Source organism: Chiroxiphia lanceolata, chromosome 5, assembly GCF_009829145.1.
Source record: "Chiroxiphia lanceolata isolate bChiLan1 chromosome 5, bChiLan1.pri, whole genome shotgun sequence".
NCBI lineage: Eukaryota > Metazoa > Chordata > Aves > Passeriformes > Pipridae > Chiroxiphia > Chiroxiphia lanceolata.
Genome location: NC_045641.1, coordinates 8,961,890 through 9,250,247, shown reverse-complemented (window position 1 = coordinate 9,250,247; position 288,358 = coordinate 8,961,890). Strand labels below are relative to the sequence as shown.

The window sequence follows — 288,358 nt, the reverse complement described above, 5'->3', positions numbered from 1 at the left end:
AATCAACCTTCTCTCCAGGTTTACTTCTTGTTTAGCTATTAACTTTTTCTTTGATACTGTGTACAGAGTTTTATTTCTCTATTTAATTAATTTTCTTTTCTATATTTACCTGCTCTTGTAAATTATCTGTAGCTTTCCAAGCCCTTTCCATCGACAGTTGCCTTACTGTCTTTCTTTTGTTTCATACTTTTCTTTATTTCAGGAATTCCTTCACTTGTCATAATATCACAAATATTTCTGATTCCTCTTTTGCTCTGAGGACATTCCTATTCTCTTTCTGGTTTTAATTATCTACTCCAAAATAATTTATTCATATGCTCAGCTCGTATTTTAGACCAACACTTTATAAGTGCTGTTATTTTTCTAGCTTCTCCTCTGCCTCTGTTGCAGGTCTTTATTAGGACACACTACAGCCTTTACATCAGTATAGAATCTCTTTGAGTAGGAAAATTGTCATTTTAGCAGTTCTTGCCAGATTCTGTCACTTTGGCCTCTTTAATGGAAGAAAAAAAGGGACACAATTACAAATGAGAACATTGTATCTTCTTCTTAATTAAGCACAAAATGGATTTGTGTAATGAAGTTTCTACATACTCTCTAGAAAGCATCTGGCTTCTAGTGTTTTCTGTTTCTCAGGCTTAAGAGGTGCTACTTGGTTTATAATTCATGTTCTAGCACAAAGTGCACTGAAACCACACATTTTTTAAATTAAACATTATTGCATGATATATAGTAATACTTAGGCTGGATGCTACACAATGAAAAATAATTTATCAAAGCACAAATTCTCCATAAAATGTTTAAAATAACACATAGTGATCCCCTATTTCTGTACACTACTTTGAAATGAAAATGTTAATTCTGTAGTTCATGTCAAAATAACCTATGTTAGAAAGTCTACTGTTTAATAACTGAGTTGTGGATGCTGAAATGCAAGAAGAAAGCTAATGAGATGATGTTCAGGGATTGCACTGTACAGACTGATGACCCTACCATTGTACCTACACCAAAAGACAGTGAACTTGTTTTCAGGATTTTCTTCCTGTCCAGAGTTTATTAAGACCAATATGATCTCATGAAATTCCTCCATCACAAGAAAAAGTCATTTCCATATGGGGAAAAAAAAATAAATTAAAAGCTGTCTCCTCCTTCGAAGAATAAATTATAATTTTCATTCTTACATACAGTGAAATCAGTCATTCTCCCATGTATTTTAGTCATACTGGATTCATAGCATTTCATAGAACTTCATTATATGTGGTGAAAGGAGGATATTTCTCTGTGAGAAGTTAACTTGTTGTTTCAGGGTGTATGGGTTGTGATTTGAAGATTTGGTTCAGTTGAAAAGAAGACTCTGGGGTAAGTAAGTCCCCTCTGAGGCCCATTTACCTCGCTAACAAATTCTATCTTCTCTTGGACCAGAGGGAAAATTCTTCAAAAATCAATTCAGATAATTATCCTGCAGTATTCAAATGAAATCAAACCTTAACTTTTTTTTTTTTTTTTTTTTGCTAAAACTCAAGATTCAGAATTAATATTATCCTTTAAAAAAAGCATGAACTAAGAATGTAAAAACTCTGTGTTCAGTTTCTGATACTAAACTTCTGAGGTATGGTCAATATAAAATAAATCTCTCCCCCTACCTCTCTCAATGGATATGAATCTCCTAGCAAAGGTGTTTAAGATGAATGTCCCAATATGATATAATTCATCATCACAAAGGTCAAAACCAGATGCTATCATGTAACAGCTATACAGCAGAAAATCAGCAGGACGTGAAACTTTCAGCTTGTAAGACTAGTCAAAATAGTTTCAAAAGCTGAAATATATTTCCTGAGTAACGGACTATCAGGAGTATATTAAATTCATTCACTTTCCAATCTGGCATCCTAACAGACTACCGGAAAATATTCTTCAGCCCAGATATTATTTTTATGTCATTCAACACTGTCAGTCAGATTAGTCTAAAAGACCTTGTAGTGGCACATGATAAATCTGTTGGTAAAATGTCCATTACTCAAGCTCAAAAGTAAGAATTTTACCCTTAGAACATTGGGGTTGAGCAAAGGATAAATCACAAATTATGGAGCAAATCCTACATCTTCATCATTTATCTCTTACATCAAGTCAAAAGAAAAAAACAATCTCCTTATGCTTAACATAAAGCTATTTCAGCATGTCTATATGTAAATAGAATTAAATAAACCCTAGCATTCATAAGTGGAACATAGGAATGAGAAGATTATAACAGACAAGAGCAATGTATTTTTGGATATAAAGGCTATGGTCATACATGGTTTGAACAGCTCATACAGCCCTACAAAGCAAGCCTTCAAAATGTCTGTGAAGAATATCTGCATTTATATTTTACTGTTGACCAGAAAGGGCAATTATTACTTTGTAAATTCAATTAACTATGATATGAGGAGAAAAATTCTTGTAAAATGTGTGTTAGATTATATGATTCAAAACTAATCACTATAAGCACAGAAGCCCAGCAGCATTCAGAGAAATACTGTCAGGCTGAGAACCCTCAGTAAATGAGGGTGAAAGAGGCACCAGGAGCCAATTCCTTGAGCTTTTTCAAGGAGAATGGTGAGAACTTTGTCTCTGGTGAGAAGTCCACTGAGAGCCAAGGACACTCGTTCATACTCAGTGTTGCTGAACCTTGGGACATGGAATCACAACAGCCTCACCTTCGCCAAACTAATGGATTCAGTAGCCTCTATTATTTTAAAATAAAGTATTCCTAAATACTTACAGTGTGAAATGGTGACCATTAGCACACCCACAGACAGAATCATGTGCCCCATTTTATTTTAACAAGCCTCACTCTCCTTCTCTATCCACATAACGTAATTAGAGGAATCTCTAGGAAATACTCTCATCAATAATATCACAAAACTTCTATTAGAACAAGATAATTTATCTTGCACAATTGTCTTTAAAAGGATGTAAAGCTTTAATGTTAAATAGAAATTTTGGAGGGGGATCAGGAGTTAGTGTTTCTACAGTAATAAAAGCGCATTGTGTTGCTGACCATCCAAAATGATTGTTGAAGGAGAAAGGGTACCTCACGAAAAAAAAAATCATCTTAACATTTCCTTCACTTTTTTTTTTTAGGTTATGTCACTGTGATGGTTTGCAAAATGTTGTCTGTTCCTACCAACTTGATACAAATGATCTAATGCTACTTTGCTCATGTTCTAGAGTTTTACTCCTTGGCTTCCTCAGAAAGCATTCCTGTGTACACACTGAACAACTCTGATTTCTTATTTTTATCAGATTCCTGAGGCTTAAATCAGGGTTGCAAAATTTCACCTGAAGAAGATAACACATTTACTGTCTTATGACACTTTCCTCAGAGAAGTGGGAAAATCCCTAATCATAGACATTAGACAGCTCCACCAAATTAGGATTGTTACAGTGCTAGATGAATGCAAAATATAGCCTCATTTCTTAAGTTTATGTTGTACTGCTTTCAGCCTCATATCCAAGCAAAACAAATGTCCAGTTATCCAAAAAATTTCCTTGAAACTTATTCTGGTTAACTGCTGGTCACTCAATAAGTTAGAAACTTCCAGAAGATGATAACCCACACCTCATCACATAGCCTAGAGAAGGATGAGTCCACCAGCTTTTTCTGGCCATGGATTTTCCAAGACAGCATTCTTCAGCTCCTTAGATAATGTAAAATCTGTGAATTTCTTTCTAGAGCTTCATGATGTGCTTAAATATGGTTCACCAAAATGTCCCTTCATATACCTGTTAATCAGTAATCAATCAAAGAGTGTCATTGTCAATCACGTGTCAACCACATGCCCTAATCTCTTCATGGCTGAGAATAAGGATTTATATGCAATGATTACTTGATTTAATATATTCTTTCAGACAGAATGAAATTTATGGTCCTGAAGTTGATTGATATAGGAGTGACCCCCAAATCTAAGTCTCTGGAAAGAGAAATGAGTATGAATTCTAGTGTGAATTTGGGATATCTTCTTGAACATTTTCAGATTCAATATCTTGAAAGGTACTAGAAAATAAATTGCAAAAATCTAATAATCCAACATTCTGATTGAAAATATTGAGATGAAATTACATGAAATTCTCTTTGATATACAGTTTTTACTTTGTATGAGCATAGGAATTTAATAAGATATCTAATAAATTATGAAATGTATGTTTGAGGCTAAGGTACAGTTGTGGTGATAACCATCATTACGAACTTCCTGACTTTGGTGAAAGTAAAACCAATACGGGAATATATCATCTGCATTTTTAGAGTTTCAAGTTTTAACTCACAAAAAAATTGCAAGGCAAAACCCACTACTAATGATTAATTTCTTAATTATAGCCACACTATCTTAAAGACCTCTCCAAAAGATTTTTGAACATAACTTTTTAAAGCAATGAATTGTCCTTGATCAACAAGAACCAGTGTATCACATTTAATGAGCGATATTTGAGTTTATATAGTTTAAAAATATTTATTAATGTCAAAAAGAGGATGTTGAAAATAGAGGAAAGATAATCTTTAATTTAGTCTAGCAGTAAAGGTCTGAACCAAAGCATATTTACCTGCCACCAACATTTGAGATGCTTGGAACAAGTTAATGAAATATAAAAAAATCCAGGTCTTATTTTCTCTTCTATGCTTTAGAGCTGGACCATCTCTTGACTTTGGGCCTAAGTTAGGTTAGCTGTCAAAAAAAAGAAACTTTCAAGAAGCAGTGGAAAATTGTCAGAAAGGGGAAAACTGCCAAAGTAAACAATAACCTACATGAAAACACACTACAGTTATTCTGCATTGGCAAAGAATTATGTATAGTCTGTGTGTAAATGCATTTTTTTACTCTTGTAGTAACAGTTCAAGATTGACTGAAAGCAGAAACTAATTGAGGAACAGATTCACAATAAAATGTATAAGGAAAATTCCATTCTTGGGGTCTCGACCAATACCAAACCTTTATTTTCCTACATATTCTGTTTTACTTTATGCAATATTCTTTACATTAACCTCGCTGTTCTCACTATGTTCAATAATAGCACTAAAAATCTTGTTATTATTTTAAGTCTAATACTATATCAAAACATTTATAGCATTGAATATAGCAAGCCAAATGCTTTATTAAAACTTCTGATAAGCTGTAAATCTGGAAAATATCATAAGTGAGAGCATAAGAGTGATGACAGCCACACTTACTGGCTCCCCTGAAAATGAAGGACTTAGAGTGAGGAAGTTTAGTCTACTATGTGAGCTAAGCAAAACCTTAAGGGACTGTTTCACTCCCTTAGGTTGTTTGCTCCAGACAGCAAAAGAAGGGAGCAGAGAGTACTGAGTTCATGTGGCACTCAGTTTTCTAGTTCCCAAATTAAGTGCTTTGGCTCAGATACTCAGGATCAAGAAAAATCCAGAAACCACCCAAGGCAAATCTCATTGATTTCAAGAATAACCTGTTGTCAGCTTACAAAAAAACAAACAAACAAACAAACCCAACAAAACCCCACAAAAGTAAATATATAGGGACCTTAAATTGTTGCATATAAATATCTTCTATGTTTTCTGCTTCTCTTAGGTGTTTTATGGAAACTATCTTCCAAATGTATAATGTTCAGGTTAAAAAAATTCATTTTATTCCCATTTTATGCCTTCATCTGTTTTTGTTTCATGACATTATGACATTTACAATAATTTCTTACCTCTTTCTTACAATTTAGAAAAGTGAGCAGTAACATTTAGAAAACAAGTTGAATCCTAAAAGTGGTGACCAAAAGTGGTGACCAAAAGTATGTACCAATTTGTCAAAGTATCTCGACTTCTGTTAAGCAGTGTCTTCCATGGAACAATTATCAAATATAAAAATAGGTTGAAACTTCAGCTGTAAATGTACTCATTGCAAATTTTGGCAATGACTTGAAACAGTACAGGATTTTATGGACAGGAATGTGAAAGGACTGTAACGTTGAATAAAATTACACTTTTAGGAAACCTTTAGAGGTCTGAAGTACTCAGTAGATTTTGGGATTGTATTAATAAAAGATAATTGAGTCCATTTAATGAGCATGAAGGAGGAGACACCATTCTTCTTTAAAGGATGGAAAATATGGGGAAGATTCAAGGCCTGCAGAAATAGGATTACTTTACTTGTTATGCTTTCATCTTCATCTGTGTCAATCTGGGCAGGACACGCTGGCAGACACAAATATTGAAATAACACAAAGTTGTTGTGCCTGGATTCACAGTACTGAAAGAATGTTGTGGAGTTTTCATTACAAGGGACTTATAGATTTTCAGGTTAGAAACAACAAGTAAAAAAAACAAATATGAAAGTTTACTAAATGATTTAATTATTTTATAGAGTGAAAAAAAAAAGATGAATTTTATTATTTGAAGAAATAGAAAGCATTTAAATTTCCTACACTGGGGGTAAAAGTAACACTGGTTACAAACACTGTTTGTTTTTTTATTACTTCTTACATATTTTTAAAGACTAATGACTATTATTGGAAGGAATTGACATGATCTTTCCATATTTATAGAGGCAAGCTCTCCCACTGCCTTTGGCACAGGCTATTTGCAGAGGAAGGATGCTGGGTTGGGTCCACAACAGCTTGGTTTTATTTAAGCTATGATTTTCATTACTGCAGCTCATGTTTGTCATCTACGGAGTAGTTTGTTCCTAATCTTTTTCAATAGGATATACTTAGGATATGTCTGTTCTGTGGCTTGGATGTGTACTGAAACACATGTAAAACTACCTCTAATTGATTTTATCATACACCTAGAATGTGGAATACTGTACCCTTAGACCTGCAACATTTGTTCCACCATGAAATTCTTTTGACATTTTGTGCTGCTTACCAGGTAGTGGCTTTTACTATGCGGGGCAGCTGGTCCATAGCACTTCTAATATTTCTACATGTCCTGCAGTTACACATTTGACCCCAGTGTAGACAGACCAAAAGGAAAGTGCTGACATTTGGCTCAACTTGATGGTTATATTAGTAGAGATCATTTAGATGAAACACTGAGGGGTGTAAAGAAGACCTTGGCTAAAGCAGAAAGTGTTAATTATCTCTCCGTCTGTAAAAGCCTAAAAGATAAGGGGGCTAATGTGGATGCCTCAAACATCGATATCTGGATGGTTATGGAGCCAACAAAGGATTGTTGGTAACAGCCAAGGTCTGTTGTTAATAACACACTGTGAGAAAGAACATCATGTGGTTTGAGAAGGGAATCATATGGAGGTAGAGAAACAATTTTCTGGGACAAACGTCCTTGTTCTGGTTCCTGGAGATAAGAACAACATAGTCCAGCACAAACGCATGGATGAGGTTGGAAACGGGCATGGGCCATAGGGGAGGAATAAGACTGCCCAAGACCCATTTCCAGACAGACCTAGACAAATGGACTGTGCATGGTAACTAATTTGCATAGAAAGCAAGAAACTTATCTACAGGACAGGGAAAATTTATCTATAAAAAGGTACACCCACAAAGCATGTGTGCGTGTGCACCCTAAGACCCTGGACACCCCATCAGATGGATCCATACTGGAACTGCCACTGGTGATGTCTCTTTCTTTCTTTCTCTCTCCTCTTCTTTAATACATCTCTCTCTTCCCTTTCACCCTGCTCATTTATCCAAAAGCCACTGCAGTGTGCTTATACTTGGAGATTAGGGACCAATTTATACTAATTTCCAAGTGTGTTTATTTACTAATAAAATTTTATAAGGTTTTGTGAACTCTATGTCTTTCATTGTTGCTTTTGATCACAAGCATCTACAAATCTCGGGTGCTCCCTTCCCCCTAAGGGTGGGACATCACATCATCTGTGGGCACTTATGCTGGTGCAAAGACTTTGTTGGACCACTGTTCATCATCACTGCAGCAAAGGTACAGGTGTAGACTGAAGGATGATGATAAATCTCTTCATGTTACCTGATAATCCATTTCCAGTTTAACAAAGCATAAAAGTAAGATGGTTTACTTTGAAACATTTGCTTAACACTGTTGTGCTTATAGTTGGGGCTTTGATTAAGTGCTTTGATGCCTTTAAAGTCTAACTAGAAAATAAAAAGAAATGACAAAGTGTTAAAGTCAAAACTACCTCATTATTTTTTTTTTCTAATTTATTGACAGATAAGAACTTCTCAAGAGTTCATGATACAAAGTTACACACTAGAAAGTCAAAGGTGCATTTTCCAGGTCATGCATCATGCTTACATTGATTTTCATTAGATTCTTAATGTTGGATCAGCCATTATCTACTATGTCAACATGCATTAAGAGCTACCATTAAATAGCTTTTTATTTATTTAACTTTAGCTTGAGAGGCAGAGAGGCCTGCTTTACTGAAGGCTTTCTTACCAAGAATGCTAAAGAAAAATTTAAAGTGTTACACCTGCTACAGACAAAAATATCTAATCAGAGTTTATACAGAGCTTAAACTTTTTTTTCCCTTTGATTTGTTTATATAAGGTAGCAGTGTTTTTAGTCAGTGTTGATCTGCACACCAAAACTGTATTTTTCCCTTTGTTCCACAGTCCTGACTATAATACCAGAAATTTCTTTCTTTTTTGCATTTAGGAAGACGTTAAATATGGTCAAAAAACATAAAAGAACTCAAGACAATAGGCCAGGTGGATACTAAGTGAAAACAGATTAGAATAGGCAGAATCTTACAGAGCAGAAGCACTGTCACTATGTTCTATTTATATTGTCCTTTCATCTGCAGTTAGCTGTGAATGATTTTGCTTAGAATATCTTCCTGAAGAACACTTATGAGAAGATAGGAAGATAAGAATTGTAGCTTTGCTTCCTTTTAGTCAAGTAAATAGCTGTAGGCTTAATTGACAAAAGATATGCTAAACACAGACAGCTTCCATTTGGGATTTTTTTTTTTTTAACCTTCCACCTTCATAGTTCCTTTTTATTTTGTGGGAGAGTAGGGTAGTATTTTTCAGAAAGTAGAGAAGAAGAATCTTGTTGGTGGGTGGATTAATTTATTGTTTACTTGGTTTTCCAGCTGTTTTCAAGGTATTCAGGAATATTTCATCCTTTTAAAGAAACACACAAAGACAGTTACACAGAAGAGTTCAGTGGTCTGGATCTTGAGAATTATTTACATTCTTCAGTTTCAGTTTCAAAGATTTCAGGTCCCCAGTCTGTACCATGTGAAATCTACTTGACATAATGATAAAAATAAAACTATGTCTTTTTAACTCATATTAGTTTGGCAGAAGAAACAAAATAGTGAAATGAATTCAGTCTTTCCCTAGAAGTCATCAGGAAAATCAGTCCTTAATTTAGTTCATAGTTTTAACAAAGAGTAGTGGTGCATTGATTTATTTGGTACAATGGGATAAAAATCTTCATTTTGCAGCCAGGCTAAGAGATAACAAGGTAAGTTCTTTTGGTCAGAAAAAAAATAGTGGAAAATATCGATAATTAATTAGTAATAAACTCATGGTAGTGATTTGGGATTTTTCAGTTATTTTATGAACAACTACATTATTTGCTGAAGTATCCTTTGAAGATTTCAGCACAGTAATATCAGCAGACAAATGCTACTACCTATTAGTTGCACAAAGATAGTAAAAGAATTAGTTGAATAATTGTGTACAGTACTTGGATTTGTAACGGGCTGCCCAGTCCAAATAATCCACCAAATAGGAATATCAGTGAAGGAAAAAAATACTGAAAATAGCTTAATTCTATTTTAGAGATTTAAAAAATACACTTAGCTATTCTTGTCAGGGACAGCAAAGTGGTGAAAAGTGGGTCTCCTTTAAGGTGTGTGAGAACTCTCTTGGAACTCAGGGGGACTGCACTGTTTGCTTTAAGTTACAGAGGTATTTAAGTGCTTTGCTGTAGTGCCTGCCACTGCACTGGACAGGGCTTATATTCCTCAGTTCCTCCATCAAGAAACTGCATTTCAGGGAGCACTTGTCCCCAGAGCTTACTTTAATAACCTGGCCTGTTTGGAGATACTGGCATGTGACAGCTATACCCCATTACAGGATCATGTGTTTTGGGATGAGACTGACTTGGTGACACATGAATGTACCAAAGGCTCAGTTCTTCTCTGTTATACTCACATTAATATGCACAAGTTATTTTGGAAAAAAACTATCCTCAGCCATATATACATAACATCACAATTTTGTTTGACTTCCAACATAGATTATTTTCATTCCTAAGTTTTCTTTAAATTCAGCCAAAGGAAGTGGAACCACATATGAAGTCAAAGGAAACCGCATACTAAAGATACCTTGTTGAAATTGCAACAGATTCCTGAAGAAAGTTTTACTCGCTCATAAAAATCTTTTCATCCATGTGTTCCTACATAACTATACAAATTATGCCTGCTCAAAATCTCCACTGAATCCTTTATCTGTATTTTTTACCCTCTGACTAAACTTTGGCATGACTAAGAGAAAAAAAAATAATTTCTACTTGACAATCCTTGATAGAAACTTAATCTCTCTATCAGCACTGGTATGTGCATTGCACTGTATACATCACACCTACTCTGAAGCAGCTCTCTCATTCCTTCAGGATAATTCCTTTATGACCGTCTGAGTACTGAACAGAACATGTATAAATCAACTGGCAGATGTTCTTAGTAAATCATTGAGAGGCTCCCATTAAAAATTCCCACCTGCATATTTATCTGTTCTTTTCTAAGTATCAATAAATTATTTAGAACACCAAAATGTCTGTTTGAATTTATCAGTATATTCTTGTTCATAGGTATTTCTATTTCAGTTTCTCAGGAATCAAAATATAGGAGAACTCTTTAAATATAATTTTTAATTTATAGCATCATATTTGTTGGGTAAAGTAACTCAATTCCTGCCCACCCCACCCCACTCCCCCAAAAAAACAACTAAATTCAAAACAAAAAACAAAACAACAACAGCAACAACAAAACCCAACAAAACTTTAAAAGACACAAGGTATTCAGGTTTCATCAGTTTTAGTACTTGCTTTTAGGATCAAAATAACTAACGCCACCTGTCAGATATGCAGGTCCAAAGCATTCCTAGTGTAGTCCTTCTCTTTGGGGACAGACAGCATAAAATTTGCTACCTGCTGATTCTAATAGGTTTCATCTTGCTTTCAAAAGTGGTCCATTGACAATAGCAACACAAAACCTCTCCTTTTTTATTTGTGCTTAGGTGCAGTGAGAGAATTACGCCGACAGATTCTGCTGTTAAGAATCTTTTTTGACAACTGAAAATCGATAACATTTAAATCTATTGTCTGCTTTTGGTTTTGTCCTCCTGATTCTTGTCACCATGGCATAATTTAGCTAACTGAAAGGTGTGTGGGTTTTTGGTCTCTGCCCAAGTTCAGTAAAGCTCTAGATAGAAACTATGAAATTAACAATTTCTGAATATGTGCACATGTGGAGATCAAACAAATGGTCAGAGCCCTGGCATTTATTTGAAATCTGGTATTAGGTGGTAGTTCTTAAAGTTCTTAAAATTTAAAGTAGTTCCATCTGCAACTAATCAGCTGCCTCAGGATTGTACATCTGAGACAGGGGATCAAATAATAGCTTGAAGATCACCTGGACCTCATAAAAGCCTGCTAGGAGCTGGGTTGAGGGGGAGAGGTGAATAGTCAGGCTGGCTCTGGCAAGAAGGTTTGGATTGACAGAAAGAGGATAATTGATACCTTGAGCTTCTGCTGAACTATTTTGTTCTGAACCAGTCATACTATGTGTTTCATGGAAAAGCACTAAAATTTTGTATTAGGAAGTATTTCGCATTATTGTAGTTTGATAGGGCACTTACAGTTAGGGATTTTTCCTTTCATAAGCTTGATTTTTCTTACAGATTCCAAAATTTCTGCAAATAACTAGGTCAATATGTAACTAGGTTCTTGTTCTGATTCATCCTGTATTTTTCACAGTAAAACCTGCTTAGTGAAGTTGAATGATAAAAATACTATACATGGTAGCATTTTCCCTCTTAGTAAAGGATTTCAGCTTCACTATCAGAAGGTTCTCTTAACACTCAGTATAAGAAGAAAATTGTATCTTGTCAAGGATTTGATCTTTATTTTTTTTCTTTTGGAAAAAGAAAACTTTTTCATGGCTTTGAATTCTAAGCTGACACAGGTATCTGCCAAATTGTCAGAAGGGTAAATGAGAAACCACAGTATGCTTCTTTATAATTTCTGACTGTTCTGCTTCTTAAACATGGAACTACCCAGAAATTCCCCACTGTAGCAGCCTCATGCACCAGCTAATGAGACCTGATGCCTACCCTGAGTACAAAAGTGTCCAGGGAGGGGGATATCAAAAAATTTAGCTGAGATCTTGCTATTATCATGATACACGTCTTAATGCTCATGCATATCTTGAAAGCTCTGCTCCACTGCTAAGGTTAGGAGAGGATAATAGTGTATTGACACAAAAAGGGAACTCAAGTTGAGAGCGGAAATAAAATGCACCTCTAAAAATCGGCTTGCTCTTGATTGATGTTACTGAAGAAAGTTACACAAGAGTGTTGTAAAGAGTGAAATGGAGATGTTGAGCTTCGGATGTAAAATAAACCAATTAAACCACACTTTGATATCAGATGAAGTCACACATGATGACCTGGTCAGACCAACAGCATTAGTGAATAAAAGCAGAAACTTCATCAAAACCAGATGCTACACCAGGATTTAAGTATCATAAGCATAATATATTTGGAAGTCAGTGCCGTGAACAAGGTATTGTGAACTCATCCTCTATTTTGAATATAAGCAAAATGCCCTGAAGGAAGCACACAACTTAAACCATAGTCTTAAAAAAAGATGAATAGGGCTATATAAATAGAGGGAAAAAAAGGGAAAAGAATTCAACCCTTGTTGCTATGTTACTAGTCTTTGGAGGAAGATCATTCACACATAGGAATCAATGTCAGTTCTGTTTTTTTTTTAGTTTTCCTCCTGTGTCATAACTCTCATAGTTCCTGGCTGGGAAACATATGATAACAGGGCCAAATCTTAATAAATTCTGAGTGGGGTACTCCAGCTGAACAGAGCATATTTTGAGCAGAGAGATTCAGTAATTGCTCATAGCAGGAATTGTAGACTTTTATTAATTGTATGTTGAGGCTGGGGAGTGCATTAAGGCACTTGGAATGTGTGGCATGGAAGCCAGAAGAGCTCCAGGAGACACCGTGGCTGAGAGGACACATTACTGGGGCATTACTTAATTCTACCTCTGCAACTAGGGACAAGGGGGGAGGGAAAGCAGTGCCACAGCATCAAGGTCAGTATTGCCAGAGTAAGGCTTTGTTATTCTAAATGCTGCTGAAACACAATTAAACAGTCCTGATCCAAAAGAGTTGCAGTCCAAGTGAAAAAGCACAAGAAATACACAGACTCACAAACAGGAAGATGTTGGGAATCATGTGTTTGTTTAGAGTAACAGACAGAAATCTCACCACAACCAGCATCTCTTTGCTTCCATCTCAAGGAAGCTCTTAAATCTCCAACCAGGGAAAGAAAGCAGATATATTAAAATTAAAACCTGTGTATGAAGAAATCTTTCTCAACAAGTTTACATCTAAGAAACAGTGAAAGCAGTAAGTTAATCTTTCATTTATTTCCCTCGTGCTTTCACTTGAAAGAGTATAGGGTCAGGCCAGAAGATGGTCAGGGGGCTGAAGCATGTGATATCCAAGCAGAAGTCAGAAAACTGCCCTCCATGTAGAGAAAGAGAAGGCAGAGAGGACATCTTATTGCTACGTTGAGCTATTGTAGTTTAAAATTAGCCCTGCTGTGAGTGCTGGGGTTGATCAGACGACCTCAAAAGGCTTTTTCCAACCTTTTATTATATGGTTGTAGGAACAAGGTCTGTAAACTGTCAAAAATGAGTATTCTTCAAAAAATATTTCCCCCAGTGAACTTAACATACAGCATCATGATATTGTGAAAATCAGAACAATTACAAACACTGCTATGACACATTTTGGGACTGAAGATGAAAATAGATGAGGGATCAAAAAGTTCTTACCTAATCTGTGACAGTGCAGCTTAAAGGCAAGAAAAAGCCAGCTGTATGGCTTCAAACAGACACAAATATTAGTATAGCTAGTTCCCCAAAGGGAAGCTCTTCCCCCTTCTTTCCAAATAAAATACCCCTCGCTGCTATTGCATAAGCATTTTGTTCCATTTATTTGTCTTTCTAGCAGGTAACCTCAAAGCTCATCTCTGCAATATATTCAGAAAACTTCTTAAATTCCTAAAAGATTAGGGCAGTACCCAAAGTATAAGCAAAGTGTTTTCTTTATTTTCCCAAATGGAAATTCTGGAGGTATTCCTCAAATATATATTTTAATATGTATACACCTGTCTGGCTGGACATGACTGTAATAATTAATAGTGATGTCTTCTCTTTTGCACGGGTCAAGTCAAATAATTTCCAGTGGATATCCTAGTAGATATCTTCATGATATGCAGAATATCCACTAGGAGTGGATATCCTCCTCTTCTTCACAGTCTTTTGTCTGAGCATCTTTTTTAAAAATCATGTTTGCAAAGGTAGTAGGAGGAAAGGAAATCTCTCTTTCTCTGCCTAATTATGCTGTAGCACTGAAGCACTCCATCATCTCTACTCAAACTGGTTATCACCATTTTGGGTAGATATCTTGGATTTACTTAATATTTTTTCATATTTTATTATGAAAATTATGTGTCCATATAGGTCTACTCTCTATAAACAGAGCAATGATGACTAGATCATACATCTACAATAAAGAAATCTACATTTATTCACTGAATCCCACTATTTTTTCTTGAAATCACTATTAAAATGTTTCAAGGTGGATTCACTGTATTTTGGCCATAATCCAGTTTGTGCAATGACATTCTTTCCACTAAAACTTCCATGTCAGGACTACAAAGACATCTAAGGGCATGGCTTAGTCCTCAACTGTGTGCTATGCTGCTATTTTTAATCAGTATCTTCTGTATATAAGGAAACACTATTTTTTTCCCCCTTAAGCCAAAAGAGCTTAAATTCATTACATATTTCTCAAATGTTTATTTAATTTCATTTTCTGGCGGCTTTCATTTGGAAAAAAGTCTATATATGAGTCTTAACATTTTCCCTCAAAAGACATTCTTTCAAGCAATTTTATTAGATGTAGATATGTGTATTAATAAATAGTCTTTCTTATAGTAGAATTTGTACACCACATCAATACTTGGAACTCTGCTCTCTCAGATACATGTTTTTATGGGGCTGATTTAATTTAGAAGACCTTTGAAAGAGTAAATGGATTTTAGAAAACATTGGTCTTACTAAATTAATATACTTTGGAAGAGATAATTTTTAGTTAATTACCAAGGTCTTTCTTCTATTTTTAAGGAAAAGCCCAGTTCAGCAATTTAAATGCTAACACAGATATTAAGGGAGGTCTTCTTACATATGGAGCTGTAACTCCTGTAAGGCAGTAGAGATCTTGTGAGGGAACACACTTTTTAAAAGTGTCTGAAGCAATTTAAATATGATCCATGAATGACTTCTCAGTGGATTAGCCCCTAACCTTTAACTTTCCTGACATTAGTCACATCTCATCTTGACATCTATAATGGAATATTCTCCTATTCAATTGCTTTAAAAATGTCCGGTTTGACTTCCAATTGACCTCTGACGAGAACTTAGCTCTTTAAAAAGTTTTAACAGTTGTGGCTTCATTCTTCTTTCTGTAAGAGAGTAATGATAGGTGGAAATTATTTCTATAAAGTAGAAAAAAATACAGCAGAAAGTATTTCCTGGTATTAAAAATAATTAAATAAATTATTCTGGGCTTGCTTCCTTCTACTAAATCTGTAGAAGTTTCTTATCCCAAGCAACCATAAAATAATTCTTAGGTGTTCCTCTGATCTACAGGGGAAATAAATACAATAAACATTATTACAGGGAAAATCCCAGCAAATTTAAAGGAAGAATACATTTGAACTGAGCACCACACTGGTAATATGTGTTATTTCTTGCAAAAAAATTATCTGAAATGGTATTTCAAAACACACCTCTGAAATCTCACTAAGTAAAGTATTTAGAAGGATACCTTAAGTGTCTTAAAGACACTTTAAGATTTACATTTACATTTACATTTACACTGGTAAATGGTAGTTCTAGATCCTTGGATGGCAAATGATGAAAGTTTTCATTAAAGACATAAAAATTTTGCATAGCATTTCCATGAAGTCTTTAAGTGAGATTCTGGATTCAGAAGTCAAAATAGGATCAGCACCTTGATCCAAGACTTGTACTGATGAGAAAGGCCCTAAAAAATTTACCCTAATTTGTCCCTTAGGACAACAATTTTTCTCCCTTTCATGTAACGGAAAATATTAATTAACTTTAATGGCTTATGTAGAGGATATTTATTGTCATCCCATTAGCCTTTGCTCCCTCACAGCTGGTAGGATTCATATCAATTCAGCTACATTAAAATATGAGGGCACTACAAAACTGCTGATAGAGATGCTTTATTAAGAAATCAAATACAAATGAAAATCCACATACGTAATATAGTTGGAGAACACTGAGCTTATTCTCATCGATTATCAAGTCTAATGAATTATTTGAAAATTGAATGGCATTGGCATGCGTCATCAGGACCAAAATTCATCTTCAAAAACATTTTTTTTTTTAATGATGAGAATAGATGATTTTTTAAATTATTAGAAGTGGTTACTTATTTAAACTAAAGATTATTTTATATATCTTGGTGTTTGAGTGTCAAATAGGATATCATCTGTTGGGCTGGAAGTCCAGCATTTGGAAAATTGTAAGATAGAAAATCCAGGAAATTCTAAAGTTTGTTCGGTAGTACATTGGATGAATTCCTTAAAGATATAGTGCCAGCTACCAATTCTGACTATGCACAGACACTCTGTGTTCCTTGGGTCTCTACTTGACAGGAGTTTTGAAACAGTGGTCTAATTAATAATGTTTTAATATGTTAATTTTAAATTAGAAAATACTACTTAGAAGCAGTCTATTATTATTCTCTTTTGGCAAGAAAATCCAAACCAGGAACATGCCTAATCCATCACCCCAGCAGAGCTTCTTCTTCTCATGGTGCACAGATACTCGTAGTGACTGACAGGATGCTAAAACTTGATCAGTTTTCAAATGATCATATATGGCAATAGATTCTAATCTCCTCTATACTTTTATTGTATTTCAGCAATCACATGGAATCCGGGATACCACAGGGAAATGGCGCCAACTAACCAGGGCTATAAAATGAATAATGAGAAAGAATGTACCACCCCCCCACACTCCTGAATATGAAAGTATTTTCTGGTTTGAATCTTTGAGTCTGAAGCAAAGTGTTATAATCAACATCAGCTATTTTTGTTCGCTGCACGAACAGGAGAAAACATTCCTATCTACAGTTTTGGAAATGTTTTCCAAAAGTCTATGACTGGAAACTAAAAGAGGAATGCTATTTCTCAACAACTGTGAAATCATGAAGACAACAAACAGATACATACTTTCCAGCCTGCATTTTATTAGAAAGATTATATATTATATTACTGCAGCACAGTTTTTAGCTAACTGAACACACCCAGTATTTTGAAGGATCAGAAATTTTTCAGCATAAGCTGAGATGAAACTTATATTTACTATGCCTGACAATTATCTTATTTCATCAAACAAAGTATGAAAACTGATTTCAGTAATATGCTACAGTGCTTAGTTAATAAGATACAGAAACCACCAAGACATTAGGAAATGACTGACAGAAAGCAAAAGACAAGACCAACAAATACAGAAGAAAAAGGATCTTTTGGGAAATTCAGGTGCTAGCCTCTGTATTCTAACTTCATTACAGATAATTTATTAGTCATTCCTGTGTAAGTAAAACTGAAAAAAAAAAAAGAAAAAATGGAGTACAAAAGAAAAAGTTACTTTTTACAAATAGGTTCATGGGCAATATGCTATGTGCATCAGCTACACTGATCAAAATACATGTAATAAAGTTTTAATTACATCACTAGGACTAGGATTTCTGTCTTTTAAATGTCTAAGACATTTTAACAGTCTAAAGTAGTCACCTTAATTTTAAGATTGGCAAGTCACCAATATGATTTAGGAGCCTCTGTCCCATGGCCATCTAAATGTGAGGAGCTCAAGGGTAGTTGCCTCAGGTTACTGTACTAAGTTTGTTTTCAGTATATAAGATCAGTAAATGACCTTCTATGGGAAAAAAAACCATTATCCCTCCAAATGATTCCAACTCTAGAGGTTCTCTAGGGCTTCTCACAGAGAAGAAAATGTACGGAAGTTGTCTGCTTTTATATTGCTACTGTGTCCCACTATCCATTTTCCTTCACATAGTTGTGTACATTAGGGACTCTGCAGGATGAAAAGTACTAACTTCAACTGGTTTTTCTTTCTGAGGAATCTGTATGGATCAAAACTTCATTATCCAGGCTATACACCACCAGATCAAAGCAATCCTATATTTTGATCCCTGGAAGCCACTTTCCTAGGGAGAGATGATTTCCCTCCCTCACCATGTATCTACTTGGCAAAGATGACTCTATGTTGATATTACTGTTAAACTCTTAACATTTATGATTTTTGAATTCTTATTCATGTGCAAGACAATATCATTGTATGAGGATTTTTGCTCCATATTCTAGAAACTGCATTTATTTCCTGGCTGTCTTTAGGTGTTTGTCTTGCTAATCATCTACTTCAACATGTCTTGCATGATCTGAAGGGGATAAATTTGGGGTTTTCTCTAATCTTATGAAAGACTGACAATTCTGTTGTCATTTTTGAGCTGCTGCTATTTCCCCAGGAAACAAGGTGTGTGCACTTGCATTGGCTGCCTCCTTATCCATCTGTTAATTTGTCTCCCTGTGTTCTCTTCCTAATCACCTTTGAACACTTCACACAAATTTGAAAGGACAAAGTCTAAAAAAAATTCAGTTCCTGCAAGTTTTGTGAAAACAGTCATCTACCTATCGGAAAGAGATTTGAATTGGCAGCCCCATTGTGGGAAAGACAGATCAAATTCAGACAGATAAGACTCCTAGATCAGACAGACAGAACTATATATTGCACTCAGACAGATGGCTGGCCTGTCAGCATGGCAATAAAGAGTGTGTGTACTTCAGGATTATCAACAGCACACATTAAATATTTCCCAATTGTTGCCTATGTCTTGCCATGGTTACTGCTGCAGGAAGATTTGGGTCATAAAGAACACAAATCCATAAGAGATCAGCCTTCATTAGCTTCACAGCACATCAGCAAATTCAAAATGCCCTTTGGTCTTTCTCCTTTTATGTTTGCATCAGGGACTTACAATATCAAATCAGAATAAGTTTTTATTGTTTTTCTTTTCTTAAACCAAACAACCTTATAAAAAACGTTTAAGACATAAAAGCATCTGAAATCTTACTATATGTCTTCTCCTTTATTTGAATTAAGACCAAACAAAAAGAACAACTTATTTCCAGAAATGTATCAACTAAGAACGCCAGTCATAGTGCCTTCAGGAAAAAGTAGATACAAAAGACATACTGATAAAGATTCTATTTATAACACATGAATTGTATATCCAACGTGTGATGAATCACTTAATAAGTCAGCAATATATTTGCTGAGTTTGTACTTCCTAAACTATTGCAACCTCAAGACAGTAAAATCTTTCTTATAAGAAATTTAAAATTACATTTTTGCTTTACCTAATGTAAAGAGTGATGGTTTTCAAGAACATTGTACACCTGTTGAGATAACAGAATTTGAGCTTCAGGTTCTTTTTATTGCTCACTGTAAGTTTGTGTAATTGCAACATTTAGAAGCCATTGTGTGACAAGTGAAGACATGGAAGTTAAACTCCTCAGTTGAGAGAATTGAGGTGGAACAGAAAAGGTCTGTTTGCCACCATCTCATCTCTCAAACCCGGAGCTCACTTAGATCTGCTCAGTCTTCTCTTCTTAGTCTTTCCTTTAGGTGTTTCACTGGAAAAGAAGGATTACAGATCTGTCTATGCTGACTTTATACAGCACATAAGGAATTCCCAGTGTCCTCCTGAAGACAAGTTTTCATCCTTCTTTGCTTCACAGAGTGGAATAGAAAACTTTGTGCAGCACAGGCTCTGCCTGACACCAGAGGCTCATCCCGACACTGGGACAACCTCTTATGCTTCTAGGGCTGCTACCCACACCTCCAATGGTAGAATGGTAGAATATGGACTGACAGGGTATAGTACATACATGATATAATGACCAGTTAGAGTATGCAGCGCATAATGGTTGGCTATACTAAATTAAATGTTCATTAAACATGACTTTATGAAAACTTTTGATGAAAATACTAGCGATTTATAAACTGTTTAAACAGCTTTGCTTAACTTTATTATCATTTGAATTGACCCCCTGTGGCTACAAAACAGAGAAAAATTTAAAGTGTAAGATACTGTTTTTGTTTTCAGCTCTACCACAGATTTCCCAAGTCTATATAAATTGCCTTTCTTATGTACCATAGCATCCACCTCTAAACTTCAAGGTCTGTTTTAAGGATAAATTCATTAATGTTTGTAGGGTGCCAGAGATGCCTAACTGATCCCGAGGGAATTAATTATACCTGCTAAGAGCAAAATAGAGTCAGAAAAGTAACTAGCTGACAAATATTAGAAGTGTTAGTTCATTATTTATACTGTACAGAGTTTATACTAGACTAATTATTGAACTTCCTTTCTTTTCCTACTTCTTGTTATATAAATCACACCACTCCTTTCAGTTTCCTTTCAGAATAAACCTAAACTGTAGAGGTACAAAGTCCGGGCCCACAAGTAAATAATTCACAAAGGTTAGTTTATTAAGAAGCATTTAAAATGGAGTTTCATTTAGGCTTTGGCTTCCTCAGGAATGATGAAACAGTGTTATGGAAGGGAAATTTTGTTGTGAATCCTGTGTGGTCCACCCCAAGATAAAAACCTACTTACTGCTGCTACAAAGACCTGGGTGAGGCATGGGGTAACAAATACATCATTTGAATTCCTCTCAGCACTAACAAGCCAAGTCTCCAACCCAATGCACACAAGTGGCATAGTGAAAATTCATAGAAAATTCGGGAATGAAAAGTCCTGGCTATTATTAGGTCAATATTCAAAAAGTCGTGTTTCTACAGCTCAAAGTTTAAATGTGGAAGTTCTGTGCTAGATCTAGTGTAGATAATAAGCTGTTTCTATGAAGGGGAATCACTGTAATTCAGCATGCAGAGGGGGATGGAGAGGAAAGGGGAATTAGAGAAATCCTTGTTGCCTAACTTGTGTACAGAGGGCCCTCTGGCTGTAAGGTGTGTGTCACCAACACAGACAGGAGATTGTATCAGGCTGAATGAAAGAAAGCAGCCATGGATTTCAATAACCGCAAAATAAAAATACAAACCAAAAATCAGTGATACAAATAGGAAACAATAGCTCTCTTCATGTATCTAGCCCTACTTAATGCTAAATTACTGGAAAGATCTAGGAGTGGAAAAAGAGAAATGTAATTGTGAAGTTTTAATGAAATAACATCATTGTAGTTTCAGGTTTCATTCTGCTAATTTTATTCCATGAATACCTAACATTTTTTAAAATAAAAACCTACAAAGAGCAGGAAAGAACTTTTCCTGGTGGAATGAAAATCCAAATTACAGTAAATCTTTTAGTCTGGTAACTATTTTTCAATCACTTGTCAGGTATTGTTATCTCACTTCTTAAGCTTTGTAGCTGTTCGTACTGGAATAGTAAAGTTGGTCTCACAGACCAAGACCAAAGGAATGTCAACCAGATCTTGACAATGACTTTTGGACAAATTAAAATGAGGACTAAAGAAAGTCAAAGGTGGGACTGAAATGGGAATGCACCACTCTGACCTCTGACTTGTTCGTTTAACTCAGAATTTCAAAGGAGAGAATAATATAGAAGAATACAACACAAAAGGCATAAAATACCAAAAGAGATAAACATCTATGAAACATTAAACAGATCTTTTGCCTAAAACAACCTCTGCATTACATTTAAATTTTATTCCTATATTTTCAAGATCTTGCTATGGTTTCAGTGAAATTATTGCTTTTGTAAACTTAGCACAGTGGGACAATCAGTTTTCTAGTTTTTCATTATGAGTTTTAAAAACATATTTTAATCTTTACTAGACTGAGCCCTTGTCCAATATCTAAAATTTCCTGGAAAATATTTGCTAAAATTTTGAATTAATATTTTTTAAATGCATCATTTCAAAGAAGCTTTACCAAGTTCTTTTCTAGTATTTGAGAAACTTGTATATAAGATATAAGCATATAATAGATGCATTATGTCTGATCAAAAGCCTATTTAGCCCAAGAAATTTTATTTGATAACGTCTAGATGTGAATGGCTAACGAAAACATAATGAGAGAGTAAAAATAAAATAATACAACATCATAACAGTTTGATTCTGGGTTTTCTGAATTTAAAATTATAGCCCTGATGGCTTTCACTTCCAGGAACTTCCTCAGCCTTGCTCTGTATTTAGTCAGAATTTGCCATCAATAAGCTGTGACAAGAAGTTCCCTATTTAAGGTCCTTCATAGTTTTATTGAAGTGGCAACACGTGTTTATTTGTTTGTTCCTTTTTTTTCCAGAAGGTTTTTTGTTCCCTAGTTTTCTTAGTGGAAGAGAAAATGAACAACAGTCAGTATTAACCGTCTTGTCACCACATTTTAAGGGTGAAAATACCGTTACTTAGACGTTAAATCAATAGGTTAAAATAATATTTATTCCAAACTAAAACTTTTATAGTGTTGCTTTTTCATTTTCTCATAGCTATATTTTAAGCACAGATTCTAAAAAAGCCTGAAATTTCCAATCTGTTTGCATGATACATATAAGAAAATATCTCAAACTATGATAAGGAATGAAGAGTAGTAAAAATGCTATAGGTTCTAAAGCCTATTTAAAAGTTTTTCTCAACATCAATGGAACTGCAGAATAACAATTTTTATCCTGATGAAGAAATTTTTCTCTTTCTTTCTTGAGTACTTTTTCTTTCTCACAATGGCCAATTAGGCCTGTGGAGAAATGTTAGTTCCTTGATAATCTCTGGAGTGTACGGATTCAATCCTGATGTGTACTTACAGAATAAAAAATAACCATACACAAACCAACAATTAGATGCAAAATCCTTGGGTTTTGGCATTTTTTATTAGTATCTGAATTTGGAGAGGATGGGAAGTTCTGCTGTATGAAGGAGTAGGATCGTCTTCAGATACAAGGTGTGTAGTTTCTAATTAGTCAAAGGGAAATGAAGCAAGTAAAGAAATAGGAAGACACCTGCTGTCTAGTCCACTCCACATGTTACAAAATGAGTGTTATCACATGAAAGTGAATTATGGATATTTTTATCAGGAAGCATTGGGAACTATTTCCTTTCAGTCTCTTTCTTGAATATTATGAAACTCTTAATGAATGTCATGTTCAGAAAAGGAATAAATTTGAATCTGCTGGACAGTGTAGCATTTAACTTTAAATATTACCAGGAAAAAGCAAATAATTGTATGTATTTTTGCCAAATAAAAGCCTTCACATCCAATCCTTAGCACAGTGTAAAGCTAAGAACTTTGATTTTTTTCTCCATCCAGCTTTAAATCTTTGCAACCTCTGATTTCAAACATTGTATTTCTATTTTTAAAAGTGGATATCTTTTTTTTTTTCCCTAACCAAGTACTGGCAACTTTATAACAACTGTAAAGGTTGGAAAAGATTTTTATGGTCATGGTCAGTAAATTGTCATTTAGTCTCAAGTCCATTAGCCTTTAAATCAACACTATAGTAGGTTTCAGTTTTAGTCTCAATAACAAGTTTTGAATATTCATGGAAAATAAAAAGTCAAACCTAACTCATATAAAATTTAGTCAACATAACTATTGCATTATAAAATAATTAAATTATGAGATATTATCCTTATTATTTAAAAATGTAGAAGGATTTTTTCACATTGATTTGTAAATAATATTTTATTGTAAGTTGAGAATGTTTCCATTTATTTCAATGAATTTTGCACTATCCAGTAACAGTATAATAGTTTCCTTCACATCACTAGAAATTATCATAGTTCTCTTACTTGTCTATATTTTTAAACATATACATCAACTCTTTTGTCCTTTTGCTTTTCCCCAGCCCCACGTGTTGCTCACCGTTACACATGCAATAGAGCTCAGACTATACTACAACACACGTTGTGGGGGTCGGATCATATTCTTCATGTTATTTAATTCAGTATGTGTGACTATGATTTAGAAAGGTGGCAGAGTCCCTGAGCAGGAGTAATGGAAAAGGCTGTTAAGGTGGGAAAGAAGGGAAAAAAAGTCAAATCTTGGAAGAAAATAGTCAACAGTTTGAGAGAACATGTGAGGAAAAAAGTTAACACAGGCCCAGGATAAACCTCTTTGTTCCGAATAATTCCAAGAGATATAACTTTTGTGACTTACACTTACCCTGTTGCTAAATTATTATACTCTCAATACAAAGGCATTGAAGTCACCGTGAATCTTTCTGTTTATTTGAAATAATTTTGCATCAGCCGGTGGTAGGGCATCACGCCATGGGCTGATCAGGATCCATCCATTTTGGAATGTGTTAAAAATGGGCAGGATAAATATTTTCTTGTCTTTGTGCATTCCTAATTGCTTTAATAGCAAATATTTTTGTATACATTTATAGTCTAACAAATCCATTAATGCTTTCTGACCTGAAATTTGCCCCAGTCCTGAACACAGTATTAGACATAGATGGCTTCTTGCTGTTTCAGTCCCTATTACTCTTAGTCTACTTTCAAATATTTCTTATTTAGAAGATAATTTCCTACCTAAACAACAGTTAAAAAGAGCTGTAGAGAAAGTGAAACAAGAAAATTTCATAAAATATATAGAATAATTTATTTTTTAAAAAGTCAATTTGTTCAAACAATTGGATGTGTAAAAGAGATCACATATATCACAATGGAAGTCCAAAATGAATGAAACAGGATGACATAGTGAAAACAGTAATGCTGGATATTTAAAGTAACTTATTTCTTCACAGGACACTTTTTCAACTCATGGTATTTTACCCTAAAACCCAGTCACAATCTCTAAAATTCCTAATCTCTTTCTACAAACACTTGTCACTAATCTGAGGTTTTAAAGAGAAAAAAAAGATAAACGGACAATTTTAATTACATTGGCGAACTCTTTTAAGAAACATGTAATTTTAAATGGTTAGAGAATTAGATCAACTTCATAACCTTTTCTGTAGCTGCCTAAATACACAGGAAGGACAAGACTGTCTTGAGGAAATGGCTGGATTACACAGAAGGCTCTACAGGTGAGGCAGAATTTATGGAACTTCCATAGCTCGAATGTTAGTAGTTGTCATTAAAGCTGTGGGCCTTTCCATGGGACCTAAATACACATGCATCCTGAAGGAACATCTGCTACCAATTCTGCTTAGTTACTCCCCATACCCTTAAGCATCAGATATTTAAGGGTTTACCATATGCCTGTACCTTTCATACTTGACAGTATGTATCTAATGCCAAGTCTGCAATGCCAAGTCCTCAATGCCAAGTTTAAGCAACTTGTCACAGCCTTCAAAGAGCCAAGGATGTAAATGCTTCTGCTAATTGAAGGTCTTTGGTCTTCTCTACCCACCAGTGCTGCAATCTTCCCTACTCCCTTTAGGTATTGGAAAAACATCCTCATTCAGTGCCACCAGCAGTGAATTACCTTTAAAGTGTACACACACTTCAACTCACAGCAGCTGTTGGTTCAGCTGAGTGTTTTGTGAATGTAATGAACAAACATTTGCAGGGGATTTAGGAGAAAATAATAAAAAGTTAAAAGGGTATGCTTTTCAACTGGCTTCAGCCAGTTTGGAGACCAGATGTTTATTTGTTGTGCAAACACTGGAAATTTTTGCTCCATGGATCAAGTCCATACATATTTGCATAACTAATAATTACCTGGTTACACATTTGGCTTGCCCCGTTCTATATAAAGATAAACACTAAAAATTCTCTTGTGTGGTGCTAAAAGCCACATCTTGTGGTTTACACAAGTAATGGTTAACATAATTCAAAGAAATAGTTAGCATAGTTCAAAGATTTAAATAGACTTTGGTGGCATTAGAAGTCTCCTTCCAGTTGTTAACAACTAAGAGATTTAAAATTATATTTATTGTTGAAAATTCACATTTCCTGACTTTTGTATTATACAAGAGATTAATTCTTCCCCAAAATGCGATTTATTCTGTACTAAATAGAAGCCTCTTACTTCAGCTTCAATCAAAATCATATCTTCAAATATAATGACCTGGTCTCAGGTCAGACTGTGACAGTTCCCATACACTTCCAGTGACAAATAAGGCTCATTGCATCAAATATTGGCATAAATGTTTTAAGATTCTTTCAAGTTTCTTGACTTCAGGTGAAGTTCCAAAGCCTAAATTAGGATCACAAATCTGTCAGGGACACATCATTTAGGTACCACTTTCTAAACCAAGAGAGGCAGTGAGCCTTCAAAGAGAGACATAGGAACATGAACACAGGAATTACTGTCTGTTCAAACCTTCCTATGTTCAGAGAACTGAACCAGCATCCTTTCTCTGTAGAATAATATATCAAATCTAGATGTTCCTATTCTTGCTTTCCCTTTCAAAATAAACTTGGTCTTTTCTGTTGTTTCATCATTTTCCTTCATCTTCCAAATAACTGTATTAATTGCCATCAAAAACTGTTGACATTTCAAGCTAGAAATTTATGAAAATTTTACAGCCTGGAAGCTGATCAATCCAAACATTATTTCCTGTTACATTATTCAAACATTCTCAAAATGAAAGATCAGATTGTAAAACCTTCTAAAATTCACTGTTGTTCTTATAAAATAAATACAATTTGTCAAGAATTTGCTCCCGGCTTCTTGATAGTTGATGTACTTGCAGCTGGGTTGCCTAAAAACACAGGCTTAAGTATCCTCTTACGCTGGACTAAAGATTTTAGAAGCAGCAGACATATCTTCATTTAAGAAGAGCATCTTTGAATTTACTGTAAATTTACTAACAAGATTATTAAAATCAAATACAATCTGGTAATTATTGTTTATTGTCCTAATAATTTCTTGGGTGAATAGACACAACTCCAATAGCACAACTCCAATGATAAGAGCAAGGATCATTGTTCTTTGAGAAGTCTGGAAATCAGTAAAGTAGGAAAATCTCCTGGAAATCAACAAAATGTGAAGATTTTTCTTTGGACGAAGATATATCATGTTCATATTACACTCTTTTGTCATTTTGGATAGTTACCTCAGTGAACTCTGATGCTCTGGGAGTAACATGGAAAGAAAGTTCTCCACAGAAGCACTGTAGGAGACTTCAGCTGCCTCTCTCTATGTTCCCTATGCTTGGGGAACAGAAACAGGCACCTCGAGAAGGTAGTATGGCTAATATGTGGATTTAATGACCTCACAGAGATTCAGTTTATATTACCAGGAATGGGTTTGCATCTCTTCACTGACTATAGAAACAGCTTTGAGACACTTGGCTCCTAACTTAAATGTCTCAGAAGGCTATACTTAACTAGAACAAATAACTAAACAGCTATTAATATTGAGGGGGATGTAATGAGGTTACCTACTCCTGGTACCCATCTCGTGGCCTTATTGTTATTCCAGTGTAAAGTTTACACCTATAAACTGAGGGAAACTTGTAGTCCTGTGAATGTACTGGGCATTGGTGGCAGGTTAACAACAAGACCATGAAACAAACAGTTTCTTTGAGAGACAGCTATTTTTGTGTACTTCCTGATCTGGTCATTCGCTGACATTCGTGAGAGTCACATCATCTCTTTTTGACCATTTCTCATTGTTTTGTCTTCCTGATTTGCTTCTCTGATAGAAAAGTAATAATTTTTAGAAAAAAGATATTTACGTAGCAAATAAAGTAAACGGGTAACTAACGGGACACTCCATCATTCCTAAAAATTAGGCTGGCTATCAAGATACTTTAAAAAATCTGGCTTGATATTTTCTAAAGAAATATCTGTTCAAATTAATTGTCAATACAGTGATTAACTGCTTTTCAGGTGGATGTTGTGATTAGAAAATACAAAGCTTTTGCAATGTACACTTCTCCTATAACACTAACAAAAATGCAGACAAGAATATCCTTAATCTCATTAGAAAAAGAAGATGTGCAACCACAGACTCTCCCATGACCCACAGTCAAATCTGAATAGATTGTTATCTGTAATGCTAAGGAAAAGACTACAAGGGTATTCACATCCCTTTGCCTTTCTCAAAGTTATCTGATTAGAAATTATTCTCATTAAAATGCAATAAGGTGGTGATAATCATGGCATATACTGGAGGTAAGCCACTAGTATCACTGTTTCCTGGCTCATTGTATAAAGCCAGTATAAAACTGCCATCATTATCAATACTACTATAAAATACTCATAAAGACACAATGAACATAAAAATGAAAAGAAATATTTTACATATTCATTGAAGATTTAAAGGAAATATTATTGATGACTTTGGGTGGGATGCCTTTGAGTGGAAAAGGCATATAATTTGTGACTCAGCTGTAGATTTTTTTTCTATGTGTGCTAGATAAATTCCACCTATAATCCTTGAAATGTATGGAATGTTTTGTAAGTGTGTTTTAAGAATTCCTTCCTCAAATTGTGTTCTGCTCTGTAGTTTGTTTTTTTCCAGAGTGTTTGGAAGGTTTTTTTTGCAGTTACTATGTAAAGTCCTAATGCTACAAGTATTTAGGATAATGTTTACCTTCATAGATAAGTGAATACCTTAGTTTGAAGGCTAGCAAGACCTATTTGGAATAACTCACTACAAACAGACATTTATGCTGCAGCTTAAGCTTTCCTACTTTAGATACTTTCTTATCTTTATCTTAACATATTAAAGTGTCATTAAAACTAAATGCTGCTTTCCAAGGCAGTTGTGAAGATTACTGGTTCTATACATAATTTATTATTATTGTTATTGGGGGTTCTGGGACGCAGGGGGGTTGTTGGTTTCTTTTGTTTGTTTTTTCCCCCCAGCTAAAAACTTTGAAGTCAAGTGTGAGGACTTCATTCTGGAGTGGAAGTTCATTTCTATTCCTAAAATGGAATCAAGCTAAAATAATTCTTGGACTATGAGCAACATCTGTGGTATTTGATACTCATGGAATAATATTGATTCACATCTCATTGCTGAAGACAAGTTAGTAGCTTATGAGGCACAGAAATCACTTTTGTACTTGTGTATTTCATTAAGTTCCAATTCTTAAAGCTATTTAAACAATTTATCCTTAAGTTACCACAGTAAAAACCACATAAAGTTAAAACTCTATCCTATATTTCCCATCTCTTTGGTATAATTAATGACCGTTTGCCAAATTATGGAAAATTGTTCCCATTTGTTTTCCTAGCAGAGAACATGACTCTTTCTAATAGTTAAGTTGTTGGATCCCATTACCAATTCCTTCCAGATCTCTCTTTTTGCTATTGCTTGAGCAATTCTCAAGTCTTTTGTTTTAATAACAGTTCAGTTATCTCTCTAACCTCTAAGTTAATTAATGAGCCACAGGGGATGTTGCACAACCATAATGGCCACTTGAGACCAACATCTGAGACTGTGAGGGTAATAGTGATTCCAAACCATATGGCAAAAGGATTAGCTTCCCATCTTACATTCAGACAGAACTCAGATCTATTGCAATTTATCAGTATGAATAATCAAAGCTTATTCCACTCAGGCTACCTGTGTATTCTTTACAGTTCCAATGGAACACATGCTTAAAGAGTAATAATAGTGGATTATGAAATTCAAGTGTGCAATGCAGCACTTTTTATATATTTGACACTTTATTTTTTCAACCAGTTTGCTGAGTCTGGATATGTTCATAGTGATGGTCTTGGCAGAAGGAACAAACCTCTATTCATATAATCTTCTACGACTTTTTACAAAATTATATAATAATAATACAATATAATAATATATTGCCCATATTCACTTGAATAAATAAGTTCATAATCATGCATTATTTCTTTCTTATTGCGCTTTATCTGTAAATCCTAGTTCACTTTACAGAGAAATCCTTTTCATTATCCCCATGTTAGAGAGGAACAAGTGGCAAGCCCTTGCTTAAGATAACACAGCAAGTGTTTTATTCTAGCAAGACTTTGTTTCTTGAACTGCATTCTGCTACTTAATTTGCCAAACTGCAAAGTTTTTTGCTGAGGTTTTTTATTTTGTATAGTGGTAATATAGATGATTTTTTGATATAACTCAAGAAAAAGCATAATAATATGTATCAAAGATAAACAGCTAAATGAAAGCTGAAATAAATATTTTCCCAGACAATTAACTTGACAGTACTGATAGATTTAGTTCTTCTCTAAGTGTGGGTGGTAAACGGGGACTTTATTTTAAATTAGACATTCAACTTCTTCCGAAATTTTTCTTACTATTTTCCCCTGACCACCACATTTCTGATATAACATACTTTGCTATCTACTCAAACTTTTTTCACAGATAGGTCACTAATTTTGGAATAAAAGAGAAAGTTTCTAAAGAAACTGAAGAAAGACTTCTCTGTGTCTGTCTGCCTATATGCCCTCTAAATAGCTCTGGAATACAATGCCTAATTTTAACTGAATATGACAGACTGATAAATGTTTTGAAGTAGTGCTATGGGCCTCATACCAAAAGATAGTCTGGTAAATCCTACAATCTTTACAATGAAACCCAGAAAAAGGATTCAGCTTTTTAGAGATATGGTAAAGCTAAAGATGAAATTATTACTATTGTCACCAGCTATTTTATCCCTGTTATCTGTGTTGTTGGAAGGCGAGATAAAAAAAAAGAGAAAGAGAATGAGAATAAGAAAAAGAGAAAAGTCAGGAAATCAGGTGCCTCATACAGATTTGCTAGAAATAGCAGGAGTCACTTTCAGGGTACATTAACGTTTAGATACTTTCTGACAGAATATGTCAGGAAGTAAAAAGTTTTAACGATGGAATATAACTAATCGCAGAGTTTCATGAAGAACTGCTGTCAAACCAAAACTGAGAAACAAAATAATTGGTTTACCCAATCCCAAATGGTTAAGCTTTTCCAGAGAGCAAACATCTGCTTGTCTACTTTGATTTAATCATTTTGCCAATGTTTTTGTTTTACATCACAGTATATAGTGACACTTTTTAAAAGTATCCAGTCAAGAGTTGGAGAATGGCAAGAAGAATCACCAGTGCAAATGACACTAGAGGTAACTTATGCAGGAATGAAATGGAAGTTGTTTGGTTATAAAATATATAAAAAATATTGACTGGAAATTACTGGCTTTCTTAGCAATAAGATAACCTGCAAAACATTGCTGGATGGGATCCACGCAATATTTTTTGCTACAGAAAGAAAATTCTACATTAACTTTACTCAGGTTTTGATTTTTTTTGTTCATAAAATCTTTTAAATTTTTATCAAGAAAGTTCAGGACATAAAATAATATTATAGTAATTTTAAAACTACCTATTTAGCCCAATATGAGGAATAGTCTCCATTCTGTCTGCATAAATCAAACCTTGCAATAATAATAAATATTTTAGAATACTAAGGAAAGAGAATTTACCTCTGTGGAAAACCTGTGCCAAAAAATACCTATGGCCACAGAGAAAACCCTCTGAGACTCACAAAAAAAAATGATATATAACTAAATACAATCACACTTTCAAGTATTTGAGTAAACTACACTATCCTTATTTATAATCTCTGGTGGACTGTTTAGGAGGATAAGATTGTTAGCTGATATCATAATACTACCAAACTCAGTGTTTTTATATTTCAGAATCACAGACTTTTAATACTGTAAAATATTAATTCAAATATAATCAATTAAAGTATGGCCAGTCTTCACGAACAAAGATTTGGGAAAGGTCTTTACCCTTCAAACCTGCGCAGTGGATTTTTTAGGTGAGACACAGTGTATAATCAATTAACTTTAGTTAAAAATATAATCCACCGGATTTCACAGAATCATAGAATGGTTTGGGTTGGAAGGGACCTTAAAGGTCATCCAGTTCCAATCCCCCCTGCCGTGGGCACATGTATTGAGTTTGTGTGGCAATGTTTTAACAATGACTGGGTTACAGGAGTGTCTTCTGTGAGAAGCTGCCAGAAGCTTCCCCATGTCTGAGGGAGCCAGTGCCAGCCAGCTCCAGGGTGGACCAGTCACTGACCAAGGTCCAGCCCATAAACGCTGGTACTAATGCCTGCGTGATAACATGTTTAAGAAGAATAAAAAGAAAAAAAAAAAAGATTGTACAGAAATAATTTCAACCAGAGAAGAAGGGAATAAGAATATATGAGATTTGTTTTACTTCTCATTATCCTACTTTGATTTTGACCGGTAATAAATTCAGATAATTTTCCTAAGTCTGTTTTGCCCGTCATGGTGATTGGTGAGTGATGTCTCCCCATCCCTATCTTAACACATGAGCCTTTTGTTATATTTTCTCTCCCCTCTCCAGTTGAGGAGAGGATTGACCGATAGAGTGGCTTGGTGGGCACTTGGCATCCAGCCAGGGGCAACTCAGAACAGCAGAGAACAGCTTCCACTGGACCAGGTTGATCAAAAACCAATCCAACCTGGACTTGAACACTTCTAGGGATGGGACATCCACAACAGCAGTTTGCTGCCCAACACTGTTCCAGTGTTTCACCATCCTCACAGTAATGAGTTTCTTCTTAATCTACCCTCTTTCAGTTTAAAGCCATTCCTCCTGGTGTTATCACTACATACCCCTGTAAAAAGACCCTCTCCAGCTCTCTTGTTGGCTCCCTTTAGGCACTGGAAGGCGTTATAAGGTCTCCCCAGAGCCCAAACAACCCCAACTGTCTCTGCCTTTCCTCACAGGAGAGGTGCTCCAGCCCTCTGATCAACTGTGTGGCCCTCCTCTGGATCCACTCAAGCCAGTCCATATTCTTTTATTTACTTGGGGCCCCAGAGCTGGATGCAGCACTCCAGGGGGTTTCCCACATGCTTCTTGTGATGCAGCCCCAGGATGCAGATTTACATGTTGTAATTACACTTTGGAGGAGCCCGGGTTCGATTCCCGATCAGGGAACTCCTCCGGGCAGATGGAGCTCGTCAGCCCTGTAAGGCCACCCATCTAAGAGAAGGTCACTCGAAACAAACCTACATCCTGAGGACCTCACTGCCACTGTCCAAGCTCGTTCGGCCCCAGCAGATGAACCTTAGGATTAAAGGGTGGGTTCAGTTCAGTTCAGTTCAGACACTGAGTCTCACCTAAAAAATCCACTGTGCAGGCTCGAAGGGTAATGACCTTTCCCAAATCTTCATTCACGAAGACTGGCCATGAATTACACTTTGATTTGTTCAGTTTTTACAGGGACTTTGGACACTGCTCTGTGAGATTATGGTATGAATTGCATATTCTACAAACTAACTTTCAGAAGCAAAAGGTCGATAACTATGTCTTTGACATAAAAATAAAATCCACTTGGTAGACTGAACTATTTATGTTCCTCTTAACATTTAATAAAAAGCCTGAAAGTCACAGAATGGTTAGTTTTTGCTCCAGAATGCCTGAGAACCCAAGGGACCTAAGCACAGAACCTATATGCAACTTCCTGACAGTGTATGTAACCTTGACTTAATTCAAGGTTACATACCAGCTTGGAATACATTTTTTTATAAAAAATAAAAAGTTTTTATCCTACTTGGGCCACTCTCTTCACTGTTTGCCAGTTATTGCCTCAGGCTATTCTGTGGGGCTTCTGAGTAGTTATAACTTCTCCTCTGGATGCTGTTGTGTTAGATTAACCTTTGGTTCTCAAAAGGTCATATTTTTATTCATTCTCTGAATCAAACTACCAGTACATTCTCTTAGGAGATCCCAAACACAATCCTCTGCATTAAACAAAGGAAATTGTTCATATGTCTTCCACAAGTTTTCTTTTCCAAATATATGTGTATTGACCTTATAGCACTATCTAGCCTGAACACAGTTTCATTGTAAAGCATACGTGAAAGGAAAGAGCTTTTCTTCAGTGGCAAACTGAAAATAAAGAGCCCCATGAGCTCTTTCTGTCAGCAGGACTGCATTTCCAGTTTATTTATAGCTGTCTAAAATGGGTGCTTTCATTTCAGTTTTCTGCCCATGTTACTGGAATTTACAAATGAATACAAGTGAGTACGTTACCTGATTTTCTCATTTTCCAAGTATATTTTTCTCTTAATGACTCCAGTAGTTTCAAATCAAAATTATTTCCTACTGAATCTAGACATCCAAACTAAAAAGTCACTTGCAGGATCCACTAATTGGTGATAATGACTCTTCATCCTTGAAGAGATGGATATTTGTTTTTAACATTTTATGAGGAAATGTTTCCGACTTCTATATCATTCTTAGAGGAAAGAACACATTTAGAGGATTTACTTACCCAGATGTTATAAAAATATGAATCCAATTAGTGGAGGGGGGGGAAAGACAAAACCTTTTGTTTGCTTTACTTTAGAGGACTATTCTGAACCAGCTCATAAACATCTTCTAACCTGATAGGAGAACTGGCTTCATGGTCAGACCACTCAGTTTTGTCCTCTTGTTACCTACTACAGTTGTAAAGCTTTGATAGGAAGTAGAATAGAACAGGCAGTTGGCCATATGCTGTAATGGATCGGCCTCAAAGGTGGAATTCAGGGGACCTGGATTTATTTCTACTTCTCCACTACCGACTGTTGTGTCCTTGGAAATGAATCTCAAGCCTGTGTACTTCAGTCTCCACTTCTTCAAAGTGGGAACAATTCTGCCATATTCCCTGTAAAGTGCTCTCACATATGCTGATGAAAAGTGTTATAAAAAGAGTAATTTAATAATTGGTACAAGCTGCTATATATCACCTTCATATTGATTAGAGTGCTTTATGCTTGCTTAAAAGCAAGCTATGGCTTAAATTAAATAAAATCAAGAGTGAAATAAACTGTGTACATTTGTCCCTACATCCTTTCATCTTAATTCCACTTGTTTAAAGTCATGTAGTTGCCTCCATTCCTGAGCTGTGGAGGTTTGCTGAGTATTGAGACCCCCCACACCCCCTCCATTCATGAACTCTGGCTCATTATGTCCTTTCCTGTGTGGCTGTGGGCTGCCAGAAATTATAGATGGAAGTTATTCCTTTATACAGCAGGGCAGCAGAGGGGCTGTTTGGCCTGGAATAATCACCAGGCTGTTCCAGAGCTACAGGGTGGCATAGTAAAAAAGGTGCAAAATGTTCAGTAGTTTTGGAAGACAAAGAGGGCAGTCAGAAAAGGAGAGCTGGTAGGCTGCAGAGAGAGGAAGAGGTGAGGAGGGCAGTGTGCAACCAGGAGTGGACCTGTGAAGTGTTTTGAGAGTAAGGAAGAGAAGCTTAAACTTAATATGTAAGGAAGCAAGGAAAGAACAAGATAGAAAATCTTTTCAGCTGCACTTTAGGTGGAATGAAAGGAGGCCAAGAAGCTGAGAGCAATGGATGCTGCTCATCCAGATTTGGAATTTTATCTACAAGATTCCCACACCCTAGCACAACATCCTTTGATCTTTATCTTTTTCAAGTACTCCCCTTTGGTCAAATCTCCAAGAGAACTGCTGCTGTAGGATTGAAATTGCACTCCAATGCCAGATACTGAAAGTAACTTACCTATGCTCAGTCTAATCATTTTGTCATATCATCATTTAAAACATCAGTTAGCCATTCTTCTCTGAAATTACATAAGGATGTTCTTTCTACTCCTGTGAATCTCTTTACTGTTTGGTTCTCATGCCACAGTGCTCAGGCAACTAGATAGTTTAGGTGAATTTAAGGACTTTTGTTGATTGCACAACTTGATCTTTGAAAATATTTACTTTGCACCACGTAGATTTTACCCACTAATCTTTGTTGCATAATGCAGCAAATGCAACAAGGTCCTAAATGTATTTTATAAAATGTGGAATATTTTCAATTACATTAAACCTGGTATATTTATTTTCCTGGAAGATTTCTGACCAGTAATTGAAATCTACCCATTTGGATTTGACCTCTCATATTTATTTTTTTGTAGCTAACAAAATTATAACCTAAAAATAAGATGAAGATATTTAATGTTACGCATTGCATATTGCCACTAAAATTAATAGAAATGTTATTGTATATATTAGTCATAAGTATTTGAAAGACTTGGGATTATTTTGACAAACCTGAAGGAAAAAATCAAAGTTTAAATTTCCATAATTTATGGTTATCATTTAGATGGGTGGAGGGAATTAAGAAAATATGTTTGTTTACAACCGCATTTACCAGTCTGCCCCTTTTCAGTTAGACACCTTTGGGAAAACACTGCATATTAGTTTTTCTTCCTTCTGTCACCAAAAAGGAAAGCCATGACAGCAGATTTGAACTTCTTGGTTGCACCATAACACCAGATTTCCAGTCCTAAATCTTCTATACAGAATGGAGATACAGACCCTTTATGGAACACATCTGCTACTAGTTATTATTATGTTCACTGGGAATTAGACATGTGAGCTATTTGTTTTCCCATTTACACTCATTCTCTCCAAATGCAGCAGAATTTTCCTATCAAGTCTAAGGTCCAGTTTCGCCACCCACTTTTCTCTCAGAGATCAACATCATAGGTTTTCCATGCAACAAAGTTTTCAGTCTTCTCTAGGAAGCCTCTTTCTCACTCTCTGTACACCCAGTTTCAATTTCTTTTTTCAGCTGTGGTAACAAAAGATTCTGACAGATTCATAAACTGCACCAAACTCTTCCTTTCACATCTGTATTGGGTCTGACTGGGCTGGAGTTCATGTCCCCACAGTAGCCCTCACAGTGCTGTGCTCTGCATTGGCAGCCAGAACGGTGTTGATAACACACCGGTGTTTTGGCTACTGCTTAGCACAGCACCAACACTGTCATATGCCTTCCTTAGTTGAGGGCAAGATCCTGGGAGGGGACCCAAGTAGGCCAGCTGACTCAAACTGACCAAAGGGATATTACAGACCATGTGACGTCACCTCAGATATAAAAACTAAGGCACAGAGCAGGAGGGTGGGCATTCATTGTCTAATGGCTGCCTGCTGGGAAATCATCCCACATACCAAAGTCCTGCTTCTTGAGAGTGGCTGACCACCACAGCTGATAAGAAGTAGAGAATAAACCCTGCTATCTTTAGCTTCTGCAGGCGCAAGCTTCACTTTACTTTTTACTTTAAATAAACTGCCTCATCCCAACCCACGAGTTGGTTTTTTTTTTACACCTTACTCTCTCCCCTGTTCTGCTGGGAAGGGGAGTGATAGAGCAGCTGAGTGGGCACCTGGCATTCAGCCAAGGTCAACCCATCACAATGTCTGATTGCCAAAGTTCAGAATAACTTTGGCATTTCTTGGCATTTCTTCCTCTTCCTCAAAGAATGAAGAACTTCATCAATGGTTCAACTTTTATGGATCTATCATCTCTTGATCAGTAGACAAAAAACTCAGACAAAAGAAGAGTAGGACACAGGAGGATAAATAATGATGGAGTAAACCCCTAGTATTCAAACAAATGTCTCCTAAACACAAATCAATACTGTATTTTAATTTAATCACAGATTTTGGGATATCTGATGTTTTTTCTAACCTTCAGCTCCTAGAGTAATATTTTCATATAAGAATCTCAGCTTTCATATAAAGAACACCCCACCTTAGCCCTCATGATTAAAATATTTACTGTTAAGTCTCATGTAAAATTAAAGAGGGCAAATAAAGTGTGTAAACATGATCATGCAAATACATATTTTTAAAACCAAGCTCATTATTATTCAGGGGCTAACATATATCCTTCAAGTGTCTGAGGTCAGCAACACTGTAAATTACAGAGTCTTTAACCTGGTACTGTAGAAGGCTAACATGAATCAAAAAGGATAGGAAATAGTAAGGAGAGAGTGGAGAAACCTGGCAGGAAAAACACTGATACCACTGTGTACCCTTTCCGAGGTACTTCTGTGTGGCATTACTGACTAGGAAGCAACTGGAGACATTGGGCTTCATGGCAGAAGTGGCTAAGTAACTTCAGTGGAGAAAGGGTGATGCTTTTGTGGATGGGTTTGCAGAGCACAGTACACAGGAGGCAACGAAGAAAGTGGAGAAGCAAATAAACAGGCTATTTGGAATGATATTGCTGAGGGAGGAAAGGAGAGGTTAACTACACATAGTTTTATTTTAGGGCTTTCTAAAGCTGACACAGAGGGAAGACCTCTGGTTTAGACTCAAAAGATTGTTTCTACAGTACAAAGATACAAAATAAGATTTTTATATATTTTGAATTCCATAGAATAATCGCATTTTAACTTTCATGAAAAGTGTATCTAAATCTTCTGTAAAAAAAAATTATGATTTTGTATTTTTTGTTACGTGATGGTATTATTTATAAATCTAAAAGTGAAAAAGAAGAGGTAAGAATGAATCTGCATTATCATGTTAGCTCGGATGTTACTTTACAGCTCACATTCGAGTGCAAATTTTTCATTAATCCATGGCCTGTGTATTTTTTGTACTCTGGGAAAGCCAAGCATGCCCCCTGTCAAGCTTTAGCTGTACAGGTTGTGTGGTTAAAGATAGTCAAGCCACTTGGCTCTAAAATCTCAAATCAAATCTTGAGTGCAAGTAAGCCTAATTTAAAGACAGTGTAGCTGTACTTTAAGTTACCTCAGACAGAATAACTTAGAATTTACAGCCTTGTAAAGTGGAAGGCATATGAGAACAGGGGGATCCTCTTTTCATCTTCCTTGAGCTGCTTCAGGACGTATAAACAAGTGAAATACAGTTAACATCTCATGATTGCTTTACTGTATCTCAAGCAAGAGAAAGTCATGGAAGCAAGGAAGTACTACAGCCCCAGTCAAGCCCAGTTCCCATTGCTCTTCCACCAGGATCAGTGGAGCTGTCACTGGCAGTGTTGGGATTGTGTGCAGCCTGGGAACAAACCACATAATACCCACAGTGCAAGGTGGCCTCTCTGCAGAGCCTATTTCAGGGCCTTTCCAAGTCTCCATGGAGTAATGCTTGGCATATGCACAGCCCCATTTTTTAAATACTCTTTAAATATGTTTTTCCAAACGCCTTCAACTAGCTCAACGGGTTCTAAAAGTGAAATACAAAGCTCTTGAACTGTTAAGACTGAAACTTTAGAGCCCTTTAAATGCAGATAGTTTATTTAAATTCTGTTCCTTTACTGGATAATTTTCTGAGTTTATTGTCACTGTACTACATGATTCGTATCCTATATTTCTTAGCTGAATCATTTTAATCTTCAGAGAGTAATCATCTTTCTACCTGTCTGTAACAGAGTATGCTCTCAGTTGGCTCCCCCCTTTTTCTTTCATTACCCACTCCTTTTTAAACACTTAATTTTATCTGGGCTTTTATTCACTATCCGCTTTTGAGCACTGCCAACTAAAATGAGGAGTCAAGTCACAACACTATACTATTTTGTATCTGTGCCTACAAATGTAATATAAAGAAAAAATTATTTAGGATATAACTTACAGCATTGAATTTTGACATGCAGTGTATTGAGCACTGATTAGAACAATTCAGCAACAGATCAGGCCAGCTAGAGCATTGGGATCTGCTTGCCTTGGAACCAATACAACTTCTCAGGAATATATTCAGTTTCTACGTCACTGGAAGTAAATTCATTGCCTGAAAACATATTCTTTATCGAGTTTTATGACACCATGCAATGGAAACGAAATATAATTTAGTCTAGAAATTTAAATGCTGTCATGTCAACTTCCTGATGATTTAGATATGCTCAAATGCATGTGCACATACTTTATATTAGTTCTAGTGTAAGGGGTGCTGTTTCATGTAAAGAAACCTGGCCTAGAGCTTAAAAAATCAGTTTTTGCAATTCTGAATTTTCCTGGGCCTGTTTACTATCCTTAGGAAACATTCTGATGCCTTCTGTTTTCTATCTGCATAATATGAAGATCATACTGCTTTCTTTTATGCTGCTTTAAGATCTGCAGATGAAGTTATTGAGGGATGCAAAGTCAAAAACCACAAAAAAAAAATAAGTCATTACATTAACATCTCAAGCTTCCTTAACAGCTTAGTGTTACCAAATTATGAAAATAAGTAGCTAATGGCTAGACTGCTCCTTGATAGTTTTCATAAGCCATTCTGTGAAAAGACAACCTAATTTCCCCAAAAATTTCCCTTCACCTCAGAAAATACCACAAATATGTCTCTACTGTCTAGGCTTTATCAAAAACTTGGCCAAGCTTACACAAAATCATCCTTGTGTTCCACAGACTGGAATTCCTTTACACTTGAGTCTGGCACAAAATACTGAATTTATCCTGTGACAAAATGTAGGTTTGGATAAAGTTTATCCTGAGTTCAGATGCACATTTCATGAAGAACGGATTCAGTGAGAGTGACCTGTTCTCAGGGCTGGCCAAAAGAAGAAATATGAAATTTGGTTTAGGGTATCTCTGCTCTCCCTTGATCTTAGTGCCAGTTTGGCTGCTAACATATATCAGAACAGCTTCAATAAATGCTAAGTTATATATAGCCCCAGAGGGGATACATAAACCACTGGGGATGTTCATTATTCCGAAATGATCTAACTCTTCCTCCAGCTATATGTGCTACATTAGACGGTGTATGGGAATCACCTGGCCAAACATAGCTGCCTACAGAAGGAGTCATTTAGATCTTGTTTATAGTCAATGGAGTGAAGTGGGTACTTGTAGGAAATGGTTCATCTTACTCTGAAGAAGACATCTAACACAGATCAGATAAAAAGCGCTAGATAAAAAGTGCTAGAACATGCTTTCAAGCTGAATCTGTGCAGACAAGAATTTAATTTAGGTCAGAAGAGTGATATAGAGAGAAAGAGGTAGATACAGTGTGCAATATATCTGGCTAATTTTATCCTATTTTAGGATAAAACTTGAGTCCTTCATGGAGATCCCTACTTCCCTCCTTTAACTAAAAAGAGGTCATGGGATGTCATTCTTGGGTAATAATGTCCATGTGTGCAATTCTAAGTTGGTGGGATGAATCCCACTCTGGAAAAGGCTAGGTCGATTTTGACAAGATCTTCAGGACTTACAGACTTTTAGATTGGGGCAGATGAGATTGATTGGCAAATAAAAATCAAGAAATACTGAAACCCGTAATATATTAAGAGTCCATTCTAAATGTTATCTAAACATGTATCTCTTATGGTGAAATGTATTTTTCCGCTCTTAAGTTACTTCTCTGTCCTATCAAATAATAAGAGTCATACTCAGATCCTCTGGTTACTTTACACTGCAGCCTAAAATGGCTTTGCAATTGAAGCTAATTCAAGGACTTCATCCAGGTCATGCCCCAAAGGCAACATGTTTGTGTCTATGTGAGTGCAGCACCATATTAATGTGTGTTATCACCACTTGGTCTATACATAAAACTTTGTCAGTGTGCAGTATACCTCTGTCTCTGGTCTGGTTTTGGATCTAGTCCTCAGTTCTTCCCCAATCTGACTTAATGGCATAACCTCCAATAATTCCAGTTAGTTTAGGTACCAGGACACAAGAGTATTATGAATCCAAAGTGCTCATTTGATGTATAGTTTCAAAAAGGGATTATTTCAAATGTATAAAAGACAAAACATACTTTATTTGTTGAATAACAAAATTAAATATTCTGTGTGTATTGACCATAATTATTTTCTAGAAAATACTAATTAACAAAACTTGATAAGCGATGTAAACTCCCACATCCCTCTATTACTATTTTGCTGTCTTTATAGCATAAAAATTTCATGAAGAAGAATGCCACCATTAAACTTAAGAAAAAAGAAGCAGATAACTAAAAAGATGAACCTTTTCAGGAAGAAGTGATACAACCTCCCTTCAGGTAGTTGTAAAGAGTGATAAGGTCCCCCCTGAGTCTCCTCTTCTCCAGGCTAAACAATTTCAGCTCCCTCAGCTTTTCCTCGTAGGACTTGTGTTCCAGACCCTTCATCATCCTCTTTGCCCTTCTCTGGACTTGCTCCAGCACCTCAATGAACTTCCTGAATTGGGGGGCCCAGAACTGGACAACACAGTACTCAAGATGTGGCCTCACCAGTGCTGAGTAGAGGGGGAGAACCACTTCCCTAGTCCTACTGGCTGCATTATTTCTGATACACTCCAGGATATCTTTCAATTTTTCCTCTAATTAGTAGGTAAATGATCACATAAAGTAGAAGAGGTGAGATGAAGAACACTCCAGAATGGTCTGTATCACAGCACAGAATCATAGAATGCTTGAGGTCTGAAGAGTCCTCTGAAGGTCACCTGGTTCAACTCTGCTGCTCAAACAGGGCCAGAGACCCCTGGTAAAGTAATAATGTGATAAAAGGCAAATTCCTCAGTAATAAACTATGTCTTCAGAAAAACAAGGAAAGAAAATTATTTCCCTAGTATTCTGGGGAATTTCTTTAACTCATTTTCTTGAACCTGAAATCAATTATATTTTCCATTTTGATTAAAAATATAGGAAAATATCTTGGGCAGGGGCCAAATCAAACTGATGTATTTTCCTTTCTGTGTTTTACCACGAAAAATCAAGAAGTGAATCATTCATGAAGTTTTCTGGAGATCCCATTTCATCCTCCTGATGGCCCCCCTGACATGACAGGTTTCTTTCACTTCCCTCAGAGCATGATTGCACCTCTGCAATTTTGCAATCTACGCTTGGAGTGAAGCCCAAGGCAGCAGGCCTTGTTACCCACTTGAGTTAACACAGAAAGTCTCTTTATCCTTTAAACACATTAACTGAGTAGGTGACTCAAAGAAGCCTTTTCAGAATTGCGTTATGTTCACCAAAGGGACAGTAACCAGAAAAATGAACATTTATACATCAGTCTCTGCTTACCTAAATCTTAAATCTTTCCTATATCTCAAACTGTACTCACTTTTCCCTTCATATGTAAAGGAGAAGTAGATGATGGCACTCAATAAAATATCCAACCTTCGTTTAATTTATTTGTCAATTTATTTCTCATACTGGTGTTATCTTAAACTCTCTTATGTCTTCTTCATACCAAGGCATATTACAGGTTTTAGCTCTAATTCTCTTTCTGAACTATGTGAAAAGCAAACTCTTTTACTTAAGTAAAGCTGATTAAGGTTATACCCCAATTAATATATTTCTCATTCCCTAAAAAAAGACTAAGCATTCAGAAGAATTACTTTATGATTTCAGGTCCTTGACACAGATTATTGCCCTACTGGACTTTTTTATCAGCCTCCTGTTATTAATATAATACAATATTAAACAGCGTAATCATCATTTAATTGATTAAAATTGAAAAAAAATTACAAAATTTAGACAAACACTAAGTTTTTGACTCCATCTGGTTATGTTATGAAGGATAATAACTTTATTTTACTGTAAGAAATGTAACTCAGTACTTCATGGTCTGTTGATATGGAATTGTGCTTCCTGAATATATAAGTGATTTCAGACTCAGTCATCTCATGTAAGAAATGATTTTTGCATATTCCTGTATATTTTCAAGACTAAAATCAAATATCATCAAATATATAATTTTTGATAAAATAACATCCTTTATGTAAACAGAATCTTCTACCCAAAAAGTAGTTTATAGGATCTGAGAATTATAGTAATATACAGTTACTGAGGAAACAATAAAGGATCAATGTAAGCATTCTCTTTTTAAAATTACAGGTGGTTACTTTCTATATTAGACATGTTGAAATGACATTTTAAGGTGCACACAAAAAAAGGGAAAAACCTATACATTTTTAAAATTCTCTTGCCATTTCAGCATTTGTTCTAAAGTTTGTTACCTTGCTGCAGAAGAACATTTCAAGAAAAGAACTGAAAATTGAAATCAACAATTTAAAATATTATTCTTCATAAATCAAGATTTTAAGAGCAATAATTGCAATGATTTTTTGCTAGAAAAGAATAATGTTGAATTGAAAATAGTTCTATATTATGAAAGTCATTACTATGGGTTTGTTTTTCTCCATTGCTTCTCTTTTTTATTATTAAATAGAACGTAAATTACAAAAAAAACAGTAATAAATTTTTAGGAAGTTTTGCGTATATTTTTCAACGTGATGTTATTTGTTAAATTTCAAAAGAATGATGCTAATTTTTTCTTCTTTTTTTATTAGATGTACAGCTGGTTGTGAATTTCCCTTCTATTTTATTTCTCTAGCTTTAGTGATCAATACAGTTTGATGGGTCTTTTCACTGTTCAGAGACTCACAAAATCACAGAAGTTTGGAAGGAGCTGGAAGAGTTTTCCAGAGATCATCTAATTCAACCCCCTGCTCAAAGCAGATTCTGAACCCAGCTCCTACCAGAAGCTTTGATTCAGTCATCAAAGGTATTTCTGAGTAACAGTGATATCAATCCCAGACCACTTTTCTGTGAGGTTATATGATGAAGCTTAACTAGTGTTAGTAAGAATGAAGCACAAGAGTGATTATTGCAGCCATTAACACAGTAGTCCAAAGATTTTGCTAGAAAACAGTTCTAGCTTTCACATTTTTGTGTCACAAATTTCTGTCAAGGCTGTCTGTAGGTTGTAATTAATTCCCATGAAATGTGAAATGTTTCTTCAATTGACATACAAAGTAGCAACCAGAACTAATGTAAAACTTAGTGCCAACAATTGGGGGGGGGGGGGGGGGGCGGAGCTGGGAAATAACAGACTAAAAAATCAGCACATGTAAAAGTGTATCCCTGTTAGGATTCAAAACAAATGTCTAAAATCCAATTAAAGAAAACTACTAATCTACCCATTAAATTTATTCATAGAGTTATGAGACAAGAGAAATGAGACATTTTAAGGTACCTTACAGAAGGTTTATGTGGCAGAAAACTTGAAAGAGTTCTTTGTGAATTCAAAAGACTGCTGAAGGATAGCGTATAAGGGAGGAGGATGTTTACTTCCCTTATAAATTGCTATGAAGTTCTGCCATGAATTTATGTACAGAACAAATTGCCTTGGTTTTCATGTGTTGACAGTAACATTTTTTGAGAGCATTGCCTATAGTAGTTTAAAATAGTTTAATTTCTAGAATAACAAATTTTTTTTCCTCCAAAACATGCAGCATCCTCTACAAAATGTTGAGACTACATTTCCAAATGAAATGTGACCAGCTAGAAAATTTCCTTTTTCCCCTGTTTTTGGCACTAAATTTAAGCTGTTCCTCCATATAGCTTAGGAGCTATTATAGCAATGTAAGAACAGAATCAACTTTCAAACCAGTAAATACTCACTTTGTGGGTGATCAAATGTTTCCACAATTGAGATGTGTGAGAAAGAAATACCTTGCACTGAAATATAACATCTGTCCTTTGAACCATATTGAAGTGAGACATGGCTGAAAATCATACTCAGATCAAGGTCAGCCTATGGGTGCTTGATAGGCTTAATATACAGAATTAAATAATTTAAGTTACTGCAGACAACCTTTTTGTCTTTCAGAAGCTGATTCTGAGTTGCATGCTATGTGTAGACTCTGTGGAAAACTTTTCACTCATGGAATCAAGAAATAATGCAACAACTGTATGCATACGTAGAATTTTATAACTAGGACTTATTTTAGAGAAAGTAGTGACCCATTTCTCATTCTTATACAATAGGAAATAAAGTACAGTTTCAATCTGGCAATAAAAGAAGAAGAGCAAACTCTCAGCCTAATGAAAGCTGAATTAATTTTGAAGACAGAGGAGTAGTGTTCTGTTAAACAGAAAACAGTTATTAGAACCTCACTGAAGAGTTTGTGGAAAATGTTACTCCTATGACACAGTCCCCAGGCATATTCTGGATGTTATTCTGAAACTTATTTACAGCCCTTTTTTAACAAAATTATTTTAATGAACTTTTCTAAGGAATGGCAGGTAATGATCACTGTTCTTCATTATTTATGTTCCTTTAATGCTTACCAAGGGGCATTCAACACATTATTTGAAAATGAACATAGCTCCAAAACTTATTAAATGCAACCAAAAGGAACTCAGTTGAAATTAAATGGAAACACCAAAAACTTAGTTTATTAGGAATATGCTGCTGAACAGGTTTGTATTAGAAATCAAGATTGCTTTGCTTATGATTGTTTCAAGAATCAGAACTCTTCTCGTGTTTCTACTTTGGTACAGATTTTTAAAGGTATTTCAAAGCCTTAAGGGATGACCTTAGCTAAATTTAAGATAAACCAAAATTAGTCTCCTCACACTTCGAGAAAGGACTGAAAATGCACACAGAAGAAGGGAGTCACTGGAGACAGATGGAGAAAACCTTTTATAATTTGAAATTAAGAGAAGATTCTTCCACATCTTCTTCAGTAAGATTTCCTTTTATAAGGAGGGGTTATGTTTTGAACATGTTTATGGAACAGGTATCTGCATAATGAACTCATCCTATCACATCCCTGCAGTCCTGTAGCAGTCTGACACTGACTTCAGTGAGAGCAGGATTAAGCTGCAATATATTTTTCACTGAGGGATTCCTTCTGAGAGTTTATCTTGCCAGCACCACTGTTGATTTCACTGTCTGTCTGAAAATGAGTGCAAAAGAATTGCAGAGAGTTTTGCTGAGTGACTAGTTAGTAAAAACTTACTCCCATCTTCCCTTTCAATTTTACCTGCACTGTTTAAAAAGATCATCCATTCTGACTGTTCCCACTTGCTTATCTCTTCAGTCCTTTATCAATTCCACAGAATTGCTATCTGAACAAACTGATTTCGGACAAAAAAAAAAAAAAGGACCCTTAAGGCTTGCAAAGATTTAAAAAAATTAAACTGTTGAACCTATTTTGTTAAAAAACAAACAAACAAAACCAAACAAATAACAAACAAAACCAAATAAATAACAAAAAAAATAGGGTAATGAAATGAAACTTTGCTTTATAGATCAGCTGACATGGTTGCATTTGGCCAGGGATCTGGATGAAGCCTGGAAGGAGGCCTCCTGGTGTGTTAGAGGAAGACCCTGAACTTTTCTTGGTGGTTGTCAGACAGGATGGAGTTGGTTTTCTTGCTTTGACAGTCTTTCATCCAAAGCCTGCAGACACATTTTGTTGAATAAAGACATAAAGAAGAGGCTGCAGATACCTCTTCAGCTGCCCTAGGAGGTTTTTCTCTAGTGCAACAATAATTCCAAATACGTGATGCTTCAGATAAAATAGAAAGACATATTCTCAGTGCCTGTGAACTGAATCCATTGTCACAAAGTATTATGATAGCTTCAGAAAAAACAGATGCTACTAGAGCTGTAACACTGACTTATCACGCAATGTTGAAATGAGGTACACAAGAGGCAGCCAAGCAGCAATTTTAGAGCCACTTTTTTTGCTGTTGCTCTCTAGTAACGTTTCTGCCACTTAGAGTATCCCCAGAGCATCAGTTAAAGCATCTGCAAGTCTTTTACATAAGACTTCATTAGTACAAGTACACAAGCTCTATGGCTTTTGTCAGCTCTGTGCAGGGCAGAGAGCTTATTGGTACAAACTTATTGGTGGTAGGTTCCAGTCGTCCTTTTCTGATCTATACACAAGGATAACATGGGATTTCATTAATTTCATTCTATGTATCTAAAATGTAGGCTTTCTGTCCGAGTTTGGTATTACCCCTTAAAGACAGCAGAGAGAAGATGTAGAAAACTATTATAGCATGAGATGGTAGTGCCTGTGTCTTTTCATCAACCAGAAAACAGCTTAGCAGAATTTACTCTGAAGTTATCTACACCTGGAGAGATGAATCATACCCTTGGAGTCCAGATACAGGAGATGCTGAATGTTTCACATTCATTTGAACTCTCTGGCAGTGCTCAGTCTAAGAATTATTATTTCAATGAATGAGCTTTGCAGTGTCTTGAATCTGCTCTGGTAGAGCTTCTTGATCATTTAAAAAGCAGTATTAAACCAAAATATCAACAATGCTGGATCAACCAGTTTTCTCTGTGCGGTGTCATAGTGACCAGCTGAGAACAGCTCTTTCAGTAGGTAGCAAAGGTAGTAATTCAAACTATTGACTACAATGCAGTTTCATAAAAGCTCAGTTGGTTTTGATGTAGTTAATCTTGAAAGATGCAACTTATTTCATATTTCAATAATTTTTTAGAAATTAACACAGCTTCTCAGTGCTAATCTTTATTTTTGTCTTCAATATGACATCATATATATTGCTGACTGTTACAATATGTTTGTGACTATATAAGAGATATCACTGTCTTTTATATAATTATTCTCATATAATTTTATTTCTATTGTTTTAATTTTATACATATAATTGTATATTCATTTTTTACCACAGCTAATTGATCTGCCTAAGAAAATGCAAAAATTTCTGCAGCAAAGCAGAGAGCTGAACCTCCATCTCTCAAATAATAAATAAAATGTCTAATCAGTTGTCAAACCCAGGAAGAAATATTAAGAATATATTCTTCTTTGTCAAATGCCTTTTGAAATTGTTTGAACTTTTGTTTAGAATCTTCAGAATTTCTTTACAAACATAAGTAACACTTAAGAGAAACAGAAAAGAACAAAATTTTATTCCTTAAAAAGCTATAAAAAAAATGTAATATCCTGAATAATGCCAGGCACAGTGTAGAAAGGGAAGAACAGTGTCTGGAATTTTGTGAGTGGCATGTGTGGGTAGACTGAACCATTTACACTGAACCAGCGCTGGTTGATGCGAATACGCTGAACCATTTAAAAAGTAAATGCTTCAATGGTGACTTTGTTGTACTGAAGGGTAGACCAGCCAATAACCACATGATCCCATCCTGTGTTCTTGGCAGTCTGAAACTTGAGTTCCCGCATATAGCAAAGTATAAATATAACTCATTCAATAAAAAATTAACTGAAGGCTTTCAAAACTTTTTTTTTAATAAAAGACTTTTGGATTTGGTTCTTTGCTATGGAAATCTTCAAGTCATGTTCTTTCCTTCAATCAAACCAGTCAAGCTCCTCACATCAAATAAATAAACAAACAAACTAATAAATAAATTCTGGTTTTCCCATTTCCTGTCCCCCCATTTGCGGAGTTTTAAAGATAATAGATGTATCAGAACAAGTTTGTGTGCAACAGTGTGTTTCTCCTCTTTTAAGGCAGAACTGCCTGGATCAATAAAAAACTCACTATCCCCTTCGTTTAGCTTTGCTGTTGGTTAACTGGATACTTGCAAAGCTACAATCACATAGATCAGACATACCTAGTGAGCTAAAGCAAATACCTCTGTAGTTATATTTGAAAGGAAAAATCAAGTTAAACCTGAGGTATTGCAGACTGCTTGACAGAGGTGTTGAAATCTGAGGCAGATAAAAATCACTGAAGGGGAAAGTGGGAAATAAAACATAAAGGGAAGAGAGGTGAAGGTTTAGTTTTCATGGGAAACTTGGTTCACTAAACTCTGAATTGACATGGTGAATTACATTAACAACTTACAAAGATGCACATTCGGTTTGCTGGCAGATTAAATCCACATGTAGTTACCACTCTACCATACAAGTAATATCAGTCTGTCTGTGTTGGGCTTTTCCAATGAAAGGGCTCCCCATTCAGATGGTTATATCCACAAAGGAGAGGCTGCCTTCACTGACTTCAACTAATTGCTTAGGTGATCTGCCATGATTTTCTTTTTGTTGGCCTGACAAAGGCAATAACTTAATTCCCTTTCATTTCTAGCCTCTGTGATACCCTAACTTTTGGAAGCAGTTTCTTCCATCCTGTTATTAATATCAAAGAATTTTAAAAGTGACTCTAAATTTTGGGTAATTTTTACTTTGAACTAAAAGTCTAATTTTCAACACTTTCTGGAAACGCAACTCATAATTTTATTACTCCCCAAATACCTGGAAATATTAGGCCTTATAACACAAATAATAGCATAAACCAGAGAAATCCAACTGATGGTATAAGAACCACATTGAGTCCTCAAAATTTATTTGTTAACCTAGTGAGCTTCTCTGAGGAGGTGGGCTACAGTAGGTGCTTGATCAAAAAGGTCATTATGGTACAATCCCTACCCTACAAGATCTGGTTGCCAACATAGAGCCCTGCAGCTGCCAGACACCCAGGTAGGATATCTAAAGGGCTGAGCAATTCATGTTGCTTAGACACTGAGACAAGGACAGGACAGAGAAAGGCAGGAGAGACCACACCATTTATGTAAAGGAAGGTTGAAGGGAAATGCAGAGAGGCCTTTAATAACTTGATCAAAGTGGGGACATTTTAATGCTGAATTCCTGGACCTTTATGATCTTTAAAAGAAAGGGAAGTCTAAGTACCAACAAGATTCAATGAGATTAAAGTATAAGATGGATGCCTCTGAAGGCATTTTCGTGAACACATATGCTCTCTTGGCCTCATTGAAAACAGACATGGTCACTTCTGCTGAAATCTTCAAAGGTTTCAGAAGCATATATAAGCTGAAGGACCTGAGCTTTACTATGCAAACACTAACTATTCAGGTCATTGAAGCATATGAAATATTCATAGGAACAAATATGTGATCAAACTGCTCCATTTGTTTATGATTGGAGTTCAAACATTATCAAGATGTTTCTGTCATTGGTATGTACAAATCTGTTCTCTGCATGGAAAAAATTCATTTCCCATCCCTTCTTGGAGTCCATCTCCTGTATGTCCTTGCTTCTAGTTCTGCTGGGTGGAAGGACACTCACTCGGGAAGGCACCAGTACCACCCCTAGTGCTGGTTCAGGCCCTACTCTCAGAAAACAATTTGTTGCTCTAACAAAATGATGCAACTGTTTTCCAGACAGTTTTTCCTCTTGTTTTTCATAGCCCAGAGAAAGATGCCAGCTTTAGCTCCAGACATGAGTCATACACCAGGCAGGTAGACAGTAACCCTTTCCTGGTTGACTTGGGGTGTTCCTGTACATTCCCTATATTGCCCTGTCCCATTTAAAACATCACCAAGAGCCTCTGCCTGTCACAGCTCTGCAGGCTGAAGCTGAATGTCTTCACCAGCACGTTGCTACATGCCACTGTCCTCTTCAGCCAAGCTTTTAATAGCATGAATCTTTTACTGCAGTAATAGGATTAAATCATATCTGGACAGAAACAGCTCAGCCTTGTCATCACGGAGTATCAGGGTAGAGGTTGAATTGATCACCACCCAGTAGTATAGTCATGCACCAGCTGTGCTTGTGCTGTATGGGAAAAGGAAGACATTGTTTTTTGGAAGGGTTAATTGATAGCCCTGGCCTGTCACTCCAGGTCTGCAGCAAGAACAGGGGGTTTTTTACAACTCCCAGAGGTCTGCTTTCATGCAAATAACGTTGGGTTTTGGGGTTTTTTTACCCGTTCTTACAGTTGGCTCTGATGGCCAGTATTGATACATGAAATGGTCCTTTGCTGATATGGAGCAGATGGTAATTTCTGCAAGAAAGGATCTTGGTAGAAGAAAAATGCCTTTTACAAGAGTAGAAGCTCAGGATTCCAGACAAGTACCAACCTTATTGCAGTGTAAATAAGATTGTTCTCATGCTGTGTGTTTCTCATAAAATTATTTTGAATAACAATAATAATAATAAAAACATTATTATTTCCATATAACAAGACAATATGAAACTTCCAAAGCAAATAGGAAGAAAGAAAAGTCCTCAAATAGGAAGAAAAAATATTTTCTAATAAAAACAAGGCCTCAGGCTACAGCAGAATACCTCTCAGATACCTTTCCAAAATCTTAGCATTTGCATTATTCTTCCTAAGTTATGGTGGAACAAATCCAATTCATAAAGACAAAACATATTATACAAATATTTATTTATTTAGAAAAGATAATATGAAAGCCAAGTAAATGAAGAAGTGGGGTACCATCTTTAAAGCTTCAGTAAACTACAGGATACCAGGAACAAAAATTCTTTTTATCCAGATTATGAAATATTACTCACAGTGGAGCTTTCTTTCATAGTATTTACAAAAGTTGTTAACAGTGGTCACTGTCAGTGACAGTAACACAGACATTTTGCTGTTCCAACTTTATTTTTGTTTATAATATATATTCCATGTACACTTAAGAGTCCTGCATGGGAGCATGCATCCCAAAGTAGTACAAACACAAAACATATCACAGAACCACATTCCTAAACACCTTTACTTGTTTGTAGAGAAGACTCAACTAAGAACTGTTTGGACGCATCAGGATTCACTAATAAAGTCTGGTGTGATCACTGCTACAGGTTTCACAAGAACTATTTACCATAAAGCCACACACACAACTTGCACAAAGTGCAGAAATAATCCTATGAAGCAATGAGTTAAAAATCCAGTGTTGTATCTCACCTAGCATCAGTATGACCCAACATTTGGCAGGAAATAGATCAGAATCATACATGCCCTATCTACTTTATCACAAAATCATCGAATGCTGCTGAATTATTTATAGTCTTGCATGTTTTACTTACTTTTGGATTTCCAGAAATGGCATTACCAGGTCAGCCAAGATATTCCAGCTAAAAAGGTGACATCATTCCTGGAAGTTAGATTTTGTAGAGAATCATATTAAAACACAATACCTTATTTTTATTGCATATCTTTCACTCTATATAACAACTTCACAATTGGTTTATGCATCTCCTCATACGTGTAAGGACAGTGAATGTAACATCTCCTGCCACCAGCATCACATGTCATGTTTAGGAAAGGAAATTAGGAGCAATGTAAACAAATGAAATTAAGGGTAATCTTGCATAAGAAAGATGTGACTACTCAAAGATAATTTAGTTAGGTCATCCATGAAAACACTCTGCAAACATTTTGCCTTAGCTCTTTTCTAATATTTCAGGCAGTGTTTACTTAGCATCTACTGCAAAATAAGTTATAGTTTACCCACTGAATCTCTAATTTCCTTCCTACATAATTGTATCTCAGAAATCTCTACTTCAAATACTAGACTTAGAGTAGGACATCTACCATGATCGTAGTTGAAATTAATGAGGCTTCAAAGTTTGTCCCTGTGTCAGAAGTTCTTCTGGATACATTTCATTTTTACATTGCACAAAGTGTTTTCAAACAGATCCTTACAGTCCACAGAAGGATGTTTCCTTAGCAGGAGAATACTTGGATAACAACTTCAAAAATATCTCCTTTTGCATTGCCGGATGTAAAATTCAATCATCGGAGCAAAAATGTGACTTTTATGGTCATGTCAAGGCTGCCACTGTGAGTTTAGTGAGTGGTGTCCAAACATTTTGTTGTTAAGCTTCACTTGAAAAACACACCTGATAACAGCAGGTAGGTGCACTGATAAGTTTCATAGCTTACTTTATTTACTGTAATTCACCTTAGCTTGAGGCAGAACTGTTAGATTTTTGTTGTTTTGTTGGTTTTTTTTAAGCCTTTAGCAAATCTGTGCAAGAATTCGCTTATTGTATCCAAAGAAACCTGAACTAGCAGTTCTCCTAGCTCTCAGAGTCAAAATGATTGACCAATGTCTTCCAGGTGCCTTGTTCCTTGCTGAAGAGCTCTGTGGTGGAGTAGAGGTCTCAGTCCCCAAGAGTGCTGGGGAATGAGTGTATTTGCATTGGGCCCCTGGGAGCTCTGGAAAAAGCTGCTGCAATACTGGAGAGATGTTGGGAAAACAAGGACTGAGGTGAAATAGCAAAGTCCTGTGGGTACATTTTGAGGACCTAAAGCAGTGAGGGATGTCTGCAAGTCTGCAGTGTGCTGCTGACAGAAAGGAGCTGCACTCCTGGTCTACCAGAAAGGATGAAGGCAATGAAGCCAGGGCTGCCACTGCTATCAGTTTTCTCTCCTCTCTTGCCAAAACCACACAAGAGCCAGGTTCACTCAGCAACATGCTCATACTGCCATCAGCTCTTTCCCCAGGCCCAGTGAAGGGGAGGCTACATTCATGGTAGTGTGGAAAATGGACCACGGTTTGTTCTTGGGCTCTCTGAGCAAGTGATGCATCTCAGATCAGCCAAAAACAGCATGGTAAGTTTTTCCATACTGCTTATTCTAAATAGTCCCTAGTGTAGGCTATACCCTAAATTATACCTGGACTTTGTCTTGTTGAGTGCCACTTGGCATGTTAACAATTAAGCACTCATATACCAAATCTTCTTTTCTTGTCTTCTCATTTCAGTGAGTCCCACCAGTCAGGAAAGATTTTTGTAGCTGGATCCTTTCTAGGCACAGGTATTGAATCAGCACTGCACAGATTTTTGAGTTACTTTGTATTTCAGTGAGGATTTGTTCCAAAACAAGTACCATGCCCTTCTTTCCTGATAACAGCACAAATGTCATACAGCTTCTGGCACCAGTCAGTTTAAGAATTTCTAACTCCAGTAAATCTTATGTAGTTAACTAAATTGCCATCCCCTAGGCTTAATTAAATCCCCTACATAAAATTACTGTGCATAGGGCTTTCTAGCTGTCAGATTAACCCTGTCTGATATAATTAAAGTAGAAAATAAAACTGTAATAAAATGAAAATAGAATTTATGGACTATGTACACTGTACCTGAACACTGAAGAATTTATAGTAGCAGGTAGCTATAATTAGTACAGGATTCAGGGTCAACTAATTAATTACTTTAAGAAATTTTAATATTTTTTTTTTAAATTTTAGATTAGTCATTCAAAATGAAATATTTTCTGCTTTAAATCTTTTCTAAGTCTTGCATAATATTTCTACACTATGCTAAGAACATGACAGTGTCTAAGTAAAATTCTCATTGAGTTAGAAGAGTCTGTTATCACAATTTGCAACACAGAATTAAAGTCAGTAGGCCAGAGACTTTGGTGTGTTACTGTCAGCATGCACTGCACAACCTAACTAGTTTAGGGGCTACATGAGTCTGTTGATACAGGGCTGAAATGTCTTAAATCTTGATGTATTTATATCCTGTGAGGTGGGAAGTACTACTATTACCATTCTGCATATAGAATTAGGCACAAAGAAATGAATATTTGATCCTTCAGGGTGTTAGCCAGCTAATTCTGTCTGAAATTATAGACGTGATGCTCTTACATGTCTTTGTGGACTGTGCTTAAATGATTTATGAGGTCTACAAAAGCTGTGACTGGGTGTATTATCTTGAATGCTAAGCAAGCACCCTATACACCTTTCTTAGTCCAGAAATACTTTAGAGTGTTTTAAAGTAGACAAAACCAGGGACTTCTGTCTTGGAAGTGGATTCGGACACACTCTGTCAAACGACATCAGATGTTGTTAATCTCCCCAGTATCTGTTGTCTTGGATGAGAAAGCCTAAATCTGAAGAGGGTAGTACAGCAAAGTAGAAAAATGTGACCTCTAAATTTGAAAATATAAATGTCCAATCAGGACATTGATAACTTTCACTTATCAAGTTACTTTCATAACTACTCTTCTTTTTTTCCCCATTTTCTTTTGCATAATTTTGCAGTGCATCTTACTACCTGCTGAGCTGGCCATAAATCCTTGATATAAAATATGTTATCTTTTAAGAAGCATGAAAATATAACAACATGGACACGCAGCTTTGTGTGCTCACTAAGGTGAATGGAATGTAACTGCTAAACCTCCAGGTCAGTCTGTACGTGAGGTGCACAGGAACTACACGGGCCAGTGAAAAGAGCAAAACTTCATATTGCACCATTTTTCTCCTACTCTTTAAAAGAGAGTTGAGACTTCCTCAGTGTCTAGTAGTGTTTGCATTATTTTCTGGTTCATCAGCATTCATGTCACATAGGTAGGTATTTCAGCTTGTGTTACAAACTTTAATGAACCATGTTCCTACTCTTGGTGATAATGACTGCCTTTACAGGCTTAATGATAGGAAAGTCCCAGTAAGTTATCAAGCCCATCTCCTAAAACTGTTCCCCAGAGTACCTTCTAATTTAAAAATCCCAAGTAACAGAGTTTCTACAGCTTCCACCTAGAGACTTTGCTGATTACTTGGTTTGCTCTCAGGAGTTTATCTGTATATTCTTCCCAGATTTTTGTGCTTTTAAATTAATCCAATTATTTTTTTAAATCAACCAGAACTTTCATTGTGAAACTGACAATCGAAAAAGGAGAAGATAGAAAACAGAAAGAAAATTACTAGCAGGAAAATGAATAGGCACTTTATTCTGCCATTTCTGCATCCAAGTGTGTATGTCTCCAGCCCTCATTTCTGCAGCATCTATGAGCGGTTTCCTTTTCAAGTCCTTTTTCTAGAAAAAGAATGTTTGCATTTATAATAATCACAGGCTATCTCCTCAGTAAAAAATGGAAAGTGTCTATATGTCACCATAAAGGGGCACACATGCATACTTCAGTGATGCCTCGAGATGAAGAAAGAAAAGAGAAGGTCTGTGGCCAGTTTTCTCTTTACAGCTTCCCACAAAGGTGCTTCATGCTGGGACTTGTCTGCAGAACATGCAGCTGCAGGGCAAAAGTAGGTTAAGAAACAGTCTCAACACAGGACAGAGTCCAAATGATAGTCTAGGTCTGAATTATCACCAAAATACAGAGAGATTCTAACCTTACACTAGGTCAATTGGTTTCTTTGCTGACTCTTGATAGAGAAAGACAAAACTGACTATTCTGAGCTCCCTAGTTTTCCCCCACCCTTTCTGCATTTCCTGAGAATTTTAGAAGTTTTTATTACTAATTCATTTTTTGTGACTTCATTGTCACAAGGTAAGATCCATGTAATGATGACATTTCAAAATTTCATATGCTTATCTGAAGTTTTGTTTCTGTTGTCATATGCTCATTCAGACTATGTGACATACCACATTAGAGGTGTAAAGAGGGAGAAAGCATTTAATACTGTGAAGAAAGAATTTGGGCTTACATGGTGCCTGCCTTAAGAAAGCAAGGGACTAATTTGATAGAACTGAATAAATTCTGATTATTAAATTTATTCTTTTTTAATACATGAAGGTTATTTAAACCATATCTGTTGAGTGATGTGTATTTTTTTTCTAAATTGTTTTATATTTGAAATTTTCCCAAGCTAAAACCTTCAAGGAACTGTCCTGAGCAAAGTTCATTTGGATTTTTTCGTGAAGGGTCTGCCATGGCCGTGGGAAGTTGATGTGCCTTTTTCTACTCAAGTCTTTCCACTCCCCTTCTCCATCAATTAGTGTAACTCACACAAAAAGTTAGTGAGAAACAGTTTTAACAACCTTTTAAGCAACTTCTGGATAAAATAACCAAACGAAGCATTGCAGTAGAGTATTTACAGTGTAACCTAGTGGTATTTCCTAGTGGTTCCTTTGGCAACTCTTGTTGATCACTTTTTATAAAGTAGTAGTTTAAGCCATTCATTATGATTTACCTTTTTTACAATTTTGTATATGTTCGAGAACACTAGGGGTAATTTTGAGAGGGCTCACTCTGAATTTTTCTGCTTTGTATATTAATGTCTAGTCTTGTTTTAAATCACGCAGTGTTTTGGCATCAATAATATTTTGTAGCAAAGAAGCCACAGATGCCTTGTCATTTGCATGAATAGAGCTTGTTCTTCTGTAGTTTTCTGCCAGGAACACAACAAAAGGATAAAAATATTTTGAGAAAGCTTGAAAATGGAGACTCTCAACCTCAAATCACTAGATGAGATGTCAGACTGGTTCAGTTACCTATCTGGGCTTTTTGATTTTTACTTCAATCAAAGCCAAATGCTAAAAGTTTTGAAGTTCACCATTCCCTGCTGTGACTCCTAAGATTCGTTAGAACATCATATGCTCTTTTTAGTGCAAACAGCCTGAGCTACCAAGCTGAGCTACCTTATGAAGAAAGGTTTTGCAAGCAGAAAAATCACTGTATCTGAAATAAAGTGCCAGATAAATCAACATGACATCTATGTGCAGTGACAGGAACCCAAAGATTTTTCTGAGTCCTGAAGTCTATTTCCTATGTATCCTCCTCTGCTGATATGACATTAAGTTTCACTGTATAGATGACTTGGAAAAGTGATCCATCTGTGCAACACACAGTTCCTGTAGAGTGACAGCTGCAGCAAGAAATAGCTGACTTGTACCAAATGAGGATCACTAAAGGTGTAAATCAATATCAGGAAACAAGAAAGAATGGTAGTGAAAGGGAACATTAACTTCATCAAAAGTACTTTTAAGTGCTTTTTTATTCAAAAAAATCTTCACCCTTTCCTAAACTTATGGCTTCTATTATAGCTAAACAGAAAAATATTTTTGACCTTGTCACAATCACTTGCACAAATTTTAGTCAACGCATTTTAATGAACACTGGAGATGTATAATAAGTGTTATAGATGGACTATATATTACACATGAGTGAAATCATATCTGTGCATATACTTATGTACATATACTTATGTACCTATATGTGCTGATACAATTGTGAAGAACATCTGCAAAGATGTTATTGCTACGTATGTACAGTGCTGCTCTGGTCATCTGTCATGGTTTGAATTTCTCTGTATTGAGATGGTGCATTAGAACAGCAAGGTGATGGCTGTCAGGGAATTGTTACTATGTTCCCATATAGCTCACCCAGTCTACATCTAAGGGGGTTTTTTTTCACTTTTCTGCCTGTTTGTTTGGATCTCATTTTTTGTTGCCTTATTTTTGTCAAGCAGATCAGGGCTATCTGTCCAAGGCAAACAAGATCTGAACTAAACTACTATTAATGTATAAAAGGTGGTTTGTTTTGCACTGTTGTTTCAAGAAAAAGCTGGTTTGCATTATGTGCTTTGGCCTAGGGATGCAAACTTATTTCTCTGATGAGTTTAATACCAAGTTGCTTAGAGACAACCTTTAGAAAAGGATTTTCCAGTTAGAACAAACTGGGGAAAAAAAACTAAAACAGCATCAAAAAACCCCCCAACTATTCAAAGAAAAGACCCTCAGTGATTCTGAACAAATAAAAGGAGAAGAGGTGTAATGATAGCAGAAAAAATATTGTCCTAATTAAGAAAATTCTGTGAATGCTGCTTGCACTGAAATGGCAGACAATACCAGGTAAACGTGACCTTTTTGTTCTTTCTTTCTGGACTAGATAAAAGAGGTAAGAAAAAGATCCCTTTCCCATCAGGCCAGATTGTTCAGGCCGCGGCACATGCGTAGCTGCCTGATGCTCCAAAACCATATCTGACTGAACCAAATGACAACTTCAGTACACGCCGTGCAATCCAGCCTCTTGATTTGACAAAGCAAAATAAAGCACTCCATCATCACAGCAAATGTGGCACATTCATACTTTGTACATAATCAAATGCAAGCACTCAGCAGGAAATGCTATTATTTACAGGGTGAGATCGGCAAGGAGAAGGAACCCTTGCAGACCTACAAAGAGCAGCAAGCTGGGCAACAATTCTGTCTCCTGTAATACTGTATCCTCATCTAGACTGTGATTAAATACTGTCTCTCCATAACAAGAAGTTCATGAGCTCAGTGAATTAGCCCCAGGTAGTGAGGTCCTACTTACTCAGGGATTTGAGATGCCCGCTGATGTTGTACAAATTTTATTCAAGGAGCCATTGCTGTAGTACTTTATGGGAGCTTGAACCTCTCTGCACCTTCCCTGCATAACCCTGCATCTGTTCCTACAGTCCCTCTCAGCCTAGACTCTCACTAGCAATTAATGCAGTTTGAGTAAGTCACCTCTTGGCAAATTGTCCTGTGAGGACTTTTCAGTCAATCTCCTGTTTCTGCTTCATCAACAGGACTCATGGTTGATCTAGACCTTTAGTGACTATGATTGCTCCATCATCATAGGAGATAGGATTATAATTTCTGTTTGATTACCATTATAAGGCAGTCATAAACAAATGTTTTAAGCTTGTCTGAAATAGCCAGAAGTTTTCTTGAAGTACACTGTATCCTTGGAAAAATTTCTGGCAAGCATAAGCACCAAGAAATAAGTCACTGCCTGTTACTGTGCTGCTTGGTATTGTAGGGGAATGAGGAAACCATCTACTGCAGAAGATCAGAGGATAATCAGTCTCTTTGGGGATCCCCGGAAATTTCCACCATGTCACAGAATTGCATTACAGGCAGGGAGCAGAAAGAAACAGTACAATGACAGACCAAAGCATTCTCATTTTAGTTCACGTGCAATACTCACTTGATTGGTGCAAGGCATTTGCATCATTTTGGTACTCCATATTATTGACAGATAAGGGAGGAAAGGTTCAGTTAGGAGGTATGTACCTTGCACTCACTGCGAAAAACTCTTAGTTAATACTTGCCCATTATTTATCTCCAAAGCGATTTTCTTACAGTAACAGAGGTAATCTGATTCTAGCTTTTCTAAAACTGATCAAAAAGAAAGAGAGGGTAGAATAAATAGGGGATTATTTTTCTTATAAAAAAAGGTATTTTCAGTATATACTATACTGAGGACATCTGCTTAAGGGACTTTTGCATATCCAGTGATGTGAAGCGTGAAAGTTGATCTTTTTGAGTTACTTTTTTTAATTGAACACTTGGACACAAATTGCCCTGCCTTACATGTGTTTCTGTTTACTATCACTCAGGACAGAGATCTCAAAGTCTTTGGTGAATAGGTAGACTCAAATTTGCTAATGTTTGCTCTTTTTCAGTAACAGATAAATGCAACTTGTGAGCAACCACTTCAACCACAATTTTAAATAGAATTTCTGAAGGGAAATGGTCTATCATTCCTCTGTCTTACTCCTTGAGAGTGCAGGTTTGATTTCATATGAAGCTGTAGCTGAACTGTAAAAAAACCATAGATCATATAAAAATCTTTCAATTAATTACAAAATATTATTCACACAATGACATTTTTTGTGTTAACATTTTTACAACACTGTAGAAGTCAATCATAATCAAGAAAAGAGACTGGCTGGGTGGAAGGAAAATGAAATTTAATGAATAATAAAAGAGAAAGTTAAGCTGCATGTATTTAGAAACTAATATCTTTTTGTTTAATTAATGGATGAACTAACAGATCAAAGGTCTGTAAGTGTCAAGAGAAAGAGGTGATGCATGCATTGTTGAGTTCTGTACTTTATTTCTGTAAACATAAGTTGTCAGACCAGAAAGATTTATTATAAGAGTCTATCTTTCTTCCTAACATAGACCATAAGATATTTTCATTTAAAGGAGAACATGACTTTTAAAAGAGCAGGAAAAAGAAATTCAAAACAAAACACCAAACAAACTTCCAAATTTTTTTCCTAATCCTTCAAAGACCTAGAGGGAGAATTGCAATAATTAATTTAGTACTGTCCCTAAGAAGATATTTGTTAGACTGCACTTCTGGGTCACAGTCTGCTGGGCCACAGCCTGCAGGACTGTGGGCTACTGACTGCTGGAATGTGGGCTGCATACTGGCATCTCTGGTTTGTGGAAAAGGCATAAACAGATTCATAGATATGACTTTTGAGTAATTCAGCTGCTTAGAAGCAAATATTAATTTTTAATGTTTTGCAAAATTCAAGGAAAATTGAATACTGTCATAGTTTGATGTTAAGCAGAAATAAAAGACAAGAGAGTAACACTTTTTACTGGAAGAAACATAATGGTAACTGGATTTACCCTTCTGACCTCCCCGGAAGATTCTACTAGAATTCCCAGAATTCTTGACATTATGACCTGGAAGGCCACTGGATTTACTGCTTCTGCCAAATTTATTAATAGCATATAATTTCTCAAATAACTCATTTTGATAATACCAGAAATCTAATGATTTCTGAAGATGAATAAAGCCTTTACACTGTCCTTATCTCCATTTCTTCAGCACAGTGGCAGATTCTTTGAGCTATGTCAGTGTTCTTCATGGTACCTAAGATCTTAAGTTCTGTGTCTCGTCAGAGCCCTGGATTCAAGTGATATCAGCCAACTTAATATGAGTTTGTTTGGCTTGTTGTTCAGTTACACCACTTGATGTGAAACTGTGAACCTCATTCTGCATCAGTGTTTACTGTGTCTCCATGAGCCTATTGCATGATTGCAAGCAAAAATATGAATATGTTGAACACTGCACCAAATTTTTAATTCATTGAACTTCAAATGTAAGAATATTAAAAGTAATATTACCTCCTTAGTTCTACTCAGGAGTCTTTACTTCAATCACATATTCTTGTTTGATTTTTCTCTTTGAGTTAAAATAAAGTTTAGTATGCTATTACTTCATGTCCAAATGTCTAGGATATGTTTCACTGGAAGAATTGTACCAGCTATAGACTGTTTTGATCTTTGTGGCTCTTGTTATTCTTACTGGTTTTTTTGCAAGGTGGATGATTAAATATTCTATGTGAGGGGTTGTGGAAACATTAACAGAAAAGGCAAAAACATCCCTCAGAAAGTCACAGTCTGATCTGGATATTGGTCACATGGTCTAAGGTTGCTCATCTTCCTGAGACACAGGCCTGATTTGGAGTATTCTGAATCCAGGTAAAAAACTTCCTTTCCTTGATGGTGAAGATAAAGGGTAGGATGCTCATCTTCCCTTGCTTGCTGAGTACAGAGAAACTTTCCCATTTGGTACTCCTGGAATGTTGTTCTTATCAGAGATTTCTGTGGCTGGAGGCTACATGACAGTGAGCAGTAGTGGTTTTTGTACAGATAGCTGCAGCCTAGCCCTGCTCTGGCTTCCAGGCTGAATTCACAGATCAGCCACATCGTGTTTAACTCTGATATCAGACAGTGAAAAATTCTCCTCTGCTTTACTAACCTGATACAAGTACTAACATTTACAAGTACAGCTTCCAGATGTCAAAACCCACCTCCTCCACCCAAAAAGGGACATAAACAAACAGAAAACTTGAATGTGACTTCAGTGGTTTTGTTATTGCTCTCAAGAACTTTCTGTATGAGAAAAAACACCAATGAATGGAATTAAGAAAGGTAAATAAATCCTTGTAATGCACTGATCACAGATCCATGTGCATTGAGCTTCAATTACAGGTACTGAATTTTGTCCTAATATGCTTGTATGTACATTTAAATCTGTTTAGAGAGAGATTTAATACCACTACCTTGTCATTAAAGAGAAGAAAATTAGAGCTTTTCAGAGAATCAGAAATGGTTTCAAAATATTGAAAGATTCCATGTAAAATATTCTTGGTTTTTATTTTTTTCATGTTTCTCCCTAAAGACTTATTTTGAGAGAAGTTATTTGACTCAAAATGGGAAACAGTTGTCAGAACTCCAGTTTTGGCAAACAAATTAAGCCTGTTAACTAGTCTGATAAAAATAGACTTGGGTCATTATGCTGTATGTTTTAATTATAGACATGTTTAGAAATATATGAAATTTAAAAAAGAAAAAAAACAAAACATTTTTTCAGTTAGTACATTTTACATTCTACAAAGGAATAACATTTTCAATTGAAATTTTGACCATGTTTCCGATAACACAATTTTATAGCTTTAATATGGATGTTTAATCATTAACATTCTTGTCTGAAATAATAAAAGAACATGAATCCAGAACCATTTAAACTTTAACAGCTTCTAAATCTCATCTTTCAAAGAACTGTTGGGTTTCTTGACTTCCAGCTGACAGAAAGGAAGTGGGTAAAATAAACTTCCTTAAATAGTGATTGGCATTTATTTAATTCAGAATGCCAAAGCAGCCACAGTGAATTTCCCTACACGACTTCAGAAAGACTTAGAACTACTCAAGTTTTAAGATTTAAATATATCTCCAGGCAAGGAAGTCCTTATTTCTAAAATAATAGACATTCATTTTCAAGTTAAAAAAAAATTCAGAAATTGAATTTTTACATAATTGGTATGGCATTGATATTGCTATACTTGATATATCTGAAACTGTGGCAAGGATGAAGCTAAATGGAGTAACATAAAGTTCAGGAAAAGAGAGTTAAATTACAATTTTATGCAGTTCACTAACAACAGTTGAAGAAAGGATGTATAGTAGTTACTATTTGTGTAACCTATTAAAATGTCCTAACTTCATTATTTACCTGAACCTTTGACTATGTGGGTTATAAGGGCTCTCAGAGGCATAGTGTCTAGTACAGACACGTCCTAACTGCTACCTTGTGTTTTAACAGCAGAAGTATTAATCATAAATAAGTTCAAAACTGTTCTGCATTTGACAGGCAGAAGTAATACAGTCAAAACTGTTGTGTTATTTTAAGTTGATCCATATACTAGTTATATGCTACTCCTGTCAAGCAAGATACCTCAATACTGAGTCGTTCCTTAAGATATGTGGATTAGCTGAAATTTGTTTACTTGTAGCTTCTTGTGTACAATGATGTTTCTGGAAGCTACAAGAATGTAAATTATGTCTGTCCAAATTTTAGGAAAATTCCTCAATTATGATGCCTTTTAGCACCGAAGATAGAAATATATTGTCCATATGCTTTAATCAAACTGATTTTAAAAGTACTCAGTTTTTATTTAATGCCTGATCTTTGGGACAACATATAAGTGCTTTCAAACTTGTTCTTGCTCAGTAGGAATGATTTGTGGATTACAGAGTGTCATGAGGAAAATGGGACAATGTGTATATGCTTATGAATCATTTTGGGCTTAACATTTCTCTGTGACTGTTCTTCACTGCAGGGAAGTGCAAGTGATGACCTTTGTAGTCTGACAATTAATGAAAAAACAGAATGCAGTCATAAAGGCTAGAATCCATATGATGAATTTTTACCAGATTGCATTTAAGTTTGATCACTAAAAGCTTAATAAGATAATTTTTTGCCACTATTTTATGATCTGCATTATTTTTGTGCTTACAGAAACCACTTTACTTCTTCAGTGACTGAGAAAGTGAGATTATTATTTGATCTTCATCAAGAAAATGGTGTGACCTATTTTTTGAAGATCATGCTCAGTAGACTTTGTGGTGTTACTTAATATCAGAAGCTAGTTTTGAAGTTGTGAAAAAAGATGGTAAAATGTGTCTGTGTATTCCCTATTAGTGTAACATGTGTTCAACTTCAAACATTCCTTTAAACAGAGTTACAAAAAATCCTATGCTATAAGACAAGAATACTGTGACAGAAGCACACACTCTCAAATTCAGTATTTGAGATAAAAGGAACAATGCACATGGAAAGGATCAAAATTTTATATTCCACTAACTTCTGAGATTGCAATTTACTTAAGGCTCAGTACAGGAGAGGGGATCTGTACTAAGGACAGTGATTCACTAGCCATGTTTCTTCCCTTGTTCATCTTTCATTATCAAAACATCCCCACCCTGGCTGTGTTTCAGAAAGTAAAGGAATGGAGTGAAGAATGTAAAAGCTATCGTGTTATAAAAACCAATGTCTCAGAGAAAATGCACTTTTTCAGGGTTTGGTGATAGACATTAATTAATTCCTGCATAATCTTTCAGCAGTCTGTGTTCTTGTTCAATAGAATATTTCATTCAAAGGTCGGTGGTTTTGATTCATATGATAATGAGTCAAGTCTACTGTAAATTAATTGCCCAGGTAAATGAAAGACAAAGATTAAGTCTTCCTGCTTCAACTGGCAGCTTCACAGCCTGTTCTAGGTTCTCTTCTTTTCTCTGGATGATTTTCTTTCCCAATTTTGTAAATGAAAGTTCAGACTCTTCGCTCACTCCAGTACAGATGCTGTCATCTTCATGCATTTATACCTCATTCATTCCTCCATCTTTATACAGACCTGATGTTATATCTCAAAAATGCAATTTACTGTGATTTTTCAGAGATCATTACATATTTCACTAGGAAATTCAATATGGAACTTATATTATTTCAATATGATCCCCACAGAGATGCAAATGCACCAGTATTATTAAAATATAATTAATGGTGGCTAGTCAGATGGTAGTTAATGATAGTTAATTGTTTTTTAAACATACAGATCTCTCTTCCTGTCCAAATTGATATGATTTTTGCCTTTGCACCAGCTGTTGACTCTACAATTCTTTCTAGATTGAGGATGTCTGTCACTAGAGGTGCCTCATAACCTTGAGTTAGCTGGATCTTGGGCTGACTGCGTACTTTCCCATATGGTAGCATTGAGAGGTCTTCTCTAAATTTTTAATACATTCTTCGTGCACATTTGGTCACAATGAAAACTGAATTTACAATATTTTTGTTTCCCTTTATGAGGCAATCCTTCCACCTCCTGAGTTTACTTTAAAGGTCATGACAGTCCTTTACATTGGCAACAGTGTGAACTAAATAAACACTACTTCCTTGTATCTCTTCCGAGTGGGAATTTCTGCAGTGCAGTTGGCTATTTTCCTTCTGAACCAATAGCATCCATATGGTGACTTTTTTTTCTGCTCTATTTAATATTTTCTTTATTCCGGGATCTTTTCCAATTTGGCTCTGTAAGAGGAGGACTTTTGTTTGTGGGGTGAACACATTGTCAAAAAACACAAATTTTAAGAAAGGGCATTGCGGACTTGAACGAAGAAAAGAAGTCTGAGGAATAATGAATGTAACATAGAACACACAGAAAAATGAACACTTACTGCTGCACATGACAAATAACAGAAAGGAAAACTGCTTAGTCAGAATCAATCAGCAATGTGAGACACAAAATAATTGCACAGAAGGCTCAGACACATGTTCAAATTCCCACTGTTCAACAAGTTTCTGAGCATGCATTGAATTGGTGTAATTGTGTTCTTAGCCTATGGCAACAAAACATCTAGTAACTTTGCTTAACTCATTTTCATTGCATGATTGATCAAATTGCACTATTTTGTTTTTGTTGTGTGTTTACACATTAAAAGGGGATTAAAACTGTCATAATTTTGCCTGTAAATCTATGGTAACATGTTTTGTTTTCTGATATGTTAAGTAGGGACTTAACATATTAGCCATATTATACTGCTTTAACATCTATTTCTTTGCTCTAAAAACCCACTGTCTTCATATGAATCTGAACTGTCACAGCACAGACATTATAAAACCTGAGAGTGAGTGGCAATATGGGTGTTTGTGCTGTCCCAAAAATTACTGGATTTCTGCATGTGAATGTTGTGATGACCCTGTGCTAATAGAAAATATTAAATTCCCCATTTCCAAATAGAAAATTTGAATTTCCTCACATTTACACAGAGAGGCTATGCATAGCTTGGTAATGAATTCAAAATTTGAGACTCACTCCACATTGATCTTCTTTCAGTGGTTACCATGTGCTTATTTCTGGCTTTGTTACATACTAATAACCTCATAATACAAAATGTGTCAGATAGTGAAAGACTCAGCAAATCGAAAGAGAAAAAAGTGAATAAACTGAAAACGATAGAAAAACATTATAAAATCATAGAATATCCTGAGTTGGAAGGGACCTCCAGTGATCATTAAGTCTAACTCCTGACTCTGCACAGGACAACACCAAAAATCATACCGTGTGCCTGAGAGCATTGTCCAAACGCTCCTTGAACTCTGTCAGGCTTGATGCTGTGACCATCTTACTGTGCAGCCTGTTCCAGTGCCCAACCACTCTCTGAGTTAAGAACCTTTTTTCTAATATCTAATCTAAATGGCCCCTGACACAACTTCAGGCCATTCCCTTGGGTCCCGTCACTGCCCCTCCACTTCCACTCAAGAGGAATTTGCAGACCATGATTAGGTCTCCCTTTAATGCCCTGTTCCCCAGGCTGAACAAAACAAGTGACCTCAGCTGCTCCTCATAAGGCTTCCCCTCTAGACCCTTCTCCAGCTTTGTGGTCATCCTTTGGGTACTCTGTACTAGCTTTACATTCTTTAAAGAATAATGCAACACCTTAAAAACTGAGACCTTAAGCGAAATATGATCATTAAAACAAACCTCTGGTAAAATCATACAACTACATTACTTAAGCTAATTACAGTCACATTAGGCTTTTCCTGAAAAATGATCAGTCTCTCAATGTGTTTATCTGATTTCTGTAGCAGAAGCTGGAGCAATACCATATCTTAGTAAGTCTCATTGACATATATGCATTAATAGTCACACAGACATCACTAAGGAGACGACACCTTCTAGTGGAAACTAGAGGTCCATGAGCTTTGTCAGCTTCATCTCAAACTAAAACCTGACAGTCTTACTGGAGGGACATAAAAGGTGCTTTGGAATCATGGAGGAGAAAAATACCAGTCATGCTATCTGCTCCTTACTTTTATGAACATAAGGCATTCTTTTTGCCCGTCTTTTATTTTTTTAAACAGTTTCTGTTTATTGTTATACCATCTTTCATTTTGTGTGGGTAAAAAACAGGCACAGTCATGGTTCACAAAATAAAAAGCAAACCCACAAACAAGTAATTTAAGGCAATGGAACCTAATTTTAACTCAATAATATTACAAATCAGACTATTCTCTTGAATTGAAGCTGTGTCTTATTGTTATTTTTTTTTGTGCTTGAACCAGAATAAACCTGAAATAACTTGACTATACTATCTTTTCTCCCTGCTCCATCTACATTTCTCTATTGTCCTTTTCAATTACTTATGATACAAAAGCAGCTGTATATCTTCATTAAAACTTCAAGAAACACTGCCACAATTAAGATACACTTAATATAGAAATGTAGTTGAAATAGTACAATGAAACAGAGAGATTACACTGAAGTCATGCTGTTAGGGAGACAACACACCATTTGCATGGTAAGCTAAAATTTTTAGCAGGAACCTTTAGCATACCAAAACTTCAGAAGGAACCTTTAATAGCTCACAAATTTGGTTGACTGGCACCTGTGGTAAGTCTGAAGTGTCTAGGATGTGATGGACTCAGGATATAGATCAGTTACACATATTCAGTAGATTTGACATGGTTTAAGTTTGACAAATTATAACAATTGCCACAGTAGTCAATGTTGGCAAGTGTAAATGGGATGTAGTCAGGCTGACAGCAAATTCATTACGTAGAACACCCCAAAAATGTTTTGTTGATCATGTAAACAATTCAGTACTATCTTCCAGATCAATCTGACCGAAACCTTTTTTATTTTTTTTTCCTAAGACAAGAAAACCAAGGCTGTTTACATAGTTCTTGCAAAATTTATTTCATAAAAATGTTTGGGAATGAGTTAATGCTCAAAATATAATTAAAAATTTCCAGTTTGATTTTCTTGAACTTTAAGAAGCAAATATATTTAACTGCAGTCAAACAAGTCTCCTCTGTACTAGTAAAAATCAATCTAGAATTAACCTTTTCACATTAACATCCACAAAAAAAAATTGCTTCATAGGAGTATTTATATAACAATGATCTGTCTGGAATATTGATTTTCAGAATGTGCTACAATTTAAAAGAAAGAAGTAAAAACAAGTTAGAAAAACATTAAAAAGTTGAATTATACTTTCTGTACCACAGTAAGATACATATATATACATATATATATATATTTAATAATTACAAAGTCTTCAAACATTATCTAGTCTACAGGACTGGAAATTCATCACCACATATTTAAACATTTTGGGGGTTGCATTTTTTTGATATGAGGTGTTTTTTTTTTTTCCTTTCAGCATTTTATTTAAAATCTGCTCTAGAATTTAAGGCTCTTTTTAAATGCATACTAGCATAATTAGATGCATCATGAAGCAGCTTAAGCTAATTGAAGTGGCCACAAAAACTGTCAATGCAAATTGAGCCATCTGGATGAACAGATAAAAGCTTTGGAGACATTCAAAAGCCAGGTGGCATTCAGTTACTTCCCATCTCTTCTTCACAGTATGGTTAGAAAACTGGGAGAAAGAAAAGTAAAATTCTTTATGCCATAGAGCCAAAATCTAGTGTCAACAATTTATTTCTGGAAAGAACGGAACAAGTAACATAAAGTATTAAGAAAAGTTAATGTGGTAATAAAAAATTATAAACTCAAGTATATAAACTGAAGGAGCAACAAATACTCAGTGTACAAAACAGGATCAGCCAAACTGTAAGATAAATCATTATCTTTATAGAGTAATGATAGTTTTCTAATTTAAGGTATTTGACTGGATATAAAATACTGACCGAAGTTTCAAATCAGTCATATGTTTGTAAAGAACTGGGCAAATCCCCTAAGTGCTAATTTTGAAAAAATGTGATAATCCTTTTTTCTACTTCATATCTGTGAGGATTATGTGTACTCATAGGTTCTGAAAAATCAGACTGGACTTTTACTGAAGTCTTGTTTGTAAAAGTCTCTCTCATCTCTTCTGTATTATACATCATGGCTATTCAGATTGCCAGGGATTTTTCTTTCTTGGATTATTAGTTGTTTGTTTTCAGTTGGTTTTTTTTAAAGCATGATTGTTCACTACAAACTGATATATTTCTTCATACAGTTCAGTTTTCAGCCAGAATCTCTATATAAGACTGTAAAAGAAATATCAGAATTGGGAAAAATTGCTCAAACCTCCTGTTCCGTGAAAATGAGCTTTTTATTAAATGAAAAGTACCTGGCAGGATGTCATCTTTATAAAACTTGTCTTTTTCATACATTTACAACTTGACTGCGCTTAAGAGGATTTTCAATAAAGTTCACAGAAATGGTGTAATAGAAACAGAATTTCTTCTTAAAATATTTTGCATAACATTCAAAAAAACCCCAGACAAGCCCCAAATATGAGCTTTCCTTTTTAGTTTAACTGCGGTTTAAATTTGTCAGTCTTTAAGAAAAAAAAATCTAAAACCTCAAGTAGATCTAAAAATAATAAATAATAACCACAGGAATTACTTGGTAAATCTCAAAAAATAAATGTTCAGTTCTGATATACTTATGAATAATATTTGAGCTTACCTGGAAGAAGCCCCTGTTGAGGAAAGCTGATGTTTTCACAGCTGTTCTTTTCACTCAAAGATAAATAGTTCTTTTATTGTCACTTACATGTATTGGAATAACTTTACATTTCAAACACATTTGGATTGTTTCACATGCTACTCCACATGTTTTTTTTCTATGAACTTTTTTTGATGGGTGGAATTTCCTTCCAGATCACCTGGGTATTCTGGTCATTACAGTGTCAAGGGCTGTATGAGTACCTATAGACTGGGAGAGATATGGTATCTGACCACTACAGAACCTTCAAAGTTAGGTATCCAAACTCTTGGAAATCCAAAAAGAGAGGAACAATCTCTCAGGTATCCATACTCTTTCCCTGATAGTCTACAGATCTCTTCTAGGAAGCATCCTACCAGCTAACCTCTGAAGTCAGCTCTATAGGAGATTTATGACAGAATAAAATGGACTTTCAGAATTAGTATTTGATGTCTTCACTGGGTTAATCCTGCAGGCCTGGTCAGCTCCAACATCTGTAATTTTTTCCAGTCTGTGACCAGCAATGATCTAAATACATAATTTTCTAGTGTACAAACTTTCATGCAGTAGGTCATGTCATGGGGCAAGACACTGTGATACTAGGTCATATAGGGGATAAAAAGGCGTAGTAATAGGTTGCAAAAGGGACAGGAACCTCTTAGAGGGCTTCTTGTGAACACAGAATGCTACTAGGCAGTAGCATTCTTCCCAGCTATAGGAGAATAGGTCACAGGATTTTATATTAGTGACCAACGAGAGGTAAAATGCTTTTCTTGCTTTGATTTTATGTTTAATAAGTGCAACATATTTTTTTAAAAAAGCATTAATAAGGGTTGTAAATGGATTTGAATAAAAATAGACTAAAATTTTTAAAAACCATCATGAAACTTGAGTAAAGAGAGACTTCTTCTCATCTTAGGGGGTTCTAGCTTAGATTGTGCTGGAAACAGAAGGAAAATTCATTTTTTGCTATTTAGACATCTCAAAGTTAGAAATCTAAAACTGCTCTAATCATGATAAGCTCTTCATAAACTCAAAGGAGAGAAACAGGAACCTCCAGAGGGCAGTTCAGCTCGTCTTAGAATAAGTGTGTTAGAAAAAGGAGATGATCCACCTTAGGGGGTAACTGCCTCATATGTAAATTTCTGATTTTTACGTGTCCAAAGAGAAGCAAGTTTAATTCACTCAGACCGATCACAACCCCGAAAAAGTGCCTATTTCAGCTACTATTCACTCTCTAGTATGATTCTTCCATCTGAAGGGTTGGGACAAAAGGTGGAGGAACTGGGAGTGTTGCTCACCATAAACAGAAAATGCTTCAGGTTTTAATGTCACTCCTTTGTATGAAGAAAAAACTTATGTCAAGGTGCTCTGTGGTCTCTATAGGAAATAAAAAAGACAAAAGAAAAAAAAGAAAACCTTTTTAGGAGTAACTTTTTTTCCCACAAAAAATTCCCATTCCTAATTGTATTACTAAATATATGACTGATCGAAATATTTTGACATTTCCCATGACACATTTGTGAACATTTTATTAATTCCCAATAAAAATGAGCAGCTGTTCCTTAGACTGTATTCCTATTTTTTAACTTAATTCAAATGTTTTTCTTCTTGCCTTTCATCAACTGTAACAATTTCTGCTAATCCTAACAAGTATTTCTAACAACAAATCAATTTTCATAAACTATTTTGTATATTAACAGATCTAAAGGTCAGAGAAAGCCTTGTGATAGTCTAGTTAGATCTGTGGGGTAAAAGAGGTTATCAGACTTCTACCAGTAAACTGATGTTCCACATTAATGATTTCCAGAATATATATCTACATTTGGTTTAAGCATCTGTCCTGACTCTTGAATGCACTACAACTTCAGCTAACTTTCTTCTTAAGCATTCTTATTGTTGGCATTCATGCCCTCGTTTGCATCTGAATTTATCCCATTTCATCTTACTACGGAATGTTACTATAAATTTGCAGACTGTGGTCCAGAGCTCTTCATTAGCTGAGTTCTGTCTCCCAATAAAAAGCCCCTGAACTCTGGTGAAAGTATGGTTTTGTTTTCTTTTGGCTAAACTGAACAGATTGATTCATCCTTGTTAGCGAATCTATCGAAACAAGAGTACTTGAAGTTAATAATAACACTTCAAGAGAACAGGCCCCCATCTTTATCGGTGCCCTGGGAGCCAGGGGATCTGCTAAGAAGCTGTTGAGAGGCAGAGTGGAAGAAGTTGGGCAATGCAGCCTCATTCAAGCCTCTGATAGATTTTTGTGTTGTATAAACAGTATTAAGAAGTACACAAATGCTCTCTTGTTTCTGGGGAGCTTGAAATCCTTTGTAATTCATAGTGTATTGAATCTCACATCTTGCCTGCAAGCTAGACCAGCATTATCCCTGTTTTAGATGGAGGGAAATGGAGGCAAAGGGCATTTATATGATTTGCCTCAGGAGCAGATTATCCTTCTGCCTTATTCACCAACGTGAACTTTGGCTTTTCAGTAGATAAAAACATTTGTGTTCAAGTAGGATCTGCAAGGGGATAAACATCAGGAAATTTCCTTCTAAAGCTACCTGTGGATCTGTCAGCCCCCAGAGATGAGTATATGTAATATGCATGATAATTTTCCTCCAGATTGTATAATTTCAAATTTCCTTTATATTCAAAGAGGGTCTGATTCAAAGCCTGTTGAAGAATGCAATTGTTCTTACAAGCTTTGAACTAAGCTTATAAATGTGTCTTCAATTTTAAATGCGATGCATACATTAACAGACCACTATTACTTCACTAGGAGGTATTTTTTAAAAATTATTTTGTACTTATATTCAGCTTCATGTACGCAGGATTGTTATCAAGTTATACATTTAAAATCCAAGTCAAGAAGAACAAAAGCTAGGGATGATTTAAAGTAAGCTCATAACCTTTCTTTTCTCGGTGGAGTTTGCAGCTGGTGTGTTATCTAGGTTAAAGAACAAAACAACAAAGAAATTAGCAGATCCACAGATGCCCGTTTAAATTAAGAGAACGTGAACTTTCTCCAAACCTCTTGCTGTTCAATTCAGTTTTGTACTGGAGAAGAGCCACTGGATGGCAGCCTTGCTCCTTACAAATCAGAGGATCCACCTTCGGCTAAAACTGCAGCCCAAGCGCGTCCCTTGCCTGTGCCCTGTAACGAAGGTGCCTTTGCCTGATTGTTCAGAGGGATGAAGACTCCTCACATGCAGGTGCACTTAATCTTTTCAAGATGCAACAAAGCCCTATGGAGCTGCACTCTGTTGTGTAAAACGTAATACATCCGCTGATCTTTCATGTTTATTCAGCTTTTTGGGGGGAGGGAAGAGGTGCCACAACAAAAGAGAGGTAGAGTCAAAAGTATCCAGCTTGCATGTTTAAGCAATAAGGAGATTGCTCCGTTGTCTACCGTAAACCCCACCAGTGTGCAATTTCCTTTTTCCTGTTCTCCAAATTAGTTGGTAGGACCAAGCTCCCCCAGGTGGGAATAAGTTCTCCAGACTTCTTGGAAAAAGCTGATCAAAAGTTCCCTTTACAATTCCACTTTCTCCTTAAAAAAACTGGGGAGTTTTGCCAAGATGCCACGTATCCTATTGCTGTCTTAGTCACAAACCTGCCGACATCAATGTGGAATTTCACCTTCTAAGTTTGATATTGAATCCTTTGTACCAGAAATACATGTTTTGAAAAAATAATAATCTACTGCTTCTACAATAGTTAGATTTGTTCGTGCTCCTGTGAGATTATTTTCTCCAGATGGATAAATGGAGGCAAAGGGTAAGTCAGAGTAGGTAAACATACTAAAAAGGCAAATCTTTGTGGGATCCAGGTGCCCCAGGAACAAATGTGATCTTGGTACAGTTCTCAGCTTCTCAGTAAGATTATAGCTGAAGAAATCTCATCTCTGCTGCCTTGGACACGTGGTGGATTCAGTTACCCCTCCCTATTTGCTTTCCCCTACCATGTTCCTGCCAAAGGCCAAGATATCCCTCATCCATGACCTGCTTCCTCCAGCTGGCACAGAAGCTTTCCCTGTTGTGTCTGTCACCCTGTAAGTAGCAATATCATCACTCTGTGATTTACCAGGCTGCTGTCTGCTGACTTTTTTGGTGCTTGGCATTTCAGCCCCAAGGAAGTAGAGCAAATCCATGGTCAATAAAGACTTCTGTGTGTTGCTGTGTGGCCTGACATTGCTATTTAGAGCTTAACAGGACAACATTTTAACAAGAGAGCAAGGACTGCTTAATCAGTGAGGATTAATAAGGAGACTGCTGCCTTGTCTCCCCATCCATTTCCCACTGAAGAAACAAGTAATCTACTTGTGAATGAGCTCTTGACCCACCTTTGTTTGCGTTTGGCATGTAAAGGAAATTCATTAGATGTTTTGGTACTGGTGGTAATTCCAGAGCCAGAGCTGATATCCACATAACAAAAAAGGTAGGCACAGAAGGGCAAGCTCATGAAAAACCCCAAGTAAAACACCCCTGCTTTCTTATGAACCTCTGAAAAAGTCTTGCTACAAAAACATCATTGTCTGCTGTGTCAAGTAAAGGAGAATCTGCATCAAACTATGAACTGACATGCAGGTATCCAAGCCTCAGTCTATATGCACACAGTCTAAGAAAATACTGCATGCATACTTGTTCCGCTTCATGGCAACCCTCTGCCACAGAAGCATAGTTCTTAGCAAAATAATGTTTCCACCAAATAATGTGTGTGCAGTACACAAGCATGTAGGTCTGTAAAACGAAATCTCTATTACTGGGAAAGAGACACTTCAATATTAAAAACATTCAATATACCATATCTCATAGCTCTCATACAAGGGGAAGGCTTGAGACAAGGTAAAGAATTCACACCACTTCAGCTGAACTATGCAGATGAGGTGCTTGGAGTGGTGAACTGGTGACCGGGAGCTCTGCTGAGTGGAGAAGAGTGCCTAGGGTATCGTTTAGTCACCTAAATTGGATGTCTAAAGCCACAGTGTGAGGACTATTTCCCTTTTCACATATTTTATGAAGATGTCAAGATCTGAATGTTTCTATCCAAATCATACTGCATATTTCCGTGATACTTACTGGCTTTCTGTTCCTGTACATTTGTTTTGCACATGGTAAAGTATTGTACTGTGCTGCAGATGTAACAGATTCAAAACTTCAAGCCTGACCAGGTGGCTGCCTCTCAAGAGCTTTGGATTTGCCTGTAGAATATGCAGCTATCACTTCTGTTGCTCCAGGGGGAGCCTCAGTAGAAAACACAATCAGATGAAGATAAAATCCTCCACAAGTTACTACAACGCTTCAGCACAGCTGAGACTGAGAGCAAACAATCCTCTCTCACTTTATCAATGCAATCTGAACACAAGCCACCCTGGAGCCCAACTCTGCATTAGTGAGTACAAAAATACACTTCTTTAAGAGCAGTTACCACATTCTGAAATACAACCCCAGACAGCAACAACCATCCACCGAGACATGGCCAGAACACATACCAACTTCCTTCCAAGTATTCAGCACAGCAGAAAGTAAGGTGTGTAAGAAGTGCTAAAGGAAATCTGAGTCACTGTCACTGTTTTAGGCTCATGCCAGTCATGCCTGGTGAAAGATGTCCATAACCTTAGAGACTTTGTTGATAGACTTCATCAACACTGTAGCTGAAGAGGCAAATCTATCATCCACCCTGCAGCCTGCCTAAGGCTAAAAAAAAAATCTCATCAGATCTTATGTGTCATTGCCTTGTAGTAAACCTTCTATTTATAAATAAAATAGTTGATAAACTCTTATGGAAATAACAACAAAACTCTCTTTCCACCTTTAATATGCTAGATTGCTGTAAACAGCAGCTGGGTCAAGCTGAAGAAAAATAGAAGGTTTGGCAGTGACAGGGGACAACTTTTTCATCGAGATAGTTACAAAAATAGTTAGAAAGCTCTTAAAGTCGTCAGTAAATAACATACCCCTTCAGGGCAGTGATGATGACTATATAGGACAAATAACTGAGTAAAAACAACAACATTTATAAAATAGATTTTATTAGTAGTAGTTATGACCCTTGGTTTTGTTTTTCTTACGCAATAAAATGTGTTTACAAGACGATGACTGTCCAGCAGAATATAAAATTTCCATTTTGGGAAGCGTTAGTTATTAAAAGTTAGAGCTTTGTAATGCCTGGGACCTGCGAAAGCAGCTAACCACTTGTGTCAAAGTTCAGCCTTTAGTTTTCTTTTTTTTAACACAGGTCAGCTTTGGCCCATGTCAGCTGGGGCTCTCCATCCTTACCGGAACAGATTAGGGGAAGGAAGATGCCGTTCCCAATAGGCAATTTGGTTGTGCACTGCCTGGGTGGAGAAGAGACCTCAGGTGTGTACAAGGTGTCATGTTGTGCCAGGGTCACCCAGCAGTAATACAACCAGCATATTTTATGTGTTCTGTTCAAGTAGCAATAGCAACCACAGTGACCAACACAGACAAAATCACTACTTTGTCCCTCCTCTTTCAAGTATTTAACAAAATCCATGGCTGTTTTCTGTTTGGAGGAAGAATTTGAAGGAGGTAGAATGACACTGATAACCTTTTCTTATTTTTTTTCTTTTTCTTTCCTTTTCCTTTTATTTTTTCTTTTTTTTTCTTTTCTTTTTCTCTTCAAATGTAATTATTATTTACAAAGAATGTTCAAAAAATTGTTTTCCACAGCAAAATAGGAGTCAAATAATTAGAAACAATAACACAGGTAGCACTGAAAGCGTTTAGTGTTTTTCATAAGATTTCTGAGCATCACATTCTGAGTGTTTATTTTTAAAACGGTTTTTCTTCTTTTACCTTTTCTGCTCTTCTATTTCTTTGATTTTTCATTGATTCTTTCTCACAAACATAAGAAAAACTAGTGTCAAGAACATAAGATGTCAATAGGATGCCATTTTGGGGGGCAAAGGCACTCCACACTTTATGTGGTAGAATTTATGATTGTTTACCCTATTTAACTAAGTGAACTAATAATTTATTGTTATAATAAGTGAAAGGCAGTTGCTATACTTACCCTGTAACAAAATGTGGAAATGAATAACTATTCTGAAACAGAAAATACCTTTCTGCACATCTTTCTTGAGTCCTACTAACACAAAACAAAGACCCTCATCAGCCCAGCTTTCCCCCTTACAGGGATCTGGTGGCCAATCTGTTCCACTTCAGGTCTTTTCTGGTTTGAGATTGAAAGTACTTTTTAACTTCATGCTGTACTTCCATTTGTGGCCGTTTAGAGCTGCTTAACAGCAGAATACAACATCAGACACAGTGTGAACTGCATGCATGAGATACTGCAGTATCTTTCTGTTTCTTACATCCTGGATCTGCTTTCTCTTCTCCAACAGTGTCCCTGTCTGTGATTTCTCACATCCCAATTGATTTGAGATGTGGGTTATGTGCTCATCTTCCTTTCAAAGGGCAATAATTCTGAAAGGATGTTGGTTTTCCAATTATATGTGAGAAAGTATATTCACTCTTCTTCCTCTCAGCCAAATTTTGCTGTGAAAAACCAGATGCAGATTTACCAAAGGCTAAATCTGAAACATCAAAGCCTGCCAAATGGCTATGCTGCTAACTGAGGGGGCTGTCTGAAAACTGTTGTGCATCTGTACAGTGTTCTTCATATATTACCTCTATGAACCCAAAAAAGTAGTCATATTTACAATGCTCAATTAATGTAGTAACTTTAGTATTCAGTACTCTTCACAAGTTGTTCCAAGTCTGCTGCATTGAGAATGAGAAATAACAGTAGTAAAATGATCAAACAAGGTTATATTTTTTGTTTCTAGGTTCTTTTCCCTCAGACAATTCCCCGCTGTGGTTGCATTCTCTATTGTGGGAACAATCCTCAACTGAAGGTAGCTGAAGACATCAGGGGGTGGAAGATAATTTTATAAGGAGAACAGGTAGAGGAAAACACCAAGCACAACCTTCTTATGAATCATAACCAAAGCTGAATCATATAAACAGAAGGAAAGGTAAGAGAGGATAAAACACAACCGACAAAGATCAACAAACTCATCTGGATGGAAACCATCTCTTTGAGGGAAATGGAAAGCAGAAGGAAGTGACCATCAAGTATTCCCTTTAGAATGCACTGACATCACTCAGTTTTGTGCTGGGCAAGGGTATCAAATTGTCTGTGCTTCCATTTTAAGACAGTGGGAAAGTCATACCTGGCTGTAAATTTTACTACCATTATGTTTTTGTTCTCTGGAGATTCTAGTCTGACAGCAGGAAGACAAATACATCAATGAATGAATATTCTCCTGGGTGGTGACCTTTGGGAATGCTCTCATTCCACCCTAATAAATGGTAATTCAGAAAATTGTTGTTATTTAGTCTACTTCTGACAAACAAAAGGAAAAAAAATGGCCTTGCTTCCTGAGTCACTGGATTATCAAGAGCAATAGGAGATTAGTGTATTGGGAAAGGAAGAAATAGCTTTATGAGGATTTGGGAATCTCTGAGACCTCATCACCATCAGTGACCTTCAAGACCTTCCTATGTGAAAATCCAGCTGGACACCTGCTTCTCCCACTCTGTGGTTTGCAACTCTTTACCTATTATAATTGTCTGAGCATATTATGTTCTCCATAGAAACACTAAACTCCCTTATGTGAAAACTAAGCCATATGGAAAAATCATATTTCCCAGATAGTTGATCAAATATATTTCATATGTTTGAAAGATACTGTGTAGTTTAAACAGAGCTGGCTTGAGAGCATACCACATATAATCTTTGCTATGGAACAAGATATGTTTTAAAATGAGTGAGAATATGAAAAAAAAAAAGATTGAAAGGCTATATTATATACAGAAAGAAAAAAAAAGCAGTTAGTTTCATATCAAACAGAAATTGTGGTGAGGAATTTAGGTTATTTTGTAGATGATTAGGTTATTTTGTGAATGATTCTGGAGTAGTGCAAACACAAAGCATGTGGAAATGCATATTGAAAGCCCATTTATTTAGGAAAGGCAGAGAGTCTTGTGGTTTCAGATTTGGAAAGGCTGGGCTCATTTTCTGATTGAGGCACTCGGGCAATGTTACTGAGCCACTCTGTTTATCCTTGGCCTGAGTTCTCAGCTGTAGAGCAATGAGAGCACTATTTCCTACACGTGACATGAGGAGGAAAGAAATCTGTTAATGAAGACATGGTGAACTAGGGTATCTAAATGACTTTATAGATCAATACACATTCTGATTATATGAAAAATTTGCTATGATTGTTTATAATTAATAAAAATTCAGCTCTGTTAACTGTGTCAAGATGCGATAACTCTAAGACGCAAACTGTTTGACGAAAATAATACTTACCAAGAAGATTTCTAGGAGAAATCCAAATTGTTTAAGAAGTGATTTTTCCATTGATTACTCTTTCCCTAAAAAGAGCTGTGCTATTTCTTGTAATATTAAATTGAGCCCATGAAATGAATGACCATTCATAAAAGAAGATTAAGAAAAATATATATGCTTTTTAATAAAATATTAAATACATTTAAAAGGTTAAAGTTTGATAAGGATCTAATAAATAACTCTTCACTTTTGTTTAAAAAAAAATTTGACTTTTTATGGAAAAGGTACTTTTAATCTACTAGTAACAAACAAATGCCAAGATAAATAATCACTGTGGTTTCAAATATATACAGATGTCTTTCCTCTTTCAGTCATCTGTTATTTCACTCCAATTCTGAATTCTGATTGTGGGCAATGTGCTAAATGTTCACATATATACGCTGACATCCACTGCAAACTTCACCCCCATCACGGAAGACACAAAAGTTCATACACAAAACAATGTATTTTGAAAGTTACTAATGTAGGAAGAGCAATGCATATAATAAGCAACATAAAATAATCCTAATTATTCTAGGGATGCAAATCATATTTCTAGAAACAAAGTTGTTACTTATAAATATAGTTTTAATTTGATTATTCACTGAATTCAGTTGTTTTTAGAGAGCTGTTAGAGTGAATTAGGAAGACACTATGCTGTACTGTGCATGTAGGATCAGATTTATTTTTCTTTCTAGTTATTCCTCATATGGGGAATCTGAAACAAGGCATAATCAGTACGATTTTTAAAGAAGACTTATCACAGCTGTCATCATAATTGGTTTCCCATCATGCTTATAAAAATAAAATGGATAATGATAGAAGAAGTATAATCCTATTTTTTTGCATTGTTCTACAGAGTTTCAGCTGTGCAATTGGTTTTCTCAGAGTCTTCAGTGAAAATTTCTTTTGCATTTTCCTCATTTCATAATACAATGCTCAGCAACAGCTGGTTAGCTGTTGCACCAAAGCAATTGTTTATTAGACTAATCAGTAGTTTCTTAGTATTGTCTGGTGCTTCTTCCCATCTGACTATAGTATTGACCTGCTCTTTTTTTCTCTAGGCTGTAATCACAATTTTGTTACAGGTCATCTTCTTATTTGCATATTGTATTATTGTGTAACTATTATTAATCATAAATCCTTTTATGATCTTAAAATATACAGCAGTAAATAAAAACCAGTATTGAGTACTACGTAGTACTTCTAAATACCTCTTTAGGCACTATTGACATTTTAATATCTTATATTTATATTTATCTGTTTACTTGCAAAATACTTCTCAACGTGAAGACATAAGAGTGTACCTTAGGGTCTTATATTAAAGAATCAGATTATTCAGTTTGAAGCAGAACAATTGTTAAACTACAGCAATTGTTATTAATATTAAAACAAAAAACAAATTATCATTTAACTTAAGCAGAATTACATAGAGAATATCAGACAGGTAGAATGCAATTAACAAACTTCATAAGTAATTAAATTTGGAACTACTCTGTGTGTGATAGAAAACAATGTCTCAGTGAATATTCTAATGTAATTATTTAAAAGAGGCAAACAGAGGGTGACTATAGACTGATTACTCTAGGACTGTCCCAGTAAAACAAAAGGGGTGTCATTATATGAATTTATCAGATATCAAGTTCAGAAAATCATAGAATCCACCAGGTTAGAAGGGACTCTGAGATCATCAAGTTCAACTCCTGATCCACTACCACCGTGGTTATCAGACCATGGCACTAAGTGCCACATCCAGTCTCATCTCAAAAACCTCCAGGGACGGAGAATCCACCGCTTCCCTGGGCAGCCCATTCCAAGTACCCTCTCTGTAAAGAATTTCTACCTAATATCTAATCTAAACCTCTCCTGGCAGAGCTTAAGACCACGCCCTCTTGTCTTACTGATAGCTGCCTGGGAGAAGAGACCAACTCCCACCTGGTTACAACCTCCTTTCAGGGAGTTGTAGAGAGTCATGAGGCCTCCCCTGAGACTCCTCTTCTCCAGGCTGAACAACCCCAGCTCCCTCAGCCTCTCCTCATAAAACTTGTGTTCAAGTCCCTTCACCAGCCTTGTTGCTCTCCTCTGGACCTGCTCCAGCACCTCAATATCTTTCCTGAACTGAGGGGCCCAGAACTGGACACAGTACTCCAGGTGTGGCCTCACCAGTGCTGAGTACAGGGGAAGAATCACTTCCCTGGACCTGTTGGCCACGCTGTTCCTGATACAGGCCAGGATGCCATTGGCCTTCTTGGCCACCTGGGCACACTGTTGGCTCATGTTCAGCTTCCTGTCAATCCAAACTCCCAGGTCCCTTTCTGCCTGGCTACTCTCCAGCCACTCTGTGCCCAACCTGTAGCGATGCAGGGGGTTGTTGTGGCCAAAGTGCGGGACCCGGCACTTGACCTTGTTGAACCTCATCCCGTTGGAATCAGCCCAACTCTCCAGCCTGTCCAGGTCCCTCTGCAGAGCCCTCCTGCCTTCCAGCTGATTGACACTCCCCCTCAGCTTTGTGTCATCTGCACATTTACTGATGGTGTACTCAATCCCCTCATCTAAATCATCAATAAAGATATTAAACAGAACTGGACCCAACGCTGATCCCCTGTGAGCAGGTTATCTCATTACTGCTGATGGATGAACAGTTTACACCTTCATTTGAGGCAGCTGGTACTTCTTTTCTGAAACATGGAACTAAATGACACACATTGATTTTTTAGACCAGTGTTGTAGTTTCTATATTAATCCATTCTTATAAAGCATCATTTCAGGAAAGATACTGAAAAAAGAAAACCCAGACTTGAAACAGTTGGCTTAAAATTCAGGCTGAGCTCTTTTTATGATGTGAAAATATCCATTTTGGTAATACTAGAAGTTTATACTCCCTAGAGGAGTTTACATGAAAAACTGACAGTCCTATTTAGTTTACTCCTGCAAGTCTATTTTAAATATCAAGATCTTCTGCAGAGATCTGGGGAGTCATTGTCTAGTGTTGAAAGTGTTGTCAGTCACCTTTCCAAGTGACCACAGACTGACACGTAATTCCAGGATGAGAAGAGAAATGTAAACTTTTATGTAAAACAAGTAGGGAGATAAATTTTTTTATTTCTAGCTGTTATAACTAAAATTCAAATGCAAAATCAGTGCTAAAACATGTCCTGTCTATAGCAGCTTGATGGTACTAGAAATGCAGTGCTGTTTCTGCACCCCCTTCTATTCAGTCACTACCAAAATGGGTTTCCATACAGGCCTGAACGCCTCAAGCCATTGCTTTTAGTGACTCGTGGCAGGAAATACAAATCCTGGCTTGATCCCATTGCATTAAAGATAATGGCGGAATTTCCAAGAGCTACGATGGAAGCAGATTTCACTCATTTCTAAGAACTTTCCTGATTTTTAGCAGTTCATTATGCCTGTAATACTCAAATGAACTAGAAGAGCTCAGTGCACGTGCATGTACCCCTTTATCCTTCAAATACAAAACTAGGTCTTTAGAAGTTACCAGTAATTGTAACCGCTTCTTATATTTGCTAGGGAAATATTACATAATTCTAATTCTTTTTGCGCTGTAGTTCTAATACCATTGTGATGATTTGGATAAATCCTTTTGGAGATTTCTGTAGTTGGGTTAAAATGCTGACTTTAAGGAGTGACAGAAGTAAAATATGGCAGATTTCATTCAGGATCATCCACCTGCCAGCAGTCACTTGAATAAAGCAGTAGGGATGCAGTTCCTTGGCACTGTTAAACTAAGTTCCATTTTGGCAAGGCAGCTTAAGGAGGAAATAATAGTACACTACCTTGCCTTGAGAAAATGAATAAGTATTCCTCAACAGATCACATTACCTCTTTGTGATATATATCTGCTGGTTCTACTGTATAAATCTAACTGACCCAACTAGTCTAAGAGCCAAGGTTTAGCAGCTATACAGTCCATTTTATGGACTTGATAAGCATTTCCCTTCTTAATGGTGTTCATTTTTAACTGGCTTACAAGGAACTGAAAAGTTTTCAATGCCTGTAAAAGAAGTAACATTCATACTTGTGACAAATAGAAAACTGTGTTTAAAAATAAAACAATTATAGAAAACAGTGAGAATTGAATAGAGACTGCATTTTTTGATCTTGTTTCCTATTAATGTTAAAATGATATTTTTTCTTTTTTTTTTTTCTCAATAAAAAGCATCCAGATATTATGTTCTGGTATTTTTAATTTCTGTCCAGAGCCCATCTTTAACCTTTTTAGTGGTCATGGAAAGATTTGCCATGATTTACACAGAGATTAGATGCAAACTATAAATTGTAAGGGCACCATACCTGGAACTATCCCTGGAGCCTTAACATAAGGTTTCAGCTTCTTCCTGATGCAAGAGCTACAAAAAGGGACTTAGCATTAACAATAGTTCCAAATATTTGCAGAAATGCTTTTCTGTCAGGAAACAGTATGTACAATTGCCAACATATTGTCGAGGCACAGTGAATGCCAAACAGGAGAATTTCTTGAAGACAAAGGACCATTATATGCTGAGTGTTCCTGTGTTCCACTCAGTGTCCAAAGATTTTTTCAGCTGCATTATGTCTGCTATTTTGACACGCAACAGTGAACTTAGCTATAAATAGTTTAAATTTTCTACATTCAGCCGTTTCTCCCCCTCCAGCTAGGGAAGATCACAGAGATGTATAATATGTGAAACATTTATCATAGTTTGAAGCCCTGTTATATTCCAATGCTTTACAATGGCATCAAACTGTTTAGTTTTCATAAGTAACATTTTGAGCCACAGTGAATAGCACAAGGATTGAAATTCGTACTTTTCAGTGCCCTGACTGTTTGATAGATTCCAGTCAACAAAAACAGTGGCGGAGCACACAGCTTTATTTATTTGGGTGAGGATCTAGCTGAGTATACTGGCTAGCATTAACGACAAAAAAATACAGCTTGTTGATTTCTAGAAGCACTGGCACGTTTATAAGAGTGGTGTGTGCACATATTTCATTAATAAAGGGAAATATGGGGGGAAATTCCACAGTGCTCTAACAGATCTAGATCAGTTCCGTCCTTAAATTTCAAATACCAGAGAACAAAAAAAATCACTTCTCCTTAACTATCTAGTATGCAAAACAACAGAAGCAGTCTTTTTTTTCTGTACTGGATATCAGACAACTGTTAAACTGGGGCAAGAGTTGAGCCTACATTAACTTCATAGAAAATAACAATTAAAAATCAACTTAAATGAAGAGACTAAGGCATGAAGCAAGAAAACATTCTACTCCAAGACTTACCTTAGGAACAGCAAGAGTGATTAAGTCATGAATAATTACACAAGAATGTGTTCAAGTTGATGTCTCATTCAGGACCTCTGATAAACACACAGATGTTTCAAAATCAAACACGAAGTCCAGTAAGGTAGGAAGCTTTTTGTTTTGCTCATCGAGCTTTACTCAGCTCATAATTTTTTTGCAGTGCAGTCAGTGAAGCAACCACCTGACATGGCTAAAGTTCTAACATTTTTTGGTTTGTTTTCAAAATGGAATTTTGATCATACTTTAGCAATTTTAAGTACTGTAAAATGATTTGTTGATTAAAAGTTGATATTTAAAATATTTAACCTGTAGTAAAATACCTTAGACAAAATTACTAAGCCCTAAAAATTGAGCTTTAGAATAAAAGTGCTGACAAAACATTAATGAAAAGAGCACCAGTGGCCCTACTATAATAATAAAATAACAAACAGAAGAGGAAAGTTAAGCCTTCTTCGGAGGATCTGGCACAGTTTGTCTGTTTGTTCTGGTTTATGGAGCTATTCAATGTGGTATTGTTCAGTGAAAGCAGAGTTTATAGGAATGCATTTTTTTCTGTGTAGTGCTACAAACTGAGAAAAAAAGTGACATGTGAAACTAAAGGGCTTAAGAGACTGGTCATTGCAAAACATAGCTGAAATGTCTGTATTTCTTTTGTTTGCTCTTTTCCTCTCCTGCCCCCAGCTATAGCAAGAAATGAGAAGTTCAAGTCATATTTGATATTTACTTGATGTACTAGATCTAACAGAATTACCATAGTCTCTTTATCCTTTTCCCATGCAGAAACATGCATTTCCATTTCCTTCTGCATAAACGATCATAATTCATGTTAACACTGTTAACACACTTACAAGAAAAGCTGACCATGAAACTCACAGAGAAATGAATATAATATATTCGGATAAAGCTTGAAAGTAATACAGGCTGCAGCATTACCCCATGTTGAGAGGTGAAAAGAGGAGTTTTGTTCCCAGGGCAGACTATCAGATTTAATTCACACCAGGCTGTAAGGTGGAATGGCCTGAAAAAGTATTGGACCTGTTCATGAAAGTAGATTCATCCTTCAAAATCCATTCCAAGTGCCTCAGAGGCAGCTTGGTGGTACATGGCTGTCCATGGGCAGACATGGTAGGCTCGTGTATGGAGAGAAGGCCTAGATCCTTATTTTCATGAGGGCTTTTCTGCTCAAAGAAAAGGTGTTAGAACCCTGTGTACATTAATTCTGAGTAACTGTTTAGGTGTACATTTTACTCTTTTTTTTTCAGTGTCCAGTAAACTAGGTCAGTCAAACTGGAACTGAGTTGTGCTGTTAAGGTACTGTTGGTTTTTCGTAGGCTTTCAGAAGGCAGGGAACTGACTCTAAATCTAGAAGAAAAATCTAGACCTTAGCTGATTGGAAGCAATTCAGGAAGGATGGTTTGAGCCTTCTTAGCGGCAAACACCAGGCTTCAGCTCACCTGACTGGAGATCCTAATGCCTCTGCCCACTTTAGTGCTCCTCCCATTCTGCCCACGGCCCGGGACCCCACTCCAGCCCCTGGGGCCATCAGTGCTTGCCTCAGAGAGGGTGCAGGATGCCATCTCCTGCCCCACACAACCCTGTCCACGGGCCACACCAAGTCAGGTCCACCTGCACCCTGATGCTCAGCCCCCATCTCCAGGAATATGCTTGAAGCCTGGGGCTGGAGCTGCCCCAGCTGCCCCCTGGTCTGCCCTGTCCTGGATGCAGGGGGCAGGCTCTGGCTGTTAGGTCCTGCCCTGACACCCAAGGGACCCCTCACTACCCCTGGACCAGGAATTTGTCATCCCTTGTGACTCCCTGACAGATATCTTCTTGCATTATACCTCATAGTTCAATGAAGACATGCTTTTTGCTGCCCAACTAAACCCTAATTTTATACCTGTGGATGAGAACAGGACATTTTTAGATCTAGTACTAGCAGATGTGGCAAGAGTAGACTGCATACTAGTCTCACTGGAGTGCCTGGACACAAAGCAGCTCAGGGAAGGCTGGTCATCAGAAATGGGGTTCCCCATGTGTGCTGAAGAAGGTATTAGCCTTCAACATGGACTATAGAAACTATATAATGACCTTTCTGTAATATTGAGGCAAGAAGAAACCTATTTCCTGAAGGGGTGAAAAATTGCTAAGAGAGAAAGGGAGTTTGCTCTCTTAACCTAAATGGAAGTTTTTCCATTTGGATATTGCTTCACCAGAGCTTTGGGATTTAGCTCAGATCATCCTGAAGTTCTCCAAAATGTCAACCTTTGATAAATTCCAGGACGAAAAGGTCTCAAATAAGGCCTGTTCTCCACAGCTTCCAGTTTTTCTATGAAGCTCCTCCAACCTTTCACATGAGTATTTATGGGGAGCAAAGAAGCTGGCTGGGTCACTAATACTCTGATCTACTTGTATCCTGTTACTCAGTATTCTAGGGATAATAGTCCTTTTGTTTTATGCTTTGGAAGAAACATAACTTTTCCTCCTATTAAATGGATGTTTGATGGGGAGCTCAGTGAATGTGACCTGTAAGGAAACAGAATAGTGTGTTTCAGTCTTTACAGAGGAAACATCTATAACAATTTATAGCTGAAGCCGCCAAACATATTCAGAGATGTACTAGAATTACACATAGAGCCTTAAATGCTTCAGAGAAAAGAGGATTTCTCCTCAGTGAAAGTTGTCTGTTTCAATGTATGTGTATATCTATCTATCTATCTAGGCACATATGCGTGAGAACAAATAGGCATTAAATCCCAAATGTTTCTTCTTTCTTCCTACTCAGTGTCAAAGAAGGTTGCCCCTAGGCATTGTACACTACTGGCAATGTACAGAGTAGTAACAGAGGACACTCAGTTTAGCTGTGCTCTGAGGGGAATTCTAGCAAAGGACATAGCCTGGTGTCATTCAGAAACAAGGATCTTCCTCTGTGGGTATTTATAATCCATTCACTGGACACAGAAAAACAAAATTACTGTTTTTTCAGTTAGCAGATTCATGGCTTGCCATATTCATTTTGTCCTTTTATTTGTAGGTATCTTTTGTAACCCACTGAGTTTCTTACCTGCTGCTGAGGGCTTATTTTAATTTTCAGAATACAGTAGTAACAATAAAATATCCTTACAACATTTTTTTGAACTGGACTTCTGTATCCTCACTTTAGAGAAAGGAACATGGGTGAAGCTGAATGGATTAGTGACAACTAAGTACTGCTGGAATTTTCTCCAATTCTGTATTTGCCAAATGAAAATAATGATACTTTCTTTTCTCCGCTTCTTGTCTGTGTATTTTAACTTCATGCTTTCCAGGACAGCATTTATCTTATTAGCTGTTTGCACAATGCTTAGTGCCTTGGCATATTATTTTTAGATAGAGCCCCTAAGCACTTTCAAACAGCTGCTAAGTTTACCTAAGGATACAAGGGTATATTGTTAACAGATAGAACCTGATTTATTCTACTTGCTGTCTGTGCAAGCCAGTTCCAAAAGAAAGCAGCATAGCTGTCCTAAGCCATTAGCATTGCAGAGAATGAAAGTTCATCAAGTACAGCAACTTGCTCACATTCACATGGCTTCCAGGCTGATTTACAGTTTGGTTCATCGGCAGAGTGGAGGGTAGGAGTGTGTATGGCTTTATCTGCACAAAAGCCCAGCAGCTGTGTCAAAAGACAGGCTGAACATAAGTTCATACCTTTCATTTCAGCCATTATTAGTTTGTAGTCTTCAAAAAAGAAACAAACCCTCCCATTAATTAAAATAGCCATCCTTCTGGCCTAATACACAGAGCTCATATACACTGATAGCATTATATTGGCAACAATGCACTCCATATGCTCACGAAGGTTATAGGGCACGTTTCCTTGTAAACAGTCAAGACAGCAAACTTCAAATATTTGGAAGAAATGTTTATTTAACAACTGAATACATGCTAAAAGAAATAATTTACAGCAGCAGTTTCATTACATTTTTTTTCTCTCCAGTTTTCTAGTTCCCATATGAATTGAAGTGATAAATACAGAAGCAGAATTATTTACTACCCAGTGAGAAATGCGTTTAAAGAATAAGCGCAAAACTTAGACACTGATATAGCAAATAAACCACCTTATCACCTGTATGGCAAAATCTTGCATTTTAGTATTTTGCTGAACACACCGAAATGGAGTACCTCTAGATAACAGTACTTTACACTGTACCTCCTTATCTAGTCAAAAATATTTACATCTCTTTTGACTAATGTGTAGGTAGCAAAAACTGAACTATTAAACACATACCATTGATATTCACTAAATAATACATAAAAAGGAACAGTAAATGCGCATTCACATGCATTTAATTTAATTTTATTTTTTTTACATAGTAACTTTATTGGGTCATGAAGATTTAACTTTGTTCTGCAAAGACACACATTTTCTCAGTATGATGTTATAGTATAACATAACCATACAGTTTTCAGGAGCCATTTAACAAATTCCCATTTCAGTGATCCGTGCAAGTGCAAAGTGTAGATGAGTAAGAATAAGATTAAATGTATTTTTGTTCCTTGCAGATGTATATCTTACAACAAAACAAAATAGATTTTTCTGGTTATAAATGAAATCCTTTATTTCTCTCCAGCTTAAACACAACATTTTACTTACTTTTTCTAAAGTCTGTAACTAGAGGCTTAGAGGGTTTTATTGACAATTTACAGAACTACTGTTTTAATCTTTATTTTCAAACTTTATGGTGCTTTAAATAATAATAATGACACAAATGGGTATATGAATCTTACTGAAGCTGCAGGGCATCTTTCTATACATTAATTCCTCAAGGCCTATGTTTTTTGAAACAAAATTCATTTCACGTCAGTATTAAACATTGTTATAACTTGACCATAATATGAACCTAAACCCCAAAAATTTCCATTGCTGGCTTAATCTTCTGACCTCTTCTTTATATAAGCAAATACAAAAGTCTTAAACAAGACTACTCATGTCAGTGAGGATTGGATTGAAGTTTGTAAGATCTGATCATATCAACTGTCCAATGAGACTGCCAGGTTATGATAAAATCATTGCAACTTCTGTACTTTCTTCCCATAGATTATCTTTCTCAGTATAGAAGAACATATTTTAGAATTCTGTCTTAATTTGTTTCTTCTTCAGGCATTGCAAAAGAGGTTGGTTTTGGTTTGATTTTTTGCAGCAAGTTGCTATAGAACCAGTTGCTATGAGCATGGTAGAGAAAAAAGTTACATAGCAATTCCATTAATACATAAAAAAAGAAACAAAGGCATTTAGGATCTATTGAAATCAATTTGTATTTTTCCCACTGAATTCTCTGAGGTTCATTTTAAAACTGTTTCCTTTTGTAAGGAAGAGGATTGTAGTAACTAGATGGTACAAAATAGCCCTACATAAAAGGCTAAAGAGTGTTCCGTGATTAAATAATTCAGTTGACAACAATGCTCAGAAATTAATCATAAACTGAGCTGAAAAATTAATACTACTGTACATAAAAGCACACAGCTGAACATGTGTTTTAATCCATCCCTATTCAGCACATCATGAAAGAATGAGAATTTGACAACATATTGAAGTTCAGAAGAGTCAGGTTAAACATAAGAGAGACTTAAAGTTGCTTTAAAACTAAATTCCCAATTGCTTTCTTAAATCATGGCCATACAGCCTTGTCCTGGTATATTCAATGATTTTTTTGCTAAAGAATTAAATGACAAAAAATCTTGCCAGTTCATCCCCTGCAAAGGATCAAAGGGGACCAAAGTAACTGGGCTGTTAGTGAAAATCCAATTGCTATGGAGGTGAGAAGTCAAGACTTCGCTAAGCAGAGGGATACTTGAATCAGCCAGAGGCAAGGAGACTTGGGCATATTGTGAGAGAAGCTGTCACAGCAGTTGTGTTATATTGTATCTGGTAAGCCTGATTGATAGTGTAGCAATAGATAAATTAAATAACCTGGTGTGAATAACAACAAAACAGATCAGTCATCAGTGCAGACACACTTTTATATAAAAGCTCCTTTAGCAAACTAAGGATTTTGTTCTAGTAATTTTCCCCACAATGACATTATTTGAAATTATGTCATTTACAGACTCTACCAAGATAAAATATGGGAGGCTGGAGAAAGATGATCTCAAAAGAGCTGGACACCATAGAACTGGGGACCAAAGGCACATCTGTGCTGAGGTGAATAAATCCACTACTTATAACCCTAAACTGACACTTATGGTGCAAGTACATTATCTGGTTTACCCTGTTGCTCTCCTGTATATAGAATAAGACAGAAGTGCAGGACCAAATTATCTGTTAGTATAAACTAGTCTTAAGCTGAATTTCACCAATTGACTACTGCAGCAGATTTCACCCACAGATAAAACTGTCCCTCAGATCTTAAAATGGGGCTTTGAGGTTACTATTTAGTGCTGGTTCTTTGCATTTGGGTGATCTGGCCCACAGAAAGAATGGAGCACTGAGAATCAGTAGTGAGGACATATTTCTACCACAGAGCTGGGAACACAACTCCTTAAACTGAATATGAGCTTTGCTCATGGGTATATGACAGTTTATGAGCCACAGTATTTAAATATTAGCATTCACAAATATGAACCAAGAAAGCAAGAGTGTAATTAGTAGAGGATATTTTAATGCTACTTGTATTTTTTTAATTAAAAAAAAAATATACAACTGAAAATCAATGCTCTCCTCTTATTGGTTCAATCTATTAGGTATTAGACAAGTTGAATAGTTTCAAATACCATACTTCGAAGAACAGAATGCAGAATACTTCCATGCTATACAGTGACTTTCATGTTAAAATAGCTTAGTTTTAAAATTGCTTTGAAGTTACATGTCATATAGATTACTGAGAGGGGAGGAGGTTAACTGCAGTGTGACTAGCTCCCCTAGAAGTTTTTCCAAACAAAAGAGTAAAGCAGCTCATAATTGGAAGTTGTCTTTTTTTTTCCTCTAAACCAATAATTAGGAAGTACAATATTTCTAAGACAAAAAGCCTAATCTATTTTAGAAAGGAGCTAATGTTTGCTGCATATTTTTCATGGTACATTTAAATTATAGTTTTAATAAAATACATCTTTAGATCAAAGCGGAAAGAAGTCATCAGTAGTAGGCCAGTGTACTCCACATTTTTTTTTCTTCCAGATGATGGATGGCTTATGTTGTTCAGATTTCCACAATCAATCTCATTCAGTATTGTTTTTCCTCTTCTAGCACATATAAACAGGAGAACTGGTAGACAAAACGAACAAAATCCTTGTGTCCGATCACGTGTTTAGATGTTCATCAGCTTAATGAGTTCATGCAGTTTTATATATAAGTCTAGAAATGGTAGTGCTGATGATGAAAGGTGGGGGTTGTTTTTCTTTTCTGTAAGATGACAGCATGAAATACAGCATTTTGTTTATATCTCTGGCAAAAGAGAAAGCAAAACTTGCCTGTTGAATACTTGTAGAACTTTTCGATCAGTAAGTTAGGTCCGGGTGAGTTATCATCCTTGAAACTCTGGTCTTTCTGATCTTAGAATCAGAGCAGAGTGGAAGGAATTGCTAGGAAAGTTAGAAACGGATTTTATTTAAACCTAGTGGAAATTGTTTGAACTTTCCACTCTTGTAAACATCCACATAATGCCATGAAAAAGTTCATGAATATTGCATTTTTTTCCAGTTATCTGTCTATACAAGTTTCTACTTGGATGAGGTTCCTAGAGGTAATGAAGCTCAGACACTCCGTGGTGCCCTCTCAAATTCATGGGTCCTCCTGTTCCTACCTTTTTTATTCTCCTGTAGGTGCTTCCACTTATTTGTGTTCACCTGCGCGTTGGCAGGCCTTTGCCGGCGCTGTTTGCGGTCTCTTTTCCAAACCTGCTCACAGAACTCATCCATTGTGTTGAGATTGGGGTGGTTGATTAACTGCATGAAGTCTCTGTACCAGATCTTTTGACTGGGGGTCATGCTGTTGGTAGCATCCTTGATCTTGGAGGCATCGCCATCCTCTTCTTTGTGGAGCAGCTCTTCCAGGTGGTCAGTATCAATCACTTCCAGGGTCACTTTGAGCAGAGTTTGCATGAAGCCATGTTCCACAGCATGGCAGAAATAAACACCAGAGTCTCTCCGGTGGAGACTTCGTAGCAACAGGCCCTGTTCTGTCCGGATCATGTGATCACCCACTTTTATCTGTATTGGAAAAAAGTGGTAATTTCAAGAGTTGTCTTTCACATACGTGCCCCATTATTCTCTAACCATACTAGCTCCTTAGTACCGCTCCTTTCAATGGTAAAACTTGGCCAAAAATTCACAAACTCACAAAAATGGAAAACCCTCTGCCATTCATCTGTAGTTATGAAAGCCTCAAGTACTCTGGGAAAACCAATGTACTGCAAAGACTTTGGGGAATTAGGAATTTACTCCTTAGTCCTTGCTGCTGCTGAACAAAGATCTGTATCAACTCTGTCAGATGGACTTGCTGGTAAGATTAGAGAAGACCCTAGCCTGTAATCAGCAGAGTCAGCATGGATCCATGTGGCTGTATTACTGAGGTCACATTTATCATCATCTTTTAGTCAAACCTAGATCCGTTTACGGGAAAGGTTCTCTGTCTTCCTATTCTTCCTTACTACAAAAGCCCTTATGCATAGAAATGGATTCTGCATAAGTGGAAAAATTACAAAAAAACAATCAAAGGTTAAATCTGAAAATTTTAAGATTCAAAAAGCAGCTTTTGAAAATAATGTATTTTTCTGAACTAATTCATGACATGTAACTATATTTTCTGAATGCACATGTGGATGCAGACAGAAAGGGAACAAACCTTTTTGCTGTTCTCTTCACCGAGAATAAATTCTTAATAATTTACTACTTAGGCAAACAAAACAAAAATATTTAAAGGTACTAATGTAACTATTTAGAACATGCTTTAAAAATATATGTATTTAATTATACTTCAATGCAAAAAACAAGGTTCTGTTACCTAGCTTGACCTCTCTAACTACCAGAGCAGATTCTTCTCTTGACCTAGTTTGATGCTAACATGACTTGAAAACCTGGATGATTATTAACATAATGTTGGTGACAAGAGAAGGAGATAAATCAAGTATCAGCTTAGAGTAAAGCAAATAGGGATGGTCAGTATTTTTGCCCCTATGAATATTGTTTTTGATGAAAAAAATGTACAGGTTTTCATATTCTTGTGTGCACTACAGTTCTGAGCTCTTCATTCTGTCTCTGTCTTATGTGCAGTAAAGTCTTAGAGCATGCACTACGTAGAATGCTTCTGATAGACTATGCTTCAGTCAAACAGTATAATTAAATGAGTGCAGTTTAACTTTTTCTCAAAGGCAATTTTAAGGTTTTTGTGCTATTCAAGTTCATATAATCCTTGTATGATGTTTTAGGTGACAAGATAGCATGCTAGCTTTTTATATTTCTGGTATCTCTAATGCAAAACAAGTGTGTTTTGCAGGGAGTCTGAGCAAGGAGAGGATATGAACGTTCTCTGCTGTAACAATCTGTAAAACCTATTGAGCACTTACAGGATTTTATGGTAATAAGAGTGATAATATGGTGAAGAACAATGGAAGTTATAAGATTGCAGAGAAATTCTGCTAAACTAAAATCATTCTGGGAAGGACTCAGATTGAAGTCTATCTTTATAGAGAAAATTAGTTGCATCCCTTTATTTTTTTTCTACTGTACCTCTTCTTTGCGGTCGTCATTTTGCTTCTGGAATTGCCAGTAGACTACGGCACGCTGAGATTTTGGACTGCACTCAAGAAAAGTGCTGCTATTCTCTACTCCATAGATAATCTTTTCCTCCAGGGTGTGACCACTTGGGTTATCTGTACAGCATGGGGAAAAATAAAAAAAGAAAAAAAGAATTACAATTACTGAAAAAAATCCCACTTAATTGCTAAGTAATTTTTTTTGTTTGTTTAGAAATTGGGATCCCTTAAAGTGCTTAAAAATAAACACTTCAAAGAAAATTTCCCCATATCAGTATGCTATTTGGAAAATTTCCATCAACACCTCTATCTTCGTAAGGATCCCTGGTAAGTTTTTAGTTTTTACTGTGTTTTTTTTTTTTTAATTGTATTTTAAATCCTAACAGCTGCTAACATCTCAATATGGGAAGTTAATGAATTTAATTGTGAAATTTTCTGTAAACCTCATTATTATTCATCAAGGAAAACATCTAGGACACGACAAGAATTTTTAATAGCAAACTGTATGCAATGAGAAAACTCAGGGTGTAGTTGTAGAATGTTTGTAATGATGCCTCCTGGGCTCTATGGTCATAATACTTTAGAGCAAAGTAATAAAACATGAGGCTATTTAAAAGTAGTATAATGTGTTTAGATTACATGGCACTGCAGTTTGCTGAAGCTGTTAATGACCAGAAATAATGTTTTTGAGGAAACGATCTTCAATTAATCATTTCCTCTCATACTGATATAATTTATGGAAATGTAATGAGGTTAATAAACCAGACATTATGGGAGGGGAAAAAGAAAGTTAAATAAATTACTTCCTTTTGTAACAACAATGTTTCAAGATATTCATCAACTTGCTGGAAATATCACATAGCTATAGGACTTATATGGTATTTGATTCTTCTCCAATACCACAGAGGCTGTAAGTTTCAGCTCTCCACCTCAGCTCTCCACCTTAGCTCTTTAAAATGCTGTTATTGAATTAAGGGGCCACTGAACAACAGTCCTGAAGAGCAGATGAGGAGGAAGGGCTTGGTAGGGTATTTAACACTGTGTTGATCTCATGGGGTTTTCTGACTCTGCCATTCTTTCCATTTTCCACTTTTGAACTTTAGCACTGGAAATCTTTAAGGAAGAAGTTTCAATATGTTTTAACAGGAAAATTGTGTCTATTTAAAACCCCCTAAGTGAAATCCTCTGTCCACTTTTGTTTGCCCCCAAATGTGCCTTTATCATATTGGCCATGTTGTTTACCAAACACAGGCTGTTTACCAGATGACTGAGCCAAAGTTAAAAATAAAATTGAGCTCCTGGTTTATGTTGATACAGAATCATATGCCTTTCAATAATGACTTGCAGCCCTGAGAGGGGATGGGCAAAGGGACGTGGGGTAGAATAGGAACTGATGCTTGCCCACCAAATAGCCTATTAACACTAAACAAATAGGAAATGGGTTTGCTTGCCTTCCTCTGCTGGATTGTGGACCTTTTAAGCAAGTAAGTGGGGTGTTCTATAAAAAACTAAGTGAAACAACTTTTATGACATCTTTCAGAAACCACATTCCCATGAAGAATGTCAGTGCAGCTCTGGGTCAGGAAGAAAGGGAGCAATGGAAGAAAGAATTAGAAAGCAAAGCAGCAAGAGAAAGGTGAGACAGTTGGAAGAGAATGTAGCCAAGGGTACTGGTGATAAGGTCTGAGATAGAGCATGGGTGAATTCGTGTCAATCAAGCAAGGGAAATGGAAGTATGTGAAGAGTTTAACTGAATATAATTAGAAGTGATGAGATAAAGATTGGAATTGGGACTGACTGGCTGATAATGTATGGGTCCAGATTCAACATTGTGAATTATGTACTGACTCTTCTTGTTCAATTCCTCTAATTAAGGAACAGAATTCACATGGCTGAGCAGGCAGTCAAGGATCCTCACACAGTCAGAGATAACTTGTTTGATATCTGAATAGGAATCTACAACAGATAGCATATACAGGGCTGCAGCATAAACCAGTAAGTAGGAAATGTCCCCTTTTATAGCCTGGGACACTTCTGTTACTGCTCCAGTGAACTGTTTCTGTGAAACAATGATTTACAGGCTTCCAGAATAAAGGATGGAAACACAGGGATTCCACCCTAGGATGCATGCTCTGTTTTTACTCCTCTCCTAGGCTCCAGGAATCGTGGTTGCAGAATGGCCCAACTTCAACAACAGGAATCCAATATTTTGGCTGTTTGTATTGGAAGTACAGCTATCAAGTCAATTCCCTAAGCCTAAATGGACTTTAGGTCCTCATCTTCCACATCCTAAATAGTGGACTTAACTAGCGGGTTACTCATTAGAAGGCTTGCAGCACCACTGACTAAATTTTCCTGAACACAGCTGAGTTCAAGTGAATTACATAGAAGCAGAGCATATGTAACACAGGTCTCATTAGATCTGAGGAAGATAATCTTCTAGATTCTAAATGTTAGTAGAAAGGACAAAAACAGGTATTTTTTTGGTAAAGGTCCCACTGCCCAGGAGGAGTGGCATAATTTTAAGTATATAGAGAAGTTTCTGCTGGAAAACTTAATACCTAGGATATCCTTAGTATCTAAGAAGCTAGTCACAAGTTTTTGTTTGAAACTGGGTGCTCTGACACCATTTCAAACTTCTGTTTTCTTGGATCTGATCTATGACATTCTAGTGTGTTAGAGAACACCAGGGAAAGTGAGTGAAGTCCTCTTTAAATTTCTTCACAGTTGCAGAAAATAAAGTATGGGTGACAGATGAGAGAGGAAGCATTTAGGAGATCCTTGAGTTTCCATTGCCATGATTTAAGGGAGCAGAAGGCAGGTCCAGAAATGTCTTTAAAGTCCATGTAACATTTAGCACATGGAGTGCAAGAAAATAAGCAGTGATCAAATAATCACAGGATCAGAGTGCAGCTTTGGGACTGAGGGAGAAGCTGAAGAGACTAGAAGGAAGAATGAAAGTCTAGGAAGCCCAGAAAAGCAGGTGGAGGAATTAGAAAAGTATAGAAATCATGAAGTTGGTTATGAAATTCAGCCCAAAATCCTGTCTGAGAGCAATAATTTCCAAAATGAACCCAACAGCAGTATCAGTTTACTACCCTGATAAATATCCTTGAAGTACATAATTTCTGACATAACCAAAGAAGTATGAAAGGTCAAGTAGTTATACCAAGACAGCTTTGCAGATGAATCAATCTTACTATATAGTTTAACCCAGAGTGATTCTTTGAACTTTCCCTGGTATAAATCAGCTCAAAAAGGTGACTCTTCTATTACAAATTCTTTAAAAAAAAAAAAAAGAAAAAAAAATTTGATTAACTTCTTGACAGCACATGTGTGTTATGCTTAAAAAAGATTGTTCTTTAGCTGACACAAAGGTGTCCATGCTTTTAGATTTAAGCATTAATGTCTGGCCAAACATCTGTATAGCTAAGGATCCTCAGCTCCCTCTAATGTTGTTGTGTAGTCATTTTATAACAGTTCTTATACATTTGCACCAAAGGGCAATGGAAAGAGCCATGTACACCTTATTAAAAACATTAGTGCTTCAGATTGATCACAAAGTTGGTTTCTGCAATAGCTTTAAAAGTGAGATTTTTCTTTTTTTATGTTTTTGTTGGAGAATCAACTGGTAGTTATTGCAAGTGAATGTGCAGACAAGTAATAAATTATTTGTGGCTATAGGCAAACCCAATTCTTCATCTGTTGTCCACAAAAGTACTAGTCACAACCAAGGAAAAAACTCAGCATAAGTTGGCATAGGAAGTTGGCATAGGTCATGCAGTCATCTGTAATCACACAATGTGTGATCATGTGTAAATGACATGTCAATATAGGAAAATGTAATAGATTTACAGGTCAATTAGTTTAGAGAAAATTTATCTCAAGACCAGTCTAAACCATTCATTAACCATTTTGACAGTGCATCCTTCAAGTCTAAGATCCAGAACTACATTCCCTCAGGACTTTTTGTAACCTACTGATACTTGCTCTTCTCATTTTGACAAAACTGTATCAGAGCTCCTTGTGATCAGGGGTGCCATGATTGTTGCAATGAAAAAAAATGCATTTCTGGATTACTGTAAAACTGTATTACTCTCTTCCCTTTGGACAGAACATATCTTTATCAGACAAATATGATTACCAAATACGGGAAGATATAAAAAAACCCAAAGTGTTTTGAAATGCTTTTTTCACCTATGAAAATAAAGAATAAACCTGCAGTTGTATAAAGCACAGCAGGCAATGGCTAGAAAACATTAAAATGAAAGACACGTGGTAGGCAGGTCATATTTTTATTCATGAGTAACATGTCCAGATAGTAAAAAAGTAAAGCTAAGACACACTTCTGCTGGTATTAAAATCAACACTTAGTACCTGGTGAAATTTTCCTATTGGGAAACGTCATCTGAGCCTCAGTATCTGCACTGCATATGCATTACTTGATATGATGCAACATGAAATTTTTGAACTTTTTACTAGTGCCAATTGACTAGTTCAAATCTAAACCAGTTCTCATGAGTTTTCAAAATGTGACAACTACATTCTGATCACAATCTATTCATGCATTTTTACAAATCCTTTTGCCCTCTGAGTAACTTGGCCTGAGTTTGACAATCAAGAAGTAAAAAGAAAAGCTATAGTAATGTTAGCTGTGAGTTTCAAATGATTGAAAGGAATATAGAGAAAACTATTTGTGAAACGTATTAGTGCTGAATTATAGCTGACACAGAAGTACAACTTTGGACTATTTATCATTTTTGTTATTACACGGACTGGAAGGACACGAGGACTTTGAGGTATCTCCATTTTCAGTCACCTCCTTATCCCAGAGATCTGTCCAGAGGTTTAACCCTTGAATTAACTCAGTTGGTTACAGCATAGTGTTAATAACACCAAGGTTGTGCATTTGATCCCCACGTGGGCCATTCACTTATGAGCTGGACTCAATGATCCTTGTGGGTCCCTTTCAACTCAGAATATTCTGTGTGCATATAGACCTACTACAATCATAAAGATTCACTTTTTTCCAGCAGAGGGAAGTATTGCCTAAGTATTCCCTGTGCTTACAGCAGAAGGGACATTTTTAATCTTCTGAGTCAAGGTCTTCTGAAAAGTTTGGCAACAAACTAGTAACTGTGTGAAGTTTATCAGTCAAACTTAAGTCCAGAAAGGAATCTGATCAATACACTGTGAAAATGAAACAGCTGACAAGAAACCAAACCAAAATATGTCCAAGAAAACCCATGCTGAAAGCATATGGGACAGGCCTACTGCAAGGAACATCCTGATCTTAACAGCTTTTAGTGTGACACCTACAACAAAGGTCATTCCACATTTTGCCAAGGTAGTTACAAACACGTTTGCTTATTATCTTATGCAAACTATATAAAACAATATGTACACATTTCTTGCTATCCTGAAGGAGATACAAATCTTTTCTGATATAGTACTCCTAACCTGATGGTATAGTATTATCAGGTAAAAGAAGCAGGAAAATTAAAATGTTTAAAACTGTTAACTTGAGGAAAACAACAACAAAAAACCCCAAATATTCTTTAGTGTCCAGGCCAGGCCATTGTAAGCTATCTACATTGGGATAATGACGTATTATATTCATCTTTCACAGATGTTCGAGACAATTTCACCAACAAATCATTGACATGCTTCCTACTCTACTCATGCACAGTCTGTAAATTACAAACAAATTAGTTGCACTTCAGTTGTGCCCATAACTCACCATGATGCTGCAGGTCTGAGCAGTGGGTAAGCGGGTCTCCATTTCGGATGTCTTGTCGTCTAGTACGCCTGCAAATATCACATTTGAAATCTGTTAGTGACCTTCTCAGTGGTCAGCACACACATTTGCCGTGACTGAAGAGCAATGAGTGGAACATATATAATTACAGAAGTCACAAGGGCATCTAAACTACACTAGGAAGGAAATCATATTGCTACTACTATATTCTGTGCATTGTCACGGTTTGTAGAATCAGGCTTTACTCTTACAGATAGAGTCTTCAGAAACTGGTGAATACGTATCTCTTGCACTGAGATACTAAATAAAAAATAATATTCAATACTAATTATTAATATTAAACTTATACTACACTGTATTGTTTATTTTCACAATATTGATTACAGACAAATTCATTACTTGATTCATAGATACAGGATTGTTAAAGGATTAAAATATATATAGTACAGCTTAAATGCATCAAAACCCATGAAGAAGCTACAGCTGTTCTGCAAGTACAGAATACTTTGAATATTGTGGCATATTTTAGATAGATGAAATGTTAGGATGGGTGGCTTTCAAAGAATGCTGAAGTGCTGTATTTTCTACAAAACCTAAATTAAACTGCATAGATCATTTCAGCCACTACAGATTTCACCAAAACATTTCTGAAAAAACCTTTTACATAACTGTTGTAAATGGCTTTGTCTTTAGAATAAACAGAATAAAACACTCGAAAAGGAAGATTTTGAAATGCTGTTTATTCCACTTTTTGTAGCTTGAGTCTGAGTTCTACCTTTGATTGCATGTCCTTTTAACATAGTATATTTTTTTCCCAGTTTGAATTCTATTGGCTCTTTTGAAAAACATATTGATCTGTGCTAAAAAAATGTATTTCAGAAAAGAGAGCTTTTATATACAGTTTTATTTTGCATGTGTTGTTCTCTCTTTGTCTGTTCCTATTTTTATTTAAATAGCTGTGACACGAAATTCAACTGAGCCAGAGAAAAGCTTTCACATAAAAAGAAAGAAAAAAAGAACAAGGCAAACAAAGATGTGTTTCAAGTGAGAGCACTTTACTTTAGGAATCGGAGAAAGCCTGAGGGCTTGCAAAATTAGACGAGAACAAAGAGGATTAGGCTGCTGAACAATGCCGCGATTTCAGATTATGGGATCCAGCAACGGATATGCAAAAGTCAAGTAGCCTTGTAAAAAGCCCTGTTGGTCACTCCCTTGTGACAACAGCCCACATTTTTAAAAGCCATTGTTCTGCTGTACAGACCATCTCTCTTCTCTCCACCAGCCCTATTTACAGGCTCTCACTAATAGCCCAGCATCAGCACATGCCAAGAGTTCTCACTGAGGCACAACTGCTCAGCTGACTCCTATTGCCTGAAAGATTTTAACCATATCTTTTTCCACTGAAAACTACTGGAATGTTAAACCTGAAATTAGTTACATGAAGTACAGCAACAGTTTTGGGGTTTTTTTTGCTCATCTGAATTTTTTTTAAATTGAGATGACCAATTTTTTATATTTTTCTGAATAAAAACTTCTTTAAACTCATGATGTGTTTATCTTAGCACTCTTTAGTAATAAGGAATCTTCTGCTGATTGATACATGATTCAAAAAATGTACTAATCATAATTTCCAATATCTCTATATTACTCATTACCACTGACAAAACCACACCCAAGACTTAAGGAATCATAAAATTTTGCTACTCCTTCCTAAATTTGGAAACATGTCATAGGATACTATTTGTAGGAAAAAAAGTCTGTGGAAAAACTCATATTACTGTCAATGACATTTGGATGAGATGTTTAGTCAGAATCTCAGGAAAATGTCACACATATCACAATCGTTTCAAGATGATGATTTATGAAATATGAACCAGAACACATCTGTATGGGGTAAAGTGAAGTGGTCACACAACAGGAGCTCTGGACTGTCATTTATACTTGTAAAATACACAAAGAAAGAAAAGCAAAGTAAAATCAAGGCTTATGAAAGCTTGTAAAAAAATTGAATAAAAATCAAATCAAAACAAAACAAAAACCTCAAACAAAACCCCAAAAGCAACTACTAGTAAAGTATCTGTACAATTGCCTCAGGACTCAGTTTCCCAAATATTTCTGGAGCCTAAAATTACAAGAATTTATTATTAGGAAAATGTTGACATTTAAGCTGTTCCCAGCAATTCTGATTTTATCATAGATGCATTCCAAGCTGGCTTGAGACAGTGGGTACAGCAGGCACCAGGTAAACTGAGCATCCTCTCCCCCAGTAACACAGACCTTGACTCTGTCGCTGTTGCTGCCAAGGGAAAATTAGGGGGAAGTGGTGGAGACAGCAGCTTTTTCTGAATGCATTTTTCAGATCCCAGCTCCCCAGGACTAACTTTTTCTTTCACAGTGGCCTTAAGAAGAGTGAATTCAGCACCCCAAGGTTTTTCTGTGGCTGTGCAACCCAGTTTAGCCCCAGTAACCCTGCCCCATAATTCCTGTGCGAAGAAGTCCCAGCCCCTTTACCCATGATGGCAACAGTGAGCTCAGTCTGCAGTGCATTAAGAGAGAGATAAGGAAAAGACAAAGAGCCCTATTTCTTCCATCAGTGTAAGCAGATGAATGACAGTTTATGTGCTCTATGGATCTTGAGATGGGCTGGGAGTAGGACTGGGTGCTAGTGAATGTTGAGAAAGGATGAGGTTCCGGGATAAAGAAGCGTAGGAGGGTAGCAGAAAAGAGTAATTCAGTGATTCCTGACCTTAGCGTCTCCTTCAACTCAGAGGCAGTACTCAAACATACTGATTTCTAATCCTAAAAACTTTCAGATCAAATCAAATTCTTAGACTCTCCTTGAAAACCTCACTGTTCCCTCTCCCTTCAATCCTCCTCCAGAGAAGCTGCCATGATACCACGAGAAATAAGAATTTAGTCCACGCAGCTGAGAAAATTTGACTGGGTCTTCTTTTCGGATGGGTTCTGTTTCTCCTTTTCAATTATTTCCACAGAATTTCACAAGAAGCTTGTCTCAGATCAACTCTGTTTCCTGGTGCAAAAAATAGAACCTGATGTTCCACGAGAAGCTTTTATTTTTGTAATCTTTTTTTAGGATACATTGTAATGTAAACCTTGACATTTTAATCCCCTCCATCTGAAAAGTCTGTGACACAAAGACAACTTCCCACTCTTTACCACATTTCATCTGCCTCAACAACTGATCTAAACCCCTGGAATATGGAGTCCTGACATTCTCAGCTTAGTATTTGCTACCGTTAATTTTATCTACATAGACCCTTACGTATCTAAACCTTTGGATTCCTTTTTTCTTCCTAAATAGATGATGTCTGGCATATTCAATTTAATGTGAGCACTTTTTAAATCATTTTGGCCAATTTATCATGGGAATCTCAACACTACACCAATGTCTGCTTCTATTTTCAGGTGATTACCTTTTCAGTTATACCTAATTTCTACTTCAGTAGCTGAGCTCTTCAGTAACAAGCTTGTACACTTTTAGAGAAAGAGTTTCAGAGATAAAGGCAAGCAAAGAAAATATTATTTTAAACTTTCATATCAGGCAACTAGACTTGTGATTTTTTTATAAAATCGGTATTTTTGACTTGTGGAGTCGGTTTTCCCTTAATGTTTGCATTGCAAAGCCTTCAGTATCACTACAGACTGAGTGTAAAAGTGGTTGTGCTGATCTGGTAGCACTTGGACACACATCAACACATGCAACCTACACTTTTGAATAATAACAACAATGTTATATATCACCAAAAAAAGTTTCTATTGATGTCCAAACAGTTTATAGATATTTCTTTTGAATTAGAATTCATGAAAATGCAGAATAATTTACTTGGGCAAGTAGAGATTCTATTTTGATTTCAAGCCCCCTTCTAAAGATAGAGAAAAAGATTTCTTTTTCTTTTTTCTGTTTATAAATGAATATAAAGTTATGAATCCATTTCAAAGAGAACTCTTCTATGAATGTTTCCTTACAGGAGCTTTTTAAACCAGCCCAAGAAGTAGCAGTGGTCACTTTAAATCGACCAAGACTTCATATTGCATGTAACTCCTGCAACAATGTTTTCTTTGGAGGAGAAAGGGCTCCAGTTAACCATCTCATGAAAAATCTCCAAAGCCCTCTGGTCATATTGAGACCATCAGTTCAAACAAATAGCAAACCATCCAAAACTGTCCCTACCTCTTAGCAGTGGGGAAGTAACGTGAACAAGATGAACCATCCCAGGCACAGTAAGGGTCTCTTGCAAGGCAACACTCAGCACATGCTTTTCCATACACATCACAGCGGTGCAAAGGAAGCTGTGAAACTCCAGTGGCTGAGCCAATGTAGAGCTGTTGCTGTTATAAAAGTTAAAAAAAAAAAAAAAAAGAAGTTAAAAAAATATGGCAAATTACAATTTTTTTTTCCTAGGAAAGCATAAAAAAGTTATATAATCATATGCTAGGGCCATTACAAACACAATAAAGGATCATGATCCTGATGTACACTAGAGGAATGAGAACAGAATTGTCCCCAGGGTAAAAAAAAAATCAAATAGGAAAAGCTTTATTTTTGCATGAAGCTCTCGGTCACTTCTCTAAACAGTAAAAAAATTAAAGTACTCTTCAATTTTTTCTTTTTCATTCAGATCCCCGCACTGGAAAAGCACCACAGTCAGTGAGAGAACACAATGGAGAATATACTTTTGAATATAAACAAAAAGCAAAACTTCAACATAGATTTCCTAAGTATGACCTTGATTTATGTATGTGAGAGGGAAACCTGAAGTAAATTACTTCAGACTGATGCTAAGATATTTCAGTTTGGAAGTGCTGCCATGCATGCATGTCTTTGCATGTCTGATAATTCTGGCGTTTTGTACTCTTTTCTGAGGGTCACATACTCTAACTGGAACCTATCTTTAATGAGGGGAGAGGCTTTATTTTATTTTGGATAAAAACCAGTGTTGAGTAGAAGATGAAGTTCAAAGGCAGAAGTAAATAAAAAACCATGCATATAAAATGAATTACAGCCTCACACGGCATCACAATAGAATATCTTGTCTCTCTCAGTTTCCTCTCTGATATCAAATTCATGTGGTCCACTAGGAAAGTTGGTCCCCAGAGGGATATGAGAAAACTGAACTTCTGATCCCATGTGAAAGTCCAAACAGAGATATTTCAGATTAGCACTAATTTACAAAGAAAATAAGTATGGGTGAGATGCAAAACTAGGGAAAACAAAATATATAAACAAAATTCAATGGCACAATCCTTCTGTTTTGGAAACACTGACATTTGTCTATCCAAAGCTTAAACGCTGTCACCCAGTACCCATGCTAGAGCAATGAACACCTTTCTTTTGAAGGTCCCACTCCAAGCAGTCCCATCGAGAAAATACAAATTTGTATTCATTTTCCTTTCTTGGAAAATATAAATTGAAAAACAGGATTTCAAGAAATGTTTTCAAAATTCTTCATCTCCTGCATTGTGATGTCCCAGAGGCACTATTTCCAGGGAATTCAGGGATGGAAGACGGCTGAGGTCACCTACCTACTAGAAATTATGAGCACTGGATACCAGGAGACAGCAACACCAAAAACACTCATAAAAGGTGTTGCATTAACCTCTTTCAGAGACAGCAGCTTGGCAGTTTATACAGACATATTAATTGTAACAGAAACATCCCGTGCATTTATATAAACACTTGTATTTTCTCAAGGAAAATATGACAAGGAAATCACCCATAGGAAAATTTACTGGTAAACTGAAAACTAAACCCTTTCTAAGCAGCTGTTTCCATCTATTATAGTTTCATAGCTGGGTTGTAAACCCACATTCTCCAGGCAAAAACCTCTGACCACAGAGAGCTCTACACAAAGCCTTAACTGCACATACCAGTCCCAGTTAGTGTTGTAGCCTTGAGAAGAGACAACAGGCAACAGACATGATAAGCTGATTCTCTCTAACTTAAGTCACTTAATCAAGTATCCACCTTAGGGCTATGTCCTGCAGTAAAAAGAGCAGCAATTCAAATCTTAGGTGACCTAACTGCTTCTCAAGGGATGTCTCTTCTCTTTACTGATTAAAGAGGCAGCATAGGTCAAATTAGAGCTTCAGTTAAATATCTTAAATGTCCAGATGGTATTGATCTGAGTCCTGTGTAATTGGGGCATTAATATCTGTATAAGCGTATACGAACGTGTGGTGCAACTAATATAAAAATCAACCCAGAGAATGCACAGGGGAAAATAAAGAATGGTGTAATGGTTTCCCATGGACCTCTGTAACCAATTTCATTTGGTAAAAAACCCTCCATGATTTCTAAAAAATGTCTTTAGAATTAAAGAATGAGCAGAAACATGTAAAAAAACCAACCAACAGAACAAACAAAAAAACCCCCAAAAAACCAACGGAGGCCAAAATAGGGTTACTGAAAGACTCCATTCCTTTTAGATAAGTTCAGTCAGTGAACTTCAGGATGTGTTTCAGGTGCTGCACAGCCTGAAGCTGCTGCTCTGTTTGCTGCTCTTCTGATCCCAGTTTTAGACTCCAGCTGGTGACACCAGCTGGACACCAACAATATATAAATCCAGGCAGTAAGAAAATCAGAAAATAGTAATCGAATTATTTGCATCAATGGTCTGATGCCATACACAGTCAAACTCCCTTTTGGGCAGAGTCTCTCCCAAGACGTTAATTTAATCAATGAGCTGATTATCAGATCAAACCAGAGAGGGGTAAAAAAAAAAGGCTGTCCTCTAAAAGTTCTTGCAGAAATATTAGAACTCAAGAAAAACTGAAGAGACTAATTTTCTAAGCAATCCAGTGTTTTATGTTTGCCCCATGGTGCTGCCCAAAAAAGCAGTCTTTCCCAAGTCAGACAGAGATAACAGAATTCTCCATTTGGAATTAAAAAAAAAAAAAAAAAGAGATATGAAAAAAATGTAATGTTTAAAAGAAGAACTTAAGCAGAATTTTAAAAGGAACTTTAGGGAGCATGAGGCTCAAATCCCATTTAATTTAATTTTATGTCTTGGAAAGCAATTGCAGAATAGTCAGGAGGCTGTTTAAGTGATAAATCTATTTTGAGAGGGTCCTTTCTGTATTGCCAGTATGGACAGAAATGGTGATATTTGAAAAAAATTGAGCATTCTGTGAAATATACTATAAAAATAGTCACTAAGGTATTTCTGAAGGTCTCTGCCTTTACTTTTCTTGAAAATCTTATAGAGGAAAACCAAAAGCTCTTCATAGCAGTTCGCCAGACAAGGACTTGGCCTTTATCAGCTCAGGATCTTCTTGTCCTTTTCCCATTTCACCAGAAATCCAATTGCTTTTTGAAACAAGAGCATCACAAACCTGAACCTGAGAAAGAGATGAGAGCTTGCTCCACAGAACTTCACCTTTGACTGAAAGCCAGGCCTGATTTTTTTGGCCTGGTCCCACATTTCTAAATCAAGGAAAAAAATTATGGAGCTCCACTTGACAGGCTCAGGGCAAGGCAGTAGCTGGGGTGTCCCACAGAACTGGGACCTTAGGCAGCTGCAGGGTGTTGCAGTAGCTTAAGGATGCCATCCTCTGATGGTTTGTGTCTATTGCTAACCATGCATACACTGTTTAAGCAATAGGGCTACACAAACCTAGGGCTCTAAACACAATTGGGAGAAATATGTAGCTTCAGTGAGAAAATACAGACGCAATTCCTGTGAGTTAATGACAGCAGAGTAGTAAAAGACTAGCAAGGCTTAGTCTTGCACATAAAGGCTAAATTCCCTTGCTCAAAGACCCACTTGCTCGGGGGCCAAATCTATACTGAGAGAGAGAGACATTGGAGCCTTATAGCTTCACGCAATTTAAAACTTAAGCTAAGTTCTGCTCCTGAAGAATTTGTAGATTTTGGTCTTTAGAAGAGTAATTTGTAACATAATAGATTGGTATGATGGGAAAAGAGGTAGCTTTGAACAATCAGAGTAGTAAAAACATTAAGAAATAAGGAGAAGCTTCCAGTACCATGTTTTTAATTGGATGAAAGATTTGTTAGTGAAAAACCAAAATGAAGTGATTGCTTTTAAGGGATTCAATAGAACATGCTGGTTTTAGTGTTTACATTTCATGCTCCTGCTTTCTACAATGCATAGAATTATCGTGCTGTTTATACAAAAACCGCCCTGCTTATCAGAACACAATGAGTAAAGTGTTTGAGTTTTAGAGCTAAAGGATTTTTAAATCATAAATGTAAAATGGAAACATGTTGCCGTATACTTATTTCATGCATACTGCCAAAAGTTTGTCACCCTGTATCATGATTCTGTCATTTTTAGCCTGAGGCTGGTTGATTTTTCATGAGTTTTACTCTGCCTGAATAGCTTTGTGTTGTATGCTCTTTTTTAGCTTTAAACAATTTTAGCAGTGTAAATTTGTTTTCAGAAGACTCAGGGAAAATTGTAATCTCTCCTGAATAACTAAAGATGCTTTGAAGAAGAAGCTGTATGAAAATGCATGGTCAATTTTCACATATGATTGGCTGCTTTAAGGGAATGTACTTATAAAAATAATCCAAAGCAGAGCGTTTTGCTATGATGTGAACATATACACAACTTGACAGGTCTGTTTTTAAATATTCCAGTATGCAATAGTACCTTTTTTTGTTGGTTTAGGTGGTAAAGTATCCTAGAAGAGTGTTCTCACCCCAAATTTTTTGTCAAACACATGAATGCTTTCAGACAACTTTCCTAAATACAGTGAATTCAGAGTTAAGTATGCAAAATTTGAAATGTAATACTAGGCTCTGTCCATTACAGAATGAATTTCATTTCTGTTTACTAATATATAGAGTGAGGTAGATGAATTAACTAAATCTAATTTATGACATGCACAATTTTCAGTGCACCTAGTCCTGAAGTAATACCAGTTCTCCTCTTTACTGACAATGGCATTAACAGAAAAGTTAATGAGTGTGAACAAGTTACTTATATTTACTAAATTAGGCTCCAAATCAGCACAAATGTGAAAAAGAAGAAAAAGAAATGTTAAATTTGACACTAAGTTTTATACTCAGAGTCCTGAAGCAGGAAATGACAGTGGCTTGGTTCCATCCACTGAATTCCAGGCAAAACTGAAGATAGGCCATTAATACCCACTTCATTCCTGGACTGCAACCCAATGTTCTTTGCATGACTATATAATTCATCAACTGCTTCACAAAGAAGCCTAATAATAATTCCCTGTATTTGCTTAGAAATTCAGGAATCACCTTTACTGTAAGTCAGACAAAACTTCACCTCTATCCATCAAGAGGTTCAGTTCATTTTAGTTATGGTCTGGCCTTATAATACATATCTTTTCTATAAGCAGTTAGCTATTAGTGTACTCAATAGAAAGTAGGAAATATAAATTCTGGAGTCTTGAATCCAATCACATCACTGAAACAGAAGGGCATGGAAAATTTGGACTGAAACAGATCTAAATTCTTTCTGAAAGCTGAATGACACACATCCAGGAATGGAATGGGCATAGGACAGAAAAGACAAGCGGATGTCTCATTTCCATCCTTTGCTTCTGCCATCTGCATTTGGTACCATAGTATTCCTACAGAAACTAGAACTAGTCCCATTAAAGCAAGGGACCAAGTTTGTCCACTCCTTTTCAACAGTTTCTCTGTCATGAAAACTTTCTATAACATGGAATTTTTTTAGCTTTTTTTCTAGATAGCTACCAGACACCTGGTTAGTTTGTGTTTAGTTTCCACCTTACCAGTAACACAAACTAGACTTTTCCTTTCTCTGTTGCATGTCACATTTTCCTGAGAAACTACTGATGTTTATGTAAAGGGACGGGATGCTGCTGCTGCAATTAATATGTCTCTGCTGACTGCCAAGTTACTGTCTCTAAAAGACAGAGACCAATAAATATTTGAAAGTGATTTAACATTTGTGCATATAGTACCTGCTTTGTGGAAATCTTCATTGCTGAAATAACAGTGGGTTCCTAGGGAAAAATAGAGTTAAAATATAAAATGAGCTGTAAGCATAAAAATTCTATTACAATGCTATTTTCACAACCTAGAAACCCTGAAATTAAACTATGAACTCTTTAGTAATAAAACTCTTGTTGTCTTTTGCAGTGGAATAATTTCTAGCTGTAAATGAATTAGAATGCATGTACATATCTGCATGCATCTTTGATTGCTGTACTGATTGTAGACATGTAATTTTCCATTATTATTACAGTTTCATTGTGATTATTTTGTCACTAGTTTCACATCTTGAAATTACTTTCTACACTTAATATTAAAATTCCATTGAAAGAACCTCCCAGGAAATATGAAAATAATAATGGCTATATTCATAGATACTATATATTAAGGGTGATAACACTGAAATAAGCGTCTTTTAACCATACCAAGGTGAAAACCCGATTCCTGTGAAATTTTATTCATAAGAACAAGTCTTAATCCCAAGAGTAATCTTGTTGACTGCACCACACTATTCACTTACAAAGAAGTTACTCACATTTGCAGAACACACAACTGAAATGAGCACGAGGCTTTTTACTCCCTAGAATATCCATTATTTAATCAACTGTTACACCTTTTAAGTCCAGTTTCTTGGATGGATTTTAATCTTGAAAGTAAAAGTTCATAATTTGGTTACAAAGTGTGCAAGTCAATTTTGCATGAACTTTATTCCATCTAAATATCTGATATTGACCCCATGCATTATACTTTTGGTTATGTACATTAATAAAGTCCTTATTAAGCTTTTACACTCCTGTGGCTTTCAACTTGGTTATCCTGAGAGAATTTGATATGGGTCAGTGGATGGTAAGCATGTGGACTTGCCACTGCAGGGGGTTTAACAGATCTTATATTAATTAGAAAGCATCGATTAAGCGTAACTTTTGAATGGAAATTGAACTCATCAGTTTGTTTGCTCAGCTGTTCAGATAAATATTGCACAAATGGGGTTAAGAGAGGCATTTGTTATCAATGTAACAGACAGAAAGACTTTCATCTTTGTGGAATTATAAATGAAAAGCACTGCACTCAGAACATTGCGGTTTAAGGATCAAAATACATTGCTCATGATGTACATGGACTCTTTAGCAACTAAAGAAAACTTACATTTGGATAAGGTACATGAAAAATCTTTTGCAAATTCCCTATTGAAAGATTCATATCTCACGCACACAAATTCTCCTTATTCCACTGAAGTACATTAATGCCCTTTTTAAGGCTTAAAAACATGCCAAAGGAGATAAAAAAGCTTTCAAGTAAATCAGAGCACCAAAATCCTTTTGTGTAATGAAAAAATACACACATAAAGCAAAATACTAAATTTGAACTTGGCACTAACTATTCTGCTTCTGTAAAATCTTTCCGAAATAAAACTCACTCCATTTATTTTCCTTGTTTCCCTTTTTATTCTGTCTGATCTCCTTTAGCTTGGCACTTCTACTTGATTTAGGGAAGAGACTCATACATTATCAGCAATTGCCAAATTACTCTGCATTAATGTAATGACTTTTGGATGTATAAAAAAAAAAGAAAAAAAAAGAAAAAAAAAAGAAAAAGAAAGCCAGGATTCACAAATTACTTCTCTCATTTTACTCATCGTTTACTCATAGTTTCTACTTTCTGCCCTCAAAAAAAATGACCGCAGAAACAGAGACACCCATATTTCAGTTACATCTGGCACTCAAAACAAGATTGGGACCAGCAAAAGCAAGATTTCCCATCAGAAAAACTAAACATAATATTGGAAATAATAATAAAAATATTTATAAGCTCTGTTTAGATATGTTGTCTCTGTTCAGAAACCAAAGATGAAGGGATGGCAACTGAGTTTGATGAGGACATGGTGGCTGGGCCCCTCTGGCAGGTCCAGGACACAGTCCTTGTCAGCACATCTGGAGTGAGACCACACGACACGAGGCCCTCCGAGCATGCAAACATCATCTTCGTGCCGTCAGATTAACCTCGTGCTCCCAGCTAGGTATCAACCCCCCAAAAGCCTGGAGCCAGTGAAATGGTGCCATAAAACGGCACTGACAAGAAGAATAACCTGGGGAATGTAAATGATTCGTTGTTGTGTACAAAACACGAGACATTCCTGCGTTCTGTCTGGAAACTGTTTGAAAGGTTTGCTCAGCCTCGCCTCGCAGGAGTGCCTATGGGATGCCGTATTTTTTAGGTGGCTCAAAAGGAAAAATGGAAGAGATTGATTTTCACCAAAAAGTGTTGAAGTTTAGGGGGTGTTTATGGTGCCTTGTGTCAAACCATGACATTGAGTCCCTAAAGTCGCCTTTGAAAATATAAACACTTTCTTTGTTCCTTAGCTGTAAAAAATCTGGGCACATCACTGGTTTACCCAAAGATCTTCCTAGTTACAATATGCTGATAGTCTGAATAGTGTTAAGAGTTGATACAGCTATAAATTCATATATTGCATAACTCTGGGAGACAACGGACAGGCATTATTCCTAGACTCGAGCAGGTAGATATTTAACTCTGGCATGCAACAGCTCTAAGATTCAGAAATAATAATTTACTTTTTAAACCACCAAAAAAGAGTCAAGAATATAATTCCTTTTATTGTTAACCTCCAGCTAGCACTGAAAGTTTCAAGGTTTATTTTGACTGGTGTCTGGGTCTCTAAATAACAAGCTAATTAGAGGGGTATGCCAGGCTATTCCTTGGCTAGACTGCAAGAAGTTGAGTTTGCAGCTGTCCACAGAGAAATCTACAACCTGACACTTGAAATTTAGCCTCACTTACCCGAAAGACTGTCATTTCTTCCAGCAAGACTTCCTCTAATTCATGCCAAGTCTCCTTAGGAATTGAAACCACTTTAAGAACTGTTCCAATATCTTGAAAAGAAAAAAAAAAAAAAAGGAGTTTTCAGGTGCTTAAGATGAATACTTAAGTTTTGTAGCAGCCAGTGTTTCTTGTAGTATATAATTATTTCACATATAAAGACTGTGAAGCTACATATCTCTCAGCACTCATTCAAAATAAAAACTGCTATTTAAAATAACCTCAGAAAACACTGAATTTCAGTAGGGAATTTTACTGAAGTCTTTCAGTTATCCAAATGCAACAAATTCAACTGTACTGAAATACTATTTAAGTGACAGTATAAAATGACAGATGCATAACTGAGGAAGGAAATGTATTACATTTACCCAGGTATGTTTTATAGTCCATTTTGAATATGATGTTTGTCTTTCCTAAAATGCATGTAAAGACAGTATGGACATAAAACCATCTGGACAAATGTTGTCAGACAGACGAATCTGTTGGGTCTCTCAAGTACATGAGATCTTCCCTGTGTCAAACAAAGTACCTAAGATGTATAAGCCCCTTAAGACATTTCTCTGTCTGTTAGGTACTGGTCTTCACCGAGGAGTACAAAGCATACAACTTCAATCTTTGGTTTAGAAATAGGTGTGTGCCAGAATTTTAATATTATATCCATTTACATTTTTGGAGTTTTGCAATTGGCTTTAACATGTACAAGGTCAGCACTTGAAATTCCAGAGTTACAGCCTTTGGTTTTGTCAACGTGGTTGAGACTGAAGACCACCTCTGTTATACAGCTTCTGCATCTGTGATTTATTTATTTGTTTCCATGAACAAAATTTCCAGGAAAAAAACAGCAAAAGAATAATTTCTAGGTTGGTACACATCACTGCAGACTCTCTGAAATGCAGACACTCTGTATGTGACTTTTCTTTTTAACCAGTCAAGTGTAGTGCCATATAAATGTATCATAGGTATACCAACTACATCCCCCAGGACTTTTCATGTTGCATATCCTAAAGCAGTAATAGTTTAGGAAAATACAAAGCATTTTATGTGGATAAAACTCTGAAAGAACTATAAGGGTCAACATTCTTAAGAATTTAACCATCAATTACACAAAATCAAGTATATATACATTTTATAATTATATATATTTGTGTGTGTTAGTTGAAACTTCTGATTAAAAAGATGACAACACACCACTTCTATATTTAAAATATGCATAAAATTGAAACAAAGAGATTACACATGTTGAAAATGTTTTTATAGGGCAACTAACTTAAGAGCTAACGATTTAATGAAATTCTGGTATTTAACCTCTTTAAATGAATTTGTACTAAAATATCCTAGAAAACCTAGAATATCCTGTAGAACTGAGATTTTTCTTTTTTTCCATCTGCTTCCCTTTAAGCAGATGTTGGTTTCTAAATACATATTTTTGGAAGTTTAGAAAGATGTAATTCCCCCCCCCCCCAAGAATATGTATATCACTGTTTTCTTGTATTAGTCACAAACTCATATATTCTTTTTTAAAAAGAAAAAACCCAGCTATTTCTTAAAGCAACAGCAAAGCAAAACACAACTTTGTTTTTATTTAGGCAGCTATATGCAAAAACTAAGCTAGTAAAATATACTAGATAAGTGGGTTTGGAAGTAGTTTTCATTATAGTTACTGGTGTTAATTGAATATATTCAACAAATATTGAGAGTAGTATAGAACAAATGCAATACAAACTTTAAAACAAGAAGAGAAAAATCCACATTTCTACAACAGAGTAATTCGGAATGACAGATAACATAGCACTAGTTATATTTGTAATTTAATGGATGAGTTCATTTCCTTAATTATCCTAATATTTTGCACTGTGGTTTTGAGGAAAATACATTTTACAGGTAAAAACCAGAGAACTCTGATCTAATAAATTTAACAGCGTAGCAAAGTGTCACAACTGTATTCTGTGTTGGACTAGGATTGTCCTCAATCAGAATCAATCAAATGCCATTTCCTAGAAATAAAGCGAGATTTTTCATGAAACAGCCTGAGTGGGCACTCAGCAGGCACACAAAGCTTCCCAGAACATTGTTTCCACAAAAGGTCTGACTTTTAAGTGGATCCTGCAACAATTACAATTGCTTGATCTCAAGAAAGCCTCTGAGGTCAAAGATACACTGTGTTAATCACTGTGGTGACTCTGGTCAGGCCACAGGTACCAAAGTGGGGCTTTATCTGAGTTCTAGATCAAGTTTTACAGAGTAGGATTTCAAACGATTTCACACAAACGGAATGAGGCGTCTCCTTTAGGATCAATAGGCTCTGCTTAGTAAGATAAAATTACTGTTATTAATTTGTTTTACTGACAGAGGTACTTTGACTGTGCCAAAGGATCCCAAACATTAGACATTCAGGATATGCATTAAGAGCATATCTTAAATCCTGTTTTTTTCTGATATACTTTCAAGTATGCCGATAGGATTTTATTTTCATTGTGAAACACAGTAGTACAATCACAGTGGGAAAGAAACTGCTCAGTTAAAGATTTCACCCACAGGAAAGGAAAATGTGACCACACTGGGTGGCTATTAATTATGTTGTGTTCAATTATCATCAGTTATTCAATGAAAAGGAAAAAAAAAGTATTTCTCCAATATATTGCAGTTCAGCAGCACATGGGAATAATGCAGACTGCTGTAACAGCAATGGGAAAACACAGAGAAATATATCTAATCTGATGGGACAGACCTGCACAGAAAAACCCAGTCATACCCCAGAGAGCATAATTTTGGCTTTAGATCATCAAGTGGGAAAATGGACTAGAGTCCTTAATCTGCTCCCTGGTTTAGTTCTTTGCTTGGGAAATACACTCTGATTGTGTATCTGTTTCTGATTCATTTGACTTTGACCAGCTGGCTCAGTGAGAAGGCAGGCAGGGCCTGGGCTCTGCCTCTTTAATTTCTTCCCCCACATGGAAGATGCCCTTTCCTCATTCTGAAAACCACAATACAGATAGTGAGCTTAGAGGAGCATGGTACATCTTTTGTATTCCAGCTCCAAGCATGGGTGTTGTAATGCCTGTTCTTGCCCCGTGAGGGTATAAAGTCCTACTGGGAAAAGGACAGTTTCTATGGACAAAAGTAGTAACTTTAAAAGTAGTAAAGAAATAATAACACTATACACTTACAAAGGTGGGATTCTGCTGCTGAAATATCTTTTGGTAAATACAAGTAACAATGTTTCAATACTTTGCTTACAGTTCTTGGGCACGGCTATTGCCTACATTGGATGGAATCCCAAGCACTTACCACACACCTGAATATTAATAGTTTAGGGAATTAGGTGGATGCCTAAATTCCCAACTCAAGGTAAAAATTATCACTGAGGTTCTTTTAGAGGGAGATCTTGCCTGACTGATTTACATAAGAACTACTATAATGATAACTAAAGAACTAGTATACGTAATGGTAACTATCTAAAAGCTGTAGCTCAGCTTTAAGTAAATCTTCCTGCGCTGTCTGAAAACAGACAGGAATTTCTGTGTTACTGCTCATCTTACTCTAACAGAGGCCTTGAAGAAAGCACAACGATTCTCTCTCTGGAAGAACTTACTTCTTTTCCTTGCAGAAACCAATGCATCTTTTCATTCTGAATACCAAGCTTTGGTGAGATAAATGGCACCTCTTTTGCTCAAGATATAGACTTAAATCAGCTCCTTATGTTTGTTCAGTATCATACTCTCAATGCTAAAGGGCTTGTTCCCTCACAGCACAGCCAAGAGGAGTATTGCCATTATTTTTTTTTTTTTCCCTGAGCTGACAGGTCACAGAAGACTTGTTGAAAGGCACCAAATACTGCCAACTTTAGATGGCACTGAAGTCTCTAATGAGTGATGGAAAATATATGTGTTGTATAAAATCATATGGAAATACTTCTCAGTGTTTTGTGCAAGAGCATACTATAGCACTGGTATCTAATAACTCAGTTCACGGCTTTAAAGTGCCGGAACCCCTTCTGCAGGGCTGCATTTTCTGCAGTAAATGGTCTGAATTGTTATGCTTGCACTGTGTTTGGTACACAAAACTTCATCAGCTCTCAGTTTACTCATAATATATTTCAGGCATCGACATGAAAGGGACCTTGATATTTATTGCTTTGGAAATCTGACCCCAGGTCTAGAGTACCAGAACTGTATTTAAAGCATGTAAAAAATTGGACTGTTATAAGAGAGACAGTCAAACAGATATTCTTTGGTCCAAAGCTGAAAAGTAACAGTAGGGTTTTGGTTTGATTTGTTTTGGCTTCATGATGCCAACGTCTAATTACTAGCAATTATGTTCAGTAGAAGTTTAAAATACTTTTATTCAACATAGCTGAAACATCAGACCACCAATTGAAAATATTCAGAGGTGAAGAAATAGATTCACCAACTACTATTCAGCACAGTTCTGAAGGTATTGGACTTAGGAAAATGAATATCACCTAATTTCTGGACACATTTATTTCTCATTATTACCTTCCTGGAGAAAATATCTTTTCTGGGTGCATATTTCCACTTTTATGAGATGCCCAAGCTGTATGATTCTGAAAATGCTTTGGAAAGGATATCATGTTTCTATTTGAATATCAGTTCTTCTGAAAACACTTTGCATGTGCCAGATACCTTCATCCTAAGTAAAATGATGCATCCTTTTGGCTAAAGAGCTGAGCATCTTAAGGTAATACTTGAAATACTTGAAAGGCACACAAGACATTTCCCATACCTGGACACTTGCCTTACTTGCGTTAATACTTCTTACACTGCACTTCAAACCCTCATTTTAATACTAAATTAAAATTAATAAGGCAAGATATTTCTAATAAAAATCCCTAATAACAGTAGTTGAAAAGAGGGTGGTTTCATCTTAATCCAGTTGGCAAAACTCCTAAAGAGTTTAGCTATGCAGGCCACAGCCTGAACCTGTAACAGTCAATGTATGTAACAAAGAGCTCCCCACACGCATGATTTTGAGTCCTGCCCCAAAGTTTCACAGGTATACACTGTTCTGTCAGTGTTCTGTCTTTCAGAGTATGAAATTTTATCTGCTTTATGTTTCCACCAAGCCTGGAGGCACGTTGTAGATTCAGGACTTCCTACCTGTGCCAATGAACATCACATCATATTGGCCATCTTCTGCATCTACTCGATCTACCACAATTTGTGTGAACTGATAATCCACGTCTGTTTTAATCATGATTGGACGGTTGTTAATGGAAAATACTGGGTTGTACATAGCTGGATGACTTCTGGCAAATGTTATAACTTCATCAGGAAGGTCCTTGGTGGAATCAAAACCTCCGAATGTTTTACTGGGACACTGGAAATAAAAAGAAGGAAATGTTTTACATTCTATTATTTATCACTAGAAACATATTAGAAATACATTTCGTTACAATCATCCCAACTACTGCAAACTATAATCAAATATGACAGGGAATTTAGGTGTTTTTTGACTGACAGCAAAACTTAATTCTATTACTGACAGTATCTATTTTTTTATTTATTTTAGATTTAAACCAATATGGATAACAGAATGAGAATGATCCTCATACACCATTTGTCTTACTACTCTGCAGAACAAAAGGATTTTCGGTCCATTGTGATTAGTATTGATCTTTAATTGGCAGAAGGAAGAAATCCTGAAATATCCAAAATCATTCAGTATGAGGCAAGCAATTTCAGTATTTGGTTATGTATACAGCACAAATTTAATTAATTATGCCATCGTCTTTGTTTCAAAGTGTTATCTTCAGAAGTTGACTGGAAGTACGAATTACTCTCTGAGGAACAAAATCCTTAAATCCTGGGACAATTCTCTGTTCTACTGACTTTTCCAACTCCTGCTTGTCTCAACAAGCCTGTGTCATGCACGTAGTCCGGATACACGGATCCTGTTACGCTAAATCAAATCTAATGAGTCACGTCCTAAATGCATCTCTTTTTCTCCCCACTGCTTCTAAAGAAAGCCTTCTGTGAGTGTTGGTGATGATTCTGCCCATGTGAAAAGTTAAGTGAGACGAGTCTCATTAAAGAACCGAAATAGCTCCTCGCTGTTGTGTCCTGCACAGTGACTGAAAAGTTGCTGTCCCCTTGGGATTAATCTGGTCCCCATGAAGCCAGACAATAAAAAGTCACTTTGCCCCCATGTATAGTCCTGGGTGGGCCAGACAGTTTAGCCTCTAATCTGTGAAAAGCAGAGTATTCTACTTTTCACATTTAGCTCATGTTCTCCCAATGTAAGCAAAAAACAGAGGCTGAAAAGGGAAGGGGAGGTAAGACCGTGGTGTTGGTAGCCACAAAAGTATTCCTCCACTTTCAGCTACCCCATATCCCCATCAGGTGATTCAAGAACTGTGGTTGATCATCACCATTTGCCCTCATCTCTTCTGCAGAATTGGTAATTATTTTACAAACAATTAGAGGTTACATTAACATAAGCATTAGTAGTATATTAGTATTGTTGAATGGGTGAAGAAAATGAGCCACAATGACACCAGGCCAAAGATACTCATCAGAAAACTTGGTGACCCCAATGCTGATCTGTTCAGATAACTATTTAAGACATACAAAACTCTGAAACCCAGCTGATAATAATTATTTTTCTGGTATTTGAACCTCAAATATAAACAACTGGTGTTAAAATGCCCTAGGTAATTTGCCTTTTATATTCAGATATAAAATATCCACCAATTAAATTAAAAACCTAGAGGACAACATCTTATTAACCAAGAATCCAGACCTTGCAGTATGCTCAGCAGAAGAAATCAATTGTCTTTGCTATCACCTTGATCCAAATTATTAATAATTCATCAGGAATGAAATTTAAAAATCAATGTTGGCAAAAGGAGTAGTTGCTATACTAAGCAAAGGGACTCTTCCAGCATGGACATATAATGTGCAAATTGTCCCTTGCTGGTATATTTGTTAGTAAGCAAATTCCTTCATTCTGTTTCATTACATGGTATGGAAGGGAGGAATGGAAGGAGGGAGAATATTTGATTAATGCATGTGGAGCACACAAAGCAGAAAGCAAGTTAGTTACCTATTTTACTGTGATTTTTTTAACCTTTTTAGCTTTATTATATGCACTTGCTCTTTTGTACAAAAAAAAAATCAGACAGACTTTTCATATTTATTGGCCAAACCACTGTGTGTCTCAAAAACTGTGTTTCAAATTCTACGCTTCAATTTTAAATTTGCTTTACATCTCGATTAATATTCTAACTACAGTTCAATACTAATTATTAAGATTAATTACATAATAATTAGATAATAATTAATTAGATAATATATGTAAAGTGCTCTAAGTATAAAATTCACTACAGAAGAACTAAGTATTGTTAATTGCATCTGGGCAAACACTGAAAAAATATTAAATGAATATTCCTTTTAATTATAAGCAAATGAATTTCAGCTGTGTTTCAATAGCTTAAATATTTACTTTCTGACTCATTTTCCAACAAAGGATTTTACTTGCAGCAATGTGGAACAGACTCCCCAGAAAAGTGGTCATGGCACGAAGCCTGCCAGAGTTCAGGAAGCATTTGGACAACACTCTCAGGCACATGGTGTGATTCTTGGGGCTGTTGTGTGCAATAATCCTTGTGTTTCCCTTCCAACTCAGGACATTCTATGATTCTATGGACTAAGATATATTTTGTGTGGAAAAATTATAAAACTAGAATTAGTGTCATAATTCCATGTGTTTAACACTTTCAATTATGAGTCCCAGATTATTTCTTGTATCTCTTATTTTCTAAATTACTGTAATCTTGTGTCTTTACATGTTCAGTTTGAAGTGGACTAGGCTGTGTCTCATATTCATCCCATCCTACTTTAGAAAACTGAGATGAAATTCAACTGCCACTGCTATAAATCCCTCCCTTTTCAATGAGTAAAATGGGCACCATCAGTAGGTGAGATGTAGCCCATCCATAGTCCAAACTGCTTGCAGAGGAATCTCAACTCAGAAGCAGAATAGGACAGGATAGGATAGAATAGGATAGGACAGAACAGAACAGAACAGAATAACTGTCCTGAGAAGGAAAGCTCTGTCATGTTTTATGTGAAGGACACAAAGCCAGGAGACACAACAAAGACATTATCCTTGGTGCTAATTACAGGACCATTTTTGATATTAGTGGGTCTAGATCAAGCTAATTGCCAAGGTGATTAATCAGAACTTGTGTTTATATACCAAATCAATCCCACTGATAGCAAAAAAACAGGCCTGAATACAAATATCCTGAAAAGGTCTGGAGAAATGAGTTTGATCTTGGATTCAAGCAGAGTCAAAGAACTGCATTTTACATTCAATTCCAGTTGTTGGTCCCCAGTAGGCAATATCAGGGGATTTGATCAGTCAGGAGGAAGGAACTAGGCTATCCCCTAACTGGCCTATTAGTGAATCCAACAGAACAGAAGAAATCAGTATTTACATTCTGGTAGGAAGAAAATGTGCTTTGGTCATAACTCTTGGTGCCATGAAGCAGAAGAAAACTTTAGTTCTGTAGCTGAATTCACAGAAAGTCAGTTAAGAATTCAGGATGAGGTACCTCAGTTGAGATATACACAAAAATCCTCCCTCCTCTGCCAAATACTGTTAAAAAGTTAAAAAAAGAAAAAAAAAGTTTAAATCCCCAAGTTCTATAGGTCTTACAGGAAAAATTCTGGCAACTCCTTTGTTAAATGTGAAGCTGATGTAGAATTGTTTACAAAGTTTTCTTACTTTTCAAAAGAGTAATTTACTTTCCTTTTCCCTTCCTCATACTGGGTAGGTCACCAGATGCTCGAGAAGTTTACTGGCACCTCACCTATTAAATTCCTGAGATAATTCAGCACTGTTTAACTGCAGTGCAATCTGGAAATGAATTACTCTAAGACGTTAAGGGTTTTTTCCCCCTTCTCTTTTTGCATTTCTTGGAAAAGGAATCACCAGGTCTGAGATCTAAAGGAACTTCAAAAATCTTTCTTCTTTATTCTCAACAGTCTTCAAAGCCACTGAAAACACATCCAACTCTATCACTTTAAAAACAAAAACCTTCCTTACAGCCAGAAATGTATCTCATTTTAAAATCCACTTTTATCCTATTAATATAATAGAATAATTTTAGCAACTGTGAGGGGACTCATCTTTCTTCAAAGCAGCAGAACTCAGGATAAGTCACCTGCATTGGGCTAGGAGAAATTAATGGTCTCAGCCCCTCTATCATCATTTACAGTTGCATGGCATCTTGCACTACATGATGTGACTGCAGGGCTATGTAAACTTGTAAAATTTGGGATCACATTTGCCCTTAGGCAAGAAAACAGTTTACAGTGGAATCTGAACATCTTTGAACTTTGTGAATCTTATTAAAAGCATTTTATAATGAAATTTTAAGGGTAACATTCATTTTAAGAGCATAGACAGAAATAAAAGCACATATAACCTAACTGCATTTCCTTACTTTCACATAAGCTTTGGTGGCTTAGGTCACTTTGCCACTTAGGGGCTGGATTTGATTCCCTGTTTTTCTGCTTGCTCTGGGTAATTTCATCAAGTTATTCTTTTCCCATATGGATCTCAGCTCAAGACTCTAAGAGAAGTCTTGGAATAACCTGAGGTGGGTAGAACTGTGCTGCCAGTCTCATGGGCAACTATTTCAGTTGTGCATTCAGAATCTCAGTAGAGCTGCATCTGACCTCTGCAGAGGAATGAATGTAACAGAGCCCCTCTGCAGCAGTCAGTCCCTTATCTCAATCTATTTCTGTGATAGAAATAGGTAACTCTCTTGTTTGTCCAGTGTTCTAAATAATGCCTATTATCTGTTTTTGTTTAGAAAGGTTAATGGATACTGGAAACAAAGAGGAATCTAAATAAACAGAGTAATGAACAGTAAGTCTGTCAGACTGAAAAGTAAGTGACAATAGTTATACAAGAAATAACAAAAATATCTACTCATTCACATTTTCCCCAGAGATGTAAAGCAATACAGCTTCAAAAAATCTAGCCTTCTGACATATCAGAATTAACTGTAGTTATTAGGAAAAAAAAGGCACCGTCAAATGAGAAATGAAATCTCTTCTATGCTGCAGAGCTTGTGTTTTAACCCTGGGAAAAATTAGAAATTCCTTTAGCAGTTGCAGTGAAGGAGGGAGGAGTGCTGCAGAATCGGGCTGTCAGAGAGCCACTGTTTTCTTTTACTTAGGAAGTAACTTTCATTAGGTTGAGCATATATATCAATTGAAAGATCAAGTTTGAAAGAACAATTTCAAACATACGAGATAAAAACAGAAAATATGATGAATTAAAGAAGCAAAGCTATTCCTGCTTTTTTTGTGCCTTATATTTAAGAAGGCTTTTAAAAGAATATTACAGACATATATATTATTTACACATATACGTATATATATATATGTGCGTACCATATATATTTAATCTTCTGCAATGATAGTTCAGAACATAAACGGGCCAAGCTGATTTACACAAGCTGAGGAGCGACCCCATGCATACAATTAATGCTCATTTCATAAATGTCCCATCTTCTTAGACTATGGGAAATTTCAAAGGCAGTTAAATATTTCTAGAATGTGATGATATCAGTTGGAAGTTGTAAATACGGATGTCTTACATAGACTGATATTTTAGTCATTCGTAAACTAAAAACAGAGAATCAGGTAGAAGCAAACATTTTTAAAAATGCCAGTGGAAGATAGAAACTATTCTAGTCGCCGTATCATTCACTGCAGAGATATCTGTTTCACTGTACTAGACTTAATGATGATCGAAAGTTTCTTAATAGCCAGACAGATGCTCTGTTTTCCGTTCATTCTCGCTAAGAATCACTCAGCCAATATTTGGGAAAAAAAGCAATTCCAAGGAAAGGATAATGCAGCATAATTGATTAAAATATTTGACTTCAGTCGAATTCTCCAGCCATTGCTCAAACTTCTTCTGAAGTTGTTAATATGAATGCCAAAATTAAAATCCAAGTGACGTTGTTATTGCAGTTTCATATGCTACAAGAAAATCAGTACATTTTGGACCTGGAGGAACTGTTAGTTTTCCCTTCTGCCACCCTCCCCATTTTGTTATCTGCTTCAGTTTTTTTCCTGGATCTCAGCTCAAGGACCATGTAATGTGTGAAAATATTTTCCATAGTTTTCCCAGCTTTGATTACTGCGTTTTTTAGGGTACTTACAGTTCCTGGCCGTGGATATGGCACTCGCCCTTGGTAGGGAACCCACTGGTAGTTTGGGCCATCTCGGTGGGCATAGGGACCAAGAAATACCCTCCTCACATCAGTCATGCTGTACATACACACTGCTGATCCCTTGAAGATATTACTAAAAATGAGGGGAGAAGAAATCAAATCAGGTTCTTTAAATTATCAATCAGTTTAATCAAGTGGTAGAGCTGTGGGAATAGCAGCTTGGTGCTTTCTAATTTATTGCATGTGTTGATTATCAAAACTCTGACATGCTCTCAAAGCAATCCTCATTCACCTCCTGTGAAAGTTCAGCATAACTGATACGATCTCCCAGACATTTTCCTAAGCAGATGGCTGCTACTCCACTATTTAAAATATACTGTCCCCAGAAGGCCAAAGCCCAAACTTGAGTAAACTTCAGTAGGGCTGTCTCTAGAGAACTATTCAATCCTTTCCTACACTGCACATTTTTCTATTTTTTTTTAGCAGCCTTTTCCACCACTTGGGCAGCACACATGCAAACTTCAGGGCTGTTTCTTACCTTGAGACTTCTTACAGAAGACAGTAAGGACTTGTAAATCTCCCTCTTCTATTTCTAGTATCACTAGAAACATTCTTTCTGTTTAGAAACTAAAATTTGTTTCCTTCACAGATAGATGTGGTAGTACAATCAGTACTGCAAACCTTCCCTCAGGCTACAAGTATATTTTGTTCTTGGTGAAAGCACAGTGAAACAAAAAACATTCATGTCACAGTTATATGTGATTCAATAACAGAACTTTTGAAAGATCGTTAAGATTTCCAGATTTCAGCAATATTTTTTACTAATATATCCCTGAGTAGCCAATTTCTCACACCACAGATTTTCTATTTTACACTGCCCCCAAACAAGTTTATTTTTGCTTGTGTTCTTTTTCCAAATCTGTGTGGAAAGGGCTACAAATGCTGACCGCCACTATAAAGAGCCAATTCAACAGCAAGAACAGCCTGAGAAACTGATAGTCTTTGTGTTTGCCAGCTTTGGAGTGATGATATACATTGCTCATAAGAAAGAGACCTAATTCATTACTTCTTTCTGCCACTGACTTCTCAGTTCAAAGGTTAAGAAAATTTTGTGTTTCTTGAAAACATTTTTAACAAAGAGACCTCTTTAAAACAAGCAGCCACACACGTTTCCATGCAAGTAAAATGATATGTTCTATACCTGGAAGTTGTAAACACCCCATAGACTATTGGATTTTTAGGGTCTTTTGAGTTCATTAGGAACACATCCTCTGTAACAATATTAAGAGAGAGAAAATTAGGTTAAATTCATACAGATAATACTTGAAAACATTTCTATATTCAAAGCCATCTCTGCTACTTACGTAGTTCATCAAAGTGTGTGTCAATGCCATTGGGTCCTGGCACAGAACAAATCAGACGTGCTTTGAGGAAGGTTGTCCATTTGTTAACAAGGCTCCTGTGTCCACCAAAGTCATTCTAATAACGAAAGTATTTTGCATTAATATATAGCAACTGTCCTTGTCTGAAGTATCAACAGAGTACAGAGAAAATACAGTAAATAAGATGCTATTTAGAGAAAACGAGAGAAGAATTCACTCTTTACGTACAAAAGCATTATAATGTTGCAAAGACCCAAACTATGAATTACTTTTATTTAACATTGTATAGTGACATATTTCATAGTGGTACATAATTTAAAACCCAAAAAAACCCCAAAACTCTTTATATATTGTAATATATATCTATATATACATAACACGGGAAAAAGACAAACAGCCAGAATATTTTGCTTCAGAGTTCCCAGTCTGCCCTGTCCTGGAAAAGCTGAGGGGGTTTATTATGCTTAACTGGGTAGCAAAAGAGTAGAAATGCAAGTTGCAATGGAACAAAGTAGATAAAAATGCCAGAGCAGTGGGATCAGTTGTACAGCTGCAAAATGTAGGAATAAAGGGCCCCAAGGACTTCATACTTAAGGGGTAATTGGTTTTAAAGCAGCTACTTCTGAATTTGAGGAGCTAAACTGAAATTGTGCTTATGGATTAACGTGAATTTTTACTGAAATTATCACAGTTGCCAAAGCTACAACATTTTTTAATATAATTTCATTTGTAGAAATATTTTTAAAAGTCTGTCAGAAAACAGTTTGGACATTTATCACTGTGGATTCTGCAGTCACTAAGGGTCTTTGGAATGGTTGCCCATTTCTGGAGCTAACCTTAAACAACTGTTTTAAAGATTTTCACCAATGTGGGAATAGAAAGTTATTAACATTTAAAAAGCAAATTCTTTAAATGTTTTTGGCCCACCTGGAAGTATCACATTTCCCGTAAAAGACTCTTCTGCAGACACATTCTAAGCCTTAGAAGATGCCTATGACTTTTTAAACAAAACATCGTAGTTTGTGATGTTTCCTCCCAAAAAGAAGAACCGAATAGTATTCCTTTTGATGTGTTATTTCCTAACTACATTTCACTCGGGATGACCCCTGCTTTAGTACAATGCCAATGTTAATACTGCATAGTTCACAGGCTAGAAAATGCAATTTCTAAAACTGCTTGCAAAGCATGCTGCAAGTGCATTCACTCCCACACGAAGGACTCATCATCCTACCTTGCAGATCTGCCCTATTCTGGCATGAGTGGCTTTTCCAGTGTGCTCTCCATCAATTGCATTCTCACGGAAGAAGAAATAGATTTTGTCATCTTCTGGATTGTCGCTCTCTGGTATCAGGTGAGCACTGATAAATCTGGGATCTGAGAAGACAATGCCGTTGTCCATGTTACTACTCCACGAACTGAATCACTTGTCCTCCTTATATCAATGAACTGTCATTTTGCTTCCCAGGAATCAATTATCGCATCACATGGCAAATATTTCTATGTTAGGTACATCATGACCTGTTAAGATGTGACATTCCTCTTGTCTTTAATACAGAGAGGTACTTGCTACAGATATCTAATAAACAGATCTTAATTTTATTATTAGAGCAATTAAACATTCATGAAATTTCTTTACAAATGGTTGTATACCATTACAACAGGGTTTCAAAATTCCATGTATTTATTACTGATATTTTTTTTCTTTCTTTGTATGTTTAGACTTAGGTTAATAACCTTTTTGTATATGTTACAAGTAAAATGAAAGAATTATTGAGACAAATGTAATATTCCTCATTTTAGCAATAAAAATGAATAGATAAATTATCTTACATCTAAAAAGGGAATAATTCATTACTCTCAAAAAGCTAAGTTAAAAAATAAATTTTCATTGATATTGTCTACTTCCATATGATACCATTAATCCCCAAATTTTTGTCTTCTTCTCAGAAGAGATATGTATTTTTGAACTTTTATTCAGCTTGTTGAAATACTTTGTCTTGTCATTTTTGTGAAGTTTGAAGGTCTTTTATAAATTTGTCTTATTTCTTGACAATTAGACTGACAACATTATTTTGTGGTAAAAAAGATAGAGGAACAAATGAAAATACATAAAATGTGGACATACTGATGGGTTACATAAAAAATGTTGCAAACAAGTTTTGGGAGAGAGCATTTTATAGAATTCCTATCAGTAAATTCATACCAGTGGTGAATCTGGCTCATCGTTGTATTTTACAGAGATACTTCAGCTGGTATCTTTCACTATATTTGGAAAAAGAAGGCATATCCAACAGATTTACCAATCTGTTTTATAACCACTCTACATCCTGCTGGGATAATTAACTGTGAACTATATTTAACTACTCAGAGTCCTGTTCCTATGTGAAATTATAAGCTATTTTAGTGTCATGTATTAACATCTTTTCAGTGTATGTTTACTGCTATACAGTCACGGAAATAATGAACTTTGCTTTGTTTTGCCAGTTTGCACTGACTGCCCTGTGGAACCCCTTGCTTTATTAAGGATGGCAGTATTTTTAAGCAACATATTTTGATATATTTACACATATGCACATATAAGTTTAGATGTTTTTATTATATGAGTACATATTGCATAATTTTGAGTGTGTATGTATATATTCACATGTATTCTCTGTGTGTGCACATATATGTGTGTATGTGTATATATGAGTACAGAAAGATGAGCATAGTGGTTTACATCAAAGTTTACTTAGATCAATATATAAACTCCAACATTATCCAGAAGTAATTATGCAAGACAAAGAAAGAATACGGTGAGTACAATTAACACTATCCAAAAATAAAGTACCTTCTTCCATTATTTTCAGTGTAGTTGATTCCCTGAGTTCGTTGCTTTCTACATGCTTAGTAACTCTCAACAAAGTTTTCATCCAGTTATCTGTGTAGATTCTTCTTGAACCCACACAGATTTAGAGCATTCAGAGTGTCCTTCTGGAATTTGTTCCTCACCTACACAATGTAATGAACCAAAATTTGGTTCTGATTTTGTGTTTTGAACATTGATCTTAATATCTTCATTTGGTTCCTCTCAAATCTGGTACTGGAAATACCCCCAGATGTTCAAGTGTAAATGAACTCTTACACAAGGGCTGTAGCAGTGGTGTTTGTTGAATTTGTTGGGTTTTTTTTCTATTAATTCCTAATATTTAATATACATTTGACAGTTCCTAAGCAGCAATCTGAAATTGTCATGGAACTTTATGTGCCATAACCCCAGAATGTGGCGATGCTCTGCCCACAGACCACTCTTTTCTATGAAGCTAGGCATGTTTTCCTCATGATTTACCACTGCACCATTCATCAAGAATAATTTAACTTGTCATTTATTGCTTAGCTACCCAGTTGCATAATATCCTTTTGTAATTCTTCACAGTCTTCCTTTGTCTTACTATGCTGGATAACTTACTATTGTGTGAAAAAAAAAAAAAAAATCTCATCCTGCTACTCAACCTCTTTTTCAGGTTATTTATGAAGATGTTGAACACAGGCCACAGAACAGATCTCAGTGGAACTGTGTCTACTACCTATTGTCTGTTAAAATAAATATTTTTAGACATCTGAAAACCTGAAAAATCTGTAAGCAGCTTAATCTTTCCACCTGAAACCCCAGTAATGCAAGCTATTAAATGTGTTTCTTTCCTTTCTAGCATGCATTTAAGAGCCTTTAAGTTACACTGACACGAGACCCAAGATCAATAATATCTAGACTATATTGTATCACGGTAAATATCTATACTTTATATATGATATACTATGGCTTTGCACGTGACTTGTATCTCAAGAAACAAGGGTTACAGCTTGAAAATTTCTGCACTGCAGCCTGTGAAGGATCCATCAGAGAAAGAGGATACTCATTAGCAGACACTGTTCTGGGCTACTGGATCTGGTGAACCTCGTCTGAATATGCTGTTTTGACATTCCTAAGGTCTTAAAGAAAAATGGTAAAAAATCACATTCGACCAAAACCTAATTACATTCTCAAATGGTTGAATGATTTGTTTCTAGCACAATGCGTTTTGTAAATCATAAGACAACAAGTTCTAAAATAAATCACTATAATATCACGCATCAAAAATCTAACTTTACATTGGCCTATGAAGATACTGTGGGGAGTCCCATTTGAGTCAAAAATATTGCTGATGTAGCACAGGCTATATAAACTTGCCCTCAGTTAGCATATTATTATTCTTTTCTTTTCCTCTCATAGTTTTGCAAATGAACCTAGAAACAGTAAGACAGTTTAGTATTAAAGCAGGGCTGATACAAGAATGATAGAAAAATAGTTGAACAAACTGAAAAAATGTATTTCAAATGATACTGTCAGATGGGTAGCAGAAGAGAGGACTGTGAGGAAGGCAGATAAAATTAATGCCATAGCGTGAGCACACGTGGGTATGCTTTGTATACACCTACCTGTGCTCATCTGAGAATTCAGATTTTCACTTAGTGATTAATAATCCTAACTACATTCTTGAAAATAAAGTGGTCACACGGCCTCACATCAGAATGCACCCACTGTACATCATGGAATAGTTTTTGTTGAACAACACTGATGCTTCTTACTGCACATACTTTGGATTGTTTTTTCCATCTAGTTAAATCGATACGTTTTAGTCAATAAATGAGTGGTTCTTGATGTAATAAGGCCCTTGCTCTTGCTACCTGGTGGTGTTTGGGTTTTTTCCCTCTTCCATCTAACAGATTTATGTCTATGCAGTGAAGCAAGTAAAGGAAGAACAGGCTACATGCATTCTGTTGCACACAGAAATAGATTAATTTCTGTTCAGAATGGATGTAATGGTCACAAAAGCAACATCATGATGCTACGTGTGGAGAGAGGGAGAGAAACGTGGTTCATGATTTCATAGGTTATAAAGCTAAGAAGTGGGTGGTGTGATCTACTGATCTGTAGTGTGTTCTTTATTGTTTCATTAGTGGAGGAGCTGTTTGACTTGCCCGAGGCTTGATGCACACTTGCATTTAACTCCAGGGCTGCAGACCATGTTTACTACTGACTGTTTAGGGTCCTGATGAATCAATCTGCCAGATGGCCAGCAGTCACGCAACACAGCCCTCCCTATGGACTGCACTTTTTTATTGCTCTTCTTTGAGCATTGGAAAGGAGATATCCACAGATGAGGGAATTAGGGACTTTTTCTTGACTCTCCTAATTGCTCACCCAGGCATCAGGAGAAAGAATGTCATCCATGAATGTGTATGTTCGTTCAAGTATTGAGACTGCCCTGCCTTACTCTGCAAAATTAAACAGGTTCAGTATCAAGGGGTCCCCATGGGAAGTTTAAAATAATACAGTTAGGGTTGACCTATTTCATACCTTCAACACAGCCCCCCAAAGAAATGCTGGAGTGAACTTCAAGCAAGTTTTACTGAATGGGAAGTGGAACTTTGACCCAAAATCACCAGTAACAGTTGTAAAAGTCAGTGCACTGCGGCTATCGTGGATAGATTGGATCACTTCAAAATTCTGTGTATGAATTAACAAGCATTCTGCAACCCTAAAAATGTCTCCAATTCGTGCAACCCTAAAAAATGGTGTTACAGCAGTTCAACACTTCCTTGTTTGAAAACAGTCTCGCATTGGCTAAAAGTCCAGAAAGCTTGTTTTGAGAAAATGGATTTAAGAAATAATTTGACGGCAAATATTTTGCAATGATTCATTGCTTTCAAAAAACAAGCAGACAACGTGGAAGAGTGCTTTAGAAAACAGCATACATCAAACAAACATTTCTGAAACATGTTTAAGCATGATCAAAGGAGAAACAAAGCCACAGCATAAACATGATCAAAATAAAATTACAGCTAAAAACACTCCTCTGATCTCGCAGCCAACATGAACAAGCTAAAAATAAAAACTTAGATTTTTATTTAAAACAATCAGCCTCAAGAAGCAAATTATTAAAGCCCACACCTTTTCAGTCTCCTTTTTCCAGTTGTCTTGGCTGTGGGGTTATTTCTCAGATCCCACATGACACCTTTGAACACCACTTTGTGTGCCCTCCTGCAATTACCAGCTCTGCAGACGTTTCACTGGCAGCAGCCCATTAAACTGTCCTTCGTGAGAAATCCGGCTCTTTATGAAAACGACACCTTGGTCCAGCTGCCTCTATGATTTATATGCCATTGTTTGCTTAGTTAAGTAATGGAAACATGTTTTGCTTGTCTCAGCATTTCAGGTGGAGAAAAAGCTAAGGAAAATCGATTTGCATTGGTTCTTTTACAAATGTTACTCTTTAGCAGCAACAACCTCACAAATACATACAACACCCCAAGAGCAAGAAACCATAAAAGTCAGAAATTGGCTTTCTAACTGAATTGTATTAGCATTTTAATGAAGATCTACAAACTTGAAGGCACAGAAATTACCTTTAGCTGTCAAGACTGAATAAACTGAAGGAACAGAAGCTGGGGTCATCTCTTCATCACTTGACAGGAGCCAAAGGGCAGTTCTCCCAGGAAATGTTTTGTAAAGAGTTTGAACTGGATGCCCCTATTATTGTATATTTACGGTCAAAATGACTAATTTATCAGGCCACAGCAAGAAAATTCTAGGAAACTAGGGAAATTTTATGCTCAGTAAAACTGCAATTGCTATAATTTAATGAAAAGAACTGGAGGGTGACTGGGGCCCTGAGGAGACAAACAAGACTAGAGAAGATGAAATAAAAAATTTAACAACAACAAAAATAGACAGCTACTCAAGACTTCATAATCACGTACAGTGCCTGTCCACTGAGACTCAGCACAGAGAGCCAAACACTGCCCTTGGAAAATCTGGACTTGCACTCACAGCAAGCCTTGCTACCCACAGAGAGGAGACTTGCAGCACCAGTCACAAATGTGCAGAGCAGAGCCGTCTGCCACCAGCACACTCTGCAAGGTCACCAGAGGACAAAGCTGTTAATATGTGGTGATGAGAGAACTAAGCTGGTCTGTGGTTTTACACACTCGAATGTAGTTTACAAAACACCAAAGCTTTTAGTGGCGTTCTTTCGCAGTTCTTTCATTTAAATTCTTCAGCTTTCACATCCCTCTTGCTGCTGTTGACTCAAGCAAATGCAGCAGAGCTCTCATGGATTCACTGCTTAGAGTGAAGCTCCTCATTGACTCAAGCAAATGCAGCAGAGCTCTCATGGATTCACTGCTTAGAGTGAAGCTCCTCAGCAATGTGGATGGCATCAGACCACATCCTCTAAGTGAGAATGCTCTTTGAACATGTGGTTCTTATGGAGCAATATGAGGGTTTTGTGGTAACTTACTGTCAGATGCTAACATAGAAAGTAGTACCAGGGACAGACCACGGATTAGAGATGTCATTTGAAGATGCTGTTTTCAAACTCATGGGTAGGCAGAGGAGGATGTGTGGCATGCAGGCCATGCATGGTCAAGCTGTCAGTAGCTATTACAAGGTAAGGAGCCCTATGGTCACTCATTGATTTTGCAATGGAAAATCTCATCAGAAAGAGTTTTAAAGACTGATTATATTTACAAAATGGTTTGAGTCAAGCCAGACTGATGCTGAGGAACAATGCTGTTTAATCAGTGTGTTAGTTATGTCAGCTAGTTTCTCCTTACAAGTCATATTTTGTTTTTACTAATTTTTCAAAGATTAGTAAACACAATTTTTGTGACATAGATTACAAAATGGGCTAATAAGTGTAAGGTTTAACTAAGGCTTCTTGTGATTTCAATAGTGTACATTTTATTTTATCTTATTCAAAACTCTTTTCAGAATTAGAAAAAAACCCCTTCCTCTGCAGAATCCAACTGCTATGTTTCAGTGGTGACTTGTATGAATTTTTTTTGTGACATAAAGAGATTACACATTTTCAAGGATGAAAGATATTAGAAGTAGTAACAACATACCCCTGTTCTGTCATTTCGACACATGGATGCAGCAGCAACAAAACACGCAGAAAGACCCACATTAAAAAAGACACACAATGCTTTTACATGGGTAGTATCTTCCACATCTCAATGCTACACTTACAAATACAGCAACAGGAGTCTAGTCCTTGTGTCTGTTCAGTGGTTTGACCTTAAGTGTCACCTATGGATCATTCTCATTATGACTGATGATAAATCCTATTAAAATGATGGGTTTTTTTAAGGAACTACTGATTTGTATTTGGGGCAAAAGCAAAGAAGGGCAAGTGTAATTGGGAGCATCAATAACATCCTAAAGCTTACAAGCTCCACACTGACTGGAGACCTAGTAGAAGTGAAAACTTGGCAAGGCCAGGCTAGGTACTGAGCCATGGGTGCCTTCCAAGGGAGTACGACCTCATTTTGGGGTGTTTAGCACCTCTAAAGTAGTGTAAATGAGTTCCTGACAACCACCCTGAGATCTCTCTCTTCCTCTGCCTTAGAGGCATAATTCAGCATGAATATTTCTTGGGAATAACATTTTAGCTTCCACAGGAGAGAGAAGGAAGAAAATGTTGATCTCTGATGCAATTATCAGTTTCTGAAGCCTTTGTTCTAAAGAGACAACAATAGTTTTGATTCCCTGTATAGACTAATTATACGGTGAAGAAAAGTGAATACAAAGTTCAGTAAAATTATAGCTTAATGCGCAACATGAATTAGATTCCTCACAAACCATGCTTATGATCTATCCACCCTATTTAATTTAAAAGAGGTGATTATTATCTCTTTACAGAACAACAATCAAAATTAACACCTCTTTTTCATTACTGACTATGTTTTAAGGTTGTTGTATATCTATCAACACAATTAATTTTAAACTGATTTACTTGTCCCTCAGAAAGAGTAATTGGGCAACATAGAACAGAGAGTGAGGCTTGCAGAATATTGTCTCCATTTAGGAATATTTTAATCTCAATTTTCTGTATTTTTTAACCTCACTGCAGAAAAAGCTAATGAGAGTTCCAGCTAAGAGCCTGTTTCTTCCTCTCTCAGTCATTTATCTGAAGTTTTTGACATTGATGTTTGGAAATAAAAGCACTAGAAAGCCTATGCCTTAACTGTGTAACCTACGTCTTTAGAGCTCTGGAGGAGTGACAAGAACTAAATATCACAGTCTTTATGTAAAGAAGTGATGTATTAAGGGAGGAATTGAAGCGTGGAGGCACTGAAGACAAAAGATGTTTCTGATTTGGGGTGTTACAGACTTTTGGCAAGCAGAGCCATGCTGTGAGCCTGCCTTGTGTAAGCTCTGAAGATTCACAGGTGGAGCACAAGTCTCTGGAGATGCCCAACAGTTTATGGTAGTTGATCTAAAACTCAGAAACCAAACCTGTTCCTCTCCACTAATGTGATTTGCTCAGGCCTTTCAGAATGCTGAGAGATGTGCGTTTATGTCTTGATGGAATATTCTTCCTCTTTGCCACTTGGAAATTCGAGGGTACAAGAAGGTGTCCTGAAGACAGAGAGCTGCAGCAACACCCTCACAAGCTCCTGACACAGCACATTGCAGGAGGCAAATACCTGGCTGAGTGTGAGGGGTAGCTGGGGATTAACATGGCAAATATATTCCAGCAAGAAAATGCTAAATAGGTAAAGTGGGACAGCCCTCAGCAGCATGATTGGCAAGTGCACGAAACCCCAAACTGAACATAACTGCCTTGACAAGTGCATCTTCAGCCTCCTCTTTGTCTTCTGAAACCTAAATTCCTAACATTTCTCTGTCAGCTCTATGCAGTGTACAACCCTGTCTCCAGCAGAACCATTTGTCCACAGATACATTATTTTTTTCCGCCTACAAAGTGGACAAATATGGCCTTTGTGTCAAAAACCATCTATTTTGAAAACAGGAAGAAAAATTCCAAATTTTGTACTGCCAGGTTCAATTTGAAGTGTGTGAAAGGGGTTTTGTAGCTGTAAAATAAAATCTCCTCCCTGATGTCACATCAAAAAACTGGACAGGACTCTGCCATAGTCTCAACTCTCACTGAAGGATGTTAATTCATTTGGAAATAATCATCAGCCCATGCCAGGTCCCAAGGAGTCATCCAGCAGAGTACACTCCCATAGCAATTTCCTAACCTTTCCAATCTCCTGTAATTTAATTTCTTAGTTAAATCCTTTAGAATTGGTTACAAAACTGAGATGACTTTGTCAAACTATGAAAAAGATTTTGTTGTCATAATGAACTTTTACAGCCAGTGTAAAGCAACTTGACACAAAATCCATTACAGTAAGATTAATGAGGAATGGCAGCAAAGACTGAGAAAAGGGTAGGGTGAATGACTAGTTTTAGTTGATCTGTCAGTGTAGCATAGCAACATAAAATGCAGTAAGGCATCTGTAAGAGGAAGTAAAACCCCTCAGCACAAGCTAAGGTATTCAGTGTGATAGCATCAGTTATGGTAACCTCTTTCAGTAGTCATGTGAGTATAATATGTGTTTCCAACTTAATTGAGCTTCAGTCAACATAAGGTATTAACAGGGTTTTACCCAACTGAATTAATGTACCAGTTTATCGCTGATGTGCAACTTAGTTCTGTTCATTAAAAAAAGCAACAAATGTATTTGATAGCACAGGTGTGATGAAAACTGTGCAGTTGCTTCAGACAGAAAAGTCTTGCAACATTACCTTTTGCACCGCTCTGTCAGAAAGTTGTTCTTCTCAAACATTGTTTAATTGGTTTGCATTTTAATTCCGTACAAGCAAAACCTCCTTTTTTAATTTATTCAGTGACAGCACTTCAGAAATATTTGATGTAATTTCTGTGACTCTTATGAATGAAAAGATTTTTGGGGGGTAACATTGTATCAGACTCGAAATTTTTGTGTTTTCTAAAAGCACTGAGGGAGGATTTTGCAGCACACTTGCTTGTGCTACATAAACAACGGGGAGAGGAATTGGCAGAAAATTTAGAAAAAATATTTTAAAAGTAATAAAAGAAAGAAATGCAGTAAAAAATACAGGTCCTGTAGTAAATGGGAAGCTGGAATTTTTTTTTAAGAATGCTTTCTACCAAAAAGTCTGGCAAAAAAAAAATAATTAAAGCTGACAGTGTGTCAAACATGGAGCAGAACTGAGTATTGATAATGACAACCCATTTACACAATCTTGTGGAAAAAGTTGATGACTCACTAGTCCATGTAAAATATCTCATAGAAAGGTTTTGCACCTTTTTTTCTCATGGAGCTTTTTTCCAAGAATAGGACGCAGAGACTAAAGGAGTGGATAAGTGAAGAGAGCTGTGCCCCATGAATACCAAATTTTACAGTGTGTCAAATGTTATTATAGAGCTCAGGAAATATGAATAATCTCACTGACATCACTGGAACACTTTTTCTTACTTATAAAGATATTGAATTTTGCTCACATGGCAATAAAAGAATCAATAAACACCAATCCTCAGATATGTAGCCATATTCATAGATAACGTATCATCACTGAATGTTTGCAACTGTTTCATAAGAGCTGAGGAGTGAATGGGAAAAATATGTAATCCTGTCTTTAAAATAACTTTTCTTCTGCTTTTTCTGAATGATCATCTATATAAAAAGCCATCCATGAAAGGTTATCTTATTTCTGCTTATACCAAACCCTCTACTAAAATCGTCCTACAAATCTTGCTGTACTTACCTGAACAGAAATCTTTAAAATCTACCAAGAGGAAATGAAATTTAGATATATATAAAGATATGCTAAAAATACTCTTTTCCATAATCCAGGAATCTAATAAAAACAGCCCATTCCTGAAAAAGGTAAATCAGAAAGGGAATATTTTGTCTCCATTTACTCAGTGTGTTTGTGGCAGCCCTAAGCGCTCAGGAACATCAAATTCTACTGGATGTTGTACAATAAATGCTAGTCTCAAAGATTTACAATTTAATCATTGTCTTTGAAAAAGATAATTTCCCCTCCTAACATAAAACAATCAGCCTATAATCAGCAGTGATACAGACCTGACAGCAGAGAGAAAAAGAGCTAAAAGGCTTATCAGCTGGCTGTTCAATTTTGGTGGGTCACTCTCAACAGTCTTTTGGGCAACACTGCATCATTTGACACTGAAATTGAGATTCTTAAAAGCAATGTTACCACATTTCAATAATACTGTGTTATCTGCACACTATCATCTGAGGTATTTACTGCTACTGACTATCAACTATTAGCTGATGATTACCTGTATACTTCGACAAATCTTAGATGTTACCATAAATATCTTACCATGTTGCTTTACTATGCCTTTTTTTTTACTGTATGGTATGTAAAAGCACTTATCCACATGTTTAAAAAATCAGATTTAAAGGTTACCTTTCAACAAAGGTGGATTTATATAAGCCCATAGAATCCAATGGAATAGCAAGGGGTGAGATACTTTTGACACCACTTTGATACATAAAGCTAGACACTGAAGTCTGAGATAAGTAGTATAGGGCATTCTAAAGATCGGGGGGGGGGGGGGAGGGGGGAAAGAAGGACCACTTTGGTAATGCACCAAAATGGAAAGTTCAGGACCTATTGCACTGTCAAAATTTAAAGGTATCAAATGAGGAACCATTTGTCAAGCATTTTGTGTGTCTGTGATCTGTCCGTCATATCTGATAACTGAAATTCTGTGAATTCTTCTTTGTTTATTTTCTCTGTTATTTAGTCAAACATGCTGCCTTTGCAAGTGAAAAGTAAGTATCCATTTGTCTCTCCCATTTGTTGTTTTCTCCCTTCCTTACACCACAGCCATGAATGAGGCTCTATGGGCTAAATGATGCTGGTGGTGACATCCCTTTCACCCTTTTGTTTTGCAGGTGTTGCCTGACAAGAGCCCCGGGAAGAACACGATGAAGTGGCTCAAGTGGGACTGGAATAGTTTCTATCCTAGAAACGTTGGTTTGCAGAACTAAATGAAGAAAAATCACTAGAAGTTTTTGCATCAGTTAAACCCCTGCAAATAGTGAAAAGTAATCTGATGGGAAATTACATGCCATATTAAAAATAGAGTTTCCTAATTAGGTGTTTCCTTTCCTCCTCTGCTGAATGGCAAGAGAAATATTAAGATGTCCACAGTTACAGCACAAAAGGGTCTTCAAGATGTAACACTTGGTATACCACAGTATTTCAGAAATAATGACACTATAAAATCTGCAAGGAATTAACAAATCTGCATTTAATTGCAACAGATGCTCTATCTACGTTTCTTGATCTTACCCACTCTTTGTGTCTACCTCATCACAAAGTACTTAGGTTCGGTGTTACTTAGTGTTAAACTCAGTCCTGCTCTAGTCAAGTTCACATCCACAATTCTGCTAAATACAGAAGTTGAAATAATATCCTTGATAACAGAGCTTGATATTAGCTTTGTTATTCTCTGCTAGTGTGACTTTTGAATTGTGCTCTTGAACTACCTAAATGTGCCATCGATATTTTAAATACACTGATGTTTCCACTTTTGTTGTAAAAATAAGTTTTTAATACTACACAGTATTTAACAATCTAGTACCAGCCATCAGTTTGATATCAGCCGTGACATTATTTAATTTTCAGAATCACAGAGGTTAAAGCTCACTGAACTATAAACAGTTGGAAACATGGAGTGTAATCCCAAGGCACAGCTCTGCACAAGCTGTAATTTAAATCATATTGCATGCTAAGCTGAAAAGGCAGTGCAGGTCCCAGAGGGCATGAATAAATCTGCAGTCACTGATTTGCCACACACATTTGTGTTGGGATTCTGTAACTGTGCAAATGTGATGTCTTCCTTTAGAGTAGAGGACCTGTCATCTACTGAGATTTGTAATTAAATAACCCAAAGAACAAAAGCAATTACTCAGCCTTACAAACATTCAGGTTGAAATATGTGTGATTTCATGAACAAAGAGAAGGGAAGTTACAGAGACAGAGAGAAAAGGAGGCTTTGAGTCTGCAATAATTCATCTGTGTTTAGTGCTAGTGGAGGTTTTAATGTGTAGACCAGGTATTCAAATACCTGGCTTACTTTGAACTAATAATTCTGTCATCACAGACTCCACTGTGAGGTGGATGTTACTCCAGCTAAGGAGCCAATTATGCTTCCAGATGGCTCCATGCCACCTCAGGTGTCGGCTTTGAGTAATCAGTTGTGTTAATTGCAAGCAACACTAAATGCCTTTTGGGACAAGCAATTCACGGTTCAGGAATGTTAGTGTAAAGGGGGTAGGTTCAGCCCCATTAGCGAGAGCAAATCACAAAGTTTGCACAGGTTGAAGGCTAGGAGCTGTAATTTTATGGAATGAGGGAAAAAGGTGGGAACAGATTAAGGGTCTGTATCCTCACATCATTAACTCTGCTGGGCGTGCTGGGCATCTCAGTGACTTGATGGGGTAGGAGCTACGTGGTGGTGGAGCCCTTCATATTTTCAGCTGAGCATCTCTGTCCTCCCATTCCCCTGGGTCTGTCAGGCATTGTGATTCAGGTCAACAGGGCTAAGACATTGGTTCAAAAGAAGATACCTCAACTTCCCATGAACATGGTCTCCCTCACATTTGTTGGCATTTCCTTTCTTTCTGTTTGGCATAGTGGGAAAATAATATTTTTAAAAATACATAGGAATTGTTTTATATAAAGGAAATATTATAAGAGTGCTAGTAACAGTGAATGCCATAAATGGATGACAAAAAGTGACATATATTAAAAAAAAGCCATTAATAAAATGGAGCATAATAATGAAATGAGCTGAGCACTGTAGTGAGCAGAAATCAGATCTTGGCTGCACTGGGGACATTGTCATGTATTATCAGTTAAAGATCTGGCCTATTATATTTTTCAGTATCTATCTTTTGTCTCACTACCTGGATAACAAGTTTTAGCCAGTCCATCTATTCACAAGTCTAATGCATTTGCCCATGAGTCCCAACACCAGCACTATTTAAAAGAAGAATCCTGCCCAAATGTTGGAGGTGATGAATGGGAAGCTTGGATTGAATCACTAGAGATAAAGGGAGTTAGTGTGTGGCAGGGAATGGGAGGAACTGGTACAAACCTCAGAGTCTGCAGGTGCTTAGAAACAGCGTGGAGGCTCAGGAAGTGTCTCTAATATCCTTTAGAGGTTCAGTCCCTGGAGTCCCACATGGACACACAAAGAAAACTTCTTACAACAAAGCCATCTTATTTCTCCCTTTAACACAGACTAAAACATTGCCAAACACTTTTGCGTCTGAAGCTGTGATTTCCACTAAATTCAATGCAACTCGCTCAACACTCTCTATTTTTGTGTGGCTGAAACCTCCACTTCTTCCCCCACCGCCCCGCGGCCAGCGTGCTCCAGTCACATCACACTTAACCTTTGCCTTGGCTTCTCAAAAAAGAATTTGTTTCACTCTATTCACGGCTTCAACAGTTTGGCAAACTGCACTCGAGTGCCGCGCTGGGCCTTTATATTGAACACACTAATCTGATTGTTTTTCCACTCTACAAACTTTGGGTCAACAATCAAGCTGCTGCCAGAAACTAATTAATTTGCAAACAGGCCCCATTTTCACAGGGGGAGAGCTTTTGAAACCTATGTCAGCAGAGCTGGTCACACCATGGTGACATGTATTGTCATGGCATCCACTTTTCTGGGTAATTCTCCTCACTAATTTTTCACCACACACATGAACTCAAATTACCCAGTCAACAGTAAATCTCTATTGAATGCCCACCAAACTCTGAACGTGGTGGCCCGAGAAGAGGAAATTGGTATTGACAGGGTCAACCCTCATTAAATTGATGGCTAGAGCAGAAGGGAAAAAAAAAAAAACAACACAAGAACGCAAAAAGAAAATTCGGATGTATGTCATATCCCAATGAAGGGGGCTGTAACAGACCCGCTCCTGCTTTGTTTAAATCAATTAGTATTCTGCTGTGTGATTCCTACAAACAGATTTCTGCTTAACTTTTCTGAAAAACTGGTTAGTGACTTTTGTGAACAAGAAAGGAGGCACAATTTGGAAGCTAAAAGTCACTGTTTTTCAAGCATCAGAGCTGTGATGAGCTCTCACAGAGATCTCAGAGATCATGGGAAACCAACTTGAATTTGCAAGTCCTATAACACAGAGGCTTTGTCTTTGGCATCCTGCCACCTAATCTGAACTTTTCTTTGCTTAAGCTGATTCGGATCTTTGCAAAAATGATAATTACAAAGAAACCTGTGTTGTGTAATTTAAAGTGGGTTTTACACCAAAAGCAAAGCAAACTGCAAACTTAGAAACTGAATGCTACACTTGTCCTGGAAAAATTACTCTTTTTTTCCTACTGAAATTCATCTCTAAGGAAAAAGGAGAGGCATCCTGTGAACTGATGTATGTGGGTAATATGTATACATATTTTAATATATATGTATAGATATATATGATCTTTTTAATCATACATTAACTGAAAGTAGTACCCAAAGCTTTCTAGTAGAGATCATTGCCACAGACACCACTGATTGAGTTATATACTGAGTTTGTCACCTTCCTGAAATGGACAGACCATCACTTTAAAAAGCCATCCATTGCCAACTTTAAAAGTTATCCATTGAAAGAAATCCATAGAAATAAACAGTTCTTCTAAGTTAAAAAAAAAAATCTGATTATTACTGATAAGTAGAAATTTGCAGGTGTGACAAGGGCATAGACATCCAGGATCAAGTGTGGACTCCTGGAGTGCATTTATGCAGTTGGGTTTTTACACAGCTCCTGCTGCTGGAGGCAGCAGATGAGACACAGATTTGTTTCTCTGAAGGATGACTATAGAAAGCAACTCACCTGGGTCATCAAATTTGAGCCTGAACACCCAAATGAGATCACCGGATTTGTCCTGTACAGAGAGGTGCACTTGTTTATCCACATCTAGCATCTATCCAGAGCTTCCTTTGGTTCTTTCATCCAATTGCCTCCCCAGAGAAGTAAGAGCACAGATGATGGGAAAGGCTACACCCTTAGATCTTACCCTGACATGAGACTCATCAGGATTTACTGGGTTATTGGCCTGATATATGTTGATATGTTGACCTTTCCATTCACTGTTGAAATAAAAACTTCAAAATTTGGCAATTTTAAGGCACATCACCAATAGACCAGTTCAGTGCACAAGAGTGGGTGTAGATCCCAAACTGGCCATCACTGCCAATTCTCTGTTTAGAAAGACTATGCTGTACTGATCTCTTTGGGACTGGGGTCATAGCCCACATTGCTTTTTTTAAGAACTATGAACTTCTTTCCTAAAATTGTACTATATGCAGCAGATAAACTTCTCTGGTCTCCAGTGGAAACAGTGCACAAAGAACTTTGAGCTCTTCAATTATTTTTTATCTTATATTCTCTACAGAGTCACAGTACAAACTTCAGCAAAGCATGGTTTCTAAACTACACTCCCAGCTATTATCTTTTTTGACATGGATAATAAGGCTGACCAAGTTAAAACCCATAAATGAGCCCACGGTTAACCATGTAATATACACATATCCTAAGTCAGGTGTTCCTGAACTAATTTGTATCCTAACTTGCCCAAGCATATTATGGCTATAGCTCAGACCAATACATGTACTGATGCAAGTCTTTTTGCTTCAGGTCGTATTCTCTACAGTGTCAGGAAGTCTTCCAAATGTGAACTCAGACCAGGAGAATGTTCTCTTCTGCTTCATCTTCCCTACCCACTTTTTCCACTCCAACCTCAAAACTCGTCCCTTGGCTACTTTTACCAACTTTTCATACCTAAACAGAGCAAAATCTCATCCACGGCATCAATATTTAATGAAGAAACTTACCTAAACCTAGGGGGCACTGGGACAAAGAGAGAATGAGAAGATCTATTTCCTAGAAGGATTTAAAATAATTTCATTTAGACCACTTTATAGGAGATTATAATATTTCTGGCTATCTTTACCCACATCTTCATGACTTTTTTCACATCCTGATAATTGTTAAGCACATTCTCTAATAATTACTTGGTCTTCTATTTCTGAACCAAATGCTTCTCTTCGTATAAAGATACAGGTAAAAGTTATCAGACAGCATGAATCAACTGATTCAAATACACAAGTATCTTTTTATCAAGTATTCAGAGGGAGTTTGGCTTCCTGAACTGTAACCATTACAGATTAGTGATAGGATAAATGTCAAGTAATAACAATAAGAAAGGAGTGTTTATTTTGTGATTTCAGAAATTCTACATTTCTTCCAAGGGAAAAAAAGAAAAAAAGAATGAGTTGTAACAAAAAATGTATAGAAAAAAAGACTTGTTAGATTGCAATGAGAAAAACAATTCAAAATTCATATTCAATCTCTAAAATTTGGTTCTACAGACTTAAGGGAGAAAAAAAAACCTTGTAAATTGAGTTTGTATGCCATTCTGTTCACAGCATTATGCCACCATCACCATAGTTTCTGAGCACTTCCTAGCACTGTGTTAGGTGACATTAGCATTTGTCACACATGGAATTTATCACAGTGAAATTATTTATTACTATTCTTAGCAATGAAGATAATGGGAATGGGGGTGGGAGAATGCATTGAGTGAGAAATGAGACTTGCATATATGGACATGTTTTGTTCCTGCAAGGGTCGGAGTTGTTCATGCCTCTATAAGCAGTGGTGGGAAAGTGTGGAACTCGGTCCACGCTACAGCCTGCATGATAGCACATTATCAGCTGCCTAATGTGGTTCAAATATAGAAATCCATATTTTAAATGCAAGAGATCTTTTCAGGGCAAAAAAAAAAAAAAACACCAAAAGAACAACGAAAAGATTAACATACACAAAAAATCCCCTCACTGTTTTTACTCATAAGGTTGTTTAAATATGTCCTTGTAAATTTATGAGAATGCAGACTCTAAGAGACTTCTTAATCTACTCACTGTAGTCTCTTCCAATGTCAGGCAAATGTGCTATATAAAAACACATGAAAAGTTACCTGAGTTCTCATTAAAGCCAGCTAAGCTGCCTCACTAACTACTTCTATTGGGCAGTTTTTTCTAATTTCATTCCCACCATGGTTTAATACTTTTAATTTGAAGACTGAATATATTCATATGCAGTTCGCACTTTTTTTTTTCATGCTGTTTGTTTAAATAGCTCTTTTCTTGCTGGAGATTTAGTGTATTTGTAGCACCCACCAACTCCTTTCTCCAGTTATATCTTAGATGTATTTTGTGAAACAACCCCCAGGTACCAGGACGGTTGGGTTCTGTCTGCGCTGACAGGTCAGCCCCTTTCCACATCTGCTTACCTTTGGTGGCATGTATTTTACTGCATGCTGTATATCTGGATTGGGAATGTGTAGGAGGTGAGCTGAAAAGTGTGAAACCAGGAAGGCATTTAAGGACAAGGGAGTGGCACAGCAGAGGGGGGCAGCAGTGGATATAAGTAGGAAAAGGGTTTGGTGTGGTTGACCAAAGACAAATTATAGGTTCAGTGATCAGCAAATGAACACATCCAAGTCTCAACAAGAGTAATTAATTTCTAACATCTTGACACAGGTAATGCATTTTATTAGAGAGATAAAAATACTATAAACTATCTGAAATCTTGTCTTCCTCTTGCCACACATTACTCTCCTGTGCAATACATATATATTCAAAATTAAGTGTGTGTGATGACAGTGCTGGGACATTCTACAAAGTGCCATAAGTGGAAACAACACAAAGTGATGGCTAAAGTTCTGTTTGAATGCCAGGAGAGTATCAAGGCCATGTTTCCTGCCTCAGAGCCTGTGAAATTTAACAGGGTATTTTCTTTTTTATTGAGCAGTCACTCAGCTTCTATAATTCTCAGCTGTTTATGTAAGTGTAAAGTAAAGATTACCAAGGACAATAACCCCAGGGGACTAAGCACAGCTACTACTCCACTTTAAAAATTAAGCCATGGAAAGTATGCTAAAATAATATCACAGAGTGGTTTAAACCCATAAAAAGCACGGAAATTCCAAGCCTGGAAATCCAGACAGTCTCTCTTAACCCCAGGTCTAGAAAAGAAGGTGAGTGAGGCCAGTATTTCTGGGGTACAAACCAGATTCATAATACTATCTTAATGCAGCTTTCATGATTTCATTTCCCATCAGATCTTCCTCAGCCCCACTCTGCTTTGCTTTTAAAATAAATGTTTATGGTTATTCATTTTACAAAACATTAGCAATTTAAGGCCAGATCCCCTGTACTCAAGTCAGAGAAGATGGGAGTAGCTCCAAGCTCTCTCCTTCCACTCCTCTAATCTTCAGCTTGAAAAAACTGCCTTTGGTGCACTGCTTTTGCATTGCTTAGCATTTGCTCTGGTACACTGCACTGCCAATTCTGCCTTCTTGCCTCCAGCCATGCCCTCAGCCCTCGCATAAATGCTGGGAGGGTGCACAGCAAACACTGCCTGTGGTGCACCAGGGAACTCCCTGGTACCAGGGGGAGCTGCTCCCACCTGCTCGGGCCTCTGCTCATTTCTTCTTTTTTTTTTTAACTGCTGAAGTAGTTCATAGAAGCAGGACCTGATCTACACTTTCTCGAAATAACACTGGGTTCTGATGGCTCTGAACTATGAGAGGCAATGGCACATTTAAAGGGAAACATGTCCTTGCCTTATAGGCAAAACTTTTTAAGATGTATTTGTAACATCAAAGATGTTGCTCCTTACAGTAAAGCTGGACAGGAGTTGTTTCCAATTTCCAATGTTTCAAATGTTTTTTCCAATTTCAGATTTTTTTTTTCTGAAAGGCCAAAACTATTCTTGACCCTCAGTGGGACCAACTAAGACTGCCAAAGCTTTTCTGTGCAGAGAAACTCCATGTGCGTACCAGAGGAGCCAGTATTGTTCAGTGTGTGCATGAACATGGCTTACAACAAAGTACATGATTCAGTCTGGGGCACTGAACTGTGGCTTTTCCTATCCAAAATGACTTCCCTGAACACCAGCTTATTTTACTGTGTTTTTGCAAATGCCTCCTTGTCACATCTGGCCAACTCTGCATCAATAATTAAATATACACTGCTACAGTGACTGATGTATGGTTCCCTAGCTTCTACATGAATACTCTGACTACATGGCTATAGAATCAGTCTCCCTTGTTTTATTTGGCTTGGTGACTGTTTAATTATTTAAACAAAATGAAAGCTTTAGAAGCCTGTGAGTATTTAATATCTCTAAAAGACTTAAAAAGTCTTTAAGGGCTGCTGGTCAGACCTTCTCTTGGGCTGGGCACAGTTCTCTTCCCAAAAACATACACCTCCTCTAAGAAGGTTGAGCATCTCCAGAAAGGGACTGTGTGTTCTCTATAGGATCTCTATGTTCACATTTAAATCCCAAAAACTTGATCACTCTGTGCGGTGTTGTCCTACTTTTATGCCAGTTCAGGGTAAGACTTAATTTCTGGGAAGTTTTCAAGCTCTTCACGTGCAACTGTCTTCTCCTCTCCATTTTTGGTACCAAACAGCTGTGTTTTCTGCACCCTGTCAGCTCTGACCTCAGCTTTAGTATGGAAAGAGCCATTTTAAGCTCTTGCTCTGACTGAAGTAAACATTAGCAAGGTCTTAAGACTGGATGCCTTACCACCTAACTATTAAACTCTATGACGATGAGAATTTGTCTCTGTTAGTTTGACCAGGATTGCTGTTCTTCTGCAGCTTTCAATACATGTCCATTAGAATACTGTTTTTTAACCTGAGGCTAAACACAATGTAGAAAGCAACTAGGAAAGTAAACCCTCCACTACATAGCAATCTACGTCTTTACTGAAAAACACATAAGGGTCTGCAAACTTAAGGTTCAAAAGTAGTTTATACAGATCTTTAAGAAAGCAGAGCACACCTCATCCTTCACTGAGAGCCTGTTTCATTAAAAGTATATCCACTTTAAATACATGCAAACACAGACCATCTTTTATAATTATATTTTAAAAAGACAAATGACAAATAAAAAAGTAATCAAAGGACTGGCATGCCTGCAGAGTTTCAAACCCAAACAATTATCATTTTTGGATTTCCCTGTTAGATGTTGAAATTAGGAGTACTGTGTGGAAAGGCTGCCAGGGTCTTATCACTAGGAAATTAACAGTAAAGCCTTAGAGCCCTTAATAGGAATGTTGTAGTGCAGATTTTAGGCCAACCTTTCCATATTAGGAAGGTAAAAGCATTAAGTTGCAACTGAGAGAGATTTCAAAAATGTACTTAAGGATCGTTCTTTATTAAATTATGGACAGCTATGAGAGTAATTTCTAAAGGTTTCAGTTTGATTCTTATCTTGTTTTAAATTAGTTTGAAACTTTCCATGCAGAAATATAGCACAAGAACTTTACTTAGAGTTGGAAATCATCTTCACCCTGTGATACAAAAAATGCTGTCTTTCTACTTTTCTGCTTATTTTGGACAATACTTAAATTCTAGAGAGCTTGAGGTTCATCAGCTTTTTATGTGCGACTGTCTTCTCCTCCCCATCTTGAGCACAAAGCAGTTGTGGTTTCTGCACCCTGTCAGATGTAACCTTAGTGCTAATTTGGGAAAAGCAGTTCTCACATTTAGTGCTGAAAGACTGATAACCGAATCCACAAAGGAATGACACATTTTCAGCGATGAAGTACAGGGGCTGTGGACAATGGCTGAGCTTTCCCACTGCATAAATCCTCCTGACTCAGCTGTCATTGTGCAAATCTACTGCACAAAAGCAGATTTTGCTTGCATGATTGGGCTTTATGTCATCATGACTATCATAACAAAAGTGGGTGTTGGTTATCTTTACCATTTTATTACTTTAGCAGGTACCAAGATAGATGGATATGTCCATAACCCTTGTACTTTACTGTCTACTGAAGTCCAGAAATCTTGTTTATTGTTATAATAAAATAACCAAATGAACAAAATTTCTGGGGTACTGGGCAAGCACAGACTCTAGAACTGAAATGTTCTCACAGTAGTGTACATGAATTGTGGCAAAAACTAAATTTAACAGCATAAACAACATATTCATACAATTTGTCATATTAAAATACAGATCCATATAACTTGTCATGTACATATTTAGATATGTGTATCTAATGTATGTTATATAGAGGGTTGTCAATCCAATCTGCAATGGCATCTTGTGGTTTTAATTATGAATCAGGTACTGAGTTTGTTATGGATTGTACATATAGTTAATGTGATATCCAGTATGATACTAGAAGTTCTTGAGCACCTAATAAGAAACTGTTTCAAAACATACTCTGCTCTTACACATTAAAATTTGTGTGAACAGTTTGCACTAAATTGCAAAACTACATGAGAAAACCTGAACCTCAGCAGAGACATAAATAACATGACTAGGAGTGAAAAATGGCTAAGAATTAAATATTTTGTGAATTCAAAACCAGAATGCAAGCAGCATATACAGCAAAAGCAGAGCTAGTTAACTCTTCAAAAATTAAAATATAAATTAACTCAGTAAATAGAGTTAGTATTAGTTAGCCACAGTTAGCTCTTTTAGACCATGAATTTTCATTTCCAAAATGCTCATATCCTTGTATAGCTAAAGCCAAGCGTAATTCTATTTGAGCTGTTGGAATTTTGACTTCAGTAGAACTTGGATAGAGTACTCAGAGGCATTCTAAACTATTCCGGTACAGGAAACCAAAACAAGATTTTCTCTGAAACTATCCTTCTCTCCTCATACACGCGAATAAACAACCACAGGCTTGATTAGTAATATCCATACAATAACGTAACCTTTGCCTTGTTAATATATTGGACATTTTGAAACCAAAATGCTTGGCATGGCCAAGACCCCTTTCACTTTTTCCAAACTCTTCACAACTCTGACTTGCTCAGGAAGTTCTGCTGATTGACTTTCTGCTGGACTTTGGTGGCCAGTATCAGATTCCGTTCAATCCAGTAAAAAATTAAAGCCTGTATAAAGTCTGTATAAGGCTCTGGAGGTACTTTGTGTTGATGTCTGGCTGATGCCTCCACAAGCCCTAAGCTTCTGTCTAACTTGCCCGACTGTGTTCCCTGTAGTATCTGTATGTGTTTTAAACTTAATCACACTCCTCAAATCTCAGTGCAATCAAAACAAAAGTGCTCCTTTATAAATCACTTTTGATTAGTTTAACTGGTCTAAGACAAAATTCTGCTCCAAATAAACGAGGGGTGTATTTGTCACAGGTGTTGCTGGAGTGAAGCTGTGTGGTAGTCTTTAATGGATAGAGGAATGTAACCAGAGAGATGTACATTTTACATACCATTTAGCCACCGGGAGTCATGCTGCTCTGTTCTGATGGGATGGTGATGCCCCAGAGTTCGGAAAATGGCAAAGTCCCTGCCCATGAAGTCTGCTGCTGTGCCAGAGTACAGTTCTCCATCTGTGGGAGGACATAATTGTAAGCAACATTCCTCAATTTTCCAGTCATGGTAAGTCAGAGAAACCTGTTGGTCCTATGTTCATATTACTCTAATAGGGATAATGAGAAAATTACAAAGCAACAAGCCATATGCAATGTATTGTCATTGAAAATAGATGATTAGACCCACTTTCTCACTGCAGAGCTTAATTGTAACCTCTTGCAAATGAGCTGTATCTCCTGACTGCTGGTGCAGCCACTTTTCAAAAATATGTTTGAATTCTCAGCCTGGAACAGTGGCAGGCAGTACACTTCACCCTGGCAGGCATGTGAAACTGCCCTGTTTATAACTGGAATTTGGACTGGAGGTTCCTCCCAATCTACTGGTTTTTTGTGACCCTGGGAACCAAAGAGTCCAACTCATTCACTCTTGCCTCAGAAAGGCCTTAGGTCTCTTCATTTTTTCATATAGAAAGTGTGTGGCTTCTTCTTTGGTTGGTTTGGGGTTTTGTTCTTTTTCTTTTTTTTTTTAATTTTTTAATTTTTTAAATTTTTTTTTCTGCGCAAGCGGATCCTCAGAAAACAGTCTGTTCTACAGGAAAGACAGAATACTCCATTCTCCTTCAGCCACCTTTGTAACTGTGATACTGGCAAAGGGTAACAGCTAAAGGAGAGAATAAACAAGATTATTCCTTGCTACCTTGACCCCATGCATTTCACAGTGAACAAATGAACTCAAAATTGATCTGTGACACTTCAGCCCATAAATGGCACATACCCAACCTACAGGGAGACAAAACTCATCCCAATGCGTCCCATCTCAGCCAGCTAGAAGTACCATGAAGGAGGCAGAGAGAGACACTGCCTAAATTCAAAGGAGCAGGTTGAGTTGAACACCTGCCAGCTGGTAGAAGGAATAATAATAGTAACTACATTGTAACGAGACCCACAGAAAAGAACCAGGGATCCAAGTACAACACATATCTCTCTAGCATTAATGTAGAGCTTGTCCATGAAATTACTCTGAAATCAAAATGCTAAAAATGTATTTTTAGGACTGTGTCCTTGTACATTTGAATGTGAAATGAAATACTCTACCCTATACTGCTAATATGAAATTAAAAAGTATTATTCCTTCCAACAACTATTTTCAAGCTACCCATATTACACAGGTCCCTTGTGAAAAAAAGACAAGTTTGAGGATAAGATAACTCTTTCTTTAGCTAAGGTAATAAATTTTTCATGGTCATGATGAACTCTACCATATCCTCATTTTAAAACACCCTTTAGAAACAAGTTTATAATTTTCATGGCAATTTTAAATATTTCCATGGTGGGACAACCAGATCCAAGCATGTCTATTGGATATCACTGGCATCTTTTCCCCAGGACACTGACACCATGAAATTGAACCTACAGTGGCTCTATACCATATGGTAGCCATGAAAGTCAGGAAGGGTGAAAACATGATAGCAGAAAGGCGTGGAATTGAATGAATTCACAGCAGAGATTAGAAGCAAATAGACCAGTCGTGCCCAGCAGGAGGTATAATCAGAAGTGAAACAGAACAGCATATCATTAATTAACGATTTATCATTCTTCTATGTCATTTTCAACTTTTTTTTGAAGGAGAGACAATCACTTAATTATAGTGATTATTACGTACAGAGGATGCAGCTGAGATTTTAAAGATCATAAAACCTTTTTTGCCTGTGAAAAGGGCTTTGATGCTATGCTTAACCTTTCTTTAACCTTATCTTCATTTTCTTGTCTTTCAGTCCCGAGTGAGTTCTGATAAATCAATATAAATCAAAGGGGAAAGAAAAAAACAACAAGGCCTATTTTTCTTCTTAGTTATCAACCAATCTAAAGGTCAGTCAACCAAGAAAAAAAATCGATATTTAATACTAAATTATTAAAATTAAACCAAACACAGTTCAAAAACTTATTAAAATTACATATTTCAAATAGAACTGTGTTTTTGGCGCCTCAGCTTCTAACTCGATATATAAACACCACTGGAAGTAACATATTTTCTAGGCTGTGCTCAGCTCAACTGACACTTTTTCATCAATGGTGACAGGATAAAAGTTTTGCCAATAATTGGCTTCAGCATATTGCAAATGGGGAAGGGGCTGTAGAAAACTAGCTGACCTTTCCATCCTTTCTCCTACAGCTCCTCCAAGTTTCAGTATACCTAGGCCAGCGCCTGCAGTTTGAACTAATTTGCTGTAGTCATGCAAAAAGGTAAATTTGACTTCTTCCAGACAGAAATACCAAGGAATACCTTCTTTTTCTTTTTTTTGTAAGGCTTTAGATAATTTTTGCTAAATTCAGGGTAAGCCTCAAGTCATGTCCCAGATGTGCACATCCTTTGAGTTAGTACTGTTCAAAAGCTATGTGAGGATTTTGCCTCCTGCCTAGACAGAAGTACATTCATCTTTGTTTCCCTGTGCATACTTTCTTTTGGACTGAAATTTACTCATTGCTGGTCTGGAAAATGATTCTTCAATGTCATGTATAGTCTTCACTGTGTTATTTCTACTGTCAGCAGTTTTAAAAGAAGTTTTCATTAAATTTAAGAAGAAAGTGGAAACTAAGAATTTGAAAACTGACAAACATTTCTGAAAGGGACAGAATGAAGGAGGGAAAAAGCTGAACAAAAACTTGTCACTTTATATTTCCAGCCCAGCAGCACAAAGCAACAACTGTCCAGAACTAGCTGATGATCCTCAGTTGTTTGCATAAGAAAGAACTCTGTTTTGGACAGCAACCACCTTAATCTAAAGGAGTAGCATGCTGACACATGAATGCAAACAGAAATACATATATTGACTGTACTAAATAAAGAGGCAACAATTAAAGTCCGTAGTAATGCTGATTTTTGGAAGGAAGGAACCATTTTCGCCTGTACTGTTCATAATCGGCATGGAACTAGAAACAACTCCCCAAGATCATGAGATACACAGATGCTAAAAGCTAAACAATATACATTTATTTGATAAAGTGTTCCTATTCAGCTCTTAGACAGGATTACATTCTTAACAAAAATAATTTGTGCAGAGTACAGAAGTGTAAACTTTCCTTTGGAAGTAATATGGAAGTTGAACAAATGAGTAATATAGGCAAAACCAAGCCTTGAATGTCATGACTGCTCTCACTGGTAAAAGGGTTCACAAATTAAATCTATCCTTGGGTAAAAGGCTTATTCACTAAAGTTGAGATTTGCAGACATAGAGTTGACTTCACTTCTTTTAAAGTCAATAACTGAAATTTCCCGGAAAGTAGAGTAATTCTAAAATCCTGAACCTCATATGTACTTAGTATCTAATTTCTAACAAATATAATACTAAAGTTCTTAACTGATGAGAAGCTACTGTATTTCAGATCACATTAATACATATTTGGGAGTATTAAATTACCTAAACAGATTTTTAAAAAATGAATCATGCAGTAATTGTTAACTTGTAAAAGAAATTATAAACTGCAAAAGAAAAAAAAAATCAGTGAAACACAGGAACATAAAACAATTTTGAGGATTCTGGATCACCAAAGCTTTCAAAAATCCCAAAGGGTCATTTCCTAAACACAAACTGATTGATACTGGGAAATGGTGTCTCCTTCTCTGAAGGTTTTTTCCAACTATCCCAATACAATTGCTTTAGTCTATTACATTCAGGGATATTTCCTCCTGTGATTATATTCCTTGGAAACCAAGTTGCTTCTCTTTTTCCTCCTGCACTGGAATAATCACTAGTGGTGGCCAGGGATTTCTTAGTCTCTACATTTTCATGCATTAGCCCACTCAGAGATTGTTTAGTTAGCAGCACATAGATGGGAATGGCTGAATAGTGTCTTGTATTACTAGGAGCTAGTTATATCATGTTCCCAGATGGCATTTACTTTAGAGTAGGGTAGCAATAGCTAACTTTAATGAACAACTGTTAAAAAAACAATGAAAAATGTTTGCAGGTGGATGGAACAAGGAATGTATACTGGCAAAATATTGGAACAATTTAATAACGATGAACTGTTTATTTTGGTTTTGTTTTGGTGTGGATTTTTTTTCAAATACTATTGATTTTTCTAGGACAGAGGGAAAACTGAACTCTTTACACTTACAAGAGTTTATTTCAGCTGAAATACAGAATAGACCTCCTCAGCACTAATGGCTTTAAAGATCTGAAGTTATCTTTTGCAAATTAACCTTGGTGTTTTGCCCAAATTCCTCTTGGTGATTACATTTCACTTACCTAAGATTTACTCTCTAGTATGGTGTCAAAAACATACTCTTCTTCTTCCACACTTTTCAAAGTCTCTGTTTAGTGTTTCTGATGAATGAGAGGTTATATTTCCCTCCTCTATTTAACCATATAAATTACTCTTCTCAGCTTTCTTTTATCTTCCTGATAGTTACTTTGCATTATTAATTATAACACTGCATTTTAATGATTGCTGGGTAATTGCTTTACATAGTTGCCCTCTTAAACCTTAGATAAAACCATGGTCAATTGTGAGGACAAATATTCTGGCACATGAGGGGCCAGGAGTAACTGAGTTATTGTTCAGCTCAGGAGAACAGAAGAAGCAATCTATCCACGTCCTTCTTGATGTGAGCCCTTTGTGGTCCAGAGTCTCCTCTTGCCTTCATGGCCATTCTCACTACTTCACTCCAGTGCTACCTACTTCAGAGAGCAGTTGGACAAAACCCCTTCATGCAGTCATTGCTCAGCCAGTTCAGTCCCTGTTTCTCACCTATTTTGGTGGGAAGAAATTCTTTTGCTTTGGGTCATCATTTTACCATAAAATGCAAGTGGTTTTTTTTTGGCAAAGAGGAGTAAGACATTGAGAACCAGTGGTGAACCTGGTGTACACTGTGAAATATACACTCTGCATAAAGGATTGAGGTAAATAATCACTAACACAATATGACTGTGAGGCAACTATGAAGAGGCAGAGAAGAAAAGGTGCTTGTGTTTAGGATACCGGAATGTTACTTTTAGCCTCACCCTGAGTTTTGTATAAGTCACTGAAGTAGAAATTAGTCACTGGCTTTGAATGTTGAATTTGCACCATTTTCCATTGTGTTAATACACCCAATGGCTCTCACTGAAGCCTGATTCAAAACAAAAGGTCATGCCCTGTCTACTCTTTATTAGAAGGAAATATAAACAGAGTGAAAATCACAGTGATAGGAAGTGGGCTCAAGAAAGCAAAGATGTTTTAAAGACAAGCAATCTAAGCCAAGGGAAATAAGATAATCATATTTGTGCCGGACTGAGCAAAAAAAAAAAAAAAAAAGGAATGTGAAAAGCTAGACACTGTTGACTTTGTGCAGTTGCATACCGGGTATACCACGTAATACTGGCTTGTCATCATTCTCTTTCTTTATTGTATATTAAAGTAAATAGTAAAGCTATTCGCTTGAGAGTAGCTCTGCCACAAATTCAAGTCGCTTCAGGCACTAATTTATACGCTGGCCTTTTACACACACATTTTTTTCCTTTCTGTTTGTACAGGGTACAAGTTGGAGCAAGATCTGGATGTCTTTCTTGTTTTTCCTGTTAAAAAGTGTGTGTCCCCAGGGTAGCTCATCACCTGGGATCATTACAGGTTTCTAAGATCAGGAAATGAGGCACACTTAGGACTAAATTTCTGTTGCTGTCTATTTTGAATAGCTTAATTTTTAAATGCAAAGTAAATATAATAAGTGTAGACAGTAGGCAAGGCCCTAGACTAACAATATGGACAAAGTCCTGGAGAAACCAATCTATTTGGTTATGTGTCATTTCCCAAAGACTTCTGAGATAAAGAGAATCTGCAATTTTCTGAAACTATTGTTGGATTTGAAGTTGAAATAAATTGTGAGAAAGTTACATGTTAAGGATAAGGTGGCTACACCTAGGTAGAGTTGTTATGGAAAGCAAGATCTGTTTCATTCCTAATTTATTCTCACAAAACATCTTTTTGCCTTTTTCTGAGAAGGGGAAGGAATAACAATGGGCATAATTAATTTGATTAGATAAGTTAAATCAATTAGACAAATTCAATCAATTGCATTAGTTCAATTAGATTGACACAGTCCAGTTGCTCTGTATTTACATATTCCATGAAATGAAGTATTACCAATTCAGAAACACCTAATTTATTTAAATCCTTTTGTTCTGGGCAGGAATGTAATTGTATTCACTGTCAGACAGCTCTCTTCAGCTGAAACATCACCTGAGGGCCTAGACCTGTGGCTGCTTATGTGTCTCAGCTCACACACAGGTACAATTGAGTGATAAACCTTCCTTTGCAGCAAAACTGATGTAAGGAATGATTTGTTCCTGCTCTCACTTTGCTCTCAGCTGTGCTGGTGTGACCACCAGTGTGTCCAACCTGTAAATTGAGTGATTAAAATACCTTGACCTAGAAGTGAGAAGGAAAAACACTTTGCAGAATCAAGGCCTTGCAGGGTATAAAGCTGCTTTTGTGATACCTGAATCTTGGTTTACACTTCAAGACACCTGGGTCAACTGTATTCAAAGTGAAACCAGAATTACCTTAACTTAGAAATAAATTGCAGAAAACAAAAACCTGTCATATGTGCTGCAAGGAGGAAAAAAAAGCAGAAAATCAGCAACTATTTACAGTGACTGCACATCTCACTGAACTTGTTATGTGGTACCTACCCACTAAAAGCGAAGCTGTCAGCAGTTTGGGATCATAAGGGCTTTTCCCCCGCCCATTTTCAAAATGTGAATCTGCCATTCTAAAGATGTTGTCCTGTGGGATAAATAAAAAAAAAAAAAAAGGAAAAAGCAACATTATTTGATGAAAGAACACTGATGAGTAAGTTGAACACAACAGAGTGCAGAGGGTGCAGTTTATGTGATTCATACTGGGGTTTGTGGCTTAAGGAAGTCAAATTACGAGTGAGGATCTGCTAGAAGTGCCCGCCTCCTAATCAGTATGTGCTGAAGGCTAGTCAAAGGTACAAATACACATGCACAGCTTGAGTCTCTTCTGTTCTACTTCACATATAATTTACATGGTTTTGTAGAAATCTTTTTGCTTTCACTTAGAATACATTTGAGAAATAGTAACTAATGAATCAGGAATTTGAAACTTTTATCTGAAAAAAAATAAAACCTATTTTTCCCCGACTCTACTTTTCTGAGATATCCCACAACATGACATGATGCTAAATTCTGCTTTCCCTAGCCTGAGTATTAGTGACTTACTATTTCATACATCCTCAAATTCAATTTTAACTGCATCAGGAGAGCTTTTTATCATTATTATTATTATTCAGAAACATGCAACAAAACTTTTAAAATATACAAGATGAGGGTAAAGCATATGGGGATTTAAACTGAGATTAAAAAGGGCCTCAGTTAACACTAAGTCAAATGGAGGTCAGTAAATCCAAAGCAATGGGCTTTTCAGTACATTTAATTACTTTCATTTAAACTGAGGGACCAAGTCTGCCAATCAATTTGAATAGTGTGTTTATCTTATGTTTTGGACTGAGGGTAAAACCAGAGGAATTTATGCTTTTTGCACAGAAGACTTCTACATTCACAGAAGACTTGTGGAGGCCACACCAAAGCCTGACATTTCCATTTCCCACCTGCACTGTGGTTAATTTGCATTGACACCTAATCAAGTCAAGGAGCCCCAAAAAGAAGAGACTGATCTCCACCTTGGAAGTAGCATTCTCCCTGGTACCCTGCCTTCCCTATCTTACTCATCCATATTGAGCCCAGGCATGGGTCAGACTAGCGACCAAAAAATGGTGTTATTTCAAACCTATGGAGTCCATATTTCTGTAAGTAAGTCCCAGGCTATATCTTTTATTACAGGTTTGTTCAGTTACATCATGCTAGCACATATCTCTGTGCATTTAGTACATATTTTCAAAGGAAATTCATCAATCAGATGAATTTCACATTTCACTCCATTTACTGAAGAAAAAGGTGAAGGGAAATGGACTGTTAGCAGGATAGTAATCTGGAGGGGCTTACTGCACTGTAAGATAAAAAGGTTGGACATCATCAAGTTTGATCTCAGAATTCAAGTTCAACCTCCTAAGGCATGTTCTTGTACATGTAGCCTGCCTGATTATGTTTATAGTCATTCTGTATATGTAATATCTTACACAGTATTAAATGTCTTTCTTTCCCTTTGTCTTTCTTTCTATTTCTTAATAGCATAGGCACATTTCTTATTTCTCTCCAGTTTTCTGACTTTGCTCCTTCTAATCAGAAATGAATAAATAACCAAAAAGAAAAATATTTTTGAGATTCTACTGTAGGGTCCATACCTAGATCATACACAATAAATAAAAACAGTACATTGAGGATAATGCTAGACCTAAACTTCAATAATAGAAAATGGCACTAATGCTACAAGCCATTATTGAAAAATGTTATTATCAATCCATGTTTTAGTGGCATTTCTTCTTAGTAGATGATAACTGCTCAACTTGCACACCAATGGATATTTGATAAGGCTGTAAAGTCAGTGGCATAACAGTTAAGGCAGAACATATCCCCAAGATAATCCCATGTGTCATTATAAGGCAAATAAGAAACAGATGTGGAAAGTGATTTGGTGTAGGAAGGATCTGATTTTTGACTGTATTCTTCTGGGTTATGTCACTGTAACTGCTGATATTGGTGTGTAGCAGGCAAGAACGAGTGGAGAACAAGGTCACCAGAAGTCAGAGATGATCTATCCTCCTCTTCGTGTTTGTGGAATAAAACATTTGAAATAAGAGGCATGACATGTAAATCCCACAGTGTTTTTGTATTTCAGTTAAAATGCAATGAGGAGACATGTACTGTAAATTTCCAAATGTATGGGCGAGTAATGATGACAATAAATACATCACTGTTAAGTGTCAAATAAATGTATCATGGTTAGTCTGAGGCCCCAAGGAGTTTTGATAAACATGCTATAGGAAGTCTAACCTGTCACAAATAGGGCAACTTGCCCAAAAAGCTTTTTGGGTGCTGAAGTCAAAGTACCTCTATCTAGAAACCAACAATAAATACAGGCAACAGAGGAATAAACTCTTTCCAATGCACTTTTCACTCCCATTTTGAAAACCTAGGAAGCAATATGACTACTGATATGTACTTGATTATACTACTCACTGGTCTGTAGTATTTGCACCCAAAAATTATGCCCTGAGATGCCACACCAGCAAAAGATGAGATGAGAAGTCAATGTCAACATTTCAGGGTAAAATTTCACCTCTTCATTTTCAAGGTATACTTGATCATTTTCAAAAGAGTTAGTCTCTGGTCAAAAAATCTGGGCTATGCTCCCAGTGTTTTAAGTCCTGTCCACCTAAATTACACCTGTGTGCAGGCAGCAGGGAGGGAGTTGGCAGCTCTTGGGAAATGACTTGGTAGCAAGGTGAGCCTGCCTGGAGATAGCAAAGACCAAGGCTCTGCTCACAGATTTAAGGGACTGTGTGAGTGTGGCCCTTTTTGCATAGTACAGATAAGCTGTCAGCTAGAAAGAAAGCACACTGTTCTCAGAAAAATCCTGATCAGTTAATAATTTTGCTGCCTCTTGGATTTTTGCAGTTAATTGAATAAAAAGAATGGTACTGCAGTGAATCAGCAAATGCCTGAGCCATAGACAGCAAAATACCCTGTGTATTCACCAAATGCTAAATGCTTCTAAGTTTTATGAGGGCTATTATAGAATCAAAGACAAGAATTCATGACAAAGCAAGATTGCCAGGTGGGTGGAAAGTCTGTAGAAATGCAAAGAGAAAAATGAAAAAAAAAAAAATAAACAAAGAAAGACCTTTGTAACTCAACAATTAGTCCAATTTATTGTCTAAAACCCTTCATTAGTTGCACTGGCAGTCCAAAAGGACATTACAATGTAGTTCAAACCTCTTTTATGGATCCTCGTAGATAAAAACCTTGCTGTAACATGTTTTATGGGTTATTAAACTCTAGGTTTATATCTCACTGATGCTTCTTTATAATCCATAGTAAAACTCCTGAAAATTAGATTGTTTAGGTCTTGAAATTCCACAAACTCATAAAGACAACAACTGACTGCTGGCTCATGGCATGACACAAATTGTTTCACCTAGTAAATGCCTTGCATGGTAGGAGATAATGCTTCTGGCTCCTTAAAACACATGTTTTCCTGTAGCACATAGCGTGATAGACGGCAAGACTTAGCCAGAAAGAACTACAGTTCAGTCCTGGAAATGAATGAAAAAGTTATTGTGACTTCCCATGATCTGCCACTTCAAGGTTCCAGAGATTTGCTTTCAAACAGCTGAAATACAACTGAAATAATGTGTCATATCATGATACTGAGTGGTGACAAGACATTGCTTTTTGACTAGACTTATTTCATATCTTGTTATTGAACAGCTTCAGTCAGCCAGTGTGACAATAAAACATAGTGTTACATATACATAAACATACATATACCAACAGTATATCCATTTATAGATCGATCGATCTATCTGTCTATCTATATCTACCCAGAATGGTCATTTCTTAAACCATTTTTTGCCTGTCTGCCTGCAGCTAACCCATCAACTATCTCAACAAAACAAGAACAAGGAAGATGAAAACATACATAGGTTATTGTAAATATATATATTTTGTTTTCCAGTTTAGTACAATTGCCTTGCAAGTAAAAGTGTGGTTACTGGGGAAGCACTAACCTATCAGTATGGACAGCACTGACTGCTGAATTTCCAGGTTATGCTTTTCCTGAACCTTTTCTGGCAATTCTCACAGAACTGCAGAGTCTAATGCAGTGAAACCACTGTTGGTCAGTAGTGAATAAACGCAGTGAAAAAAATGATCTGAAGAGACTTTGTTGATGGAGTGTGTACAGCTACTAAGAAAGTATTACTGGTTTAAATTACAAGGCATAGAATGACAGCAGTGATGCTCCCCAGCCATTCCAGTACAATTGAAGGAACTCATATCCTTACCCTTGTAACCCCCAACCCATAAATAGAAAAGAACACATCTCTAGGGTATCTTTCAGGGATTAGCTGATCTCCACAACAAGCGGTTGAACAAGGAATGGTCCAGAAGCATTCAATATGCCAACTATCACAACCTTTGTTTCATGAAAAAGGTAGAGTTGGCCTTAGCTATGAGCATTTTTTACATTAACATTCCCCTTGCTGTTTTGACAGACTCTCTTGTGCTATGATGAAGTATTTTATAAAGCAAACTGTTAAGTCAAAAAAAAAAAAAAAGGACAAAATTCAAAACTAACACACCCCACACAAAACCCCAATAAAAATAGCCCCAATAGATTTCCAGAGTGCTTGGAGTATGACAATGCACCAGGAAGGAGTATCCATTTGGGAGACTTGAAAGCCCATGACAATGTCTCTTCACTGAGTCAGAAATTGCTGGCATTGAACTATTGTGCTCTCTGTTATTATTTGGTGTTGTAAATACAAAAGGAAAAGCTCCACTTCCCACTCAGAGAAAAACTTTCAGGCTTGTTAAGGTTTGGCATTAGTTGGGGTGGTTGAATTTGCTGCTCTAGTCACAGTCAGCGGAAAGCAACAAGTTCCTCTGAATGATGAGTCAGAGCAGCTCAGAACTGCAGTTCCCAAGGGCAGCATCTCTCGTCACTGACCACAGAGGTGACTTTAGGTCTAAGTTAAGTCTTTCTGAAATGAACACTGCAGAGGCAGCTGATTGGAGACACCTGACTTTGAAAAGAAATTGATGGTTTTGCTCTTTGGTGTTGTTTTTTCCCTTTTTATTTTTTCCTTTTTTTTTTTCTTCTCCCTTTCAATATATTAATTCCAGGGAATTTTTGATTTACCTCATGCACAATACAACTTTCTGTGCACACGTTTTATTACTATATCAAGAGTATTTCAGAAAGCCTTTTAAGTAAACTTTACTCCATGAGAAATGATTTACTTATGAATTGTGTTACTTTTCAAGAATAATTTTAAGTGAAACAACTGTGCAGGATATGGCCATGTTGTTATTGTTATTATATTTCCTATTTCACACTTAATCTATTGAGTCATGAAAACTGTTAAATATGAGGACTTTGGTTTCAGGTTTGGGAATCATGCTATTATGGAACTTTTAATGAGAAACTTTTATTAAATGCATCCCCACGGAATCGCTTATTTTTAAAAAAGTGCAAGTGCAAATAAATGTAATGTGAGAAATTATGCAAAAAATACAAATATTAAAACAAATGTAAATGTTGAGGCAAGTGGTAACCATTGGGGAAATAGGTGAAAAGTGATTGAAGCAATAATGCAACTGTTTTAAATCATTAATTATTTAAAAAAAAAAAAAGAAAAAAGAGAAGAAATGCACACAATGGGCTTCTGACTTTTAGTCTTTTAGTCTTCAGGCTCTATGTGCTATAGGGGTTTTACCCACACACATCTGGGGGACACTGGGCTCTGCAACATCTTTATTACATTTTGTTTATCCAACTTGAGGCTTAGTAGAATTATAGTTATGGAAACCAGTTTTAAAATCCTGTGGGAAATCACTCTAAGTTACAGATCTTTAGTAAAATGGTGCTCCCAAAGAAAGGCCTCCAGCTTCCGTAGGACCTGGAACTGAAACTTTCTTGGAATCCTGTGCTGTGCTAAAGGGGACAGAGAAGGAACTTCCTTGAAGAGCATTTACCTGCAAAACTGGTCATGAGCTCTAAGGTCATCTCCCAGACTCTAACCCTCAGGCAGTATGATCACTTCAAGACCTCTCAAATAGTCTCTACATTATCCTGCGTCCTCTTCTTCAGATTCAAAGAGATATTCTTTCTACTAAACCACTACACTTGTAGATATTAATTTTGGTTCCTGGAAATCTTACTTTTGATATCAAAATAAAGAGCTGTTGAAATGATTACCAGCTCCATGCTTCATTGTGTAGATTAATGAAAGAACAGAGCTCTCAGAGCTCTTGGTTTGTTTCTCCTTTTACCCCATAAGTCACTTCTACTGGAAAGTTTTTCTAGCTTATGATCTTCAGAAGATGCCTTGAGATGCAGCAGATGACTCTGGAAAGCACAAATTTTGAAAACTTGACTCCCTAGGTTGAATTTGAACAACTCACCTTCTCAATAATTCTCTTCCAGTCAAATATCAAACATCCCACACTACTCTGCTTTCTTCTGAAGTTAAATCTACTAATATTTATTAAGTTACCATACACTTTCGCAAAGAGGGAAATGTTTTGTCTCTATCTATCTATCTGCATAATATAATTCAATAATTCATTGAATTCTAGTAAAAGGGAAAACAGCCAACTAGGCTTTTCAGGAACAGCTGGTTCAATCTATTCATTATTCCTAGTTTATGATCAGTAAGTGCTGCTTTTTCTGACTGGGAGAGAAACCAAGTGTCAATGTCAAATAGCGAAGACTTGTTCACACCTGAACATACTAGTCTGCATACTAATATTGGTATTTATATGAGTAATAGCCTCTTTCAAATCACTGGGCAACATATGTAAATAAAAGGAGGGCAGGCACTGTCAAACTGAGCAGCTGTTCAAAAAAGATGTGTATGTTTGTGAACTTGCTTTTGCAATATTTCACAAACAAAAGACCCCAGACTTACCTGACTTTCATGCAACAGTTTTCTTCGGTTTGGTTTGGTTTTCTTTTTCCCTGATGATGTCATCTACCTACTTGCACCCAGTTTAAACATCTGCCTATTTTGGATGAAATGTTCTAACGCTAAAGCAAATAAATGAGCAGACATGAATTTCATTATAGTGTTACTATAGTATTTATTGCTTCAGAAAATATTTCACATAAAGAGTGATTAGAAAAAAGAAAACAAACCAAACACACAGTTAACATGAATGACATGTTAACCTTGACTGATTAGTAAAGACACCAAAAATGTCATCCCAATGGCATACCAGACACTAGATACCATCAAGGATATTGAACAACTCTCAGAGGACACTGAGAATTAGAATGCCTTTGTATTGCAACTTTCTGAGTTGTCAAGTGTAATACATCACCTAAGATCACCGTCTGGCTCATACAGGATGACCTCTGGAAATATAACCACCATACAATGACTGTCTGTTCTAGTCAAGTTATTAAATGGTCTGCATATGTAAGGAATAAGGTATACAAGCCCAAAACCAGTACACGTCACTGAACTACATAACCTAAAAATTTCAATTCTTTAAGTGTTCTTATTCTTACCCCCAACATATTTTCCATTAAAAACATTTGGAACAGATTCTAATCGCTTTAGCAGATTCTACTATTATGTTAAATAAATTATCGGGCCATACTTTATTGCATGATTGTACAAGTTTTCTATGGTTATTTTTAGCATTCAAGACCACTGCTTTCCTCCTTTGTCTTCTGGATTTCCTGTATGTTATTAGACTGTGGTGAGGTCAGGCATCAGAGGAAATAACAGCAGTGCTAACTCCTAGACCCAATGTTTTATGAATTACTGAGCATCAGTGATGTAATGGTAATAAATCTAACCCAGTCTCAGTCTTGTGTCCTGTTGTAAATAAATGAAGTTAGCAAAGGTGTTATTTTATTCAAGAGCCTTCCTGATGAGAACGAAAATGTTTCCCTCGGGGTGTTGTTTGTAAAATTGCTTCTGTAATTAGGGTGCTGTTTAACAAGAGAAAGGTTCTCCAGTTTTCCTGGGGAACTTTCAGTCAAGGGTATCTTATTTACAACACAAAAACGACTGCAAATTGGGGAAGCAACATACAGAAAGGACTTAGTCAAGTGGAGTTAACATATAAGCATATGGCCAAGATTTTCTAATTTCCCAAGTGATTTTGCATACTCCCAAGTCGGGCACCCAATTTAAAACTTGCTCAAGGGCTCTGATTTTCACCAAATACCTTCTTAGACAATTTAAAATTCTGATACTTGAAGCTGTTAGTCTCTTCTGAAAATAAAGGCATTGCTTTTAATTCCTAGCAAGGAGAAACCTCTAATATGGGCACATGTCCTAACTAAAGGCTTCAAAAATCTCACTCTAAGTGAGTGACAGGATAAGAAGCAAGCCTAGAAAAATATTGTTAATTCTTTCTCCCTATTATAAGAACTTGTGAGCATGCTTTCAGAGAATTTGTGAAAGTAACAAGGGGCAGAGAAGTACACCACAGCAACCACTGTAACAACTATTAAGCTTTGCTTTTTTTTTAAGATACTGCAATCTATTTGCAGCACTTCATTCCAAGGTGCTTATAAAGTGTCATGTCTAGCCCAGTGTTTGATACATATGCAGATTTTAAAAAAACATAAAACTAAGTCTGGCATACAGAAGCTGAAATTCTGACCCTTTGGGCAATTTTGCTTTTCTTCAGGCAAAGCTTAGAACTGAAATCCCTGCAACAAGCACTTCTCTTTCCTCTTTGTTTCCTCCACCTGCTTGCAGTGTGACACCACCCAGCCCTTCTGCAGCCTCATTTGATTTTTCTTCATTAGCAAGAAATAATATCCTCAGATTTTAATAGCTGGTATTGCATTAGAGAACAACGCATTTGAAAATGTAACTTCTATTCTACATGTGGAGACATAACTAACAGTAGATATAATTATAACCTCTCTCTGTGACAAGCTGCAATTATTTCTCATGGCACTGTGTTTCAAAGCAACGCATTTCTCATACCGGTCGGGGTTCTTTTATTAAAAAAGTCAAGAATGTTTGATATTCTTTTCCCAGTGCAACAAAAACTTTGCTGAGACAGTAACAGATGGATTTAAGTGAGTTTAATTCAGGGTGACTGAAAAAAGTACATTAAAATTCACTTCTTTATTCACTATCTTGCCTGCTTTTCTAGCACCCAAGAATCTCCAGAAGGGGAGAGAGTCAATGACACTGGCAAGAATATGTGGTACACTCAGTTCATATGTCTATATATGTACCTTCATAAATAGGAATGCACAGTGTCAGTGGGGCTAATCAGCATCCAACCAGATAACTCAATTACTGATACTTGTATTTTTGAAGAAGAAACGCAGCCTGTCTTTTAACAGAACTTTGGCTCAAAATCCTGGCTCATTGTATAGTATAGTTTAGTATGGTTTAGTACAGCATAATATAGACTGACTTTGTTGGCTAAAGCAAACTTACAAACACACCAACCTCTCACAGGAAAAAAAAAGTAGTTCCCTTTAATGTTCTGTTTGATTTCTGCAGTAAACTTTAATGGAATCCAAATGATTTTGCTTTTTTTTTTTTTCTTTTTGAGAAAGAAAACTGACATTTAGTTTACTCCACATTTCACCACTCACCACCAGATCACAGCCACCGTGAGAAGCGGTCACGGTCATGAATTGGGTTATCCAGGACCTGTCTGTGCTCTGCATAGTGTTAAGTGATGTCAATAAATGCTACAGACTCCAAGCAAGGCTGGTGCCATCCCAAATGTGGTGTGATCCGTGAGACTTTCAAGCAGATCTTCTCAGGCCCTACTCTTAGAATTTCAACATGAACCCCCCTGAAGTCAGAGAAAGATTCCCTTCAAGTTCAGTGAACGCCAGAGGAATCTTCCTTATATCCCTTGCCATGTTTACATGTTAACGCAAGGTCATGGTAAATCCTTCCAAATGACTATGAATTAAAACAGTTGTTCTCCATCACCACCAATTGAAAAGGTTTGAACTGACAAATACATGATTTCTAAACTTGCATCTGTACCATCACCCTTCTGTTTTTTGTCATCATTAAAGGCAATAAACACTGAGTAGAAAAAAATCATGTGTGTTCTTAATCCATACTGATTACTTCTTTTACAATATCTGACTGAAATGCAAGCTTCATTTGCATTTATTCAGATAAATGTTAAATGTTTAACCCCACTTAATGGTTGATCCTTGAAATGCATAATTGTATTAAAACACATACATTTACAAACAAAAATAATAAGACCTGAAATATTAATCATCTCCCCTGCTGTCTCAAATCACCCTTTTCATTTTTTTATTCTTAAACAAAGGCACCTTTGGACAACAATTTGGGTTCTCTCCTCAGCAATGCTGGTGCAACACCAGTGAAAGCCAAAAGAACTAAAGAAAAAAGTCAGCTTTGGAGATTATTGAGAAGAAGGATCAGAATATCAGAAGGATCCATATGTTTTTTGCATATCCATAACACAGATGCAAATTTTAAGTCTTTGGGTTACTTTTTGTCTGTTTTACAACTGAAGTGTTTCCTTACTATAACTTATCCCTGGATCTGGAAATTTTGAACTTAATTGGTAGGTAAAAAAACCACATCCCTTTGTATTTATTAAATGAAATATTCTCAGACCATCTGCAAGATAATGCTGCTCAATTTTCTATCAGCTTGGATGTAAACATTTCAACAGAAGGTGGTGTTTGTGCTGTTTGAGGCACCTTCTGAACTCTGCTGAGCTTATCTTCTCTTTAGAGATGAAACTTTGTTTACCTAAGATCTGAGAACTGATTACAGGCCCCTGGGAAATCGAAACATTGTAAGGATAATTGGTTCCCGAAATGTAAGTTCCTCTGAAGGGAAGAACTCAGAGGTATGGCCTTGCAGGAAAAGTGACCAAACATCTGCAAAGGTGCTGGAGTTCCCCCCGTGTAAGACAAGTCTCATGAAGGCCAGCAAGGTCTGCTGGTCCCACACTGCACATCCAGAGATGCACAGAAAACCCGTGGGAACGAAATGCATCTTTCCCCTTTCCTTTTCTTTCGTATGCAGGCATTAAAATTAACACTTATAAATGGAACCTGAAATATAATAGCTCAGTTGTCTTCTTGTTTCAGGAGGTGTTAGTGGTAGCAGAGAAGCCAAATTGCAGGACTGGCATTTTATTCTCATATCAATGACTAAGCATCTGCTCCAAAACTGATTCAGTCCATGGCACTCTCCTCTCGTGTCCTCTGAATTAAGACCTTAAAAGACTGGCAGCATAATTGATTTTTGTATAGATTAAAGAAATGGGAATTTTAGCACTACATTTCTGCCTGCAAATGTTTTATTTGTCAATGTTAGAGATAAAACATCATATTGCTGACTGGAGGTAGCTAGAATAGACCAGAACAACTTGTGAACTTTATGTAAAGGAGGGTTCACAGTTTCCTGCTGTATCTTTCCATAGAAAGCAATTCTTGAAAGACTCATGCAGTGCATCTTTTATAGATCAAAAATAAGGTTTTAAAATAACGATTTTTTTTTTTGGAATTTTATTTTATTTTTTTTATGAATGAGATCAATGCCCAGTAAAAAAAAAAAAGCAAATGTCACATTATGAGTTTTTAGGAAAGAAATAAAGAACAAAACCAACAGTATCTTTATGCCTCTATAAATGCATGACACTTCTGCATTTTCAGTACTGTATGAAGTTACAGTCCTCTAACTCAAAAAACATACACACTGGAGAAGAGATGAAGAAAAGAAGAGTGCTCTCAGTTTGTTCTAAAATGAGAAACTGGCAGGCAGAAAGTGTAAAACAAAATAAAGGAATGTTCCTCCCATGTTGCAATTTGTAGGGGTTGGGGTGCTGTGGATACTTAAAAGATATATGAGCTCAAGATATGCCAGTACTAATTCACAAAAAACAAGTCACTGAAAAGCATTAAACACAGAGATTCCACCCCTGGCTCAGGAAATCCCTGAACAACGAGTGCTGGAGCCTGGGAGACTCTATCACTAAGCACTGCTGCATACTTGCCTTATTCTCCTCCACTGGCATTCATTATGGGACCTGGTGAGAACCAAGATACTGGGCTAAATGAGCCTTTGGTCTGAACAGATTTGACTGTTCTTATGAAATGAGGCAGAGAGAAATTAGGTAATTTAGCCAGGAAATCTATGCCAAAGCAAAAAGCTAATGTTCTAGTTCCTGAGCCTTGTCCAGTGCCATAAACAAAAGTATATAGTCCTGCCTCAAATCCCAGTAAAGCTAATGGCAACTGAGCTTACTCAGCACATGCAAAGCTATGCACAATGTGCCAAGTAAAATTGGTAAGGATCACTTGTGGTGGGAAGAGTACATCAGCCTTTGTGCCCAGTTAGCCTTTAGTCTCCCAGTGATTCCCAAGGAATATCTCTGCTGGATTCCCAGTGCACGGACAAACTGCAATATGCAAATAGCCACTTGCATTTCATTCACTGGAGTTTTACAAGGACTAGCAGTGGAAGCCAAAAATCCCTCTCATAGATTTCCAGCTCCAAAACAACTTAATATTAATTAACTAAACAATCATATAAACAAAGGTTTAAAAGAAATAAGTTATTTAGTTTAGAATAAAAATCAGATAATGCACATCACATCATTTCATAAAGAAAAATGTGGGTTTCTTTTAACTGACTTCTATGATCCATATATAGCCAGTGGAGATTCACGTAACAATATTATTCTAAAATGTTCCCATCATTTCCAACACTTATTAAAATAATCTAATCTAATTCAGCATATTGGAGGGAAGAAGAGCTGATACGCAATTATCTCTTTCCCTAAATTGTTCTTTGATTTGGTTTCAAGGGTCAAAGATCCACCCAGTTTTTGTGTTAATAGCCAGCACTGATGTCACTGGGAGAAACAGAACGGAAGATAGAGGTGGAGGTTGAATTTGAAGATAACTTTAATAAAAACATTAGAAACTACTGGATAAGAAAAGCAAACAAACATCCAACAAGTCCACCTCTTGTTTCATAACTCTTCCTTGCTTCTTGATGTATCATAATATCCTTCCTTTCCCCTTTTAATCATGCAAACTAACAGCTGTCTTTTTAAACATTTTTAGACTTAACTTCAAGTGCCGCACTTGATACCATATGTCACACATTTCCTCTCATTTTTTTGTGAAATGGCTTCAGATGGAAGGGTTTAACCTTATTTTTCTCCTGTCTGGATTTTGTCTTTTGGTATTTAGAAGCCTCTTTTTATCTTAAATGTCATTCATTCTACGTAGTTTCATCAAATTTGATCATAGGTTTTAAATTCTGCACTGTTAATCTTCTTAACTAATATAAGAAGTTAAAAATTCATTTATTACAAACTGTACCATGATGAGGATACTTGCTTACATAGAGCAGCTAAAGCAGAAGACTTCTGGTAGAAAATTAGTAAATGCAAGCTGCAAGCAGAAAATGAACAAGAACAGGATGTAAAGTAGACCAGATTTGCTTACAATGGCCATATGCTTTTTTCTTCCTGCTGCATTCTCACCTTTCTACCACCATCTACCACCTTGCCATCACATTTGTTTTTATATAATTATCAGTATTTATATAATTTTCAGCATGGAGACTTGATCTACTGTCTTAGATGAAAATGTCTGTGGAAGTAGACCAAATGCTTCTAGTAGACTTAGATGCGAAGAGTCTTAACATTAAAATCTGAGTTTGACAGCATACCTAAGTTTATTTATTGTTTTTTGAAAGCTAGTGTGAATTGTTTTAAGCTGGATAATAATTTGCCTCAAGTCTTGTAAAATTAAATTGTAACTGAAATTTCATACTGCTTCCTGATTTCCCTTCTTGGATTAAATTTGTATAATTTTATTCTTTCTAGTTCAGAGAAATGTAAATCGATATCCAGGAACTTTTCTGAAATGCATTGCTTCTGAGGGACTGCTTCATTTTATTTTTTTAGTTTTGTTTCATGGTCACAAACACCTCAGGCACTATGGTAGATGTGAAAGATAAGCACTATTTCTGAAGATGCAGAATTCTCTCCACTGACCAAGGATAAGGTTGGATCACTAAACCAACAGAGTATGCTTCAGGTGAATTAAATCAGGTACAATGACTTCTACCCTCTGAAATTAGGCTAGACTTAGGTAATCTAAGTCTGGAGGGAATAAACTGCCTTAACACCAGGAAAGAACAAAATCTGGAACGTCTCAAATCCTCTAACATACTTTCCTGTTGTCATCTATTCATCTTTCTCCATTTCATGATCCAGTGTTGGCTGGCACTATAAGCAACCCCAAATCTCTCTCCCTTTCCTCTTCTAAGTGTCTCATCTGTGGTGCTGCCTAAGCAGGGTCTACAAAACCTCAAAACATTGAAATAATTTGCTCAAGTTCCTTCTGAATGAGGTTTTGAGACTGCTTTTTATAGAAGTACCTTAGCTTGCACTTAACTACACACAATTACACAGGTAATTAATGCTCTAATTTGACATGTTGGCACATAAAGCCTAATCCCAGCTCTACAGAAATCAGAAAGTAGCCAGTAATCACAGCACATCAGAGATTTGGCTTTAAAAGAAACTTTAAAAATAAATATGCCATTCTCATATTCTTTGTCTCCAATCGTTCATTGAAATATCTTGAAAAAATATTGCAATCTCTTTTTAATGCAATAATCTGAAAATGTATTGCAATTAAATTCAGCATTAAGTTTCATTCCTGTAACAGTGTAATGAAAATGATAGCTATTCATACTTTTTCTTATAGCTCTTCTCATCTCACCTCTTATCAGATGGCTAGTACATTTAAAATTCTCCTTACATCTCTGTACATCGAGCACTACCTGTCAAATCCAATCTTATTTTTCCCTGTTTTACATACTGGTTTCTACTACAACATAATTTCTGCTCTTTAGGTAAAGTCTTTGGGTGAATTTTCTTTCAGGGTATCATAATATTTTTTTTTAATTTACTTTAGTCTTGTCAGCCTGGAGTAGGCCAGTGATTTAGAAGTAGCAGTCCCAAAAGAGAAAAAAGCAGGTAAGGAAGCTTGGGCTGCTCATCACAGTTATTTAGCTACTGCTCCAGTTTAACTCTTGCAGTAATTGAAATCCTAGTTTACCCCCAAAAGATATTGCTTTTATCTCTTTGAGAAGCTTTTGAAGGGTTAAGTCTAGATTTATTTCTGACCATGTTGCTTACTACTCAGACAAACAAATAAGAAAAATGTTCTAGGTGTAAAATGATAAAACACCCCTGCTCTTTTTTTTTTTTTCCAATCAAAGGAATAATTCCAGACTGCGATTTGATTCCTCTTTCTCAAATGGGTCATATAAGTAAGATGTCAGGCTTTTTGTAAGCAACTAAAATCTTCAGCTTTCTTTACTGTCTTCTATTATCTGTTTTAAAGTATTTCCTTATTTATTATCTTTAATACTCCATGAAATATACTGATTGTAAAAATAATATCTCAGTCATTAAGTGTTATCTAAACTACTTGATACAATGTCAACTAAAAGAAAACACATTTTTAAGGGATTCTATATCATCCTTCCACAAAAAAAAAAAGCAGATATTTTTCTTTATTTTCTTTTAGCCTTCTCTTTAAGACTTTTATTTTGTGATTCTGATATGTGACTGTTTTTATAATGTCAGGAAAGTACCTTGAGTTAAAAAATTTATTGTGCCATAATCTTTGTACAGCGAGATTTAGCATTTCTGTATTAACCATCCTTTACACTGTACTCTTACTATCTCCCTTCAAGGTAATCCTTTTTACAGAGGGTCATGGCTTTTCAATGTCTGTATGAAAACACATTTGCACAAAGAAATAAAAGCCAAATTCACAAACCTACAAATGACAAGCAGAAAGGGCTTGTATTCCAGCTTGCTTTCCTGCAAAATCCTTTGAAAGGCTAAAGAGTCTTTTCAGGGCAAGCACTAATCTGCAGACTTGTATCCCTATGTTTGAATGTAATGAGATTCCAGTAAACACATGCACTCCATGTCGACACAGTGAGCTCCATTTAAGAGTAGTTTATTTTCAGCCACTTTCAGGCAGCTAAGACCAGACTAGAAATGCTACTTTAACTGAAATGAGAGTGCCTGTGCATGGATTTGCACTGAATTTGTGAGACATTCAAATGTTTGCTTATGGACAAGGTTTAAGTCATGCAGAGAGCTCCTTCACTATCAAAACCTACTGCCTTGTTCAAACTTTCCTTTTTCAGTTCCCTGCCTTGACTGAGGTTAAACAAACTCAATTTTCCCCATCACTGTTCTATTTATCCCCACAAGTCTTTAAGAGAATACATAAATCTTGTACTCAAGCCTGAATCATTTATTATTATATTATACCTTTTGGAAGAATCTTTGTGGCCTTATTCCATGTTAAATAACAGAAATTTTCTTTCAAGGCCAGGCTGGATGAGGCTCTGAGCAATTTGGTCCAGTGGAAGGTGTCCCTGTCCATGGCAGGGGGGTTGGAACTAAATGATCTTTAAGGTCTCTTCCAACCCAAACCATTCTATGATAAATGATGGCCAATCTTTCCATATGCTAAATTTGGTAGGAGTTTCCAACTTTTTAGTCAGGAATCGAAATTAATGATCCAGACTATACTCTACCGACTCCAAGGGACTTGTTCTTCAGTAAGTGTTCCAGGAAAAGACCCTAGGTACAGCAACAGTAGGTTGATGAAGACTTACTCTTTCATTATTCACACACTTATACAATGAAATGAGATCCCTTTTTCTCATAACAAAAGATGATGAAATGCATAAACAGAGAGGTTTGTTAAAACAGAATAAAATAAATTGTTATTAAGAAAAAGTAAATGAAGTTAAGCACCTCAACCAGCTATAATTAAATTGAATATGCCACCATGACTATTGTTGATATACCACCTTCATGACCACTGATGCTTAGCCAAACAGAAAACGAAACTTGGATCAAGTAAAGGGAAAAAACAACTGCACTATTGCTCTGCAGTTTTCTGCTGTTTGACACATGGTTTGTATTGTAGGTGCACGTATATCCCTTATGAAACCTTTTGCAGGCTTGTAAATAAACATTGGCTACACAGAGTAATGGTGATTTATACAAATGGCAAAATGCTTTCAGGTTTCATGTTGGTCTCATACTTCAAACAACCTGGAAGTATAGGTTGAAATGATCAGAGAGTCAGTCCTTTGAAATAGTAATCAATGCCATTTGTTTTCTGATTACACATGAACTGGTTTGTAATTAAAAAAAAAACAACAAAACATTCCTCAGGGCAAAAGAACTCATTGGAAAATAGTCTTCCTCTCTTACACTGTTTGTTTTCTAATCCACCTTCAAAAGCTGCCTCCAGGTCTGGAATCAGGTAGAATCAGTCAGTATATATGCTTTTACTGTGCCCAAGAAGTAAAAATTTGTATTATCTGAGAACCTGCAGCACAGAAAACTGACCAATTCTGTGAGAATCCTAGTATTTAGACTTTTTTTTTTTTTTTTTACACCTCCATACGATAGCTTCAGGTAGGCTTGGTCCTTATGTGTGCAGAGGGTCTCTGAAGGTCATCTAAAGATTACCCAGTGGACAGACAGCTCCATCACTTCTATTCAGCTTCTCTGGGGACTTCTTTTGGCCTGGGGATGTGGGACCTTTTTCACATGACAATGACTGAAGCTTCATCTTTTAAGAAATCTGAATTGCAGAGAGCAAAACCAATTAAGGCCAAACAACCTGCCCTGGGCAGAAGCCTGAGAACTGGAGACGAACCCGTAACACTGGTGTCAACTTCAACCAAAACGTGCAGCAGTTTTGCATAGCACTGATAAGATGGTGCCACAACTGCTAATTATCTCACTGGCATAAGACCACATACCAGAGCATGAAAAAAACAGATTTCTATTACAAATTCTTCATGTTTCCTTTCCTTCTGCCAATACTTTCCTAGCTGCGTTGTGAGTAAAGATTTCTGCAGCGTGAGACATATTTCTTTTTATTTTTTTCTGTTTCCTCAAAAGACATGATCAGGCAAAACATTTAAATAAGAGTAAACTTAAGGTTTGTAAACAATGTTGTTCATTGCCCAGAGCAAGACCAATATTTCAGCAGGACAGCAGAGATCTGAACTTTACATCTTCTTGCTTTCATATGAAAAGGTCTCAGATGAATGATCGATTTATCTAGTGGATTATTTCTAATTAAACAAAGGGAAAAAAGCAGAATATACTGTGTATTTGTCACTGCCAGCTTGCATAATGCTAGGAAATAATTTTTTAAGTCAAAATCCATCTGTCACTGGTGTTGCCCATGTCATATTTCCACTTTAAGAGCTGATGAAAAATGTTTATATCCACATCAAGCCACTTGCTCAACTTCTGGCTTGGTTTATATTAAATACAGAAGAAGGCAGCAAGCTAGTAATCCCTGAAAGCACCCTTCTGATGAGTCAGACCGAGCTGTTAGCAAAACTCTAGTCACTTGTTACCAGGTTTTAACTCCATGAAGAGCAGACGTGCAAAAAAGACCAAGTGAATTTTAACACCTCCCTCATCTTGAGTGGTGCTACTTGAGCTTTGCACTCATGCAGTCCATGGAACATGACCATGATAATTCTGGCATTCCATTTCTCCTCATCAATTTTGTCACTGTTCTCATGCATAAACATTATTTTGCATATAGGAGCAACGAAGATTGTTTCTTTAATAGCAAATGGGTACATCTTCAAGTCCTCTGCTTTCTGCGACCAAGCATATTAGACACTTACATGTTTGCTATCCTGCACATAAAATAGATTACTACAAGGCTGATATTTAATTTACTTAATTAATTTCATTGTGAAGGCATGTTTGAAGCCATGTTACTGAAGGATTTTGCCAAGGTAACCACTTAACAGCTAAGTAACCTTTAATTACTTTGCTGTAATGATACACATCTAAGACAGATATTGTTATACTGTGACATCTGAGCACTTTAACCTAAACGTAGTTATTAGCACTCCCATACAAGATTCATTATGGATCATATTTCATTAATGGAAAGTATTGTGCTCTCATCTGATTATGTACTTGCAAACGTTTATTAATATATCTTTCTGAGTGTGACCGTGTCTCAAGTTGGAGGAATCCGCAGATTTTCATAAGTCTGGTAGCACTTCTTAACTAAATTTTATGCAATCAGACAGGAGAGAAGCTATATGACAGCTCTTCTGGACTTACTGGATATGCACACTAGACAGAAGAAGAGTTGCTTAGGGATGAACACTGTATACAATTATGATTGGCTGTGTAATATTCGAAACTTAAATAATTAAAATGCAAATTAATGCTGCACTGCAAGAATCACTGGTTGTGATTTATATCACTACAGGTGAGAAGACATCTACAGACTTGTAGATGACTGCAAATGTACACAAATTAGAATAGATTAGATGACATAGCAAGTCATTGCCAATTCTAATAGGCATGAATTCATCATGATATATTTATCTATTCTGCACAATACCCACAATACCTCTTTTTAGCTAAGTTTTCCAGTGGTGACTGTTTTTTCATTCAAGCGTTTCGCACATTCTGTTCTGACTCACTGAGTTAAACAAAAAATATTTTTGAAAACAAAGCATTCTTCTGGGAAAAAATAAAAACAACCATATGTGAATTGTCTACAGCAAATAATGCAGAAACTGAAGAGAAAGAAAAAGCAGGTATAAGTTACTCTGTCCTTGAGTTCCCAAGAAATGGTGGAAAGTTACTCACCCTTTTCCAATGAAATGAGTTAATTAGGAAATAACTAATTTACTCGAAGTCCACAGAGGATGAACGAGTCAGAGGCATGTATTTTATTTGAGTCAGGTCATACTCATTAAATTATTTTTCTTACATAAACGAGGGAAAGGTGAAGGAAGGAACAGAAGGGTACAGTACATTTCCCTCACAGGAACACTGTTTGAGGGAAGATGCAGAGATTCTATATGGCTTATGCTCAGGAGCTCAAAGAGGAGTCGGCACATTTCCAAACAGATTTACCAAGTGCCATAAACAGAAAACAAGTTGTTACAAGCTATGTAAGCTGGAAGAGAGCATGAATGGAAGAGTAAATAATTTTTTTCCCAACTGACTTCAAGTGGTTTTATTCTTAGATTATGAGAACAGAAAGAGTTGCTGTAATCATTTACTCTGATTTCCAGCATCACACAAGCAGTAGGCAGATGGGGCAAGCACAAATATTTAAACCACTGCCTATTTCAGTACTATTCTTAACCTCCCACAGCATTTCAGCAGTAAATTGATTAACTATTCATGGCAAAAGATATATGGACTAATGTTTAAGAAAGATAGTTATGCTTATGCACTGCTTTCATATCTGTTATTTTTAGATAATTCTATGCACAGTCCCATGTTCTTTCTGTGCACAAAATACAATCTCTGTCTAAGCTATGACCCATTCCTAAAACTGGATTTTCTTCCTGCTGACAGGTACTACTGCAGCAATCAAACATACACTGCTGCACCAGGTCTCTAGTCACACAAAAGTATTCTTTAAACAAGGATGAGGGTTTTCTGTCCTGTAAGACTTTTGAGATCTTGAAACATCTGACTGTTAATCTATTTGTGTCATCTTATGCCAGCAAAAACATGAAAGATTTTATACTGATAAAAAAATATGCTTTATCCTTTTTAAGAGTCTTTAGAAAAGTTAGGAAGTATGCAATGGTTAAATTCTATCTCTTTTTGTTTTGCAGAGATCCTTCCTCTTGCAGTCATCTTCTCTGTGCATATGGCATATATGGGATTAATTCTTATTTGCGTTCTTACATGGTTCAGTAAATTCTCTCCTTAAGAAGCAAAGTACTAATTACTAGTCTAAACATCAATATTTAGCATTGTTTTCCTACCAAACTATGGAATAGTGGAATTTTATGATTTGCGTTAACTTGGTAACAAATTTAAGACACTCCCTGTATAAAAAAAGCAGAGAAGAAATCCAGTTTCAAAATCTTTTAAAGGTCATGAAGCATCTAGAAAGTATTGCAAAGCTTTCTCACGTAAAATATGAGTCTGCACATAAAAGTGAGGATGATCAAGATACTAGGAGAAGAACAATTATTTCCTGTTCCACCAGGCAACTGCTGGAAATACCTATGTCCTGCTGTTTACTCACAGAAATAGCAGCTTCACCTGCAGTTGCTCTGCTTTATATCAAAGAAGAAATAAGATTTAATCATTGTAGAGAAGCCAGTTTTGTCATGCCAAATGCAGCTGCTGATGAAAGGAAGACATGTCTAAGGAGCTTGGAAGCACACCAAGGAGGCCTTCCATTCTGGAAAATTACTTTTTTCTTTCCTCAATCTGTTTGAAAGCTTTTAAATCTGTGAGTGTTCTTATCTTTCCTTTGGGGAAATGTCCCTTTTCGGGGAATTCTGAATCAGCGAGACTCTTACAGCCACAAGCAACATCAGGGGGATGTTTTGAGGAGAAGTTCAAGCATGAACCTCTTCATCACTATGGAGCAGGAACTATGGAGCATGTGCCATGGCCTCCCTAGGTCCTTCCTGGGACTACCAACTGGCCACTCACCACACCAGTGTACTGTTAAGCTCACACAATGTGAACTTGCAGAAACTAGAAATATCAGGTTGGTCTGAAAGTATGGAAAAAGGCAGTGTTTTCAGACTCACATGGCTCTGAGAGTTAAATATATCCTACAGCCTTTAAAAAAGGTCTAAAAGGCACTTCACAGCACATCATCTCTCATAAAATTTCAGACAAAGACCAGTGAAATTAGTTCGCCAGTAAGATCTTCATTAGGTTCTCGTGTCTGAATATTTAATATAACTTGGTTAGTTTGCTATTCTGCATTTCACAGCTCTGTGGTCTGTATGTGGAGTATCACCCACAGCTAAAACCTGCTACATTGAGACCTTGGTTGTTTGAAGATTATTTGACAAGATGTTGGTACTGAGCTACAAACACAATACAGTCACTTCCTTCAGCAGCAGAAATCACACAACATGATTCTTCTTCATGAAGTCAGCCTCTGTCAACTAGAGCCATGTGATGTGAATCCCACAATGAATAATGCTGCTTTGATGCTGATCTATCCAAACCTGAGCTCGGTAACTCCTTCTTTCAGTTTTGTTCCCTCCTGTGCCTCTAAATCAAGAAATTTTTTTATTTATAAGTCATTTCCTCAATTAAGTCAGTCTATACTTTAGGCTGGCTTTCCACTGTTTTTATTACATTGGTTTCCCAACAGATGGTGGTTTGTTTGTTTTTTTCTCCCCCATATTGGTCGAGAGATCAAAGGATTCAGCCATACTTGTCTTTTGTTTCGGGAGGTGTGTGGATGAAATTTTGCATATGTTGCATGACTGTGAAGTTGGGTTAGTGTTTTCAATTGTTATTCTAACAAGAGGCAAATGCTGAACTTCTGTGTTACTAGAAATATTATGGGCTCTGTTGATGAACCAACATAATATTCCCACCCAGAAAATTGGATTGACTTCTTAATATGATTATCATGCCTCTTAAAAGTACAGTCCAAGTCTGTAATGAATTAGGAAAACTGTATCATCTCATGGTAAAGTAAGGTAACCATATGCAGTGGGAATATTTACATTGCAGGAATAAATAATTCATCATAATGTCCTTTAACTGATAGGAGAAATAACAAACATCCAAATGCAAACAGTGGGTGCACTTTCAGCTCCTCTGGTAGTCATCGCTAAAATTAATTTCCTTAAAGCAGTCACAAAACTCTGAGTCAACCCTCTAACAGTCCTAGAAATCAATGTTTTTTTCTGTGACTATACAAATGAAGAGTGCTCCTCAGTTTTAGCTACCCCAGTGTAAGTCACAGAGAACTCCACTGAAGACAAATAATACTAGGAAAAAACACCCAATTAAAAAAAAAAAATTAAACTCAGATTCTAAGAGTGTCTTGAATCACTCATCATCTGAGCATATTCAAAGCTACCCGTGGTTTTAAGACATGGACTCAGAAAACAAGACACAAGACATCACATGTGGTATAAGTGAAAGTCCACCCAACGGTTCTGCCTGTGCACATGTGCATGCTCCTCTCTGCAAATTTACTTCCACGGAGGTCTCTTTCTATCTCAGTCTTTTTTTTCTTCTCTCCAGCAATATAAACAAAAGTTTTCCCACAGTTCTGAGACTCATTTCTTTGAAACTAATGAATATGTTGACTGGCTTTAGTTCCTTATTCATGGAAGCCATTCAGCTGTGGCATACTGTATACAGCTCTCCCCTGTAATCAACCAGCATTTCTCAGCCACCGAAGGCGAAAGCCGTGTACGGTGATGGAACAATGGTCTTCTCAGTTATCTCAGTGGAAGCATGCTAGTGCATGGTTTCTTGTCATCAGGAGGTAAGGGGTTTAAATTTGACACTATTGCTCATGCTGGATTTTCTTTTGCATTGAAAAAAACCTAAAAGAAATCCTGTGTTAACAGTTACTCTTTTAGAGTTGTTTTTTTCAACAGTGGATGAAAATATGCAATATCTTGCTACTATCAAGCTTCCTTTTGTGTCGCTGAATGTCTGTAGTGATCAGACCAGACCAATGGAAACACAAATGCTCTCTACAGATCATATCCTTATCAGTACTCCCTCATCTCAGGGAAGTTTTCAATCAAAACCAAACTGCAGAGTGATGGAACATCATCTGCAGAGCAACTTTCACTTACATTTTCTTTAAAACATATGTATAAGGTAATATTAAATTAATATGGCTCTGGAGTTTGGTTTTGAGTTTGTTTTGTTTGTTTTCTTAAGAATAAACTGGGAGGTCTGCCATAGTAACTTAGATATATTTACGAAGTCCTAAACAAAAGATAGCTGCTCAATAGGTGAAATGATCAGACTTGAATAGTGCTTGGGGTTTCATTAGTGATTTCTGCCGTGCAACAAATGGTCCTTGTAGTTGTAAATTCCAGGTCTTTGTTCTGTTTCTCATCATATCTTATACTTCTCATCATGTTCACTTACTAAAGAACTGTGCTCCCATTTTGCCTAAATCATTTTATTCTGTAGTCTGAGGAATGAAGGTGAAGAAATAAAATAGCCACCACACTGTTTTGACTTGTGATAGTTTAAAACCTGATTTCATTTCCTGCATGCAAATGTTCAACTTGTAAATCTCAGAGTGAGCCTCAGACATAATTACTGACTTTCTGTCACTTTAGGCATAAATAGATTCCAAATTGCTTAGGTGTAATTATGAAATATGCAACGGCAGGACTGAATGCATTAAATGACAGCTGAAAACCTACAATGTTCATATTTCCTGTCAATGATTAAACCATGATCCCTTTGCTAAATACTTTCCCTCCCAAAATGATATTTGTACTGCATCTGAATTTTAAGATACTGAGACAGATCCTTTGCACACTTATTTTTTGGAATAGCCTTATTCTTATAAATATACCTTTACGTTGGTAAATGTAAGGTCAAATGGATCACTTAGTTGTCAAATATTCAGCTCTCATAAAGGCACATCCTTCTTAATTGAATATATCAGGATAATAAACACTAGCTGCACACTCAAATTTCCATACATTTAACTGTGTGGTTTACATTAAAAGTTTAGCATGCATCATAATTTTTATTAGGAAATAGATTCTTGGTAAAATAAGATCCTTGGAAAAAAAAAACTTTAAAAATTTTACTCTTCAGTGCCTCACTTTGCTGAGGACAAAATATCCACAGCAGCTGTGTAGACTTTCCCAACAGTGAGGGGTAGGAAAGATGTCAGCCATTGCTGCCATGTGTGTTATTCAGTTGAGAGAAGTTTACGTCATAAATTAAACTATTCCGACAGCTAAATTATCGCATAAAGCCTAATAGTCCTGCTTTAAAGGATCTGTTCTGGAAATAAATGCTTATTGGAAATATATTTTGCTTGGGGATGACAGGATGAAGTTTTGAAAAATATGAGTTTTCCTGGTCTAACTTCTCTTTTAACAAAGCAAGTGTTCAAAATACAGCTAAAGTCAAAGGAGACCTGCAGTGTATTCAAAGACAGGCCTTGATGAATAATAGCATTTAACCATGAACGTGATTAATATTTGTTTACAAAGGGGTTTATGGAGTTTTTCAAAAAGCCTTTTAAATGGGAATCAAGTTACCTCTTTATGGTGACCTTCTACTTCCGTAACTTTATCACAAGATAACACAACATAACAAGAGGTGCCATTTGGGACATAGCACTCGACCTGTAAGAAATATGTGCTTCTGCATGATGGTGCTTAAAAATGTGTAGAGCTTCCAACAACACATCCTGGTTTCCCTACTGAAATATTTGTCAGACCTTAATAGAACAACTGGCTCGCTTAGGTTGTCCTATGAGAAAGGATTCTGTCCTTTCCTCTTGTAAATGTTGTATTTGGGTCACTGAAAAGTTCCCATACCACATTTTTTCCCAATCAATGTCATAGTGAATTATGACTTGGAGAAAGTATATATATATGTATATATATATATATATACACATGTAACTGTATATAAAACTATATACCTTTAAAAACGTTAGGAAGGTGACAGCTATATGACAAGATTTATTTTTTTTAACAAGTGGAGGTAAATTGTACATGTGTGAAAAGCCTGATTTTGAGAGAAGTATTTTCACACAGGGTAGCCTAAGAGACTGGAAATCGATGTCATGTGGAGCAATGGAAGTGATGGTTTACAGACTCATCACCTCCAGATGCTTTTTTTTTTGTGATTTTGGCCACTGCTGCTGTGAGGTACCTGGACACATGTGTGCCTAACACTGACTATCTTGTTACCTGCCATCCTCCACAGACAAGAACATCAGTACAGAGAAAAGGTCTAGTGCCTGGAATTTCCCCATATAGCAGAAATCACTACCTGTTATGAAACAAAATGAAGTATATCAGGCTTTAAACATCTAAGGGATGTTTTCTTTTTTTCCCTGGTGAAACTACTCAGGTAATGGAAAGAAGTGCTCTAAAAGGTACTTGTACTGTATCTAAGCTAGAGATCTGGCTCTTCAGCTTTATTTTCCTGTACTATACTAACAGGATATCTGGTAGTTTGAAAGGGTAAAGCACCTGTGAACTGAAGTAGGCTATTGCAGCCTGTGAACTAGACCTTCTTTTATTGGCATTTCTCTGTGATTATAGTGATGCCTAGAACTAGTATGTTACAACTAACAGTTTCATCACTCAATTGTGATATCACAAATGAGAATAATCCTTTCACGGTATCTTTTTTTTTCATATTTTGGTATGTATGAATATATATATATATTTGGTAAGCATTCAAATACCATATAAAGATATTTAAATATCATATAAAGGTATAATTAATTAGATGGAAAGAAATTAGCCTGAGGTCATTTGGAACTTAGAAAATCATTTTCTCAAATGCTTCACTTAAAAACCACAGGTTAGAACCTTGACTGATGTAAACTGACACAGGTCTGCTGTCTTCAATGAAGTTAGGCCAATTTATGCCCTGTCTGCTACTACTGAAATCAATGTTTCACTCTGAATTTTTATATTAGATAATCAAACACAAGTTTTCTACCAGCAGTAGCACTGGTCCTTCAATTAGTGTGTTCTTTCAAAGTCATTCTCTTAGGAAAAAACCTGCTCTTCCATCACTATATACATATAAAATACATAGAGACAAAAAGATGGATGCATAAATGTATCAGAACAGGATGTCCATTACTCAGAAAATGCACTCTGGACCTCTTCTAATATGAAACAAAGAAAGGATAAAAAAGAGTGGAAAGTATATTTCAGCAAAACTTTATGACTTGAACCAAAGATTTTTAAAATACAGAGAGTCCGGAAAAAGCAAATATGTTACAGGTGGTAGTGTTATATAACTTCATATGCAATAACTTAATGTTTTATGTACATCATAAATCTGAACTAAATTTAAAGCTTCTTTATTGATTGAGAAATAACCTGCAAGTAAAGCGATCCCAGACCTTTTAAGTTCATGCTGTTAAAAGTGAGTTTTAATCTGTTGGACAATGACAAGAAATTTGGAATTAGGAGACAATAAAAGAAGCAGGGTTAGTTCTTCAGACAGCGCCTACTGATTTACCTCTATTGAAGAAACCCGAATGTATTCCTGCTGAGGATCTGGCTAACAATTTTGTACAGCTCTTGAAATGCCTGTCTCAGCATTAAAAAAAAAAAAAGAAAAAAAAAAGTACTATAGGGCATTCTCTACACCTCCACCTGTATAAAAGGGTTAAGTAAATGGAAATTCCTGTTCTTACCATAACAGGACTGTTCCCTGCTGGTTCACTCAAACTACCCCAAAGGGAGCCCTGGGGAAAGGGAGCTGGGTTCCTTCCCCCTGCTCAGGCATGCACAGGCAGGTGCATTCCGCATCCTGTTGTGATTTTCTAGGGGGTTTAATGCACCTCTGTGTCTCCCTGCAGTTGGATTTGTTCCTTTCAAGCACAGATCTGACTCGCGTAATTTCGCAACTGTTAAGTACAACATTCCTACACATCCAGCCCTGTTTCCTCAGAAGTCAGTGGGTGCAAAACATAGTTTTACTAATTACTTTCTTGTTTCATCTGGTAGTTGGTTTCTTGTATTGTATTGCGTTATCAGGACAGAATGACACACGTTGCCTAACCCTGGATCCCCATCCCTGAAGTTTGTGTACGTGTCTGTGTTAGGTCATCTCTCCTAAACTCATGCACATACAATGGATGATATCAAGCTTTAAATTAGGCTCTCTTCAGGTATTTTCTGTGTATCCACATGCTACGTTCCCTCTAAATATGTTCTTTCCTGCTTCCTCATGGCTTACGTGCTTAAAGTCTATTGAAGCATTAATTTTATTCTTCTCTCTAAATACTGTGGTTATTCACTTACACATCTGGAATGGATTTAAGCAAAGATTAGTCTGCTTTACTCCTTAGACTGCGGTGTAATTCACAACATATTACGTTGTATACATTTGCGCACATCATTTTTAATCAGATGCACAGCATGCCGTTCATATCCTTTTAGCTTTTTATTATTATTTCTGATACTGTACTTCATCAGACTCAATTAGACCTGTCTAGTTTCATCACTAGAAATGGTTTTCTTCAGGTATGGAATGGGGCTGTGATACACTGCTTCATATCAAAGAGATATTCAACAGATATAACAATTCATATTCCCATTACTTTATGACAGTCACACAAAGTAATTTATTTCATTTCCCCAGTCATAAAAATTGTACCATATTCCAGCCTCCTGCAGCCTACTCCAATTGCTTCCAGCGTCTCTTCTATCACTTGCCACTTTTTTCTTTAAACTTCACTTCTCCACCCTCTTCAGTTTGGCACACACAGATTTCCTCTCCACCATTGGATTCAGGCAGGTGGGTTACATTCAGAGCTCACATAAACAAGCAATCTTTTTAGAGAGTAGGTACATTCCCTGACTATTGCCCTAATCAGTTCACATTCACCTCTCTAAGTGCTTGAAAAATAAATAAGCAGATGGTGAAATCAGTTAATTTTCCACGAGTGTTGTGGCAGAAAGGGAATCTTCAGGAAATGTTTTAGACAGCAATTTTTAACTCAAAAAAAATCAACCGCTTACCTTTGCTTATACTTTTTACCTTTTTTAGTATGCTAGGGAGGTATAAACTCTACATGATACAGAAGCAATGGCTCTTTGACATGTCCAGTGCTGCTGTCTGACATGAGAACATAAACCATCTGGCTCTCACAGATGCAGTGTGCAGGGGTGCAGGGGTTAATATTGTATCCCTCTCATTCCTGGTGTCCCTAATAGCTACTGTCAATCAAGCACCCTCCTCTTCCTCAGCTCCCAGAGGAGATGCACATTTGAAATTCCTGACTAGGTACTATGGGAAAGGAAGGAGCAGGCTCTAGCTGAGAGACAGAGATAGGACAGATTATTTTTCATTGCAAATCTAATAAATTCATTTATTCATTTGATTTTCACCTTTGCAAGGGACAGACTCTAGGCTGACTGTCAGATTTGTCAAACCCCAAGAAGATGTGGGTACAGCTGCCTCCTGCCCTGCCTCACTTTCTCTCCACATGGGTAGACCTAGGTACAACTGTCCAGAGGACACAGAAACTTGTGCCACTGGGAGGGCAGGTGAAGATGATTTCACTCATTGCTTAAGTATGAAAAGGAAAACAAAAGCTAACGGTGCCCGAGGCAGTTCAGATAAACATACTCCTGAGTTCTCTCATTTGCAAAGATGAAACCAAGGATCATGAGGATGATTCAGGCACAAGGGGACTTACAAACTTACTGCATAAATGACCAAAAAGAAAAACACAAAGGCAACAATTTGGATTTTGTTTATAGTTAAGGACTGCTAAAAAGAAGCTAAAACAAACATCCTCTTTCAGCTCCAAGGCCAAACACATCATTGATTCAAGACTTTAAAAATCCAGAATGTTAAACCAAGGTTGGATCTGGCCTCTCATCTCTGATCATCCTTTCTATAAATCCTTGATAAAGTGTGTGTTAGTTTTATGGTACAGCCATAAAACAGCCAAATGTAGAAGTAAATGACCTCATACCAGCTATCTCTCTGCAGATAGATTCCCTTGGCAGATAGCCAAGAATTGATTGACACACATCTTACGGAACTAGAGTTAATTAATATGTCTACCAATTCCCAAATGGATCTCAGGAAGCAGAGAATCTGTTTAATGCAGTAAGCAATGACATACTGTGTGTGGTCAAGAGACAATCACTAATTGCCAAGAATGCATTGTAATAAAGCATTAAAGAATCTGAACAAAACCCTTTCCGCTCTGCAGCTCCTTTATCCCTTCAAAACCTTATGCTTAGAACATTTTAAAGACTTATGTTTCAAATATCAAAAGACATTTTTGTAGGAAAAAATAGTTCCCAGACTATGAAGTCAACACTCAAAAGGTCTGTTAATTTTTCTACAAGAAGAAATAGTCCTCACTTATTTAACAATGATGTCTTTATTTTCAAGGAAATCTGCAAACCTGAATTGCAAAAGCATTTTGAAAGAGCTGATTTTTTGAAGATCACGGAAGCTACAAGTAACATAATTATAGATTAACTGGTAAAACATATCCATAGATGCTGAAAACACCTCAAAAGTCTGCTAAACTAAAACAGTTCATTGAGCAATGCTCAGGTAAGCCAGACAGAAAATACAGTGAAGTGGAATAATTTATATTACATAGTCATCTTAACAGGAAAATAAAAAATTGGCTTTTCTGGGGAGAAAAAGTATTGAAGTGGATCACAGAGACATTCTAGTTAAATATTCAGCCAGGAAAACCAGCCTAGTCCTACAGCTTCCTTTGAGTGATTCTGCCTTTTACCAGGGAAGACCACGTTTACCTATTTGGTTATGATGATCACTGACAAAACAGTACAAGAGCTACTTCAATATTTCTGCAACACTAAGCAAAAATCAGGAAGCTACAGATTAAAGCAACGGGGGAAAAGAGAGAGTGATTTATTTTTCACAAAAAATAAGGAAACAAAACCTAGGTCACATATGAAAAACTGTCAGTGTGTTAGGACAAATATGAGATGGGGAATTTATGAATGTGTGACACTATTTTAATTCTTAGCTGGTACAAAGCTGAGGTGGTGTCAGACTGCACTGACTGGAAGGAAACTAAAGGACAGAGTTGGGCCCAGAAAAAACATACTGATTGAACTACCCCTTTTATATCTGGTATCTGTCCCAACTTAAAAAAAAAAAAAGAGAGTGCTTTTGACTTCATGAGCCAGGTAGAATGGACTTCCTTATATTTATTTAAACTCTTGGTGGAAAAGATGTTGTGTAGGGGAGAAAAGCAGAGATTCTGCTGTGATTTATCAATCAGCACATCAGCATCTGATTCAGGAGCAGGTCTTTCCAGATCACCTCCCAGGCTACAGAAACCAGTGAGAGAGCATTCTGGTAGGAAGAGATCATGGCTAAACACCAATAAAGATTAAAAAGAGGAAAAGGAAAGATATTGTTTTAAGATAGTTTACCTCAGGATGGCTTCCAACTTCAATATAGGTGCAGACTGGATGAAAAGCCCCTGTTCCACAAGCATACAGGTGGGTTTGGTTGTAAGCCTTCAGCACCTTGATGAAATTAGCACATTCTCTCTGCAAAGAAAAGGGGAAAAAATGTATTCACGGAGTTAATTCAGTGATTTTGACTAATGGGAGCTCCTCTGTCTTAAGGATGTATGGCTGAATGAACAGATTTGTAAAGTGTGATCATTTCATGCTGTTCATAAGATTGTTTACTGCTAAGCATTTAATAAATAGCTTGAGTTAATTTCTCATTTAAATATCTTTGGTTGCTATTTAATAAAGCATCCAACCCTGAAGAAAAGATTACAGAAAAAGAATTCCTAATTTTTGTTTCAGACATGCTTCATCTTTTTAATTTATGCTATTGCCATGTCTGTAAGACAAAACCCATTTATAGAAATGTGTCAGAACGAAATAATGAAGAAAAATGGACCAACTGTTTGCTTGTATTCAATTAAGCAACAATTAGAAGAAAAATGGGCCAGATGGAAGGAGTTGATGAAAAACAAATCATTGATACAGCATTTTTAACAATTATACGAGTGTTGCCTCACCCCCACTGTTTGTGTTTAGGGCCAGTTTTACACATATGAATACTTATGTTAAACTTTAATGCAATTATTGAAAGCCCCTAGAATGTAAGCTTTGCAAGACTTGGACTTTACTCTTTCTTCCTATGTAAATTACCCATCATGAGTTATTTAATTCTCAACAAATAAAAGCTTAATAGCCACACTAACAGTCCCTAGTACAACCATTATCTGTTATCTGTTAACAAAACTGTCATTATTAATGCCTAATGTTATGCCAAATGGATAGCCAAGATGTTGACTTTTTCCATTCATTCAATATTTTTATTTCAATCAGGTCTAATATTGAAAAGAAATATGTCAATGCCTGTGAGTCAATCTACTGATACAATGAGAAATAACTCATTTTAAACAGGAGGGAAATGAGAACAATGCAACTGAATAAATATTTCCAGTAAAGTCTGTTTTTAAGATGAAGGAAATTTTTCTATGCATATTTAATGACTTTTTTGGTACAGTGCTCAACTCTACCTTTCCAAGTGGACCAGGGCCCACAGAAATACCACCTGAGCTGCCACCTCCACAGAAATCTCACTGACTGGCATCATCCCTCTCTGTAACTTCATTGCTAACTAAACCAGATACTCCCAAACACAAAATAAAGGCGCTGCCAGGAAAATGCATGTGCAGTTTGAGGCATGCCTTAGGTCACCACAGGGAAAAGCAATGAACTTACACAGGTGAAATACTGATTCCCTGACTTACACAAAGGACTGTACTGGTATGAAATTGTTCTTACAATTTTACTGTATATTTGCATAACAGATAATGGCAGTGTATTAAAAAGAGCACCCCGAGAAAAGCATATAGAACCTTACTACATCCTTGAGTTACTACTGTAAACTTAGCTTTTCAACTGAGATGGAAGAGAAAACATAGAGATAGTTAAGGTAATCCAACAGGAAATTGAAAGAAATAGAGATGGATGTTACTCTCAATTCTTTCCATTGTGACCTTCCTTAATAAAAACACACACAATTTCTGGCCCATACTTTTTCTTCCCACATATAAAAGTATAAGCATGAACATACATTTATTGTATTTATGTTTATTCACAGACTGCTTTCCACTCTCGCAGTGGTAGAGTACTAAGCAAATATCTGGCATAAATGATCAAAAAAATGTTTCAATATTTTTATTAATGTTGCTGTCCTTTGCTCCTTTAAATGAAAGTATGTTAACAATTCAATGCCTGCAAGAGTAAAATGGACAAATACCCCAAATTCACGTTAACATTAAAAATTGTCAAAATTGAAATAGATCCTTTCTTAAATTCTAATATTCTGTGTTTCAGATGGAACATCTGACTTTGCCTCTATGTAATTTAAAACTGACCAATGATGTGTTCGTTATTAAATAAGTTAGAATTTTGTCACGTAGAGTTGTATCTGGACAAATATGACCACAACACTCTTTCAGTAGGACTGTGCTTTGCCTTGTCAGGTTTAATGTATCATGATTTTAAAAATGTCTTTGTGGTCCATTACTACCCTTTATTAAAGCTTTTAAAATTGCCTACATGAAGAATATGAAAAGTCAGAGGCTGGTGGCCACATATAAAATGCTGTGAGTAGATGGGCTGGACCCATAGTCACCAAAAATAAAAGAACTGTGCTGATTTCGGAGGAGCTGCTCTGATTTACAGCAGCACAACACCTGTGACTCTACATGCACTCAGAATCACATAATCACAGAATATTCAGAGTTGGAAGCGACCCACAAGAATCATGAAGTCCAACTCTTAAGTGAATGGCCCCTACAGGGATCGAACCACAACCTTGATGTTATTGGCACCAGGTCTGACCAACTGAGACTGTTCAGCTGCTTATCTATAACATACAACAAGAAGGTATTAGATAGCTAATAGTTTAAAGGTGAGATGGAAAACCCTGCTTAGATTAGGGACAGAGTCTTCTTTGATTTCTATGGATGAAATTAAGAAAAAAATTTTATCATCAGCTTCACTGAATTATTCCAGATTAGCCTGGGGGGGAAGGGGGGTTAACCCTATTATAGCTGTATTTGCATGTCAAGTGTTTACAATTGATATTAGTGTAAATGAGTAAATATCAGTAAAGTGACTCTGGATTTCTAACATATTTCCAAAAGCAGATTTAGCTTATTCATCCCTGCTTTTAATTCCTTGTACAACGTGTTTTTTACCATAGATGTCTGAGAAATACACAACCTAGTTAAACAATGGGGAAAGTAAATACCTACAGCAATAAACTTTTGACTATGGTGAATAAATTTATATAACATTTAAAGTTCCTAGTCCAGTTGAGACTGCTCTTACAGCTTCCCTCTGTTTTATAGCTACATAAAGGAACCATTAAGGTCTATTCAGTAAATTCTCATACACCTCTCTAGCAGATTAGGTTTCTTTATATATTTTACATGGTAGTAAAAAATAAATAAAGAGGGGTATTAAACCCCAATAAATGACATCAAAGTAAAGTTACAGTTCTGATTTAAGCCCTTGTCAACTCGGGAAGTTCAAAGTGAACTTTTTTCTGCCCTGCCTGGGAGACAGTGCTATTCTCCCTGGAACAACAGCAACAGGCACACTGATTTCCATCTCAGATTTCTTCCTTTGTCTAATTGTGCTCAAGTACAGCTGCACAGATACAACATCATGTGTGAAAACCTTGTAACTGGTTGTTTGATATTCTGAATTCAGCAAGAATTTGCTTTGGGATGATGAATACTAGGTTTTCCTGGTTTATATGGCTCTGGGACAAAAAAGCTTTCCACAAATCTGTAATAAACCAACTTTAACAGCTTTGAATGATTTGCTCAGACTCTAAATCACAGCACATGCGTATGACAAAGAAGATATTCCGATCATGGAAAGTGTGTGTGCATTGAATGCAATTCGGGTCTGCCACTCTATGGGACTTGTGTGACTGACTCCCAATTCCAGTTCGTTTCCCCGCTCCTGCCCTCACAGCACAATTCCTTCAGTGGCATTCAGGCACCATCAGTTGTGAAACCTGGCAGGCAGCTCTGCTGGTCCCGACACTGGTGGCTACGTCAACTTGACTACAAAGAGATTCTCCAACCCCCTTGGCTGGAGGCCTGGAATGACTTGGGTGTCTCCAACCAGGCTTGTCCCACTTGGCAGCAGTGTCTCCCCCTGCCAGATCCCCAGGCCAGCGCTATATTGTTAGTGTGAAGGTCTGTGCCAGCAGGATGAGGCATTTCACTATATGATCTCAGAGTGTAAGGCACTGGAAGGGAAACAAAGACAACAAAAGGCATGTAGTATCTCGGAAAATACAGCAGATAGGAGAAAGTATCCACTGCAGGAAGAGGAGGTAACTCAGAGACAGAAGCTGTAAGGAACAAATTGTCAGGGAATTTAAACACTGTGTCTGAGTGTGAATTGAGCCTCCCCACGCTTTTGTATCCATTTTCACTTTCCCTGAGAAAGGGATGTTGTTAAAGGGGACACATTCTGGACATATCCATACTGTTTGAATATTACTCTTTGTCAAGTGAAATAGATGAAGGAAGAAAACTAGACTTTTAAAAACTAGTTTCCAGGTGGAAATAATTTTTTTCATATTTGAAAGCAAGGTGTTGTGGGAGTTTAAATACTTTTAGCCGAACAATGCGAAAGAAAATGAATGCAAGGTTTGAAAAGTATTACTTGGATGGGTTATGAAAATAAACCTTAAAGAAGATGAGTACTGGGATCATCACAGTGAATCATTGTAAATTCTTGCACCTAATAATCTTGTTCATTATAATGGGTAGCTTAATTCTAGGAACCTTTTTCTTCTCTATATAAAGCTAAACACTGGTTTATGCCCTAGAGCTTGAGTTTATATATACATACATACATACATACAGCAGAAAGCATAAGCGGTTGTATGTGGTACAGAATGACTGAGGTAGGTATTCAAGGGACAATTAGATACATCATGTGGGAGTTACTTGCAGTCCTCAAAATACCCATTCATTTTTCTTGCCTACCCCTGGAGAGGATTAGTCTTCATTTATATTTCAATAAATGCTTTAAGGTTTCCCCAAGAGCTGTAGGTTCTGCCTTTGGTCTTGTACAGAAGTGCCTCTATCTTAAAACCCAAGTAGCCAAATCCCTACATCACATCTGAGACCTTTTAGCACAGCCTGCAAGGTCTTCCTCTCTCTGTCCTGACAGAGGGAACTTCCTTAGATAGCTACTTTATTACGTTTTCACAATATAACCGCTGGATCTGTCTCTGCAAACAGCTGTGATGGCATGATTGCCAACACGCTCCAAAGCATGGCCAAAGAAACGGTGATATGTGTAGTAGATGAAGTACTCACCCCAAACCTGGGGCCCAATCAAATTTGCTTCTCTGTTTGAAGGAAAATAGACTGTAAACTTCACCAAAGCCCAAGAAGCTCCTACAGGCTTTCCTGGGGTTAATATGGCATATAACACAAGGGCATTATATGCCCTGAAGCAATTAATTCTACCTTGTGTCTAGGAGTTAAATATATATTTGGCCACATGGAGGAAACACACCCCAGAATTTCACTGGGCATTCCTGAGTGAGAAAAAGGTTTTAACTCACTTTTTAAAAGGTGTATTAAAGGCGTTCATGCTTCCTCTAAACTTGACTGAGGAGGTTGGGGGGTTCAGATCCTCAGCTCCACACTGATGATTTATTGAAATGAAAGTGGCTAAAACAGTACTAAGGTAACACATCGTGCTACATCGTGGTAACACAGCCAAAGCCCCAACTCCGCTGCAAATTCTGCCATGCTAAACTCCTACTTGTAGAACAAGTTGAGAAATTATTAGACCACCACTTACATTCAGAGTGTGAATTAAAGTCAAAAAGGTCTTGTGAGTCTGGACAGATTTCTTAACTCTTAACTTTTAATTCCAAATATTATATACTAAGTATAAGGGCAGAGGGTCTGTCTTAAAGAGAAGATAGAGTGTTAATTAAGTTTTCTAGAAGGGTACCCACTATATGAAGATCAATATATTTGACTTACAAACCAAACATGCACATTTATTTTTTAAGAGTTTTCTAATATTTATATATCAAGTTGATAAAAGGGCTTATGCAGAGAGAGATTAACCTGAAAAAATAAATCACAAAGAAAATGTCTGCAACCAAAAGCATAAGAGTCGAATGCAGAAAGATTGAAAAACAAACACTACAGATATGTAACACTGATTAGGCTGTGTTATGCAGACTTTTCCCGGACAGTTACAAAAATAAAGTCCATCCATCTGTCAAAACATCTGCTATGCGTATGAAAATTAAAACAGAATTTAGGTGTTTTTTATGAGTTTCCAGTAATTCTCTCTCCTCCAGAAGCCTGGAACTTACATCCTTCGATCTGAATTACTAATGCAGCAAATAGTTTATAATGACATCTTTTTAAGTGGAAATTAAAGGGTAAGTCCCCATGACCAACTAATATCCAGATTTTTCTCCTTATTTGAAGAAAGTGGTTTCATTTTTTTAACCAACATTGATATCCATACTGCTTCTCAGATATTATAGCAAATGTAAATTATGCAGTGCAATAAGTAGAAGGCTAAATGATCCTTTACAGTATCATTAGCTTCAACAGTTTTCTGCTGATTTAATCCAGATAAGGATCAGATCCAGTAATATATTCTTCCTTTATTTCAGCCTTCCCACATAGCCAAGTGATTAAATTATCAGAAGATTTTGTCTAAACTGGATGGACAAGGGGATTTAAAACTATCATCTAACAGCTGGACAAGCAAAATAAATATGTGTTTTGTCTTTTAAATCAAAATGGATGGACAGCTTTCATATAAAGTCCCATGCATGAGGTTAATTAATATGTTTACTTTTTTTTCCCTTCATCTGTCCAATTAGTTGAATTCTCAAGTGACGAGGTCAGGGATATCCATGGAGAATAAGTAATCCTTGATATTACTGCTGTCATTCAAATTTATCACACTGCTGAAAGATGTTCCAGAATTACCAGGGAGCTTTTTAACTTCTGTCTTTTGCTGGTGGGCTACTGCTGGCTGCCATCAGTTCAGCTGGTATTGGTATCTTTTTCAGCATGCAGCAGCATTGTTTCAAGGAAAATATTTCTGGAGTGTTAGTGCAATAAATATATGTGTGACTGCCATGGTACACAGATGATGGATTCTCAGCTAGACCCGGCAAATACTCTAGCATGTCAGTAAGCATGGGCGAGGAAGTCTCTTCAGGGTGAGCTCTGCATGGTGTGTGCTTTCACAGCTCTTGCTGTTTGGGAGCAAGATTTTGTAAAATGCAGTAACATTATTTAAAAATTATTGTCGTGTCCCTCTTTTTATTACAGTAACATTTAAAAGAATATTGGTCCAAAAACACAGTCTGCTTAAAAAGGCCCAGAATAAGCAGGGAACAAAGCCAATTATTTGAGTCCTGTTAAAATGCAGTGCTCTTTTAAAATTTTATTTTATTGGAATAAGCTGGTTGGTAACAGCACTGCAAAGCTCTCGTGTTAACATTGGCAGTAAAGAGAAAGTCCTCGAGTTCTGGGAGCTGTGTGCAGGCTGTAATGGGTGGGGAAATCCTGCCTGGCACCTGTACTCCATGAGATAACCTTCCAGCTGAACCTGTATAGGCAGGTGCACGATTTTAGAGCAGGGGAGGCCAGCTGGCATGAAAACATTTGCAATATGTGATTTATTACTGTGTACCCTTGCAGCTGGGATCAATATCATCATTTACATCCCTGTTTTGTCATTACCGTACCTTGCAATTAGCGGGAACAATGTTTTATACTCTCACCCTCCAAAAAAGAGCCAGTTTGCAGTGCTGACTGAAGCAAGTTGAGCAGCTGAAGTATTGGAGTCTGTGTTACAGAAAGGGGTTTCTATTAACTTATTTCTTGGGAGTTACATCCCCATTTGTCAAAGCCTTAATAAGCAGTGTGCATTTCATCACACACATGCAAATCCAATACAAACCAAAATATGTCTAGGTAAAAAAACCACCTAGTCCCTTTTATAAATCCATCTTATTTTGAGGACTGGACTTCAACTATACTTGTCTTCCCACCTAAGAGCTTTGAAAGAGCTGACAGATCCCCAGATTCAGCAACCCTTATGCTCAATTGTGCAGGACTTTATATTGTATTGCGATCTGGGGGACCCAACTCCTCTGGAGATGTCAGGAATGACTCTACTCTTAGGTATGGTGACCACTGCCAACATTGCACAGGAACCATTGTTTAATTTCATATCTAGATTTTCCTCTGCTGACAAGATGTGCCCTGAGAAATTTCAGACTGATGAGGGTTGATAAGACATTTTTGGTTGCATAGTATAGTTTACTGTACTTCCAGTTATCTTTCCAATTAAGGTCTGCCTGTTAGCTGCCTGATTTTCTGATATGACAAGAGTTCTTGAGAATATTTAAAATGTATAATTTACTCAAGTTGCAGGATGTCTGCATGAGTTCAAACCATTAAAGCATCAAGACAAGAAAAAAGAAGCCAAGAAAGCAGATGATTAAAAAAAGCAGATATATCCTGATTCCTTCAAGCCACAAAACTGCAAGCCATATTAGCAAACAGTTGTACTGTCAGCACACTTGCACAGCAGATGGAAAGCTTCTCTGGTTCTTCCTTTGTGTTAGTGAGGGCAAAACACAAAATGTCTCTTTGCCTGTCTACTTATCCACTTGCAAATCTGGGTCATTACTGGTATTTGGTCATTTGGCCCAGGGTTTATCACTAAGGCTAAGCATGGAGGTAGCTAAGCTAGGTGGGATACTCCTTAGGGCTTGTCTTGAAAACAATCTTAAGCCAGAAGCCATTAAAAGAAGTCATTAGAAGCCATGCTTTGAAGATGCCTCCCTTGACACACCAGACCTTTAAATCTTTGTCTTTAGCACTGATCATGTGACCTAGTACCTCAGGAAGCAAAATTTTCTCCAATCTTTTCTTGCATTTGGCACATTCCAATTACAACACATGTTTCAGGTCTTGAAACCTTCATTCAGAAGATGCATATAACAAATGTTCTGGACTTGTGAACAGCTAGAGGGATGCCAAGAAAAGGCTGCAGCACAATATACCTGATTCAATGATCATCTCACTTTTTTGTACATCTGGTTAATGCATAGTTAACAAGACAAACCAAAGTCTTCTATGGATGCAGTCCAGCAAACAAGTGGGTTTTCCGGGTTTAGCAGGCATAGCATGACTGTTGTACATTTAACCTTTCCATGAGTACTAGCAAGGTTCCTTTATTTGGAATTGTTATGCTCTGCAGTAGCATGCACTTCCTACAGCACAGAATAAACTTATTTAAGGAACAGAAGAGTATTTAATAAATAACCCAAAATATGAGAAGCCTTGAGGTCAAGCAGAAGTCAGTTCTTTTCTGACTGTAACTTTAAAATATAAATTTGTTTTGTTCTATAGTGTAAACGAGTCCCACAATATGAGCACGACTTTATTAGCAAAGAAATGAACACTAGGGTTCGGTTTCAGCTCAGGCAGTCTCATCAAGCCCAGCAGCAATTTGAGTTGCAACCACAGCCTAGATCTAAAGAGTCTCTCTCACCTATCTCTTCCATCTGGGTGGAGTAATCACCAGTCTGCTGGAGAAATCAGATTACACTCACGCCTTTCCGAATAGGATCAACACCTGTTAATTGGGTGGAGTATTTCAGACAAACGGGTTGTCAAGCCTGTTACAGGCACATAACACACTTAGACTCCATATCAGTCAGCTTCCCTTTATTCAGAATATTACAGGCATATCCTCTAATGACTTCCACTCACAGCCACCTAAGACAAGTATACTCAAAACTTCTCTTTTGAAAGTGAACATAAAACCATGAAGTGTTGAAAGGAAGCAAAAGACTGTGACATCTATAAGGGACAGTCGCTTAGCAGTATGTGTGCCTGTAAATAAATGTACACTGTAAGCTACTCTATGAGGTTACATGTCTTACTGTGGGATGCTGGAAATTTGTGTGGGGATATTAAACTGTTTTGGCACCACAGAAAGATGCTGAACAGAGAAACCTTACGTGACAGAAGCTTAAAATTCCCACTCAGTAAAAACATGGCACCAAAGTGAAATTGTTGAAATGTGAGCTTGTTGAGCGGTTTGGGGGTTTTTTGTTATCTTTTTGTTGGTTGGATTTCTTTTTTTAATATATTCATGATAAATGCATACAATCTAAAGCTTTTGGAAAATTTTAATCAGAACGGAATTACCTAAGGGAGTAAGAGATGAATAGATCATTTCATCCAACAAAGATCATTTAATCAGAAAAAGAGCAAAAAACCAAACAAAACCAAACATAAAAAAAACAAGAGAAAAATATATAAATTCTCCCTTTATTTACTGTTCTTACTTTTCTTATTCCACCATCTTCAGAATATAAAACTTTTTCAACACTGAAAAGGTTTTTTTTTTTTAATATCTTCTGTTGACATGAAGATGTGGAAACTGAACAAAGTGTTAGCTTTGACATAGGAAATAATTGCATATTATTTCCTAGGTTATTTTAAGAACTTTCCGTTTAGTTTTCTTAGTTATTACAATAGGAAAAAGACAATATTTTAGACTTGTGTGCAGTAGGGAGGAATTTAGTAGATCTGGTTTTGGTGTATGTAAGTAATGGGTCTACAGAAAAAATTAGTTGTGAACTAATTTAATGGTGACATAGTGACCACATCTTGAGTATAGAGAAACTGTGGTATGTGATCTTTCAGAGCAGACACAAACAAAACCAACCCAAAAAAATCCCCCCCAAACAAAAACAAAAACAAACAAACAAAAAAAACACAACAAAAAAAACCGCAAGCAAACAAAAACCAAAAATGAAAAAAACAACCAACCAAACAAAAACCCAGTCTGTCTCCTAAAATACAAAGAATGTGAATCAAATTCAGAAAAAAATAGAAAAATTAAAAAAAAAAGATGTGGCTGGCAGCAAAGGGAAGGCTTTTCTTTGACTTCATGAACTTCAGACTGAAGCCCTGAAAGAAAACAGGGACTAAACATATCGATCATTTCTACCAGTCATCCAGTTAATGTGTTTTTCTGGAAAGAAATGTATGAAGAATAAATTTACTCTGTCCATCCTAGGGTGCAGTAAATCATAACATGGAATTACCCTACAACATTTTGAAATAGCAATAGCTGGAAACTCAGCCATAAATAATTCTCAGGCTTGCCAAGGCCAAACAAGGGCTCATGAGGAACATCTATTGATAGAAAATTAAACCCCATAATTTGGGGAACGATTTTTCCTTCATTTCTCCTTTACTTTGCCTTTTCTGACTCTGTGAATTTGTATTTCAAAAGCAACAAAGAAAACATTTCTGCAAGACTGCATTAAATCTGTTGAATATTAAATTTCCTTCAGAAGCAAATTTCTATAGTCACACCTATAAACAGAAAAATAAGCCCAAAATTGGAAAATTAGCTTTCTCCTTGATCTATATCAATTTGTTCCCCATACTGAAAGACTTAAATGACTCCCCATGATACATAAATGGGTAAAATATGAAAATCTGAACAACTGCCAAGTTAGTTCTTCCTCTGTATAAGGACACAAGTTATTACCTTACAACATCTGATTTGCCTTGGTCAGTACATAAAAAGAAATATATGCAAATGCCTAAATGAACACAAGCTGTAGGATCAGGATCTGCAATAAGCCATAAATGAGGCTTTATGCTGGTGGGTGTGTTGTGGGGGTCCATTCAAGAACTGGAGCTGGCACAAACAAAAGTTTCTGGGTGGAACAGTCTGTTAGAGAGCTGCACAGGACTTTGAAAGACTCCAGTGCCCAAAACCCCTTTTTTACCAAGCCCAGTTCACCTCTGAATGCAGTGGTTGTAGGTTTTGAGGGGATTCCCCCCCGTCTTCCTCTTTTGTTTGCAAAGCAGTTTTACAAAGCAGCAGTATTAAAGCAGCACTACTTACAAAATGTCTCACTCTCTCATCTCCCAAAAGGTGAGAATTCCTTTAGTAGGAAATTGTGTCCACATTAGAGAAAATGGACAAGACTAAGGAGCGAGCAGCCCTCAAGCTAAAATACAAAGCACACTAACTGGGACAACTGAAAGGATATGCAGTGGCACTGTTTATCTGACAAATATCACAAAAATCACATTTCTTCTTGTAGTAGGTCATATTGAGAGTAAATTCTGTCCCTAACATTACGGGAGGTCTGTTGCTTTGGATTTTTTACTTATTTTACCCCTTCCTGCTCCCAGGAGACATTCACCTTTCCCTTTCACCCAGGGTGGATGGGGGTCCTGGGTTGTTAGGCTCTGTTAAAGAGTTTTACTGCTGTGCTGGAGACAAGAAGTCAGAAATGAAACAGGGATGGCGATGAAGGTCGGTGGTAGAAAAGCTGGAACTCTGGCTGTAGATGTCCTCCAAAGGAACAGCCCTGACAGAACAGAATGAACTACTCTTTGGCAAACCCAAAGGGCCAGAGGCAATTTGACCAGAAAAATTGTGCCTTTCAGATGAATTTAGAAACAGGCTTTCTAGGTCCAGCCAGCATTATATATTTAACTTTCAGATTCTGTCTTCAGATCTTTGTTTACAATAACAGATGAAAAGAATTACTTTTACTTTCTGCCTCCATGTTCTTCTATTTTCCCTAAGGCAACTACAGTAATAAAATGAGTTAAAGGGAACAGTGTTCATTTATTGCCAACTTTGTTTTTCCAAAGTATCACCAGATATGGCTGAGGGACATACAACTTTTACTGAGTTACACACAACTTTTTCTTTTCTAGTTTTTGGTTTTGTTTTTCTTTTTTTTTTTCTTTTTTCTTCTTTCTTTCCAAATTAAATCATTACACACTGAGGGATCCATAAGCCTATGGTCTGGTAACCACAGTGGTAGTGGATCAAGGGTTGGACTTGATCTCAGAGGTCCTTTCCAACCCGGCTGATTCTATGATTCTGTGACTCTATAGATCCATCCCCTCCCTTCCTATAATTTAGGGAGGGTCTGGAAAAGTTTAAAGGAAGCATAAACTGAGATGGCATATGAACATTTTGGCTTTATGTATTATCATAACAAATGAGATGATGAATTAAATTACAGTCATGTTTTTACACCTGCATGAACAATAAACTGAGTAAGTAGGTGCCAGCCACACTTGAATGCAAAGAAGCATGCACAGAATATGGCTATATCGTGTAGTGTAAACAGTCTTGCTTCTTCTTCACTGGAAATAGGTTTCTGATCTAAAGTGATTCCAAATTACCATCAAGAGGACTACCAAGTATAAAAAAATCAATCGCGATTGAAGTCAGGTAAAAGTTAATAACTAGATAAAATTTAATGGCAATTAAATAGCCCAAGGAGATGCCTATCTCCTATAAATTATAATACAGTCAGTGCTTACCCACACACAATTTTGCTGATACACTTTAGCTGTGTACACAAAAGTGTAACCCTGTATGGATCTGTATGTAGGTAACTGTGTATGTTCATGTGACAGAGCATACACAGAAACTTGCTGGTACCAAGTACTTGGTACTCTGCATCTGTTTGTACATCAGTGTAGACTTCTCACCAGAAACATCCAGGGAGAAGCCGATATCATACAGCATGCAAAGTGCATATAAATGTCTGCCATCATGCAGCTTGTCCTGTGCAGCTTTATTAAAGTACCTATTGAAATGTTGAAGATTTATATATGTCAAGGCCAGAAAGGACCGTTTAAACAATTTAATTTGACCTGGAATCTTTAAAAGTGGTTAAATAAATTCGATAGTCAAATCACACTTGAAAATAACATCCTAAGGTGCCCTTCAGAAACACATCTTTTAAGCTTTCCAGTCATAGAAATCTATCATACCCTTTAAAAGGGATTTCTCTGATTAACTGTGTAACGTGAACTACTGTTATGGTGCCTCAGTCAAATCTAGTGCAGAGATGTATCAACTGAACAGCAGCCAAAATTTTTAAAACAATGGTAAATTAACAGTTTAAGGGACTGAATGAGGTTTCCAGTCAGGAACCTATTCCTGCCATATCCCTACTTGCAAACTAACTGGTGTTCTGGTAACTTTTGTAAATCACCCAGGCTTTGCTTTGCTGGTTATGATATCCCAAGAATGTCAGACTGGAACTGTAGCCACTTTTTTTTTTTTTTTTTTTTTTTTTTTAGTTACCTATTATTCAAACCACGTGTAATGCAGAGGTTGCCATGTGTTTTTGCAGGGTCCCAGATGACTGTCAGATTTTTAAACAAAAATATTGAGGCTCACTGGTGAGGAATATGACTAGCAGCATGACTGTTCTGTAAGTTTAGTATAAAAGCTGAGAATTATTCTGTAGAGACTTTGTCGTCTTTGATCATTATCAAGGTCTGGCCAGGAATCATGAGAAATATTCACAGGACTTACAGAAACCAGAATAGATCAAATAAAACACTGAAGTCCAAAATAGCAAGAAATCCTCACAGAATTGCTCATTTAGTTGAATTACGTAAGCAAATATCTTATTTATTATTTATAGTCTTTAATTTTTCATGAACAACGTTACTTTGGTGCTTGTGATACTCTATACTGAGGAAATGGAAATATATTGTAATACTAAGTACTTACATGGGAGAGTAATTATGATTTTATTGGAAAAAAATCTGTATTTTGTGGGAAAGTGTAGCAGTTAACCTCTGTCAGAGAAGTCCTGCTTTAAGTAGGTATTGCATAGCTGGGGGGGGAGTCTTCCAGCATCTCTTCTCAGCTTACTCATACGAAAAAAAGATCCAAAGCATACTTTAAAAGCTTTATCTAGCTATACAGTGAGTAAAGCTTAAGTAATTAACATATAGTAAGCTCTTTAAGAAACAGAAATGACTGCTTAAGTAACAAAGAGGTAGCAGGAGAGCGGGAACAGGCCCTGTTGGCTGCTCTCCTCAAATCCCGCGTGGACTGTCTTGAGCCACAAACCTGCTGTGCCTGGACTGGCATGACTGACAGCGTCAGGATAAGGAATCCCTCTGAAGGAGTGAAAACGATGGTAAATTACCCCTTATAATTATGAGAGGAAATCTCTGAGGTCATAGCTGAGGTTAGCAGTGGGGCAGGGCCAGGGTTACACTTGTGCTGCAGCTGCTGCAGTGCACCTGGCCCATTAGTGGGGACTTGCATTTTCAGCACTGACTTACCCTGGAGATCAATAATTAAAAGTTGTTTTTTTTAAAAAAGACCTCAATGTAGAAGTATAGACTGTCATGTGGAAAGTTTTGAACCATCACAAGTGAAGAGCATATAGTATCTCAGAAGTGGTATATGCTGAAAGCAGTATTAAATCAAGCACGGTTTGTATGTCATTGTATTTGTCCTCTATTTCTCCTATTCCCACTAATGAGAGTCTGTTGAGTTATTTTTATGGCCTTTATATTTCACACTCCCAAGGTACCGACAATGGCTTTAAGAAATAAATAAGGGAGGAATAATAAGTTTGTTAAATGATCTGTAATCTTTATCTGTAATTACAGCTAAAGCAGTTGCATTAAATATGTTGCTTGTAATGCACTGTTTATGGCAAGAACAGCAGCTGTAATATTTAAAGATGATGTTCTGAACACACCAAGATATGTATTCCCTCTTTCTAGCTGCCTACTGAAACTGGACCCACATTACATATGATGTATGAGTTTATTTTATTTTAATTTCTCACCTACTCTTGTAGAGAACTCTAAAATTAAAAAAAAAAAAAAGGAAAGCAAAACCAGCACCAACAAGCCTACATGTGAAAAATGTTTCTGAAAACAAATTAGCAGATTCTAGCAACATTTGGCTGTACTGCTGTTACTCTCAGTCTGGGCTGCACTGAGTGCTGAGCTCTGTGCTCCTGTTCTGCCCACCAGCTCATGGCAGTGCTGCTCCTAATGCACAGGATCATAGCAGGCAGTTCATGTGCCAGGGGCACACGCTGCACTGCTGTGTGGTATGGGCTTCACTTCTGCTCGTGATCAGCAGGTGTAGCTGTCCTAATATTACAGGAAGCAGAGGAATAAAGGTGAACAGAAGTTACAGTATAAACAGTCCTCTCAAGCTTAGCACAGTCAGAGGATGGGGACCTGAACTTCCCAGCTTACTCCAGAACATGTGTCTCTATGATTTTCAACAACTGCATTAGAATCAGCATGGTCCAATGTATAAAGAATACTCTTACTACTGTGAATTTCTGAAAATAATTATTCAAAATAAAAGAGTATACTTTCACTTTAGGCACTGAATGTCCTACTAATTTTCTAGGTTTTTACCCTAGCTATTAAAAAATCTACTTAATGTAATATCATAATACTTCATTTAAGATCAAGCAGCAAGGCTAGTTAATTTTCTCACATATTTAACACTAGCCTTTTTTTTAACCTTGAATATTAGATATTCTAGGCTTCACCTTGTAAAAGACTCCTGAAAATTATTTGTGAACATGAATTAATCTAAATGTATTATTTTTATGTAATGAGATAGCCTAAATATCTGGCACTTCAGCTGTCCTTCACATATATAGCTATAGCCCTATTTCCTAGTTTTCACCTAATCCACCTCTACTGTTCCCAAATGGCTTTTTTATGAAGACAACTGTCCTCTATGGCCTAGGTAAAGACTGATGAAACTATTTTTATTATGACCTAGGAAATTATTCAAATGGAGCTCTCCAGAGGTATATGGTTGGTATTATGAATATTTTACAGAATCATCTCTGAAAATCAGGCCAATAGCATATCCACACGGGGCCAAGTTCCACTCTCACTTATACCTTGGCAACCACAATGATTTCCCATTTGCTTTGCTACGCAAGTATTTGTTTGGCTTATTGCAGGCATGTATTTTTTATCTGCTTTCCCCCTTCTTCAACCCTTTCCTCCTATTTCCCATTCTGTTCCTCAACAGAAGACAGTTATTATCAGTGTGGAATGATTGCTATTTGGGGGCTACCGGCTATGTCTCTCCTACCTCATAAATACAGGGAATATGATGTATACAGGAATGAGGGAAAATGTACGAAAATGTGGCTAGTGTAACAGGGTCCTTCCTGAGGCACCAAAACTAATGTAGAATGTGAAAAACACTTTGACCTCAATATTGCTATGAACTCCATGAAGGAAAGAGCTCAGGGGAACCCTCTGACTCCAGAGAGATGCTACAAAGAAAAAGCACTTCTTGGAGCTCACTCTAGGACTGGAACCTGGAGCAGGGAAAAAATAGGTCAAAATATTACGCTCCTGACTCAGGAGATGAGTATCAAGGGTTAATATTTCTCATTCTGATATTTTATTTGTTTTTTGGTAGATAAATTCTATTTCATTTACATGATTTCCACTTATAAATTTAAACCCTTGGTCATGAAGACGAAATTTCATTATGTTGAATAAGACAACTGAGAAACTCAAGACTGAGTTATGATCAGATGTGTGACCTTACAGAGTAGGAAAAATACTTAAGAATTAACACAATAAGACATAATAAAATATTTACAATGTTTTATAAAAGGAAAAAAAATGCTAAAAAGATTTGTACTTACCACAATATCTTTTCCAGCCCACTTGCACTCATCCCTTCGGGAATGAGACACAGGCCAAACAATCTAAAGACACAAAACAAAAATCAGATTGTGTTATTACATGCTTCAATATTCACAAATTGCAGGCTGAATGCTAGAGTGCCTTTATCCAGTTTCTCTTTTCCCCATTCTTTTTCTTATTCCCTTTTCTTTCCTTAAAATTTGACGACAAATAACGTAATATTGGGAACAAAACAGGAATAATAGGAGCCACAGTAAAAACAATCTTGAAATATAGTCTGTATTGTGAATTTCAGCTGTGAATCTCAAATACTAATGATAAGACGGTTGAATCTCCATTAAGTGAATGTTCTTTCAATGTTTTAAATCTCATGGAATGGAGACTAAGAGCAAAAAAATTGCAGATACTTACTAACAATAATGGGATCTGTGTGAATTCGATCACATATTAGTTACAGCATCAGAAATGAGCTGCTTGCCTCTTAGTGTATCTACTAGTTTACTCTTTTGCTAGGTTTAGTTATTAATAATAAAAAGAAGCCATGGGATTTGAAAAGTTTCACACCATCAAAATAGAAATGCGTATGCTGTTCCTATAGAGCAGCCCTACACAACTAATCCTAACCTAAGGATTTGCTGTAGTGTTTTTGCAGCAGAAATGGATCTCACCTCATACAGAAAAATCAAGAGACCCTCACAGTCAATTATTCATGTTTCTTTGAAAAGCTTTTAGGAATTACATATAGAATAAAACATGATCTTCCCATAAAATGTAAGGCTATTCATTTGGGAGCCTCAATAATGCAATATGAATGGCCATAAGTCTGGATTACAGTCTTGGTGTTCAATATAGAAAGCAAAGGCAAAGTATAATGAAAAAAAAACCAAAAGAAAGAATGATGAACATGGATGACAGAAGAGGTCAAAGGAGACGTTATGTATGACATTTGAATATACAATTGGCAACACTTTAAATTCAAAATTTTCCTAAAACTAATGAATTCAAACCACAAACAACACGTTAAGTCTATAAAATAAGGCTGAAAATTTTATGAGCACATTCTCTCTCAAAGGATTCCCGCTACTCCTGTTGCTATTCTCAGCTTAAAACGTGCAGAGACACGCGGAAAATTAAAATTTACTATGTTGAAAAACATTAACCAAACTTCTCAGATCTCCCAAAAGGACCAGTTCAAGTTCAGTTCAAGTTTTGGGCAAAATTCAATATTTTAAAACCAGTATTCTAGATGTTCTTTTTCCTTAGTCTCACAGCACAGTATTTTCCTCAAATTTGGTTTAAAAGACAGCTAAATCGATCTGTTTTTAATAAATTGAAAGATTTGGCTTTCTGAGTTCTGATGTTGCCATCAGCATTTAGACAGAAACCTGAGGGTTTTTTTACATGGCAGAAGAAACGACCGGTAAAGTTTGAGCTCGAGTTCAGCACTGGCTGCATTGTAATTTTAAGTTTCTTACACAACTCTCCTGTCTATAATAAACAGATCTCCAAATTCTTTAAGCTATTCTTAAACCTAAGTCTAAATTGTAAGTCTTTTCTCTAAGTCTGTTGCTAACATACATTTTCATGTTACCGGCAGTAATTCTTTATTAATATTTGAATATTTGTATATAAAATCAAAGAGTGTTTTAAAGGTATCTAAATATGTAAGTATGTAAGACACAATTCCTCTCATTCTACAGAGCTGTTTTCTGCAATGGAAACACCTTCTTTCCTTAATTATTCCAGATGTTTTGCACATTAAGCTATGATCCTCCGAGAATTCAAATAACTAGCTAGTTTCCTTTATAGCTGCTCTAAAGAGAATAGAAAAGAAAATACCCAGTTTTCCTTTATCCTTTTATCCTTAGAGAATACAAATGAATAGCCTGTCTTCCCTCTGACAGAAAACACAAGGTATTATTGCTATCATCTTAGGAAGCTAATAGTCAAACGGCCAAAAGGTCAGGAACACCAAGAAAAAAAAATAATCCCTGGGTATTAAAGCAATATATCTCTCATAAAGGGTACTCTCTGGATTTAAAAGTGTGCCATCAAATACTTAATATAACAAATCAAACCTCCATCCATTCTTTACCTTCTTGGCATTTTGTCTTATTAAAATAAATGAAAAATAAATTATTTGTTTAGGACTCCAACAGAAGAATGACACTAAACTATTTGTCAGCTTTTAATGGAGTCACCAACTTATACTGGAAAATTATACTCTTCATCAAGAAATGGCAATATTTTACTGACTATTCCTCTTTTATTAATACTGAAACCATTTTGATTTGAAAGCAGCAGAAGTAAAGGTCCTACAAGTGCTCGGTTAAAGCAGAAAAATCAAACACTGAACTCTCAAACAGCTTGTTTTATCTGCAAACAAATACAGAGCACTAAGGCCTTTCTGTGCAACTGTCATAAGAGAGTTTGGCTTTTTTATGCAGTACACATGAAGTATGTCTTGTTTGGGAAATAGCTGGATTATTCATTATCCTTTACTTTTTTTTAGTAGTCTGAAAAAAATATTGCAGATTATACTGTCAAAGGTCATAGGCTCATTATAATTTCTCTTCATAGAGTCAGCAAATATTTTCATTGTAATAGTATTCCTGACATCCAAACACTTACTACATAATTCCAACAGCGCACACCATCGTCTGAGTAATAACAAGTCTTCAACATTAAAGTATATATTTACATGCACAGGACATGAATGAATGTACCTTTTGATATTCCTTGATGTTAACCAGGTTGAAGGAAAATATGTGATCCTTTGCTCCCAACGTACAGCCGACTCCGTTCTTCATCCAAGAGGAAAGTGTGGTAACTGGAGCTGTTAGCTAGTCCATTGAAATTGATTATATTGTTGGATTCCAACATTTCTGTAAGATAAAGGGAATACTTTTGTTGTTAATACGGTCTAAAGGAAATACAGACTTATATTTGACTTGCATAGATACCATTTTAGGAATTTATGCTCGGTGAGTAGGAACCAGTGAAAGCATTACGTACCTGGGCACTTGAACTGTTTTTATTCAAGTACTGAAACTGGTTGTGAGATTCAGCTCTACACAAAGGTCAAAACAACAGCAAAATCAATTAAAGGACTGTACGAACTTTTAGGTGGTAAATTCTCATCCATGTAGCTCATCAACTGTTGGACAAAGTTCAATTTTGTTCAATCAATGAGATTTGCAAGGATAAACTTGAGGATAACACAGCTGATAAAAACACATCTGAACACAAAATCTACTTCCAGCAGAAAAAACTATTTCATACAGATCCATAAGTTACAAGAAAAGGGATAAGACTGACTAGCTGATGTGAAGAAATAAGATGTAACATCTATTCTTACATGTATTATTCTTTTCTGAGCTTTCTGACACAGGCAGCATGTTGTTCCCTTGCTTGGAACAAGAATGAAGCTAGGGAAGGTAACTTGGCTTCTGTTAAACTCAAGAGTAATACTCTAGTTCTCATGCTCCTCACAGAGCCATTGCACTTGATAGGATTTTTTAAGTACAAGGATCCTCAGCATCTTAGCTATTCAAACATTAACAAAGTGATACATACTTTTCTGAACTGCTGAAAAATATTGTTGCCATAATATAATGTAGACTATATTAGTACAAATACTCATGAAACCACTCTTTAATCCTGTCTATCTACATCATATCAAGGACAAAACCCAAACCATCCTCTATCACTTTAAGGCATACTGCACTAATAAGTCATCCATAAGAAAAGACTCCTGGTGATGGCAAATCCTATGTGGTTCAAGCCCTAACCCTTGGGACATACGAAGGCAAACATGCAGTTTTAGGAGCAGGAGCAGTTCCACTGATGGACCCAGGAGGACAGATGAGAAAGGGACTGAATACATCCAGTGCAAGGGCTGATGGCCCAAGCTTCATGTATCTAACATTTGTGTTACTTCTGCCATATGTGCAAGCTGAGGATGCCTAGGATTTGTCTAACAGTGCAGCTACCTGCTATGACTTTTTGGTTTTCGGTAAGATCCCTCCCATTTTCCCATCATTACTCCAACTGAGGAATGAGTGTAAGATAGCATCCCCTATGCTGTTAAAAATCAAGGAGAAACTTCTTAAAACAGAAGTTGCTGCCTAATTTTTTTTTAATCTTATTTTTCCTCTTTTTCCCCCCCTTATTTTATTTTAACAAGAACAAGGCGTATGTTAGGTGAGGTTTTTTTGAACCTACATAATAGTAGTACACATGAATTTACAGAATTTCAGCACCTGCATCTTTGTAGTCCCACAGAGTTTAAACTATTTTTTTCATGTTCACTTATACCAGGTGGATTTTGAAGCAGGCTGATACTCTGAATGGAAAGCATTAGTAGGCAACATATTCAAGGAAGACAAAGATAACACTGAGAGTTGCATAACATTTGGGCTAGCTTTGCTCTGGTGTTCTTTGCATCTATTTGAAAAAACTCTCAATAGCACCAAAAGAGTTAATTCGCCAAAGCATCACAGCACGCACTATATTATACATATTCTACACTTTTCTCACTAAATATACTCTATATATTGTATCACAGTATACTTTTTAAAACTTGTACTGCTGGAGACTGAAGTTCCCTTTTTTTTTCTTCCTTTTTTCTTTTTCTTTTTAAATGAAACAATCAAATCACCCCAAGCAGTCTTGTCAAAATAATTATTCTGGCTTCCTGCCAAGTTCTAGAATTTGACTCTATTGTCCTACGGTCATTTATTTGCTTTTGTTAGAGACTTTACTAATTCTCTTTACTTTGTAATGACTGATTCAGATGTTGAATGTCGACTCACTGAATAGTGAGTGATGTAGATGATTGATTGCTTAACTTGTCTTAGAACTCTCTTGGCTAGAAATGCTTTGCTGTCATCTGTATCTGATCATTTTTCTTATAATATAGCTGTCAAAAACCTTTGTAATTTTTTCATCTTTCTTGGTTTGAACTCACATAGGTATGATTCTGTCCTTTGTGACTGCGGTGTAAAGACAAGTGTCTGCTGAAGTCAATGTTACACAAAGGTAAAACTGACAAAAATGGAAATAAGATCGGTTAGGCACACAGCTACTTGGCTTAAAAGGAGCCTGATATGATTTTTTCTAAATCTTCACATCTACAGATGGTGATTGATGTTTTCTTTTCTTTCTAATATTCATGAAAAAGTGAGATCATAACATTGGAGTCTAAGGTTTATTATGGCCAAGAGTAAATTACATCATCATCGTCACTGTTCATAAGTCTCTACAGATAAGTTAAAAGGACCAGATGTAGCTGTTCAGGGAAATATATATTTTTTTTTTCTTTTAATTATCTGTGACTTTCAGAGTAAGCAACAATATTAAAAGTAACTATGTTGGGTTTTTTCATTAACATGCAACTTAAACTAAAAGCTAAATTCCATTGTCTAAAATTAGGACATTTCTTCTAGGTTTTAATCCAGTCTGTGCCGTATTGTCACATTACTGACTTTTGCAGGAGATGACTAGATTTCCAGGGTCTGTTGCCCAAAAAGCATTAGGCCTAAGCATGCTTCAAGCAGTGTACTTCAAATTGTTCGACATCAGGTTTCTCCCCATCAGTAATCAGGTTGAGAATACAAGTTGAGGAGAAAAATGTCATTTGTGTGTTGATGATTCTCAATCACTGCTAATTTAGTTAGGTTTGAGCTACATCACAAGTAGGAGGTGAAAACCTAAATAATTTCTGCAGATCCTCTGCTGTTTATTTTAACTTACATGTATTTGTCCAGTGATGAATATGGCTTTATAGGACATTCTGGACAGGCTGTTGAAGAGCAAAGCAATGACATTTGCACAATCAATACAAATTAAGTATTCCACTTCCCCAAATTCATTAATTTCAAAGTGTTTACTATCCAGTGTCTTCAGTAGCCAATCAGTGGCTACTGCTGAGAGAAACAGCAAAGACAGGGGACACTCCCAGAAGGGCACTGACATCCATCGATTCTGTTAAGCGTCGATCACTCATGCTGGCAAGGTACGTGGATGATCACTGATAATATAAACCAAGATTTACAACAAAGATTGCATTGTAATGACAAGAGGAGAATGATGAATGTCTTCAATAAATCAATGAGATTAATAGTATCTATGATGCATACCCTAATTATTGTCCCAGGGTTTTTTTGTTTTTATTAAATGTTGGCATATCCATGACCTATACAGACAAGTAATGGTTGCCTGTATTTAATTTTTTTTTTACTTCCTCTATGATCTGTGCAGTTATTTTTATTGTAAAAATGTAACATTATTCCACCTTTTCTTTTGCAGTCAAGTACCATTTCTTCAGTAATTGCCCAGAGATAATTTTCTTATTTCCTTTTGATACATCCTCAGTTGTAGTCATGCTTGTAGTTTTGAACAGGAATGAATGAGCCCTACACAGTTAACCACTGTACACTATGACTAGCATTGTCTAAAAAATGCTCTAAGATGTAGATTTAGATTTAGAGTGGGTGGTGATATTTTGAAAGTAATAGATATGTCATTTCTTTTGTTATTGGTGTTTGCTTCCCATTTATTAAGTGTTGCAGGTGACCAAAACTAACGGTTCAAAATGCACCATATCTTAAAAGGTAATCATATTATCATGAATTTTCACAGTGATGACCAGTGAAACCAGATGGAGATTGAGTTTCTCAAGGTCTGTGGGCCAGATTCTCCTACGAACCACTTCACTTCAAACTCCTTTAATTCACAGTCCTGACTTGCTTGCTCCATCTTACTCGTTCTTCTCTGCCAGTGTCCAAGTTTGAAGTATTTGACTTTTTTCAGTGTGCCTTTCTGCAGACTCTGCATGGTCTTTCTTCCATTAACTGATGTTTCTCTTGATCCAGTCTGAGTCAGAACATTCACTCTGCCAGGCCAAGTTGGCAAATTTACAGAAGTAAACCAGTCCCTAACCCTTGCCTTCCTCTTAATACATGGTTATTTAATTTGCTAATGGAATCGTAACTTAATAGTATGTATACACACAGAGGGCCAAATTCCTGTGTGAAATCCATGGAGATATGCAGGCACAATGAATGTAGATTTGTTTTATTTTTATCATACTTTTTCATTAAAGAAGCAGCTAGAAAACCACAGCTATACCTAAGATGAATAGAGGTAGGCAGATCCTGAAGTTTGCTTTATCCATGATTGGGATTCCACCCTAAACCTTGTTTTATGTCTGTGTTCCTTCAGCACAGTTTGTCAGGAGGAGAACATAACAAAAGAAAACCATCTTATTTTTTCCTTATCTACTAACAAGGAAGCTGTCTTTGTAGCAAGAGGGAGTTTGCCTGTGTAACAAGTCAGAAAATTTGTGAGCTTTGGCCTGTGTTCCAGCTATAGACTTCACAACGACACACCAGCCAAGATTATTTTTGTTGTCAAGGGTCAAAGGAGCACATCAATTTCTCTAAAAATCAGAGGAAAGGTCTCCTAGTTTCCTCAGAAGGATTCAGATCTGGACCTGTCCTACTCCCAGTGATTCTGCAGAGTGACTGGGTTATACAGGCAGTGCTGCTCGTCATAACACGCTCGTGAAGCCAACGAGTGGGTTGCTGGTTGCACGAAACTCTCGACCTTCATTCCTTTGCCAGCAACGATAATATCTCCCTGTGTATCTCCTAGCAGTAGATAAAAAATGAGTCAATGCCATTATGCCATCAAACAGGGATTTTGCTGAACTGTGAGCAGCGCCTCCCACAACGTCATGCTAGAACATTTCCTTCTTCTCTCTCCAGGCCTTTACTTGGCTACAGAGGATCAGGTGGCTGCATGTTTGCACATGCATTTGTTGCTTACACAGATGTATACTGTGCCTGTTCTGTATATCAGCATGTATATCTTTCTAAATAATCCCAGGTGTAAATTAGTCATTACTCTGAGTAATCATTTGCTGAATTCTAAGATAGCAATTCTACCACACAAGGAAACAAGTGAGTATTTTAAGTTCCAGCCTCTCCTGCAGCTTTCCCATTTTACTGCTGTGAGTGTAGATGGTGACTTCTGCCCCAGCCAAAGAGTCAAGGAACAGGCAGGGACTGGCAGGAAATCAAGACAGCTTCCTGCAAGGCATCAGCCAGCAGAGTGTACCTGGCAAATCCAGCAACGTAAGCATGGAGAAGGCACCATATTTGTTGTGAGTCTGTTCCCCACCCGAGAGACACAATGGCTGCCATGCATACAGTGGGATATTTCAGTGGGGTATTTCCATATATTATGAAAAACACTCAGATGGGTGCTTGTCTGAAATCAGGTGAGCTTGACCCCATGCCAGATCTAATGCTTAGTAGCACACTCAATGGCCTGAAGAATAACTAATCCTTTCTCCTACCCAGGATTTGACTACTTTATACCACAATTACTTTATTTCATTGACATCTCAGACATCACTGGAACCTTAGGATCTAGCCCTTAGTGAGCAGAATGGTTCAGTTGCCCACTCTAGAAAAAAATAAGAAACCTGCTAACAGTCTATGTTACCATTCAAATTTCTAAAAAACAATTAATTAAAACAAGGAAAACTAATTTATCCTATTTTAATATTTCATCTGAGGGGAAAAAAATAAACGATAGTTGCAGAAACATTTTTTTTCTACATCTTTCAATTTAACTGGTCAGGTTATTGGTCTTTCAGTAACATTTAAACTGTTCCAATATTTCCAAATTAGTTTTACCAATAAGACTTTATTTCGTATTAGGAGCAGAAGAATAAAGACACAAATTATCAACACCCTCCCCCTCGCCAAAAAAACCAGCTTATGCTTTCATATAATTCTAAAATTACGCTGCTTGGAAATATCAGAAAGTAATCACTTTTATCTCAAATGAAACAAAAAACAGGCTTATGAAGTGTATGAGATCACATAGTGTAATAAGTGATTTATCCATTTTTAGAAATGTAACATAAAACTTTTGTAATCAGCACCTTTGGGTTTTTGCTACACTAGGAGTCAGAGAAACTTGAAACTACGCAGCATTGTTGTTGATGGCAATTCAGTGTTATTGTAATTTGAATGAGATAAATCACTGGGAGAAAAGGGAGGGTTATCTTATCAGTAATCAAAATACAATTGGAACAGAGCCCCTCACAGCTGTTCAATCAGTCCTAGCTTTCATCCTCTTCATCTACTTTATCATAACAGTTGCCAATCACCTGGTTTCACTGAACTCTACTGGAAGGAGAAAGAAAACAGAACCATATTTGGTTTTAAGTAAAGTTTTTTTTCTGAGAGAACATGTAGTTCAGAAACACAGTTCAGGGAATTATTAAAATGTATCAATTAGAAGTAGCTAGGACAAGATATACAGCTTTTTTGTGCACTCATGATGTAAACTAAGCATTTTAAAATGAAACACTCCTGCCTACCTTCCACTGCAGCAAAGAAAACTTGAGGGCCATGAGCATACTTTGATTAAAACCAGATACTTGGAAGGAGGAATGTTACACCAATGTTTTGTTTCAGTTGCACCAGTATAAGCATGGAATCCCTTGACTTCAAAATACTGATGAATATGTTTTTTATACTGTAAAACTGAGAGAAGATTTTAGCTCATTAATGTCAGCACCATTTAACTACATGACAGCCCTTAAAGTGTTTTTGGTTTGAATAATTGAAGGGGTCACATGATATTTCAAAGATCTAAAACATTTAGGTTTTTAAAGTCAACCTGTTTTCCCTTTATTATTACATTATTGTCCTTTTTGTGTCTGAAAATGAATCCGGATTATCCCTATTGGTCAGTTGTTTTCTTATAAAATATGAGAAATATTAACCTCTGAGCTAAACAAAGTCTTGTAAAGTTTGATTTCATATATTTGAAAATTTACTGTAACATCCCATATTATAAATTAGGCTTTGTGAGAAAGGTTATGGCACATATTTAACTGTGAATTTCACAGGTATTTAAGCACAACATTATTACAAAATCACTGACATATATTTCATATATTACCTATATTACCTGTAGCTTTTTGTGTGTGTGTGTGATGAATCAAATGGCAAGAAAGAGATGGCAAAAAGAGACCATGATCTAGTTTTACTAAGGTGTTATCTATCTAAGGGAAAATTTATCTGCCTTTAGATTTGAGTAGGTATCATATTTGTACCTCCCACTTGTGCTGGTATAAGAAATGCTCAGGAGAAACAATGAAAGTGATGTATCATACCAATGAACATCCAGATGTTAAGGACATCTCTAACTCTCAAAGTTCTCTAAAATGTGGCAAAATACTGATCTAATGCGAAGTTTGTAAACATGCTAACTCAAACAGTAGAAACACTGTAGGCATATTAACTCAGCCTCTGAGCCTGGTTAGCCCAGTGTGGCACTGTATGACCCTGCATTGCACCATCTGAGCTAGCACAGGTAAACAGCCATCTAAAACCCATTCATTAAGTAACTTGGTTATCAGATCTAGTTAGAAGTTAATCAATTTTCAACTATTTGTATGATACTTCTGGGAAGTTGGTCTTCAGCAAGCAGAACCGGTACTGGTTATCAGGAAAGTAAAATTGTGGGTAGGTGTCACTTCAAGGACCTTATCTATAAACAGTACCAGCTTGTCTCATTAAATATCGTATCACAGAGACATAACACCTTTGTAATCACTAATGCACAGACAGCTGTTTTCCCAGGGCACAGATGTATTTCATTTGGACAAGCAGGAATGAGACTGGAAGACTTTTACATCCTATCCTCTGCACAGCCTGTCTACATATTGGATCCAAGTCTTAGCATGGAGCACAGTTTTTCCAATTCATGAACTTTTTCTCCCAGAACAAAAGCAAAGCAGGAAGAGCTGTTGCTCTCTGCAGGCACACCTACTTTTGCTCAAAACATTGACCATGCTGCAGTATAGGTGCACCTGAGTTATCCTGAAACTCGCTTAGGTACTCATAGTGTCTTTACAACCACTGTCTAAGAGGCCAGCAAAGATTAATTGATTTTGCTCTTCATCTAATTGTGCCTCAATGAAGCTGCATGTTGAATGACTAGGGTGTTACCTCAGGCTTAGCAGGCAAGACACTTTGAAGTTAGCTTAAGGGATGTGATTATACCGTGTCATAATCATGACAGTGAAAGTCAGATAGACTCAATGCAAAGGACAAAATGTCTGCATATGATGACTTTTGCACAAGTACAAGTTGAGAAGTGTTAGGGTTTTTATTTATTATTATTAAAGTCAGTTCATCTTCCAAACAATCATTATTTCTGAGTAAAAACTTTGCAGATGAAAATGAAACTGGTTTGGATAATCCCAAAACCCGTCACAATGTTTGGGGACTATTAAGTAACAAACTACTTAAATACAATGGTGTTTTAGAAAATTCCCTTCTGAAAAGTTGGCCTAGTGAGGTCAGTTCATTTTTTTCTTATCATTCATTTCTTATCAACAGTGCCCTTTATTCTAAACTCCTAACAACTGAACCTGATAATCAAAAATCCAGTCAGCGTCTTTGTGATTCACACAGCATGGACAATTAGGAGTCACAACAATGTCCATATGTGTATTGGAGATGCAGTTATGATAAAACCCTTCCTCCTGCAAATGTAATCCTTTTCCAGGGCAAAAGTATGAAAGTATTTTCTAACTCTTAAAGAAGTCTTGGTTTCAGGTATCAAACCAATGCACTTCAAAAACAAGTGAGCTCATTTGGAAGAATTAATAAATATGAGGTGCTACGTTTTGTAGGGATATCAGGAGAAATTTTTTAAAATACCAGTGGTTTTATTTTCAAGTGTGACTTTGCTATTTGACAACCAAGTTTCCAATGGCTCTTGATGAGACTAATGTGGTAGGTCCTTGAAGGATTTAGATGTCAAATTTGAGACAGTGTGAGACTGAGGGTGACCTGCAGCAGGTGAGCCATCAGTGATGTAGGGGGAAATCCAGCAGAGGTAGACTTGATCTCAAATTAAACAAGCTTTAAACTGACAGCAGGCAGGTTTAGATTAGATATTAGCAAGGAATTCTTTGCTAGGAAGGTAGTAAGACACTGGCCCAGGTTGCCCAGAGAAGTTGTGGATGACCCATCCCTGAAACTGTTCAGGGCCAGGTTGGATGGGCCTTTGAGCAACCTGGTCTAGTGGAAGGTGTTCCTGCTCATGGTAAGGTTTTGGAACTTGATGATCTATAAGGTCCCTTCCAACCCAAACCGTTCCATGCTTCTAAGTTCTTCTCTGATGTATTTTATTCTATTTTTGTTACTGAACTGACAATATATACCTACACAAATTATTTACTAAGGTGAAGTATTTAATATCACAATAGGGTTAGGAAGCTTCCCTGGAAATTTAGTTGCATATGCAAAATGGCAAACTAGAGTAAGTAACACTTGCATTTTCAGCAGATTTGTGATGGAAAACACATCTGATCTGCTTCAAAAAAGGTCTTTTTATGCTTGCAAATCATGTATGAAACTCTTGTCTCTATCTGTGTAAAAACTCTTCAAAGTCCTCTGATTATTAAGATGTAAAAAAGGCTTTGGGTTAGTTCTGCAGGTAAATCATATAATCATTATAATTTATACAGCAGCTGGCTTAGATGGACTGTGTCCAAGTTTTCTTATATGGGTACAAATCAGTGACCTCATATTTTTAATTTCAGACATAGCTATCAACACTCCTTCTGTTAAAATTTGTTTTTCCAGAGTGGATCCTCCCTTTACTTTGATCATGTATCCAGCACTTTGAGGAATTGTCTTTTAACATTAATAGAATGAATGAGTAAAATTCATGCTTGGATTTACATCCTTCTCTCTTCTGATAGCTCTTGTTTCTTCTAATCCATAAGAGAGTTTTGGATGGGGCTGAAAACAGCAACTGCAGTTAAACAGTCTGTGTAGCTCACATACAGATACACACAGCTCTGCTGTGCACTTTAACTGTAGCAAAATAAAGCTGGGACTTCTTCTAGCCACTGACCCTCCTTGCACAGACTTCTGTGCCAAGATAGAGTAAGTGATGATGCCCGATTTTGCTCTTAATTTACCCTAATGAAAATCAATGGAATTATACCATGGAAAAGATTCTAAACACTGTGGTTCTGAAATGTGTGGAATATATTTAGTGTCCATTAAAATAAACAGCACTTCAAATTAGTAAACATTTTTTATCAAATTTTTCCTACGATTATTTATCAAATGTACCTACAAACTTCTGTGCATTAAAAAGGAATTTCCAGTTTTTCCAAATGTCGTAAACGTAATTATTAATCAAATGGCAGCAAAAACCCTCATACCATTTCTCAACTCAAAGTGAATTTTCTCATGCTGAATAGCACTCTATCAAACAAAGTTTTAAATTTTCTTCAAGTTACACAAACCAAATTAGTTCTACTTTCACTGTCTTTTTAATTATTACACATTCAAATAAGGAACAAGAAATTTCTCATTAATCGCTACATTCAAAATGGAAAATAAACCTTTTATATAATTTTTACATTAATTTTCTGGCTTCTGGGCTGGGAGGAGTGCATTCCTATCTGAAATTTCATGACATAGATGTAAACTTAACTATAATTCTGACAACACCAAGAAATTACAGTGTAAAGAGCTTTAATAGTTTTAAAATCTCCCAAAAAAGTCTTAATACAGTTCACACAACACACAGTTAAAGCTGTAGAAATTCCTGGCATGGGATGCTGTAAATGGTAAAATTTTTTATAGTTTCAAGGGGCAAAGTGATAAAATCAAGAAAAAGAAATCCTTAAGAGGCTATTAAATTTAGAGACACAGCCTCTACCTCACCAAGTTCCTGAAATTCAAATTGTAGGAAACTTAGAGAGTATTCTGGGGAACTATCATTCTCTGACTGACCTAACCCTGTTATCTTCTACAATGGAGAATCCCTGTTACAGAAACCCTATATTATGTGTTTGCTTTGGCTGTGGTTGGAGACAGCATATTTCCCTCCTAGTCACTTGTGGATAAAAGTGCAGCCATGACCTGAGTCTTGACGAGGAAAGTGAAGATACAAGACTTGAAATCTAATTCAGCAAAATGACTGCTGCAACTCCCTTCTCAGCTGGCCTATGCTCTGTGCCTGCCCACGGCACCTCCCTCACCCATCCTCCTCCCCACTCCATCTCCCTCCTCAAAGCCTTTGGGGCCTCCCTGGGTGAGTGGAAGTATTTGCAAACAGCATCACTTCATGCTGATTGAACCCAGCTTCTGCAACAGCATTTCAGCCTCTAATTCCTTCTAAATGCCTTTTGTTTTGAAATAACTTGTCCATTTGATCTTTTAAGTGAACTTCAGAAAGACCCATCTGCAATTTCCAGTAGAGATGGAGGAGGGAAAGTGACTGGATTACCAATAGCACTCAGGAGCACCTCCTGTCTGGATGGCCTTAATGCATGAGGAGGTTTGGATACCAACTTCATGGTCCTTGACCTTAGAGCACAAGTTCGTTTGCTTAAAGACATGTCAATGTAAATATAGTTGGATTTGTTTGAACACCAAATCACCTGGTGCATGAGCCTCTATTCAGAGCAGCCTCAGAAGGGGATTCAAAGATAACTGAAAGTAACTTCAGGATGTTTTGACTCCAAGCACACTCGGCCAGTCCCACCTGAACTGGCCTGTAGCAGTTTCCTGGTGGCTGCTGTCAGCTGATACGGCCCAAATACAGCATGTCCAGCCACATCTCCTCCCACCTCCTGCAGCAAATGTCAGGAAGAAGGGCTGACATGCACACAAGTTACAACTCAAAAAAAAAAAAAAAGGAAGAAAATACTATTCCAAAAGCAACAAAAACAAGCAATGTGTTTTTCAATGAAATTAACTTGGAGGGGGGGGGAAAAGCTGGCATGGCTACCTACCATGCCAAAAATCCATCTGTTTCCATTTTTTTTAATTATTCTTTTCCTCTCCCTTTGAACTAGCACAAAGGAGATCTAGTCCACACCACCGATCCTAGGTGTCTTGTCAATCTAAATAAATGATAGCTCCTTCTTGCATCAACACAATAGCATCATTATCCTCAGTGTTAGCATCAGCAGAGAAAAATAATGGAAGTTTTATGTTTCTGAAGCTCCAGTGGAATATAAATGAGAACCATTATATCATTTTTTTGCTCCAGCCACAAAAAATACACTTTTCTTACCATGACAGAAATCAGAGATCACATTTGTATCATTTACTTTGTGTCCCTCTCAGAACAAACACCTTTAGAGAATGATCTATAGAATGAAGGTATTAGTGAAATGGTCCAGGCACACTGAAATGGAAAGCAGGGTTTGCCTTCTTATCTGTGTTAGGTAAAATGAGAACTACCAAAATGTAACAATTTCTGCAAAATGTACTCCAAATTTTAACTCATTTCATTTTTTTCACACTCTACATTTCTTTGCACTTTGTGTGCTTTAAAACAGGACCATTTTTCACCTGAATTTAGGAAATATGCATTGGCAGCAAATCACCATGCCTGTACAATGAGTTTAATAAATTTCTTGCACACATTGTGTAGCTTCAGTGTAATTTTGGTTTATGTAAAGGGCACATTAAAAATTGGAATGTTGTGGGGGAAAAGGCAGGGCACTTTCCAGTTACCCTTCCAGACCCAATGATATTCATTCTCAGCAGCTCCGCTTAGTTACTCTACTAATTTCCCTCCAAAAGAATGCTCCTTTGGGTGCAGTATTCAAGTGTATATGTATGTCAACTGCTGCACAGGCTTCCAAATGCCCACACCGATCCAAGATACCATGACTCACTGTTGACAGATGAGGAACATTCACACAAAATCCCCACTGAAAGTTAACGGAGAACTCACATTTTCCTTGGTCATACACTAACACGTTGTGGTTAATGGTATACTCCAGAGATTTGGGGAAAAAATTTAAAAAATTAAAGTTACAATTCATCTAAAATTGAACAGGACACTGATTCAGTGTTTCCAAATTAAAGCAACACTGAGTGGATCGAAATAAGTTCTAAAGACAGATTTCAGCTGACTAGAAACTGGTATAACTACAGCTCTATTGCTTTTAGTAAACCCAAATTAATCTACAGCAGATGTGGATATAACTTAAACTCTTTAAGTGAACTGTACTAAGCATGCCTTTAAAACTCCTTATTGTCTAGCAAGATTTTGATTTGATCTACAATAAACTAATTTCACAATAAAGTTCCTACATGTTTATAATGTTTGAAGACTAAGTAATACCCAAGAAAGACATTACAAAGCAGCATCATGACATTCTGTGTTATTCTAAGGTAGCTGGGGAAATGACTCCTTATCCTGATGATGAAGAGGTTTCCTATTGACACATACATATTGGAAAACCTTCAAGAACAGATATCTCACGGTCTTGAAAATAGCGAATCCTGACCCTCCATGGAGCATTACTAATCAGTGTACAACAAATACACTTTTTCCAAAGTTTTCAAAAGTTATTTCAACCATTTTTGTTTCCTGTAATGTCAATAAATAGTCAAAGTCTTTTGTTTTATTTTTTCCAAATGTAATTCCAGCAGCAGCTGACATGGTTTCAAGCATAATGGCAAACACTTGGGTATATTCCGCTAGCCTAATTATGAAAGGCATCAGGGTAGATGTGTTTTCTTTTTGTAGCCACTAATACTAATTTGACCTTCTGGGGAAACAATTTGAAAATGTCAACATTTGCATGCCTGAATCCTGCCATGAACTAAAAGGATTTGTGTGCAGAGGTCCTGCCTCAAGCTGTGACACACTACTTACCTCCTCGGAGGGAGTTAACACATTAATTTGAACAAATGAAATTAGAACAGCCAACTCTCCACGGTGGGCAGAGGAAAAGTACCCTGACCATAGTGGCTGACTGCAGTTTAAGTGGAATATTGCTTAATTAAACTATTGTACGACAGCTGCAAAAGGAGTGCATAAACACCCCACAAAAGAGGAGGTCTCCAAGCTTGGAGCTATATACCAAAGTATTACTGAGTTCCTTAAAAGGAAAGTTACTGTTGCCCTTTTTAGAAGTAAAACTTTGAGATTTAAGAGAATAATTTACACGTTTGCTGCTTTCTGCAGATGTATATTCCAGAAAGCACTCCTGAGACTCAGATGCTAACAAGTTTGAACAGGAATCTGGTAGAAAGGTCTGCAAGCTGAGGAAGCTTGCATCTGCTGCACTGCTCAGTTCAACCAGTTTGTGACCCTTGAGGTCTAATCCAAAGCCAAGCAAAGGCAGTGGGATTTTACTGATTGTGCTGAAAACTGTATCAAGCCAATGGATTAAGGGTATGATTCCTACAGGACCTATGTTTTCAGGAACTTCCTCCAAAACATTTACCCTTATAACCTCAGAAACATTTTTTAAAAAGTATGTACTTTAAGCTAAAACACAGGGTCCCGATGGATGTCACTAGGTAACACTCCTATGCACAGTGCTCCAAATATATTCCTTATTTTATGATTAAATGTTCAAGCCGACATGCTTTCACAATGATCTCTGTAGGGAAAATAAAAGCATTGGGAGTTTTCTATTTTGCCTTAATCTAACTCATTTGAGTTGAGAGTAGGCTTTAGGAAGTGGAATTTGGTGTTGGTTCATGCATGTTCTGTGCACATCCCACTGTCTCCCATGCTATTTGAGAACTTTGTTTCAGAATACTAGTAAAATAACGAGTGGTATGCACTACATTGAACATGAATACCTGACCTGGGCCCAAGTTTTCATTATGTCACAAAGCAGTTTGCCTAAAATAAGTGTTATGTAGGTCAGTGGAAGTCGTGAGGTCCCCCTGAGGATCTCAACAAAAAGACTGTCTGTCTCTATTTAAGAAGATAAATTAATTAAATCCCATTTTATTCTGCAAAAGAGGTCTCACCATTAAGCTAGACTGCAGTATTTTAACCATAGGTATTTATTCATTACCATGACTTAGATTAATATATGTATTTTTGTATGTTATCCTTACTTTGTTTAGTGTGCAGAATGGATGAAACACCAAATTTCTCTTTTTGATCTTTTCAGTATTTGCCCGAATGACTACATAGCCTTCAAATGCCGGTCTGGAGGAGAAAATTATTAAATTGCTTTTCATCTATACTACGGTAAAATCAGAAAAAACGATTCAATAGAAAATAAGCTGTTAATTTCTAATTTATGTAGGCACAAGAAGAAAGCAAACAAAATACCCTAAAATAATAGGCATTTGATTTCACTCAACAAGCCCTGATCTTCAAGAGTAGAAGAGGAATCAATCACCTTAACCTTTTTGTCCCCTGCCTCACTCATCAAACAGAGTAGAATCTGCACTAAATGAAGTAGGGGTGTTACACACAGATCTCACCTTACTGGTTTACCCAGTCCCACTCTGTGCATCAAGAGATGCAGAAATGCCATAGAAATAAAGAAAAATAAGGTGTCATTAAAGTTTGCATGGTACTTCTGCATATGAAATGGGCTGCTGAATCCTCCAGTTGTGTGAGAAGACAAAGGCTTCCTCTCTGGAATTCAGACTCAATGCTAGGCCAGGTACTATGTCACAGATTCACATCCAGAAGTGAATGTGTTGGCCAAAAAGTTCCAAATAGAAAAAAGCAGGACACTCATAACGCAAACTCAGTCCAGAGAGTTACACTTTTCAAGAAACTAAACCATTGATTTATCACAGGAAATACCAGACACAGATAATTAGTGTTCAAATAATAAGGCACTTTCTATGAGGAAATGTATAACTTTTTCTAGTCTTACAAATTAACAAACACACATTTCTACTGAATTCAACAGAATTTAAATCTTGATTTGGATTATACACATGAAAATACTTCCGTAAGTCAGAAATATAGACTGTTTAATAATTATATGAACACATTTCACATTTTACTGTGGAGGAAAAGCAGAGTGAAATGGACAACCTGTAGTTTCCTCACACTGGAAACCTCCAGATCTGCATGCACATCCTAATTCCTGTATAATCCTGAGTGGTTTACCTCTTAAAATAAACATACTCTACCTTATGTCCTTACTGGATTACTGTGAGTAGGATGTTTACATAAAGGATATGGCTAAGTATTCACTGAACATAACAAGAGTACGATTCATTCCCATGCATTAGAGCCCATTATAATTTGGTGGCTATATTTAAATAAACCAACATTTAACGATGCCAGCAATTACTATCTAAAGTTAATACTCTAATTGTGTCCAATCCTTCCCTCCAGAGTCTGATTCATTGAAATGTTTGTCTGCACTACCACTACCCATGGAGTGTAAATATGAAGATGAGAATTTTGTGTGAGAGAAAATAAGCATAATTTATTGTCCAGATGTATTAGACACCAGTTTAGTAAACATTAATATTTTCACAGTTAATAATACTAATTACACTGTGCATTACCCTTCATGCAAAGATCTGACCACAATCTAATAAACAACAGGACCCAAGTATCATTGTCAGTCATTTATTTGGGCAGTTCAGAAGTGTTTCAAAATGGAAAAAAGTGTTTTAAAACTTCTTTGTGCTAACAAATTGTGGAATATCTCCACGACACGAAGTAGAAAATCCACCATAATGGTGAATGCCATTTCAGGCTGACACAGCACCACAAGTTTGGAATTTACTGTGCCTGAGCGAGTAATGTCTGTGGAAAAAAAAAAAAAAAGATATGGCTAAGGGGTGATCTAATTGTTGTCTTTGATTACCTGTTGGGCACAGTGAAATAACAAGAGGTAACATGCACAAGTTGAGTCAGGGAAATACTGAATAGGATATAAAGGGAAAACTCTTAACTGGAACAATAACTAGAGAGGTTACAGAGTCTTCTTCCTTGGATACCGTCAAAACTTGACAGAATCAGACACAAACCTCTGATCTAATTCTGAATATAGTCTTGCTTTGAGCAGGAGGTTGAATTAGACTCTTCCAATCACAATTTTTTCCCTATGAATTAAATGTACTGATTTACCTTTGATAAATTAGGACCTAACAAAAAAATAACAGGACATTGCAGGCATATTCCTCCTGTTACTAAAAAAAAAAAAAAAACACCCCCAAAAACCCACCAAACAAAACCAAACCCAGACAAACAGTCAAAACTTATTAATCTCTCTTAAAGCAGATTTTTCCTGAGGTATTCTTGAGGGTAAGAATTCCCTTACTGTAAGCAAGAGCAGAAAGCAAGCAATTGGCAACATGAGATACGGCACGTATTGGTTCTTGTAGAACAGGTGGGGGATACAGTGGAGCATAAATACTACTGCTTCTGCATTACCGGTCAAATGAGGATCCATAGCTCTCCTTGAAAGAGGGAAGACTGAAATATCAAATGTATTGTAGTGTATGCATGTCAGATATGTCAGATAAAGGAATTCAGATGCAATTTTGGCAAGATTCTCAGACAGCGTAAGCATATGCAAGATAGCTGTGCAGATGTTAATCTCCTAATCATGTTTTCATTTGTTGTCCTCTCATATATTCTCAACACAATCTCTTTTTAAGTAAAAGCATTTATAAATCTTGCAAACATGAACAGGCAATAGTTCCTCCGGATTGATATTTTCTACTAAATAGTCCCCCGTTCTTTCATCTAAATTTAGTCTTCAGGTAGAAAGAACACAAAACATATTGCTACTGCTGCTGTTAGCCTTTATTGTATTCCCACATTAAAGGTCCCTGTGAAAAATTTTCATGAGACAATGTGGTAAATATCATATAAAGGGGGTACAGGTAATCATCACCTTAACGGTGATTAAAAAGCAATCTCAACACACTGAACAAATCTGGGTCCTTTTGACTTCACCATTCCCCAAATCTCACTCCAGCTGCTGGACAGCATGTGCATCACAGCCATAAAGAGCACAATGAGACTTAACAAACATGGTTTCATAGTCTATTTTGGAGAAGAATAGACTGGAAGAAACACTGAAGGTATTTACTGAGTTCAGAGTGTAGTATGTTGTGGCTATTTAAGAAACAAGGGAATGTTGATATAGAAAGACAAAAGAACTGCAGTGTTAAAAGCAACTCCTTTTCCTTTTATGGCCTGTTACTACTGCATGGCTGAACATTGCCACTAACTCTGCATTTTCAGAACATACTGAATTTAGAAAACTCTTTTGTTCCACTTGCAGCCCACATGCTGACACAGCATCTCATCTCCTATTGTTCTGACTTAACTATTATCGGATACATTTGATGTGCTGAAAGATAAAAAGCACAAAGATTCCAGTTACCTTAGAGATAGCAAAAGAAGAATTACTTAGCAAAAGAACATCTAGCTGAGAAGAGACTGTTTCTGGCAGTTTCACTCTGGTGTGTGTGTTAGACCCACAAATGTGAGTTCAGACCCTGTAAGCCAGGAGTCTTTGTTGGGGCTCTGCTGTGCCCTGGATGATCTCACCCTCTCCTGACTCCCACACACAGAGGTATACAGGGAAGAGCAAGCTCAACCAGTCTGAAATTCCTTTGACAGTTCAGACTCCAGAGAGATTCTGTAGCAGTGCTACAGCAGAGCTCACAGCAACAGTTAGAGAGAGATGTTTTGAAGAAACAGATTTATTCAAGGTTAATAAATGTTTCTACTGTCATTTTGCATGGATGGTAATTCTAGTGATGAGCAGTGACCTCACAATGGAAAACTGGCTGCTAAAGAGTCTGCAGCATCTGATAAGTTACAGTGCTAGGCAAAAAGAGGATTCATTCTCATATAGTTCCCCCGAAAATTTTTGAGACAGTTGCTTCTCAAAATCTGAGCCCTTAAAGCTCCAGCCTTGTCTGGGATAGATATAAACAAGCTGTACTTCATCAGTATTGCATCAACTTAACTTGTATCAACAATCTGGCGAAGCTCTCGAGAAGTAATGTTCTAGTTAATTAATTTAAAAAATAAATAAAATTGTGCTGCTTGATTTCCCCATTGGGAAGTAAGTTCCATGGGTGTGGCAAAAAATGTGAAGTAGACGGCCTGACAAATATTATCAAAATCTGTGACTTTTTGTCAAGAAACAGAATAGGGCATGAGCTGACATCATCATTAGGATCACAGCAGAAATGAGGAATCTCCTCAAATGATCGTTTTACCTACTGAAAAGGAAATTTCAATGAATACATGGTTTAAAAAAGCAAATTGCTAGAGAGAAAAAGTTCTTTTACCAGAAAAATATTGTACTGTGGTTCCAGGAAAGACAGGCATTCTTAGCTGGGTTCCTGAACATGGGATATCAAATGAAGGCAGGAGGAAATAAAGCCTGACTCTGCATGATATGTGCCAACTGTGGTCTCATAAAGCCAAGAAATCTTGGAATGCTTTGAGTATGTAAAATTTTTAGAGCTCTAATAAGGCACACCTGAGCTCCTCTTTACCACATTTAAAGATATGTGCCACAGAAGGTAGATTTTGCTATGCATTTTCGTTTATTCCAGTAACCTGTAATTAAAATGCACTCATGTGGAGGAGAGCAGAGCACTCAGTTCACCTGTTCAGATTCCTCTGAATTACTCCTCCATACTGTTCCAAAGGGCACAAAATATAGCAATGTTCTTGAATTATTCTGAAGTAAGTTGGCTAACAAGAGTAAATGACACTGCTATGTCTGCCTTGTTGAAAACAAATATTCTTATATGTCCTACAGATGTTCTTCCTCAATTTCTTGACTTACTGGAGTGTCTGTCTGCACCAGCTGTCTTGCTTCAGCATCTCCACAACTCTGAGCCAGAATGAGAAACAAACCTGTCTCTACTATTAATAAGATTTATTTTCATTTTACCTAACTAAGCAGTGCAATAAAAGAGAAAACTGTAAGAATTAAACTCCTTCCATACCAGACACACTAGCTACAATAACCTTACTGTCCACCCTGCTATTCAGGTATTGGTATGAAAAGTCATATTGTATGCAGAGAAGTCAAAATGAGCTATGACAGTATGAAGGAACGGAGGGAATGTTGGTTTCACTCCATCCACTTTGTGTGCAGGAAGAGGTGATGTTACCCAGAAGCCAGACACAGTCCCAGCAGTGCCAGAATAATCAGATCTTATATATACAGTATATGTGAACCAGAGGTGGAGTATGGATAGCCAGTCATTTGCAACAGTCATGTGCCAAACAATTCTAGTAGCACAATACAAAAAAAAAGCATGGAATAAAAATACACACTGTGTGGTATCAAAACAAAGGAGGACTAGGAAAATGTTCAAATACCTCAAGTTTTACAAGGAATCCAGTTACATTTTTATTAAAAATAATAATAATATAGAATTATAATAAAATTAAATGCTGTCTGCCTTTAAGGCAAGGAATTTAGCTTGTATGTCATCCAGGAGTCAGTATATCAGTACAAAACATGTACAATTATCCTTTCCCAGTCAGAAGCTGGGCTGGCACTTTCTGTACTAGCTGATCTCTTGTAATCTTTACAATCATTTTTGCTAGAGTATATTGGAGTACTGATCCCTAAATACACACACTGGTTGTCAACTATGGCAACATCCTATTGCTGACTTGAACTATTGAATGGGAGGTTACAGAAATGGCTGACACAGACTCTCCCTGAAGTGCCCAGTGACAAGAGGCAACATAGTGAATTTTGATTAGAAATCAGGTCAAACTTCTTCAGCACGAAGGTGGTCAAACACTGGCACAGAGGCCTAGAGGAGTTGTAGAATTTCCAACTTGGAAGATACTAAAAAGTTGCCTGGACAGAGCTGCAAATGACCTGTTTAGTCAGCCCTGCTTGGGGCAGGGGTTGGATATTAAACTCGATGACCTTCAGAGGCCCCTTCCAACCTAAATTACTCTGATTCTACAATAACTGACAAACCTGCCCACTGTCACTATCTGTAAGGGTAAAAGCAAAGGCTTAGGATCATATAGATCTCTCATATCCAGTTTCCATGAAGTTACTCATATTCTCTAAAGCAGTTTTCACACAGGCATTCAAACCTATATGTATATAAATACATATCTTTATACATATCCCACCACTTCTACAGCAGTCTACATGGTAAATTTCTTTGCTCAAGTAGGAAGGCGCAAGCACAATGATGAATTAGGGGTTTCTGTTGGGGCACATAAGCACCTAAAACAGAATCAGTGAGGTTGCAAAACAAACAAAAATATCCAAGATAATGGCAGTGTATGTGTGCTATGTGTTATGCAGCTGAGAGCAGAAACTAAGACTTATCCCACTTAGTCCCACTTAAAGTGAGAGATCTTGTAATTCAGAAAAAAGTATTGCAACTAGTTAGAATTAGAAACTGAGATAAAACTAAAACAAAATCTGGCTTCGGTTTTCTGTCAGTGAAAACTCCAGTACTTTTGGCTGCTGTTGTGTTGAAATAAAGAGATCTCAGGAGCACAGGAACACTGTGGGGGTGGATACAGAGAAAGTGGCAACCGTAGACACAACTTCAAGCACGCAGGTTCAAACTTAGCGACCTGTGTAGGAAGATAAATGAGACTTCAAGAGAAAACAGCACTGTTGGCATGAGGATGTTGTTAGGTGCAGCAGGCAAGCACTCTCGGTGCTGATAAATTGGTAGCTGACAAAGAGCTACATCTTATAATGATGACTGTGTAAAGCCATGATATTTTTTCCTACTAGTTCTTTGTCTTTCATCGTATCCATTTGATAAATCCTAAATGTACTTTGTACTCTGTTTGAAATCAGAGAGGAAAAACAACAGGCACTTATCAATCCCATTATTTTATCTCTCAATTATCCTTAATTTAATAATTTTATTATTTTCACTTCCGTTTTAACTTTAAGGGCTTCTCTTGCAAACACTGTATTTTTTCAGGTGGTTTAGGTTACCAATAATCTTCAGTAAGAGTGATTTTCCATCTTTTTTTCCTTTCTTTTTTTTTTTTTTCTGAAAGCTCTTCTCTATATCATTATTTTGTCTAATCATCAGCCTTCCTGGAAATATTAATCATTATGTCCACTAGACTTTCAGAATAACCTGCGTCAAGTTTCTTTAAATTGCTTCTCTGTTTATTTTAGCCACAGTCTGAATAAAATTATTTGAATAAACAGGTCTGAAGCATATCCTGAATTGTACAGTTGGGATATGAACCTGAAATCCAACATAATTCCTGGCATTACAGTAATAGTATTTAGTAGAAAGAAAGAATTGTATTAAATTATAAGTGCATGTGGAAAGGTATTCTGTACAGCTAGATCTATTTTACCTAGTAAAATACATTTTTTTATCCTTTATTTTTATACAAAAGGGCATGAGTCTCACCTGGGAAGAACTACGAGAGTTTTGCCATAGCATTTTTTGGCTGATAATATACTCCATCTTTTGCATGTCATTTAGAACTAGGTTAGCTGAAACCACCAACTTAATGACACCAGGATGTGAAATTTAATGATATCACGTTATGTAAAAAACCCAACGAGATTAAGATTATAGAATATCTAGTCTTTAACCAATATTCTTAAATACTGTACTGCTTTGTGGGACATGGAACTTCAATGGCTAAATTACCTACATCCAACATATTCTAGTTTAGACCAGAAGAGTGATCACAGTTTGGAAGCCCCAGCGCGAAGTTTCCAAACTCTCTCATTTACCATCATTTCTTTGCAATATGTGGCATGAAGCCCTCTGTGTAAGCCTAGCAGAGAGGATGGACATCACCTTGATGAACAAGCACGTGTGGTCCTTACTACTGCTCTATTTCAGACCCCCAAGAAAGTTTCTGCATTACTGATTTTAGTTTTTTCATTTGGTCCTGTATTGAGCAAAGTGCTCTGATCTGAAACCTTGTATTCTGAAGACTCATGTATATCATGTATATCTGTATCTCCACAGGAACAGAAGGTGTTAATGAGAGCACAGTTGTAGTTCTGGGAGCTCACAAAACTGCCATAATTATTTTGGTGGTTCAGGGAACACCCAAGAACATTTTGAGATATCAGTAGATTAATATGGCTTGGTATGGAAAGTGCTTTGACTCCTGGTCTGTGTTTGTGCAAGTGGCTCAGCCTGCTCTGTACAAGGAATGAGCTGGATAGAGCTGTGGCAAGGACAGTCACACTTATTAGGCTTTAGCTATTGACTATAATTAAAAACCAACTGGTCTGATATTTGTCTCTTAAAGTAACGGCTACAAAAGTGCTGGCACTAATAGCTCACACAGTATTTACAGTTTCACATTTTACAGGTTTAGAAAACAAAAGGGTTGCCTAGCTAAACAAAACCAGTGTAAGAAATAAGCCAACATATTCTGAATAACAACATAAAATCAGTTTAGTTGAAATACAGAATAGTTTCATTTTGCTCATTGAGTGCTATTGAATTTTTGGCATGGAAGAACAATAAAAAAAAAAGAGCAGATGGTGAAAGAAATAAATTAAGCTGCTGGTGATGGAATACAATATCACACTGAATTATAAAGAATGATGAACAGAAATCCCTTTAAACAGTATCTTACACTCAGTATAAGAGGTTCATATTGTTGAAGTTCATATCTCATTAATTTGGTTTATACTCTAGTTTTTTAGAGTTTTTTCTTTCCATAGAGACTGACATGAATTCAAAATAAAAATCCAAGGCAATGTAAAGAGATGCAAAAGTGCCCTTTTCACTGTCTTTAACGACAAGCCCGAGGTTCAAGCAATGTTGTAAAATGTATAGTATTGTAAAATCAATCAAATAAAAGTTGACACTTTCCTTTCTTAAGAGCCCTTATTCCTTACTGTAGATTTGAAGGAATGTGTATATGTGTGTATGGCCCAAGCCTTGACTACATTTTTCAATTCTTCCAGTTTTAATAAAATCGTTCTCTTTCTTCTCAAGATTTTGCTTTGTTTATATCCTCAATCTTTAAGAATAATAAACTGCTACTGTTAAAAAACAAAGCATTTAAGAAAAGATATTTGGTCATGTGAATGAGTAGCCAAGAACTACTGTAAAAGGTACCCCTATTTTTAGAAGTAAAATTACAATGCCAAACTTTGTCCTGGTGAAGAGATACACAACTTTTCAGAAATTCACAGTTTAACTCCTTAGTAATAATGCTTCCATTTTTTAATGTGATCTGCATTTGGGTCACAGGCACTTTATCAAATGTGGTAGAGAGGTTTACTTTTCAGATATTGAAAGCAAGAAAGGTAGCATGATTAAAGAGAGGCCATTTGAGTTATGCAGTGTAAATATTTTTAACTTCAATATATGTCTGGTGCCACTGGACCTGTCTCCTGATTCAGCAAATATGACCTTAAGCCAAACCTACAATGGAAATAGAAATAGCCACCCATACTCTAAGGAAAAATGTGCCAAATTTGTTTGGGGCAGCAGCAGCAGGAGAAAACAAACACCAGCTGGTATAACATAATTACAATTGAGAGTAGGTGTATATTAACAATTAAGAAACCTGTACTGAATGAACTCTGTAAAACCTTCAATTCTTGAGTTAGAAAGCATCCCATATCTGAGTTCTCTGACAACTAGATATCAAAATATGTTTGCTCTCATCACTCAGACTCTGTAAGGGTCTGTCTGTACATCATCCTTGGAAAATGCTGGACAACATCAGCATTTTGCCAGATCTCTCTGATGAAGGCGGTGAGATGATATCACCTGAAAATCTCTCAGGTAAACAATTAAGAAGACAAGACAGCAAATTCTTCCTTCAGACGCAAAGAGAATCTCATGGCAAGAGAGAATAGCAGCCCTCTGATCAAGTGGAGTGAAAAATATCAGCAAACTGATATGGCCTACTTCTTCAGGTCAGTGAAAACCACAACAGTAAGTAAAAGAAACTACTACGCAAGAAAAAAAGTTTGGGTAATAAGTTTCCAAGTCGGAAAAGTTTGGCTTGGATTTCTGGCAAAAGGTTCAAAATTTTCCCTTTTTTTTTATCCCCCCCCCCCCCCAGTATCTAGGAGACATTGCAATATAATGTACTTGCAATATCTTTATCTTACCTTATAATATATATATTAGAATACATACATGCTATATATGCACTAGAAAGTACAGAGATTACTGTGACATCTGATTAAAAGTGATCTATGAACTATGGACATGATTTAAAAATGTATAGTGTGGAGTAGAGATGAGAAGAACACGTAACTTCTAAAGGATGAATGAACAATATTATTTTGATATGGCTTGTCTCTTAAAAGACACTACTTTCAAAGGTGTTAAACATCCAATACTTCTGCTGACAAGCTACCTTTGAAAAATGGAGGTTCAGAGCTGCTTTAGAAATATCAAAGGGTATAGATAAAACTGAATATAATTTGAAATCAGTCAATCAAAGATTCTAAAAATTCATTATCACTTTGTCCTGGCTTTGCTTAGAAGAATTGTAAAGAGAGCTGCAGAGGTAAGACGGCAGAGAAACCGAGCAGTTATTGGTAAGGAGTCAGAGGCTCAGCTCTAATGGAACATGGTTACTTTACACCTTCTTCTATAACATGATTTGAATCATGCCAGTGGTAGGGAGACTATAAAAAAGGGAGGAAGAGCTGGTACACACATACTCTGGAACAGAACTGTGCAGGATTCAGCTCCCATTCCTGTCTGAAATGCCCTTGTAAATCTGTTGCTAGGCTTGAAATGATTCAGAGTGAATGTTGTTTTCAATGCCTTCTTTTGCTTAGATCCACAGCCATGTTTGGTTTGGAAAAGCTCAATATATTGATATTCTTTTACGATTACAAAAAAGAATTTAAAGACATGATTTGCTGAAAATAAATAAATACACTAATTCTCAGTGTTTACTCTCTTTCTTTATATTTCAACTGTTTTTTCTCAGCTGTCAATCTCAGCAGCATCTGCTAAAGCACCTTATTTTTACCCCTCAATAATAATATCAATTATTTTTTTAATTTTTCTTTTTGATTTGTTTTTTGGGTTTTGCCCATTTAAAACTTGAATAATTCAGGGCAGATATGGTTGTGTCCTTTTCCCATGTCTCCCAAGGAGTCACAGTATGACCTTGGCATGACCATTTATTTGACAGCATCTCAGTTTCTGGACTACCTTAGGGCTGACTTGTTAAATGGACTGTCAGGTTTTCCACACAGAAAGACTATTTTGCATTGTACAGTGGCACCCAGCCTTCATGAGGAGATTTAATTTCTCCTGACATACAAATAACAGCACAAAAGTACGTAAATGAATGGAAAACTGACCAAAGCAAAATTCATATAATCTCTAAAAGGTATAACAGACACTCAGAGCACTGTCTTTCCTAAAGTCGATAAATTTTCTCCTTATACTAACCTACTTCTGCTTATAATATTATCTGTTTTGTGCTAGAGAGGTCTCCAAACTATTGCCTTGGCAACCAATAAACATTAATCCATGTGAGATTTTCCTCTTGAAATACTTTCTATATTCGAAACGTTATGTAGGAGGTAAATTTCACTGGAACTGGAAAAGATGTGCTGATGATTTGATTCACATTTTTCTGGATTTTGCTACAAAACACAGTCCTGGATATTTCTTGTGTGAGAGCAAATTCACTAGCAGTCCAACGGAAAAGGCTCCATCAGGCTTGCCTGGTCTGTACATTTATCTGCCCCAGAAGCCTTGCAGCACCCCGAGCAGTCTAACGAAAGACACAGTGACACAAGACAGTTCACTCCAGGCCCAAAGCAGTTTGTGTAACACCAGGTCCTACAGTGCTTAATGTTACCATTCTAAATTCTCAGCTGTCCCGCACACTCTGTTTCAGGGGAGCAAACCAAGGGCTGCCTTTAGCTGGCAGGGGCCTGTGCAAAAATTGGCCCTTGCATCATTCCTGGATGTTAAAGCATTTTCCAGATTGCACGATGTATCAGATTGTTGATGTATCACTTAGAAGATTCTGACATGCAATGCAAGCAAATAGAGTCATACCTTGGCCTGTCCCTGTAGGTAAGGCCGTTGAGCTCAGAAATAGAACTAGCATTGTAACATCAGCTGTAACCAAAGACTGTGGCCTGGTTGTGTAAGGTCCCAAAGTCAATAGGAAGACTCTTACCAAATTTAATAGGCTTCAGATTGCACCTTCATAGAGCAATACTGAGGACTGAATCCCATCCAGAACCTCATATGGACCAAGGCAGAGGCAAGCAGGCACAACCAGTTTAAAAGACTGATCAAAGTCCACTGGTATCTTTTCCAAAAGCTTGGAACAAGTGTCACAGAAGGGAGAGCAGTAATCCAGGAGGAAGGTGACAGGTTTAGGATGCCTGTGGTGAGGCCACATCCTAACGCTCTTGCACAATGCACACTTGAAAGTCGAGTTATGTGGAGAATATTTTATTCATAAGTGCAAACACTTTGGAGCATTTTCAATGCGAAATAACACATTGCTCAGGTCTCTGAAGACATGATGTGAACCATAATGTATGTTATTTCAAAATAACACATAACTTGTCACTTATTATTACTGTAATAATCTGTATTTGAATGAATCAACAATGGCAATACGTACTTACAGCAAGGAAGGAGCAACTCTAGCAAAAGAGAAATTCTGGTTTTGTATTCCTTATGGAAAATAAAGGAAACCTTTTGTAAATAAGGACCATTGTTCCAGACTTACCTCCTGAAGAAAGGTTAAACCCCTCAGAATGAGTAGATGGTTTCCTTAATATTCAAACTCAACATGGAATTACCTTTTCAGAACTGTTTTCTGTGCCTAGCAACACTCACATATTCATCTATGCCAGAGCCTGGAGGACTGCACAGCTTGTTTTGGAAAACAGTCATTCTTCTTGTGTGACACCTGGAAGTCCCCTGATAATCTATAATGTTCCAGTCGACTGATATGACAAACTACACCTGAAACCACAGATTAAAAATTAAAAAAAAAAAGAGAATGCACAAACAAAGCGTTTCAGCACCAATCAGAATGAAAATGGGAACTGCTTCTCCTCACCAGCAATGTGAGACAAATATGTCCTTTCATCTTGGAATGAATGTATGTAACAAATTTGAATAATTTTGCAGCTTTTATATCCAGAGAACTGCACAACATGAAGAAGACATGTGAGGGAAAAATAACTAAAGTAACTAAAATAACTAAATTTCAAGTGACTAAATTTCTTGGTTTTTGAAATTAAGCTGGATATACTGTTAAGTAATTGTTCAAAGGTTTTTAAAACTCAGTTTTTCATTTCTTTATACCAGAAAGCTAGAGTAAGACTTTTTTTTTCTTAGTGTTCAGATGTTTGTTTCAGCCTTGAACTAAATACTTCTGTTATTTATCAATTGTACTACTTGTTCTGAAAAGTCCAGATAGAATCTCACTGCGCAAAAACACAACCCTCGCCTACAAAAAAACATGCAATGTCAATAGAAAATAAAACAATGTTTTCAAAAAGTTTGTACAGACTGGAAGCTGAGCCACAGGGATCTCGTCTGATGTTACTTAAAAAGTTTTTGTAAGATCCTGGAATTTAAGATCATCTACCCATTCACAGGTTTAGCCACAAGACAAATCTTCCTGACTATTAACATCCTTTAAACATGAAGGCAAACACATCTCAACTTATCAATGGCTTAAAAAAAATTCTTTAAAAGTAGAGCAAAGGTTCTGTTAAGCAAACTATAACCAATAAGAATATTAATTTTTAAAATAATGTACTAAATTATATTAAAGAATCAGACATACATTTTTAAAGCTGTTTTAGCTGCAATCAATGTTGAGAACTATGTTTTGACATTAACACATAGCTGAATGTGTCAAGATGGTTTGGAGCTTCACACTCACATAGGAGCTTTAGGAAGCACTGTTTCTCTGTGACAACACGGTTTCATAGCAGGAATAAGTAAAGCTGAGAAAAGTAAGGAATTTTTTTTGTCTCAAGGGAAATTACAATATTCTAACATCTGTTTTCAAATTAAGACAGTCAAAATGCTGAACTTTTAACAGAGTGACAACTTAAAAAAAAATTAAATCCAGGAAAGTGTACTGTTTGCTTTTTATCATTTTATCTATGTTTGTTCTGGTCTGCGTGTCCAACTTTCTTAGGCTTTAAGGGGGAAAAATAGACTCCACAGCCCAACTATGGTCAAGTCATATCCCAAAATCGAGAAGCAAGGAAATGCTTCTGAGTGTGCCCCCTCTCACGTGGCATCCTCTGACACTGAACTGCACCTCATACAAATGATAAATATGCCTAATCCCTGATTTGGACCTGTTGCCCAGGATTTGAGACTGAACCACATGTTTTTCCTGTCCTGCCATCACAGAAACCTTATGCTGATTTCTGAGGTATTCTCAAAGATTTTACTGGGAGTTGAATGTCCTGTGCAGGGAAGAATGGGCATGAAAGCAGTAAAACCACACAAAGCTCTTATAAACCTTGTTACCCTGAACACATAGAGGTTAACACCAGATGAATAATATTATTGCCTTAGATCAGCACCAGAGTCCAAAGTAATGTTTTCATTTGGATAGAACTGGTGGAAAGTTTTGATTAAATGGAAACTTCCTTTTTCATTGACAATTCATTTTGATGAAAAACGCCTGCCTAATCCTTGTAATACAGTACCAGACAGTCCCATAAGGCAAATTATCTGTTTATGCCTGACTTATACAGAATAGTCATCAGCCAGGTTGCTTCAGTGTTTTGCCATTGCAGCTCCAACTTAATTGCCAGCTCTGACTTGAGGAGTAAATTGTGACGGTGAACAGTGCGAACTGGTAAGTCACTTGTTTCACATACACCACAGATCAATTCCTACATGATAGTGCTTTTCCACTTACCACATATGCTGAACTGCATTTGACCTGGTGGTGAAAGGTTTCATTTACCATTACAGTCACTTCAGCTGTGCAGTCTCCAGTCTGTACGCTGATTTATGGATGGATGGATTTGCATATGGCAAACATCCACACAGCTTTGAAAGTTCGCATTTATGCCAATAAATGCAAAGTCAGGGCTATGATAGTAGTATGAGTAATGCTTTTATTAGAAATAGCTCTCTTTGGGTTTTTTTTGTTGTTGTGGGGTTTGTTTTGTACTGGGTTTTTTTTAAAATGCAAGTAAGGATAACATTCCATTGCAATTCCAGTTTAAGACATAGGGACACTGCTGAAAAAATGACCCTTATTTCTTCTTATTATTCTTTCTTTCTCTTCTTTCTTTCTTTCCTTTCTTTCTTTCTCACTTTTTTCTCTTTCTTTCTTTCCTCTTCTTTCTTTCCTTCTTTCCCTCTTTCTTCTGTTCCTTAGCACGTGTACACAGGGATCATCTTGTCCCAGGAGGCAGGACTGAGCACAAATCCTGACACTCTGGTGATATGTCCAGGCTGATCTTGGAGATGGAACATAAGAACAGCATTATTCAGCCAGACCAAAAGCCAGTCTAATTCAGTGACTACTGAAGACCAGCCACAGATGATTAAGGAAAGAACTTGAGGACAAGAGAAGACATAATTCCTGACAGCCCTTAGGTCAGAGCTGAAGAAAACTGTGCTGGGTTTTCAGGTGTGGGGGTTTTAGTTTGGTTTAGATTTGTTGTTGCTGTTTGGTTTTGAATTTTGTTTGTTTGTTTGTTTTCTGTTTGTTTTTTTTTAAATAGCATTTGATCTCTGTATCTGGCCTAATTACCTGACTACTACACAAGGCTCATGTTTGGGTGGTTTCAGTATCAACACTGTACAAATACTAAAACCCAATGCCCCAGTTTTTAGAAATTTTTACAGTAAGCAAGCTGTCACTCTCGCCACAATGTACACGCAAATCTTCAATTAACATTAACACTGTCTTGATGAAACATCATGACAAATATCATTCATTCTTTGTTTCCTGGTATGAACAAGGAAGAAAAGATCCACCTTCCACCCACATTCTGGAACAGATTTAGGAATGCAAGACCTTTCATACTTAAATCATCCACTATGCAACGCAAACGTCTGTACCCACTGAAACACAAAACACATCATTCATTATTCTGAAACTTAATTATGAACTAGACATTTACATTGAGGAACAGCTAAAAATAACTTGCAGCAGGGTGTGGTGTAATTTTGCACTGTCTGTGGATCTGAGCCAAGAACGGGTATGCAAATAGTTTTGTATTTGTATACATTATGTAGGTAAATGCATGCATGCACCTAAGGATATTTCCAGAGTTCAGAATTTGGGAAATTTCTTCCCTCTGCTTATTATCACAGAGGGATAGGCTGAGCTTAGCCAGACCCAAAAATCCCTTTGTAAGAGAAGTGGAAGAGAGTTTCTGATCTCAGTAGGACAAAGTAGGGGAAGAGGAAGGAGTTTCTCATGTTGCATTGACACTCCATGTACCCTGCCACTGGGCTGACAGTTTTGTAAAGATGTCTGATGTCTGCATGTCCTTTAGTTATCACTTGAACATGCTAAGGGGCTTCCTTACAGTAAGGGGCCTTCTTTATATATCAATCTATTGTATATATGTTAAAATACAAGGCAATTTCTACCTTTCAATCTCATCCTTGACCAGCACCAGAGAAATGTTAGGATGCTCTATTCCGAGACCTCATGGACTTGTTTACTCATGAGTTACTCTGTGGGTTGTTCAGTGATTGCTAACATAATTTCAGTAACAGCTCCAATTAATTAAATTGATGCCCCTTACAGCCTACTGAAGGACTTCACAGCCAACTGCACCATAACCAGAAGTAGTGCAAATGTGTTTCTATGCCACAAATGGTTTCTGCTCCTATTTCTAACAGAAAACATTATTTTTGCTTCCTTCTTTAAATGCACGCCTATCATAAAATGTGAAAAATTTTATTGTCCCACCACCTGCTACTGCATTTGAGACTTTCTGCATTTTCTTAACATGTGACACAGATCACAATAAATTTTAGTGTAATAGAAGTGTCTGCACAAGTGGCTACATCTGAGTGGATGCAATTTGAGATTCCTCTTGCTGTTTTGCAAAGAGCTCTGAGAGCCCATTGACAAGATGTCTGGGGTGAGAGAGCACATGGCCCCATGCTTGCTGTCCCACTTTGTCAGACTGATGTTTGAAATGGAGCAGGGATTCCTTGCTCTGTTGCTAGCATTAGCAGCTATTTGGAGTGGCAAGGCAGCAGCTCTGGAGTCTCCTGCTGTGGGGAGATCTCCTGGGCTCTCTCCAGTGAGCTCATGTGAGAAGCAGGCAGTAGCAACTTTCACTCAAAGTGCCAGGAGCCATAGCTACAATAAATAAGTAATACTCCAGTAAAGGATAAAAGTTTTCACAATGCTGTGCCCTTTTCTGATGGATTAGGAATGGTTATCGAAACAGAACAACAGCATTGTGGAAACCATATTCCGACACTGAAGTGTTACTTATCTAAAGTTACTGCTGAAGTTACTGTGCTTGAATCAGTGGAACTGCCTAATCTGTGCTCCACGTACAGTCACACAGATGGACTTCTTCACAGAAAGTTTTAATGAAAAGATCTGTTAATAGGGAAAATGGGAGAGGGCTTGGATATGACTTTCCTTTGCTTAAAAACTCAGTTTAAATTTGCTCGGGCATTAAAAAAATCTGATCACTTTTTTTTTATTAATACTTAAATATCTACCAGACTAAGTCAGGGTCTTTTATAGTGACTTCAAGATGTTGTATCCCACTAGACATGAGGATGCCACAAACCACAGCAAGGCAGGGAATGTTTCTCTTGTGGTAGAGCACAGTGGAGCCATGGGATAAGAAGGATCAAGAGGGATTACTACTGAATGAAAATTTTCATTTGAGAATAGAACAATATTTTGAACAGTTTTTGCCTAATTTCTTTCCATTAAATGGGCCAGAGCTCAAAAATTTCAAGTGATCCTTAAAATTGCATGGGTTTGTTGGCTGATTATTTTGTAGGTGAAGAGTAACTTGTACAGCCTCTCAAAAGGGCACTTCACACCACAAGTACCAGGTACGTTGAAATCAATAGTACAACTCATGTGAGTATGAGTTTGTAAGATCAGTCCTTTTTTTGTTATTTTTTAATCTCCTAGTAAATACCAAGACAAATCACATTTCATTATAGGAATATTAGTATGATTGAGCAAATCCCAGAGCCTTTGAATTGCCCTTTATAAATTCAGTGAATGAAATTGCATTTAACTTTGTGAGTTCTTTTTAGCACAGTGTAACCAGATCAAATTAGTGCACAGAAGCTTTGTGAGATTGTGTGCTGTAAATGATTACAGAGGTGGCATTAATTATTTTCTCAAATATGGAGGTTGAATGAAATACATCATGGTATTTCAAAGTATGTAGTAGATGGAGACTACAAAACAATATCAGGGAAAATTATACTGGTAAATTACAGCAACAGCCCCATGCTATCTCATGGTAAGGGATAGGTACATAACCCATATCAATTTTGGAGGTGAACTTTACTTTGAAAACATTTTTGTAGTCCTTGTGCCTGCCTAATCTCAGATTTTGGAGCTGTTTCAGGCATAAAGGGCTTAAATCTTTGTCCATGTGCAACTTCTAAGTGGACACAAGGTACAATAAAATATGTAGAAAATAGTCTGGCTCAGAGACTATTAATATTTTTACTCAGTGTTCCTCATTTTTCTACTGTTTACTTCTACTTTTTCACCTTTTGGATGGAGGAACTGTATATTTTGAAGGACACATTTAATTTCAAGCTAAAACATTCACCAGTTCTACGTAGTTGAGCATGTACTGAAGTACAACAACAGAACACAATAGTGAAATGCTAGCAGTTTGTAAGGAAGATTAAAGTAATTATTATTTTGGGTGGCTCCTAGGTCAGATACAAATAATACAGAATAATACTCAAATTCTTTACATTTCTTCCACTGCTATCAAACTTATCTGCCAGACTTTCAATGAAGGTCTACATCTGCTTACTGCTTAGATCTTGTTCTTTTTTTCCCCCCCTCTTTCTTTCTTTTTTTTTTTCTTCCTTGTGCGAAGAGGGAGAGTTTTTTTAGTTTCTCTTTAATGAAATATTAAAAGAAGTGGAAAATGTATAGTACCTGGAGATCTGATATTGCTTTTTAAGATTCATTTTTCCCCAAGTGGTCATTATTACAGCAGATCTGTTTAAGGTGTGGGAGTTTCCATACCTGTGAATAGGTTAAAGTTTTATGGTGCTGTTTCACAGCACTTTGAAATGCAACGATCTTTGCCAGAAGCTAGCTGGAGAATTATTTACATATCTCCCTTCCTACCTCAGCTGACCATTCACATGCAAATAGGAGCTTTGACAGCTTTTCCACACATTTATGAAGCCCAGTGATCTGTCCATTTTTCAACTCAGAATGAAAGATATGACAATGCTTTAGAATAAAGCCTTGCCAGACTCTAGATTAGTTTCTTATTCTGCAGTAGTGAATATATATTAAAAAAAAACAAACCTCCAGCTTCCTTGGAATGGAAAATTTGGGGAGCACAGTGAATGCCTCAGTCATAAAACGAGTATTGGTTACTTAGAGACCAGCTAGGGCACAGGAGTTTCAAAAACTATTTGAAAAGCATAGCTGACTTAAGCTCTTGCTTTTTCCTCCTGTGGTCACTCAGAACCCAACAAAGTAACTCAGCCCCTCAACACCCCAGATTTTGAGACTAGATTCAAGTCATTGCACTGTGGGTACACCATGACATCAGGGAAGGAAAATGAAAAGCAGACATTTAAGCTGGCCCTGCCAGTCAAACCCTGTGTGTGAAGAAACTTGACTTGCACTACTGAGCACAGTGGGTCCCAGAACAGTTCACCTCTGCATAGAACAGGTCCACAGTCTGGCCCTGCACATGCAAGCAATTGCCTCTCAAACCCTGGTGTCTTAAACCCTGGTGAGAACCTGTCTGAGTGGTTCAGTTCAGGACAATATTGTGCTTTCATGGTGATTATCAAAAATCATTGCTATTCTACCCACTCGCCAGTTGTTATTTTAAAGAAAAACTTGTCTTAAGACCCAAAGTCTTTTCTGGTGTGATTTCAGTGTCTTCTAACTAGAAACAAATACACATTTCCTTGTCTAAAAAGCTGTATTTCACCTCTCCTCATGTAATTTACATACATTGATCACTTCCATATGTCTGGCATAAGGTAAAATAGTTTCTATGCATAGTAATGGGGGTGAATCTACAGTGAAACAAAATTCAGCATTTGTCATATTCCTACATGCTGATAGAAAAAAAAAAATAAGAGAGTGGCAGTTATGAGAAATTACCTTAAGGGGCTGTTTATGGTCTCAGCTATGGAAATTGTATTAAAAACCTACAAGTTGCATTGCTTGGCCATGTCCTCATTGCCTTTGCTTTGTGCTATGTCAATTAGCAGAACCAGTGGTCTGAACACGCCACACTGCAGTCACATTAACACAATAATGTTACATTTGGCTTACATCAGAATAACTGATGATAGCTTAAAATTTCATATAGAATAATAATACACATGACCCTTGATACTTGTCTCTCCGAAGACATATGAAAAAGTCAGTTTTTACAAATAAAGAGGACCTTTCACATTGGTCTCTGTTGGTCTGTTTGCCAGCCTTAAGAATTGAACTTGGTTCTTCTAGTACCAACAAAACTGTAAGAAAACTATGTAGTAGATGGTCAAGTAAGACACCATAGTTTAACATGTCACACTACAGACTTGTGGTTGAAGTTCAAAAGTACATCAAAATCATAGAAATCTGATATTTTCTCTGTATGTCTCAATTAATGACATGAAAACAGTACTTAATTATGGAAAAAACGAATGCTATTCAAAACAACAATACTTCATATAAGTGGCATGAGGAAGTATAAAAGCAAAGAAAAAAATTCCTTGAGATAATTCACTGAAGATAATATTTAAATGCTGCATTTGAGGTATGTGGAATATATGACGAAGGGAACAGGTGCTTTCTTACTTATTTTAGGAATGAAGATGCGAATCTTTTAGAGATTCAAAATTCTACTTCTGAATTTATTATAGTAGTTAATCTTCATTATTAGGTTTGAACTAGGGCTGTCAAGCAACAGTTTTCCAGTGAGTGAGTCACAAATGATAGGCAATTATAACTGACTCAACGGATTAATGAGTGCTTCCCCAAGTGGCTAAGAAAGGCTGCCCTTATCCTGGAGAAGGTTGGGGAACATTTGGGGTATGGAAAGCCAGAAAAAGGGATGTGTGCACAAAGAAAGAGAAGTTTTTTTTCTCCAGAATCTGTTGGGAAGGAAACATGTACACCTACAGGAGTCGAGGAGTATGAAGCACCAGTGGCTTGGGAAGGGATAGACTGGTTGGAAAGGGAAGAATTGCCCAAAGAGGGGTTTAGTTTTGTCTGATAAGCACAAGAAAAAAATAAAATTTTTAATTTCCTCTCAATTTTAAAATATGATTATCAGTTATAATTTAAAAAAAAGAGAAACCTAACTTAAACTCAGAAATAGGGCAGAATCTCACAAGCACTCACATACCTTTAGACAATACTGCAAAGACTAAACACAAAGGCTCTTCTCCCAAGCCATCTGTAATCACCTTCACAGTGTATTTAGTGTGAAATAGATGTGGATACTCCAAAAAACATTGTACCTGTATAAAATTGTCTGGAATATCCAAATTGAATTAAATTAGATATGCTTCCTGGATAATAGGGATGTCTTTCATTTCACAGGCATACACAGCTGTGAATATTATTATTATAATCACTTTAAAGTACCTGTAAGGCCTTTGCATGTTGATCAAAAGTAAGTTTTAACTGAACTTTGAATACACACATTAATGGGATTATTCTGAGAGTAGGATACAACTCTGAATAAGCATGGCAAGTCTCTGACCTCAAGCAATTCCTCATGAAATCACTTAATACCACTTTACAGGTGAAGAAGTTGACACAGAAGAGCCAAGGAATTAATAGGATTTTACTTTTATGGTACTTTCTTTGATTCCCTTTACAGTACAGACTTCCTGTGTATCATCAGCTGTGGTGCTGGGTTTCTGTTAACCTCCAACCTCCATTTGTAGGTGATGTAGCTGAGATGAACAGAACTTTCCTAATTTATGTGACTGTTAGCCAGTAAAGAATGTAGTTACAATGCAGGTTTAAAGAATGATAAAAGACACAAACTTGCAAAAGGATGCCAGAAAAGGAAGTAGAATACCTAGCAGTTTCCCATTACAGATGAGAAACGAAATCTGAATAAATAGAATTAGAAATTTATGTAATTCATTATCTCAATACTCCAGGCTGCAGAGAAAAGTAAAATTTTCAACATAAAATAATGTTGTTAATAGTTTAGTTTATAACACCCTTTTAAAAGGAGCTATGAAGAATTTTCTTTCAATTTTAACAAATTTCTGATCTTTTCACTTGAGTTGCAATCTTGCTTGCCTATTTGTTGCGGGTCAGTTTTTATGGCTAGAGTACAAACAACTAAGGATACACATTTGGAACAAAAATATAGACAGAGGGTTACCATAATTATAACTGCATAGCCAACATGCTGCAAATACTGCCTGCTGATGTTTATGACATTTCAGAGAAGTGCCAACTGGAGCTCTTTGGAAACGTTATCATACATTTTTGTACAACTGGATATACACTTGGTCTTGGTGGATGGACTCTGACACCTCTTGGAAGAGCAATTTAGAATGAAGTGATTTCCTAACTATGCAATTTGCAGGTAGCTCAGGAATACATTTATGTTGTTGTCTTCAAGGCCATGAGAGCAAGAAGTTCTGATACAGCCATTCATCTGCTGTAGTAGAAGTGAATATGGGGGAAAAAACACAGTCTGGAAGATAAAAGTTGTCTCTCCCAGATTCCCAGACATTGTTTCTGGTGTGCCTCCTATCACTCAACAGGAACTGGATTTACCACATGGGCTTAACAGAATAGAGACCTTGAAAAGGACCTGGCATGATAGAGGTGAGACCAAGTTGTCCTAGAGATACCACAGAGCAACACTCATCATTACTGATATGACCTTTGTCGTGCTTTGAGAAACAGAGCTTCATTAGGCATCCAAACCATTTCAGACTCTACGGTCATGCAAAAGTAGTGAAGTTGCAGTGGAAATCCATGAAAGAAGTAATATTAACACCCAGAAATCACCACTTCATCTTAAGCAACCTCGCTCTGTGCCTTGGCCACATGTGGGATCTATTGCTATTCCAGCATCAGCTGGTCATGAAAGCTGTACCCTGCACTCTCTGTAGCTCTTTTGGATGCTTGTGAGCTTATTTATAATCTGCTGCCTCTAGAAAAGGCCACCAACCCCTCCCCTTTGAAAGGCAGCTCTAAATCCTTTAAATTATCTCACAGAGCTTTTTGTGTCCTTTTCTCATACAAGGCTGCAATTTCAAAAGGAGCCAAGAGGGGCCGTTGGAACCAACATGAGCTTTGCTTCATTAGAGTGGAGAGTAAAGGAGAGCTTTCTTTTACCTCCTTCCACAAGTTAGATGAAAGCAAATAACTACTTCATTCCTCAGATTGTTCCCTGCAAGATCCAACTTTGCATGAAAATATTTATAAGAGATGAGAATTTTATTTGACTGCTCACTTCTAAAGTTTCTGCAACATCCAGCTGGAGAGATAAGCAGGCTGCCCAATAAATGTCAAACAACTTTAAAACATTAGAAGAATGGCAAAAAACTTCTGACTTTACTGTGTTTGGCTATCAAACAGCAAGGGATGAAAACTAAATGTGGCAGAAAGTAGACTAGTGCTCACACATTTCAGGGATTGCTGTAGATACATCTAGCTCAAGGTGGATCTGTAATCCCCGAAGTGAGGAAAGAATCCCCCAAACTGTAAGTCTATTTAGATTTTTTAGAAATTAATAAATTGTTTCATCCTGCTCTCACCATTGAAATAGTTCAGCTGACAAAGGGTAGATTCGGAGTCAAGGCACCTGTCCTTTGAGTTGCACATATACATACGGATTTTTATTTGCAAACTATGCTCTACAGAATTCAGTCTTGAATATGTTTTTCTCTTTAAAGTGCAGAAACATTCAGAAAGTAACGGAGCTGGATAGGGGACAGCTTATTGAAAGCTCTGAATGATTAAGCTATTAAACTAGTAAAGCTCTGCAGCCCCAGACAGTTACTTCCAGCATGTGTCACTGGATTTGGGATGAGCTTATTAAGGAGGAGAGGCACGGGAAATATGAGAAATAAATTAGGTAATAATTTTAAGAATATGGAGACTGTAGTGGTACTGTGTATTTCTTGCTATAACTGCAAGTTTGGTACAAATGTAGGTAGTCACAGGTGACCTCAAGATCACAGATAGTGAGGGCATATGTAAGTTTAATCAGCTCAATTTTTACACAACTTTAAATACTCATTTAAACAAAGACAGTTTCTTAAATTAGGAAGCTTTGGATCAACGTACAGCCTAATTTCTTCCGTAGCAGTTAACTGGTACCTTCTTTTGATACCTTCCCAGAGAGAAAGAAACTAAATAAATAAACAAGAAGCTTAATTCCTTTTACAGACACTGAGAAGTGATGAGCACCCCCAAAGTCTCATTCAATCTGCCTAACCCAAGATTAGCTCTCTGGAGGTACCTCTCCTTCCACTGATAGTGAAAAGAGCCTAATGTGGCTAACTATGTCAGTCACAAAGAAAGAGAGAGACACCACAGAGAACCTCCTGTGGTGTAGGAGAAAGGTTACAACACTCTTAAGATTTCTGATGCTCTGAACAGCTGTGGCTATCGTTTTCTCTCTCGTACATTCAGACACTATCCCACTCAGAAAAAATAGGAAAAGTCAAGTAAAACTACTATCCCCACAGTTATTCTTACTATCCACAGCTGTTACTGGAAGAGAGCAGGAACCTATATGAAGGCTGTATGTGGGAGGACCCTGACCTTGCAGACATTCCTGAAGGGAGCTTTAATCCTGCAAGGGAAGGAATTTGCTGAATTGCCCACCAGCACCAGCACAACCCCAGCAGCAACTTTTACATGTACCTTAATTAACAAGAGCACCAGAACAAGCTACAGAACTTCCATTTAAAAGTTTGACATAGAGCTCCCAGGGTCCACCCCACACATTTGCTTAAAAATAAGTGTGTGGGAGCCTGAAAACAATTTTACCCTTTTTAGCTTTCAAACAACTGGAAAATGTCACAACCATTGGACACCACTTAGAAGGATTTGTTTTCTTCTCAGTCACTTAGGCACTGCCTCAGGTGAAGATGTGATTTTGCTTCAGATTGAACTGGGGTCAAGTCAGGCTCTAGCTGATGTAGAAAATGTTGAAAATATTGCAGTAACTTTGTATTACCGGTGCTTCCACTGCAGTGTTCCAGGTATGCACAGGAGAGAAAAGTCTGTGGGCCAGAGGAAGTAAATAAAGAAGATGTCTCTCAAACAGCAGCTGTGGGCATTAAAGGCCATATGCAGAATCAGTGATTAAGCAAGCCAAGAGCATAATAAAAGGATCAAATATAGCAATGCATTGAATTAAACCGGAAAAAACACTTTAAAGAAAAAAAGTAATTTAATGGTTTCTTTTCAGGTGGGAACTCCATAGAAATGCTTTTTGTGCAACTGGAGGCACACGCAGGAGAGATTATAATAAATAACCCATTTACTTTGTAACAACTTGCAAAGACCAGGTTTCTTACTTCAAATCATCATCATCATCATGGCTCGGCTTTGCAAATGAAGATTTGGGGAGGGCTCTACCCATGTTCGTTACAAGTGTGCCAGTGGCTAAAGAGGTCAATTAGAGATAATATTGTTTTGCTAAATGTTATGGAATAAGTACACACCTGAATAAACCCTAAGTAAACAGATAAATACTTCAGTCCTGATCAAAGCTTCAAGCACAGAAGTAAATTTTAAGGCAGACTTCACATATCAGTAGTTCCACTGAGCTCAGTAAAACTACGGATATTTAAATTCCTCACTAGGTCAGAGTTTTAAAGATGTTGTAAAAAACAGTACAAGTAAGTGCTGCAACCTTGCACACAGCAAAAGAGCAGAGTTTCCATGGCTGTCAATACAGCACCTTACATGAATAATTCAGTCATTTGCAAACCGTACAGCACAAATAATTATAGAGAACTCCAGCTTCTCAGAAAAGGGAGGCTCTGTAATTCAAAAACCACTTTTTCCACGGGAATTAAATGGGAAAGTTGGAAACACAAAATGAGAATGTTGGGCTAGGTTTTCACCCTCCTTGTTCCAATTACAGTGCCTGTCTCAGGCCCTAATTAGCTAGCTGAAAATCTCCCTATATAGGCAAGATCTGAGCTTAGGCACTTCCTTCATCAGCGTCTCCCTCTTGTCAGCCTGTGGGCTGTCAGAGGCAGGCAGGGTAGTCCTACCACTACCCTAAGAGTTCCCAGGTGTTGTGAAGGCCCCAGTCAACCAATGATAGAAAGAGCAACACACAGATCTTCTCTTAAAGACTAATCCTTTGGGGTGAAAAAAAATGGTGAAGAGGCTGTGGCTGCATCTGATATATTCACTGTCCCTCAGCCTCCTGCACTGACTGAACAGTGAGGTCTGAGAGTTCTGGAGCTGGGCAGAAATGTCAGAAACAGTGGAAGCCAAAGATGCAAATCTCCCTGTTTTACCTTTCTTCACAGTCTTCTTCCTAAGTCGGGGCTGTCCTTCTCTCCCATTCAGGCACAGCAGAGAGGCTCTTCCCTCAGACAGTACTCTTACAACATCGTTTAAGCAAAGGTTTTTTAAGCAGATACTTTGAAATATGAGACAAACTCCAATACTGGTCTCAACTTAAGAGAAACAGTCTCCCTTGCCAATATTCTCTCCCCATTTCCTTCTCCTACTTTGCCCTGCTTTCCTAATATTTGAGGAGGTATTGAACTGTGAGTTATAGAGTTTGATGGAAAGGAGAAACCACAATCAAACCCACCGGCAGGTCATCAGCTACAACCAGACTGGGTCAACAAACTACAAGCCAGGTATCATATTTACATCAGTCTACGTACAGGTAATTCAGTGCAGTGCCATTCCTCCCTCATCACTGCACGTTGGACAGATTGAAACGGACACAAGTTTTGCCATTGCTTTCACTAGGGCCAGGATTTCATCCGGATAAAAAAAATCCATCCTATAAAACTGTAAATCAACTGCACATCAAGGATGGAGCAGTTGTCAATATCACTGCAACTTTAAACAAGACACTTATATTTAATATGGCTTGAATTGGAGCCAGGGAGTAATACAGCTAAATCTGCGCGCAATGCTTTTCCACTTTTCTCAAGTAATATGTATCCAATTGAGCAACAATAACAGAGGAGAACCACACATGTACTCTTGCAAAAATACTTACAGCATTTAGTAATTTTCAACAGAAATAAGACATGACAGATGGATTTGAGAAAGTTGGGTTCACAACTTTCATTTGGAGACAAAAATCAGGGTTGCCTTGGGAAAAAATCCGTAAATCAAGGAACTGTTAATGGAAACGCTCTCTTTCTTTGGGCTTAATTGTTTATATTTAAAGGTTACCATAGCTGGTTCCATCTCTGTTTGTGCTGTTACCCTCCCATACTGAGGAGAGCAAAAGAAAATAGGAAACAATAAACGATACAAGAAATCCATCTGGAGTTCAGGCTATATTTATTGTTTTAAACTTTGCACACTCAACTTGACCATCTTTCTGAGAACTCTGTGCTCAGTAGAAGTCTCCTGAACAGAACCTGTGACCTAGTGACACAATATAGAGACTTAAAACCAACATCAGAACTGAATTCCTTTACTTTTGACATACCAACAATGACATTTCTTGTTACTTTACAACAAGGACACAGTCTTTGAAGGACACAAAAAGAAGAGCTCAGAGGTTGAAGAGCTCAACTGAGCTTTCGGTTTTATGGCTGGTTTTACCTCATTTAGGCTATGATCCAGAACTTACTGACTTCAATGAACTTTGGATCAGGCTTTTAATCATATTAATTCCCCTTGACTGAAATAAGGAGATAAATACCATCTGAGGTAAAACCTTTCCCATCCATGCACAAAGATGAAAATGCTCGGAAACTTTAAAAAGTACAGAGCAAAACCCTGAAGACTGAACAGGAGCTTCACCACAGATGTCAGCTGGACAAAGATTTCCCTAGTGATCCTCAAATTTTCTTTAATATGCCACCAAAATCACAGTGATGTAAACCAATAACCAAAATTCTGTTTTAAAGAACAAAAGGAACCTTTTCAGACCACAGATGTGGTCCTAACACATGCATTTATACACTTTTCTTCCTCTTCCATCCATAACATGCCCCGTAGGATGCTTCTAATCTTCTGCAAGACTGAGTGACAAGGAGTTAAGAGGAAGCAAGAACAGGAGTCACCAAAACTTCTGTCCAGCAACCTGGGAAATGGCAGAGCTAATACTGGGCCTTTGAAAACAAGTGACCATAGGAAATCAAGTCTGGCAGGGATTTAACCCTTCATGACTCTCACTAACTTTTAAAGCAAATGCCTGAGCTTTTTAACCATGTTTGACATCTAATTAGTCGAGACAAACAGAAGTTAAAATACATCCTCGATTTTCTTTGAAATAAAGCACCGACAACTAGCTCCAAGGTATTTGTTTAGGTAAAAAACAAGCACACATCTTAAAAGAAAGCACAATGACAGTCACAGAAAAGTGAAGTCACTTGGGTCATTCTTGTCAACCTGCGTGGTTGGTGGTTTTTTTTTTTTTCCTCAATATCATAAGTTTATTTTACTCAACCACATCTCTTCATGGAGATGAGGAACAGGTAAGTAGCTGGGTATCTTCTTTTCTACTTGCAAGCAGTTTAAATAGAGATGAATCACTTGATATCACATAGTCACACAGCTGTGAGGTATATCCAGAGAGTACATATTAGCATGTGAGGCATTCTGTCAGTGCCTAAAAGAGTATTTTCAATACCCACAGCTTTTAAGCTGTTCCTACACAAGGTGTTAACATTGATCTGTGCATTGAATACTTCGCTAGAAGCAAAATTTGTTGGAAGAGAACCAGCTGACAAAGCTTAGTTTTCCATGACTAATAATGACATCCCCATACTTGGTGATCAACGCACCAGCACAAGCAACACGCTCCTATTGACCTGGCCAAGCCTTTACACTGGTACTTAACATTAAGTATGTGAGTAGTCTGATCTGATTCTTAGAGTTACATGTTTGAAGTCAAATATGTGAATCAAAGGCCAGAGTGTGAATTTCTGTAAGTCTTCAGACTTTTAACTTGCTTTGGATTAACTATGCACTTACTATCTTTGCTAGATAGGCTTGCTCAGCACTTGAACTCATTTTTGGTACACAGTGATCCACCACGTATAAAACAGATTCAGTGTTCCTTTCAGTTTCCTGTTTTGCTCATATAGGACTGACCATATATCAAAATTTGACGTCTCATATATTTAAAAAATGAAAATTAGACCCATTGTCCAGCAAGAGCAGAATGGAAAACAACCAATCAGCAGAGTAGCAAAATATTGTTAAACTGCATAAGGATACAGCGCCAGCGGGGTGAAAATAGGAAAAAAAAAAAAAAGGAGAAAAAAAGAAAGAAGGAAAAAGAAGAAAACCACTCTCAGTCACATCTCGCCACTTTTTGAAATCAGTTTCTGTGCATTTAGCCAATATGAGCAGGGGTAGCAGACTTGAGCCATGGATAAACTTTAAAAGGGTGAAAAAACCCACAATAATTAATTAGCTATAAACCCCTTTACAGTATATTTTTATAGTATTTATGCTTCTATATACTAATCTGAGTTTCAGTATGATTTTAAAAGTTTGGAAGCAATTAAGAGATTTTTAATGAGTTTTTTGACATGACATGTAGTTACAGTAGAAGCTTTCTTCAGATTCCATTACTAAAATAATCAATTTTGTGTTAAATACAAATGTTTTTTCTCATTAAAATCAAATTAACAGACTCTGAATCTCTAAAGTGTTCTTTTCATACATGTATTTTCAAGTTTAAATACTCACAAATATGCATATACATGTTCTTTAAGAAAACTCAGCACAGCATTTATTTCACGCAGCACATCCAAGTTTTGCAGGTGCTTAATTTTTTTTCATCTGGAGTGTGAAAATGACGCCTGCCCTGTATCAGAGAGGACTTTCCCCTCTCTCATTTACAGCACAAGAAAGATGAAAAAAAAAATGGAAAACGTATTTCTACTGGCAAGAGATGTATTGACACTATGTAAACTGAGATTGACATCTATGACCAGGCATGCACACACATGTTCTCTTTTCCCTGCTGTAGAAGCAGTGTGTTACTTCTCCTCCCCCCTTTCAGAATCGTAGCTGCTGCTGCTGCTCCTTCTCTCAGCCTTCAATAATCTGAGAATTATGAGGAGGTAGCTCATGAGAGAGATGTGTATATACACCTTGGTGTATAGCTCTCCTTTTTAGAAAAATACTCTACAGCTCTTACATTTTAAACTTCTTTCCCAGTTGCACATTCTCCAGATTTGGTGAATTCTTCTGAAAATGTACTTAAGAGTAGAACTATGCTGATAAAGAGAAGAGCCTGTCTACTTCACTGTTCTCCTTTAATACTGGCACTACTATACAAAAGTTAATTACTGACAACTGCAGTGTGAGTGGCATTACACAATTTCAAACGTAAACGCAATCTCACAGCTCTCTTTCTTCAGTTACACCTTCCCTGTGATCTCTTATGACACACATCAGACTACACCGAAAACAACGCTGGTTCAAATAAATCGCACTGCATTAAACATCCATAGGCAGCGTTTTCTGGTGCCTAGCAGTCCTCTCCTCCTTTTCTGGACTGATCTGTTCTTTTCAGTTTATAGTTTTGGCAAACCCACCATCTACTGCTTATGTTAGGCATCTGATTGTCAGATTTGTACAAACTGAATATTCATGACTTGAAAATTAACCACTTCATGCCTAAAAAAATAAAATAAACACAAATCATCATCTATTCCATGCTGTTTAAACAAATCTGGGATTGTGGCTGCACTGCATGCCCAGCACGGGGAAGATGAGCTGGGTGGCCAAACACGACTCATCGTTTTAAAGAGTAAAGTCCAGTGAAATAGAGCAAGACTGAAAAATGCTCTAACAGGGATCAGCACGATCCGGAGTCCTCGTCTGCAAACGCAACTAACTCTTCTTTGTCTGGGTTTAAACTGCCTGGTGCCGACCGCGGCACAGAGGGGCTTTTCGAGTAAATTTTTTCAGAAATTTCTCCTAATGCCAATTTCCCCTTTGGAAGATAAGGAAAAGCAGCGAGGGGGGGAGGGAGGGAGCGACGGGGCAAGGGGAAGGAGGGCTTGGAGGAAAACCGAGAATAAGAGAGAGAACAACAGACTTACCTTTATAGGATAATTTGAGCCTTGGCACGTTATTCTTCACATGCTGGCAGTTGACTCTTCCCGCTAGTAATACTCCCAAGGAAAGCAAGGCAATCCCCCTGAGCCAGCCCATGCTGCAGCAGCCACTGTAGGGTCCCGCCAGCCGCAGCCGTGGCGCTCCCCGTCCTGCCGGGCGCCGCCGGGGAACTTCAGGCAACCTGGGGAGCGGAGGTAACAGGTGATGGGGGTGGGCTCCGCTGCCGCTGTCGCTGCCGCCCCGGCCCCCCGCTCGCCACCGCCGCCGCCGCCGGGGCAACTTCAAGCCCCTCTCACGCACACGCCGCGGGCCGGAAAAGGAGGCAGCCCCCGGGCGGCGTGCGGGGGGGGGGCGGCATGATGCGGGCGGCGGCGGCGGCGCGGGCCGGGGGCAGGGGCCGGGGCCGGGCCGGGCCGGGGCGGGCCGGGCCGGGCCCCGCTCCCCGCGCGGCGGGCGGGTCCCGGGCGGCGGGGGCGGCCCCGCGCTCCCCGCGCACATGGAGGAGGCGCGGGGGGACACCGGGCTCTGCCCGCGCTCCCGGGAGCGGCTGACAATGGGAGCGCCGGGAGGATCGACCCCCCCTCTAACCCCCCCCCGCCCCTCCACCCGCTTCCCCTTCCCCGGCTGTCACAGCACATGCAAGGAAAAAAAAAAAAAAAGAAAGAAGAGAAAAAAAAAAGGAACACATCGCGGCAGAGATGAGAGAACGGAAACCTCCACCGAGCTTGGGGAAAGGCACGGAGCTAGACGTTTCACCAGCTGTTTCGTGTCATTGTCCAGGTTGTTGTGTTTGGGGTTTTTGCTTGGTTTGGGTTTTTGTTTGTTTTTTTATTTTTTCTTTTAAAATTTCATTTTACGGGTCTAATCAAAAGATGCGCGTCTCCCCTTTAAAAGCAACAGCGCAACACAACCCACAACGTTGCTACCCACATAAATAACAGCTCCTGCCCGTAGCGTAATCCTCTTCGGGTTGTTCCCAGTTAAAAAACAAGTAACAAAGTCTCTGCATCAGCCTAACTTTACGCTGAAGCTTTTAAAGCCTTGTTAGGGAAGGTTGCTCTAACCCTTTCCGTCCTCCCCACCTCCTGCACTACTCCAATTCAGGAAAAGAAATTCCTAGTAAAGCCCACTTCAACAATCAGTTCAAGACATGGACAGGTCTAGAGGGGCTCATAAATTACACCGGCGTATTCTCTGAAGTGTTCTTATGAGTTGAAAATGTTCCAAACCTCCCGATTTCTAGGACTGTGATTATTATAATATATTTTTAGACAATGAAACTAGATAGTGATTTTGTTTGTTTGTTTAAACAAAAGGATACACAAAATCCCCAGAGGTCTTTAAGGAGCTGTAAATATAAACATATAAGCAAACTTAAGCTCTCTCCTCCCACACATTCAAACAACCCCCTTGTAGTGAGTGATAGTGTATTAAAATTTCCATGCTGTGCTGAATATCAATGTAATGTGCCTTTTGGAATGTAATGTCTTACACAGATATGTGCCCTGTATTACACTCCTAATGCTGTATTGACAAAAACGCTGGCAATCGACCTTTATAAAACATTGGCATCATCAAAGGAAGTGTGATGACCTCTATTTCATTCTATGGTTTTCCAGAAAACAGAGTATGTGAGTACTTTGTGCTGACAGAGGCTATGGCATTTCTGTGAGAGTCTCTTCCTTCCTTTTATCATTATTTACTGTGGTTTGAAAACCAGTTATCTAGTCCTACTGATGGTGACCACACTACACACTGAATTTTACAGAACACAGCATCTCTTTTCCGTGTTCAGACCTAGCTACTAAACCAGCATTTGGGAAATAGTTTTAAGTTTAAAACTGAAGTTCATAGTTGAAAAAGGCGGGTGTCAGTATGGTTCTAATTAAAATGTAAAGACTCATGCAGAACAAGGCTTGATGCTATGGTAAAGCAAGGGCTAAAGTTCTGTCATTGCTGCTTTCATTGCTTAATATTCACACACCAGTGGAAAAGAAGGGGCTTTTCCCCCTCTCCTTTTTAACAGATTCTTCTGCTTCCTGAGCTTAATTCATTAATCCCGTGGCATTGTATCTGCCAGATTCAGCAATTCTATTGATCAGCAGCATTGTTAAGAAAAGAAAATAAAAAATAATGTTGATTTTGGTCATTCCCACACTTGTTTTCCTGAGCATTTTCATGCTCCAGGCGGTGGATTAGAGCTCCAAAATGACAAGAGACGCCTGTCTGTTTTCCATGGATTACTTGCTACAGACATTCACTCTGCAAAGGAATTCATGTCACTTTGAGATTATTTGGAGAATTGACCTAATGAATTATCCTTTTGTATTGAGCAAACAATTAGAAACAAAACACAAAAGATGCACCATATTCAGGACTTTATAAAGCACATCATTTTACAATGATGTTGTTACACTCAATTTACTTCTAGTTGCATAAAGAAGGCACAGCTAATTTTTTCCTATAAGGAAAAGATAAAACAAAGCTAAAAGTCTGTCTTTCTCATGTATGATGAATGTGTAACACTCCAGATTTTATGTCAATCAAACAAGCAAATCATGTCCCCAGTCAATATATTTTCCTCAGAAAAATGTGTGGATTAAATACAATGAATACTGATTTATCCAAGATTGCATCTGAGAGATATGATACAGCATTATTTGAGGAGAGATGAGACTTTTTGCATCCTTCATGTGAGATACCACTTGCTTTTTGCCTTCCTCTGTGGGATACACCATCCTAAAGACACAGGGAAGGGTAAAACCTGATCCTCCTGCTATTTAGCTCTAAGTAGTGCTAATCAGCTAGTCAGGAGAGCATATGCTACACCCCCTTATAAGGAGAGGGGCAATGGCAGTACTTCAGTGGTGCTTGAAGAGGCTTTATATCTCAAAGGCACCCATTGCCATATGGTGCTTCTGCCAAGGCAAACTGGGCTCTGCTTGGAAGGAATGATTTGGCCAACACTCCTACTGCAAGTGCCAGAAACATCAACTCTGGGAATTTAGGGTGGGCAACAACTCACTTTCAAAATCTATTCACCTTTTTTCTTTGGTCTTTTAAAAGAGATCTAGCTGCTGAGTTTAGAGAGAGGCAAAAAGTACAATTCAGTTCTTCATATAATACCCTTATCCCCTGAAGAAATGAAGACCACAGTTACCAGCTTAATTAATTATTCCATTATTATGCTGCAGGTTCACAAGGAATAACAATTCTTCTGCATCTTTTCCCATATTTGTTGCAGATTCTATTTTTATTTTCTGTAATGGTATTTATGTGACATTCTATATAGTGTTTTATGTTTCAAAACCCAGATAGATCCTTGTGGGTTCTGTTTAACATTTCTGCTCTCATGCTGTGTTGCATTATGATTTGGAGTTTTTTTATATCACCTTCCAATATGTACAGCAACTTCACATTGATAGATCCCACAAAAAATTATTTTTGATATTTCTGGGCTTTCCCTGTTAACTATCCATACAGAATTACTCTTTCAATCACTTAAAAGTTGACATCATTTTGGTGCATCATTCTCATTACTCAGAAATAGTATTACTTGACTCATGATTACTTCAAACCTTGCTGCTGCTGTGATTTTTATACTTAGAAGCTCTTGAAAGCTCAACTGTTTTAAGAAAGTCTTTAGTGTGCTTTAGAAATGTACTTATGTTTTCAGAATTGTTTCCTATGTTTTGGATGAGTCATTAGTTGTTTATATTCATGTCATCATGTCCTTCTCAGAATTACGCAGGAATTATCAGAATCCGTTTTTGACACTCACTACTAATCCAGTAATTTTTAGGGAAAGATTTCTTGGGTTGAGTGTGCAATTTCTTGTTAAAGTCAGAGAAAGAAAACCCTCTCAGTCTGTATCTTATTGCTAAAAACCTCCCTAGAGAGCACACTCCTGCAGGAAATGTAAAATCTTAACTCCCTGTGATTTTCTTTCATAGCAGGTGAATTGCTTGATAAGTAGAATATTTACAGTTCTGCAAAGGGTCCCTTTGAAATTACTCCAGTTCTACAGATAATGATACTTGAAAAATGCTTTCAAATAACTCAGTAATTATTGGTCCAAAAGGAGGCTCAGTCTAGAAACCAATTATGAGTGCAGTTGTCATGTGATGTGCGAGAGACCTAGAACGCAGTGTCACAACATAAGGACTTCAGAAGCAAAATCTCATTTAAGAATATCCAGGCATCATCTACCACATTTCCCTTTTCTGTCACTGCCTACCACTCTCTCATTTGGGACACTACAGACTTTTTGTGGGGACATACTAGAAACATGGTGAAGAAGAATGTTTAAAACCAGTCCCTGTGGGCATATGAAAGGGGTTGTTTTTCACGCAGATGAGTGAATGCACCAGCTAATTGAGTAAAAAGGACCATCAAGTGGCATTGGGGAAAAGCAGCAATACAGAGGAACTTCAGATGTTGGTCTTACTCCTGATGGCAACATGTCATGAAGCTCTACTGCTAAGTTCAAGTCCTTTGCATATATCGAACAAGAATCTAAACCTGGAATCTATTTGAAATAGAGCTTATTGCTGACACAGTTGTTCTTCTCTTTTTCTTGTGGAAGAAAAAAACCAGAAGAAAAAATAAAAGGCCTATACAAAGAGAAATGCTTCTGATAACCAGACCTGCTGAACTACATATCAGCTATTATTTTTACAGTGCTGATGATTATCACATTAACTCGACAGGTTTTAAATAGCTGCTTCCATCTGTTTTTTAAAGGATTTAAAATTCTGTGGAGCATCACTTTTTGAGTTCTGAAACAATCACAGACCAAAGCTACTTAAAAATGTACCAGCAGAAAGAGATGTGAAGGTGTAGAGTTTAAAATTTATCAAACTGGTGTTATGAAAATCACAGGCTTGCATCTAGATCTGGAAATATCCTTGATGTTGGAAGTCTAGACATGTCTTTCCCCAGCACTCCCTTGGGCTATGTTGCATTTGGTAGCCTTATTCAAATCTCCTCAATCTGCATAAATCCGTAACATTTTTATTATTGTATGTGATTGGGTTGCTAACCAGACCAGTCAGTATCTGCATTCTCTCAATAACACTGCATCTTACCATCTTGTCACAATCAACTTTTCCTTCATTTCTCAGGACTAATGAGACTGTACTCTGTGTGATGCTTGTACTTTTGGCAGCATAATGGAATCTGTATCAGTATGATGTGTTTTATTCACAATGCTTTCGGGTCTATTAAACACCTCATCAAATTCTTCAGAAATTTTCTTTGCATCCTGTTCTGTAGACAGGTTATATGCCCGTCTGAACAGCAACATTTTCAGATTTCTCTTCAAACCTAAACAAACCTCTTCTATTCCCTTGGCCTCTGCTGCCTGATGTTCATCTCATACACAGATGTGTGGCAACTGTGATACCCAGAGCCATGGTAAGAAACCCACCTTAATATCTCAATGCTGGGCATGCGACTTTCATAAGAGTTACAAAAGTTTATTTTCCACAATTCCTGATATGGGCCAGTAGCTTCTGTTTTCAATGGATTAACTCTAGTGTACTCATCCAAATTGAACAAAACTTCCAAGTCTTTTAACTTCCACGTACAGAGACTTCCATCCCTCTAATTGCTTATGTTTATTGGCTCTTGGGCCTTCACTGAGGAAATACTGGACATATGGGTTTTTTACAGGAGATGAGGGAAATGCAAAGAAATATTTGATGTTCTAATTCTTCAGAGGAAAGCCAATTTAAGAAAAATCATTACAAAGAGAAAACCAAAGCAACAGCAGCCCTGAAACTTTTGGCTCCTTAAATCCTATTCCAGGCCTGATGTGTTGAACTTTTGTTGACAAAAGTCTAATCAAGCCAGGTCTCCCCCAAACAACCAGCTGCCGAATCACTTGCTTCTCTAACCCAAAAGATTTTGTGGTTGGTGGATCTCTGAAAAGATGGATAATAAAGCAATCCTGCCCTCTTCCCCACTGCTGGATGGAGAGACAACTTGCAAGGTGTGTTACACACAAATGCGTTACAGATTTAGCTACTTTGGCATTCAAATCCAGTTTGAGCTTTTATCACCCATATTTTTTCTGAACTGGGACAACTGACAATACATAAAATATTTTCCTGCAAAAAAATCAACAAACTACTATGATCAGAAAAATAAGGTATAGATAAATACAAAAATATGGTTTTCAGGATTTTCTGCTTGTCTTTGAAAGTCCTCTTGTATTCTGACTTGCATCTTTAGACCCCTGTATACCTTTCAAGGCCTGAGCCCAAGGCCACACACTGAGACATGACAAGAAATTGATCCCATGTTTCTCATGTACTGTGCCAACAGTCCCATCCTTACCTCTTCATTTTCATGGTATGCAAGTCATTCCTGTCAGCCCTAAAAGTCCCTCCTTATCACTCCGTACGCAGAAAATCCCCAGTTCTATTGTATCTGGGATCCATCATGGCCAACCTTTTGGCCCATGTAATTTTGCTTAGTAACCTTTACTGCCAACTGTCAAAGACTTGAAAGACAACACTGTCTTCTGTGCCACCCATTCATCACAGGCTTTTAAATACTCCAGGTGAATTGCAGCAAACCACAAACTGGAAGTGTATGCAACATCTTCTATGATCATTGTTCTTTTCTGGACTTTTCTTCGTCTCTTCTGCTGTTTTTTTTTTTCTTCTTAAGCTGAGTGGTTCATTAGTATATGACAAAGATATAAGACCAATTAAACTGTAACCACCGACTGTCATCTTCATACATCTGCCCTATTTGACTTCCTAGACTGGAAAACTTTTAATGAGGATTTTTTTTTCATGGACAAATTACAAGTCTGATTCTGTTGAACAGAGTGTGTGGGTGCAAATTGTTTTTGGAAGATCAAACAATATCACATAAAACATAGGGGCTAAACAGTCATTTTATGGCTTCTGATGCCAAAACTGATAGGTATTTAATCACTACTCAGATAGCCTATGGAAACTGGGAATGGTAAGTAAACTGTGATAGCTTAGGAAAACTTGGTTGAGCTTTCAATAATTTGACCTCTGGGAATGCTATTAGAGTCAGCAATATGTAGAAGTGTGTGCTAGAAGAGGAGAGGGAGGGGAATTCAAAGAAAAACAAGCTCTAAGAAAGCATTAACTAACTCTTTCCCTTTCTGAGTCCCCAGTGAATAGGGATTTCAACAGGGGAGGGGAAATTTATCCCTCCTCTAGATTGAATTTGTAACTATTTCAGAAAATCTTTACACTACACTATTTTCTCTTTGCTTCTCTGACATCAGAGTTTATGATATTTTAGGCAGGTAAATATAGACATAGAAAAGAAAGATTCCTTCTATCTCCTAAAGTGTTGAAATCCAAAACAAATTTGGGATGGAGTTGAACCAGTCAGTCACATAAATCTTGTTTGTGGAAATCCAAACATAGGTTGGACACATGCACACACATATATCATTAGAGCAATTCTCTAGGAAAATAGCTGAAAACCCAGCTTGTTTTCTGTTACTCAGGCATTCTAGAAGTACTTCAAATACTTTGACATTTGTATGTGCATATCAGAGAGAACGACTACAAGGAGCATCAGGTAATAAACATCCCTGACTCTACAATGAGGATTTTACACCAGACCTTGGTCTTGGGTCAAACCCAAGTCTGAACAGTTGCAGTCAACCTTCTCTCTTTTCTCTCCAAGCAGGGTATGAAGCTGCAGTTTCAGTGCTCAGATCTCCTTAGAGCACCTCACCCAGTCCCTGAGGACTAACAGCAGTGGTAGATGTGGTAAAAGTGGCAAAGATGGCCAGATGTGGGGAGGAGCACTGCACCAAGTTAGTTTGACAGCTCATTGGAGATCATATGATAATGGAGACCTGCTGACACTGTTCCACATCTTTTTGCTCTCTCAGAGCCTACCCTGTTCCCTGTAACTGGGTAGTAGGACAGACAAAGATGCTGGTAATGCCAGTAAATATTTCCCACGACAATGGAAATTCTTAATTCTGGATCAGAATTAGCTACTTAACAATACCTTAGTGACTTGTGATCAGACTAGGAAGGAAAAAAATTATATACCAGTAAGCCAGGTTTTCTGTGATTGCAAAGTCGTTTATTAAAACATATGTTATATTATACCAAAATAGTAATGGAAAAAGGCCAGACTCATATATGCACACTATCTATCTATATACACATAGAGACAATACATATTGTATATTGATAGTATAACATAAAACTAGCATAATTAGGCACCTTCATTTCCCCTGGCATTTTACAATGTCTCACAGATGAATCCCTCAGGTTTTCTTTTTTGTTGAGTGTATTTTTGGGTTTTTTTCTTCTTTTTGTTTAAAGCTTATATGCATCATGTCCTGGTTTCATGAATTTCTCAGCCGAATTCCTGAGTGTTTCTTAAAGCTTTACATAACAACCTTATAAACCATAAATAGGTCTATTAAGGTTGCTTTTCTTCTTTCTTTTTTACTTATTTTCTTTAAGTTCATCTCTACCTTCTAGTGAAACGGAACGAAAATATGTTCATAAAGACAAAAATTCCATTGTTTATACTGATCAGCACAGACTAGGCAGTGAGGGGGAAAAATCAAGGCATCTGTTGAATACAAATGAAGGCAGCAGGTTGGTGCATGAGTAGTTAGGTTCTAAAGCTGCTTGTCATTCACTTCTAGCAACTGAAACCTCACTCTCTTCCTCTCCCACTCCACCATGGGACAAAGTTGAGGAAAACACTGTGACTCCAGGAAGGTGATTTTACATGAAATTGCAAACGCTGATGGACACAAGCTCAGTCTTTACCCACTTGCGGCTGTGTTCCACCGCAGACCCAAGTTTACCAATTACATTTTTGTTCTAAACACACCCTTTTAGCTGCTGATAAAGAGCCTTGAAACTATTTGCGTGATGTTGCTAACGACAGGGAACAGCGTGCCTAAACCTAGAATTAGTGTCCTTAAAGGTTTTATTATGATGGCAAAACCAACTGTTAGGAGAGCTGCCTTGTGCCCAAAAGGTCTATATTGTGCTTCAGCAACAGGGGTTTTCACAATAAATTGTGAAAATTGGAAGGAGAAGAGGAAAAAACCAACACCCCAGACTTCAAACGAATCTTGCTCCCCATTTTTCTTCCCAAGTGTTGAACGATACATGACATCATATGATGTGCGGTAATTCCCCCTTCTCTATTTTGAAGGGAATAAACAGGTTCTATTTCTGAGAAAATGTACTAAAGCCAAATCTTACTGTCAGTTACCCTGATGTCAGTCCCAAGCAAAAACAATTCAAATGCAATTCCTCTGGATTCACGCTGATGTAACGGAGAACAGAATGTGGTGCTTGAAAAAGCAGCTGTCACCTTATGGAAAACTTTATGAAATATCTTATTTGGAAACAAGTGTTTTTCTCTGCAGTGTATTTCCCTGTACTTCTTCTCCTTCATTCTTTCTTTCTGAGGACAGTGTTTTAAAACAGAATGACTGTTGTTTCCTAAGAATTTATCTACTTCTGCACTTATTCCCCACCTGACATCATAATCCTCTGTTTGTGACATAATAATAATTTTTACAATGACCAATTGTGATACTACAAGCTGGGCTTAAAATCTGATCCAAAAAATGCCTTTTACTCTGATATCTTACATAACGTCATATCAACTTTCAGCTCAAGAGATAATAATTTCAACCAAGTGACATCAATTAAGGGAGTGGTACACTGATATAACTCCCTAGAGATAAATCCCTCCATAGTTTACATTTTTATGATTTGACCTCTAAAAACATTTCCACTTTCTACCCGCTGCTCGTTTATACAAGTCTAATGATTTTGCTGAAGAAAACATTGCATATAGTTCAGTCCAGTCTCCCACAGGAGTTAAAAGTCACAACAAACAGGAGCTTAAGAAAAGGAAAATCAAATGCAAATATATTTCTCATGAATTGTTCAATGAATTTCAGATACCATAGTGATTTATGTGAATAACTTGCAAAGCAACATCCTTCTTGACAAGCGCTGAGTGAGTACCCTTCCAAAGTTTGCAGTCTTATGTTTGAGGATACAGTTTCATCCTGTATTTTTCCTCTGAAATTCAGTGGTTTCTCTGTTCATCCTACCATCTTTGGCAGCTTTAACTGGAGTTATTCATGGGTTCCAAATTATGCACATGCTTTTCTGGATCTGTGCCCAATGTGTGTTGAAATTTTATAAAGACTAGGACAGACAGCACAATCCAGAATCAGAGAGAGCCAATTTTTTGCTCTTTAGTGCACTTCCAACTTTAAGGAAGGACCTCCAGGAAAAATAGTTATCTAGGCAACAGGTTATCAGATGCTGCATAACCAAAACCTTACCTTCTTGACAGGTGAAAATACTTGAAAATCGAAGATTGTGCCCAGACTTAAGCCTGATGACTAACCCAGCCAGATGCAGGACCAAGATTTCTAGAATTTCAAAGTTTCATGTTTATGGTAGACCATTATACAGAACTGTAAATTATTTTTAACAAATATTAAACTCTGGATTGTTTAAATGACTGGATTTCAACATGTTTCCTCCTATAACATGTTTCTAAGGAAATTGTTTCCTCAATTTAAATAGTTTTGCTTTTTGTAAGACACTAAGCATAAAAACCGACAGGTGAAAGAAATTAATATTCTGTTAATTGTCTCTACTGCAATTGTTATTTTAAAGGTGCTATTTCTCATTAAAGATCCCGGAAGTTCCCACCCTTCCACAAGTTTTATCTTCCTAAGTCAAGAGAACTCTCAATTGTGAGAGAATTTTTTCTTCTTGGTAAAAATATATGGTAAAAATGTATGGTAAAATGTTCCATCTGGAGTGCCCAGCTATAGAACTGTAAAAGTATATTTCTCCGTGCTGTCATCTCCGTGAAAGCCATGTGCACACAAGATGAGTCTCATACACCATAAGATGGATCTCTGATGACATGAATTAGTATATAGCATGTGTTGCTTTGGAAAACTTTGTTTCATATTGAACACTAGTTGATGATACTCTCCAGTAATATCACATTACAAAACTGATTATAAAAATACCGCAACCACATTATGGATAAAGTTATTATCCGTTCTGTTTGCCACACCAATGCCTTACCATGCAAATCCATCCTAGATTTATTGACCGCAAATTATTGTAGATGTGAAATAAATTAGTTGGAGAAAGAAGGATATCTTTATGGCTTTCAGCACATCTCCAGTGGAATCAGCATGAAAAACGCAAAACCTATTTCAGTAATCTTTTCCAACGTTTTGTATATGCAACAGCCACTACCTCAAAAGCTGTGCTTCTTCATTGATCATGTTTCCAAGACTCCTAAACCAAAGCTTTCAGTTTCTGATAGAGATTATTAAGTTGTTTGCTTGCTTATGTGTTTCGTTTTTTAACATATTATATAGTTCAATTACTGGAAAGGAGAAGTTTGAGATGGTTCCTGTTGCTCTTGCATGAAATTGGTCTGGGCTCCAGCCAAACTCAAGTCTCATTCTCATTAAGATGGAGACATTCAGATGAAAATTAAGACCCTTCTAATGAAATAGAAGTGGCAGGACACATTACCTTATTTATCTAGTTGTACTTGCATGATTTGCTAGACCAGCAGTTATGACAAATGTTCTTTACACAATCTATTTTCAAGACTATTTCCATTAAAAGTAACATGATTGAGTACACTACTTTGCTCATTGTTGAGATATGCTCCAATGTTTATATCAAACCAATTAAACTCTGTTGTTTTAAAGCAATAAAAATGTTTCTGTAATTGCCACATGTTCCTCTCTGCCATTTTCAAGTCTGGAGACTAGGAAATAGTTTGCAAGCTTTCTGTGCACACTATTTTATCCTCACACATTTGACCATTTAATTTTATCTTGTGTTGATTTGTGATAAAACATTCTAGATCTTTTGTGTGTGTGTGTGACTGTAGTTCTTCCTTATCTTTTTTAACATTTAGAATAAAGATACCTAAAGTAATACTGTTATTATTGCTATTACTATTATTTCAAACTTCTTCCTTGCTTACGCATTATCGTGATTGTACCTACCACGCTACAAGTAAAATCACTGAGCAGCTATGGTAAAGCAATGTCATTGCACACAATCACATCATTAACATACTCTTGCTGGCAGTTGAGAAATGTATTACACAGCTCCCTTTGACACATCTGCTTTTGTGCAATATGTACCGTCATCCTCACAAGCATGTATTAATTCTGAGTGCCTCCATCTGAACTAAATTAAAAGAGCCTGAATTTGAAATAATGGGTATCCTAAAAATGAATGCTATATTTGGAGGCAATTAAAGTTAGCTACCAGTTCTGGAAGCCTCTTGGAAAGCATTATTTGTGGGTTTAAATTTGGGGCATTAAGCTATTTAGAATTCTGTGCAATGCAATCTGTGTCTGCAAGCAGATAATTAAGGAAGGGTCTCCTTTCAATACCTGAAATTACAAGGAACATATTTCTCTATGGACTTCTGGTATCTTCTGTGGAACACTTTCCTTTGCTTTCATATGTTTCCTTATGTGGTGTTTGTGAGATTCCCACCTGGACTGCATCCAGCTGTGGGTTCCTCAGCCCAGGAAGGACATAGATCTGTTGGAGTGGATTCAGAGGAGGGCCATGAAGCTGATTAGGGTGATGGAACACCTCTCCTATGAGGAAAGGCTGAGAGAATTGGGATTGTTCAGCCTGGAAAAGTGAAAGCTCCGGGGAGACCTTATTGCAACCTTCCAGTTCCTAAAGGTGACTACAAGAGAGCTGGAAAGGGACTTTTCACAAGGACGTATAGTGATAGGACAAGGGGCAATGGCTTCAAGCTGAAAGACAGTAGGTTTAGATTACATATTAGGAAGAAATTCTTGACCGTGAGAATGGTGAGGCACTGGAACAGGTTTCCCAGAGAACTTGTGGATGCCCCATCCCTGAAAGTTGGGTGTTAAGGTTGGATGGTGCTTTGAGCAACCCGGTCTAGTGGAAGCTGTCCCTGCCTACACCAGGAGGGTTGGAACTGGATAATCTTTTTGGTCCCTTCCAACCCAAACCATTCTGTGATTCTATAATTCATGCAAACTAGAACAACAAAGGCCCATTCAAAGCTAATCTGGGGTAGAAGCAAGACATAGAAGGACTTAGGGCGTAGAGTTACCTACAAGGCCACCAGAGGTATTTGTTCACTCTAAGTGGCGTGTATCAAGCTCCTTTGAGCATCAGGCTTTAATGGCACTTATATTACCTGCCTAGGAACAGCTCTGGATGTATGGAAACAGGTAGGAGAACATGTAGTTATATTATATGTAGTTTTTTTCTGCAATATGGAACATCTTAAGACTATTCAACAGGCTGCGTGTTTTGAGGCTTAGGCTGTAGAGCTGAGATACAGTACTGTGTGACTGTGAGCTGTTATGCATCATCTGATTATGTGAACACAGCCTGTTGCTAGTTCATGGTAAAAATGTGTGAGCTCATACCTCTGCCACCACTGCAAAAACCACGTGTCCCTTCTTGTGCCTCCACTGCACAGTAACTATTCACTGCTGAAGCCTTACTCCTGTCGATGCAGCACAGCACAAAAGCAATTTACCCATCACTGAGGATTCTAGTTGGAAATCTCATCAAAGGCAGGAGGGAAAAGAGTGTAGAAAAGAATTGGTAAAAATCCCCAAAACCTAGTGAAGTTTTCTGAGTTCAGAGGCTAAGTGGTGGGGAGAGAAATTGAAGCTCTTTCCGGAGAATGTTGTGGTTAGTAACAGCATTGAGCTGATATTTGTACTATATCCTTTATATTCTTTAAGAGAAAAAAAGCCTGAAAAAGCCAAATGATGGGAGAAACAGAGGTACAAAGATGACAAAATTTTCTCCTAAGATGTTATAAGTTCAAACCAATGTGAATATTACATATATTGTACCAGCCTGTGTCTCTGAGAGCTTTCAAATTAATGGTGGAAAGCACAATGTCAGGACTCATATCTGTAAAGCAGAGGGCTGCTGCTGATACTGTGCTCCGTATGCTCTTAGAGAGTGAGAAAAAAATAGGAAGAGGGCATACATTTTTATCAGCTGCCATATTTTTGCAAAAACCTATATTCATGGGCCATGCTGGACTGCAAACTCCATGCCTGTCCCTGTGAAGTGCCCAGTTTTAGCCAGTGAAGACCTGACAGCAGATATCTACAATCATATAACAGTAAAATGAAGGCTTTGAACTCATCTGCTTGCATGAGATAAATAACTTTAAGAGACATAGTTAATGGCACAGTTATCTTCTCCATAAGTGGAAGAGTTGGCTGTGATCCACTTCCGACTTTGAATTTTTACTACCACAGTTAATATCAGATAAAAGCTCTTTTCAGGAACTAAGAAAATTGTGTTAGAGCAGGAGTGCTCTGTCTCCTTTACAGCAGTTGGGAGTTAGTGGATGTGCTGTAACTTAATTTCTGCAATATTTACTGGGACAAGTCTCATTCCAGAAGGAAGCCTTTGTTAGGCACATGTAAACCAGAATATCAGCAGTGTCTGGAACAGGACAGGTTGATGTTGTAATAGTGATAAAGAAGTAACACAAACTTCAGCTCAGAACAGCCAATAATATGGGTTGCAGATCGTCGGTCAGCTAAGGAATCTGGCCAAGGCAGATGGAGTTTATCATTTAAAGGATTTTCTTGTACTTTTTCTGTGGCAACAATTCACACTACAAAAAAAATCTGTCATAACAGTGATTGTCAAAGGAGAAACAAAAACTGCACAACCATAGAGAGTGTCTTATGCTGTATTACCAGAAGGTGATGCATCCACAGAAACTTAGTAAATGGGACAAGATTTACTGTATACACTGCTATCTATGTCTGTGCTGCTTCTATGTATTTAAAAGGATTCTTCAGTGAGTAATAAATTCCCTGTCAAAAACTAGCTTAACTTCACTGAATTTGTTTTTTATGAAGAACATTTCACACACTCCATTTCACCTATTTTTCAAAACTAAAAATGTTTCCTGAATGTCTCTGGAACATGAAGAGTCACTTCAGGAGAAAAGAAAATCATATCTAGATTCTCTTTTCCTACTATGTTTCCACAGTTTCTTTATTTCTGCTCTGTGTTTCTACTGTTCACAGGTGAACAGCCTCCAGGGCTGGGGAGGCAGATAGTTAAAAAAATCAAAATAAATAAATATTCCTGTCTTCTACCAACACCCTTTGGAACATGGGCTGTTTCACAACAAATAAAGTTCTTTGAGCAATTATAGGAAATTAATCACTATTTTTGTTAGAGTTTTGTATGAATTTCAGCCTTTAGTTACTTTTTTAAAATGTCTATGATATATTCTCTGTAACATTTTTTTGGAAGCAAAGAAAAAAGCTGCGTGAACTGTTTGCTGATACTATGGAAATGTAAAAAAATGGAATACTACTGTCAGGTGATGTCACCTTAAGGTAATGAATAGTAGTTAATAATGTAGTTAATAATGTTAATAATGTAATCATGGAAAACTGATTGCTTGAGTAAAAACTGTACAGTTTTACTTTGAAAAAGAGGTAGATACTGTTCATTTGCTTGTGGAGATGGCTCTGAGATATGAACATAAAACATGTCAGGATTAGAAGGTTGATCCTATTTACGCTCAGGAGAAATAGTGCACCTGCCATTTGCAAGAGCAGTAGGCACAGTAGGAAACTGAGATACCTGAAGAGAAGACCAAAAACATCAGAAAAATTATCAAAGTTGTGATAAATAGTGCCATCAATACCTGACAACCCCATCCAGGTAGAGGCCTCCTCCCAGCCACCATGAAGCTTCTGAAGCTGCCCTGAATAATCTGTGTATTGTCTCATGGCTAGGCTTCGCGAACGAAGATTTGGGAAGGCACTATCCACTTTTGCTACAGGCACGCTGGTGGCTTATGAGGCCAATACATGACAGACATATCCGATTGCAAAAGGCGCAGCAGAAAGACTCCTTAGATGGTGTAATCTGCAAGACACGGTTCTTTCTGCGTTGCCTTTTTTCCTCGAGAGTGATCCTGCGTGTGTTCTCGAAGGAGACAGCTGCGTTATAGATGTGTGTCTCCAGGCCTCCCGATTGGAGGCCAGAGTAGACCAGTTATGGTGATCAATATGGCCAAGGCTGAGATGTTGTTTCAGGGAGTCCTTGTATCTTTTCTTCGGGGCTCCTCTCATGCGGCAGCCAGTGGCAAGTTCACCATAGAGCAGGATCTTAGGGAGGCGGTGGTCCTTCATCCTTGAGACGTGCCCTGCCCATCGCAGCTGCGTTCTCAGTAACATGGCCTCAATACTAGTGACAGCTGCTTGCTCTAGTACAGATGTATTGGTCACATAATCTGACCAGCGGATGTTAAGGATTGTACGGAGGCAGCGCTGATGGAAGCGTTCTAGGAGACGCAGGTGGTGGCGGTAGATGACCCATGATTCGGAACCGTATAGGAGAGTAGACAACACTATGGCTTTGTAAACACCGATCTTGGTGCTTTTCTTCAAGTGTTTATTACGCCATCTTTTGTGGAGTTTTCCAAAGGCATTATATGCCTTAGCTAACCTGTTGTCTATCTCTCCGTCGATCTTACCATCTGAGGAGATGAGGCTACCAAGGTAGTTAAACTGTTGGACTGATTTGACTCTGATTGGCCGATGGTGATGTGGGGATGATGGAAGACTTCCTGAGGTGTAGGTTGATGGAGGACCTCTGTCTTCTTTAAGTTGACTTCCAGCCCAAAGAGCTCAGCAGCATCTGCAAAGCAGGATGTTAAACGCTGCAGGCTGCTTCTGTGTGGGCAACAAGGACGGCGTCATCAGCATAAAGCAGCTCCCGGACAAGATGGTTTAAGGTCTTGGTGTGGGCCTTCAGTCGCCTTAGATTGAATAGACTTCCATCAGTACGGTATCGAATGTAGATGCCGTCCTGATCATCGAGGTCTGCTGTGGCCCTTTGGAGCATCATGCTAAAGAAGACGGTGAATAGGGTAGGAGCGAGAACGCACCTTGTTTCACACCGTTCTTAATTAAAAAGGGCTCAGAAAGTGTGTTGCCATATCTGACTTGGCCGTGCTGATCCTAATGGAGTGAGATGATCATTTTAAGAAACTTGGGGGGACAGCCTAAACGTTCCAAAATCTGCCACAGACCTTTTCTGCTCACGGTATCAAAAGCCTTGGTGAGGTCAACAAAGGTTACATAGAGACCTTTGTTCTGTTCCCTACACTTCTCTTGCAGTTGTCTGAGGACAAATACCATGTCTGTGGTGCTCCTGTTGGCTCTGAAACCACACTGACTTTCAGGTAGAATTCCTTCTGCTATGGTGGGTATTAGTCTGTTCAAGAGTATTCTTGCCAGGATTTTACCAGCGATGGAGAGCAGAGTAATACCACGGTAGTTTGAGCAATCTGATTTAATACCTTTCTTCTTATACAAGTGATGATGACAGCATCACGAAGGTCTGAAGGTAGTTCACCGAGCTCCCAACAGTGCACCACAAACTCGTGAAATTTGGTGTGGAGTGCAAGGCCCCCGTGTTTCCAGACTTCAGGTGGAATTCCATCAACCCCAGCTGCCTTGCCGATTTTCACCTGCTGTATGGCCTTGAGGGTTTCTCCTAAAGTGGGGGCAGTATCCAATTCATACTTTACTGGTTGTTGTGTGATGGACTGAATTGCTGAATCTTGGACTACACGGTTGGTACTGAAAAGAGTCTGAAAGTGTTCAGACCATCGATTCAGAATGGAGGTTTTATCTGTTAGAAGGGTTTGACCATCAGCGCTGAGTAGAGGGCTTTGGACCTGGTATGTAGGCCTGTATGCTGTTTTCAAGGCCTCATAGAAACCTTTGTGATCACCTGTATCTGCGCATAATTGAGTTTTTTCAGCTAGATCGATCCACCACTTGTTCTGGATGTCACGGAGTTTCTGTTGGAGCTTGCTGCATGTGCGACGAAAGGCTGTTTTTCTTGCGTGACAGGATGGCAGTGCAAGGTGTGCTTGGTGGGCGGTTCTCTTCTTCCTCAACAGGTCTTGGATTTCTTGGTTGTTTTCGTCAAATCAGTCCTTGTTCTTCTTGAGGGAGAACCCTAAGGATTCTTCAGAGGATTGCAGGATGCTGTTTTTAATATGGTGCCAGATTGTTTCAGGAGAGGAATCTACAGAAGCTGTGGGAATGTTTTCGAACCTGGTTTGAAGGTTTGCCTGGAAACTGTCTCTTACTGTGGCTGATTGGAGATTGTTAACTTGGAGTCTTCTCCTTGGGATGCTGCCCCTTTTTGGTTTGAATTTGAGCTTGAAATTGAGTTTACAGCGCACAAGCCGATGGTCTGTTTGGCATTCTGCGCTGGGCATCACGCGGGTATGGAGGACATCGCGGGCATCTCTCTGTCGCACCAAGACATAACAATGAGGTGCCAATGCTTAGAACGGGGGTGCATCCAGGTTGTCTTCAGACTATCTTTCTGCTGAAAGATAGTATTAGTGACGGTGAGTTGTTGCTCTGCAAGAATTTCTAGCGAAGTCGACCACTATCGTTGCAGTTTCCAACACCATGTTTGCCTAATACTCCTTTCCAGGCTTCAAAATTCTTGCCTACTCTGGCAAGAATCAATCTGTGTATTGATTGCATTTACTAATACCCCAAATCACATGACCAGAAAGGAATCACATGCAGTACTTGAGCCAAAGAAATTTGGAATAACTACGAGCAGTACAGCAACAAAAGCTGAATAAATGGGTAAACTTAGGAAGGAAGAGTTCTTAAATTGGCTTCACATTAAATGTTCTCGCTCTACACAATGAGACTCACAATGAGTCATTTGAATATGTATAACTGAGCAAAAGCACAAAAGTTTTTAAGTGAGGGAAGATTTTTCAAAACAAACATAGAAGAAAATCAATGTTTTTAGCTTTGGCAGAATAATCAGAAGTGATATCAGAGTTCATATAGTTTGTTTGCCCAAAGCTTGGCTAAGTTTTTCCTCCCAACAATGTCTTGGGGTGGTAAAGATTAGTAAGTAAAGACTAGTCAGTAAAGTTTTTAGTGAGAGTGATTCCCCTATCACCCTTGTGAGAATAACTCCAAGCAAAGTATGTTTTTTGAGAAGGTGGCATTCATGGAGCCATCTGCCTGTTTTCCCTGCTGTCTTCTTGGATATATCTGAATATATGTCCCTGTCACCACTGAGCTGATGCAGCACCAGGTCCTAGAAGATGAGCAATGAGAGGCCTTGGTGTGCTATGCTCATTCTCCAGATATACTGTACACTCTTCCCAGGAATATCAGATTTATTATGCTAGCGCAGAACCAAAGCACAGTGCACCCTCATTAAAAACTGGCCTTCCTGACAAAAATGGATTTACAGACCACTTCTAAAATAATAATTACATTCATTATGCATATATTAAATGACATGACAGAGAGAATGACTTAAGGCATTCTTGGGGAAGATAAAAATCTGGATCAGTGCATCGTCTGGGAATCCTTCTGCCTTACAAAGGAGAAAACATTTAAAGGGGCCAGGGACTAAATGATATATTTCTTTAGGCTGTACATAGCTGGTTTATATAACATAAGTTGCACATCTGCACTATAGACAATACTAGGACCTGCCCAAGTAATGTTTGCTTTAGAAAAAAAAAAAAACATTAGATAGCCATGATCAACAGCTCTGAGCTGTTGGAGTTTTGAAAAGAAACAGGGATTGTGACCCAAATGTGAATAGCCATAATGCAGGCTCTATGTAGATATAACATATCCAGTGGAGATCCTAATACAATTAGGTATATGTGCAGTTTGTAATAAAGCCGAGGTCATCACTAAAATACCTGATGCAACAAAAAGTTTCCCAAGTTCTCAGTACTAAATCATTTGTGATAAATGTTCCTGCCTGAGTTAAACTGTGCAAAGAAAACCTAATGGCTATCAAAGAGAAAGAGATTCTAAAACTGATGGGTTTGTTAAAAGACACAGTAATGCATAGTTACTATGCCAGAAAGCAGAATTAATTTTTTCTATGAAAGTTCTAAGAAGGGCTCTGGCAGAGTCTACTCACAGTAGTGTGATTGAAAATGATCGGCACTGGTTCATGTATCACACTAACCACACTAACCACAAGGCAAAAATGAGCTTCAGTCTGCTCAAAAGGAGGCACTGACCTTAAGCAAAGGAAATAAGAAGCTTCAATTCATTCTTTCTAACTCTTAATGCCCTTTTAAAATGAAATTGGTCAGACATTATTTATGCTATCAAAAGGGGATCTGACAAACCGTTCCAGTGTTTGAGGACCTGGAAATGATTAGTTTTTCAGATATAAAACTACATATTAAAACTGATAAAAAAGTGGGAAAGATCTAATAACTACAGTAACACTGTCTGGGTGAACATGAAGTGTAACAATGTCTATAACTAGGTTATGGAGTTTTCAACACATGAGCAAACTCCTCAGGTCTGATATAGGTGAGGACTGAAATTGCCGGAATTACATCTGAGATAGAACGGGGGAAAGTCATCAGTCACCAGTATGGGATGATAGGATCAGAATTTTCCAAGAGCTTTTCAAAGCAGCCTATTCAGTCCTGGATGGGATTCTGGTTAAAGGAAACAACCTGGCAATTGCTAAAGTGTTACATGAATATGTATTCAAAAGGATACATAAAAGTCATCTTCTGGTCCAAAAACACCTTAGAAAAAGGGCAAAAATATTTTATAACAACCCAAAATGAACAGTGAAATGAAGAACATTGGCAGGGATTACCACATGAGCCAAAACTAAGTGAAAGAGTGATAAATTCATGCTAGAGATAAAGGAAAATCAGCACTGTGATGGAAAGCACACATAGATGATATTGCTTAAATTGGCAAGGACAAATATACTTGTGTTAGAATATAATGCTGGCTTGCTAGAGATGACTTTTACAGAAAATACTGTAGCTGAACATGTAGCCATATGTACTAAATCATTTTTTGCTAAAACAGCTCTACATCTAATAGAAACCTATTACACAGTAAACTCTGCCAGAATTTAGCTTGTGTTGTTTTAAGCTGTTTCAGTACAGGTATAGAATGCAATCCTTAATTGATATTATGCCTAATGCTATAGGTAAGCAAGAAAATGGTGCCAAAAAACCCCAAACCCAACCCAAAACACAAAACCCACCAAACTAATAAAAAAACCTGTTGAGTCATGCTCTTAATGATGCTAAGCATGACTAACCTGTGGAGTGCTACAGTGAATCTGCCATGAGGTACTATTTGTTCCAGAGAAATAGAAAACATGACCCAACATTGTCAGACTCAACACTAAAAGTAAAGAGACAAGAAAAATAAAAACTTACTTGGTGCCGCTAAGAGAAATGATGATTTTATTAAAGAAGAGAGAATTTGTTGTGAGAATAAGAGGTCACCAATGTCATACTTTGGATGAAACTGTCCATCCAAACTGACACAATCTTTAAAGAAAGGGTAATGTCTTTACAATTCTTGGAGAAACATTTGAAAAGGTTGTTTTCTCTAAGGAATTGTCACTTGAGTAAGAGTTGCAGCAAATTGACATAGTGAAACCTGAGGGCATGGCATAGCCAAAAATAAATGAGACTGATAGTCCCAACAGGAAAGCATGAAGATTTCTGGGACAGCATGTCAGAGGCTGCTGGTCAGTTCAGAGCATTTACAACTAATGAATAATATAAATAAAAAAGAGGTTATATATTTTGAAATTCTGTATTAAGTTAGTGATGATTCTGAATTTTTTTGATGTTTTACTGTGAAGACATGAGATTCTATGTTTTTAATAAGTCTTTTCACATGCCTGTTGAGCTAGTGCTAAATTTATATGGTGTCTCATATAGATAGTACTAAGTTCAAAAACTCAGAAACTAAATGATTCACAGTGTACTCAAATGTCTGGGCAACTCCAAAGGAATACAGTAGCAACAAAAAGCTGGGGAAATATCCTTATTTCTCATCTCTTCCTCATCTGAGAGTTTTAAGAAAAGCAGAAAAAGTAGGTGAACAGACTCAAATTCATGGTTGAAACATCAGCAACAGAGGAACAGGGGCAACATGAAAATAAAAATCCAAGTGTCACCCAGACAACCCATTTAATCTTATCTAAATAATTTTCCTACACCTTTGATAATTTTAGAAATATTTAGTGCTGGTGCAGAAAACATTTGAAAAATGTTACTCTGACTTGCCTTTCAAACTCTTTCTATACTTTGTTTTCCCAGTTACCTTTCGGTAGCATTAACATGACCAGGATAAGCTCCTTTGTGTAGCAGCTTGAAGAATCAGTTTCTGCTTCTTTAAATCCGACTGATGGGTATTACTACTCAGAGGTAAAGTAGATTAGATGGGCTCTTGCCTCTGATATTCCTGAGAATGAATCTTCAAGCCACTAACTTTATAAAGAAACATATTACTTACAGGCCTTTCATTCACTCTCATATCAGACTATGTCTTATCTCCTAAAAAAAGTGGGGTTTAGTCCAAGAGTCTAAAATATGCTATTATGCTACTTTCATCACCATTGTCGTCATATGAGCTGTGTTGTAAACACATCAAATATACTTGATCTGGTTGTAGCTTTTGCAGTTCACATAGTTTACAGCTTTTATTCTATTGTGAAAAATCATGATGATCTCTTATCTTTGCTTCCTCAGATCATTAATAAAAATTCTACCCTTTCCTGGTTTCAGCTGGGATAGTGTTAATTTTCTTCATAGTAGCTGGTACAGTGTTGTGTTTTGGATTCAGTATGGGAATAAATGTTGATAACACACTGATGTTTTAGTTGTTGCTAAGTGATTCTTACTCTAAACCAAGGACTTTTTGGTTTCCCATGCTCTGCCAGTGAGCAGATGCACAAGAAACTGGTGGGGGGAGGAAGCATGGCCAGTACAGCTGAGCTGAACTGGCCAAAGGGATGTTCCATACCACAGAATGTCATGGCCAGTATAAAAACTGGGGGGAGTTGTCCAGGAGCCTCCAGTCACTGCTTTGGGATGGTCAGTGAGTGGTAAGCATTTGTATTGTGCATCACTCACTTGTTTCAGGTTTTATTTCTCTCTCCTTTTCTTTATAATTACTATTATTATTGTTACTGTTGTTGTTAATACTACCACAGAATCAGCCACATGGTACTTAGTTGCTGGCTGGGGTTAGATCATGACATCCCCGCTTTTCTGTTGTATAACCAGAATTTCGAAAGTGTATTTGAAGATGATCTGGTTACAGTTTAATGTGTGTATGTATGATAATGATGCACCAAGTAGTATAGTGAAGATGATACCAATTGCATTTCATCTATAGCATAGCACCTTACTCATCTATTTCTATGTGGAGACAAAAAAATCCCACTACAGTGACTGAATAGCATTTTTTTAGAGCTGTGGCACACTTCAAGAATTCCTACCCTGACAATTGTGTTTTATCAATTCACCTGTATTGATTTCTTACTCATTTTCAGCTAGGAATTCCATATTTCCATGGAGAATAAATTTAAAGCCATAAAACCGTTATTGTGAGTCTTTGCTATTTTAACACTAATATGATACTTTGGAAAGGGAATGTTGACAGAGCTAACTAATGTCTTAAAAAATCTCCATGTAAAGGCAACTTCAAAGAATTGTTCAATGACTAAGCTGCAAATCCTCATTTTCTTTTATCCAGACATAGAATTTGCTGTAGTGTGAAATTAAGGTGATGCCTTAAATTTTAAGTGCTCCTATTTATGTTAAAATCTTTATAATGTCTACTGTATGACCTAGGAGTTTGTTTCCTATTTATGACAGGTAAGTGTCTGTTTAGAGAGAGGTAAAACAAACTGGGTATATTGGGTGGATAAAATCTGAATCAAGGATTTTAAGCCTCTCATGCAATCCTTAGCAACATTAGTTAATCCTAAGCAACTGACTTTGCAAATCTCGTATCAAGGCAAAATTTTCACAGATGGATAAGGAGAGTGTTTTACTTCATGGAGGGGGGCAATGGGTACTGCTGTGATACTGACAGTTTTTCCCCATCACTTTGGGTAGTGTGAACATTTCCAGTTGCCACCAGTAACACAAACAAACAAACGAACAAACAACCCCACGAGCCAAAAATGTTATCCAACTCCTGTTGTTCTACAGAAGTTTCAACAGACTTCTTATTTACTCAAATTATCATGAAAAGAATGTTCTTGTATAGCACTAGAAGACAAAAATAAAAGCGTGGTTCATACAAATTCATGTTTCTTACATTACATCAAGTTGAAAAACTGTCTGCTTTTGATTGCTGTGTTTTGCTATCAGTTGTATATTTGCTTTGGAACATAAGCTCTACAATGCCTTTGATGCCAAATGTATGGCAGGTGTATGCATGTGCTCTGCACAAACAGCGAGCAAACTAGGAACCTTGTTTGACAAAATAAGCAGACTAGTATTTAGGTAGTGATGAGACAGTGTTTGAATTCTCACAGTACCTTTGAAGAAGCTGGTGCATGTTGCCTCACAAGCTTTAGTGTGAAATGTAGGGTGGCTCTTCCATGGGGTCTAAGAAGGCTGATGACACTATTCCCTACCTCCTTGTTCTCCATGCACTCAAAAAACAAGACTGTGCTTGCTCTTTCTAGGACAGATAAGGAAATAGGTTGAATGTTACTCTAATGGGTATCAAGGTAACCTCTTTCTGCCCATGTTTGTAAATCTGATATTATGTACATCTTAATGGAATTCTCAAACAAGCAAAAGGACACACAATTTATGCTCTTATCTGATTGCAAAGCACAGAGATACAGACCATGTCTGCCATAGCTGATTCAGTATTCACTGCCCTTATGTGCTTTTCCTGTTCTCAAAACTCCAAGTTTACTTGACATTAAATCTAACCTTTCTTTCTTCCCTGCTTTTAACTTGTGCTGGCTCAACCATAAAAAAGGACAAAAGCTAAATTTGGATAAGCAGAAACTCATGACTCTCTAACAGGGCCGATCTATGATGCTGATACAAAGCTCCTCTCATGTCAGCTATTGGGGTCACCTGTGTGCTCAGAGATAATGTTGAATCATGGAGAAAGAAGTGGTGAAGTGATATGCTGTGTTGAAAATGGCTCAGCAGGTAATCGAATTATGTTATCATCTTTACTCTGAAATGACGTGAAGATAAGCACAGTGCCCAGGTGGATTTAGAATCAAGAGTGCTACTCCCCGGGGGGATTTTCACAGTCAAACTTGCTTGACACAAGGGTATAAGTGTAATGAAGACCCTCCACTTCGCAATGTTGAGGATAAAAGCCATCCTTTCCCCATGTAACTTAATGAGGGTTGCCCTTCTCACATATTTCAGCCACAATAAAAAAAAAAAGGCAAATAAACAGGTATATTTTGACTTAAGAAATCCTAATTGCAAAACTTCCATAGACTTCTGAAGCATGAAATAAGACTTTGCATATTCTCTTGCAACTCACTAGAAGGTATAGTAAGTGGCTGGTTATTCAGGGATGTAGAAGCCTATGGAGTCCAAGAAGAATCCATGGATCACGCCTGGCATTCAGAGATACTGAACTGATCGACTCTCCAGGAAAATTCCAAAGTTAGAAATAAGTCCTTAAGATGTACTAAAAAAAAAAGTTCGCCATGACCTATGAGTCATGACACAAATGTGCTTTATGCCTTGATATTTCATTCTACAATGGTTTTTATTATGGAACAATGGAACAAGTCATGACCAAAACTTTAGTCATTAACTCTTTTCTGATCTACTACCATTTTGGAAAGTGGTGACCACATGATTCATATATATTGCCAGAACAGGAGCTGCATGAATGTTAAATTATTTACCATGTTCACAGACTGTCAGATGGGGCAGATAGCCAGCTTTTCGAAATAATCGCAAAGACATCGGCACAGCTGTATCATATTTTCAGCTTGTACTCCTTTACTACTGCAACCAACATCCAGTGTTCTCAACCAATGCTCTTTTTGATGAACATGGGTTTCAATTCATATTTCTTCTCGCTATAAATGAAAGGAGAGGAAAAAAAAGTGTGACTGGCTAGTCTGATCTGTAATTTCCTCTCAAGCAATATTGTAAAAATGTCCTGTTTGCAAAGCAGGAATAAATGAAGAAGGTGATAAACAACGAGCACAGAAGTGCTACATGGATGACACAAATACATGAAGGGCGTAAAGTAATCGTGAGAAATAAGAAGAACGAATTAGAGTGATAACACATAATCAAATTCTCTTTTCAGTGTTTTCTATCTCATTTCACCTAAGTGTGTTGAGCTCATGATTGTCTATCATTAAAGGATTTAATGCCTTTGTTGTAGCCAAACTGCTTCAGTTGTTATTTATCAATCTGTTTAATTAATAAACAAATTGCCAGCCCCATTGTTTTGGAAATGCTACAAAGTATTCCCAGATTATAAAGTAAGAAAGCACATTGGCAAAAATATTACAGTTTAACACAATGCAATTATGTTACTGATAATATAGAAACAAATCTATCACTGTAACTGTTCCACCACCCACACACCCCAATAAGGAACAAGCTCTGTGCAAAGCTCTGTTGAGACACTCTGCCTCAGAGAGCTGACAGTCTGAGGGTATGGCAGGAAACAAGTGGATATGGGCAAACAAGATGGGCAAAGTAGAAGCTAACAGTGAAATGGTTATGATTAGTGTAATAATTTCCAAATATTTGATTGCGAGCCTGCCATGGGGCCAAAGAAAAAAAAATCTGTATTTTATTCTTCCATAAAGGGATGGATGTTAATAAGATAATTAGGGTAATTATGTAATTAAAAATGAATCTGGAGTCCCAAAAGATACAGTTTATAATATGGGTGAGGAATAATATCCCATATTATGTTTTAAAATTCAACACAGTCTGGCTTTGAGAGACGTCACAAATGCTTTAAGAAAGATTAAAAAATGCCATCTTCCAGAGGCAGAATTGGGCTGTTCCTTAAATTAATATTGTAGGAAGAAGCAGTGGGTAGAGAGAACATTTTATCCAGTTTGCAAGGACAAACCACCTAACTGTTCCTAAAGGGGCACTTGGCATATTCTAGGGGTCAGGGAGAGGCAGTTAGGGAGTGGATTCAAGCTGGAGAATTCTCCCTTCCGGAGTACTTTGGCTGCATTGATGGAAGCATGCTGCAATTGGTACGATGGGATAGCAGTGCTCACCCTTTCCATTCAACAGCCCAACCCAGCATTAGCAGCCTTTTCGAAAGGAAAAATACACCTCAGTTCTCCCAGCTCCAGCAGAAGGGAGAGCTGTGTTAAAATAAATCAGTCAAGCACTTAATAAGAATGACCTGTGAACTCCCTTCCTGTTAGAAATGGCCTTATTGTCAGAAAACTGTTGTGAGAATATTTGCTCCTCAAGATTTATTTTTTCACGATTGCCTAAACTAACTACCTTTCTATTCCTCAGGGTAATACAAAGAGTGTGCTGATATGTTATAAAATGGTTTTGTTTGCTAGAACTCTTTGACCGCTGAGGGTTTCTGAGTGTTCACATTGACTGGAATTCATTGGCCTCTACAATGTCCTCACAATCAATATGTTACATCCATAATGTAGCAGGAAAAAAAACCCCAAAACAGCACACGTAAATAAAAATATCCTTACTTCAAAAGGATAATTAATCAAGTTTCTGCAATATTGAGATAACTTTGAGGTATCTCTTCTTCCTGTAAAACTCTGTCTTAATATACTAGATTACACAGTCACAGATTTGCACTCTGTAGGTTTTAACTCTGATAGCATCCCCTCTATAGACAGCTTAAGTCAACAGAAAGACTGTCACCTACTCAGAGGGCTTTGGATCAGCTTTGGGAGCTCAAAGTTTTCCTAAAACCTGACAATTTAAGCACAACTACACCTATTCAGAGATAAGATTAAAACTGCTTGAAAAATGCTACTTTTTCCTGTCATACTTCACAGGGGGGAAAAAAAATTGATTTTTGGCTACAATCTAGTCAAAAAACCTTTGACTTACAGCTCTTCTTTCAAATAAATGGGCCTGAGAAAAAATTACAAAGATTAGAAGAGCAAGAAATGTTATTCTATTTCTTCAGTTGATTATTTTTGTCTTTCATTTTTACTGTATTTTTTCCTTAAGAGAAAAACAAATATAACATATATACAAAGTGTTGCTTGGTTACTCCAAGACTTTTTGCATAAATAAGCTGAATTGAACAAAATTTTATGCTAAATTCCAACACAACCCCAACAAAAAAACAAAACCACAGCCTCAACCTTGCCATTATGATTTTCTAAATTGTGTCTTTCTACACTTGGAATTAGAAAATCCATTTAAAGAGATAGCATGAGATTTTTCAATGTACCATTTTGTTTAAATTTCTAATTTTTTATCCAGTTTCCAAAAATAAGCACAATCCCACATGAGGAGGGAGAGATCCAAACCTCTTTTTTTTTCCTGATTCAAGAGCAAAGGTTAAAAACAGGAACCCAATCACATCAAAATCTACAGTATTCTTTGAATGCATTTTTTCTACATTTCTCACACAGAAGGTCTTTCGTTTTGCATAAAATACTTCAATATTTATTGAGCCAGCAAGAGAGCGTGAAAATGACTGTATAAGACAGTGAGTAGACCCATCCCAGGGGATGTGAGACACCTGGGTTCCTGTTCCCAGTCCAATGAATTTTTAATTGTATTCTAAAAAGTGGAACAGCCTTAAGAGGAGAGACAAAGCCTGACTCAACTTCCGGAAAGCAGATGACCTTTGTTCAAAGCCCTAATGTTTAATCAAGCATAATGTAAACCCCTTTTCCTATGTTTGTATGACTACCCTGATAGCTGGGTTGTAGGATTTAATGAGATATGATTATAATAGTACATCTCTCTGGTTTGCAAGGAAGGTAATTTGGGCATTGACTGCTTTTGATTTCAATACAGGTAAACATGAAACAAATAACTTTTCAAATGTCCAAATTTCACAAGTTAATATTTCGATTCCTGACAAATATGGCTCAGATGAAGAGTCAGCCATTTTCACAGATTATGGAGAAATATTTCATTTTACCATTTCTCAAAACAGTAACTGATTTGCCTTTTTGTACTGCTTTTTTTTCTTTAAAAAAACGTTCTTCATAGAAACGAAATACAGAATTTTGTTCAAAAAAGACGCAGCTTTTGCCTCTTGCAAATCTTTTTCTACAAATAAACATCCAATTAGAAAGGATTTTGATCCTACTTTCCCAATTCCTACGTTACATACATCTATACCATGATGGGATATGGAATGAATTAAATTCAGCACGTGTACACTAGTGAAAGGCAGTGAACTTTACATCAGTAAGGAACTGGATTCGTGCTATATATGTGAGGAATCAAACAGCCTTCAAGTCAGAGTTTCATGAGACACAAGAGGTATGCACCTTTTTCATTATAATTGAATGTAAGTGCTTGTATGGTTTTAACAACCAGTGATTGCTCTTGTGGTTTTATGGCCTGGTCATATGCCCACTGAAATCAACAGAATGAACTGTGAAAGGCTTCTGAGCTTGCTTAAAAGTGCAGCTCAGTGACACAGAACAACCCAGCTGCCTTATCAACAGAAAGGATTTGGACAAAATGATGAAAATAAATTAAGAAAAAAATTACTAAAGCAAAGGTGATTGCTTACAGAGTTTAAAATTTTTAGATCTACATGGTTTATACTTTCCCATACTCCTTTTCCCATCAATAATCCAACCATTCATCTTCTGTGAAATCTAAACCTTCTGTGCTTCATGTTTTATTCATCCTAAGGTGCTTAATTTATACCAAAGGACAGCAGAGGGGCTAAGAGTAGCCTGTGTAAGGGGAGATGCCTTTAAGGCTATTATTCATGCCCTTTGATCTCAAGTTTTCACTCAGGAAACTTTGGTTCTGTGGGTAATTAGAGGCTGCCACTGACTTTTACTCTATAAATTACAATAAATCTGAAGAAAGCCACAGATCTTTGAGGCTGTAGCCATGTTTCAAAATCTACAATACTCAGAACAATTATAAATATGTTCTAAAACCCAAAGTTGATTCTAATTCAAGACCAGTTATTTTCTTTTAAAATCTATTTTTCATAATATAATTGATCAATATTACCAAATCCAAAAGTATTTATGAGTGTTTATTTTATACACCACTTAGGTTAACACCTAACAAACTATGGTAGATGGATGAAGACCGACACAAACTCAAACTTTCCCATGGAAATATGTTATGAACTGTACACAATCAATTATTTCAGACAAAGCCCATGCTGTTTCCTTCTCCTAAGACACTGCTACATATTTAGGTTTTCAGCTTGAAAGCCCATTTTGGCACCACTAATGAAATAAATTATGTTTCTTGTCAGATCTCCCACTGGGTGGCGTGTGGTACCTCATGTATGTTCATTTGTCACCCTCAAATAGAATAATACTTCCTGCAGGTTCCCAGAGTAGATAACTGCCCAAGTGGAAGTTAATTAAGTCATTGGTTCACTTTGCTCCAGAGGATGTTAAACCACCGATGCTAAATGAGATACTTAAAGTATCACACTGGAGACACATCCAATTAAACACCAGAAGAATTCAAATGTGTATGATCTGTCTTCACAGATTATGAGGAAGAGAGGACTAATAGATAGTAAGTCATTTAGAAGGAAAAACAGAAACAGAAATTAATTTTAAAAGCAGCAGAAAACGTCTTTCCTGAAAAATCTAGATGGAAAAATCTACTAAAAAGCTGCACTTTCTCCTATTTTCACATTTGAAGCTGGACATGACACTTCATTGTGTCATGTTTCCACTAGTTATTTTTCATTTATCTACAGTAGATAATAACAGAATACATTTTTCTGACTGCAAGTTCATCCAAGCCCAAGGAGTTGGTTTATTTCCTTAAATATAGGCTTAAGGAAATTACTACAATTTATTAAATACTGAAGATTTACTGTCAACAGTGATAGAATCCTTTTTTAATTTTTTTGTCCCATTGAAGAGGAGAATACTTCTGTTGCTTCAACAGTTAAGGAAAAAAGTTTTACTTCTGCAAAGGAGCATGAAACAGTAGCCACATAGCCCAGACTGATTTTCTAGGCAGAACACAAAGTTCATCAATAGTTTTGTCTCTCTAGTAACTGTGAACACAAGGCTTCTACCCATTACCAGTTTGATGAGCTTCCATTACAACAACAAAACTGGCAGTCAATAAAATTTGACATTTTACTTTATACTTTACTATAATATTTTTTTGCTCTTGACAGAGGAAAACTAATTGAAGACCAGTGAATGGCTAAGAACAATAGAAATTTTAATCCTTCTGCTTCTGGATTTCCAGTTCAAAATCATATTCCAATTCCAAATGGAAACCTTCTTTGGGCTAGAGGTGGCCTTCAGTGGCCCACTGGAATAAGTCTGGTGATGTTTATCAAGCACTCAGAGGCATATTGCAAAACCATAATAGCAGGAATAGAATAATTAGTTACCTCTACACATAATGAAGGCTCTGTGAGGAACTGCCAATACTATAAGGTGAGGAGACACTGTCCTCAAGACTACCAGATGGGCAAAACTCACACATGAAGAAAAATGAAAAAAAAGAAAAGTATCTATCTGTGTAATTTAGCATATGAAAGAATAATGGACCAATTTTGCAGTGTTTGGAGATGTTTTCTTCTCCATTTATGAGAAGTAAGCAAGGCTAATATGAGATTTTCCATTTCCCATTTCTATGAGAGCACCATGTTCAACTAACTTTGTTAATTTTGCATTACAACAACTTAGTGAGTAGTTTTCCGGCAACAAATAGGCTTATAAACAAAACCTGGTCTGAGTTCTATCAGGGTAATGCATCTGGTAGATAGTTGTATGTAACATGGAAGAGCTCTTTTGGGGCCTACTGCACATGAGAGCTTGTCCTGTCAAAGGGCACAGGGCCTTTCCATGCCAGATTCTCCCTCACAGACAGAACTGCTCCCCAGAGTAGAGAGTACACACGTACCGTGTGTATAGACCTTCAGGAAGAAACATGTTCTAGGCCCAGAACAGTTTAAAGTCATAAATACGAGCATGGGTTAGGACCTGTCAGGCAGTAATGCAGAGGATAATGACTCCAGGTAACGCTTCCTGCAAGTACAAGGAAGTGAAACAACTCGAAATTGTCATCTGGAACTGTGAAGTGCCCTTTTGTCTGCGCAAAGGGTCTGTATCTATCAAAGGCAGCCCAGTTTAGAGACAAAACTGGTGCATACTGGAGGCACTGGCCAACTTACTTATTCTGTATGACATTGAACAAACAAAGCTGTTATTAAAGTCCAGATTTTAATTTCTTTGGCTTCTCTAAGAAGAATGGCAAATATGCAGCGTGCAAATTGAAAACTATTTGCGACAGATATCTTGCTGCTGTTTGCTAAATTCTCCTCTACTCAGTGGGTTCGGTTCTCTTTCACCTGGAAACAAAGTGTAGGTGGCTGGTGCAAATGCAGGCTTTGCCCCAGATGGATGAGGGACGAGTGGACAAACAGCCCTATTGCCAAGATTTTAGATTTTCATTCTAGATTCAGCCCTGATGTCTCTAAAATCTTTCTGTAGCATGTATACAGGATTTCCTGTTTGTCTTGTTCATGTAGCCTGGAAACTTTTTCAGGTATTGACTGTACATCCCTAAGTACAGTGCCTGACTCAAGGAACTGGCCAAAGCTGGAACCTTCCTGCAAGAAAAGTGATCACAATGCGATGTAACTTCTCAAAATGATAATAGCAAACACATTACTAGATCTCCAGAAAAGAAATACACATTTATATTGAATGCCTCCAGACAGTTTCGAAACTTTTCCAAGAAGAGTTTCATAGAGATTGTTATTACTTAATGGAAGGGCATTTATAGACATGAGGTTATAATGAAATTAAATTAAATCCAAACAAATACGGGAGGGATATATATTTCCAAGGACACCACATCCTTAACAAAGACTTCAGTGCTTTTATCCTCAGCACTAGGAATTGAGGATTGCACATAAGCTTTGATCAGCTGTAATGAACTCTGGATAGGATCTGTGTCTGTGAATTTTTATAGTATCTTGGCTGAAAGCAAGATGCTAACCATATATTAGGAAAAAAAAATCCTAAAAGAGTTTTTGACTTGTGCTGGATTAATGTGCGCAGCTAGATTAAAAAAAAAAAAAAAGTCTTTAAATACATTGCTGATCCTCTTATAAAAAAAGTAAACTCCTTACAAATTAGATGTATGACAGTGTTGCCCCATATGAAGTATTTCTGTTGAAAACTTGAGTGAAAGCCTTGCTATTGCTTTGGACTGGGCTATGCCCTGGCGCTTAGCCTGGAGCAGAGTGTCAAACTTGAGGCTCCAGTGTGTTTTGGACGAACGCCTGGCTGGGTTCAGTGGGGTTTCTCGCAGCTGGCATCTTCTCATGACTTTTGCCCAAGAATCCTTCTGGGTCTGGCAGCTGAAAAGTTGAACGTGTGGCTGGGATAACATCATCTCACTGCTGTGCTCAGCTGACCTTCACAGTGTTTTTGTTTTGAACTCATATTTGCTCGTAGGAATTTGCTTTTTCTGTCATTATATAAATCAACAGACAATTCAGGCCAATCCTGAATCCTTTGCTTTTCCAGGCTTCAAGCCCAGCCACAAATCTGAGCCCTGGCTGGATCTGCACCACACAGCAGTACTGACACCTCTGCAGAAAAGCTGCTGCACTGAAGGTACCTGCCCTGATCCTCCTTCAAAATATCCATAGGTTCACTGACAGCTGGCAAGAAAGAATTAGCCAGCCAG

The 288,358-nt window shown here is 37.0% G+C and overlaps 1 protein-coding gene across 1 annotated transcript; it reads right to left on the bottom strand.

Moving 5' to 3' along the window:
• Window positions 1–91,043: 91,043 nt before the first annotated feature.
• Window positions 91,044–254,817, bottom strand: SEMA3A (semaphorin 3A). The gene is given in 18 exon segments (XM_032688743.1): window positions 91,044–93,584; window positions 95,103–95,245; window positions 100,869–100,936; window positions 105,079–105,236; window positions 110,826–110,867; window positions 113,656–113,747; window positions 118,812–119,031; window positions 124,898–125,042; window positions 126,111–126,180; window positions 126,274–126,388; window positions 127,523–127,665; window positions 150,455–150,574; window positions 157,228–157,321; window positions 188,211–188,330; window positions 205,369–205,431; window positions 208,096–208,152; window positions 208,154–208,254; window positions 254,566–254,817. Coding segments are annotated over 18 exon segments (2,319 nt in total). The 5' UTR covers window positions 254,678–254,817; the 3' UTR covers window positions 91,044–93,128.
• Window positions 254,818–288,358: the final 33,541 nt, after the last annotated feature.